The sequence below is a fragment of the Homarus americanus genome, unplaced genomic scaffold, assembly GCF_018991925.1.
Source record: "Homarus americanus isolate GMGI-L3 unplaced genomic scaffold, GMGI_Hamer_2.0 scaffold29324, whole genome shotgun sequence".
Classification (NCBI taxonomy): domain Eukaryota; kingdom Metazoa; phylum Arthropoda; class Malacostraca; order Decapoda; family Nephropidae; genus Homarus; species Homarus americanus.
Genome location: NW_024755207.1, coordinates 277,513 through 565,870, shown reverse-complemented (window position 1 = coordinate 565,870; position 288,358 = coordinate 277,513). Strand labels below are relative to the sequence as shown.

The window sequence follows — 288,358 nt, the reverse complement described above, 5'->3', positions numbered from 1 at the left end:
CTGAACTAGGTCGGGTTGAGTGTAAACTGGGCTACCTAGTATGAACCAATAGATCTGCTGTAGTATCCTCCATTCCTATATTCTAAACGTCACCACGCTTGATTCTCCTACCTATAGCCTTTCTTTGTTGGATGTAACATATCATTCATACTATCATACGCGGTGATATACTAACATACTAAAATTATTAGTAAAATACTCAGTTATATACCAGCATACCACCTGGGAAGATATTGGAAGCATAACGTATTGTCTAATAGTAGACCCTGCTGCCATATGGCATTCCAAAAATTGTGACCAAGGTTGCTGATCTGATTTTCTGCCTCATTTACACACAATTGCAGGGTTTCAATTGTTCTCTTACTTTGACAACACAACATACATATATCGTTTCTCACTTTTGATTTTCTGTATTTATTTATAGTCCTTTATTAATATTAATATTTTTATTTAATATTTTTTTATTAATGTTTATTATTTATTATTATTATATTTTCTCCCCCAGGCCCTGAGGTGGGTCATTGACCTGCGCTTTGATGGGCTAAACCCGTAAAAAAAAAATCAATCAAAACAAATCGTCATACACACAGGAAGGATATGGCGGGGGAAGGTGGCGCTTACGACTCCTTGAAGATGGAGGTTGATCGTCTCTGTGAACAGGTAAGTGTCTCCACTCTCCAGCAATAAGTACCTGCAACTTTTGACGCCTAATCAAATGTAAGCAAATGACAAATACAGCTTGACGTAGAGGCTGTAAGAAGGGCCTGATTTTGTACGTAAGCAGAACACGGACTCTCATGTCCTGTTGACAACTAAAATGTACAGTAGGTGCCATTGGTAGAACTCCCTCCTCTCCTCGTGCATTTCTTTCTATTTAAAATACAGAAATTTCCTGCATAAGTGTCATCTGCACATCTCTTATCAGTCTCAGTAAATTGATGACCTCGTTTCACTTGCTATAAATCTCCATTAACCAATAAAATCATCATAATTTCACTTCCCTGGTTTGTATCACACGTTTACACTCCATTAATGAATGAAAACTGTGCTCGTTTTCCTTTCGTTTACGTTCTGCGGCAATTCTCTAAGTCACCTAACCACAACTGTATTTGTGCGGGTTCACACCACGAATTATCTCTCCGTTAAGCAATAAAACCAGTGTCATTGACTTATTGATGTTGGTTTACACCTCAAGTTAAGTTAAGCTATGTTAACTTTACATCCCATGTTAAGTTATATTTACATTTCGAGTTAGATTAAGCAAATTTTGTATCCTGGCTTAGATGATAATACATTAAGCGTACATACATCCAGAGGTGGGTTACATTAGGTGAGGATAGATGTACTGTAAGTCCAGGGTCAGGATAGGTTAAGTTTGTACTTAGAATTAAGTAATAATTAAAGTCACGTTCGGTAAAGTCAGATTTCAATTTAAAGTTACGTTAGGATAAAATCTGAGAATAAATGAACTGGCGTATTCTACCAGCTGGAGACGCTGCTGGAGGAGAACAAGCAAGTGGACGGGGAGCACCAGTTACCTGTGACGGAGTTTACCTTCAACCCGCGGCGCCTGGCAGCCCTCCAGGATAAACTCGTGCAAACGTGAGTTTACATAACGCTTGTGTGTAGCATTCGTGGTGTGTTTGAGAAATGCTGGGGTATGTGAGTGGGAGGAATGCTAGTGCATGTGTGTGTGTGTGTGGGAGGAACGCTGGATGTGTGTGTGTCTGTGTGTGTGGAGGGACGTTGGAGAGTGTGTAGGGGGAATTCTGGGATGTGAGTGTGGGAGGTGGGACACTGCTGTGTGTGTGTGTGGAAGGGATGCTAGGGTGTGTGTAGGAGGAATGCTGGGATGTGTATGTGTGTGTGTGGGAGGGACACTGGGGTGTGTGCGTGTGGGAGGGACGCTGGACAGTCTCGCTGGGGTGTGTGCGTGTGGGGGGGAGAAGGGGTTACTAGGTTTTGTGTGTGTGAGAGGAATGCCGAGGTGTGTAGGGGGTGGGAATACTAGGGGGTGCCTGGGAAGATGCAAGGGTGTGTGTGTGAGGATGCTAGGGTGTGTGGTGTGTGTGTGTGTGTGTGTGTGTGTGTGTGTGTGTGTGTGTGTGTGTGAGTGTGTGTGTATGTACTGTATATAGTGTTGGGATGTGTGCTGGTATGTGTGTTAAGGAGATGATGTGGAAACGGAGGAATGTGTCTGTGGTGTTCTTGATGTATAAAGTTTGTGTATGGGGGGCGTAGGAAAACTGGCTTCTTATTCTGGCAACAATTCCTTAACTCGGGCTACGTTTCCTGAACTGGGCCTCCTGTTATGACAACTTCTCCCTCAGAACTTTAACTTCGCAACATTTTCCCGAATTGACGGTCGGAATTTTTTCATAAGATGGCAGGTTAATGGGTAAAGAAAACGCTTAAATTCACTATGGTAATGATATTTTAAAATAAATTAGGCCCAAAAGTGTAGAAATTAAGGGTTAAAGTTGCTAAAAAGTCACGTGAATGAAAAACTCTGTGATTGGTTGTGACGTCACTGGTTCCCTCCAGCTGCAGAGAGGGAGCGTAGAGGCAGCCAGCCGTGGTGTACATAGTGTCCATTATTATGTGTTGTTTACCAGCAAAATTACAGGACTTTTGGCCATATACAATGTTGATATACACAGGCGTACCTTATTTTTGGGTTAAAATAAATTACTGCTCAAGTATCATCGTGTGTATTTACTTGCTGGTTGCCAAAATGATAAAAAAGACCGATAACTCCAACATGGAAGTTTTCATCACTGTTCTCTATTTCATGTCTGGAAAATATAAGTTTTCGTTACTGATGTCTATATTTAATGTTATGGAAGGACTAGGGACGACCATGACCAGGGGATGGGCTTGAGATGATCAGATGACAGATGTAATTTAACGTGCATAATAGCTGGATGGCGGAGTTCTTGATAATACTCTACAATCATAAAGACATCTACTTTTGGTAAATTTCTTTCATCTGCCTTGATGAACCCTGGAAGTAGTTGACCAACCTTCTCAGCTGATCAGCTCTGTAAATAAATATTATTAGATAATTAATTGTGCTTTACTGTGCAATACAGTAATGCTATATTGAATACATAAATATTACTAAGCACATTAACTTTTTCAATGGATATTAGCTGCCCCTACTACAAATTTCATAGTACCGTATAAACATTCCAAACAATGTTGGTATTATTTTGGTTTTGGTCATCTGGGGAACCTTATTATTTTAACTGTGGGATTAAGTACTTTAAACAATAAGACACATTATCTCTATGGGATTTCTGTCGCAAAACATTTTTCTATAGCATAAGAAAATGCAGGTCATAGGTTAGGTTAGGGTATGATGAGTTATATTATAAGTTTTAAGGTTAGCTTAACATACACCGGTAAGGGGGGGGGGGTGGGGGAAGTAACTCAAAACTAGTGATTTCCGATAGAACTGAAGGTCAAAATCGTTCATAACACATCGCAAACCATCAGAAAAAAACAGTCTGCATGACTAAGTACAGGGATGACCGAAACTTAAAATTTACCTTATATAGCCTATCTCGAATCTAAACATCAAAATACTTATGGTAGTTAAATTAAAATTTTACCCTTTAACAGCCCCATGTTGTCATGTTTACCTAGCATCAGGAATTCTCAAAAAACAAAGTCCTGACAATGTCATTACTTCTCAATTGCCTCGTAGCTCCATGCGTACGTCGGCTGCAGGGAAACTGGTGACGTCATTGCAAATGGCGGCCCTGTTTCTAGAGAAATCAACTTATCTTGACTATTATAGCAGGACTTTAAACTTTTATTACAAATTATATATACCGTATCACTTTACGAAAGTGGCAGGGTGTATTTCTTGTGTTTACCCAGAACGGTCAACTCGTCAATTACGGTCGTTTTTTGTCAGTATCCTTAAATTTGGGGGTATTGAGGTCGGACTGAAGCAATATTGTAATGACCTTGTAGGTTTACGTAATATTATGTTGTCTAGCACTCAGGATGGATGGATGGAAACTCTAGGTGGTGGTTTTCTTACTTAAAATATATTATATGAAAGACAGTCTGGTGCTGGAGATGCCGTGTGGTGAGAGGCTTGCTCAAGAGACACGTTCAGTGAGTAGCGTGCTTGAGGAGGTATCTGTGCAGGAGCTTCGTTAGAGATGTTGCGTGTTTAGGAACTTAGAGAAGAATGAATTTCAATGGTACTTGTATTGGGGATTACTGGCCACTTCGCAATTGGGCTATTTCGGCCGAAGCTGTTTGTTTGCAGAGTCATTTTCTTTGGACTTCTTCCTTTTGTTGTTCTTTTTACTTTTCAATTTCCATTCTTCTTCTTGGTCTTGTTCTGGTATATTCTTGTAAACGTCTATAAACGGTGTTAATGTTAATATAGCGTTTTCTTCGGTCTTGTTTAATTCTGGCTTCTTTTCTGTGGTCTTCTTGGGGTCTTCATAATTATTTTCTGTGGTCTTGTTCGGGTCTTGATTCCTCTTTTCTTCAGTTTTCACTACAAGGAGAGCCTCCTTGTAGCTCAGTTTTTCCTTACTTCGCACCTTAGCCACCCTACACTCCTCCCTCCACTTGGGACACTCCCGGTCGGAGGAGGAGTGAGGGCCACCACAAGCTGCGCATTTCTTGGCGGCCGCCGAGCAGTTGGTGTCCTGGTGCCCGGGTGTCCCGCAGCTACCAACAGACCTCCAGAGCACGACACTTCCGCGCCAGATGGCCGTACCTCTGGCATTTGTAACATCTTGTTGGTCTTCTTTCATACGGTCTTACTGGGATCTTCTCCCATCCCAGCAAAACGGTGCTTGGTAGCTTCTTGGGGTAGCCAACCAGCGTAGTTGCACTGGTCAGCTTCTGTACTATTGAGAGCTGGTCTCCGATCAGCTCGGCCAGTTATTCTTTTTCAAGATGTTCAATCTCGGTGTGGGAGATGACTCCCAACACCAAGTTGTCCTCTGTGCGAGCTTCCACTAGCATCTGGATCCTGTTAATTTCTGTTATGTTGGCTATTTGCTGGGCCTCTCCCCATTCCGTGAAGGTGACGATAAGGCCACCACTGTCTCTGAGGACGACCCTTGTTACCCCCGTGATTCCTGAGGAGTCAAAATACTTCCTCAGGACAAGGAGGTTTAGTTGCTTGGGCGAAGGGCATGTGACTGGGTACAGTCTTACGGCCTTCGCCTGGTTACAGGTGAACATCGTCAGGTTCACGTAGTACCTCGGGAACAGAGAAGATCTTACCTCGCCGAGGTGCAGTTCTCAGATGTTTCAATGGAGAGACTGCGAGCTTATATACATGCAGCCGAAAGTAAACCCGTTTCTTGACTCCGTTGCTAGGGAAGACCTAGGGAAGACGTAGCAGGTGGCGACCCCCCCCCCCGAGCAGTTGGCTGGTTGCTAGGATACTGTCGCATTGGAATGCGGATGTAGTTGTAGGGGAGAGATCCACTACAACCTTATAGTAACATGCGTAGATATAAGTGGTTTTTAATTTTAAACATATTAAGCTAAACCCAGGCTTCTACATGTGTTTTCTAACCCTCAAATACCAGGACTTTCCATAATGTCTGTTTACATGTACCTATAGTTACCTGGTCTGTTAACACGTAACTTAGACCCTAGTTACCTTGCCTGTTTGCACACAACTTACAGTAGACCCTAGTTACCTGGCCTGTTTACACATAACTTAAACCCGTTACCTGGCATGTTCGCATATAACTTACATCCTAGTTACCTGGCCTGTTTACATGTAGCAGTGTCTTACGTCCTCACAACCCCGACAGGGAGGTGGGCGTGGTACGGGAGGTGGAGCGGGCGAGGCTGCAGAAGTTGTTACAGTGTCACCACTTGAAGGAAGCTGCCTGGGACAACATGCTAGTGAAGTCTCGCTCTCTCTTTGTGAGTTCATCACCACTGTATATATATATATATATATATATATATATATATATATATATATATATATATATATATATATATATATATATATATATATATATATATATATATATATATATATATATATATGCTGATAACCACAAGGAAAGAGGCCTTCTAAGTAAATATAAATGTAGCTTCTGATTGGTATTCTTGCAGTGCATCTGTAGTGACGTCAGTGTGAGGAACTATCCAGTGATGGTACCCAAACCAGGGGCGTGGTGGGCTGTCTTGAATGTGGTGAAGGCGAGGTGAGACCCCCCTCCCCCACCATACTCTTATTCTATATTATTCTTTTTAATAATTTGGAATTTGTGAAGCATCCTTTGTCTTTTCTCTCTTTAAGTATTTACAAAGTTTTCCTTAAAATTTAACATTTCTCTCTGTGTATCTCGCCTTTCATATTTCGGTATCTACTTGTTCCTCACCGTTCAGGCTACGGGAGGTAGAAGCCACTCAAGTGTCCTCTAGGAGTGAGGTTCCCACTAGCCGTACTAGGAAGGCTGGCGTGTGGAAGAAAGCCACAACGGAGGTGGGAGTATTTTCAAGGGTTATAATGAAGGGGGCTCCACCGGCAGGGGGGAAACCTGCGGGAAAGTCTTTCAAGGACGCGGGGAAGCCTTCCAAGGAAGTTGGGAAATGGACTTCAAAAGAAGTAGGGAAAGAAGATTCTAAAGAATTGGAGAAGGAGACTTTACCGGATGTGGCGATGGCTTCAACGGACGTAGCTAAGGCTGCACCTGACGAGGTAAAGCTCCCTGCGACCGAGGTGGACATTTGCGAGAGTGAGGACGTGGAACCTAACCTGACTGAAGCCGAGTACCGCCATCTGCTTTACCCGCAGCTCGAACTGACCAGCAGAGACCGGGTGAAGCGTCAGCTGGTCCTCCTCGCAGTGAGTCCCAACCGTCACAGAATTTATGTTCTGATTAAAATGCCCTCTATGTTTATCATTCTAAACAATGTTTTTATCCGATGGATGACTCCTATATTTTAGATTTTCAGTTGACTAACAGAGTTTACTGATTAAATGTGAATTCTTTGATGGATGGTCTTCCCGACGAGCAGAAATTTCCTGAGCTTTCGACGTAGCTGGTAAGGCAGTAACGGATTAAAGTTAATTGAGTATCCCCTAATATTTGTTCGCTAAATACAGTTTCTTTGATAAATGGTCCTTAAAATTTGTTTTAAGTATACCATTTATTAGTCAATTTTTTTGTCTGGAAGCTAGTCCTCAAAGTTCACGTTTTTTTTAATAAGTATCCTTTATTATACACACATCAGATGCATTACATTTTCTATAATAATTGAACATCCACAACATTAAAAATTTTCCGAAATAAAAAACAAACGAAGAAGAAATTAGCAACAGAGATGTCACCGACCACCCAAGAGGCCAACAAACCGATCAGTTGCGAAGAGAATAAAGTAAAACTAATTAAAAGTGACAGGATACAAAAATCTGAAATTAAGCTGATAAAAAACAATGAAGAGATACAATAATCCTCCCATCTTCCAACAGTTCCTGAAGAGGCGGCTCCAGCAGGGCTTCAACACCAGGTTCGACGCTGTTCACCAGAGGAAGGGGCGAGTCATCGAGGAGGTGCACAGACTCACCCGAAAGCGCCGACAGCTCAAGGTACTGTATTGTACATGTTGAGGCCTTGACTCTCTCTTGGCTTCTTTATCTACATCTCTCTCTTTAACTTCAACAGCCCAGGGTATATTTTGAAGAATCGATTGTGTCATAGCAGGGAGGGAGGGAGGGAGGGAGGGAGGGAGGGGGAAAAGAATGAAATTAAGTTGTAAACAAACATTTACCTCATCATCGCCTTCACCTACTGTACCCCCCATCCCCAGGAGGAGCTGTCGAGAATACGTAAAAGAGGTGACAAGAGCCGAGGACATAGCGGCAGTACCAGTTCCAGAGGTGCGTCCGAGGGCGTGCCAACACCTACCCTCCTTCAGGTAGGTCCAACTCCGTCTAGGGCGATAACAAGAGGAACGAAAACAGAATGGAAAGGGATTAAAGGTCCATCAAGACTTTCTTTCATTCGTGGGAGAAAAAACAGAGGCGGGAAAGAGTGAGAAAAATAGGAGGAAGAGGAGGGGGGAGGAGAGTTTAGAAAGAGAAGTTTGAAGAGGATGAATAAGTAACGGAAGGAATTAATAAGGAGGAGGAAGAAATTGAGAATAAAAACAAGTTAAGTAAGAAAAATAGGAGGAAGAGAAAGAAGGCATGAAGGGAAGGAGAGTTAAGAGGAAGAAAAAAAAAACACTAGCATCATGTTGGTCATTTCATCCCCAAGAGGAGGAAGAGAAGGATTAAAAAGTAGATATATTTAATGAAAGAAGAAGGAAACAAAGGAAGAGGCGGAAAAGGGATGGAATGTGAGTTAGAAAGAAAAAAAAAAGAGTGGGAGGGGGAAGGAAGACCTCTAATATATATCTTAATCTTTTGTCAGGAGGAAGAGAAAGAGGAAGAGGAGGAGGAGGAGGAAGAAGAGTACGAACCGTCTTGGGAACTCGAGGAACGACCAGAACTAATGCTGCAAGTGGATGATACTGAGGTGATTATATATTGTCCCTGTCTATCTATTGTTCTATCTGTCTATCTAACCACCTCTCTTTCTCTGTCTCTCGATCCATCTCTGTCTATCGATTTATCTATCTGCTTATCTGTGTATTTATCTTTCTGTATATCTATTTTAATATCAGTCTGTATGTTTGTTTGTCTTTATTAAATCACATCCCTCTATTTCATCCGAAGAGTAGACCCACCAATCACGTCACTCGCTTTTATTCGAAGAGTAGACCCACGGACCAATCACGTCACTTTATTCCATCCCAAGACAAAACCCATCAATAACGTTACTCTTTTCGTCATTAGGTGACCAAGGAGGAGTCCAATCACAGCGAGACTCCTCGTGCTGTTCCTGACGGTGCTGTTATTGCACCTTCAACAGCAGGGGCTCGAGAAGCGTGGACAGATGCCAGGGCGTTTCTATCAGGACCTCGACATATGGGAACAGAGAATGGCGAGGCGTCGTCAACGACTCACTTCTTCCAGGTAGTGATGCGCGCGACTCCTTGCAGCCTCCCTGGGTGAGGATTGACAGAGGTTGGTGCGGTGAATACTCCTCGCAACTCAAGTATGTCTTTATTGTAACAGATTGGTGTAAGCTAAAGCACCAACAATCCCAAAAATATGAACAAAATTATAACAAGAGTCTATCATATCTATATACATTATCCTAGCTTCATGCAATGGTAGAGAATCCCTCTGAAAATATCCTTTTCACTAATTTACCTGAATTTTGTCCCCTAACAGTTGCTACCAGAGCCTAGGACATACTTTATCAATACAGCGCATTGGCTGGCGGAGTGAAGTGCATTGGGTTTATCTAGAAATTCATCACTTAATTTTTTTTATTCTGTAATTGCATATAATATTAACAATTAAGTGTTGATCTAGAATGATATACGATGCCGGGAAAGTAAAAATCAGCACGTGGGACACATTGATAGCGTAGATATCTTAAAGTGGAAAAGAAAAAGTTAAAAACGGTCAGCAGCGTTTGTTATTGCGTCACCCTCTCGTTCACTGTATCCATCAGGCGTGACTCGACCAATCACACGACCTTCCTTTGATTTGGCCCAGTTGCAAGCTTGGAGTAAACAGAATAGTTAAGTCTAAGTATAATTTTGAAGTTATTTTAGGGGGTTAACTTATACCTTACCTTAGGTGCATTGTTACATCTTCAGGTACGAGGAATATTCATCGAGCGAACCTTTGCCAATTTGGCCCCAAACTGAGCCATTTTGTCTCCCCCAGAATGTGTGCGCCATGCTTACCACTCTCACAAATTTCCTTCCCATTGGTTACCGTAATATTTTATAATACCTGATTCTAACTGGGTAATTTTCATCTGACTCTTTCCTTCCTGGTTAATGACAAGCATAGAAGCCGCGGGAGGTTTGGACATGGGCGGAGGCGCGGGCGTGGAGGGAATGGAAGGCAGCCCAGGATGAGGAGGCCAGGAAGAGGAAGGCACACGCCACTACCCTCACCCTCCAGCTGGAGAGGATCATTCCTACCATCAAGGTGAGTGAGTGAGAGGGAGAGAGAGGGAGGAGAAAAATTTAGGAAAAGTGAAGGAAGGAAGGAAGGGTGGGGAGTGAAGAATAGGGAAGGAGAAAGAGAAAGAAAGTATAAATCTGTCTCACCTCCACCTTCTATAGAGTCTTCTTCAGGAGTTCGACAGTCAGGTGATCAGCTTGGTGGACTCGCGGGTGTCGACGGATGAGGCGCTGTTGCTCTACGATCTGGTCACCGTCAGGCTGCGTCACCGCCTCGCTCAACAAGACCATCTCAACGACACCCTTAAGGATCTCAAACAGCGACGCTGTCAGGTTGGTCCTTGAGAGTTAGTGTCTTTCTGAATGCCTGCATCCTTAGGGGCTTGCAGGAGTGACGCCGCCAGGTTGGTCATCGTGAACCAATCCCTCTCTCTTTCACTCTCACTACTGCAGGTAGAGGAGCGGGTGTCGCAGGTGGTGAAGGAGGCAGAGGGCAGCAGTAGGGAGGAGGCAAGGGCAAAGGCGAAGCAGGAGCGGATACAGGAACAATTGAAGGAGGAGGAGGTGGGCTTGAGGAGGGCTCTCATCAACCTGCCGATAGACCAGTACAACCACCTCTTGATGCTCTACAGGTACACATACACTTACTTGTATGTTCAAGTCCATACATATGTATTTGTCTGGACTCTCCTCCATCTTTCACAACGTAAACAACTTTGCGTAGGAACTCTCCATCGTTATTTTTCTACTGGTCTTCAAGCACCGAGGGTTAGCAAGGCCGAAAAAAGTTAGAATAAATAAAGGTTAGAGTAGTAAGGTCTCTACAATAGGAGGTAATAGTTGGATAATGACGGGAGGTCTGTACCATCAGCATCGTTGTTGTAAGTCTTGGAGTGTTTCGGATCTCCTGTGGTCTTGTGAGTCCAGTACATGTTCATGTCAGTAGGAGGCGTTTAAAATCCTTTCCCTTCCATGTGTCCCCTCCACTTCCCAAGGGACCACTTCCCCTCAGGCGTCACTTCCCCATACTCAGACGTCACTCCCTCCATTCAAACGTCACTTCCTCCACTCAAACGTCACTTCCTCCACTCAAACGTCACTTTCCCATACTCAGACGTCACTCCCTCCACTCAAACGTCACTTCCTCCACTCAAACGTCACTTCCTTCACTCAAACGTCACTTCCCCTTACTCAGGCGCCACTCCCCCTTTCGCAATCGTCACCGTCACCCACATCGCCGCGCACATCGCTCACCTACGTAGGTCACTTGACACTTACCAAACTTGCTTATTTTATGAAGAGCTGAAGTCTATGGAATAGAGAGAGATAAAGATAACGATAGAGCCAACAAAGGAAAGTATTGTTAACTTATGTTTATCAACGGTAGACTTACCTGTTTTTGTTTATATGACTGATCAACTCACCTGTTGTTGCTTATATTACTGATCAGCTCAGCTATTGTTTTTTATATTACTGATCAACTCACCTGTTGTTGTTTATATTACTGATCAAGTCACTTGTTGTCTATATTACTGATCAACTCACCTGTTGTTGTTTTCTTTGATGCAGCAGGAAAGCTTTTGAGCAGCGGAGACACCTCGACCTGCCCATCAGTGCCAGGGGTCCCAGGAGGGGGATGGGAGGAGGTGTGTCGATTCCCTCACTCCCCCTCCAGCCCTGCCCCCCAGCCGCCTCTAAAGCCCAGCCTGCCTCCCAGCCACGCCCGAGGTGAGAGAGAGAGAGAGAGAGAGAGAGAGAGAGAGAGAGAGAGAGAGAATTAATTCCCTCGGTTAACTATTTTCTCTTTATTTCGCATAGTTTTTCTTTCTCTCTCACACTCCTCACTTGTTCAATTCATCTCCAATATTCTCCCCTTTTTTCTACCCTTATTGTATATTTACTTATTTCAGTTGTTAAAGAAGGCATAGTAATATTCTTATAAACTAATATATACAAAATACACACATACGAGAATTAATGAAATCACTGCATAAAATGAAAGCATGAAACAAAAGAGCACTGTGATGTAGCTCCTTCAATCCAAGTAGCGCTTATAACACTTAGAAATATCACCACCTAAAGTCACCTCACTCAATAAATTAAGTCGAGGGTTTAATTTGTTGTATTCATGGGGTTATCATACTCAGGGGTTTAATTTGTTGTATTCATGGGGTTGTTATCATACTCAGGGGTTTAATTTGTTGTATTCATGGGGTTGTTATCATACTCAGGGGTTTAATTTGTCGTATTCATGGGGTTATCATCATACTCAGGGGTTTAATTTGTTGTATTCATGGGGTTATCATACTCAGGGGTTTAATTTGTTGTATTCATGGGGTTGTTATCATACTCAGGGGTTTAATTTGTTGTATTCATGGGGTTGTTATCATACTCAGGGGTTTAATTTGTTGTATTCACGGGGGGTTGTTATCATACTCATTGGTTCATGGTTGAAACGTTTTAATGCTTTTTTAAATTAAACCTTTTAGTTCTAAATCTGAACCCTGATTTAAAGAGTTGTGATACAGATTTATCGAAGTGTCACTTCAGTTTTGTGATCTACAACATCATAATTATTATTGATGTTTACTAAAGTTTCGTGATTTTAATTTAATAAATCTTAACTTCGAGTCTTTGATTTATAACGTTAGAGAAAATTTGGGTTACGTTTAGTGACCTTTGACAGCGAGGCGGCACACGTCGTAGCAGTATCAGGCCTTCACGACCCGCCAGCGGCACCTCCCACAGCGACGACCAACGGCCTCTTGACGATCTCAGGTGAGTCTCTCTACACCTGTACTACCCCAAGGTAATGTTCTCCACACCTGTACTACCCCAAGGTAATGTTCTCCACACCTGTACTACCCCAACGGTAATGTTCTCCACACCTGTACTACCCCAAGGTAAAGTTTTCCACACCTGTACTATCCAAAGACTACAAGAAGCAGAGGTGTATAAAATGATCTTGATTTGTTAAAATGATGTAACCTGATTTTAAGTTGTTGGGGCTAAGAGAGAGAGAGAGAGAGAGAGAGAGAGAGAGAGAGAGAGAGAGAGAGAGAGAGAGAGAGAGAGAGAGAGAGACCTCCCCTTACCTAACACAGACTCGGGGACGACATAATGCCCGAAGGACTGACGGGAGGCACTAGGACCTGGCGACAATTCCTACGCTACCGCCGTCGTCGTCAGGACTTGCAGGAGGAACTAGAAGACACCCAAGCCAAGAAGACCTCCGCAGCTGCCCACCTCCAGGCCATGGACACCAAACACCAAGCTCTCCTACAGGAAGCCAAGCAGGTGAATCCGTCTGTCTCTCGTTCTCTATCTATCTATCTCTCTCTATTTATATATCTATCTCTTATCTTTCTATATAATTAATCAGAACTAGTGGTGTTACAACGTATACTCAAGCCTAGTGGTGGTGCTACTACATATATTGTACTCAGGTCTAATGGTGCTACTACATATACTCAAGGTTAATAGTTCTACTACATACTATATATTCAGGGCTAATAACGCTGCTACATATAGGCAAGACTATCTGATAGGTAATAAACTAATGATTAATGACACTGACAATAGCATCTTCATGCCAATTAAACTTGTTGAGTCAGCTTGACGAGGACGTATCGAGGACCAGCCGAGACCTTAGGCTCTTAGACGAGGACATGGAGCTAGTGCTGGTACTCAAGAGTGGCCAGGTGAAGGTGGACCTAGAAGCCATGACGGAACTCTTGAATCCAGACTTCAGCGACACACGACTGGTAAAGCACGAGGAACTCAAGAAACTGGAAACCACAGCCGAGGTATTGTTTGTTCACAGTGTGCGTACGAAGACGTTGATTATTATCGTACTCAATGGTTTAGTTATCGTACGAAGAGTGTAATTTGTTGTAGTCAGTGGTGGAGGTGTTTATATGTATTTAGATGATTCAATATTTGAGTTTCTCCGCTAGACGAAACTCATTTAAGGAATGGGGCTGTTGTATTTATTAAGTGAAACACCGGCTTGTAAATTGGCGTATAGTTAAGAGCATAACGTAAAATTAAGACTTCAAAAATTAAGACGAGAAAACAGTGTAAAAAACTAATTTTTTATAAATAAATATACATTTCTCTTTTCTATCTCTCTGCTACGGATTTGCAGAAATGTGTAGAGAGTGAGAGGGCGGACGGTGTAGGAGAGGGTGGAGGTGAGAATGGAGAGGTGGAGGCGCTCAGAGCACTTCGGGGACAACTGCAGCTGGAGGTGGAGCTGGCTCGTCAAGACCTCCACCATATCAACACCCTCAAGGTAAATATCTATCCTCTAGGTTAGTCCTTCTAGCTTCAGGGCAAGTGCCGGGTTACTGTGTGTGTGCGTGTGTGTGTGTGTGTGTGTGTGTATCAAAATTATCATCTTTTCATCATGACAATCAATTCCCTTAATGTATGACAAAAAAACAGTTATACACTTTCTTTGCTGTATAAATCATAAATGCTATAAATCATAAATGATTTATAGCAAAGACAAAATTTATATGTAAATATGTATAAATTTACCTTTTTTCTTAAAGTTTTGTCATGTATTGCTCGCACAGGTCGGTCGGGACGTCATGGCAGCAGCGACCAATGCAGTGGCCGGAAGTGGACACCATGACCCCTCCCAGCTCTATGCTTCTCTCCAGCGCCTCCAACAGGTCGAGTATGACGAGAGTAGAAAAAAATTCTGCCATTTCTATCAACAAACATTTAGGACCGTTTGCCAAGTAAATTATGTCTCTGAGACAGAACAGAGTTCAGAAAGGACGAACTGAAGAATGTTGAGACGAAACTAAACCTCATACTCTGGTGGGGATATAATTGACTTTATTCTTATGTACAGGTAAAACTAAAGTATGATCCATAGAAAAAAGTAGTGTATAAAAAATTGGAAGTAAGTGTACTAAAACCTCAAGGTCAAGTAAGGTATCACGGTAAGGCTTATTATAATTTTCTATCAAACCCTCCCGAAAAAAATATCAAATTCAAATTTGTGTGGCTTTGTTAATTGTGGATTTGTTAGTTTTCATTCGTGAATTTGTGTACTTCGATTATTCCTAATGATGCTATAACAAGATAAAAATCATGAGGTGAAAAGAAAGCCCAGTTTCACCTCTTTCAATTATGAACTGATTTGATTTGATTGGATGAAACTTAAATCTGAATTACAAACCCTTAAATATAATGTGATCAAAGCCCATAGGTGATGCTGTGGTGAGCTGTCAAGGTGTGTGTGTGTCAAGGTGTTTGTGTGTTGAGGGAACTGTCAAGGTGTGTGTCCAACAGCTCTGTTCATGTGGATGGGATAAGTGCAAAATTCAGATATATCTTTGTAGTTGAACGTCGGTATCCATTTGATTATCGGTAAAAAGCTTTTCTGTGTAGGTGATGATCGGTCGGTATATAGCACCTGTTTGGTTGTGTATGGGTCCACAGATTCACGGGGAGAGGGTGGAGAGCATGGCGGCGGGGTCCAACAAGGTGGTTAAGCAGCTCCGACAGTCGCGCCGCAAAGTCAGCAATCTCCAGCGTCAAGTGGATGATCTCGCACAGGAGATCGATGACCTGCAAACGCAAGTCGCCCAGGCTCAACCGGAGCTACACCTAGCCAAGAGGGAGAACAGGTGAGGGTGGATGAGTGAGGTAAAAAAGATAGAGGGTAAGCTAAGTTAGAGAGAGGGGAGAATAGTGATAAACCGTAAAACACGTAGCTGACGACACGTACACGTTGAAATATATAATTAACTTACCGTACAATAAGTATGCAAGTGAGCTTGTAAGGTGTATATGGCGGCTGTTAGGCTGTCCTTGGTGGAAATGAACTTCTGACTACCACTGTTTATATACCTGCACTATGCACCTGTACCATGCATTGTCTATTGTGCATTGTTTGTATCCCTGTACTGTGCATGCTGCGTCAATGTAAACTTGTATGGCGATATAACTGAATACACTATCTACCTTCTTATATACGTATGTGTGTATTGCATGCATGTATGTATCTAGCTATCTGTCTAGTTTTCACGAATTAACGCGTCATTTTCTACCAGGCTGCGTCGAGTGATGGCGTGTAGTGACCTCACCACCCACGCCAGGCAGCGCCAGGCCATCATACTGGACTTGGAGCATGAGTTGGACACGCTCCGGCTACGCACTTTCCCTATGCTCTCACGCCCACCCCAGCCACCCACGATCTGATCTGTCAAAGCGTTCTGATCAGCCACCTGCTCTGCCTAGTTACATTAAGGTCTTCGTGTGATTTAATAGTTTTGCCTCTGACGCCCAATACATTACTTCTGGTAGTCTTTGGGTGATGCCTGACCAATCAAGGAAAGGTCCTTGTGTAACTGGTCTGTACTCAGTGAACCGATCATATATTATCATCAAACTACAACTTCACAAAATTGAAAAGTGTCAGCGGTGGAAGTAAATACTACAATATACCCTGAACTAATTACAAGACAGCTGCAGCCTCGTAAGGCTCACCCACGTCTACAGTACATTGTAATTTATCGTTGTTGCTTACTTTGTTTCTGTATAATACTGGCTAAATAAACTTTCAAACTATGTACTAGAAATTGCTAAATAGTTTTAAAATAAATGAAAAGTTCTTTGTAGTAGCAAGAACAGAGGACAGTTTGATATTTATTTTCCTCCAATAGTTTATTTTTTTGCAAATACTGAACCATCCAAGCTGGCAGTCGACGGCGTTTCAGACGTAGAATCAACGCTGAAATTAAAGTTTGACGTCTTTTTAACTTCAATTCAACATTGTAAAGCAGCTGGAAGGGCTATAATCGAACAAATAATAGTTTATTTATTTATCTATTTATTATTTTTCCTTATTATTTCACCACGTATCAATTTACTAGTTGTTCGGGCAGTTGGTCTTTTTTTTTTTAACTTTGTTGTGAACTTTATCGTCCAGTGTTAGTATAGGAGGAAACTGGAGCACCCGGAGAAAACCTGCCATTTTTCCCAAGATCACACTGGACAACACCTGTATCACATCTGTCCCAAGCCGGGGAATGAACCCAGGACATGGTATCAACTTTATTTCATGTTAATTGTTACGAACTCACGTGTAGAGGGATGAAAAAATGTGCCTGACAGTCTAAGGGGGAACCTGGGACTCGCAACAAAATAAATGGAATCTTTATTTCCTCAGATTATGACCATCGAGTCTTAAAAAGACATATCCTATTTCTGGGTTTTCACCAAGAAGGACAAGAGGACTATAAAGGGTAAACAAATTTAAAAAAAATTCTGATAACAAATATTAAAACTTACCAAGTAATACCAAAGGGAAAAAAATCACACTTTACGTTACAATAAACAATATTAAAATTATACAATTTATATCCTACAGTTATTAAACCATTTCAATTATACCACCTTGTCATTCCCACATGTTGTGCCCCTCTGAGGGGGGAATCTACTGAACGTGATTTATAACAGTATTATGGCCATATTCTGAGATAACGTTAGGGTATGTTTGGTTGAGGTTAAGTTAGAGTAATCTTCTTTCAGGTTAATATTATGTTAGGTTAAGGTTATTAGGCTTAAGTATGCGTTAGGGTAAGGGAGAGTAGTCTTTTAAGATCCTGTTCTGTAACTGCCTGGACGAACAAAAGGTCCTCAGGGACTGGAAAATGGCTTATGTGAGTCAAATATTCAAGCAAGGCGATTGTTACCAGCATAGTGTGTAAAGTACTAGGGAGCATCATAAGAGATGTCGTGAGGAAACATCTACCACGAAACATCCTTGTAAAGGACTGCCAACATGGTCTTGTGCCGGGACACTCCTGCTTAACACAATTACTCAAGGTACTGGATGTTTGGACTAAAATTCTGGAACAGCGCTTAATATATGTAGATTTTGCCAAGGTTTTCGATAGCGTACCCCTTAAAAGGCTGAGAATTAAACTGGAAGGGTACGAGATTCGGAAAAGTGTCCCAGCGTGAATTGGACACTTTTTTCAAGACCGCAAGCAGTGTGTGGTGATTAATGGCACGAAATCGTCACATGTACCCGTGACAAGCGGGGTACCACAGGGTACCGTCAGGGTAGTGTACTTGGTCCGTTGTTGTTTGTTTCATAAATAACATGCCAGAAGCTATACATTCCTCCAAAGAAATGTTTGAGGACGATGCCAAGTTATTCAGGTAAATTAAGAACCAAACAGACTGCGAAGAAGCCAAAGAAAGACCTCTGTAAACTTCAAGAGTGATCGAAGAAATGGCGGCTAAGATTCAATGTCACGAAGTGTAAGAGGATACACCTAAGTCGTACAGTTGTGGAAATGTGCTCCTACACCCCCTGTGGTAACCCGTGTCTCCAAACGGCACCGTCGCAGTAGTAGTATCACTATTTATGAATGAATGGGTATTGGTCGCGTAACGACGGAAGTGATTGGTGGATAGGTTTGCTATAGGTCATATAGGTTGGCCGTTTGGAGACGTGGGTTACCACATGGGAGTGTAGGAACACATTTCCGCAACTGTACCAACAATAAAGAGGCATATCAGTTGTCCCAACGGGACGAAGAGACTGCATAAATAGAGACCGAACGTGAAAAGGAACTGGGTGTGCATGTTGACAACGATCTGAAGTTCTCGAGCCATTGTGAGAAGAAGGTGAATCAAGCAACTAAACTATAATAGTGGGTCATCAAGAGTGAGGTGCTTCCCCGTTTGGAGTACTGTCACCCGGTCTGGTCCCCGAGATATGCTATAGAGACTGTCAGTTGATTTAAAATGTCCAAAGGAGGGCCATCAGACTGGTGCCTGCACTACGGCACCTCAGTTACCCAGAGAAATTAGAACGCCTGCAACTGCCTAGCTTATACTATAGACGGGAAAGGGGTGACGAAGTTTATAAACATCTCAGAGGGTACTACTCAGTCGAGTGTCCGCACCTGGAGCTGGTGGACGCCCGCCCCACAAGGGGTCACAGCTCAAGCTTGAAGAAGCCACAAGTCCAGAAAACAGTGAGCTCTTTCAATGCCAAACTTGACCAACACTGGAGCAGGCACAGATACATTATCTGGGCATTTCCGTGTAATTTTTATTACTTACTATCATCCCAAGAACATCAGTGGAAAAAAAAGAACGAAATCGAACAACTCGTTCTAGTGTTAGCCATCTGTTCCAGGATTACCCTCTGTTAAATGGCATTAAAAACATACACAATAAGACTCCTGGGTAATTAATTTCTATTAAGAATTTATAATAGTATATCATTTAAATTCTCGTTGTCGGTCCGCACAGTAGAAAATGGTCATTACTCTGTAGGGGGATACTTGATTAACTTTCACTCATAGGGGACACTGAGCTTAAATTTCATGTACTTTTTATTTTTTTTGTCCGTAAACACTACATTAAATATTGAATATTACTACAGTTTCGGACAATATGGCTCTCGAGTTGAGCAATGCGTTTTTCCGATGGTTTAGACAATTTTCTTCTATGACGTTTCCGTTGTAAATGACCTAAAATTGCCGAGGGATCCACGGGGGGCCCGCCGGTTAGGTTAGTTTAGGTAATTTTAGGTCGTTTGCGACGGTAACGCCATGGAAGAAAATTGTCTTAAACTTGTCTAAGCCCTCGGAAAAACACGTTGCTTACCTCGAGAGCCATATTGTCCGTACCTGCAGTTTTACCAAATCTTGTATTTCTTTATTACGTTATTTTATACACTTTATATGTTGCGGCCAAAAGTGTGTTAAGCAAAAAATACAATATGAACATAATTTACTTTATTATCTTTTACACTGATCGGTCTGTTAGCCTTTTGGGCGATCGGTCACGTCTCCGTTACGCACTGTTGGCAAGTACTGGCTCTCTGTTACACACTGTTGGCACGTACTGGGCATGTACTGTCTCTCTGTTACACACTGTTGGCAGCAAGTCCTGGCTCTACAATGTATCTGTATCTGCACCAGTGTTGGTCAAGTCTTGAATGAGCTCACCCTTGGTGCCATCACAACACACTGGCAGATTGCTCTAACAGTTCACAACTCTCTCAAAAAAAATGTCATGACAGTTTTCTGAACTTGATTTATTCCACCTTAAGTTGTGACCTCTAGTTCAGGAATAATTTCAGTGTATCTATTGAAAGAGGATTTTTTATATTTGTATTTGAAGGTACGACTTATAATTCTTTGATTGCATTTTTTTTCACTTGTAGATTTTCACAAAATAGTTGTGACCGGGGTTGTTGTGTCCCACATGCAAAGTCTTTCATTTTGTAATTTTTAAGTGTTTGCCAGTCTTGCCACCATTTGAATATTTCATGCAGATCTTTCTTGCATGGTTCCTACATTACCTTGCCATCTTCCCAAACATCTCCGTGTCGTCACCAAAAATGACAATGTGGCTTGATATGTTTTCACCAATCTCGTTAATGTAGATCACAAATAGAGTGGGTTCAAGATAAATTCTTTAGGTACGCTATTTATTTCCTTTTTAATTCTGAATGTACTGTACCGCTTATGGACTACCCTGGATCCAGACTACCAGCGCATGTGGAACTTGTCAAAGGCTTTAAAAAAATCCATGTGCAACACTGTACATCCAGTGGTAAAACCTGGTCCACGCAGCCTGTCATCTTAAGGAAAGTGGGTATATTTGTTACTTTATTCTGACAAAGTCTTCTCGCCATGAAACCAATGTGTGATACGTTGGTAAGTCTGTGCAATTGGATAATCTGCTTTTTTACTGAACTCCTGTAAATCCCTTGTCTAATGTGATCAAATTTGGCTTCCTGTTAAAGATTTTATTATTATTATTACTATTATTATTATTATTGTTATTATTATTATTATTATTATTATTATTATTATTATTATTATTATTATTATTATTATTATTATTATTAATATTGTTATTATTATTATTATTATTATTATTATTATATTGATATGTATAGAGTAAAGATAATAAGTCTGTAAAACGATAAGTTGTGGTACCGAGGCTTTTAATTAAATTTGTTCCATTACATGTTAAGAGAAGTTTGTCTGTGTAGGTAAACAGGTAAATATTTTAATAATTGTTTCGTACAGGTAACTCCGCTTCCCTGAACATTATTATGGGTGACCGGCAGAGACCTATAGAGCCGTTGGAGGACTGTGGTGTGGTGTGAGGGGGGTAGTAAAGTGTTGAAACTCTCTCTCTCTCACTTAGCAGGCAGGAGCACGTGAACAATCAGGTGCGTTGATCATAACTCCGCCACCAGCTTACTGCCGATTACCGTCGATTGTTAGATTGGCGGCTCATTGTCCCGTCCTAATTGTGTAAACAAACACTGGCCCAGGTGTGTGAGCCCAGGTGTGACGGAGAAGGGGAGGAGGGGGCTCTCACGTAGTCCAGGGAGGGGAGGGATGGAGGGCGGAAGGGAGAGAGAGCTAGTGGTTGAGGGAAAATGTTGGCTTATACACGAGAGGAGGGGAGAGAAGGGGCTGAGGAGAGGCGTGGGGACTTATCCGGAGGGAGAGTGAGGGGAGAGCAGGGTGAAGGATAGAGGGGAGGGGAGGGGGGGAGGGTACGTACATGAGGTAGTAGAAAAATAGGGGAGGTATTTATCCGAGGGGGAGGAAGCGGGGGAGGGAGAAGATGGGACTGAAAAGATACAAAGACAGAACCTAACCTAACCTAACCTAACCTAACCTAACCTAATCTCCGCCTGCCACTAATGTCTCGCCTGGTCGATGAGATCTACTTTCAGGGTTTGAACACCATATTAAAGGTACGTAGTGGGTGTGAGGGTGGGTAAGGTGTGGGTGAGGTGGGTGTGAAGGTGGTTGACTCGGGCGTGAGTGTGGGTAACTTGGGTGTGAGGGCGGACCAGGTTGGGTGTGAGGGTGATGTGAAGTAGGTATGGGGATGGGTGAGGTGGGTGTGAAGGTGAATGGGCGAGGTGGGTGAGCAAGGAGGGTGAGCGGGGTGGGTGTGAGGGTGGATGAGCACGGTGGGTTTTGGTGTGGGCGGCGTCAGCTGGTGGGCGGGTGGGTGTCCACTTACACAACTGACCATGTACCCAGCCCACCCACTCCCTCCTCTTCCTCCTTCCCACCTTCCCCCCCCACCCCCTTCAATATGGTCAAAAGCATCATCCTTAACATCATTATTTACCACTGTCATCATTATTATTCGTCATTGTCATTATTCATCATCATCAGGAATTTCATCAGTATCATTATCATCGTCATACTCACCATCATTCTCATCACCATCATTGTGTACCTTCATCATCATCATCATCATCATCATTATCATCATCTCAAAAAGGATCCTTCTCCCACACCCCCCTGGACACCCACACCACAGGACACGCCCCTCTACTCCCCTTGGACACTTCCCACAGGACACACTCCTATACACCTCTTGGACACTTCCCACAGGACATGCCCCTCTACACCCCTTGGACACTTCCATTAGGACACCCCCTATATCCCCCTCCTACCGGCTGTTCCAGTAAAGGGAGGGGGTGATGGAAAGGGTGGTCGTGGGGGGTGGAGGAGATCAGCCCTTTAGCGGAAGAGGTCGGAGGGTCAGGTGAGGCGAGAGTGGGGAAGAGGAGAAGAAGGGGTGGAAGAGGAGGGAAGGAGGAATAGGAGGAGGACAGAGGAAGAGGGAGACGAAGGACAGACGAGGGGGAGGATTAGGAACACAGGAGGGGGAGAAAGAGCAGAGGAGGAGGAGGAGGAGCAACGGAAGAGGAGGAGGAAGAAGAAGAGTAGAGGAGAAGGAAGGACAGAGTTGAAGTTAAAAGAGAGGGAGAGGAAGAGGAGGAGGAGGAGGAGGAGGAGGAGGAGGAGGAGAAGAGGAAGAACAGAGAAGAAATAAGAAGAGAGGAGGATGAAGAACAGACGAGAAGGAAGACGAAGACAGAGAGGAGGAGGAGGAGGGAGGAGGGAGAAGAAGGAGGAGAAGAACAGACGAGAAGGAAGACGAAGACAGAGGAGGAGGAGGAGAAGGAGGAGAGGACGAGGAGGAGGAGGGGGAGGGGGAAGGGATAGGGCTCCGGGACAGGAAGGTGGTGGCCGGAACTGACCAGGAAGAGACAGGTAACTTGACCCTCTCTGTCCCCCACCTGACGTCCTGAGGTACGGCGGGGGGGGAGGAAAGGGGAGAGGAGGGGTAGGGAGGAGAGGGAGAGGAGGGAGGATCTGGTAGTGGTGGTGATGGTTGCTGGTAATGGTGGTAAGGTGGTGGTAGTGGTGGTGGGGTGGTAGTTGAGGCTGATGGTTGCTGGTAATGGTGGTAAGGTGGTGGCAGTGGTGGGTGGTAGGTGTGATGGTTGCTGTGGTGGTAAGGTGGTGCAGTGGTGGTGGGGCAGTAGTGGTGGTGGGATGGTTGCTGGTAATGGTGGTAAGGTGGTGGGTGGTGGGTGGTAGTGGTGGTGATGGTAATGATAGTAGGATGGTGGCAGTGACGGTTTTAAGGGGTAATCTCAGCGGGGTTTTAGGGCATACTTTATGGGTGAGCATACAAGTATCAGGGGTAGTGTCATGGCTGTATCAGGGTAGTGTCATGGGTTGTATCAGGGGGTAGTGTCATGGTTGTATCAGGGGGTAGTTTCATGGTGTATAAAGGGGCAGTGTCATGGGCTGTATCAGGGGGTAGTGGCATTGGCTGTATCAGGGGGTAGTGTCATGGGCTGTATCAAGCAGTGTCATGGGCTGCAGGGGTATCAGGGGGTAGTGTCATAGGCAATATCAGGGGGGTAGTGTCATGGGGAATATCAGGGGGTAATGTCATGGGCAGTATCAGGGGATAATATCATGGGCAGTATCAGGGGGTAGTGACATGGGCAGTATCAGGGGGTAGTGCCATGGGCTGTATCAGTGGGTTGCATCATGGACAGTATCAGGGGATAGTGTCAGGGGCAGTTTCAGGGGGTAGTGTCAGGGGGCAGTGGCACCGACCTTGCCTGGGAAGCCTGTCCAGTGCCGGATCGATAGTGCGGTCCCTGACGAAGCTTGTTACATACGCGCTTCCGCTCTCTCTCTCTCTCTCTCTCTCTCTCTCTCTCTCTCTCTCTCTCTCTCTCTCTCTCTCTCTCGCTCGCTCGCTCTCTCTCGCTCGCTCGCTCTCTCTCTCTCTACACCAGGAAAGACAATGGATCAGACCGCTACAGTGATCACACACATTCACCAATTAATTATTTCTTTCTCTTTGTTTCTATCTCTTTCATCTTCGCTTTCCTATCTTTAGCCGTCTCTCTCTCTGTCTCTCCTCCTATTTAAGAGGTTTAGAGAGGGATGGGAGAGAGCGGTTAGGAGAGGGGTAGAGAGAGGAGTTGGGGGAGAGGGGTAGAGAGAGTAGTTGGGGGAGAGGTAGAGAGAGAGAGAGGTTGCGAGAGGGGAAGAGAGATAGGTTGGGAGGGTACATGGGGTCTGGGAGTACAACATGGGTTCTTAAAATAGGACATGGGACTCAGAATGGGACAAAGGCCATGTCTTCCCAGGCTGGCGCGTCCAATACGTCATTGAATTAGCGATTATTTCATCAGATTTCATCAAGGAAGATGAGGTCGCCCCGGTGTAATCTGGACCACTAATATCATCCCCACAACACAGAGACGATGGTACTGCTAACGGAGGGAGGGAGAGAGGGCGGGGGGAAGGAGGGGAGCGACCACCAGCCACTAATCCAGTAATATCGAGGCGACGATGTTCACTTGTCTGCCGGCACGCGACCAACCCACCTACCCACTCTCACTCTCTCTCTCTCTCTCTCTCTCTCTCTCTCTCTCTCTCTCTCTCTCTCTCTCCAGTTTTATTATTAATGTTAAACCTTAGAGAAAACATTCTATTATTCCTCAAAGCAAAACAAAAATAAACGTAAAATTATCCAGAGATATAAATATTTACATGCTGAGATAAACTTATATTGAGATGTTGAGCAAATTTAATTCCCCTAAATCTTTTGGCCCATAACCACTTTTTCTCCAGGAATAGGAAATTATTGTGTTTAACTACTTTACTAATTCTAGAATAACACAAAAACACCAAAAATCTTCATCGACACCGCACTCGATCATCTTGACATCCCCAACTGTAAAGACAGGTTAGGTTAGGTTAGGTTAGGTTAGGTTAGAGTGCTATAGGTAGGGAGCTAATCTTCAAGTGATCCACCACACTATCCCTCAAACATGCAATACATCTGTCAGTCAGGACAAGTAAGGCAAAAAGAACATGAACTAACTGACAAAAAAATAACACACAAGAATTAACGATAAAGTAAATATGGGAATTATATCCACATGTGTGAGTACTGTACTGTATATATGTATTTATTTATATACAGGGTCATACAAAAAGAAAAGCCCATTTTAAAATCCTGGTATTCTTTTTCGATGAACCTGTGTTTTGATGCTCTGTAATATAATCATGAATGTGTATAGCCGAGAGAGAGAGAGAGAGAGAGAGAGAGAGAGAGAGAGAGAGAGAGAGAGAGAGAGAGAGAGAGAGAGTCAAATAAGAAAGGAAGAGAAGGGAGAGAAAGAGAGTGAGAGGTAAGGATTCGGAGGAAAAAGGAAAGGAAAAGGAGAGAGGCAAACAGATAGACAAGTGAGAAACACAGAATGAATAACAGAGAGAGAGAGAGAGAGAGAGAGAGAGAGAGAGAGAGAGAGAGAGAGGGAGAGAGAGAGAGAGAGAGAGAGAGAGAGAGAGAGAGAGAGAGAGCCAGTATTAAAGTCGACCTCCTACAGTCCCCTCGTGACCTGGCAACAAACACAACACTCTGGTCCGCACGGGTGACACAGCCAAGGCCACCATCTTCCCTCAGTGGCTACCATCTCCCCTGTGGCCACTTCTTCCCCTGTGGCCACATCCCACTGTACACTATCTCCCTGCACCCACCATCTCCTCCTGCGCCCACTATTCCCCTGTGGCCACTATCTTCCCCTGTGGCCACTCTTTTCCCCTGTGGCCACTACATCCCACTGTGGCCACTATCTCCCCCCTGCACCCACTATCTCCCTCCTGCGCCCACTATCTCCCCCTGTGGCCACTATCTCCCCCTGTGGCCACTATCTCCTTCTGTGTCCACTACCTTCCCCTGTGGCCATCATCTCCCCCCTGTGGCCACTATCTCCCCCGTGGCCACTATCTCACTGTGTGGCCACTATCGCTCACTGTGGTACTTATTCTCTCTGTAGACATTATCGCCCTCTATGATCACTAACTTCCCGTGTGGCCAGAAACTCACCCTGTGGCCAGAAACTCTCCCTGTGGTCTCCATTATCTCCCCCTCTGTGGCCACAAAACCTTCTCTTATGGCCACAACCTCTCCCCCTACCTACCATCTGGCTTCATCTCCCCCCCCTCATCTTCCTAGGAGAATCTCAGGTCCCCCACCTTCCTAGGAACAAGTCCTGGGAATCTTAGCAATACATTTTGGGCATCCTAGCCACAAAACTATGGGCCCTAAGTCACATATGAGACGTCGGACCTGAAGGCTACTGTACCTGTACCTGTATGTGTGTTGCTGTACCTGTATGTGTGTTGCTGTACCTGTATGTGTGTTGCTGTACCTGTATGTGTGTTGCTGTACCTGTATGTATGTTGCTGTACCTGTATGTTTGTTGCTGTACCTGTATGTGTGTTGCTGTACCTGTATGTGTGTTGCTGTACCTGTATGTATGTTGCTGTACCTGTATGTGTGTTGCTGTACCTGTATGTATGTTGCTGTACCTGTATGTGTGTTGCTGTACCTGTATGTGTGTTGCTGTACCTGTATGTGTACCGCCGTACCTGTATCTGTAATGCTTTTATATCTCCATAAGACAGGAACAGGTAATAGCGGTGATGAAAGGTAAACACACAGGTGAGCATCTTGCTGCTAGCCAACGAGCCTTCCTACGCTTAGCAACTGTTCCCTTACCCTTTCCTTCCTCTCACTCTCCTCACTCACCCTCTCCTCTTCTCTTCTCCCTCCTCCCCTACTATCCCCCTCCCCTTCTCTTCTTCTCTCTCATGCCCGAAGGCCCCCCTCCCTTTCTCTTCTTCCTCCTCCTCTAAGATCCCCCTCCCCCTCTCCTCTTCTCCCTCATCTTCTAAGGCTCCTCCTACACCCTCCACTTCTCACCCCTCCCCACACCCTCTCCTTACTCCTCCTCCTCTCAGACCCTCTTCCCACTCCCATTGCTCCCCCCAGCCTACCGTGAATCCCTGCCTGCCTTCTTACCCTAAAACTAACAGAGTACAGAAGGCCCCCCGGCGTCTCAGAATTGAATACGGTCATGTGCTGAAACCTGACCCTCAGCGGGGACCTAATTGACTGTCCTCTGAGATAACACCTAAACGCTTCCTGCCCTGGAAAACTCGCCCCTGAGAACTACTGATGGAGGTGCGGGTGTTGTGTGTACGGCAGGACCCCGGGAGGAAGGTGCTGGAACAGGCTGTGAAATTCTAAGCTCATGGAAACTTTTCGATTGACTTCCGTTGTCTCAATTTTTTATGAGGAAATTAAGAATGGTGGTAGGGGTGGTGGTAGGAGTGGGGTGGTGGTAGTAGGGGGTAGTGTGGTGGTAGTAGGGGTGGTGGTGGTAGAGGTGGTGTGGTGGTAGTAGGGGTGGTAGGGGTGGTAGGGGGGGTGGTGGTGGTAGTAGGGTGGGTGGTAGGGGTGGTGGTGGTGGTGGGTAGCGTGGAGTAGTAGTGGTAATGGTAGAGAGGTGGAGGTGTGGTGGGTAGTAGGAGTGAATATTTGGGGATGGAAGTATTAGGGGTGGTGGTGGTAGTGGTAGGGGTGGTGGTGGTATTAGTAGAGGTGGTCGTGGTGTTAGTTGGGGGGAGGTGGTGGTAGTGGTAGGGGTGGTGGTGGTAGTGGTAGTAGGGTGGTGGTATGGATGGTAGGAGTGGTAGTAGGGTGGTAGTATAGGGAGATGGCAGGGGTGGTAGTATAGGGGGTGGCAGGGGTGGTGGTATTGGGGGTCGGGGGGGGGGTTATGGCGGGGGATGAATGGAAGTCTTCATCTTGTTACCAACATATCAAATTTTCCTCGTCTAATTATCAACTTTCCTATCTAGTGGATTAGAAAGATGATATAAAGAGATAATCAAATATACACTTACACATAATATATACATGTATAGTCTTACACATAATATACAGTATGCATGTATACATTCTATCTATCTATCTATCTATCTATCTATCTATCTATCTATCTATCTCTCTCTAGTTTACTATAGTCCTCTTTTTCAATGGAATATACAAGTGAACGTGGGCCCTTCATGCCGGTGAAAGTTTGAACGCTCGTGCGTCCGTAGGCTTGCATCGTTTTCCAGCGTAAATAAAATGGTTAATTAATGCCTTCCTTAAGAAACCATCGACATGGGACCAGGTTTGTTCCACTCTACGAATTTTTTGTGATTTTTCCACCAAGTTTGATGGAAAACGATTGTGCTGTTTCGGCTGCCCAGAACAGACACACACACACACACGGCTAGTCCTATAGTATATTAGATAGCCAGTATTATAGCACTTGTTGGATTGCTATATTTCCTCAGTAATAGCAGAAAGAAAATAGCCCAGAGTTGATGTTATTTAACTGAGTGAGTTAATCCTTTGTGTCAGTATAGGCTATGAGGAGGAGGAGGAGGAGGAGGAGGAGGAGGAGGAGGAGAAGGACGAGGAGAGGAGGCAGAGGGGGAGGAGGAGGAGAGGAGGAGGAGGAGGGGAGGAGGGAGGTATAGGAGACGGGATAAGGGTGGGGAGGGGGGGAGATGGGGAGGAAGGAGGAGACGGATAGGGTTGGGAGGAAGAGCAGTTGAGGATGTGAAGGAAGGAGGGGAGGGGAGGAGGAGGAGGAGTTAGGGTGGAAAAAGGAAGGGAGGGAGGAGAGAGGGAGGGAGGAAGGGTGGAAAGAAGGATGAGAAGGAGAGATAAAGAGGGATAGGAAGCAGAGAATCCTGGAAAAAAGGGAATGAAGAGGGAGAGAAAGAGGAAGAGGAGGGGGGTAATATAGAAGAGGAGGAAGGGAGATGAGGGATTTAAAGAGCGGGAGGAGGTGAGGATAGTGAGGGGAGGACATCCCTAATCCCCACTAATCTACCGACACCCCTCATGATTGATGATTGTATCTCTTCAATGTACCTTCAGCTCTTGTGTGTGTTGGGGAGGGAGGGAGGAGGGGAGGGCTGGAGGGAGGGAGGAGGGATGGAGGGAGGGAGGGAGGGAAGGAGGGAGGGAGGGGAGGGGGAGGGGAGGGAGGAGAAGGAGATTAGTGACTTAGGTGTATGGGAGGTGTAGGTAGGTATAGAGGGGTGTATAGGTGGAGGGTGTATAGGGGAGGTAGGGGGTAGGTGGATAGGTGGAGGGGTGTATAGGTGGAGGGGGTATAGGTGGAGGGGTGTATAGGTGGGTGTATTTGTATAAGTAGATAGTGTATAGGAGGTGTATAGGTAGGGGGTGTATAGGTGGAGGGGTGTACAGGTTTGCATAAGTAGGGGTGTATAGGTAGGGGTGTATAGGTGGGTGTATAGGGGTGTATAGTAGGGGGTGTATAGTGGTTATAGTAGGGGTGTATAGGTGGGGGTATAGGTGTAGGAGATTTGTATAAGTAGGGGTGTAAAGGGGTGTAGGGGTGTATGGGGGTGTATGGGGTGTAGGTAGGGGTAGTGATTTGTATAAGTAGGGGGTGTATAGGTGTAGGGGGTGTATAGGTGTAGGGGGTGTATAGGTAGGGGTGTATAGGAGTAAACTATAGGTATAACATTCTATCCATCTATTTATCTCTAAGAGTACGAGTCATCGCCATACATACATACATGCACGTAAATACACACACACACACATACATACATACATGCACGTAAATACACACACACACACACACACACACACACACAATCATATTAGTTAAACCCATTTTTCATCACTAAAATAAAACAGTAAAAAGTGTTTATGTGGTGGAGATAAAAACTGTGGAGAACTTTACGGTGAGTGTCGGGGTTCAGTGTGTCGAGGTGCAGTAGTTTTACATGTTATTATTCATCACAGCCGCTTCCTATACTGTATAATGAACATCTAAATATATTTCTTCTTTAGTCTCGTGTGTGTGTGTGTGTGTGTGTGTGTGTGTAATAACAATAATTAACGGTTTATTGAAAGAGCATGGCAGCCGAAAGGCTTAGAATATACAGTTACATAATTGGGGAATGGCTCTAGTGTTTTACAAATAATATACAAGTACCATAAGTGATACAAATATGATATATAATAACTAGGTGGAGAGAAGCTCAAACTACAGGGCATTTCAACATAGTGACACTGCAAAAGTAAGATTGACTGGGAGTATATGCACTGGTTGATTACAAGTTATTGATCATTTTTACAATGGTTGGGACTGGGCTGTTCTTATAGGGATCAGTTCTCTCGTATGGGCTGGATGCGGTTTAGGTGTCGAACAGCAATTCTCGGACGAGGGATCTCGGGTGGTAGTAGGAGCCGGTGTCGAGGATGGTGTGTGTGCGTGTATGTGCGTGCGTGCGTGCGTGTGTGTGTGTATGTGTGTTACAGTGTATGTATTTATATATGTATTAATCCTTATTATCTTACCTAACCTATTTTAATAGAATTGTCATTGTTATTATTCTTTTATTATTATTATTATTATTATTATTATTATTATTATTATTATTATTATTATTATATTAATACCATTTCTGTTGTTATTCCTTTACTTATTATTATTACAATTATTATTTCATTATTATTATTATTTCTCTCTTAATCTCTCTTTGTTAATCTATTTCACTTACACTCCCATTCACTTTAACAATTCTCTCTCTCTCTCTCTCTCTCTACCCCCCTCTCTCTCTCTCTCACCCCTTCTCCTCTCTCAATTTACTCTTCTCTTACCCTCCCTCTCTCTCTGCTAATCTATTTCTCTCACTCTGCAGTGTTTTATGTTAATCAGTGACCATTTACCTGGCTTCCTAGGTGTTGAGGCGGCTGTGTGTTGTTTGATGCAGTGTGTGTGTGTGTGTGTGTGTGTGTTATTTGATACGTGTGGTATAATAATAATCATAATCATAACAACAAATAAATAACAACAAGTACCAATAATAATAATAATAATAATAATAATAATAATAATAATAATAATAATAATAATAATAATAATAATAATAATAATAATAATAATAATAATAATAGTAATAAAATTAATAATAATAATAATAACAATAACAATAATAATAATAATAATAATAATAATAATAATAATAATAATAATAATCATCATCATCATCATCATTAAGGGTTTATTGAAGAGTACAACAGTCAGTAGCTGAAAATACACACACTGGACAAAAATGAGAAACAATATTAGGTGTACTGCAGTGGCATGGGGGAGTGGGAGCTGTTTAACAAAGGCTTTTAATACAAAGGGGAGGCAAGGAGTGAACAAACAAGTTATCTATGAATCACTCACAATTTGGTATTGTGGAGGACCTCGTGTGGTTGTGGTACTTTCCTCTTCAGTGGTGTTGTGGTACTTCCCCCGCCTGTGGTGTTGTGGTACTTCCTCCTCCTGTGGTGTTGTGGAGGACCTCGTGTGGTTGTGGTACTTTCCTCTTCAGTGGTGTTGTGGTACTTCCCCCTCCTGTAGTGTTGTGGTACTTCCCCCGCCTGTAGTGTTGTGGTAAATCCCTCTCCTGTGGTGTTGTGGAGGATCTAATGTGGTTGCTGTGGTTACTTCCCTCTTTGGTGGTGTTGTAGTACTTCCCCCTCCTGTAGTGTTGTGGTACTTCCCCTTCCTGTGGTGTTGTGGGGGTGGGATACCTATAGAAAGTTCCTGCCTCGATGGTGTTGTGGAAGTTTATACACATGTAAACACTGACCGTTATAAGTGTGTGTTTACTCTGACCACTTCCATGATAATTTTTTTTTTTTCAGATTTAAATTATCACTTTCATATTAGTCCTGAAATGATCGTCAATTCTCGGAGTGTTTCCTTGATGGGACTTTGCTGGGGAGTCCTGGGGGTGAGTACGTACTTGAGGGGAGGGAGGAGAGACGGGGGGTGGGGGAAGGGGGGTCGTGACAATATAACTCTTGCTTCTCACCCAAAGAAAACATCCATATGGTACAGTCACCCAAAAAAGTCCTGTCGCGAACCATGAACCCCGAGATTCAGACTCTTGAATCCAAAGCATTTATGGACAGAATTATGTATCAGTGTCTACTGCTTCGGGTTCACGAGTCTGAACCTCGGGGTTTGTGGTTCGCGACAGGACTTTTTTGGGTGACTGTATGTGTGTGTGTATGTATGTGTATTGTTTAATTTTTTTGTGTATATATTGTTTCATGTTGTGTGTATGTGTGTGAGTGTTATTTTGTTGCTGTCATTGTTGTTGTGTATGCGTGTGTATTTAGTAGCAAAATTACCCGGCCTCGCTCGAGTTAGATCTACTGTATAACCTTGGCTGTCACAGTTTACCCGGACCACCCGGGGATTCGCGGTCTACAGTAATACCAAGGTGCACAACCTTGTGACCCACGAAATATGTGTGTGAAAAGTTTCAGGTTCCATTTTTTAGCTATGGCTGGAACTGACACACAAACATGCAGACACGTCCTTTTATTAAATGTCGAGTGTGTGTGTGTGTGTGTGTGTGTGTGTGTACCCCCTCAAAAAAAAGACAACAATATTTTACTCCCGTCTCCACTTTTAACAAACTCGTGATTAACCATCTGGTATGTTTATGACAGGCTGACTGGAGCACCTACGTCAAGCCTCTGAAGAAAAAAGAAATAATATTTTTTTTTCCTCAGGGGAAGGGACGAGGTAAACATGGGATCTGTTTTTAATTAAAATATTTTGAGAATTCTATCTGGCGGAACAAAAACGAAAAAAAAATATGCTGCCAGGATTGACATATTTTGGTGTTGAGAGAGAGAGAGAGAGAGAGAGAGAGAGAGAGAGAGAGAGAGAGAGTTCCCAAGGCTCGGCAATACTCTGACCATTATTATTTATTATATACATAAACGACATAGATATCGGCATTGGATACAACATAAGTAAATTTGGTTGATGACACTAAAATAGGATTTGTTATCAAATCTGACGAGGACTCGGGCAACTACAGGAAGATCTAAAAAAATTTTTTCGAATGGTCTGAAAATGGCAGATGAAATTCAACGATAAATGTAAAGTACTCAGTATAGGAGATGTAAACAGGAAACCAGTTACCAGATGAACAACGATGCCAGAGAAACTGACTGCAGAGAGAGATTGTGAGAATGATAAGTAGGAACCTTAAGCCAAGTAAACAATGTGTTTTGCTCGTAACAAGGCCATTAAAGTACTTGAGTTCATACAAAGGAGTGTTAGTTACAAGACTAGCGAGGTCATCCTAAACTGTATCTTGCTCTTTTGTGAGACCACACCTGGATTACGCAGTTCAGTTCTGGTCACCGTATTACAGAATGGATATAGAATCCTTGGAAAGAATTCAGGAGGAGAATGACAAGACTAATCCCGGGCATTAGGAACCTTGAGTATAGAGACAGGTTAAAGCATCTGACGAAATTCTTGAGAGACGTAGAGCGAGGGGCGACCTGATAGAGGTGTATAAGTGGGAAGGCAGGGCTAAAACAAAGGGACATTACAAAGGCACTCAAACTATCCAAATTCAGGAGCGAACCTGTAACAATGGTTTTAAATTAGACAAATTTAGATTTAGGCGTGAAATAGGTAAACACTGGTTTGGAAACAGAGTAGTGGATGAATGGAACAAGTTACCAAATATCACCATTAACTCGAATTCGCTGAATTGCTTCAAACATAGGTTGGATGCTTATATGAGCAATAGGGGTTGGGTATAAACGGGACTGCCCAGTATGGGCCAATAGGCCCGCTGCAGTTTCCTCCATTCTTATGTTCTTATGTTCTTATGAGAGAGAGAGAAATGAATAAACACATAAATAAATAAATAAGTAAATTAATAGAAAGAAAGAAAGAAAGAAAGAAAGAAAGAAAGAAAAATAATAGCAGAAAGTAGATAAAAAGAAAGACTTAGTGAAATGAATGAAAGACAAAAAAATAGCAGTAAATGTGGAGCTGTATCCCATAGTAACACACGAACAGCAATAACAAAATAATAGAATTGATACATAAATAATAAATGATGACGAGTTATAATGACGAATAAGTGTAATTATTAAAATGAGTGATAAAGATAGGAGTAAGAGAGAGAGAGAGAGAGAGAGAGAGAGAGAGAGAGAGAGAGAGAGAGAGAGAGAGAGAGAGAGAGAGGGAAAGGGGGGGCACTAGGCACCAGATGGACTCTCGTTCCAAGAACTCAAGATAAACACCTTACCCATAGTCTCACCCTCACACCCTCACACCTCACCCCTACCTCTCACACCTCACACCACCTTTCATCCCTCACTCCCCATCCTGGTTAAGTTAGGCTAGGTTATGTTATGCTATGTTAAATTAGGTGGTTCGGTTAGATTGGCTTTCAGGTGGTTAATCATATATAGGGTATGAGAGAGAGAGAGAGACGTCAAAACAATAATATACCATAAATAAAGGCTACATTAGCGATATATATCCTGTTCATATTTATAATCATGTTAAGAGTAATTCATATATGTTAAACAGGTATATTATATTAGGTTCAGTAAACAATAAAATAACATCATGATGGTAGCAGCCCTTACTGTAATAAATCACCAAACATTTTATACAATATTGTGTCGACAAAACCAGCAACACCTGACCGGCTGAGCTTCTCTTTGAAAACATCAACAATGAAAACGTGTGGTTAATATTATTACTCGTGTTGGTGAGATACTGTGTACACTACCTACCTATTGTCCGCCCAAAAATGATTCATCCCACAGCACGCGTACAATCGGGGCAGTACAGAGCTACGCCCCTCATCAGCTGGTCGAGACTCGGACGACAGGAGCGATAATACGGTACGACGTAATGGTTATCAGAGCTTTAAGATAATTAGTCTCAAGTGTTATAATAGCAGGTATAAAGGTGTCCATCATCGCTCCTCCCAACAAGAACATAACGGGTTGCCGGTTGAGGGGAGGAGCTAAGGCCGGACCCTGACGCTCATTGATCGACTTCACACACACACACGGCACGGGGTTGGTCCACAGATGACGGTGGGCGTGTCTTCGGCCCCCCTGCTACCCCCTATTGGTTACCTGCCCGGGGAGGGGAGGGGGTTGTCGTCCCCTGGGATGCGGTGGAGGGTTGAAGGCAGGTGTTGGCCTCAGTATAGTAGAATTAAGGTGACCTGATTGACGTGCCCCGTGCCCACCTAGTTGACCTGCGTGCCCACGTGATCCTAGGACGCATGGAGTACTAATTAGCATCACCAGACACGCATCATTAGCGCACCACCACCAATCGGAAGGTAATATTATGTCCGCCATTACAATATCACTTGTATTGTTACATAATCAATATTATTTATCTTTTTATAAATATTAAGATAATTTACTAATAATTACAAACTATTTTTCCCAGTTTATTTTCAATTATACTTTTCCGGGAATATTAAACTTAAAAGGTAAAATGAATAATAATAATAATAATAATAATGACATAATCGCTTCACACAATATCGAAATTTTAACAGAAACAAAAATAACATAAGTTTAATTTTAATGTTTGTAAGTGTACTGTACTAGATCTCTCGATACTTAACATCACATAAATTAATGACCATCTTAAGTGTACTTCAAAATTTCTTGCTACTTAAAAGTCACTTACGAAATACTCTTCATGTTAAGTGTACTTACAGATCTCTCGTTATTTAAACCCACTAAATAAATCACCCCAAAGCCAAAGACAAATGGAAGATAAAGAAAGAGACGGAGGAAATTTTAATAAAGTGAAAGGAGGGAAAGAGATCAAAGGAAAGAAAGAACATGTAAACATAATGACGATGAACACAGTGGAAAGGGAAAGCAGAAATAAAGAGAAGGAAGAAGAGGATTAGTTGACTATGAAAAAAAAAACCCTGATTAACTCGGAAGTGATCAACGGCCCCACTCCGGTACTGTCCCGTCACACCCTAATGCCCCAACCCACTTTTACCCCACCCCGCTATTGCCCCGTCACACATTACTGCCCCGCCCCGTCCTGCTAACGGTACCATAATTATGATTTACCTTCACCTGGGAGAAAAATTAATAATTTCCCCAATGAGTATTACAATTCTGCTGGCGGTGTTTATATCCCAGGAAGAACAAGAACAGCTTTGGTGTCACTAGTCTGATAAAATAACGAAGTGAAAATTACCTCCATGTTAAGGTACCTATTTTCACCTGGGATAAAAATATCAAGTTACCCGGTAGGTGTTACATTGCAACTGTCGGTGTTTTGTTTCCTAGGGAAGAACTAGAGTTAATCAGAGCTGTGTTGTTTTAACGTTCGCCTACCTGGGAGAACAAAAATAATTCTGCCTGCCGATTTTCTGCTCGATCTGTATATAAGAGCGCCGTTCCTTTGAGCTGGCGACGCGTTTTACGATAAATAAACTACAGTAAAGACAATTTTAATTATCAGCTAAGATCCACACACACACACACACACACACACACACACACACACACACACACACACACACGTCATGCTAAATAGGAATAATAGTGAAGTAGCGACAATATCTACAAACCGTATTCATTTTTCCCCGACAATTCAGCCCACAGTATTTGTATATATAGGGACGATCCTGTACATAACATCAACATGCACCACACATAAATAACATCATTATTAACTGAACCTAATTTAGTTCGGTTATTGGAGATAGTATAAATGACATCTTATGGTAATGAAGATAGTTAAGAGTGTCCCTATTTGGCAACTTCTTAATCGAACACTTATAAATAGGACACTTATACTTATTAAAGAAGAAAATTAGGGTTATTTTCCTATTTTCATAACTAATTCATCGTTACATCATCGACCTTCTTCTGTGTTGGTCTTAAAGTGATGAAAATATTCCGAGGATAAAAAAAATATATATATATATTACCGAAATGAATGACTGTCTTATATCGCTTACCTGTGTGACGTCACGAAGGTATTGATGGATCTATGAAAACGTTGGAATTGTTGTTTAGTTTAATGTACAGAAGCGGACATGACGATAACCCAGAGAAATTGTACACACACACACACACACACACACACACACACACACACACACACACTAATATATTATTTTCCATTTAAACTTGTAACATTATCCATCTTCTCAGTCTTATGTGTGTGTGTGTGTGTGTGTGTGTATGCGTGTGTGTATGTGTATGTGTGTGTGTGTATGTGGACATTTACACTTACATCGTAACGTCAATAAGTAATAACATTATATAAATGGTGCTGTGTGGTGCCTACCTCAAGTGTACTATGTATAGCGTGTTAATGTCTACTTTATCATTGTATTACGTATGTATAGTTCCATAGAGTGTATACCTGTGTAGTATGACTGTATATTATATTATTAGTAAACTCTATTGTGTATAATCTTGTGGTTATTTAAGTACTCTTTATCTGTATGTCTGTATTGTCGTTTATATATACACAATGTCTTCCAGGGGTGCCAGGTGGGGGAGGTGGGTGGGCTGTCTATCGTCTGTCTATATTGCCTACCTGTCTATACCTTTGTCTACCTGCGCGTGTGTGTGTGTGTGTGTATGTGTCTATCGTGTCTTTCTACGTCTCTGTCTGCATCTTTCGCATGTATCTGTCTACCGTCTACCTTTATAATCTGCCTCTATCTGTTTCTCGTCTGTCTCTGTCTATCGTCTTTTTGTCTCTGTCTTATCGCGTGTCTGTCCCAGGGTGTTTGGTCTCTGTCCCATCCTCAGCCCCCTGCCGGCCGTCTGTTTACACGACCTATGCCGTCTATACACCATCCTGTTACGCTCTTGGTAGGGTAGGGTAGGGTAGGGTAGGGTAGGGTAGGGTATAGGGTAAGGTAGGGAGTAGGGTATAGGAGTAGGGTAGGAGTAAGTAGGGGTAGGGGGTATTGAGATAGGAGTAGGGGGACAAGGATAGGGTGGGGATTGGGATTGAGGATTTGTAGGTGGGATGGAATTGGGGTTATGGGGTTGGGATGGAGTGGGAGTTGTAGAGTTGGGGTGGAGTGGGGTTGTAGGTTGGAGTGGAATTGGGGTTGGGGGTTGGGGTTATGGGGTTGGCGTGGGGTGGGGTTGGGGTTGGGGTTGGGGATTGGGGTGGGATTGGGGTTATGGGGTTGGGGTTGGGGACGGGGATGGGGTGGGGTTGGGGATTGGGGAGTGGGGTTATGGGGTTGGGGTTGGGGTTATGGGGTTGGGGATGGGGAGTGGGGTTATGGGGTTGGAGTGGGGAGTGGGGTGGGGTTGGGGTTATAGGTTGGGGTTGGGGTTGGAGTGGGATAAAGGGGTGGGGTTGGGATTGATGTGGGGTTGGGGATTGAAGGTTATGGGGTGGGGTATGGGGTGGGGGTGAGAGTGGGTGGGTCTATATGGGGTGGGGTAAGAATTAATGCAGGGTTGGGTAGGGTGGTATAGAGTAGGATGGGGTAATGCAGGGTAGGGTATTGGGTAGGGTAGGTTATAGGGTAGGGTATAGGGTTGGGTAGAGTAGGGTAGAGTAGGGTATAGGGTAGGGTAGAATGATTTAATACTAAAACTATGGTTATTATTATTATTATTATTATTATTATTACTATTACTATTATTATTATTATATACAATGTCCGAAATAATAATAATAATAGTAATAAACAATAATCCATATAGAATTCCTTTTACCATATATCCACACCCAAAATGACTAACCTAACCAAAACAAAAAATATTAATGTCAACACAACCAACACACCTAGGGATACATACATACATACATACATATACATACATACATATACATACATACACCCTTTACACGTTGTTTTTTCTCTTGTTGATGTATATATGAACTGATATAGAGTCTACGTGCTTAACTACCATAGTGTTTGAAATACACACACACACACACACACACAACTGAACGCGGGTGACTTTGTTTTCTTGAGTCTTGTCAATTTCGCGCGCGTTTGAGTGGGTTGGCTGACTGGCTCGCAGGCTGGCTGGTATAGAGTGTCTTAGAGAAATATAAGAGGATAGGCAGGAGGTTGGTGATAAATTGATAGCTAGGCGGAAAGAGAAGGAGTAATGAGGTTTTGAACACCAGCTACTAACAACAACAACAAGTATAATTTGTAAATAACCTTAACATCGCTATACCACAACTACCATTAATAACAACAACCCCACAATTATCCAACTAGCTTAACATCATTACCTCTAACAATAACAACAACAACAACACAACAAGAAACAATGCTATATTCACCACCATCACCATCAGCACTACCACACAACACCATCATCACACCATAATCGACACTATTATAGGCTACCATTTTACCATCATCATCATCATCTCTACACCACCACCACACCATAAACACCACTATTATACCATCATCACCAAACCACCACTGTAACACCAGCACCATCAGGCTGGACAAGGATCACGCCACCTGGGGTCAGTATACACCGGAGTGTCCCCCAGGCCGTGTGTGTTACGGCCTGGTAACATTATACACCTGGAGGGGACGACGTAATGACCCAACATCCACTCGGCTGTCACTTCACCATCCACCTCTCAAATTGCACCTCCGTCATATATTTCTCAAATTTTGTGGCTTCACTAAAAACTACTTTAAAAACTGCCGTAGAATAATTAACAAATACGATCATATTTCTACGATATCAGTAAATAAACAATGAAACGATATTTAACCCGTCCAGTACGATAACACTACGATATAATTAACCCATCCAGTACGATAACCCTACGATAATTATCGTAGGGTTATAATTTAATTAACCCGTCCAGTACGATAACACTACGATAATTAACTCGTCCAATAAGATGACACTACGATAATTAACTCGTCCAATACGATGACACTACGATAATTAACCCGTCCAGTACGATAACGCTACGATAATTAACAGGTCCAGTACGATAACGCTACGACAATTAACCCGTCCAGTACGATAACGCTACGATAATTAACCCGTTCAGTACGATAACACTACGATAATTAACCCGTTCAGTACGATAACGCTACGATAATTAACCCATCCAGTACGATAACACTACGATAATTAACCCGTCCAATGCGATAAAGGTACGATAATTAACCCATCCAGTACGATAACGGTACGACAATCAGACTCGTGTACGATAATTGAATCATTAGCGCATCGAGGTGTGTAAACGACAGAAAGTGATGCGGTAAGGAGACATATGTTAAAAGTCTCTATTTAGTAAGATATTGACGAGCGCAACACAGACAAAATTAAGCTTGATTTGCGGTATTGAGTGAGGGTGTACGGTCAGACATGATGCTTTTACTCTTCATTCTTTTCCTCCTTCACTCTTGATTCTTTCCTCCTTCACTCTTGATTCTTTTCCTCCTTCACTCTTGATTCTTTTCCTCCTTCACTCTTGATTCTTTTCCTCCTTCACTCTTCATTCTTTTCCTCCTTCGCTCTCCATTCTTTTCCTTCTTCACTCTTCCTTCTTTTCCTCCTTCACTCTTCCTTCTTTTCCTCCTTCACTCTTCCTTCTTTTCCTCCTTCACTCCTCCTTCTTTTCCTCCTTCACTCTTCATTCTTTTCCTCCTTCACTCTTCCTTCTTTTCCTCCTTCACTCTTCCTTCTTTTCCTCCTTCACTCTTGATTCTTTTCCTCCTTCACGCTCCATTCTTTTCCTCCTTCACTCTTCCTTCTTTTCCTCCTTCACTCTTCCTTCTTTTCCTCCTTCACTCTTCCTTCTTTTCCTCCTTCACTCTTCCTTCTTTTCCTCCTTCACTCTTCCTTCTTTTCCTCCTTCACTCTTCATTCTTTTCCTCCTTCACTCTTCCTTCTTTTCCTCCTTCACTCTTCCTTCTTTTCCTCCTTCACTCTTCATTCTTTTCCTCCTTCACTCTTCATTCTTCTCCTCCTTCACTCATCATTCTTTTCCTCGCCTCAGATATTAACATTCATTTCTATAATTCCCCTATAGCACAAACTGCATGGGTGTAGCTTATATAGAGAGACTGTATTAAATATGGCAGTTGTCGTCCATAAGAGTAAATGTCGTTATAATTCTGTAGTTTATAATCCAGCATAAACTATATTAAAACAATCGCTTAATCAAGTTCGCGGATAATAATCGGAAACTCTTAGGCAAATGAACGGATTTACGGACGGACGGACACCCAAAGAATATAATACGTGCCGTAGCCTTAAAACTTCAGTCTAGGGTAAGGTACTAGGGGGTGCGGGTGGGGTGGGGGGGGGTTCGTTTATACATCCCTGGGGTTAGGTAGATCCTGAAGCCGAATGAATCTGTTTATCGTAATCTGTCATCACGTCTTAACTTCAGAAAACAATAAATAAAAAAACATATGTGCCTATATGAGTAAGTTTTCTTTCTCCTTTTCTTCTTACACTTCTTTTCTTTCTCCCTTTCTTCTCTTTTATTTTCTTCTTGTTTTCGTGCGTTTTTCTTCTCTTACTTCTTTTTCAATTTTTCTCGCGTCCAATAAACAACACCATACGGAGGACACAGTTTGAAGGCCACCACATTAACACAATACACATAACTGACTGACTGACACATGATAAATTATCTGAAGAAATAATAATAATAATAATAATAATAATAATAATAATAATCAACAAATAAGAAACATTTACCATAAGTACACCATAAACAGATATATAAATTAATTGTTAATATCTTCGTCCATTATAAGGAAAATTATTGAACGAAAGATAAAAAAAATATATATTAAAAGAAAACAACAATGGTGGGTCAATTATTTAATGTTATGGAGACTAATGTTTACTCTGTGGTTCTTATATACTAATTGGGTCTGGTTCACGGTATACACAGTTTGACCTAATAATATGGGTGATACTGCAGGCATCTATCGCTATCGTGTTTTGTACAGTAGAACCTCCATATAGCGGATTTGTTTCTCCATATAATTCGTTAGATGGAGGTTTCACTTCTAACTAACCCTCGATATAACGTACTTTCATCTCCATATAGCTGTCTTGTGTATTCACGGCATCATAGTTGTGGCCGAAGGAGCAACACCAGGACTAGAGGCAGCCGTAGCAGCAACAACAATATCATGTGTGTGTGTGTGTGTGTGTGTGTGTGTGTGTACAGCAGGTCAGAACGAGGGTATCAGCTGTGGCCAGACGGTTCTATACGACTTGACTGGTGTTCGATTTTAACAGTTCTTGCGGTGGACAATACTAAGACTGGACAATGGTCGATGTCAAAAATTCGAATCACCTGAAGATTAGACCCCCCATTTCATTTTGCTTTAAGATTAATCACTTAACGCTAACCTTACCCAAAATATAACCCCCAGTTAACGACCGTAACGCGAGGGTGTTTAATCCTCAAGTAAAATAAGCTTGGGGTTAATCCTCAGGTGAAATAAGCTTGGGGTGAATCCTCAGGTGAAATAAGCTTGGGGTTAATCCTTAGGTGAAATAAACTTGGGGTTAATCGTCAGGCGATTCAAAGATTCTTCCGCTGGACACAGTTGTTAAGAAGTACTCGGGAAGGAGACAGTTCAAGGAAGATTCAGCACCAAGTAGACCTCAGAAGCCTGACAAGAGGACAAATATGTACCCTTCGAGGAGTCAGAGCTGACATCCTAATTCCTGACATTCTGACAGTTTCTTCAAGTGTGTCAGTCATCTTGTTGCTGTCGGGGAGGAGGGACTTTCAGTATCACGTTGGCTTCCACAAACTTTCTTGGGCTGTCTCTGGATGAACCAAATTCTTGTTTGTCATTGTATACTTGCACTGTCTACTGTATGTATACTGTGTACCTGCAGTGTTTAAGTACACTGTTTGTATACCACACTATGTACATTATTTGTATACCGGCACTGTTTATATATGTACACTGTTTGCATTCCTACACTGACTAGATACATTGGTCGTATTCCTACACTGTGCATGTACTACACTGTTTACCTGCATTGGCTATGTACAGTGTTTGTATACGTGTACATTAATAGCTAGGAATAAAAAAAAATGAGAAAGTTTCTATTACTGACAAAATACAAATATAAATAACTAGCCATTAAACCCCCAAACATCAATAAATAACAATTAAAACCCGAACATCCTCAAAAACTAGTCAATAAAAACCTAGAAACCATCAATAACTCAGTAGAAAACAACCTTTGACATTATGTAGGTCAACGGGCGTGACTTTTGACCTTCTACTATTGGCTCAGCGATTAATCAAGCTACAGAATTAGGTCAATGGTTGTTAATATTTGGCTTAGACACACACACACACACACACACACATACACACACATACACAACGTTTCACTTTGGGAGGGAAGAAATATGAAGTGTGTGATCGGTCAGCTGAATTGATGGGTGTACATGAGGGTAGTTCGGTGTACATGAGGGTAGTTCGGTGTACATGAGGGTAGTTCGGTGTACATGAGGGTAGTTCGGTGTACATGAGGGTAGGTAGGTGTACATGAGGGTAGGTAGGTGTACATGAGGGTAGGTAGATGTACATGAGGGTAGTTCGGTGTACATGAGGGTAGTTCGGTGTACATGAGGGTAGTTCGGTGTACATGAGGGTAGTTCGGTGTACATGAGGGTAGGTAGGTGTACATGAGGGTAGGTAGGTGCACATGAGGGTAGGTAGGTGCACATGAGGGTAGGTAGATGTACAGGAGGGTAGTTCGGTGTACACGAGGATGGTCAGGGCAGTATCAGGTGACGGCCGCCCACCAGGTGACGCCCCTCATAGCCACCTGTACTTCCGTCCTCATCAACACCCCCACCCCCGGCCGCCCTCACCACCTCACATCTATCAATCTATCTATCTATCTATCTATCTATCTATCTGTGTGTGTGTGTGTGTGTGTGTGTGTGTGTGTGTGTGTGTCTGTGTGTGTGTGTCTTGGATAGCAAAAGCAGTTTGACCTGTGGATGTACTCAGGCAACTTCACCTCAATACGTTCCTTAAGGCAACATCATCACAGCACGTTCCTTAAGGTAACATCATCACAGTACGTTCCTTTAGGCAACATCATCACAGTACGTTCCCTAAGGCATCATCACCACAGTACGTTCCTTAAAGCAACATCATCACATTACATTCCTTAAGGCAACATCATCACAGTACGTTCCCTAAGGCAACATCACCACAGTACGTTCCTTAAGGTAACATCATCACAGTACGTTCCCGAAGGCAACATCACCACAGTACGTTCCTTAAAGCAACATCATCACATTACATTCCTTAAGGCAACATCATCACAGTACGCTCCTTAAGGTAACATCATCACAGTACGTTCTTTAAGACAACATCATCACAGTACGCTCCTTAAGGTAACATAATCACAGTACGTTCCTTAAGGCAACATCATCACAGTACGTTCTTTAAGGCAACATCATCCCAGTACGTTCCCTAAGGCAACATCACCACAGTACGTTCCTTAAAGCAACATCATCACATTACATTCCTTAAGGCAACATCATCACAGTACGCTCCTTAAGGTAACATCATCACAGTACGTTCTTTAAGACAACATCATCACAGTACACTCCTTAAGGTAACATCATCACAGTACGTTCCTTAAGGCAACATCATCACAGTACGTTCTTTAAGGCAACATCATCCCAGTACGTTCCTTAAGACATCATCACAGTACGTTCCTTCAGGCAACATCATCACAGTACGTTCCTTAAGACAACATCATTACAGTACGTTACTTAAGACAACATCATCACAGTACGTTCCTTAAGACACCATCACAGTACGTTCCTTAAGACAACATCATCACAGTACGTTCTTAAGACATCATCACAGTACGTTCTTTAAGGCAACATCATCCCAGTACGTTCCTTAAGACATCATCACAGTACGTTCCTCAAGACATCAACACAGTACGTTCTTAAAGGCAACATCATCCCAGTACGTTCCTTAAGACATCATCACAGTACGTTCCTTAAGACATCATCACAGTGCGTTCTTTAAGGCAACATCATCCCAGTACGTTCCTTAAGACATCATCACAGTACGTTCCTTAAGGCAACATCATTACAGTACGTTCCTTAAGGCAACATCATCACAGCACGTTCTTTAAGGCAACATCATCCCAGTAAGTTCCTTAAGACATCATCACAGTACGTTCCTTAAGGCAACATCATTACAGCACGTTCCTTAAGACATCATCACAGTACGTTCCTTAAGACATCATCACAGTACGTTCCTTAAGGCAACATCATTACAGCACGTTCCTTAAGACATCATCACAGTACGGCAACATCATTACAGCACGTTCCTTACGCAACATCATCACAGCACGTTCGTTCCTTAAGACATCATCACAGTACGTTCCTTAAGGCAACATCATTACACGTTTAAGACATCATCACAGTACGACATCATCACAGCACGTTTAAGGCAACATCATTACAGCACAGACATCATCACAGCACGTTCCTAAGACATCATCACACGCATCATTACAGCACGCCCTAAGACATCATCACAGTACGTTCCTAAGACATCATCACGCCTTTAAGGCAACATCATTACAGCACGTTCCTTACACATCATCACAGTACGTTCCTTAAGACATCATCACAGCACGTTCCTACAACATCATTGCAGCACGTTCCTTAAGGCAACATCATCACAGTACGTTCCTTAAGACATCATCACAGTACGTTCCTTAAGGCAACATCATTACAGCACCTTCCTTAAGACATCATCACAGTACGTTCCTTAAGACATCATCACAGTACGTTCCTTAAGGCAACATCATTACAGTACGTTCCTTAAGGCAACATCATCACAGTACGTTCCTTAAGACATCATCACAGTACGTTCCTTAAGACATCATCACAGTACGTTCCTTAAGGCAACATCATTACAGCACGTTCCTTAAGACAACATCATCACAGTACGTTCCTTAAGACATCATCACATTACGTCCCTTAAGACATCATCACAGTACGTTCCTTAAGACATCATCACAGTACGTTCCTTCAGGCAACTTTAGTACAACCGATTAACGTGACTGTTTTTGATAGTTGTGGACTGACTTTATTTGCATTGACGCACTGTGCCTATGAAAGATTATGGAGAAGGCTTTATCACATACATAACAACATAAGAATGAAGGAAATTACAGCGGGCCTATTGACCCATACTGGGGAGTCCCGTTTACATCCATCCCCTATCACTCACATATCCGTCCAACCTATATTTGAAGCTACCCAGAGTATTCGAGTTATTGATGAAGTTCGGTAACTTGTTCCACTCATCCACTACTCTATTTCCAAACCAATGATTACCTATCTCGCGCCTAAATCTAAATTTTTTAAATTTAAAACCAGTGCTACGAGTTCGCTCTTTGTTGGATAGTTTAAGTACCATTGTTATATCACCTTTGTTTAACCCTGACTTCCATTTATACACCTCGATCATATCGCCCCTCACTCTACGTCTCTCGAGGAAGTGAGTGCAAATTCAGATCCTTTAACCTGTCTCTGTACTCAAGGTTCCTAATGCCCGGGATTAGTCTTGTCATTCTCTTCTGGATGCTTTCTAGGGATTCTATATCCATTCTGGAGTACGGCAACCAGAATTAAACAGCGTAATCCAAGTGAGGTCTCACAAGCGCAAGATATAGTTTTAGGGTGACCTCGCTAGTCTTGTAACTAACACTCCTTTGTATGAACCCAAGTACTTCGTTAGCCTTGTTTCAAGGAAATACACATTGTTATCTTGGTTTAAGATTCCTACTTATCATTACTCCTAAATCTTTCTCACAGTCGGATTTCTCTATAGCATCGTTGTTCATCTGGTATCTGGTTTCTCTGTCTAGGACCTAGACTAAGTACTTTACATTTGTCCACATTAACTTTCATCTGTCATTTTTCAGACTATGCGAAAAATTTATTTAGATATTCCTGTAGTTTTGCGGAGTCCTCGCCAGATTTAATTACACGCCCTATTTTAGTGTCGTCAGCAAATTTGATTGTGTTGCTGTCTACCCCAATATTTATGTCGTTTATGTATATAATAAATAGTAATGACCATGTACTGAGCCTGGAGGTACTCCACAAATACCATTAATGCCATTAATGCTGACTCGTTGTTTCCTGTCCTTTAACCACGCCCTAATCCACTTTAGAATATCTCCTCAAATTCCATGTGCCTCCACGTGGGGGACCCTGTCGCTGGGAATCATTGATCAACTTGTGCTTCTCCAGGTGACTTCGATTTGAGTTTGAAATTATTGTTTCCAGCAATTTACCTACAATTGATGTTAAACTGATAGGACGGTAGTTAGAGGATAGTGATCTATCTCCCTTCTTGAAAATCGGTAGCACATTCACTATCCTCCAGGATACTCTTACTATACCCGTTTTTAGTGACATGTTAAACAAGTTTGGTAAGGGCATACTCAGTTCTTTCTTACATTCCTTTAATATTCTGGCAAATATCTTATCGGGACCTGGCGACTTATACTGTTAAGGTTTTGAATTCTCCCGTTTCTTATTCATGGTGCATCAGGTGAGCTCAGGTTAAGGATATAATAGTCACCTTATTTAGTTAATTAGCTGGTTCGTGGTCACATTTACCTTCTATTGCCCATCATGTTGTGAGAAAATATGGGTAAGTAAGATTGAGGGGCGTTTCTCTCTCTCTCTCTCTCTCTCTCTCTCTCTCTCTCTCTCTCTCTCTCTCTCTCTCTCTCTCTCTCTCCAACCCTCTCTTCTCTCTCTCTCTCTAACCCCTCTTTCCTTTTTCCCTTCCTCTCTTTGTTACTCTCCCCTTTCTACCTCTCCCTTCTGTCTCCATTTTTCTTCTCTCTGTCTGTGTTTGAGGAAGGCGAGTCAAAGGTGAATATTGTAAGGCTTCTCAGGTGCCACACTCACTCGCTACCCGACCTACATTTTTAACTTGGAACGAAACAATGACTGCCTGAACTCTCTGAAGAAACTCCTTACTACTTGACTGAACTTCATCCTAACTTAATTTAACTTAACTTGAAAATAATCTAACTTAACTTCAACCTAACGTAACTTCAATCCCACCTAATTTAACTTAACTTCAAAATAATCAAACTTAACTTCAACCTAACGTAACTTGAATCCCACCTAATTTAACTTAACTTCAAAATAATCAAACTTAACTTCAACCTAGCGTAACTTCAATCCCACCTAATTTAACTTAACTTCAAAATAATCAAACTTAACTTCAACCTAGCGTAACTTCAATCCCACCTTATTTAACTTAACTTCAAAATTAACCTAACCTAATTTAAATTCAACCTAACTAAACCTAAATTAACTTTCAACCTAACCTAACTTACTCCAAATAACCATATCTTAAAGTGTTCATCGTACCGTACTTTAAAGTGTTCATCGTACCATACCTTAAAGTGTTCATCGTACCATACCTTAAAGTGCTCATCGTACCATACCTTAAAGTGCTCATCGTACCATACCTTAAAGTGTTCATCGTACCATACCTTAAAGTGTTCATCGTACCATACCTTAAAGTGTTCATCGTACCATACCTTAAAGTGTTCCAGTAATATATGCTTTAACACCTGCTCAGTTACGGTAAATAAAAAATCTAATTGAAGTACGAGTCTTTGAGCATTTTTAACCCCAGCACTTGACTTGACCTTTACGTTAGGTATTGTTAGTTACCACAACCTGTTATGAGTTTAAAGGTATTAATAGGTCGTATATCTGTAGTGGTCAGGTGCGGCTACCTTATGACGTCATTAGTGATCCGATTTGCATAACGTAAATAGTTACCCCGGTGAAAGTTTTTACTATTGGCTCGATGTGTATGTATGTATGTATGTATGTATGTATGTATGTATGTATGTATGTATGTATGTATGTAGATTAAATTTATTAAACAGTATAGAGGTCAAAGGTCACACTGGAAGGTCATAACAGCTGTCGAAAGGTCAGGATGAGTTTGCTTTACGATAAGACACATAATATTGATGAGTAATATAGTTTTATCTCTGTAAGTGTCTGGTGTTTGGTTTATCACGTGACTAAGTTTGGATTATCTGAAGATTCGCCCCCCACCCCAGCTTATTTCACCTGTAGATTAACCACCCTAACTCTAACCTAATACTAAACTAACCCTAGTGCTAACCCAAGCTAACGGTAACCTAATATAATCTTTCTAATCTAATTTAACCTAATCTAACCTAACCTTAATAACCTAACTTAACCTCATCTATCCTAACCTTACTTAACTTAACCTAACCTAACCTAACCTTATTTTACTTAACCTAACCTTCGCGGTAACTAATTAAACTTAACCTAACCAACCACCCCCAGGTAACGTTACAGTGACCATCTTCAGGAGTTAATTATAAGGTATGAGGATGGCACAACTCTTCAACTGATCCCAATGTGTTTGTATATTTTTATTAAACTTAGTTCTATAAAAAATCCAACTCTTGATTTTCAAAACTTCACACGTACAATTTCTTCCTCCCAGACTGATTTAATTGTATGGTTTCAAAACTGCTCTGAGACTATACTGTAGTGGCAGCATTCTCGTGACTCAAATTTTCGAGAAGTTGGCGTGAGGATTATCTCTGCAAGTCGGATTTGTATTAGGAGTGTTGTAAGAACGGGTGACGTAAGCAACTTTAAAAAAAATCCCAGGAAATGATTAAGTAAGTTGTGGGTGACGTTAGGTGTGGATGAACGTCAGTTGTGGGTGACGTCTGGTGTGGATGATGTCAGTTGTGGGTGACGTCTGGTGTGGATGATGTCAGTTGTGGGTGACGTCTGGTATGGGTGACGTCATGTGTGGGTGACGTCTGGTGTGGATGATGTTAGTTGGGGGTGACGTCTGGTGTGGGTGTGTGGGTGACGTCTGGTGTGGATGTGTGACGTCTGGTGTGGATGAAGTCAGGTGTGGGTGACGTCTGGTGGATGAGACGTCTGGTGTGGATGAAGTCAGTGTGGGTGACGTCTGGTGTGGATGATGTCCGTTGTGGGTGACGTCTGGTGTGGATGAAGTCAGGTGTGGGTGAAGTCAGATGTGGGTGACGTTATGTGTCGGTGACGTCATGTGTGGGTGACGTCTGGTGTGGGTGACATTAGGTGTGGGTGACGTCTGGTGTTGGTGATATCTGGTGTGGATGATGTCAGTTGTGGGTTATGTTTGGTGTGGATGGCGTCTGGTGTGGATGAAGTCAGTTGTGGGTGACGTCTGGTGTGGGGTGACATTAGGTGTGGGTTGACGTCTGGGGTGAAGGACGTCAGGTGAGTGGGGAGGAGAAGGGAAGTTTATTATAAGTGGGGGGAGGTCATTATAGCACAGGGGAATGGGAGGCATTAGGTTAGGTTATGTTAACATTAGGGTGATAAATCTTAAGGTGAAGTAAGCTTGGTTAGGTTAGGTTAGGTTAGGTTAGGTTATGTTATGTTAGGTTATGTTAGCATTAGGGTGATAAATCTTAAGGTGAAATAAACTAGGGGCTAAACTTCAAGTGATCCAACCTCACCAACCTACTAATAGGTAGTAGGTATTAGGCAGCTACCAAACAGGGAGGTACTACCGTCTGGGAAGATATTGGAAGCATAATTTGTTGTCTGTGGTAGACCCTGCTGCCATATGGCATCACGAAAATTGTGACCAAGTGCCAGGTTGCTCATCTGACTTTCTGCCTCATTTACACACAATTGTAGGGTCTCAATTGTTTCTCTTACTATTGACAACACAACATATATATATATTGTACCTCACTTTTATTTTTTTTTCATTTTGTATTTCTTTGTGGTTCTTTATTATTATTGTTATTATTATTATTATTATTATTATTGTTATTGTTATTACTATTATTATTGTTATTACTATTATTATTATTATTATTATTATTATTATTATTATTATTATTATTATTATTATTATTATTATTATTATTATTATTATTATTATTATTATTACATTTTCGCCCCCCAGGCCCCGATGTGGGTCAGTGACCTGTGCCTGGGTGGGCTAATTCTCGTAAAGAAAAAAAGAAAACTTAAGTTGAGTGTACAGGTAAAGGACAGACTGTACAGGTAAAGGACAGACTGTACAGGTTAAGGACAGACTGTACAGGTAAAGGACAGACTGTACAGGTTAAGGACAGACTGTACAGGTAAGGACAGACTGTACAGGTTAAGGACAGACTGTACAGGTTAAGGACAGACTGTACAGGTAAAGGACAGACTGTACAGGTACAGGTTAAGGACAGACTGTACAGGTTAAGGACAGACTGTACAGGTTAAGGACAGACTGTACAGGTTAAGGACAGACTGTACAGGTTAAGGACAGACTGTACAGGTAAAGGACAGACTGTACAGGTAAAGGACAGACTGTACAGGTACAGGTAAAGGACAGACTGTACAGGTTAAGGACAGACTGTACAGGTTAAGGACAGACTGTACAGGTTAAGGACAGACTGTACAGGTTAAGGACAGACTGTACAGGTAAAGGACAGACTGTACAGGTTAAGGACAGACTGTACAGTATCTTGTAATATTTCATAACAAGTAAACAAGGACAAACAAGTTGAATGTAAACAAAAACAAAACTTACAAGGATGTATGGGCTCACTGTTGTATGACCTCACTTAGTAACAACAACAAACACTACCACCAGAAACAACAACAACAACAACAACAACAACAACAACAACAACAACAACAACAACAACAACAACAACAACAACAACAACAACAACAACAACAACAACAACAACAACAACAACAACAACAACAACAACAACAACAACAACAACAACAACAACAACAACAACAACAACAACAACAACAACAACAACAACAACAACAACAACAACAACAGCAACAACAACAACAACAACAACAACAACACTTAACAACAACAACAACAACAACAACAACAACAACAACAACAACAACAACAACAACAACAACAACAACAACAACAACAACAACAACAACAACAACAACAACAACAACAACAACAACAACAACAACAACAACAACAACAACAACAACAACAAGAATCACTCACAGGCATAAACAAAGTGGAAAAATAATTCTTTTGACAGGTAGTAAATAGTTACCAAACAGGGAGGTACTACCGCCTGGGAAGATAATGTGTTGTCTAATGGTAGACCCTGCTGCCATATGTGACCAAGTCCCAGGTTACTGATCAAACTTTCTGCCTCAATTGTTTCTCTTACTATTGACAATACAACATACATATATTGTTTCTCAATTTTGATCTTTTTTTCCATTTCTGTATTTCTTTATTATTATTATTATTATTATTATTATTATTATTATTATTATTATTATTATTATTATTATTGTTATTATTATTATTATAATTATTTTATTATTCTATTACAAGTTTTATTTACTATGAATTATTACTATTATTATTATTATTATTAAATTTTCGCTCCCCAGGCCCCGATGTGGGTCAGTGACATGTGCCCGGGTGGGCTAGTACCCGTAAAAAAAAAGAAAAAAAAAAAAAAAGTACTCGCTCCAAAAGTATCTAAAGGAGGGCTCCGATGAATTTCAAAATGAACACAACGACTCCGGTTGTCTCGGTAGGGTTGTCAAAATTCTTCGTCTGTTGTGTCATTGTCTCACACGAAATCGTTCAAGATACTTTTTGGAGCGAGTACATCAACATAATATTATTCTTTTGCATAATTAAAATGAATTATATCGACAATTTAAGTTATTCATATCGCCAAATTAAGATGACTCATATCGCCAAATTAAGTTATTCATATCGCCAAATTAAGACGACTCATATCGCAAAAATAAGTTATTCATATCGTCAAATTAAGATGACTCAAATCGCCAAATTAAGTTATTCATCTCGCCAAACTAAGTTATTCATAACGCCAAATTATTAAGTAACTGGATGACGTTCTTGTAGTTAAATCCGTTTCTAATTGTTATAGGTGGAATGTGTATAATAATTTCCCCTATAATATTACCATTCTATATAATAATCTTCATCAGTTTAAGTCATTCTGTTTCAAATTAGCTTCAGTGTCTGGCCACGGGGGTTTAGAGGTAGTTAAAGGAAATGTAAGTAGCGATAATAGAATGTTACTGACCACAAGTATAAGTTTATAAACCTGAGAGAGAGAGAGAGAGAGAGAGAGAGAATGAAAAAGAGAGAAAGAAAGAGACAGTGAAAGAAATAAGAGAGATGAAAGAAAGAAATAAAGAAAGAAAATGAAAGTGATAGAGAAAATGAAAGCTAAAAAGAGAGAGAGAGAGAAGAGTTGTACCATCTCACCTTGAATAATTACAAGCTTAGCGCTATACCAGAATGACCGTAGTATCAAAAACCCGACTTTTCTCCGTTGAATGGTTTTATGTTTGTTATTTTAATTAACAACGGGATTTTTTCTTATGGCGAGAAAAATAAACAATCCTCTTTCATAAGTGTCCAAGTACTGTACACTGATCGTCTACAGTACGGTACACTGATCGTCTAAAGTACTGTACACTGCTCGTCTAAAGTACTGTACACTGATCGTCTAAAGTACTGTACCCTGATCGTCTACAGTACGGTACACTGATCGTATAAAGTAATGTACACTGATCGTCTAAAGTACTGTACCCTGATCGTCTACAGTACGGTACACTGATCGTCTAAAGTACTGCACACTGATCGTCTAAAGTACTGTACACTGATCGTCTAAAAGTAGAAAAAAGACCTTGTCAAACTTTGAAAGAAATTAGACGATGAAAAACACGATTTTAATTTGTAGTTGTCGTGTCAAGATGATTAAACAAACTAACGCTACATAGGGGATGGGGGGGGTGGGTAGGGTGGGGGAGAGGGGTGGGGGTAGGTTAGTTTAAGTTAGGCCAGATTAGTTTAGCATAAGGGTGTTTTTTAATCATCAGGTGAAATAAGTAGGGATGCCTAATCTTCACGAGAGATATAAATTTTGAAGGTTGAAATAGTTTATAAATTTAATCAATAACTATGAAGCCATTATCTATTAACATCGCTTAACATCCGAGTTGTAAAAATGTTATTCACACACCAAACCAGAAAGTAGTTTTTTCTTCAACACGTCCAAACTCTTTTATGTCTTCATTGTTTACCTGCTAAAAAAAAAAAAAAATTGTACTGTGAGAAAGACAATCAGTGAGTTGGTGAGGTAAGCTTAGTGTTTACCTTGGTGATACAGCTATTTAAGTGTCGGTGTAACTCAGCTCTAAAAAAAAAGTATCTTTACGATTTCGTGTGAGACAATATGATACGAGGGACGAAAGATTTTGACAACCCTACCGAGACAAGAGGAGTCGTGGTGTTCATTTTGAAATTCACCGGATCTGTCTATAAAGATATTTTTAGGAGGTGTACAATATTAATAATTAGTTTTTGTTGCTTTAGTATTATTGTTATTATTATTATTATTATTATTACTACTACTACTACTACTACTATTCCATATCCGGACTCTCCTCTAACCGGACTCTTTCATATTCGGACTCTCATACTTGGACTCCTCCCTACCCGGACCCTTCCATATCCGGACTCATCCTTACCTTCAAAGTTTCGTCGGTGGGGAGAGAGAGAGAGAGAGAGAGAGAGAGAGAAAGAGAGAGAGAGAGAGAGAGAGAGAGGATAATAGAGATCAAGAGATATGAAGATAGCTAGAGATAGAGATATAAATAAAGAGAGAGATAAAAGAAGAGACGGCAATAATATACCCATGCACCCTAAAGTGTTATTGATATACTCCTACATGTGGCAACCCCCCAGCGTCATGGGGGGTGATAAGGTGTTAAAGAAGGAGATTAAGAAAAAGGTTGAGATACTAAGAGACAAAGATAAATATAAGGAAAAAACGAGAGGAGGAGACAGTGAAAGTGACAAAGAAAGGGATGGGGGTGGGGGGGAAAGATAGAAGAGGAGAACAATGGCGAGAGGTTCTAGAGAAAGACGAGAGATAAATCGATGCAAAAATAAATAAAGATGGAGAGAGAGAGAGAGAGAGAATGTTAAATTTTCAACTATATTCCCGACTTTGCTTGACGAGTACACTAGTTCTAATAGCTCTCACACTCACAGTACTATTTTAATCTAATTTACTAAGTAATTTATGGTAGACGACCTTGGAAGACTTGAATGTGTTCTATACATTTTGTTACTTTTTTTTTTGACCGATGACGACGATTCTTGAAATAATACTTATTTTATTTATATTTTGTTTTATTAGTTATGAAATTAAAGATTAATGTTAACAGTAGAAAGAGAATTTTACTCAAATTATGTATAACGAATCGTGAATACCCAACACATGAAACGTCACACGCTTCCTTATCTTCTGTTTGGAAGACTTGGTGATGCGTCAACAATGTGGTGTATAATGAGAAGTGTGGCCGAGGGAAGCCCGTGGTTGTTGTGGTTCGTGGCCTCCTCCTCCCTCCCCCCTTCCTTCTATTGTTATTGTGGCCCTACACAGCCCACTAGTAAGGCGTCACAAGAAGTCCTCCGCCTTTTCACACTAGATTACCAAGTCGGAAAAAATGTGGTGGCGGTGCTGGACTCACAGTGGTAAACAACAGCCAGAACAGTTCCCTAAAGCTCCTCCTCCTCCTGGCACGCGCCGCCCAATCAAATGCTGCCGAGTTTGTTTATCTTCATGGCGGCGACCAATCCCAGCCTTGCGCGGGTGATCGATTCTCGGCGGGGAGGGAGAAGGGGAAAACTTAACAACCAATCAGAATATTTATGAAATAATTGCTTGGCCAATCAATTTGCACCTTGGATTGGAAAGGTAGCCAAGAAGGACCCTAGGAGAGGTAATCAATGATTTATATGGCACAAAGGGAGAAGCCCGCGAGATGCAAGATGCCGAGATTGCTTCATTCATCGGTGGTCTCTTGCGGGCTTCAGCCGCAAGTTGGCGGTGTGTATAATCTGCAGGGAAAGTGCGCCCACTGAGTAAGGTTTCCCGTGTTAGCAGGTGGGTGCCAGGATGGACAGCTGCTACGTGCCTAACAACCCGGCCTACACCGACTGCTGGCGCCCGCTGTCGCCGACTTGCGGGCAGGCGCCGATCCTCACGCCCCTGCGGCCTCTCGCCGCCCCCAGCCCGCCCCTTCACCCGCCGCCTGCCTACCCGCCTCCACGCTCGCCCTTGCCGCCCTCCACCCACACAGATGACTTCACGCCGGCCAGGACACCTCCGGACGCTGCCTCCGACAGCCTGTACGCCACCAGCTTACAGACGCACGCCACCTCCCTGCCCTCCACCATGAGCTCCTTCCCACCCCTCTTCGACCTGGAGCCGCTGCCCAACTTCGTGACGCTGTCGCCACACGCGCCCTACAAGTAAGAAGTTACGCCCATCACCAAGACCCGCAGTGATGGTTCTGTAGAAAAGTTGGTGGCGGCTGTACGGTAACTGTAGTGACCCCATAGACTCTAGAGGAGAAGGTCCGCAAGTTGGACCCCTTGTTTATTTGCCATAGTGGAGAGCCCAAGTAAACAATGGCCTTAAACCTTAGCACAGTAGTTGAAATGTAGTTCTTTCCTTCGTCCGTCACTGGGAACTGACGAAGTAGTAGTGGCTACTGACGGTGGTGGGTAGTGGTAGCTGGGGTTATCCTCTCGCCTGTATTATAATTTAAATTTTCTGCTTCGTAGATATTTGACAAACTATTAGCATTCCTCCAAAAAACTGATGTGTATAAAAAAAAAGATTTCGACAGAAGATGAGCTTGTCGGCTGTATGTACCGTGTGTGTGTTGTTTAGATATTAATACTGCATATAGTGGTTAAAGTTTACATTGCTGAGCTGTCATTTCCCCCGACACCATGCAGTTAGTGATCCGCTGTACTGTACTGTATATAAGACCCCAACACCACCAGAATAATAAAAGTCGCTTGGTTACTGACGAGGATCACACTCGAAATACTGCTGGTGTAGTGCCGTGTGTCGTAGCCTGAGTACAAAATAACCTTTTATGAAGGAACCAAATCTATCTTAACCAACACAGCTAACACAGCACAGTTTGGGATTATATTAATACGTTGCCCACTAAGGCACACTGCTTTGTACACCGACGATGCACACCCGACCCACCAGTAGAGAGAGACGCCTCCAGGTAAAGAAGTTGACAAAATCCCATCAATTTTTTTTTAAATTAACATCCTGTGAGGTTGATGGGGTTTTGTCCAACAACCCAGAAATCCGTAGTTGTGTCATAATTCTGTGCTTATTTAGTTATATCACACAGGTATTCTTGAACAACAAACTAATCACGGCAAAATTTACTCCCAATCTGTTGATATTACAATGCATTACTGCGTTTCAACATCTGAGGTCTCTAAGCGCGTATACCAAATTGGTAATTACAACTCCCGAACTTTTGTGTGTATATATATATATATATATATATATATATATATATATATATATATATACACTGTACCTCCAGTAGACTAGGCTATACAGTATAAGTAATGAAAGCCTTAACATAACTATACCCTGTAGTTATATACAATTATTCATGTACAGTATTAGTATAGGTTTCAGTGTACAGTACATACTAACTCTTAGATTTTAATAACTTAATACGTATCTATTGGTAAAGACCTTGATATAATTGCTAATTGTAGATGGTAATATTCTTACTAACTTTACAGTAGATATTTATAACTGTTGTTACTAATATCATTCTACAGGTTTGACCATTCAGGTGGAACCATAGTAATAGAAGTTAAAATGCCTAGTTGTATTAATTTTGTTTAACTTCGTCACTATTGTCAACCCACATACCTAATATGATGAATTATTCACGTTAAAATCTAAGATATCTTCAGAAATTTCAGAACAAGCTTTAGTTACACGGTTTTCAAGCTTGCTCTCAAGTTAATGAAGATATCGACCATAAAGTGCGTTGACGATAATTGCGAATAATCAATATTTCAACTAGGCATCCCAATTTCTATTACTCTGAGGCGCCATCTTGTCCATAAATTATAACTCATTTTAAATATGTTTTAATCTAAAAAATCTTTTAAACAGAACACACCGATATTAGTGACGAACAAATCATAAGTTTTATCTTGTTACAGTGAACTTCCAAATGTGCATCGTGTTCTATAATATCTTTGAGGTTATTAAGGTTTAAAATGTGTCAGATAATTTATGGGACACCCTGTACATTGTAAGAGTCAACAGAGGTACTTTAGTTTTGTTTAGTATTGTGTTTATTTTTAAATACTATATACAAAATAACTGTTTACAATGATAAAGGATTAAATAGGATTCTGTGACTAATGGGATTTGGGATTGTGTAAGATGTACCAGAGGAATGATTAGGGATTGTATGTGTACCAGAGGAATGATTAGTGTTTGTGTTTAATGCATGATCTGAACTATTAGGGATTTTATGTGTACCAAACAAATGATTTAGGATTTTGTTTGACTGTGTGGTTAACAAAGTTGTGTATATTGTCAGGTTTGTGAGAGATGGTGACGTGTGTAATATTTTCCTTACAACAATTCTCTTTCGTTTGACTTTTTTTTTTTACTTATATATTCCTCCAGTGAACACATTTTTCTTTATTCTGGGTAAATGGAGATGTTGTCAAGATGATGGGACGGAACTCAAAACGTTTGAATGTTTTTTGCAGTTTATGTATGATATTTCAGTCGTTTTTTTTCTAATGAGCTCTTTGCTGGTAAAAGTTATTAGAAGGAATATAAATAGTGTGTTAATTTCCATTGTTTTACAGATACAGAAATTGGAAACCATTTTATTGAATGACGTGGTTGTATAGCTGTGTGTGTGTGTGTGTGTGTGTGTGTGTGAGACCCCAGGTGACCTCTGGTGACCTGGTGTGACCTTGGTTCCCCAGCAGGGAGGTGAGCAGTATGCTGGGGAAGGAGAAGGGGGACCACATGGCCGACGTCTTGCTGTCGCTGAAACACGCGGTGGTTCACCCTCACCAGGTGGGTGACTCCTCGCCCCCGCCGCCGCCCACACTCCCGCCCACACACCCGCCTCTCCCACCTTTCCACCCACCCCCACCCTACTCCCCGTCCTCCTATCCGACCTATCCTGACACCCCAACCTACATGCCCTTGGCGCCCTTAGCGGCCCCGTCTCCACCCCATGACACCTCCATCTCTGAATCCGTCCTGCCCCTGCATGCCGCCTCCCCGCACTCCATCCATCCTGCTGGCGCCCACCTGTCGCACACTACCGCCCTGGGCGAGTCAGTGGGTCTGCCAGACGCGGTGGGAGCCACTTCCCCGCCTCCCTCCTCCCTGTCCTCCTCCCTGGGGGTGTCGAGCGCGCTGAGTTTCGGGGCGACGTTGGGCGGGGGCTTCGGGAGCAGCCTAGGGACCCTCGGGGGCCCCTTGCCCTCTATGGGGTCGTCAGGATACTCTAGTCCTATCAGCAACTCCCTGGGCGGGCCGCTCCTGCCGCCGCCACCACCGATGTCACCGTACTCGTACCAGCAGACGCAGGTAAGGTGGTGACAGTCGGGTACCAGTAGCCGCCGCCCTGCTCTCACACCGTCACTAGACCCCGCCAGTATACTCGCTCCCGCTGCTACCCGTAAACAGAAGGTTTTTAGATTTACAGTATATTGTGGCAACATGACACAGTGTGTGTGTGTATGAAAGGGCTGCCTACCACACCACGCGCCAGACGACGTAGTGTTGCTGAGGGAGTCTTCACTAGTACTGATTATATCTCTTGGCTTTAGACAAGTACAGAATAGAGGTTTGTAAGACTTTTTAACCTGTAAAGGTTGAGGCTATTTTGTACTGTTAGACATTTTCTGTGTAATGCCGTAACAAAAATAATAAACAAGCTGTGGTTTACCAGCCTACACAAGTATTTAAAAATAGTATAAATTGGTAACTGTAGTTGACGTAACGACCTTCACAAGTTCCTGCATATAGTACAAACTTTAAGCTGTAGTTGATACAAGTCTTTTAAAGTACCTGTATAAATAGTACAATATGTTATAGTTAAAATGAAACTCTTGAAAAGTAATTAAATGAATAACACTTATAACGCACACAACCTGAGGGGCAGCACCCAAATTGTCACAAACTATAAAGTGTAGCTCACGCAAACAACTTCAGAAGTTATGCACAAACAACACATACTATGGAGAGTAGTTGGGCGAAAAATCTCTGGAAAAATATTGCCGTAAATAATAGACTGTGGACAACACCTGACAGAAGAGCGCATCAAGGCGAGCAGCGTTGCCAACCTGTCATCACTTTACCTCCCTGTGCATGCTACTAACCAGTTTGGCTGCACTGCACTAATATTATAGTAATCTACAAGTTGACAACAACCTCCCAATATATATACTAAAACAGGTAAACGAAAGTAGCAATCTACTTAAAAGTATTTTACTAATCTATTATAGATGACGAAATTATCAATTATTCTGAATTATTTTTCTAACCCATTATAGATGGCAAGATTGTCTACAAGGTATGAAGTGTTTGTAGTTAGTTAAGGAGAGATCAGTAGAGACACACTAGTCAGTTATGAAACCAAAAAGTAATATTGTAATGCATAATTTTCTCGATTAGTTTCATAACAAATTATCCAATAGACTACATAGTAATAACCACTACTAATATTTGTTAAACAACCACCAATATTATTAACACAAGTAAAATAGTCACTATTATTAATAATAATAGGTAAAATATCGAGTCCCCAGACCCATGTAAGAAGCTTCCAAGCCTAGAATATTAACTCACGCCAAGTATATAACCGATCATTGATGCAACTAACCTCTCCAGCCTAACATCTGCCCCACCAACTAACTGTGTTCTTCTCTCTCCCTCCCTGGCTCTTCTTGGATCTCCGTGGCTGTCTACGGATCTCCGTGGTCCTGGCTGCTGGTTCTCCGGATCTCCGTGGTCCTGGCTGCTGGTTCTCCGTGAATGTGGATCTCCGTGTCTTCACCTGGATCTTCATGTACCTCCGTGACTTTCCGTGACACCGTGTGAAACTGTGGTTCTCCCTGACTCTCTCCATAACACCTTTCTGCCCCTTGCATCACCATGACCGCGTATGTGTGTGTGTGTGTGACGCTGACTCAGACATTGCCGAGCATGATGGGTAGCATGAGCGCCGGCAGCTGCTACGCGACGGGCAGCTACCAGGACGCCGCCTCCGCTTACTCCTCGCCCGCCCCGCCTCACGTCTTTCCCGCCATGAGCGTCAACGTGTCCATGAACATGACCATGGGCGTGTCCAACGTCAACATGGGTTACTCCCCGGAACAGTCACTTCAACATCAGGTAAGTACAAAAAGAAAGAAGGATTTCTCGATGTTTTTGACGCCATTTCAAACCCGTTTCCCTCTTCCACCCCCTCCCTCTTTCCCACTGTCCATAAAATTAGTCTAAAATCACAGTGAACGAATACTCATTCTAAAATCCCGTATAACAAAAATGCAATAAAAAATCAAAGATAAATTATTAATCCTAATATGTTTTGATACATTGAATTTTAACCTTGAACTGGGAACACGGGAAGGTATATACAGTACAGGTAGTGACAGCAATATCTTATTTCAATATCGACGCTAAATTTAACCGCCATTTATCTGCCGCAGTAGATAAGTGACCATTTAAAAACGTTCTTCCCCTCAGCTCACTCAGTTTTGCGTTGAAATAGAAATTGATTTTGTCGTAGGTTTAGTGATTCAGTTAAATAAGTTCTCACTTTTCCAAATTGGAAAATTTAACGTACAGAACTTGGATAATTAATCTTCGTCGTGTCTTTAATATGAGGCAGTTACGGGGCTAGTTAGTATCTCCAGTTAAAGGAAATCTGATAAATGAACTTTGGAAAATTCATCATTATATCGTATAGCCAAAAGAAATATACAACATACACCAGTTACATACGCTCTCACATCTCCAGTTAAAGACGGGGAATATAGTGTACGAACCCCCCAATGAATCCGAATCCTGACCCATTTTGTACGGTATCTGAGTGTGGCTTCACTATGTACCTGGCTTCATCCCCTCCTGCATTGAAGCTCACACCCTTTACTCTGTCACCCCCTTTGAACATGGCCTCACTGCACCCAGTTCAAATCGTACCTCGCTCACATTTAATTTTATCATATATATATTTTTTTACGCTGTCATTTAACACTTTCCTTTCACCACACCTCTACGGGATATTAATTAATTATTTTTTTTTTAGGGGAAGAGATTGAAATAGAGGGAGAGATACAGAGACAGGGAATAGCTTTTTTTGTTCAGTATTTATTTGGGTAATATTTTACTTAAAGGTGGAGTGAGTGAATAGTTGTTTTTAGCTGCGTAAGAGGGGGAGTATAAATACACCTGTATTAATTGTCTTACCTGTTAGCGCTGTAAAGGGTTTAAATAACTTCTCAACCTAACCAAACATAACCCAACCCAACCGTACCTGACCTAACCTAACCTTATCTAACCTTAGCCAACCCAACCCTACTTAATCTAAAATAATCTAACCCATTCCTAACCTATCCTATCCTATCCAAACCTAATCTAACCCAACCCTAACCTTAACCTATCCTAACCAAACAAAACCTAACTTAACCTTAACTAACCAAGCCTATCCTAACTCATCTTAACCCAGCCTAACCAAACCTACCTAACCTTAACTAACCAAACCTATCCTAACCCAATCAACTTTAACCCAGCCTAACCTATCTTAACCCAGCCTTACCAAACTAAACTTAATCAGAACTAACCAAACTTATCTTAACCTAACCTAACCTAACCTAACCTAACCTGTATCACACTTAAGATTCAAAAACTTATTTCAAAATACCCTGAATTATGTCTAGACCGGCCTAAAATGACCTTGTAAAATGTACAATAAATTGACCCTTGGTGTCCTCGATTGACCGCTGGTGCCCTAGTTTGACCCTTAGTGCCTTAGATTGACCCTTGGTGTCCTAGATTGAACCTCGTTGCCCTAGTTTGACCCTTGGTGCCCTAGATTGACCCTTGGTGCCCTAGACTGACCCTTGGTGCCCCAGATTGACCCTTGGTCCCCTAGTTTGCCCCTTAGATTGACCCTTGGTGCCCTCGATCGACTCTTGGTGCCCTAGATTGACCCTTAGTGCCCTAGATTGACCCTTGGTGCCCTAGATTGACTCTTGGTGCCTAGATTGAACCTTAATGCCCTAGATTGACCCTTGATGCCCTAGATTGACCCTTGGTGCCCTAGATTGACCCTTAGTGCCATAGATTAACCCCTAGTGCTCTAGATTGACCTTTGGTGCCCTAGATTGACTCATGGTGCCCTAGATTGACCCTTGGTGCCCTAGATTGACCTTTGGTGCCCAAGATTGACCCTTGGTGCCCTAGTTTGACCCTGAGTGCCTTAGATTAACCCTTAGTGCTCTAGATTGACCTTTGGTGCCTAAGATTGACCCTTGGTGCCCTAAATTGACCCTTAGTGCCCTAGATTGACCCTTAGTGCCATTAATTGATCCGTGGTGCCCTAAATTGACCCTTAGTGCCCTAGATTGACCCTTGGTGCCCTAGATTGGTTCTTGTTGCCCTAGACTGACCCTTAGTGCCCTAAATTGACCATTGGTTCCCTAGATTGACCTTTGGTGCCCTAGATTGATCCTAGATTGAAATTTGGTGCCCTAGATTGACCTTAGTGCCCTAGATTGACCCTTGGTGCCCTAGATTGACCCATGGTGCCCTATAGTAACCCAACACAACCCAATATGATCCGAAATTGCTCCAAATGACCTAAAAATCACCGAACATGCCCCAGAACTACACAAGATGAACTAACTGACCCATTCTCTCTCTCTCCTCAGTGGTCAACCAGCTGTTCCGGGCCACAAGGTTCGTCCATATCTCCCGTGGGCGGTGTCGGCTACCCTCAACACTCCGCTCCAGGCCTTGTCAGTCCGCTCCCCATGTCCTATAGGTGAGTGAGGTACCCCCCTGTCCACTACCCATGACTTAGAGGTGAGTGAGGTACCCCCCTGTCCACTACCCATGACTTAGAGGTGAGTGAGGTACCCCCCTGTCCACTACCCATGACTTAGAGGTGAGTGAGGTACCCCCCTGTCCACTACCCATGACTTAGAGGTGAGTGAGGTACTCCCCTGTCCACTACCCATGACTTAGAGGTGAGTGAGGTACTCCCCTGTCCACTACCCATGACTTAGAGGTGAGTGAGGTATTCCCCTGTCCACCACCCATGACTTAGACACTCCCCGTGTCTTAGAGCAGAGCGATGATGATGATGATGATGATGATGAAGGGGATAATGATAACAGATATAATGATAATGATGATATTAATGATAAAGTTAATAGTTATAATGATGGTGGTGATGACGGTAATGGTGGTGGTAATGATACTGACTGATAATGATATTGATAAGGATGATGGTGACAATAACGGCTTTAATGATGATGATGATGATGATGATGATGATTATTATTTCTCGTAATTACAAAATAAGGACTGAGAAGTTAAATACATTATCAAATAAATTAATAATTAAAAACAAAACAAGACAGATAAGCGCCATTATCATTTATATTAGTGCAACACAACAAGGCAGAAGTGACGTGGGTTGCAAGCTGTTGTCAACATTAGCATGGCAGACCAAGTTAGGACACAGTGAAGCCCTTCTGATGACCGTCTTAGTAACGTCATGAGGCACACAAACACACACACACACACACATACACGAACAAACATACAAACACATATATACACACACCTGCAATCACTGCAATCACCTGTATGTGTGTGTGTGTGTTCAGGAGATACTTGTACTGCCAAAGACCCTGGTGGAGGCAGTAACATGTTAGGTAGGTTAGGTTAGGTTAGGTTAGGTTAGGTTAGGTTAGGTTAGGTGAAGTGTACAGCGCTGGTCGACAATAATACAAATGTCATCACAGCCGCTACCATTGTGGAAGCTATACAGGAAAGGTCATGTGTGTGTTGGAGGTACTGATGGGTCGGTCATGTGTGTGTGTTGGAGGTACTGATGGGTCGGTCATATGTGTGTGTTGGAGGTACTGATGGGTCGGTCATATGTGTGTGTTGGAGGTACTGATGGGTCGGTCATATGTGTGTGTTAGGTACTGATGGGCCTGTCATATGTGTTAGGTACTGATGGGTTGGTCATATGTGTGTGTTGGAGGCACTGATGGGTCGGTCATATGTGTGTGGTGAGGCCTGATGGGTCGGTCATGTGTGTGTGTTGGAGGCACTGATGGGTCGGTCATATGTGTGTGTTGGAGGTACTGATGGGTCGGTCATATGTGTGTTGGAGGTACTGATGGGTCGGTCATATGTGTGTGTTGGAGGTACTGATGGGCCTGTCATATATGTGTTGGAGGTACTGATGGTCGGTCATATGTGTGTGTTGGAGGCACTGATGGGTCGGTCATATGTGTGTGTTGGAGGTGCTGATGGGTGGTCATGTGTGTTGGAGGTACTGATGGGTCGGTCATATGTGTGTGTTGGAGGTACTGATGGGTCGGTCATATGTGTGTGTTGGGTACTGATGGGTCGGTCATTATGTGTGTTGGAGGTACTGATGGGTCGGTCATGTGTGTGTTGAGGTACTGATGGGTCGGTCATATGTGTTGGAGGTACTGATGGGTCGGTCATGTGTGTGTTGGAGGTACTGGTCGGTCATATGTGTGTGTTGGAGTACTGATGGGTCGGTCATGTGTGTGTTGGAGGTACTGATGGGTCGGTCATGTGTGTGTGTTGGGTACTGATGGGTCGGTCATGTGTGTGTTGGAGGTACTGATGTGGTCATATATGTGTTGGGTACTGATGGGTCGGTCATATGTGTGTTGGAGGTACTGATGGGTCGGTCATATGTGTGTGGGAGGTACTGATGGGTCGGTCATATGTGTGTTGGAGGTACTGATGGGTCGGTCATATGTGTGTGTTGGGCCTGATGGGTCGGTCATATGTGTGTGGGGAGGTACTGATGGGTCGGTCATATGTGTGTGTTGGAGGTACTGATGGGTCGGTCATATGTGTGTGTTGGAGGTACTGATGGTCGGTCATATATGTTTAGGTACTGATGGGTCGGTCATATGTGTGTGTTGGAGGTACTGATGGGTCGTCCATATGTGTGTGGGGAGGTACTGATGGTCGGTCATATGTGTGTTGGAGTACTGATGGGTCGGTCTATGTGTTGGAGGTACTGATGGGTCGGTCATATGTGTGTGTTGGAGGTACTGATGGGTCGGTCATGTGTGTGTTGGAGGTACTGATGGTCATCATATGTGTTGGAGGTACTGATGGGTCGGTCATATGTGTGTTGGAGGTACTGATGGGTTTGGTCATATGTGTGTGTTGGAGGCACTGATGGGTCGGTCATATATGTGTTGGAGGTACTGATGAGTCGGTCATATGTGTGTGTTGGAGGTACTGATGGGTCGGTCATATATGTGTTGGAGGTACTGATGGTCGGTCATGTGTGTGTGTTGGAGGTACTGATGGGTCGGTCATATGTGTGTGTTGGAGGCACTGATGGGTCGGTCATATATGTGTTGGAGGTACTGATGGGTCGGTCATGTGTGTGTTGGAGGTACTGATGGGTCGGTCATGTGTGTGTTGGAGGTACTGATGGGTCGGTCATATGTGTGTTGGAGGCACTGATGGGTCGGTCATATATGTGTTGAGGTACTGATGGGTCGGTCATGTGTGTGTTGGAGGTACTGATGGGTCGGTCATATGTGTGTGTTGGAGGTACTGATGGGTCAGTCATATGTGTGTGTTGGAGGTACTGATGGCCGGTCATATATGTGTTGGAGGTACTGATGGGTCGGTCATATATGTGTTGGAGGTACTGATGGGTCGGTCATATGTGTGTGTTGGAGGCACTGATGGGTCGGTCATATATGTGTTGGAGGTACCGATGGGTCGGTCATGTGTTGGAGGTACTGATGGGTCGGTCTATGTGTGTGTTGGAGGTACTGATGGGTCGGTCATATATGTGTTGGAGGTACGATGGGTCGGTCATATATGTGTTGGAGGTACTGATGGGTCGGTCATGTGTGTGTGTTGGAGGCACTGATGGTCGGTCATATGTGTGTGTTGAGGTACTGATGGGTCGGTCATATGTGTGTGTTGGAGGTACTGATGGGTCGGTCATATGTGTGTTGGAGGTACTGATGGGTCGGTCATATATGTGTTGGAGGTACTGATGGGTCGGTCATATGTGTGTTGGAGGTACTGATGGGTCGGTCATATGTGTGTTGGAGGTACTGATGGGTCGGTCATATGTGTGTGTTGGAGGTACTGATGGGTCGGTCATATGTGTGTGTTGGAGGTACTGATGGGTCGGTCATATGTGTGTGTTGGAGGTACCGATGTAACATGTGGATCAATAACACATATATCCTCATTAAAAGTATTAACATGTTATTCACATTAGTATCACAATAACATTACTGCCCACTCAACCCCCCTCTCTCTCCCTCTCCGTCAGCGGGTCATGTAGCCAGGGTTATGGAGTGGGGTCATATTCTTGGAGTGGTGACCTGCGACCTGACCACCACACCATGCCAAGCTTCGACCGTGACCTGTGTCTCCGCTCGCCGCCCATCCGCCCACGACCGGGGTCACCCTGCATACCCCCTTATCACAACACCACGCCCACCAGTCAATGTAAGTGGTGTTGTTGTAGAGGTATTGTATAACGTTTGATGGTGTTGTATAGTGTCGTGGTGGTGTTGTATAGTGAGTGGTGGTGTTGTATAGTGAGTGGTGGTGTTGTATAGTGAGTGGTGGTGTTGTATAGTGAGTGGTGGTGTTGTATAGTGATTGGTGGTGTTGTATAGTGAGTGGTGTTGCTGATTAGTGTGGTGTTGTACAGTGAGTGGTGGTGTTGTATAGTGAGTGGTGGTGTTGTATAGTGAGTGGTGTTGTATAGTGAGTGGTGGTGTTGTATAGTGAGTGGTGTTGCTGTATAGTGTGGTGTTGTACAGTGAGTGGTGGTGTTGTATAGTGATTGGTGGTGTTGTATAGTGAGTGGTGTTGCTGTATAGTGTGGTGTGGTGTTGTACGGTAAGTGGTGGTGTTGTATAGTGTGTGGTGGTGTATAGTATGTGGTGTTGCTGTGATGGTGTTATATAGTGTGTGGTGATGTATAGTATGTGGTTGTGTGGTGATGCTGTATAGTGTGTGGTGATGTATAGTGGGTGTTGTATAGTGTGTGGTGATGTATAGTATGTGGTGTTGCTGTGATGGTGTTATACAGTGTGGTGCTCCTTTTCTCTGAGCTTGTTAGCGTCTACGATGAATGGCGATAACTTCGATGTTTATTTATTCATTATGTCTGCCATATGGCATCACGAAAATTGTGTCCAAGTCCCAGGTTGTTGATCTGACTTTCTGCCTCATTTACACACAATTGCAGGGTCTCAATTGTTTCTCTTACTTAGACAACACAACATAAGTATAGCGTTTCTCACCATTTTATTTTTTTCTTTATTTCTTTATTATTATTATTATTATTATTATTATTATTATTATTATTATTATTATTATTATTATTATTATTATTATTATTATTATTATTTTATTTTAATTTTTATTATAAATTTTATTTACTATGAATAATTATTACATATTCGCCCCGATGTGGGTCAGTGACCTGTGCCCGGATGGGCTAATCCCCGTAAAAAAATAAATAAATAAATAAAATATATAAAAAATAAATATAAATCTTACTATATAAAGAAAACATGGAATATTTTTCAGGCAAAGATGTTTCAAGGTTTTTGTAGGAAAGTAAACTTCAAGGCGCCGTCTGTAACCCTGATAATGTCTCCCACACACTACAACACTCCCCCAATGTGTTTCGCTCTCTCTCTCTCTCTCTCTCTCTCTACTCAATCCTGAAGGTAAATGCTGTATATCACCCTGAAGGACCATACAACGTCTTTGACACCCTCCCCACCATAAATAAATAAAATACTCACAAGCGAAGGAGGAAGTAAAAAAAAATTGAAAATAAAAAATAAATAGGTCTATGTCTCCCACCTCACACAGCCGTCATGGAGAGACCCAAACATTCCCAGACCAGTGAAAGAAAAAAATCCTGAAAAGGTTTATTGTCGTAATTAAAACATTCACTTTCTCTTATGTACAAAGCACTTTTGAGTTATTAAGGTTTCAAGCTCTCACCATTCATCGTGGACACTTGTATAGCTCCAGCGACGGTTCATTCATAGTGTAATATTGTAGTTAAGTTGTGGAGGGGTCATAATTATACAGTTACACAGAACGCGGGGGTATATTGTCCTCCACACATCATATAATGAAGACAGTGAAATTGACACAGATTATACAGTAAAAAGGTATTATCTGTTACTTATTCTTCTATGCATTACACCCCACTTACTAGCCTGTATGAGTGGTACTGTGAGTGGTAGTTCATTTTTGTTGGTAATTTATTAAGTATTTCGTTGATTTAGTTTGCATAAAAACACTTTTGGACAATTGAACCAGAGGCTATATATGGTAAATAAAAAACAAAATATTGGCCTGTATTCGTTTTCTAATTTATTTCCTACTGTATATATATTTATTACATAATAATTACCAGCACCGTTCTCACCCCACTGGCTCCTCCATGTGGTATCCTTCAGGCGGGCAATTATCACCTACGCTGAGCGCCTTACGAAGACGACCCAGTGTCGGGGGCGTGATGACCATGTCGGGCATATCCTGCAACACCCTCGATATCTCCAAGCCCTTACTCACCGATGGACTCAAACCAAACTTGTGTAGGATTTGTGGCAAGACCTACGCCCGTCCCTCTACCCTCAAGACCCACCTGAGGACTCACAGTGGAGAGAAACCATATAGGTGGGTCGTGTGTGAGAACATAGTGGAGGACTTTGATTCTGTTATGATACACGAATGGTTTCTGCTTGTGGTGTAGGTTAATGCTTTTTGTTCCAATTTGTGCTTGTATATTAATCACTCTTGTTCCACTTCTATTTGTGGATTAATCACTTCCGTACCACTTTGTGTTTGTGGATTAAATCAGTTGCTTTTTCATTACACAGGAGATACAATACCTGAACGTCAATGTCAGGATATATTTATTAAACCCTTGAATTATGGATCTCTATGTCTTCACCAATAGTGACAGATGATCGTTGGTTCATATATGGCTTAAGTAGTTACATAAATAATATCACTGCAAACGCTTGTCTTACAGGTGCAACGACTGCAATAAGTCCTTCAGCCAGGCGGCCAACCTGACGGCACACGTCAGGACTCACAGCGGGGAGAAGCCTTTCCGTTGTCCTATCTGTGACCGCAAGTTCTCGCAGTCGTCCTCCGTCACCACGCACATGCGCACACACTCCGGCGAGCGACCCTACCGCTGTCGGATGTGCAAGAAGGCCTTCAGCGACTCCTCCACCCTTACCAAGCACCTGAGGATCCACTCCGGGGAGAAGCCATACCAGTGTAAGCTTTGTTTACTCCGCTTCAGTCAGTCTGGAAACCTCAACCGGCATATGCGCGTCCACTCCCAGACCTCCTGAGGCTGTTGTTGACGTGTCCTGTGGCCCTCCGTCTCCCTACTGCACGTCCCCGCTACTTGGTGGTGTTTCGACGCTATCCCTGCTGCCGCTTTGTGTTTGGGGACCTGTGAACGCTATCCATCACCATTCTAGGGTACTTCAGCGATATTCCCGCTACACCAAGTGTATGGACGCTATCCAGTGCTATGTAAGGGAGTCCTGACGCTGTCCGTGAGGTGTCAGAGGGATCTACTGGTGTTCAGCGTCACCTGTATGCTCTCTCTTGATATTGTGGGCGTTAGGATGTTACTCCCGCTACTCCAGGCTGTCTTGTGCCCCCCTGGACACTACCCGCCGCTACCTGAGGGTGGTCTGACGCTTTATCATTAACCTGTGGATCCGAAGACCCCTGGACGCTATCCTCTTATTACAAACACCTTATTTTCAGTGACCTCCCGGTGCTAATACAGCCAACAAGTCACATTCCGTTGCCCCAACACTATCTGACGCTACGTGATAGTGTTCAGTTTGACTACCAGAGTGCTGACTGGGACAGCCCTCACTAAGTCATGCACTGCTGCCCCAAAGGACCTTATTCTCAAGAATTCCCAACGAACGTAATTGATCATATTTAGTATCCAGTGAACGGTATTTCTACCCTATGCCCTCTACTACCCAGCTAGTAGTCTGCGTCTTGGAAACATTAGTAGCAACACTAGTTGTCTCCAAAACGTCAACACCGCCCTTCACCCCACCATCACCGCCATCCACGACACCATCACCACCATCCGCGACACCATCACCACCATCCGCGACACCATCACCACCATCCGCGACACCATCATCACCCTCCACGACACCATCACCACCCTCCACCATCACCACCCTCCACGACACCATCATCACCCTCCGCGACACCATCACCACCCTCCCGACACCATCACCACCCTCCACGACACCATCACCACCCTCCACGACCATCACCACCCTCCACGACACCATCACCACCTCCACCACACCATCATCACCCTCCGCGACACCATCACCACCTCCACGACCATCACCACCCTCCGACACCATCATCACCCTCCGCGACACCATCACCACCCTCCACGACACCATCACCACCCTCCGCGACACCATCACCACCCTCCACGACACCATCACCACCCTCCACGACACCATCACCACCCTCCACGACACCATCACCACCCTCCACGACACCATCACCACCCTCCGCGACACCATCACCACCCTCCACGACACCGGATGATCTTCGGTGTCTCTTAGACATTAAATCTTCTTACGATTTAAACAATACTCACCACCTCCAACCTCAACACCTTGTCTCAACTGTGGTTCAAGTGACGCCCTGTACCTGGCCACTCTAGTATATCCTCAGCTTAGGGTTACACCCCCCCCAGGTCTGTCATTCACACTTTACGGAATTATTACGGTTAACCTTGAGAGAAATCCACATTAGGCTCAGATTCTTAAAGTTATAATAATTATTTTCCTGCACGGCCTCTATGATGTAAAAATGCATCTAAATAGTTCACTTAATCTACGACACAGATCACGAATAGAATAACGTCGATATTTTACTGAGACTCTCATAATAGATGCATTTTCTCGTCACTATTTAAGCAGGACAGAGAATAAAGGGCTGGGAGTTTCTTTTACCTGATAATTATTAATAAGGCGTGTATTGATACCACTCTCAGCTCAAGTTATCATAATAATAAAGCTTAGGTCATCTATAATTAGGTAAATACGTCAAAACCAGTCACTTTCTAAAGGAGTGAAACTAAATCCTATCCTTTATCTCCACCTTAAACTCACCTAACCTAACCTAACCTAACCTCACCTAACCTAACCTGCCAAAACTGTTAACTTCAAACAATCAGGTTTAGCTAATCCACTATTCCCATACCCAAAAATTATTTCCTTTCCTCGACTAATCCAATCACTTTTACCCAAAACCAATCAGTCATCCCTTACGTAAAGTTTAATTGGCTGCTCCTCCCGTGCAGGTCTCTAGCCAATCACCATCTTCAACCTTAATTAACCCAATGCTCCCCTGTCAGAGTGACCAGAATCCCTCCCTTCCCCTTTACATACCCAATCACCTTTCTACTTCTGTAAATCACCCAACCGCTTCCCTTACTCTACCCAATCATCATATCACCTCCAATCTACCGACAAAACATGATTGCTTTCACTCTCTGCCTTAACCAATCAGTTTCAACCTCTGACCTAACCAATCGGTTTAACCTCTGCCTTAACCAATCATTTTCAACCTCTGCCTTAACCAATCAGTTTCAACCTCTGCCTTAACCAATCAGTTTCAACCTCTGCCTTAACCAATCAGTTTCACCTCTATCCTAATCATTCATTCCACCTCAGTGAGCCGCTTTCCTTACTAATCCACCCAATCCCCTGTTCTCTCTAAACCAATCAGCCCCTTCTCTGCCTCACCCAATCCCCCTCCCGGCCACCCTCCCCCTCTTTAAATACAACGGAACTTTTCTTGAGAGAGAGAGAGAGAGACCACCTCGTTGCCGGTGTTTCCTAATCTATAACTACTTGGAATCCCCCTAGAAACTATCACTTACAGAACTTGGGTCTCTCGGTAGAAACCACGTGTTGGAGACTGCAGGGAGCCAGTTAAAGAGACCCGCCGAGTGAGTTAGAGAACCTGGCCTAGTCGTCGACGGGCTGGTCTACGGTAGTCTAGACTAGTGTAAGGTTAGACAACTTCTACCACTACTACAACCACCACTACCATTATTACTATAATCACCCCCCAGTACTACTACCACCACCATCAGTACTACTACTACTACAACCACCACCTATAACTACTATCATCACCACTACCGTTACCACAACCACCACCATCAGTACTACCAATAGCCACACCTTCGCCGCCATTTTATTACCTTAAAATTAAATATGCGGCATTCAATCACTGTTGCCTTGTAGTCAATATCTGCAACTGTTGTCGGTTTTGGGGCCGATGCTCTCGTTCCCCTGACGCAGAGCAAAGCCAACCTAAGGAGAGAGAAGGACAGTCGACATCTCATCCAGGCTGTAGTATAACTTCTGGGCTGCTGCTTCTGTTCGGATAGCACCTCCATGAGTCTGGCGTAGACGCATCTTGCACTTGGTCCCATCCCACCATTACCGCTACCACAACAATCACCAGTACTACTACTACTACCATAACCACTATTACTACCACAGTTATCATCACCACTATTACTACCACCATAAACATATTTATCACTATCATCATCATCATTATTACCACTATTATCATTGATAGAACCAACGAAAACACGTCAAGCACTACCACTGCAAAACCAGTCAGTATCAACAACCACTATCACTCTTTAAAACTACCACAATCTCCCCTACCAATATCACATCGCCAACTCTGTAGGACCTTAAGCCGTACCTGTATTTTCTGTAGTCAAATATGACCACTTAATTTGTACTAAATTTAAGATAACTAATCCAATCTCTTCCAACCTAATCTAACACAATCTAACCTTAAGTAACATAAAACATAATCTAACCTCACGTAACATAAGCTAACACAATCTAACCTAACCCAACACACCTTAACGTAACCTAACCTAACCCAACACACCATAACGTAACAAAACCTAACCTAACACACCTTAACGTAACATAATTTAATCCAACTCAACCCCAACACATTCTTAAAATATAATCTAACTTAGCCTAATCTAACTCAAAGAAGCATAAATTGGTGGAGGTAATATCCACTTTTGTCATCATAGTAGCGAGATATTGTCCAGTGGGGTAAAAGTCTTTGTGGGATATCGTCCGCGCGTCAAATGGTCCGCCACAGCTCAATAATGATGGGTCAGCTGTTGTGTAGAGACAATTGCCATCAGTGATCCCAGCGCTTCAAGCATAACGTAGTTCCTCTCACTCACACACAAATACACACATGCACACACAGTCGCACCTTTACTTTGGTTCACATGTAGTTGCAACATTAGGTGTCGCCTAACCCACAGACGCAGTGCATATCAAAGCCCAGCCCACGTGACAGATGGAACAGAAAATCAATATTGTCAGATCCCGTCCTGGCGGCGGGGGAAGGAACGGCGAGCTTGTCAACACAACGCACTCACGTTATTGGCTCATTCTCTGAGCTCCCCGGCCAATCAGAGGCGAGCGATGCCAGTCTGACGTTCAGGCTTGCCAACATTCTTGTAAATAAAAAAAGGTAAAACATTAGGTTACTGTAATTTCTCCCACCTTAACTTCACCTCTAAGTCGTAGAATATTGAGGAGAAAACTTGGAGGATAAACAAGTGAATTTTTGAGATGTAAATACGGTACTACTTGGCTGACAGGAGGAGCAGGGAGGAGGGGGTGAGGCGGCCGCGCTCGCTCCGGACTTACGCATAAACGTTGTAATACTCAGGATTGTGAATAATGTACTAGAACAACGATCTTTTTTTCATAATAAATACTGCATGTTATATACCAAAGAAGTGTAATTCTATGAATAAAGTTATGCATGTAGTCTGTTTATTAATGTTCCTTTGTGCTGGACGACGCGATATTGTCAACATAAAAGAACAACCAGATTTTAAATAGCTATACAGGGCATCCATAAATTATCTAACCCATTTTAAAACTAATATCCTCAAAAATAATTTAGACAGAACACGATGCACTAAAACAAGAAGAAAAAAAACTTATTTGTTCGTCAAGTACAATAAACCCTGCGTGTTCTACCTATAATGTTTTTGAGGATGCATTATTAATTTTTAAAATGGTCAGACAATCTATGGACACCTCTTATACAGGCATTTCAACATCGCAGCCAAAACAAACAGAGAATCCACACAAAACTGCTGCTGTGCAAAGATCATCCTCTCTATGATCATGACATTTGGAAGACGTGTTTTTAGGTAGGCCTATTACAAAGGAAGAAAAAGGTGACTGATACAGAACTTACTTATAACCTAACCTAACAACCTTATCAAACCTAGCCTGACCTAACCTACTTGACCTTATATATACCTAACCTAACGTAACTTGACATAACCTAACCTAACCAATGTCAAATTTATACCAAAATATGTTAAAAATGGCCTCTTAATCGATGCAGTTGTGGATTCGGATTGAAAAAATAAATAATAATAATAATAATAACAATAATAACAATAACAATAATAATAACAATAATAATAATAATAATAATAATAATAATAATAATAATAATAATAATAATAATAATAATAATAATAATAATAATAATAAAATACTAATATTAACAATAAACACTTGAACTATCTATCTTAACCCTGAACCCGACAGATAAGAAAAAACAATTGCCTATCGTAATGTGCCATAAGATGACGTCACCTCAGACCCTACATTACAGTGTATAAGGGTTCATCAGAATGGGTCAGTGTGTCTTTGAGTCAAATGTTTTTATATGATAACACCTCAGATAACACCGAGTAACACAGGATAACATAAGACATCTTAACACCTGATAAGTACATGAATACACCCCAGCCATATGGCATCACAAAAATTGTGACCAAGTCCCAGGTTGCTGATCTGACTTTCTGCCTCATTTACCCACAATTGCAGGGTCTCAATTGTTTCTCTTACTATTGACAACACAACAAATATATATCGTTTCTCACTATTGACTTTTTAAATTTTTGTATTTATTTATTATAATAATTATTATTATTATTATTATTATTTTATTAATATTATTATTATTATTATACTTTATATTTATTTTATTAATTATTATTATTATTTTTTTTTATTAATTATTATTATAATATTTTCGCCCCCCAGGCCCTGATGTGGATCAGTGACCTGTGCCCGGGTGGACCAATGCTCCTAAAGAAGAACGAAAACAAAACAAACACATGACAACCACCAGATAACACATAACCCCCAGACCACACATGATAACCCCAGATAACACATGATAACCCAGACAACACATAATAACCCCCTGATAACACATGATACTGCCCAGATAACACATTTTAACCCTAGATCACACAAGATAACTCCAGATAACACATGACCCCAGATAACACATGATAATCCCTAGATAACACATGACCCCAGATAACACATGATAATCCCTAGATAACACATGACCCTAGATATAACATAACCCCAAATAACACAAGATAACTCCAGATAACACATGATAACTCCAGATAACACATGACCCCAGATAACACATAACTCTAGATAACACATAATTCCCAGATAACACATAACCCCCAGATCACACAAGATAACTCCAGATAACACATGACACAGGTCAACACGTGAAAACCTTGGAATGCAAAGTCAAAGGGTACATGCTGGGTTATTTCTGCCACCTGTGATCTTTCTCAGAGGTCGAGATACGAGTTATGACGTAAATGAGACTTGAGGTCATGTGAGGTCAAAGGTCAGCTGCAGTCTTCGTAAATGACCCTATATAAAGTGTGTTGTTTTTCGCTCTGTGTGTATTACTGATCTGCAAACTGACTGAACTGTAGATAGATAGATAGATAGAGAGGTAAGATAGATAGATAGATAGATAGATAGATAGATAGATAGATAGAGAGGTAGGATAGATAGATAGATAGATAGATAGATAGATAGATAGAGAGGTAGGATAGATAGATAGATAGATAGATAGATAGATAGAGAGGTAAGATAGATAGATAGATAGATAGATAGATAGATAGATAGATAGATAGATAGACAGATAGAGAGGTAAGATAGATAGATAGATAGATAGATAGATAGATTAGAGAGGAAGATAGATTAGGCAGATTTAAGAGATATAGATTAAAGAGGTATATAGGTAGATAGATAAATAAATAAGTTAGATTGGTAAATAGATCATTATAAATACATATACAGAATAGATTAGATAGATAAATAGACAGACAGTGTAGGTAGATAGATAGATAGATAGATAGATAGAATTTTATTTTGTAAAATCGGCATTACAAGTTTACAATTGATTCCGCATGCATTTAGACAATACAGGAATACACAGGAATACACAGTGTACCGAGACAGTGCAGGTATACAGTGTACCGAGACAGTGGGTATATAGTACCGAGGTATACACAGGTGCGGTGCCTATACCGAGGTATGTGTGCAGATCGAGATGCGGTGTGCCGAGACAGTGCAGGTATACGGTGTGCCGAGACGTGCAGGTATGCAGTGTACCGAGACGGTGGTATACGGTACCGAGACAGTGCAGGTATACAGGTATACTGAGACAGTAGTATACGGTGTGCCGAGACAGTGCAGGTATACAGTGTACCGAGACAGTGCAGGTATACAGTGTACCGAGACAGTGCAGGTATACAGTGTACCGAGACAGTGCAGGTATACAGTGTACCGAGATCGAGCAAGTATACAGTGTACCGAGATCGAGCAGGTATGCAGTGTACCGAGACAGTGCAGGTATACAGTGTACCGAGACAGTGCAGGTATACAGTGTACCGAGACAGTGCAGGTATACAAACAATGGTAAAGAGTGAGGCAATATGACCAGGGCTATCCAGCAAAGCCATCAGATGTTTTTATGAGCATTAAGGTCAATGGTCAAAGAAATATGACCGTGAGAAACTACACTTGCTGTGACATTTTATATTTATCCAATTTGTATCCACAACATAGGTAGATACAGCCTACGAGAGTCTGCGAATGTTGTATTTTTTTTACGACACAGCAAATCCTATCATCTATTTTTTTCTCGGTAATGTAACTACCTTCTGTGTCTACGTACAGGTACAAGCTATTCTCTTAATGTACATATATGTTAAGATTATAGGTTATTAGCTGCATGAAACTTAAGGTAAGAGAAATATGACATTTTTCTTGTATTATTACGTGTTGTAGCCACTGTAACGGGGGTGTGGGAGTGGCCACCTCTACGACGTCACATGATCACATGACTCGTAAGACGCGTCGCTGTATTAGTTGTGGACGACTAACTGGTTTGTTTCTGCTTATACATATATATATATATACACACACACACTAGCAGAAACGCGGTAGGACGCCACCCTGAGGGAGGCTCCACGTTGTCTCACTGTTCAGTCCCAAAACTTCTTCTTCCATCAATAGTTCATTAACGGTGTATGTAAGTTCCACCATGTTTTTCACTACAACGGTACAGCAACGTATATTTTTTTAGCATTAAACTGTTATTATTTTATTGTCTAATCATCACTACATATAACACCACCTATCATCATTACATATAACATCATCCATCATCAGTACATATAACACCATCCATCATCACTACATATAACACCACCCATCATCATTACATATAACATCATCCATCATCACTACATATAACACCATCCATCATCATTACATATCACCTCATCCATCATCACTACATATAACACCATCCATCATTACTACATATAACACCATCCATCATCACTACATATAACCTCATCCATCATCATTACATATAACACCATCCATCATCACTACATATAACACCGTCCATCATCACTACATATAACACCATCCATCAACACTACATATAACATCATCCATCATCACTACATATAACACCATCCATCATCACAACATATAACACCATCCATCACTACATATAACCTCATCCATCATCAGTACATATAACACCACTCATCACTACATATAACACCATCCGTCACCAGTACATATAACACCATTCATCATCACTATATATAACACCATCCATCATCACTACATATAACACAATCCGTCACCAGTACATATAACACCATTCATCATCACTACATATAACACCATCCATCATCGCTAAATATAGCATCATCCATCATCACTACATATAACATCATCCATCATCGCTTCAATATAACATCATCCATCATCATTTACATATAGCATGATCCATCATCACTACATATAACATCATCATCATCTTCATCTAACATCATCCATCATCACTGCATAAACGCCATCCATCATTACTACATATAACACCATCCATCATCACCATATAACACCACCCATCATCACTACATATAACATCATCCATCATCGCTAAATATAGCACCATCCATCATCACTACCTATAACACCATCCATCATCACTACATATAGCACCATCCATCATCACTACATATAACACCATCCATCATCACTACCTATAACACCATCCATCATCACTACATATAGCACCATCCATCATCACTACCTATAACACCATTCATCATCACTACCTATAACACCATCCATCATCACTACATATAACACCATCCATCATCACTACCAATAACACCATCCATCGTCACTACATATAGCACCATCCATCATCACTACCTATAACACCATCCATCGTCACTACATATAGCACCATCCATCATCACTACCTATAACACCATTCATCATCACTACCTATAACACCATTCATCATCACTACCTATAACACCATCCATCATCACTACCAATAACACCATCCATCGTCACTACATATAGCACCATCCATCATCACTACCTATCATCACATACATATAACATCTTCCATTATCACTACATATAACACCACTCATCATCACTACATATAACACCACTCATCATCATTACATATAACACCATCCATCATCACTGCATATAACACCACTCATCATCACTACATATAACACCGTCCATCATCACTACATATAACACCATCCATCATCACTGCATATAACACCACTCATCATCACTACATATAACACCATTCATCATCACTACATATAACACCATCCATCATCACTACATATAACACCACTCATCATCACTACATATAACACCATCCACCATCCATCATCACTACTACATATAACACCATCCATCATCACTACATATAACACCGTCCATCATCACTACATATAACACCATCCATCATCACTACATATAACACCATCCATCATCACTACATATAACACCACTCATCATCACTACATATAACACCATCCATCATCACTACATATAACACCACTCATCATCACTACATATAACACCACTCATCATCACTACATAAAACACCACTCATCATCACTACATATAACACCGTCCATCATCACTACATATAACCTCATCCATCATCAGTACATATAACACCATCCATCATCACTACATATAACACCATCCATCATCACTACACATATAACACCATCCATCATCTTTACATATAACACCACTCATCATCACTACATATAACACTGCTCATCGTCACTACATATAACACCACTCATCATCACTACATATAACACCACTCATCACTACATATAACACCATCCATCATCACTACATATAACACCATCCATCATCACTACATATAACACCATCCATCATTACTACATATAACACCATCCATCATCACTACATATAACACCATCCGTCACCAGTACATATAACACCATCCATCATCACTACATATAACACCATCCATCATCACTACATATAACACCACTCATCACTACATATAACACCATCCATCATCACTACATATAACACCATCAATCATCACTACATATAACACCATCCATCATCACTACATATAACACCATCCATCATCACTACATATAACACCATCCATCATCGCTACATATAACACCATCTGTCACCAGTACATATAACATCATTCATCATCACTATATATAACTGGTGCGATTGTGGATAACACACTGTAAATCTGTGCAGCTTATACCCCCATCATGGTATGAGGGGAATTGTTTAACTGTAACCCCAGTTTGACTAAGGGGTGAAGCAATAACTTGATGTTATATCGATCCACCTGTTACCTGATGACATAGGCATGAAAAACAGTTGTATTGTGCTAATTGTCTTGAGACGTGTGGCCGACCACCATCTATACTTTAACTAAAAGTTAACTCCATCCCAAAAACTGATTGACACTAAGCTCATAGTGCATAATGGTCAGCAAGCGAGCGGACCCGGGTTCGATCCTGGGCAGGGTGAAACTATGGACAAGTTTCTTTACGCCATTTGCCTCTGTCTACCCAGCAGTAATTGGGAACCTGGATGTTAATCGATTTGCTGGTCGTATTCCGGGGTAATGGTTAGCCAGTGCAGTTGGCGAGTTGTCCGGTCTTCTCGGACTATTCCTTGATACTGGGTCATGCAGCTCGTTAACTTAGGGCGTGGTTGTTGTGTTGGCGACAGCTTCTACACTTTAAACAAATTCACGCCTAGGTGGCCCTTGGGCCGGCAATCCTCGTTACACGAGGGGCAACCATTATTAATGTGAATTGACAGCTTTACATTTCACGGTAAATAATATACAGTATATTGATTAGTGTTAATATCCGTAGAAATTTATGCCAATATACGGTTTAAACTAAACCAAGAGAGTTGTTAGATTTATTGTTTATAGATGATTGGCTGTGCTAGGTCACACTGTATAAAATGTTTGTTAGGCTCAAGACCAAAAAACGACCACAACGCGGGGTAAATGCAGAATTTTCGTTCGATTTTTACTCCCGTAGACTTATACCAAGATCCTCGCCTACCACCGTGTTAGCTCCGTCCCGGCCTACTACCATATCAGCTCCGTTCTCCCCGACTTAACTGTTAAGTCAGTTCCGTCCTCGCCACCCACCATGTCAGCTCCGTCCTTGCCTACCACTGTGCTGACTTAGCCAGTGTCACCTCGTGGTGTAGCACGGTAACTGGGACCTTGTGGACCCACGCTAAACTTTCAGAGGATCTCAAAGCCCCCAGAGTGACAGCTTGGATGACTCACCAGTGTGTGGATACGCCAGGGCAGGTGAAGGGGAAGAGCAATCCCTAAAAAAAAAATCACTCCAAGAGTCAGCAGTAGATTAAAGACTGTTGTTTTGTTGTATAACAAACAAAGCAGTGAGTGACGTAGACCCCAGCACGCCAGAAGAACCAATACACGACAAAGTTACTAATCGTCTCTGAGTATGAACGTTATGTATTACAATATCAGAGAACGTTGGGTTGCATCTACGACTGGCTGCGAGGCTCACACAGTCTCACCCTGACTGCTGGCTAAACCTAGCTCTGCAATCACAAGCGTCTTCAACATCGTGACTAACACCAACTGAATTTCCCGTAATTCTTCTAGTTCTTTCTTTAGTTACGGAAAATAACGTCTCTCATCTCCTTTTTCATCCAGTTTAATCATCTGCGGTACGACAAGATGTGATAACGTTGCAGAGATTTCCCTCTCGGCGCTGCCAGCAAGATACAGTACGACGAAATTAAGCAAACATATCCAAGACAGTGGAGCTCTGACTGTGGCTCATACCTCGTCACGGCTCTCACTGGGGATTGGGCAATTCCCTTATCTTACGGTCACCCACCTGGTGTTACCTATACTCCAGAGCCGCTGAATTCTGAGGGAGACGAAGGGTGGGAGGAAGTAATCATGGGAGGCGAGGCCCTACAAGAGCCAGGAAGCCCCAGAACTGAGCTGCTGCACCCCACTCCCAAATTACAAACTCCCGGAGATTGATCATGGCCGCGTGCCCACCACCTCCCCCCCCACACAACTCCCACTCTAACTGTTGCCTGCCATAAGGAGCACAATCCAAAACTGTATTAATTATTCACAGCTTAACAGTTTATGTATCTGTTTTACCAGGTGTAGCCTACTTATCCCAAGGCTGTAATCTTTCTTAGTTATCCTTTGTACATCGTTCACTTCACTGATACCATTTAGTACTTTGACTAGCAAAATTCCGTTCAATGTTCACACTAATTATCGTACGTATAATAACTGATACTGACCATAAGACTGATATAACGCGATATTCAGTCCGTTCAGCTTGTCCTTAATATTATTATAATTGTTATCATTAGTACCCAACAACAAATCAGACAATTAAAACCTTTATCGCCAATAGCGACGGTATAACAACTTCTAACTTTACATCGTCAACGAACAGTTAAAATCTGATGGGTAAACTCTAGTGAGAATTTCATATTATGATTTCCCCCAAATACTGCAGGTAGAACAAAAACAAATCAAACACTATAAAAAAACGTAAAACCAAGGCAGGTGTCCACTAGGGATCCTCCACGGTCCTCTGCCAATGATTGGATTTCAGAGTTTGTTAAATTGAAAATCAAGTTGACGATGAATGAAATACTAAAAACAAAGGCAGCTGAGAGGCGTTATTTACTTTTATTTAATTCTACACAACGTGAACATTTGACCCTTAATTTATGTTGCAAAAATCAAAACAAAAACCAAATTAATTGCGCGTAGCCCTTTATACAGTTTATATATATATATATATATATATATATATATATATATATATATATATATATATATATATATATATATATATATATATATATATATATATATATATATAATATTTCAAGCCAGAGTTTAATTATTAAGAACGTCGCAGATTTAAGAGATAATTGAACATTGGAAAAAGGTCTTGTAATTCGCCCCATCCTACAATAACGTTACGTCAATGGATGTTGTAGGGTTACACACACCCAGACTCGATATTGTATTCAGAAATATAAGTCAGTTTCCCTTCAGCGTTCGCGAGGCAGCAAATGTATATGAATGAGAGAGAGAGAGAGAGAGATATGAAACGAGAATCTGGCAGAGAATTGCGAGAATCCTTAGAAGGAATGATTGAGTGTTTTCACATATACTCTTTCCAGTATTAACCCCAAAGACACTACACTATGAAGGGTTGATATTTCCTACGATATCGGTGTTATTACCAGTACTAATCAATAAGACACTACGAGTTAGTTATTATTTCTTGTAATATCAATAACAGTTGGACGGCAAATTTTTTATAATGAACGATCTGTTCTTGTTTTTACTAATTCCATACAATTATCTAATTAGTTACATATATTTTTTATTCTGTTGAAGTTTGTGAAAAGAAAGTATCAGTGAAAAGAAAATTACTTAAACGTGTTCATATTACAGAATTGTTCCATCCTCATCTCCCACAAATGAACACTCCCGTACAACTATTTGTTCCAGGTCTGATCCCACGTCCACAAACACCCCCAGAACAATGGATAAATTCAATAAAGACTGACATTGAAAGACAAAAGCAATATGTTCCCTCCCAACCACCCTATCGAGGAAGACATAAAAATATTATCTCTTTTACCCCCGCTCAATTCTGCGTTTACATCCAATATGTTTAAAGACCAACATCGTTATAAAATACCTTTGATAAGCAAAAAATTAACAGGAAGCAATAAATACAAAAAATATGTAATACAGGGTGTTCAGTAAATGATGTATTTATTATGTTATTCGAATAAAAATATCTAACACAATCAATTTCCTTTCAGGTATAATTAAAAGCACGATAGAAAGGGTTAATATTTCCCGTAATCGTAATTATTATAAATTTACTTCAATAAAAATATGGTTAAATGGATGGATAAATATCTATTCAGTAAAACCGCTATGACACGTTTGCATTCATTTCGCATATGTATAGACAATGCAGGTATACAGTTCAGCATATATTATAAAGATAATGTTGGTATGCTGTGTACTGTACTCAGATTGTGTTACGTATACAAACAATGTATTTATATAGTGCGGGTTATACAAACAATATACCTCGACAATTAACTAGCGTTCATAAATTTTGGACATTACTGTATAAAATTCTGCCAGATACAAGTGAACATCAATACTTCCATTTACAAAAAAAAAATTCAATGACACTAAGGAAGCTGTTATAACTTTATCTTAGTGCAGCTTAACCCTTCACTCATCTATCCAAGCCTCTCGTTGACATACTGCATTCCGCCACTTCAGGTAACAACACTATAGGTAGACCAACACCACCAACCAACCTAACAGCCAAGTATTATAACATTACCTAGGTTAGAGAAATACATCTACGCTAGTATTCTATTAGTTATTTTATTCACAATTTTCACTACATACTGTACTACAAATATGTTAGTTTATTACACAGTGAGATGCTACGTCTTATATCAATAAATAGCTAAGTCAGGTACAGGTACAACTATTATTATTATTATATATATAAGAAACATTAGACCAAAGCCATATGAAGAGTGGTGTGATAAAAGAGGATTTGAGAGAGAGAGAGAGAGAGAGAGAGAGAGAGAGAGAGAGAGAGAGAGAGAGAGAGAGAGAGAGAGAGAGAGTATGTTAAAAAGCCTGGAGTTCTATGTGGCATGCTCCTATGTATATTGATGCAGTGTTAAAACGTAACATAATATATTAGTAAGTGTTAGGTTATCATTAAGGCCGCTACTGAATACTTTACTAGAAGCAAGATCTACTCTACCTATTGTACTGTAGTTATATGTAATAATGGGTTATATTCTTTTTACTGTGCTACTTTATATGGTGATTCACTCCATTGTAGTCTCTGAGTCTTGATAATATAACCGTAATCTAAAAGAGAGAGAGAGAGAGAGAGAGAGAGAGAGAGAGAGAGAGAGAGAGAGAGAGAGAGAGAGAGAGAGAGAGAGAGAGAGCACTAAAACATCATTAATAACAAACAAGTGAATCATCCTGTACACCACACATCACGTGAACCAGGAAAAACCTTTAAGTTTGGTGGGTATGTGAATCACAAGCTGAGGAAAATAAAGTTTGGCCAAAACACTACAAATGACTATTTTTTCACTACTACTACCATAGATACGATGCTGCTCATTTATATGATTACCTTTAAAGCATTACACCAACAACCTCATATTCACAAAAATAATCTACGTATTTGATTAACTACAAAATATTGTATATTTTATTTTCCTGATCACGTTCCTTTTCCTTTCTTTGAGGGCAACGAGCGGTCTAAAACAGACAGAGAACGATCTAGAGAGGTGTTGATGTGCCACAACTGGGACTTGACGTCTGGCGGCTTCGGTGGCGCGATGTTGACATTTTGAACACTGTTGGGTCGTAGAGCCGAGAGATAGGCAGACAATCGGGCGATGATGTACTCCACTACCTCATAGTCATTAGGCTGACGTGATATATCCTGACTCACTTTAGCGAAGGAGTGACAGATAATGGCGATGAGGAGCTGGAACACTATCCAGTACATTATGAAGGCGAAAGTGAAGTAAAATATTGGACCAAGAATTGGGGACGCGGCCTGTATGTCATTAAACTTTTTATTGATGACAAAGAAGCTCGATTCAGCAGCTTTGATAAACGTGGAGAATTCCTTGACGTAGGTTAATGTGTTTAAGTAGAAGACAGTGACAAAACTGAAAATTAAAACTATGAAGAAAAGACCGAAGCCCAGAATGTCCACAGCGGCGTCTTTCAGTGTGGCTGACAACATACCAATACGTCTGTTAAATTTCAGGAGCTTGAGTAACTTTAAGGTACCGATGAACACTTGGAAAGCGATGACGTAACTGAGAACATCATCCAGAAAGGCTAATGGCTGTATGCGGATGTATTTCTTGCCTTTGGTTGCTACGAATTTTTCCAGAAGATAATACGTCAATGAAGTTTTTAACAAGTAAAACACAATAGCAATATATGATAGAATAATCACACAAATTTCGAAAAGATTCCATATTGACTTGAAGTATGACCAGCCAAGCTTCTTTAAGGACTTGTATTCGCGTCTCGTGTAGAAGAAGGTGAAGATGATGTAGAGAATCTCCACAGCTAGGACATAAGCCCCGCCAGGAGTGTGATACCGTAGCAGCTTCAGCCCCTGGAACTCAAACTTAGGAAGAACCCCTCCACCAGGAATAAACTCAATCACAAACATCGTAACAGCAAACAGATTTACCTGTAAAACAAAAAAATCGTGTGTTAATATAATAAATAATAAGGGTTTGTAAATACACTGTACAGTACAGGTATGTAATTATTTTTAATTTCCAACAAATATTGACAAACTCCACTCAGTGATTCAGTCGCTGGCAACCCTACAATATCGCTAATACCGTACATGTTTTTATGACATTAGTATTGTGTATTTTTATTGACGTTTTTGGTTATATCTGTACTGTATTCGTACGTATCTCTCCCTCTCTCCATACTAACGAAACCAGGGGCTACCAGCGAGTGAATCACCCTTTATAATATATCATGATTTTTGTAAGCTTATCCAAATACAATGTACTAACTCTACCCCACCCAACCGTCCAAAAAATAAATAAAAATAAAAAATAAATAAAATAAAATAAATCACTTGGGGGAGGAGGAGGGGGGGGGGGGAATTATAGCACTCGTGTTAAAATATCGAGATAAATATGATACTGTTACAAGCTTATAAGTTGTACTCACCTGTGGGTTGAAGACAGCAAACTCAACGAAGAGAGCTTTAGTGTGTTCATCCACCCACTCCTGAGCCTCCAGTGTGTCCAAAATCCACATAACTTTAGACATTGTGCCTCTCAGTTCCACCAGGTAGCCTCCGCCACCATAACTGTGTAGTAAAAAAAATTTTCTCACTGACGTATCTAGATTATACGGAATATATTCGTATGTAAACATATTTCTTTATTCAAAACACGTTAAGGATAATAATAATAAATAACTCATTCCTGCCATTTCCATTTGATATAAGGTTGCCCAATGTTTCAATAAAATGCTCTGTGAAAAACAGGAAAATCCACTTTACTTTGTATCAGCTTCGTTAAAAAAAATCATTATCACCTGATAAAAAATACACTTCTAAATTTATTCACTTAAAATTCTAGATATTTATTAGAAAAAAATCAGTCTGTCATTTAAGAGATTTTACATTTGTAGTATTCCCTCTTGTGAATTAATTCGTGGCATTAAATGTGAAGAAAAAAAACGAATCTCTTAAAGTTTGGAACTTCCGCTTATTTTACCTGGTAATTAAATATCCTACCGCTAAATGGGTTAGGTTAGAAAATTTAAGGTCGGGTTATGCTATGTTTGGTAAGATTTTATTAATTTATATTTGGTTAGGCTAAGTTAGGTTAGCATTGAAGTGTTTAATCATCAGATGAAATAAGCAGGGGTGCCATATTTTCATGATGTCTGAAAAAATTATTAATAATTACAGTACCATGAAGTCGGAACTGTTACCTTGCCAGCGTTCCATCGTAAGGGAAGCCGTGAATCTGTAGTGCAGATCTGTACTCGAACTTTGAGTCAGTCGGGCCCGAGATGTTCCAACCTGTCCCAAAGTCTCGCTCGTCGTCTGTTATAGCTCGGGCTGCTGGGTGCTGCTCGGGATCGCCTGGGAATAAGGAAGGCGTAAATAGATCATAAAAATAGGATGTCTCAGAAAAATGTATATCCACACTACCTTACAGATTTTCGTATCGAGATCGTGTGAATGCTTCTATTACAACAGCAACATTGTCCTCACTTGTTATGTGGGAGGTCTCCCACAAGTGAAGACAATGTTTTTATAATACGCAGAAGCATTCACGCGAGCTTCCCGAAAATCTGCAAGGCAGCATGTATTACATCTGAACAATGTGATACGCAATCTAGAATACAACTTTTGCATATTAAGTGATTAAGCAGAGAGTAACAGAAAATCAAAGCTGTTTTTTAATGTATTAGCCTCATGTCACCATTCTCAGATCCTACACACAGTGATTATTATACCATACCAAGTGAAAAATCAACCTGATACAAAGTGAAAATCAAATAATAACGTTTAGCAGAGGAATACACGAGGGAAGAATTTTTTCATTGTCTCTACTGTCATCATCACAACCACCATCTTACTCACCATCAATATCTTCATCATTATCACCATTACCATCATTATCATTATCTTCATCACCATTAACATGATCATCACCATCACAACCACCATCATCATCGCCATCATTATCATCATGCATCTACAGTAAAGACACAATCAGACTGCAACAGGTACAGTCATCAACACGACTTACCAGGGCCAACTCGTATCTGCCTGATGATAGGATGACCCAGGAGGAAGGTGATGCGGTCTACCAGAGTCCCACACATCTCCTGAGGGCGGTGCTCACCGTTGTAGAGTGTTGTGTTGAGTAGGTTGGGCACCAGAGCCTCTCTTGCCCAGCACCAGAAGTGATTGTTCTGATTAATCTAGGGAAGACACACAAAGAGAGAGAAAGTTAGTGAGTTAGTTACCTGTTGCATCAGTGACTATCACACATTAAATTATTACAATACGGACCACTATACATTTATATGTTTCAAGGAGGACCACCCTACATTTATCTATAGCAATGCTGACTACCATTCATTTACTGTATATATTCCAATACTGACTAGAAAGTAAGTCTTGCAATTCACTGCCAATTTATTACAATAATTATGCCACTTCTTCAGTATGACCCTTCCACTTCCTTCCATTGATGCTATATTACTCCTCATCAAGCTTGTCTTGTCAACTCCAGAAAAACATCTTGCAACTCTTTCTTGTCAATACTAACATTATAGTTGACGCAATCTATCCCTACAGCTCAACACCAGTACCAGCCATCAGCCACAGACACACACAGTTATATGTCATGATGGGATTCAAACCTAAGCCGTATATACTCAGCCGCCATAACACCTGTCGAAAATAATATACCTTAGCAAACTCAGGGCAGGTGGATGACGACGAGTGGGCAAACGTGTCCGCCAGGTTGGTCCTCATCAAGTAGGTATTGGGGTCCTTAGATCCGTGACTGATGGAGAGGATGATGGTGAGGAAGATGAGGTAAACGAAAATCTCCAACAGTAGCTCTTGCATGGCCAGTTCCTGTTTCCTTCGCTCCTTCGCGGCGGCCAGCTCCTCCTCTGAGAGACCCGCTCCTACTTGGGCGCGTTTACGTTTACGGCTACCTAACAGGTGGAGGAAAACAGAAGTATCAGTTAGTGGAGCAGGAAGAGGCATGGAGCATTATTTAGTGGAAGAGGAATAAACTGGGAGCATTATTTAGTGGGAGAGGAATAAACAGGGAGTATTATTTAGTGGAAGAGGAATAAACAGGGAGCATTATTTAGTGGAAGAGGAATAAACAGGGAGCATTATTTAGTGGAAGAGGAATAAACAGGGAGCATTATTTAGTGGAAGAGGAATAAACAGGGAGCATTATTTAGTGAAAGAGGAATAAACAGGGAGCATTATTTAGTGGAAGAGGAATGAACAGGGAGCATTATTTAGTGGAAGAGGAATAAACAGGGAGCATTATTTAGTGGAAGAGGAATAAACAGGGAGCATTATTTAGTGGAAGAGGAATAAACAGGGAGCATTATTTAGTGGAAGAGGAATAAACAGGGAGCATTATTTAGAGGAAGAGACAAAGAGCATTATTAATTAGTGAAAAGACAAGGAGCATAATTTAATGAAGGATGGATAAAGGAGAAGAGAGGATAATTAAAAGAGGACATAGATATAAATAAAGAAAGGTTAAGGCGTGAAGGGCGACAACTGATGAAGGGAGACAGGAAACACAAGTAAATGAGAAGAACAAAGGAGTGATGAAACTAGGGTGAAGAATAACAAGAACAACAAGAAAAACAAGAAAAACAAGATAAAAAAGTAAAACAAGAAAATCAATAACAAGACAAGAACAACAAGAACAAAATGAACTAAAACAAGAAAAACAAGAAAAGCAAGAAGAATAGGAACAAGAAAAACAAGAAGTAGAACAAAAAAACAACAACAAAAACAATAAGAAAAACAAGAACAAGTGGAACAACAACAAGAAAGACAAGAACAAGAAAAAGAACAACACGAAACATAAGGAGAACAAACAAGAAAAAAGAACACCAAGTACATGGATACAGGACGAAAATAAACAAATAAACAGAAGAACCAAATAATAACAATAACAGAAAAAAAAGAAAAAAAAGAACTAACATAGAAAATAAATAATCAAAATAAAAGATAAAGCGAGAAAGGAAGAAGTAAATGTTAAAAGAAAATATTCAAGGGAAGAAAAGATAGTGAGAGAGAGAGAGAGAGATAAAATTAATACCAGGGTCCTAGAGAGAGAGAGGGAGATGAAATTAATACCAGGGTTCGAGGAATTGAATACTGGGAAAGAGAAATGAACGTGGTAAGGAAAGTGACCGTCCCACCTGTCAGATGATGGAATAGAGAGGGGGGGAAAATAAGGATGAAGGGGGGGAATAAGGGGAATGATGGTAGAGAAGGGAAAAGGGAAATTATAAAAGAAAGGGAGAAATATGGGGACTGATGAAAGGTCGGAAAAATAAGGGTGAAGGAGGAAATAAGGGAGATGGTGAAATAGAGGAAAGGGAAAATAAAGGAGAATATGGTAGAGAAGGAAAATAAGGAAGATGAGGGAATAGACGGGGGAAAATAAGGGAGATGAGGGAATATAAGGGGAAAATAAGGGCGATGAGGGAATAGAAGGGGGAAAATAAGGGCGATGAGGGAATAGAAGGGGGAAAATAAGGGCGATGAGGGAATAGAAGGGGGAAAATAAGGGAGATGAGGGAATAGACGGGGGAAATAAGGGAGATGATGGTACAGGGGGGGTGGAGGGGATAAGGGAGAATATTGTAGAGAAGGGAAAAATAAGGGAGATTATGGAATAGAGAAGGGGAAATAAGGGAGAAGGGATAAATAAGGGAGATGATGGAATAGAGGGAAAGCGTGCATGCATGATCAACAGAGAAAAAGGAGAGCTCTTGGTATACCTCCCAACAAAGTCACCTAAAAAAAATATTTACGAGACGAAGTTAAGTTAGTTTAATATGGATGATAAAATACTGTAAGTGGTTTGTTTTGTTTATTTGTTCGTTGTTTGTGTTTAATGGTTTTGTTAGTTTTGTTGGTTTAGTTTATTTGTCGGTATGTTTGTTTACCTTGTGAGCTGGGAGGACTGTGAAGAAGTTCCTCGTCACTGCCCAGTTCGAACTCTTCCTCGTCATCGTCGTAGTCTTCGAACTCGTCTAAAGGTTTCTTGAGGATCCACGACAGTAACATGGCCATGAGGTAGATCTGAGGAAGGAAATGAGAGGGATGACGTCACTAGATCTGAGAGCGAAGTGAGAGGGATGACGTCACTAGATCTGAGAGCGAAGTGAGAGGGATGACGTCACTAGATCTGAGAACGAAGTGAGAGGGATGACGTCACTAGATCTGAGAACGAAGTGAGAGGGATGACGTCACTAGATCTGAGAACGAAGTGAGAGGGATGACGTCACTAGATCTGAGAGCGAAGTGAGAGGGATGACGTCACTAGATCTGAGGACGAAGTGAGAGCATGGGAGGGATGACGTCACTAGATCTGAGGACGAAGTATGAGCATGAGAGGGTTGACGTCATTAGATCAGAGGTCGAACCGAGGGGATGACGTCAGTATATGAGGACGAATAAAGAGAGGGAAGACGTCACTAGATCGGAGGACGAAGTGAGAGGGATGACGTCACTAGATCTAAGGACGAAACAAGAAAGTGGAATGACATCACTATCATAATAATAATAAAAAAAAATCCTTTACAAAAAAATATATTCACTAATTTGTATACCTTTGTTTTTCACTGGAACTTTGCTAGTATTTTTTTCTATGATAAATATTCAAAATGGGGAAGATTCTTTTCTCAGCACCTGGTATAATATATAAGGTGTTATAAGAACCAATCTGCCCTTCTCCTTATCTTTCCCTTTCTTCTCTTCCCCCTACTCCTTGTCATCCTTCTCTCCATCCTCCTTGTGTTCCTCCTCCTCCTCTTCCTCTTTGTCTTTCTTCTCTCCATCCTCCTTGTGTTCCTCCTCCTCCTCTTTGTCTTTCTTCTCTCCATCCTCCTTGTGTTCCTCCTCCTCCTCCTCTTTGTCTTTCTTCTCTCCATCCTCCTTGTGTTCCTCCTCCTCCACCTTGTCTTTCTCCTCCTTCTGCTATTAGAGGAGGAGAAGGAGGAATAGGAGAAGGAAGAAGAGAAGTAGGAGGAGAAAAAAGAGGAGTAGGAGGAGGAAGAAGAAGGGGAGGAGAACGAAGAGGAGGAGAAGGAGGAGGAGGAGGAGGAGGAGGAGGAGGAGGAGGAGGAGGAGGAAGAAGACGACGAGGAAAACGAGGAATAGGAGGAGGAGGAGGAGGACCAGCACGAGGATGACGAGGAAGAGATCGAGACAGACTAGAGGGAGGAGAAGGACGAGAACATAAACTGCGACTACTGGAACACCTTAAGCCTCTCACCGACTACACTGCCCCTCAAAGGTTAAAATCATCTATGAGTCAAAATAAAATGAAGTGAGAGAAAAAAACAAAAAACCCCAAACACTCCTTACCCAAGATCTTAATTAATCAGTATTAATTTGTAAGACTTCAGCTGATAAAAAGGTTGAATACCCAGAACGAAGAGGAGGAGGGGGTCTTAATTACTCCTAACTGACAATAGATTTATATTATTTCATCAAACGATAGAGCTAAATATTTTTTTTCACATCACAGTTAAAACAAGGAGGGAATAAATGTCTTCAGTGACTTGTAAATCCTGATTGTAATTAACAAGCTCCCAAACGAACATCAACTGTTACTATATAAAGAAAATATAAGAGTTATCAGATACATCAAGAATCACTAAATAGAACACGAGTCAATAATTTCAAACCACCAATAGTCATCAGCTACATCAACATCAATGATCACTAGATACACTATGAATCAACAATTTCATAACAATATTAGTCACCAGGTAATTAAGACTATTAAATTACCAGAAAGAAATGGGGGTCCTCGTTACCTTAACAGGCTGCGTGAAGAGAACACTGGAAAATATAGACGATATCAGCGCCGTCAGCCACTTGGTCGCCTTCTCGTTGCCAAACTGGATACCATACGCCCAGAGAAAGAAGACCGCCACGGCAATGCTGATGGCGCACAGGACCCAAGCAATGATGACACACCACCACGGCAGTGTCAGCTTCTTCTTCCTCTTCTGCAGCGACGAAAACGAGGAGAGTGACACACATGAGGACAATGATGTGTTTTAGGATAGATTCTCGTACCCTGTAGTTACTAAGTGACACATGGGGAACAATGGGGAGTTTTATGATAGGTTCTTGTACTAAGTGACACATAAGGAACAGTGAGGAAGACTTTTTATTTCTTTAATGAGTCTAAGATAAGGATTGTAAAAGCAAGAACAGGGGTTTAGATTTATGGTACCAGCAGGGCGGGAAGTGATACTGTTGTTGACACTAGGAACCTATGATTCAGTCTCATGTATTGAGAGGTTCCTCACTTGTATTATTTCAATGTTGTTTTGTAAATTTAAAAGGTTTTCTTAATTAAAAAAATTAGGCATCGTCTCATGTGTTCAATAGTCCCTCAATTCCAATATTATAGTTCAACGTCATCTTGTGTATCTAAAATCTTTATAAAACGCAACAACAGTCTTACCAACTTAGTATCATGACTGTCAACACTCCTCTTGTCGGTGTTCACGGTGGCTGGGGTGATGAGCTTCTTCCTGGTGGTCCTGGTGGAGGTGGAGGAGGAGGATGAAGAGGAAGGATGTGTCTTGATACCACCTGACGCCTCCACATCACCTGTCAGACATAATGATACGTGTAAACAATTTACACCTCTGTGTACAAGGTTCGAACCGAGGCCACCTCCGTTGGTAGTCAGGCGGCTAGTCCAAGGACTACTGATTATTTATCAACCAATCTATCAATCAATCCATCCATTCTCCATGTACGTATGTATGTATGTATGTATGGGGTATTTTTCCTCAGTCTGCCTACTATTAGAAATCTAACCGACTAATAACATTTAGTTTACACATATAACTCACCGTAGACAGACGGGTTCTGTTTACTGAGAGCTGCTTTCAATCGAGACGATTTTTCTTTCCTGGGTCGAGATTTCCTGAAGAAGAAGACGATACAGAAGGAGGGCGGGAACACGATCAGGTTGCTTATGAAGCCGACGCCCAGGGCCTCCGGAGACACACTAATTGGTCCTAGATTCAAGCCTCCACTACCAGGCTCGTCGGGCACCTGAAAAGAGAAATAGAATCACATGAATATTAGCACCTCTAGCTTAACCTTTAGGTGAATTAAGTTGGGGGGTTAATCTTTAGGTGTTCCAAGATATGTTATCTAACTACACCAAGAGATCAAATTGTTCCCTCGTCATCTATAGCATACACTAAGTGCATTCATATACATGTAATAGATTGTTTTGAGTTAATGAAACCTGTGAAAGTCAACCAATGTACTTGAACCTTAATGCAATCCTCATTAACTCTTACATTACAATATCTGTTGACCTCTGAACATCTGAAAGTAGAACAAGGTGGATCCCCTGACCAGCTGACAGAGCAACTAGTGAAGAAAAAAGGAAATAAATAGTATTAAGCCTTACTCTTTGATAGAACATCGCGTTGACCAGCATGGACAGGTAAAGGAGCGCCATACAAGACGAGAGCCTCTGTACCCTGGTAAACCGTGATCGAGGCGGCCGTAGGAACACGCTGAACCACAGGTGATCATCAGCAAGATTTTTCTGCACCGTTTTGCCGAAGACGTGAGAGTAGTCCTTGAGTTGTTGCTCCCCGGCAACGGCCACAAGACGGTCAACCTGTGTTTCGTCAATCATCAACAATCAAGAGGAATAATCTATCAAACAAAGTTAAAATATAATGTATTCGTATCGTTTGTTTTCACGATTCACTGACTTACTAGTTCAGTACTGTACAGTATTATGAAAACTGAATTCAGGTCGTCTTAATATTAAATATCACAATACATTACAGATTACTAGTGAATATACCAAATATTTGTGCATACTAATGATCAACACGGTGCACTGTCTGGCAACTTGTAAAATCTCACAAAAATATCTTATTCTCACCCTTCTCTCACCATTTTCTTACTCTCACCTATCTTCCCCTCTCACGAGTCTCTTCTCTTTCTCTTACTTTCTCTCACTTTCTCTCCCTTATCTCCCTCCTTCTCTCTCTTCTCTGACTCACCTGTCCATCTCCCTCCTCAACAGCCAGCCACTGATTTGAGATGAATTGGAACTCCTCGCCGGTCTGAACATCCCGCACCACCATATAGGCAAAGAACCAGGAAGCTTCCTTCGCCTTACCGCTGTTGTCGTGCCAGATCCTGAGGTAGTGGAGTGGTCCCAGCGGCCTGTGGTGGTGGTAGTTGTTGTTGTAGTGTTACGGGTGTTGTAGATATCAGATTCCCCCCCCCCCTTCCTCCTATTTCTTGTCTTCCTTCCTCCCTTTTCTCCCTCTCCTCCTTGTCTTCTTCTTTCACACCTTCCTACTTTTCCTTCTCCTTCTCGTCCTCTTAGTGTTCCTCCTCTTAATCCTCCTAGTCTTCCTCGATCTAGCCCCTCCTTCCCCTTGTCTTTTCACACCAGATTCCTCCAGTGGCTAATATGAATGCACTTGATGGAAACTGTCCTCCCATACCAACATCACTAGTAATTTTCCTGCTTCCTCATTCCCAACCGATTGACCAGTTTCTGTACTAGTTGAAGTGAAACGCCGAATTACCTTACTATATATCACTGTTTGTATACCCTCACTGTCTAGCTACACTGAAATTTGTATACCTGCATGGTTTATGTACAGTCTCGTTCAAGATTCTTCGAACACTGCTGGAGACAACTGGCAACTCAAGGCCATTTGTTTAGTACAGTGCGTAGTATAATATAATACGAAACAACAAAGCCCAACCTTTAATTGAACAACGGGGAACTAAGTAACCAATCACCGATCACTTTTACATTCATTCATAATTTTTACTACGTACTATAGTAAACAAGACTATACACTATACCATCATGCACAGTTAATGTATACTGCATACTTGCGTTGTCTATATCCATGCTGAACCTGACGTAAACTTGTATGCCGATTTTACTGAATATCTATCAATCTATCTATCTAACTCTGGCTAATTAATTACCTCGGGTCAATATATCTAACAAAATGATTTTCATCAAACTTCCACATTTCAACTTCTATATTAATTAGCTTATATTTTTCTTAGGTACTGTATAAAATAAGACCTGTGTGCTCGTCTTACTGACATACTAAGGAGTAAATACAGGATAACATACCTTTCTGTGGCCATGATGAAATGATCAGAGGCTCCCCTGGTCAACAGAGTTCGCTTGTCGTCTTCGTTGAGGGTCCGAACATCTGTCTCATCCCAGTCACCCACCAACAAGAACTGAACCTGAGAACACACATATACATACACCACATAAACCAAGAATTGCCGAGTGATAGAGTGACCATCATCAACAAGTAGGTCTATTATGAGGTTATCAAATCTTCAAGAGGTGAATGATATTGTAAATAAAGCCATGAAGTCAAATAGTGAGCCAATACCATCAGTGTTGGCTAAACGTACTTGATGGGTTCCTGAAAATCTGTACGTTAACTGAATGTACGTTAATCGGATGTACAGTACGTTAACTGGATGTACATTTAACAGATGCATGTTAACTGGTCGCACGTTAGCAGGATGTGCAGTAATGTTAACCGGGGATACATTAAACAGATAACATTAAGCAAACCCTGACAGTACAGTGTTGGTGTAGAGGACGACTAACCTTCGACTTGGTACCAGCACTGGGGAGCTGGCCTGTGTGCACCATTAGGTTATAGAGGTAGTGGTCGTCAGGGTTGTTGTCTGGTAGTGGCGTCGCTCCCACTTTCTCCACATCTTTCTTGTCCTGAGATATAAATCATATGAATGAATGGACGGATCACTTACCCCAAGAGTTTGTGCTAATGAGTCGTCTTTTACTATACCATTACAGCGTACCCTAATGTATGAAAAATTTGTGTAATTATGGTATTTTGTAATCATGTATGGTATTTTGTATCTACAGAGGGAAATTATAATGATTTTAGGGTTGTAGGAAACACAGAAATTAAGATTCATTCTGCACTGCTAATAATAATGATAGCCTAACCTAACCTAACCTAATCTAACCTAACCTCAAGTCATATTTCCAGTATTATAATTTTCGATATACAGTACAGCATTTCCGGAATACACTAAAAGTATATCTAGTATGTTTAAATAAGTTACATATACAATTTGTCAGCAGAAACCATTATATTCTACAGACTGACAGGAAGACAGACATACACTATCAAGCTATATTATGTCTCCTCTCCCTCAAGAACCTGTTTGGGTCAGGAGGATAAACATAGTGGAAATATTTATTCACGGTTCATACATATACATTAAGGACTAACAATCATAAAACACATGAACCAACAGTTACTTTAAACAAAAACAAAAACCCAACATCCATCATAGACAAAAACACAAACCAACATTCATTATAAGCAAAACACATACCCCCAACATTCATTATAAGGAAAAATACATAAACCAACATTCATTATAAGCAAAACACTTACCCCCAACATTCATTATAAGGAAAAATACATCAACCAACATTCATTATAAATAAAACATATAAACCAACATTCATTACACACAAAAAAACACAAATCAACATTCATTATAACCAAAAAACAAATAACAATCAACCACACACACACACAGCACACAACAGCTCACCATAATTCGTGCATAGATGAGGCCGATGAGATAGAGTCCTATGGAGATAATGAGAACGAGATAGATGGTGAGGTTGTCGGTGAAACCAGCATTGGCGAAGACGTAGGAGAAGTCGATGGTGTTGGGCATGATGAAGAAGCCAGACCCGAAGGAGGTGAGGTGGTTACACGAGCACATCGTTACGGTAGAGTTGGCGCCGATTACCTGAAGGAGAGAGAGCGTGTTTAAGATCGACAAATTATCACCTGAAGATTCTTAGATATTGACTTATTTCTGAGACAACCTACTCAGTGTCGCAACTACCAAGTGTCACAACCTAACCAGTGTCACACAACCTACTGTGTTACAATCTACCTTACAACTGACATAACCTACCAAATGTCACAATCCACTCAGTGTCACAACCTACCTTACAACCATCACTGCTCCAGGTAAGAAGTTCCTTGTCGAAGAAAAGACAGGAGGAGGTGAAGGTGCTGAAGTAATAACTCGAGTTGAACTGGGTGTCATAACTCAGTAGGATAGTGTTGTTGGGGGGGTCCTCGAAACATGGGTGCTCTTGGGGCTGTGAATCAAACAAGAATTTTTCTATAGTTATAAAAATACATAAAAGGTTTCAGTAGTAAATATAAAGATGGAAAACAAGAGTTAGTGCGGTCATAAAGATGCAACTATGCCTCGGTGACTTTACCTCAGGGATGGTCACGTTATACCGGCCAATACCCACAGAGTACATCCCCGTTACGTCGTCGATGACTTCAGAGTCGAGGAAGAGTTCATAGAAGCCAGTGTCTGAAGATGAAACATGATGTGAAGTGTAAATTATATGAGGAGCTACTCATGAATTAAGAGACTATTTCGTACACTATTAATTGAAAATAATGTAATGATATTTATAATACAGAAACGCCTTTGATATTATAATTTAGGATTTCTTTTATTCAATTAGTACTTAGAAGTGATCAATAAATACAGAGGTAATAATACTGTACCTAGAAGTACTTATCAAATACAGGGAAAAACTTTAGAAATACTAGAAGCATTTGATGGCTTTGTTGGCTATCCTTGGTCGAATTGCTTGTTTATCATTGTTTATATACGTAACTGCACACTCTACTGTCGGTAGATTAGTTGCATACCTGCACAGCCTATGTGCACACTGTGTACTGTACCTGCGTTGTCTACACACGGTACATGCTGAATTGTATATCTGCATTGTTTATATTCATGCAGAGCCAATTGTAAACTTGTATGTCACTTTTACTAAATAAATAAATATCTAGTAATAAGCCCTGGTAACAACTATTAAGTAGCAGGATAAATTAAACCACACGGCCGTACCTGGATGGTAAGTCAGGTTGTTGAAGTACACAAGATTCTCCGTAAACTCCAGTGAACCATTGAGTGTTGAGGAGGACCAGGCCAAGACCCATTCATCCACGTCAGAGTCATTCTCAGGCCGGACCAACACGGTGACCCCGACTCGAGGTGCTGGCACGAAGATGTTGTGGATGCTGAGGGCCATGAGGGGTGATACGGTGGGTTCTGGAGGGAGGTGACGCGTGTGAGTTACGTCTACTGTTGGATACGGTTGACGGAAGGGATTAAAGCAAGAGGCGAGAGGTTTCAGCCAATCATTGTGCAAGAGGCGAGTGGTTTCAGCCAATCAGTAGGCTAGATGCGAGAGGTTTCAGCAAATCATTGTACAAGAGGCGTATGGTTTCAGCCAATCACTGTGCAAGAAACGAGTGGTTTCAGTCAATCAGTGCAAGAGGAGAGTGGTTTTAGCCAATCACTGCGCTAGAGGCGAGAGGTTTCAGCCATTCATTGTGCAAGAGGCGAGAGGTTTCAACCAATCATTGTGCTAGAGGAGAGTGGTTTCAGCCATTCATTGTGCAAAGGCGAGTGGTTTCAACCAATCATTGTGCTAGAGGAAAGTGGTTTCAGCCATTCATTGTGCAAGAGGCGAGAGGTTTCAGTCAGTCATTGTGCTAGAGGAGAGTGGTTTCAGTCACTCACTGTGCTAGAGGAGAGTGGTTTCAGCCATTCATTGTGCAAAGGCGAGTGGTTTCAACCAATCATTGTGCTAGAGGAGAGTGGTTTCAGCCATTCATTGTGCAAGAGGCGAGAGGTTTCAGTCAGTCATTGTGCTAGAGACGAGTGGTTTCAGCCATTCATTGTGCAAGAGGCGAGTGGTATGAGTCAATCAAAATACCAGTTTTGATAAAATTTAAGGTCTGAAATATGTTCCCCTTCTGGTGCAACAAGACCTGACCTTTTTTATGAATTAGTATCACTTGACCAGATGATTTAAAATACCCTGTAGGCCCAGCACTTTAGAAAATAGATGTAGGATCACCACACGCTGATCACACTGAACTAAGGTGTATTTACGAGTCTTAAATGAAAATATAAAGGTGGAAAAATAAAAAGTAAATATTAAAGTACGTATAAGTGAGTGAGTGAGTTAGTACCAATTAGTGTTGGCTCCGAGACTGTTTCTTGAGCTCTTGGAATATACATGATGAAGTCCTCGAGAGAGTCGTTGACGGGGATGGGCATTGACATCGAGTCCACGAGGGAGAGTTGGACAGTGGCTGAGTCCTCACTGAGCTGGTCCCGACCTCCTCCGTACCCATGCACCTGACCCTTCCACTTAGCCATCTGTAGATAAGAGTTAAATACGTTACGTTGTGTTGCCCTCTTACAACGGTGAATGAGACACAGTTGAGTGTCCTTTAATTTCATCAGATCCTCGATAGATATAAATATTTATCACGTTTTTCATTATGCTAAATTATCAGTAAAAAAGTCCTGAGAGGGATGAAACTTTGAATAAATATCAAAATTTGTCTCAAAAATATATAAATCAATGAATAAAAAACAAAGTTGAAGTAAAGCAATATTTCTTTTTAGGGAGTGTCTTAGTGATACGCTCAACACAGCAGACATTACACATCATCACACGGCCATTCTCACGTCAACGCATAGGAGACATACCAAGGAGCTACTCACCTGTACACCTATAGTGATAGACTTATTGGTGAGACAGCTGGCCTCCTGTCTGGTGATGGCGCAGTAGCCGGGGAACACGTACACGGCTCCCCCTACCTCCACAACTCTTCCCTCCAAGTCAGCAGCATCAAAGAAACCTAGAAAATAAAATAAATGTAATTACTGCATGAAGATGGCATTAGATTACATATATATATTAGTAAACCACGAGTCATTACTGATGATACGACTGAAAGAAAAGATAATCACATACCAACAGCCATATTGACCTGGTCCCCAGCATCAATCTTAGCTGGTTCTTCCCCCACGACAGACGATTGTAGCAGTGCTCCCTGTGAGGCCCCGACGACATCAAGCATTTTCCCCACCTAGTATACGTGATACACTTGAATTAATATATATCTACATAATCTGAAACGCTACTAATGTAATATTTCTCTCTCCCACATATTACCCTCTTCTCATCTTTAACTCTGAGAAATTCGTTGTATCTATTTGTTCTTTATAATCACTCACCTCACTAACGAGTAAATATTTCCCATATCAGCTCAGCCCTTTCCTTGTGTACACACCATTAGAGGACTCCATTATTAACTTTACCAACAACGTTCTATATAAAATTATTTCTCAATCAAGCTTCCTGATTTCTTCCTCCAGGACTCCAAAATTTTCAACGCCATGGCCTATAAAACAATCTTACCTCCTTGCATATTTAAAATTACACAGATCACTTTAAATACATGATCAATTCTCTTTGTCTCAAGGTTACTAAGTGTGGTACTACTGAAGACCATTTCTTGAGTCAAATTAATTTCGAGCAACCGATCAACAATTATTCTTGACAGTAACATATATGGCAAACACAAAATGATTAGGTGAAGTGTAAGGACAAGTGAAGGACTTTCTTTACAAGGATGATCACGTGATATCAAATGACTTTATAACAAGCTGATCTTCTATGTATGGAAGAGACGGGGTATACCAAGTGTTGATATCTGGATATGTAAACAGCAAAAAATCATTCATCTAACCTTCTCATTTGCATCCTGATCGTCTTCACTTGGTTCATATGGAGCGATTTCCACATCTTCTTCTTCATCATATATTTCAAAGGACTCGTTAACTGCCATTCTTTTCATTCTTCTTGCTCTCGTCATCTTCATCAGTTTGAAAGTATCTTCATTCGTCGAGTTGGTACTATTCGACTTCTTCACGCTTTTATTAACACCCTAGAAGAGTTAAGGGCGTAGTAAAGAATACAACACGGGAAATATTGACAAAAGAAGGTTTATAATTCCAAACAAGATGAAAGTAATATTCCTCTTTAAAGAAATTCAGTAAGATAAAAAGTTGATTACTTTCATGAGGTTAGCAGTAGTGGCCAGGGCTCCAGCCACGAAATCCTTCTGCTGGGAGAGTGGCGCCTCTTTATCTGCCGCTGACGACAGTGTTACCAACATATCTACTGCCGACCCCTGGTTCTCCTTGGGTAGTGGGTCAGCTACAGCTCCCAGAATGTTGTTAACCTACACATCAAGAAGCAAGGGAATTTTGTCACATAAACTTTACCATAATGTTTTACATCCCTGATCTAGAAAGAATACTTAATTATTTACTTATACCTAGAGAGGACATATAGAAAAATATAAATAAACACCATGAGGGGCTGAGTTTACATTATATAATAGATTTCATTAATCCTGTCCCTCTCATATACTCCAGGAACAAGAGAAACTCCAAATCAGCCAAAAATAAAGACACTACAAATACGACAAAGCACATTAACTATACCTGGATAACTTCATCCATGTTAGTCACAGAAAACTTGTCAACGGCTCCTAACATGTTCTTGTTCTTCTCCAGCGACGCGTTCTCATCTTGCTCTGGCTCCTCTCCTGAAGACTCTGACACTGTTTACAAAGTTTTGATGAATATTACGACATTAATCACTGTAGCTCATTTTTTATTCGAGACCCCTAAAGGTTTACTATATTTTAGGACGTGCAATATTTGTTTTTGTTTTTTTTGGGGGGGGGCACCCCCCTACATATTTGTGTAAGGTGAAGCGCAGAAGCGTTTACAGTGCCCAACAGGGAGGCATGCGAAGTTCATGCTTGCCTTTATATCTCATGAGTTAAGGGCGTAGAAGCCTGAAGAGTCAAGGGCATAGAAGCCTGAAGAGTCAATGGTTTATGTCATCAAGTTATTGGAAGCTCCAACAACTTGTCCCTGAATACGAATTCGCAACTTTCGATTTACAACAGGTACCTACTTTACTGCTAGGTGAACAGGGACTAATGGGGGCTAGGAAATATGTCCAAACAACTTCCACCGGCCCGGGAATCGAACCCGTGACGTCTCGCTTGCGAAGGCAAGAGCGGTACCACTCTACCACCAGCACCCCCAGGACGTGCAATGAACAGGAAACTAAATACCAGTAGGAAAAAAGTCTGATCATTGCGAAGAACATTTATGTTCTTTGCAATGATATTATTAAACTTTATTCTTTCTGATTTTAGATGTCTGTTTATTGCACGGCTTAAAATATAGTAAACATTTAAGGGTTCTCGAATAAATAAAATTACCCTGTATGACCCAGAGCAAGTGCACTGCAGGTAACAATGACATTATTCACCTCTAAAAATTAAAATTAATGTATTAAGAGGTATTCTATAAATTTGAAATAAATCGCTCTGGAAATTTTTTCCATATAAATAAGAACAAAATGGAAATATGTTATACTGTATGGGGGTCAGTAAATATATCTTTCACGTCTTCGAGAAATATCTGAGTATTGTACCGGTAACTTGTGACTTCTGGAACACTGTTATCGTTATGAGTAATTCTGGTCAAGGGTTTTGGGTAATAAGTTGATGAAAATTACAGAGAAGGTTAAAAACAACACAAAAATCGAAAATCAAGTCATCGTTCTTAAGCTGTCATGAGTAAACGCTTCTAACAATATTGGTAACACCTGAATATTAACCCCCTAACAACCATCTTTCACCAAAAGATTAATCACCCTAACGGTACCAGGTAAGGATTACGTTAGGTTAGGTTAGTGTTAAAATAGTTAATTTTAAAAGTGAAATAAGCTAGGGTGTCTAATCTTCAGGTAATCCCAATATTCTTCCATCTACACATTCCTCCCCAAGCAGTATGACACAGGCAATTAATACAGTTAATTACAACAATGAATAAATTAACCTGAAAGTGTTTCCTAAACTATGCCTTTTAAACTTAAAATCCCTAATAAATATTGACAGAGAGGCCAAGTTAGGATCTGGATACAGTTTTTCGCACCATAGACATCGTTTTACCACACCACATGCTTACTCAGGTCTCACGGAAATTAGAAACCACAGCTTAGTTCACCTGATGGTTAAACACCTTAATGTTAAATAGGGTGATTAAGCTAAGTTATGGTTAGGTTAGGTTTAATTACAATAGGCTAGGTTAGGTTTAATTACAATAGGTTAGGTTGTATTATATTACATTCGGTTAGGTTTGGTAAGGTCATCATTATGGTATCTAAATCATCAGGTGAAATAAGCAGTGGTGCCTAATCTTCTTGAGACCCTCCTACTCTCCCCACTCTTACCCTCATCTTCGGCAGAGAGAGTGATGCCCTTCAAGGACTTCTCGGCTCGGAGCAACATATCCACCTTTGTCTGGTCACGAGCACCCACCGCCTTCGTCAGTTCATTTCTGCCAGTGTAAAATATAGAGGTTACAGAATATATACAGTATATATGCCAGTGTAGAATAAGACGGTTCAGTATAAACAATATTTCTGGGAATGTAAAATACAGAGGTCACAGCACATACAGTATTTCGGACAGTGTAACATAAAATACAGAAAAGAAAGACACATTGTATACACCTGGCCAAGTATTCATCAAAGGCCATCTTGGTGGGCAGGAGAGAGTCAATGTTGGCGATAAGGTAATGTGTCTCAGCTCCCATGTGATCACTGACGGCACCCCACAGAGACAGGTTACCGTACGGCAGCACCACCTGACCCACACTACTCGACCCAAAAGCTAAGATCATCTTTTCACCTTTGTCTGATAAGGCTGGAGAAAAATAAATAAAATTAAGTCTACTGCAATTTAAACTTTTGTATTATTGTATATTACAGGATAATATATTCTTGATCTTCAGAAAAATATTTAATGCAGTACTGTATAGGAAACACCATATACTTTTTTATATTGATATACTAATCTTTGAATATATAATTTTGGGCATGCAATGGTGGTTTCTTACGTGAATCATTATTTAAAATTCCAATTTTAATATACAGTACAGTATATAAAGTATATATACGTATGCTCAAGTAAAGAACCTAACTTAACCTAACCTAACCTAACCTAACCTTCTACCGCCACTTTTTCTTTACTTTGGCCCTATATAAGCTTTCCCATCTCTCACCCAAACACGTTTTATCATCCCGTCCATAATCACACTCTCTACAGACCCATAAAACCATAAGGGAAAAACAATTTACAAAAGGTCCTGTATTCAATATCGGGTTGTAGGGTTTCCCCAATCTGTGCAGTAAATTGTGTTCCTCGTTCTAACTGTTTTCTTTGTTATCCAAGACTTATACTCGCATGGCGGCTTGAACACACACACACACACACACACACACACACACACATACGTCATCACTCGTACTCACACACTCAAACATACATCAACACTCACACACACACACACTATAACTCATCATGTAAACGTACCAAAGAAGGAGTATTTAGGTATTTCAAAGCCTTCAGGATCTTCCCAGTCAGTACAGTTACAGACGACCGTGTCAACCAGAGCTGTAACGGCTAACGTGGGCACAACCTTCCCAACTCTTGTCTCCACCTGCACCCCCACCTGCACCCCCTCCTCCTCCTCCTCCGTGATAGTCAAGATCTCTGCACTACATGACCCGCCCTCTGGTGCTTTGTTGATCTGGAGGCGTTGTACTGCAAGACCTGGAGTGGAAGCATTATATTTATTTGTCAGGGGAATATTGCAAAAGATTGTAAAAATAATAATGAAATAACAGCAAGATTTACAATACTAAAAAAAATCATAATCGGGTTTGAAAAATAAATTATTGTTTTATATATTAAGTAATTGAAGTGAAATATATAATTCATGCAAAAAAGACTTACCTTGAGCGGTTTCTCCTGGGCGCTGAGCCGTCACTTGTACATCAAACAGTTGGTAGATGGAACCATATATCTCCCAGAAGGCATCCAGGAGTGCTAGCTTATACTGGCTTGCTCCTGACGGCCGTATACAAGAGTGTCTTAGGAATTACAGTAGGTGAAGTACAGTAGCTAAAACAACTATCTGTGCAGGTGGGAGTCAATATGCTCCGAAATTTTACGTGTGACTAGTGACAGCTCTCATATACCAAAATTTATCATCCATGGTCTCATATTGTTTCCCACAAAGTATACACAGATACTGTACAGTAGTTGTTTTAGCTACTGTACATTAAGGTGTTTTAATGTACAGTAACATTTCCTAAGGTCACCATAAATGATACAAATATAACGCCAAGGTTTCCAATTACAACATTAAAGAACTGGAGAAGCCCTCAATGAAGCACTAACTCTGTCCTACTAGACACGAATTTGAACTTGAACCTTTGACTTTATTACATTATAACTGAATGAATTCTTAATCTGTCAACATACAACTTGCTTGGTTAATATTATCAAAACTAGTTCACCTAATTTTTGGGATACTGAATTTTTTTTTACGACTGGTTCGCTTATAGACGTTTCAACAGATATTTTATAATATTTGATATCACCCAATCACCAAAAATTTACATCAATCAATTATCAAGACAAAACATGATATTCACACATTACTTACTAAAAACATCAACTACAGTAAGTGACAATATTACTAAATACACTGAATACCGTATATAAGGCAGTATTACCAGATACCAGAGGATTTACCTATAGTAACACCAGTAATGTTAAGTGGGAGTGTCCTCGCACCCGACGGCTCTACACCAAACACCTTCCAGGAGTACAACAGAGGAACCTTCCCACACCCGTCCTCACCGATGGCTTCTTTCCCTGGCTGGAGTTAAAACTTGTGATAAATAACCTAATTATTATTATAAGGAATTGCAATACTTTAGAGATTGTCATTATACAAAAATCGCCAAGTGGAACACAATCAAAAGAGAGACCTTTCGTATGATAAATACCAATAAAGTGAATTCTTTATATTACTCACATATCTATTCTTATACTTTTGACAGACGTAAGAAAAAATCTTCATAAATTAATTTGTATATTCGTAATTAATTTACATCACAGCACAAGGTATATTATGGTCTTTAAGCGATGACTGACCCAATACTTTAGTTACCCTCAGTAACCTTTTTCAGTGGTCGTTTTCTATGATGGGATAATTACTCTACCTTGGTGACACCTGACTAGAGAATTTCAGGTAACAGGCGAATCTCAATAACAAATATACAATAAAAAATAATCAAATTAGACCATAAAATAATGATGATAATAATAATAATAATAATGTAAATATTTTTTTTTAAATAGGCCATGTGTTGCCTTATTATTCCGCCGCATTATTTTCAGCCATTTTCACCACAGGTTCTCTAACTTTCATCTTGGGATTACTTATCACCGTAACACCATCACCTCACAGCAACTCACCATCACCTCACAGCCACTCTTGATGATGACCTTGGCGAGGTTGACCAGCTGAGCCCCTGGGATCTGTGTACAGAACCAGGGAGGGGAACATCCGGACACCAGAGTGGGTGGGTCGCCCACCACCACCTCCACCTCCACTGCTGTCGTGCCTTGACGCCCATCAACACTACTAGCCTGGGGTGAAAACATATGGTTAGGTTAAGTGGACAGTCGTATCTAGTACCTCACTTAGTCTCTATATCTCTCATATTCATCTTACATTCTCTTTTCTTCATCTTCCGGTTGAACTATTACTCTCTTGGTAGTGTATGAACTCTGATGAACTTCACACCAACATTACACCTATACTATAGAAGCTACCAAGTAAATATCGACTTCAGAACCCCAAAATAATTCTTTCAATTCGTATTTTTTTTAATTAAACAAATCGCACCAAAATCTGTTATGTAGTATATTACTGAGAGATGTATAAATAATGGCTATATTAACAAGAACAAAATTATATTTGATGGCAATATAAACACTGCTATGATGACTCACAATAACTTGAAGAATGTAAGTTTTGTCGGGATTTCGGAAAATGTCGATATCAATAGTGAAGGTTGGCTTTGTTAGGGACATCCAGCCAGGTCCTTCCCCCCAGCAGCCTCCCATGTCATTCTTCCCCTCGTATTTATTTCTGTTGTTTGGCTTATCAGAGACCACACCTCGTGCTGGTAGATCTTCATTCTCCATACGACACGACCAAACATAAGAAATGAGCTGAAAAGCATGGAATCAAATATATACACCTGTACAGTATATATTTTGGTAGGAGGTACCACCACTGGTTTAGGAGACCCATAGCCTCAGAGAAGAGAATAAAAATCAGTCAGGAAATATGAGAATTTTTCCTTGACTGTCAGTGAATATTATCTTCTCCTACCACCTCCTATTATATATTCATTTTTTTGTGAAAGTAAATTTTATAAAGGAGCGGCCTTAAGACTACTAATTACACGTTGAAGACTTCCTCAAACTCCTCAGCAGAGGGACACGAAACAAGTAGGATGACGTGTTCTCTCTGGACTGCTTCACAGCGGTACTCGTAACTGGACACTCTGGAGTCTTTGGTAGTTTCAACAAGATTGGAGCTCTGGTTTTCTAAGACTTAAGAACACTATTTCTTCAAGTACGTAAAAGTCTCCGAGTCTAACAGGACTTTTTGTTTCAGAGTAGTTTATAACATTATCTTCAAAACGAGGAAAAGAATGCTGAAATGCACTGGTGGTCATTACTGTTGTAGGAGTCAGAAAAGTGGATACTTTCAGCAGACACTAGAAAGAGGTTTGAGGCCTTTGAAATCTATCGTATCAGGAAAATTAGATACTTTGGGCATATAATTTGGGATGATATAATGTCAGAAATATTAATGGGCAAAGCTGAGGGTAAGAGGGCCAGGGGAAGGAAGAGACTGGGAATTATGAACGAGATTAGAAGCTGGGTACCCAGAGAGATGCAAAATCTTAAGAGGGTTCGTAAAATGAGCCCAAAACGTTGAGATGGGAGGAGCGTTCTCACCAACCCTTAGACATGAAGACAGTACTTTGACTGACTGATTGACAACAAAATTAGTGGCAGGACACAACAAAACAATTGCATTTGAATACATACCGGTATCTCAGGATAGTCTGGGTCATAGGAGATGTGTCCTGGTGTGAGGGTAAGTGTCTGTAGAGTCCCACGACGGATCCTAGGGGCGCCGCCCTTCACCATCAACACCATCAAGTCACTTTTGCCAACTTGGATCACTGACTCTGCCTCTAGTGCTACCCACACGTCTGAACCTCTAGTATCTGGCAGAACAAGTGATTGAATTTCGTTAGATGTTATCATTAAACTAAGACTTGTTGTTCACTCTTCACTAGCGCCTTAACCCCTTGTGTATGTGGCCCCTTCTGAGCTGAATAAATTCGTCTGGCGTTACCAAATAAAATATTAAGAGTAGTGAAGGGGTTAAGTGTATACCTGAATTATATACTAGTGTACAGGTGTATTAATGTTTGTGTCTTGTGATATCTACAATCTCTTACTCAAGTCACTCATTCAATATTTTATTCCTTTGTACCCTGTGATTATTATCTCCCCCCCCCCCCCTTCAACTGGGGAAACACTAAAATCGAAGGTACTGTGATGTTATGTTCGTCATCCTTGCCTAAAGTGTTTGAGCAGAAGTAATTTATAAGTTAATGCCTTTGTTCCCGCAACCACATTCAACCTTCAGTACCAATCTGGGACAAGTTTAAGGTAATACTTATGGAATTTTGATAAACATTAACAAAACAAACAAGGGACCACCTGATTTCTACCACAGTAGTTCTTTCGGTGTGACTGAGGCAAACTTTGTTTAGTATCTGCTGTTTGAGGTGACCGATAAGCAAATGGAGAAATTTTCAGTAAATACCGTAAGTCAACGCTCAGAATCTTGTTGATTTAACAAGTGAGGATATCAGCCAGAATATACGTCTTTAAGCAGGATGAAATACATCAACAATAACTCACTTGTCATGGAGATGTTGTATGACACGATGGCACGATACAGACCATAGTGAAGGGTACGCACTGGCAGGAACAAGACGCCCTTGGTGGTGTCCACAGCTGACAGGTCCTCCTCCATGCTATCGTTCACACGCGTCATCCCCCAGTCTGGTGGTAAATGATCAACTTAATCCAAAGTTTACACGACATATAAAATTTATTTATTACATAGACAAATTTCATCCCCAAACAACTTAAAGCATCCAATGTGATGACAAAAATATAGCTGACTTGTCATAGTGATTATTCATTAAAAAAAATACTTGTCGTATAGAATGAACTTAATTATAATACTCAACTTCAGCAAAACATTTTACTTGACAGACATAAAGCACAACACATCCAACAAAGATAACAACACGTACTGATTTCCATGCTTATTTCAGGGACACTGCAATTAACCTCAGCGAAGCTCCTGACCCAAAGCTTGCTTGCACGTGTTATGTTGACTGGGGCCTCCAAGGTGCCATTCTTCTGGATCCAGACATTAAGATGATCGCAAGGGAGAGTGTCAAAAACTGTAATATTGATATTTTCCACAAGTTCTGCCATAATAGAGAACAATCGAATTTTTGCTTCGTACTTTCCTGGCGTTGTGTATTCATAGTAAAAAGTCACTGATTCTGAGAGCGGTTTTGTCTCCCATTCTACCTCACCAGCCTCTTTACCTTCACACTTATCAGTTCGTTTCCAGCCCACCAAGTAACCATCCCCGAGGTCGACAGTGAGGCAGGCACCGAGGAATACTGGCGCTTGTATCTTAAAGGAAATCTCCAGATCAACTCGAGTTTCTATGTCAGACACCTCGACCTCCAGATCATGTAAGCTATCACGAACCCGCACCCATCCAGACACAACGTTGGAAGCTCCTGCCAGGCCCTCTGCTATTACAGCTACCTCATAGTCACTCTCCTACAGAAAGGGATAATCATTACTACCCATAAATATTATAAATCTCATGAAAATTTAACACAGAAAATCCGGATAAGTGAGGTTTAATCTCTATATACAGTAGTGTGCCCTGATTACCAGCACTACTAACTCGGTTTCAATTTCATTAACAAGGAGCTCTAACGTATCAAAACTTCTTCATTCCCAAAATTGTTCACTCACTCTATCAAAAGTCAGGGTGAAGATGGGTGTTGTCTGCATGAGGTCGTCTCGGCCACTGACTGACAGAGTGTAGTTGTCTACCTCGCCCTTGACGCTGCCCGGATTGATGTTCACACTGTCCGTCATGTAGTAGAAACTTTGAGGTCTTGTCTTACTCTCATCACCCTCCTTCAGAGTTATAACTAAGTCGGTGAGTTCCAGCTTCTGTACCACTGACACCTGCAAATGTTGTGTTACAATGATCTCGTCAACATCACTTAGATTGACAAATTCCCGCAAGTTTTGTTACTCGTATCTGACTAAATATTCCTTGTTTCTTAAAATCTGCAAAAACCTATTTTATATACTGCATTAATGCACATAGAAAACTGCATAATTTTTTTTACTATTTGGTGAAAATTTAAATGGAATTCCATTATATGAGGATCATCATAATTAATTTGGAGATGCAAAAAGAATATTTTTGTTACTCTTAAGGTTAACGTCTTACAATAACTCAAACTACATCAGTTAATTTAGGAAACTTGTAAAATTTAGTTTTCACTTAGGAACTACAGGTCTTATACAAAGTGAAAATGAAGTTACCTTTTTCGTTTTTTTCTGTAGTTTATGGAATTTTCAGTCACCTTGAAATTTTAGTAAAATAATTTGTTATCCTTGTACTAAAAATGACAAGGCATATAAACTACAAGTAAAATAAATTATAATAATTTTTAACACCAAATAATGAGAATATAAGAGTCATTAGTTGCCACGCTGTTCCTCACCAGTTCAGAAAGGTTAAGACGAGACACAGGATTCTTCATATACAAGTTAAGTCCATAGTCGCCAGGCTTCGAGTATATATACCTCAGGATCAGTGATATGGGTCCCTTAGCTCCTGCTGGTGTGTCTCTCTCAAGAGTGACTTCCTCAGGAGGTTTCCCATCCCCCCAACTGATCAAACCCGTCACATTGGTCGGGACTTCTTCCGGTGATGTTAGTGTAAAGGTCACGTTAATATTACCTGAAATATGGGTACAAAATGGTTTATCCAATAAAAATTCTTGGAAAATTTATCAGAACAGATGATGAAACACCCTAAAGTACAGTATTTGTCAGGTACTTCCATGAATGCCCTTGGCGCTCACCAGGCTAAGCTATGTCAATACTGTTAATATTGTTCACTTTGCATGTATAATTTCTTTTGGCTAAGCTATATAAACTATTTCACTTACAAATTTGGCGATACAAACTGCTTCAATTTCAATTCCAATTTAACTAAATGCAGATAAAACCTAAGGTACTTCAACCCATGTTTCACAGACCAAGTGTACGACAGATCTCAACGTACCAGGCGGCGACACAACAAACTTTGGCGCCTCTACCTCAGCATCCTCTCTCCCCAGGGGCCTCGCTACCTTCACCCAGCTCACCATACTGTTTGATGCTCCCGCTTCTCCTGACGTTCTCATGGTGACCTGATACTCCCCAGCCTAGTAAATAACAAAAACAATAAATCATAAAGCATTAAATAGATACTGTAATTCTTTTTTCTTCATCAAAATACTCCCCGTCCACTATCAGTTTTACCTTAAATTTCAGGTTACAAAGATATTTGTTATTTAAATTTAATTCCCCATCTCTCTCTCTTTACACGTACAGGTACTGTATTTGAAATTTAAGTAAAAAAGTCTATGGTATTATCCTGCCGTGTTTAATTTTCTGCTCCTATAACTTGTAAAATGGTGATCATGTTGAAAGCTAGAAATGTATACAGCAATTGTGCTAAAACTTCACTAAATATAATTTTTGGTCATTTACAGATCGTGTCTATGATATGCGTATACAAGTTAATGAAGTTTCAGAGTGCACACCGACTTTGTAAACACCCAGTATTTACAGTACATAAATACTGGGTAGATTAACTTATTAAATATGAATACAGAACTCTAGACAACTAGCTCTAGTATTGACACTTGTAATACGAGAGAAAAAAATGGACATAAGCCTGACGCCATTGTCAAGAATGATCTTAAAAAATGAGAGAGAGAGAAATTGCAACTTACATTCTCAAAGGTGTAAACAAATGAAGCAGTGGTGCTGACGAGCACTTCCTGGTTTACAGTAAGTGTAAACTCCTCTGCTTCCCCAGAGTTGATCAGAGCCGTGAAGTTGAGTGGGACGTTGGTCTTAAACACCTCACTGTGGGTGTCCGTAGCGTCGCTGGCATCTCCGTACTCCACCAGGATACCGCCCAGAGTCAAGCGGTCCAGTACTAGGAGCTAGGGAACATAGCTCACAGGTTAGGTTATTCTAGTATGGATATATTTCTTAACTCATAAAGTTAAGAATCCCTCGGCTTATTTCACCTGATGATTAAACGCCCTAACCTTAAATAGAATATAGATTAAGCTAGATTACTTAAGGCTAAGTTAGGTTAAATTAAGTTGAATTAGGTTAGGTTATTAAGTTAGGCTACATTAAATAGGGTTATGTTTGGGTAGGTTAAGTTAAGTAACATTAAATTAACGTTAGGGTATTTAAACTTCAGGTTAAAATAACCGGGGTGTCCAATCTTCAGGTGATCTTAAACATTACCAACCTAGTATGAAGGCGAGACAGCGAACTACAGTACACATTAAACCATATCCACATGTTACTATTTACCGCTGTTTACTGTAGTGTAATAATGAAACACCTAACAACGCTTTACTGGTATTTCGAGGCAAGTATTATAACAGAAATACTACAATATTATTAATCTGTACCAAATCTATTATGAAATGAACATTATTATTATTGTTCATCACTGTTTCCATTATTTTACTTCACGCAAAAAGAAGACAAAGAAAGATACAAGTTACAAAAATACAGTATTGTAATGTCCGAAAATTTTGTAATTTGCCAAAAAAAAATTGACATTTTCTCACACTAACGTAAAATGAAACAATAAAATATAACTAAAAGACTAATAGGCAACAGAATACACAGTACAGTACTTGGAAAGAAAATTTTTAGCACCCGAGTCAAGTGAAAAGTGTAAGTAAATCTCAGCCTAATAAGTATGTTTTAAGTAAACTGAATATTAATAGTATAAGAGTGAAGTGAACCGCAGCTTAATAGTATAAGTGAGTCAAATTATACAAGAGCATAATGAACTATCGCTGTAACACCTTCATTCTCTGATGCTATAATGGGCGGGGAACACAATTAGCATGCTCATATTGTCCACCACACTTAATTTGCATGCATATACTGTACATCACACTAGATATACTTACAAAAATTGCCCATCACGCTTAAGTTATTGTGTCAATCACACTAAATTAGCAAACGTGTTTTGTTCATCACACTCAATTTTGTACATTTTTAATTTACATCAGTATTTGCACATCATTTGGTTTTTTTTATATAATGGGATGATGTGAAGAAAAAACATCGTATATACAGTACACAGTTATCATTCTTTTGACGAGTGTACGTGAAGAGAGGGATATGAACGAACATGGAATACTATACTATGTTAGGAATATGTGTGTGTGTGTGTGTGTGCAAAGGCCTTGAAATGTATGTCTTATGTAGAGAGTATTTAGAGTGTATACATATGAAGAACTTCAAGTACGTACATGTTTAAATAGCTTGAAGTTTAAGCTTATGATAAGTACGGTATTTAATGTATGTATGGGGAATTTGAAGTATATGTACATGTACGTCTATCCTGGGTGTATGTATCACCTACAGGCCTGAGAATAAGTAAGAGTCAACTGCCTATGAACCTAAGAGTGAGTTAACACAAACACACATAAACAAACAAATACACACAAACACTCGTGAATTAGCTTGAACACCAGGCAATATACACCTACTGCTGGAACACAGGACCACACGAGAAACAGATGACCAAGAAGTGAGGTTAGGTTAGGTCACTACGCCTGGTTCATTTAAAGTAAGGTTAGGTTAGGTTAGGTTAGGTTAGGTCACTACGCCTGGTTCATTTAAAGTAAGGTTCGGAAATGAATAACATTTAAAAAGACAAAGAATATTACAATATCCTGTGAAAATATGATAAGTTGATTGAATAAAACTGAAACACACTCCAATTTAAATGAAATATAAAGTGACTAAGATAATAAGATTAGTATTACCGTAACATACAAAAATAATAAATGAAATATATAAATAAAGAGAACTTACGATACTCAAGAGAGAAAATTGTCATGGGTAATCAGAAGAAATAATAGTGAGAGATGAGGAACTTAGGTGTGAATAAACAAAAAGTCTGAAAGATAAATTGATAAGTATATAATGTTTCCTTCTCCCAAGTAATAGGAGTCGCCAGGGATGATGAACACAGCTATACCGCTTTTGGACAATCTTGTATCTTTTTAATTCACACTCGTTGATGACCAGTTTAATCACCAACTTAATATACGCGCTTAATGACCTTATCGGTTGAAGAATAGTAATACATTATTAGATCAACATAAATCTATGAACGTACGGTAATAATACTGTTGTAGAAATGATCAGCGACTGTCCATTTCTACAATAATCTACCCTAATTTTATGAATTCGTTAAGACAGTACAGTACATGTTATTTGTTATTCATTTAAGAATTTTTGTTACACAATGTCATTAGAGTTATTGATTAGTCCACTGTAAGATTACGCTGTCCACTGCCACACTGTTATTAAACTCCTAAAGCATTTGGTCCACTTTCTAGGCATTTGGTCCACAATGAAAGATAATTTGTCGGTCTGGTCCATCACTTGTCAATTTTGTTCAATAAGGAGAAGTGTAGTCCATGATCATGTTCACCACCAGAACCTTCGGTAAACTACCACTAGAGATATTAACAAGTTTTCCTCTTCACTCTGGTAAACCAGAGACTGTCTGGTCCACATCAGAAATATTTGTCCACCAACAAATAATCCAATCTTTGATACCAGACAGTTTGGTCCACCACAGGTCATTCCACTTGTTCGATCCAATTAATACAATTTCTGGTCTACCCTTATACTGCGAGGTGCACCAACAGTCCGTTATCAACCACTGACAGTTTGGTTTATCATACACAGTCTGGCCCACCACCAGACTGTCAGATCAACATCCAAACTAAATAAACAAAGTTTGGTAAGTTACCTAGCTGTCACAACTGCCAACAGACTGTCTGGTGTACACCTCGTCGTATAGTTTATTAAATAAACTGTTTGGTCCAACCGGAGGGAAACTGTTTGGTCTAGTAACAGACAGTCTGGCTCACCATCAATCTACATGATGAACCAACTCAGTCTCAGGCAATTCTAAACAGTCTAGTCCACCATTAGACTGTGTGATCCACCATTTGACTGTCTGGTCCACCATCTAAGTACTGAGTCCACTGCCAGGCTGTCTAGATAACCATCAAATAGTTTGCTCCACTATATTGTTTATTAACCAATTGTACATTTCAGTGTCAATCAGAATAAATGAATATGGTTCACCACCTTTGAAAAATTTACTTTACTGAGATACAAATATTCCTCAGTTTAACATAACTAAGTCCACCATACATGTCTAGTTTATCATCTCTCAAAGCTTCATTCATTATCGCTACATTGTAAAGTATAATTCACCTTAAAGTTAATAATTTACATTATGAGATCTATAGTTATTATAAACCTTACGTCACCACCTTTGAAATCAACTTCGCTGTCTGGTCAAGTCTAAGTCAAGTTTAATTAATGGTGTCGTGTCAGGCATCGTCTTTTGTGTTCACCTCCAAAAATATCACACGGGAGCACATTATATAAGTCTTAATAATTCGGTACCGGTAATGGGACACAACACGTCAAGAGTGTAAAAACTGAACTATTGTTTAGTACTTTAGTTCGTGATATTGATTTTTTCTTACGTAGGAACACGACTATAGTGACGGTAAGGTATTTGTAGAAAGTTTGCATAATTCTTCTTCAGCTGTTTAAAAGTTATGGAATGAGCGGGAAAAAATAGACCGGTAAGGCCTTCATATAATGTATAGTACTGTACTCTATCAAGACGGACTCTTAAAATCAATATATGAAGGTCCTAGAATTTGTGTTTTGTTAAATGAAAGAAATTTGTGAAGCGCTGTACTTGCATTGTCATCACTTTTCTCATTAATGTTCCTCCAAAATTCAGCTGGTAAGATGTTATACCAACCGCGAGGAAGCAAATGTCTCAACTGTATAAGACAAACTTGTGCAGTCGTGATAATATCACTAACTAGCAAAACGTAAACTTTATCATATCCTCGAGATATTCATTTCAAAGGTAACTACAAATTCTCGCTTTCTTCACATCTGAACTTAAATTACTGCACTGGTTAAACGTCGATCAATATAACATTATCCCCCTTTATACCTGGTGGTGTAAAATAAAACATATTGTCATCCAACTCACCGTTTTGGTCACATTTGCGCGGGAGACAGAGTTCCAGGCGTGAAGGATGATCACATAATCACCCGGTTGGCTGAAGTTACGAGACACCTCCCGCATCACTGAGCCCAGAGCGCCAGGAGCCGTCTCTCCAGTTAGGTCCAGATCCATATCTGCCTCACCGTCACTCCAGCCAATGGTGAGTGTCATGTTGGTTGGTAACTCTCCCAATGATGACAGTGTTATTGTCACGTTTGCTATATCTGTAATGAGGTTATCATTCAAAACATCCACACCTCACTTGTACATGGTTTGTTCTGAGTATGTTCCTTCTGATTCAGATAAATGATAGATATAAATTTATTGATGGTTCCCTAAAACTGACCTAAGATCAAAATGGTTGTGCAAGACATGTTAGCTAGTGTAAATCTAAATGTTTCGTCAAAGCAAAATGAACATTAAATGCATAAAATTGAAACTTCTAATCTTAGTTAAAAAAATATAATGATAATGCTCAAAATATGTACCATTCCATTTGTCACTTGCAGGAGCTCATCATTTCATCAATATAAACACTACATGAAATGATCAGAATTAAAAACTTATATAGATAGTTACCTAAAGACCAAACCACAAACTCAGGTACAATGACAGCAAGGTGTTCGTCTAGGACAGGTCGCTGTACTAGCACTGTCGTGGTCACGGGCAGGGACATTCCTGCATCGCCAGATGTTGTCATGTTCACCACGTATTCCCCAGCCTAGAAACAGACAAAGAACGATGAGTCAAATTATGTGTGTGTGTGTGTGTGTGTGTGTGTGTGTGTGTGTGTGTGTGTGTGTGTGTCAATGTAGGTTTTGATATTCTGAATTAATAAATGGCCTCGGCACAAAAGGAGACAATGTTGTCAACACTGTACTCGACCCCCTTATATTTCCCAATTAAAGTCAGATGGGTCGACCCTCAGAACAGGAGGGAGTGCTGTATCCACTCAACCACCGCACCCAAGAATAACATACAGTAATACATAACAATCATCAACATACCGACTGGAAAGTGTGGATAAGATAGGGTGTGTCGCTGCTAAACTCTTGGCCTTCCAGGTAGAAAGTGTAGCTTGTTACGTCACCACTCAAGACCACGGCGGTGAAGTTGAGAGGTATGCCAGTCTTGAAGGCAGCCGAGTACCACAGAGGGGCGTCGGCTTCGTCCTGGTAGTTCACAATGATGGCTCCGGCGGCGAGTTCATCAAGCACAGTCATCTGTAAAACACATCACTGGTGTAATACTGTGATACTGGAACATTCACCGATCAAATAACAGCTCGTGGTGACGGTTCATTAACTTTACTTAAAATGATAAAAGGAAATTGTAATGAATCAACGAACATTATGAAGATACACATTTATACGTATATATGAATAAAAACAAAAGTCTTCTCTTCTGATTATAGAAACTACAGTACAGTCATCAGTGGAATCATTAGAAAAGTATGTTAACATTATAAGCACCTGTGATTCACCTGGGAATAATATGAGTACCTCTGACTCACGATGGGTATATAAAACTTTTCCATATACCCATTTGGTCGGGAATAAGAGGGAATCATTAATTTCAGTTATAATATTCTTGGGAAACACGAATGGGTGAAGAGGTTAAAATAATTAACAATTTTAATGGGCGTCCAGCTAGAGGTATGTGTAGATATATAGTATAGTATTCTCTGTTATAGTCAGCATTTACCTTGTCACTGTGCGGCTCAAAGATATAATGAATAACAATGTACAATACAGTACAGTAATTAAAAAGTGTAATACTGTACTACTGTTAAGCTAGAGGGAGAGGGGGGGGGGGGAAGGTGGCAGTCACAGAAAACAAATTGCAGGATAAACAACGAAAACGAATTAAAGGACACATTGATCCTATGCCACTGTACTTGTTAAGACTCAAGAGCAAAAATGATGACGAGTATGAAATTGGGGAGTCGTTTCTTTTAATGATGTAAAATCACGAACAGAAAGACAGACAACACTCACCAGTTTGGACACGCTCACTACAGACACGGGGTTGAATACAGTCAGAGTCACCAGGAACTCCCCAGACTCGGTGTAGTTGTGAGTGGGATTCCTAATGACTGACCCAACTGCTCCTGGCTGCGTCTCGGCGAGCATATCAGATCCCGTAGTGTTCCCACCATCACCCCAAGTCACGTTGTAACTTTCTATGAAGGTTGGGATTTCCTCTGAGGGTGTGACTACGATCATCACGGTCGCTACGCCTGAAAATTTAGCTCAAGGTAATAATCAAATCATTATGTTACAACCAGATTTATCCGGACTCATAATTTTTAGTTGTTGTTGATTAGTTTATATTCACTCGTCTAGAATTAGCGCTTCAGGGGTACAGAAACAGCTATCACTTACCTGGAGGCAAAACTATAAAGTCAGGTAAGGTCAAGTTGACGAGTTCATCCAGTAAAGGCTGTACAGCTGTCACCATCAAGATCATTGCTGGGGACACTCCTGCCTCGCCATGTATTGTCATGTTCACACTAAATTCTCCAGCCTGAAAAGAAAATGAAAATTGAACACAAACTACAGCTGTGTTTGATAATTTATGCAAAAGCAAGTGACAATAACCTTTATGTATAAGTACTTGATGTCTTCTTCCCTCCAGGACTTGAGGGGTGACTGTCAGTAGATCTCTTCATACATTTCATCCATTAATCGTTTTCGCAAACTTCTAATATTTTACACTACAGTAGTATTTACAAAACTCAAGCTGTCATCATCAGTTACTGTGAGAAACAAGAAAGTCTTGGAAAGATGAAGGCTACCTCAGGAAATATCTTCAGCAAACGTACAGAATCAAAAGGGTAGGAGGAAGGATACAAGAAAATAAAAGGAAGTAGAGAAAGCAATCACATACAAAGACCAGAAAAATAACAGAAACCAAAATAACAGAAATCAAACAACACTACCGTATGAATGAGGTTCAAAGAAAACAATAACTGCTACTATAGTGTTTCTATTGGTGACCGCGGCCACCTACAGTACTTCAAGGTTACACTACAATAATTCGACTTACGGACTGGAAAGTGTAGATGATGGACGGTTCATTCTCAATAATCACTTGGTCCTCCACATACAAGGTGTAGTTGGTAGCGATGCCTGTCTCAACCACAGCAGTAAAGTTGAGAGGTACGTCGGTCTTGAACATTGTGGCATTCCATTGTGGTGCATCAACTTCATTCTGGTACTCCACCATGACTGTCTTGATTGAGAGGTGAACCAGAACTCTCACCTGAAACAATTAACATTAGAACATGTCATGAAGTGTGATGAAGATAACTAAATGTATATACTCTTAAGACAACAATTATCTAATGAACTTTAGTAGGTCTTCATGGAGAACATTGAAGTATATTTGTCAATTACTGGTACAGAAAACACAATGACGAGTCTGATATGGTTAATGTGTAGCCTTGATAAAATATTGTCTGCACCACTAACCTCCTTGGTGACGTTGATCTGAGACACGGGGCTACTGAAGGTGATGGTGATCTGGTAGACACCTGGCTGGCTGTAGTTATGGGTGACGTTCTGCGACACAGCTCCTATGGCTCCAGGAAGGGTGTCCTGTTGCAGGTCGAGGTATGTGTCGGCCGCGTCGTCATCCCACATGATGGTAACTTCCACGTGGGTTGGCAATTCTCCTGGTGCCATTATTACGATCATCACTTCTGTCTCAGCTGTAAGAATTAAATATTTAGAGAATCTACCACTGAAATGACGTTTTATCTATGAACCACTGAAATGTTTTATCTATGAACCACTGAAATGTTTTATCTATGAACCACTGAAATGACGTTTTATCTATGAACCACTGAAATGTTTTATCTATGAACCACTGAAATGTTTTATCTATGAACCACTGAAATGTTTTATCTATGAACCACTGAAATGACGTTTTATCTATGAACCACTGAAATAATGTTTTATCTATGAACCACTGAAATAATGTTTTATCTATGAACCACTGATAAAACGTTCGTGTATGAGGATAACATAATACTATCTTTTTAGAGGTTAAATTCTCATTTATAAATAAACGTTTTAAAAAGCTGCTGATAAAGGATCTACACCTATAGCTATAACAATTGACTCGGCCTTTGAAAAAAATGTAGATTATAAAACTGTAGTGTGAAAGCAAACTATCTGATGACTTCATGGCTGAGCAGCGGAGAATATGGTGGTCGTTAACATAATAATAAAACTTTTAGTACTGTAACAATATTGATTCCTTCTTTGAAAATGTTACACTAAGGAGCTCACTAACGAATGTCAAATGAAAACCGCATGATACTTTAGTAAGAATACTAGTAAAATACAAACAGTAGTACGTGTATAAAGAGAATGCAGACTTTAACAAGAATGCAAAGAATATACAAATTTTAAATATAAGAAAAATACAAACTTTAGTAAAAATATGGAGGATATAAATTTGAGTAAGAAAATATATAATACAAACTCGAGATAAACTGTAACTTACCGTGAGGCCACACCGATATATCTGGGGCCATCACCTGGACGTTCTCCTCGGTCAAAGTTCTTGCTACCTGCACAGTTGTGACCGCTGGGGAAGACTCGCCAGCCTCACCAGAACTCACAATACTGATGTTGTATTCCCCAGCCTGGTACACAAACAAATAATTACCATAAGTTAAAAAAAAACCAATGCATTTTATTTTTAAATGCGATTAAAATGCGATTTCTTAGTGTTTATAATAAAAGCCAGAAAATTACTTGCAGAATATATTAAAGCCAGCACTGAGGTATTAATGAAGTTAGCCTTTTTTTTTTTTTTTTACATTTCGATGACTTTAAAATGCGTGTCCTTGATTGACTCACATTAGAGAAGGTATAGACGAAGGATGGAGAAGTGCTTGTAAAGGTTTCTCCATTCACTTGTAGGGTAAAGTTGTCGGGGGCACCAGTCAGCACCACAGCGGTTAAGTTGAGCTGAACGTTCGTCTTGAAGTAGGTCGTGTTCCAGGCCGGGGCATCAGATGATGTATGATACACCACTAAGTTTGTGTCGAGTGTATTATGTTCCAGCACTCGAACCTGCAGGGAAATTAATATTATCTACATGATCTGGTTACAGGTAAATGATATACTGTAATACTGTAATACGCAAACTTTTTATGAGTCATAATAATCTTGACATAAGGTGATCTATAACATTAAAGTCGTTCATATGCCGCGCTAAGTGTTTACCTGAGAATGAAGATATTCGATTTATTAGTTACAAAACCTCACCATCTTGCTATCATCAATACGTCCATAGTCAGACAAACAATGGCTGTACAAAACATTCTACAAGTAACTCACCGTGATATTGGTGGTGACTCGAGACACGGGATTTACCAGACGGAGGGACACCAGATACTCTCCTGGCTCTTGGTATACATGAGTCACATTGAATGTCACTGATCCTGTGGTTCGAGCAGGTGTGTTCTCCGTCAGATCCACTGATGTGAGGGTCGTGTTGTCACCCCAGTCAATATCACCAGTTACAAGGTTTGGCAACTCGTCCACTGATGTTATTTTTATCACGGCAGTTGTGTATGCTGGAAGAGAGAGGAAAGGCCGTCAGAAAGAAGTATTTACATAATACAGTAGTACGATTTCTATTCGCAGAGCATAAATAATCCCCTTCTTAAAACATCTACACTAAACTTGTCTTAAATCAAATACACTGTCAACACAACTGTCTTCACCAAACATTTGGTCACCATGTTAACATTTGATAATCTGACGAGTACTGTATTATAGGGTAAGCTAATAAATATTTTAAACTTAATCTTATTACTTGGAAAATACACCTTAGATCTTCAGTTTTTCTCGCTCAAACATTGTAATTAACTCTCCTGTGATCTTCAATGAAATAAGGCTATTGAAGTAAATATTATAGCTATGAAATATACACTTTGGAAACATCAATATTGTGACAAAATATTTTAGAAGATTTAACAGTTTTTAAAGATATGATTTATTATTATTCACCAGAATGTCACACACCAATTACTCCTACAATAACGTCATCAAGGGATCTGTACCAAGACACAAGAGTCACCTCAGACAACCAGGAAATTCCTCTCATTGTAAATAATAATATATTTTTCCCATCACAGTAATGTACACACACACACACATATATATATATATATATATATATATATATATATATATATATATATATATATATATATATATATATATATATATATATATATATATATATATATATATATATATATATATATTACTGTATATATATATATATATATTTTTTTTTTTTTTTTTTACAGTAAATAAATTCAAGTTAAAATTTTTACTCGGAATAATTATGGTATAAAATCCGTTTAATATCAGTATAAAAATAATTTACTAGAGTTCCCAGTTTTTAGAAAATTCTAAATTTTGTCTCCATTTTTATGTAAGGATTTTGACTTTTTTTGTAGTCTCAATTCCTTAACCAGCGAAAAGTTTTTTTTTCGACTGCCTTACTTATATTATGTTTTTTCCTGTGGTGTGGCAAAATTACATCTACACTGTGAAGGCGGGACTCACCTGTTGGCCAAACCACTTTTTCTGGCAATAAGAACTGAATATCAGACTCTTTCAATGACTGTGCCGCCTCCACGGTCACCAAGAAGGGCGGGGATGTTCCTGCCTCTCCTGAAGCTGCCATGCTCACATTGAACTTCCCAGCCTGTAGGTTTAAGATTTAGGAAGAGTTAGAATGGGAAAATAAATTTTCCTTTTACTATCCAATAAAATGTGGTGAAGTTGTCCAATTAATTATCAAACAAATTTCAGTTAAATTTTGTATTCTCTCAAAAAAGAGAGAATTTGAATTCAATCATGTGTTGTCCTTCTATATGACTGCTCCTCACTCACCCCTGCAGTCTTCCACCTACACAACACTTCTTCAGTCATAATCTAGAAAATTATAGCACATGACAGATACACCAGCCCTAATTTTTGGGTAGATCAACTTACCGATTGGAAACTGTACGAGATGGATGAGTCACTGCTTGCCATAACTTCACCATCTACAACAAGTTCAAAGCTGGTGGCATTACCAGTCTTGACTATGGCTGTAAAGTTGAGCATTGTGTCGGCCTTGAAGACGGACGGTGACCACTCGGGAGCATCAGTCGCTGACATATATTCGATCGAGATGTTGTCCATTGTGATGCGCTCTATCACCCTCACCTGTAGGGGAGCACACCGTACACAGCCCAACATTAGAGATGCAGGTCTCTAATTTCATAATATGTCATGGGATTAAGTATTCTCAAAGCCTTACGTAAGGTGTGGCAAAATTATGATTTGAGTAAAATGATCTGAATTTTATTGTTCAAATATATTTTCATTATTTAAGAAGAAACTTCTCAACCATTAGGGGAATTACTGTCTAGGTTATTACACACTGACACACTATAAATATAACCAAACTTATGAAGAACCATTTCGGATTCGTGCGATTAAGATACCATCAATATTAACTAAATAACTAACAAAACAGTCCCTAGATTCTTAACAGTTAATGAGTATTTTCTTGCAGCTGATGGTTTTAAATTATATTCAAATATTATTTTCTCAAGAGTAGTTGTACAACCCACAAATATTAAACAAAGGATAAAATACATAACCATTAGTAAGTATATTGATGTTATATACACATTAATATATAAATACGGTTATGTTTTTGGCCAAATATTACTCTACATCACACGGTAATAATGACGTCATGTGTTGGATCAACAGTGCTTAACGTTTTCTATCAGACGATGATGCAAAATTTGTGTTATATTTAACTCTTGTGATCAACTTAACTATCAGACAACAGGTGGTCTGTTGTGTTACTGATCAACATTATTGTTCTGTTCAACACATAAACGACATATGACTTATGTGTTCTGTTCAACACATTTTGAATAAGAAAGGCTTGTTTACAAAATAGTAAACATAAGTTTCCCACTTAACAAGAACCACAAAAATTAGACATTGTGTGTGGACTACTTAAAAAAAAATTACGTAAAAAAATTATACAAGAAAAATGAATTTGTTCTATATCTTCCTGGTTCCTTTATCTAGCCTCCTTATAAAACATAACTATAATAAGAGAAGTTCACAGTATTATCTTTATCTGATAAAAAAAAATCGGTATTATATATAACAATCTTACCATAAGAAGAGGAGCCGTTTTTATCATTGCATTATAGTGGTGAACCAAATTGTATATTTTTAAGTGGCAGGACTACTGTGCTCTCTACCTCAGTGTGCGGGAGTGTGTTGTGTTGTGTGAACTGCATCATAACTACTGAGGTTAACTCTCTAGGGTGGAACATTCATACGACATTAATGAGGGATAACGAAAAATGGCATACCAAGCACTGTAAACACGATGCTTTCTACTACTTGGTGGTACGGAGTCTAGTGTTGGTGGGAACTAGTATAACAAAGTCTAGCTGTGTGATAACTAACTCGGGTATCTACTGAAGCGATGCATTAGGATTTGTTTTAAGGTAATGAGTGAAGTCAGTCAGATAATTGGCAGTCAGGACTGTTAGATGGTGAGCCATAGTAAAGGGGTACTCTTATCATAAGAATCAAGTGATGAGAAACAAACTGTTGTCGAACAAATCAGTGTTGGTGAGACGGCTGTTGTTTGGTGATGTATCGAGCAACTGTTTTGTTTGGTAATGATTTACAGACCAGTTTGGTTATGGGGGCAAAACACCAAGTTTGAGGGTGGATTACAGTCAGGTAGTTGTATCCCAAAAAGTTTGGTGGTGGTGGACCAAACAGATTGGTAGCTAACTACATTGGATGATGACTGTGGATCAAACAGTTGCATAGTAGTGGATCACACAATCTGGTGTTTGTGAACCATACAGCACAGTAGTGGTGGACCAAACGAATTAAGAGTGATAAACTACCTAGTTTGGTGGTAAACCAAATAATTTGGCGGTGGACCAAATAATCTGGTGGTGGACCAAACACTTACACGATGGACCAAACAGTTCAGTGGAGGGTCAAGATAGTTTGGTGGTAGACCAAACAGTTTGGCGGTGGACCAAACAGCTCAGTGGGAGACCAAACACATGGGTGGTGAACCAAACACATTGGTGGTGGACTAAACGCATGGGTGGTAGAACAAACACATGGGTGGTTGACCAAATACACGGGTGGCGGACCAAACACACGGGTGGGGAGCCCAACACACGAGTGGTGGACCAAACATGGGTGGTTTTGAACCAAAATGTCTGATTGCAGTGGGTACGATTGTCTGGTGGTGGTACTGGATTAAACAGTATAATAGTAATGGACCGAGATGTCAGTAGTGGTGAACCAAACAGTGTGGCAGTGGTGGCGAGTCGAGTGTCTGGACCAGATCACGAGTCAGCACTCAACTCCAATACTTAACTAATAAACTATGGCAGGTGAACCTACAGTATCTCCGGCTCACATATGGTAATACGGTCTAACTTATGAGTCACGTAAGTTCGCTGGTCAGAACTAGAAGCGAAGAGTCAGAAAACTTAAATGTAGTCAGAAAACTTAAATGTAGTCAGAAAACTAATAAAGCTATTTACTATAAGTATCATAACATTCTAAAGCTTAACTACGCCTCATACGCATGGCAAAAAAATGAAAAAAATATGTGTGGTTCCATTAACCTTACTGGTCCAATTGTGAACTACCTGCAATTAAGGTTTCTCCGTATCTAACAAAAAAAACCACGAAGCTCATTTATTGCATATTTCACAAATCGTAAAGCAAACAAAAAACTCAAAACAAAGAACATTATAAAAACACACTTCTCTTGGAATTATCTGAAGTAAAGAAATGATGCATTCACAATAAAAATAATAATAACAAAAGAAAATCTTGACTGATCAACACTTTTTTCAACTTGTAGCAAGAACCACACGTATTTTGTTAATAGACTTATAATTAGTCAGACACCTTCGTCATGGCAGGTAAGACTGATGGGGTCACACTACTGTATATGTTCATTGCCATGTTAGCTTTATACAGAAGCTGAGATAGAAGCGAATAGGTTGAACAATGGAACTACTGCAGTGTATCCTACTGAGCAAACCTGCACCTAGCCTGTAAGCATAAGCTGGCGGCAACTGAATATGAATTAATAAATAAAATATTTGATAAGCGAGATAAGTTCAGCTGTTTCTTGGGAAAATTTGCTATGAAATGAGAATGATGTATGACCAGTAATTATTGGGTAGTGCTTTAGGCAAACATGCAAGCAAAACAACTGTGCTCATCAATGTTTTTCAGTGCTAGTGATACTACACCTTCACACAACTAAGCTACTGCAGACCCATAATGTACAGTGCAGTGAGGAGAAACACACATCGTGGTGGCAGTATATGTGGGGATTATTTTTGTTGTGTTTTCAAAGAGTTTTGTCATGTTATATAGTTTTAACATCAAAAGGATACAGGAAAAAATTTCAACAAAACAAAAGTGAGATCAAAATAAATTACTAAAAGTTCGAATTATGCTAAAATTCTCCCGCACATCAGCTTATAACTTACTTTTTTTTTAAAGTTATTTGAATAACATGACAGAAACATCTATGAATTCTTCAAAAATATTCCTCTACGAGGGGAATTTGGCAACACTCATCACTATAATACAATTTTTTTTTGTATTTACAACCTGTGTGCACGAAAAGTTAATGAATAAATTTATCTTCCTGGGATCTAAACTTTTTTTTATAACATTTTTGACGTAAAGTTAATTCTCAGGCATTTTACTTCAATCAACACTACACTACATCCTGCATATCATTTAGGTTTGATAATAAATTATTGTTTTAGTTAATTTCTATTCTTCTATTTTACACTCATAATTGTTCTTAGTAAAGAGTCGTGTTATACAATTATAAAGATATTTCCCGGCTATTAATATACAATGCAGTATATGTTAAAAGTAATGAATATTCTATGTTGATTGAGGGGCCAAGCTATGAACATAAGTCTCACTCAATGGTTAAATCTATTTAATTCACAAACAAGTTAAACGTTAAAATAATTTAAGAAAAATCTAATAAATGATTGTTTGGTTCTTATTGTTTTTCGACCTGATTTTTTTCTTTACTTAAACAAACATTGAGTACTATATCTCGCCCCGCACTCTTGATAACTCTGTCATTACCTCAGTCTCACCTTGGGTCTAGAATATCCCAGATTATACTAAATATTTCCGGATAATACTATGTATGTCCGAATTATTCTAAACATTTCCAGATTGTACTAAATATTTACGGATTTTACTAAACATTTCTGGATAATACTAAATATTTTAAGACTATATTAAATATTTCTGGATTATACTAAAAATACTTAAATTATACTAAACATTTCCGGATTACACTAAACATTTCCGGATTACATCAAATATTTCTGGATTATGCTTAAAATATTCTGGATTATACTAAATATGTCCAGGTTATATAAAACACCTCCGGGTTATAATAAACACTCTCTAACTTCCCTACTTCATAAACTAATGGAACTCATCCTTCACATATCGATTTACTGACTAACAGGACAGAATAGCTTGAGGCAGACACTCGAATTACGAAGAAGAAAATTACTCTTGTTCTCCTACTCACGTTGTTGGCAATTCAGGTTGATTGGGAATGTGTTATGTATTCCTCCCTCCACTGCTCTGTCGACCCCTTGTGGTGTTTGATCCACCTTGATGATTCTTTCACCGTCATTCCTACTGATAATAATGTACACACTTACCGAGCCGGTGACCTGGACGTTTGAAATGGGGTTGCCGATTGAAAGTTGCACCGAGAACTTTCCATTGTCCGTGTAGTTGTGACTGTAGGATTCTGCAATAATTCCTACAGCCCCGGGTTGGGTGAATTGTGTGAGGTTGACGTCAGTGTCGGGCAGACCATCCCCCCATGTGATCGTTCCTGTCAGAAGCGTTGGCAGCTCACCCTCGGAGGAGACGTCGATGGCAGCACTTGCGGTGCCTGTAAAGTTTTTGAAAGAATATTTTATGTCATCCCTTTCTGATAATCCCATGAAAAAGTTTACAAAAGACAACAAAAAGTGACCAAATATTCGACAGTGAGAATTTACAGTACAGTATGTATCTCATCACAGTATTTTACCAATTTAACGTAATTAAAAATTATATACTGTACCAGCAACCGATACGACCAATACAAGTACTGGATCTTCCAAAACCTCTGTGCATTATATTTTTCAAGTACCAGTAGTACAAGTGTTAATGAATAATTATAAATGTGTTCAAGAATGTTGGATTTTTCAATAAGATTCAAAGAGACTAGAAAGTACGAATGCAAACAAAATACTGTATAGATTATGACAAGAAATAATTATTGTAGTACTGTTTGTGTAGGGTAGCGTGGATGTATCGCTTGACTAGTCTCTATAGAGCTGCGTGTTTGATAAGTCTTAAAAACTAGAGTTCCAAGAATTCCCGAGATCGCTACCTCAAAAAATTATATTAAACATTCTTAAAAGTAAAATTTAAGTTGCCATCCTAACCCACCTTGATACACCACACTAGGCAGTTGAAATTCATTCACTCGTGTGTATCAAATAATGTTCGATATTAATGAATTTACAGCGGTTTCTCGTCTACTTTTGCTTTAATTTTCAAAACAGTAATTGTCTAATCTAGCAATAATGTATACCAGCTTTCACAGCAATCGGTCCTAATGAGGTGAAAAACGGCTTGTTATACCTAGTTATTGAAAAAAATAAGTTGTCGAGACAAAAACTAATAATTTTACGAAAAAAAAAAACAGTAAAATTATAATCCTCAAACAGCATATAAATGATGATGAATCTATGTTTTAAGGAATAATAATATGCATAGGTTATACAGGTCACGCACCACTTGTACAGAACACGATATAATAATGTTAAACACACTACTGTAGAGGGACGCCTCCTCATCCTCTTGGCTTTTATTTTACTCACTTATAAGTAGTTTCAAGGTGACACACATACATACACACATACAAACATACATACAAACATACATACATACATACATACATACATACATACCTGGGGGTGTGACGATGAGGGTGGGCACGTTGAGAGTGACGTTGTCTTGCGTCAGGGCACGATATACCCACACCACGTCGTTCAGAGTCGCCTGTTGTCCTTCCCACGTTAAGTTGAGGGACACCGGGTGCTCACCAGTAGTGTTCATCCTGCACACCGTCATGCCTTCTACTGGAGCAGCTGAGAGACAGAAAATATTAAACTCTCTCTCTCTCTCTCTCTCTTTAATACAATGAAACTTTCCTCAAATAGATTCTCTCTTTAATACAATGAAACTTTCCTCAAATAGATTCTCTCTTTAATACAATGAAACTTTCCTCAAATAGATTCTCTCTTTAATACAATGAAACTTTCCTCAAATAGATTCTCTCTTTAATACAATGAAACTTTCCTCAAAACAGATAGATACCCCCCTCTCTCTCTAATGTAAAGACGCTTTCCACAAAACATTATAGGTCCAGTTTCCTCGGTCTCTCTTACTCACCCGCGAAGGACAGAGCTTCAATCACCACATTGTCGACGCTCATGCTCAGGAAGAACGGTGGTACCTCGTGAGTGATTTGATAGAAGAAGGCCATATCTTTATCCACCTCCACCTGTCACCACACACACACACACAGATGGAGACACAACAGGCGTAAGATAAAAATGTTCCTTGAGGATGATGTTATTATTTCAATGCTTAATAGAGGAGATATAGTGTTATGTTTGGTAGGGGGAGATAGTGTAATGTTTGGTAGGGGGAGATAGTGTAATGTTTGGTAGGGGGAGATAGTGTAATGTTTGGTAGGGGGAGATAGTGTTACGTTTGGTAGGGGGAGATAGTGTAATGTTTGGTAGGGGGGGAGATAATGTGTATATGTTTGGTAGGGAGAGATAGTGTAATGTTTGGTAGTGGAGATAGTGTAATGTTTGGTAGGGGGAATAGTGTAATGGGAGATAGTGTAATGTTTGGTAGGGGAGATAGTGTAATGTTTGGTAGGGAGATAGTGTAAGTAGGGGGAGGTTTAGTGTAATGTTTGGTAGGGGGATAGTGTAATGTTTGGTAGGGGGAGATAGTGTAATGTTTGGCAGGGGAGATAGTGTAATGTTTGGTAGGGAGATAATAGTGTAATGTTCGGTAGGGAGATAGTGTAATGTTCGGGGGAATAGTGTAATGTTTGGTAGGGAGATAGTGTAATGTTTGGTAGGGAGATAGTGTAATGTTCGGTAGGGGGAGATAGTGTAATGTTTGGTAGGGAGATAGTGTGTTGTAGGGGAGATAGTGTAATGTTTGGTAGGGAGAGATAGTGTAATGTTTGGTAGGGGGATAGTGTAATGTTTGGTAGGGAGATAGTGTAATGTTTGGTAGGGAGATAGTGTTATGTTTGGTAGGGAGATAGTGTAATGTTTGGTAGGGAGATAGTGTTACGTTTGGTAGGGGAGATAGTGTAATGTTTGGTGGGAGATAGTGTAATGTTTGGTAGGGGGAGATAGTGTTACGTTTGGTAGGGGGAGATAGTGTAATGTTTGGTAGGGGGAGATAGTGTTACGTTTGGTAGGGGGAGATAGTGTAATGTTTGGTAGGGGGAGATAGTGTTACGTTTGGTAGGGGGAGATAGTGTAATGTTTGGTAGGGAGAGATTTACAATAACAAAGATTACAGAACCTCGCCCAAGCGTTACTCACGTGTTTTGGGAAGAGCCATTGCAAGTCGCCAGGCAGAGCTCCGTCGGCCAGAGCACCTATGAGGGGGCCAAGAAAACATCCTGGTTAGTCCACAGTGACCCAGATATAGATAGATAGACAGACAGACAGACATTCAGACAGACAGAGGTAGATATATAGACTAGATGATACGCAGATAGAATGATATATATAGATTGATAGATAGATAGATACACAGTACCCTAGAACTAAATAATGACTCCTGTACCAATGTATACAACGGGTTAGGGGTAACTGATCTAAGTATTTTCTTATCATGTAAAGTGTACTGTTTGAGACGCTTATTGGTGGTAACCTTTTGTTTAGGGGGGATAGTGGGGCTGATATGTTAGTTATACTTCCATACTGTATGATCTGATACAGGCAGCTACCAAACAGGGAGGTACTACCGCCTGGGAAGATATTGGAAGCATAATGTGTTGTCTAATGGTAGACCCTGCTGCCATATGGCATCACGAAAATTGTGACCAAGTCCCAGGTTGCTGATATGACTTTCTGCCTCATTTACACACAATTGCAGGGTTTCAATTGTTTCTTACTATTGACAAATGACAACACATACATAATGTATATCGTTTCTCACTCTTGATATATTTTTTGGTTTTTGTATATATTTTTTTGGTTATTATTAATATGTTTATTACTTTAATTTGATGTTATTAATTTTTATTAATTATTATACTAATAATAATAATAGTTATTAATATTATTGTTAATATTATTATTACTACATTTTCGCCCACCAGGCCCTGATGTGGGTCAGTGACCTGTGTTTGGGTGGGCTAATCCCCGTAAAAAAAAAAAATTATATATATATTAGTTATAATGCCCTATAGTATAACTGCCCTACGGTCTACTGCCCTACGTACGGTATACCGCCTTACGGTATATTCCAGTAGTCATGTTTCAACAAGTGGTCGCTACGATAAATATAGTAATGTAAAGAGTCAAATACACGATAATGCAGCACAGGAGGTACAGACACCAGCTAGGGATGACTCACGTGACTGAGGGAACTGTTGTCAAGCGAGCGGTGAGGCAGATGACTCACAAAATGACGATCACTCAATCAATGTGTAATGTGCTAGGCTGGAGACACACACACACACACACACACACACACACACACACACACACACACTTCTGGTATGCTTAGAATTTTTGCCGTTGTAGTATAATTTATATTCATATTATAACTATAGTGATAGTAAAATAATTTTTGGTAAGAATTGTATCACTAATATTTTTTTATTGTTGGTAACTAAGTCCAATAACTAATTTTGTATTACGCGCTTAAAAAGGCCGTAGTTGTTGAAGCGTATAATGCGTCATAACATCAATACTAATAAGACAAACTGTAATATAACAAGTTTTTATTTATTTATTTCATTTCATTAAGGTATACTATTAACCACAACTATGAGGGTCAATATTTTCGTGTTTCATTTCACTCGTATGGAAGGTCTGTACATACACAGCGAATAATTATCCCGTTCCAACATTCCTGCGTTCAGTGTTTGTTTTTGTCTCAATCCATCATTCTATACAGTGGATCGTGAACTACGGAAAAACATGTATATCACTGAAGACGGTTTCATTTGGTGGAGATATTGAGAATACGAGCCTAATGTTTGTATAAAATTTAATCTACTATAATACCCATCCATATATCACTCTGATCTAACTTGTCTTTATCACCCCTTAGACATTTGACCTCTAGCCATGGGGCAGCAAAACTAAATTTGTCCAAGATATTGTTCCCGTCAAATGCTCTAACGAAATTCTTTTATTAATTAGTTTTAGCGGTTTTTTATGCGCAGCTTTTAGCAAATATATATATATATATATATATATATATATATATATATATATATATATATATATATATATATATATATATATATATATATATATATATATATATATATTAGCATTCATGGGTTATAGCTGTTTGTAAATAAAGATTAAGAAATAGAGAGAAATATAGATAGCCGTACGATAAACAGGCGAACATGTTAAATGTCTCGTGTTTACGTGTGTTTATGTTGTATACGAGTGCGCTCATCAAATGCTGGAGCATGAAGGACACTTACTATGGGATGTCACACACACAGAGGAGCCCATGGGGTGAGGATCAATGTACACGTTTCACCTAAGATCGTTTTAGTTTCGTCTCATCATGTTAGAGTAGGTTATGCAAAATCCTATGAAGGGAGGGAGATATGCTGGGGAGGGGTGGGCCTGTGTCACTCTATAGCGTTTTAAACTAATTGGGCTAAGTTGACTTTACGATTAGTTACTTTAGCTAGCATTAGATCACGATACTCGCACATGATAAGGTTACGCTAAATTTTATTAGACTAATTAAGGTTAGGCTAGACTTGGTTCCGGTGTGCATGGTAGATGAGGGGGGGAGGGGAGGGGGAGTGAGGTAGGAAGTGAATGAATTTTAAAGCTTCCAAGCTATAAAACGTTCGACCTAATACAATCTGAACTTGAGCGTCCATGACTGTTATGTTTGGCCCACGTTGTCCATTCTGTGTGCGTGTGTGTGTAGCTGTGATGCAGTGTTTGTGTTATACCTCACCTCTAGCTATACTTTCCGCTGCCTGTCTACCTTAATAACATCTCGTTTCTTGCTGATAAATTCCTTATCCATAACCTACACACTGACGATGTCCATACACAACATCAAAAAGTCAGTCAGGTAAACAGGTAAACGCTTGTACCCTTTCAAGGTGGCTCACAGAAAATGAACTGGAGAAAAAAAGAGGGGGGAATTGTCCCATGATCACTAACTATAATCACACCCGATGAACTAACTGATAGATATTTCGATCACGGGCAAGCAATCCAAGCAGGCGGTGTACTCTGGGTGGAATGTTTATAAGACACGAGGTACAAATAGTTTCCTAAGTAATGCAGAATTTAGGATAAAAAATTGATCGGGAGGAACTGCTGCTGCTCACATCTATACTTGACTAAAACACCACTGGTCATTTCTCTCTTGATACTATTAGAAAGGTAGATTAATATAAAGTGAATGTTCTAGAGTTTTAATTACTCAGTTGTTGCGTTGTCGAGATATCTTACTTGAAAATACTTAAACTTAGTTCCAAAGATGTCCACCAGGAGAGTGACTTTCCAACATGTTCGTAAAACTTTCTTCCAAACCTGAAGCAAATAGATCGAGGTGTTGTCGAGATAAGGAATAGAATTAAAAAAAAAATAGAAAGAGCAAAAACTCTCACACCCAAAACGATCACCGTGGAGTAATACAACACACCGAAACAGAACCACACCGTCGGTATCCAAGCAGCACATGCGGTCACTAGTGGGTTCAGGAAACAAACACTGTAGCCTCTCCCTTCCCCACTCATTAAGACTCCTCTCGGGTACTATTTTCCTGTCAACTTCAAGAACAACTTAGTAGCTCTCGTGACGTCCCGCCTCCCTGGCTCCCCTTCTTAATAGGTCGTGGTTAATTGTAACAGGGGGAGAGTGAGACATGGTGAGAGGGAAGGAGGGCAGTGTGGAGAGGAAGGGGTGTGGAGAGGAAAGGATGGAGGGACGGAGAAGAGAAACGGGAGAGAAAAGGAAGTGGAAATGGGGAGACGTAGAAAGGTCTGGGAGAAGTAGGGAGGGATGGGGAGAGGCAGGGAAGGGAAATGGTAACGATAGAGGAATGAAATCTAGAAAATTAGAGGAGGAAGGGAGGGAGAGAAAGGAAAGGGGAGGGGGGGGGGAGGGGACGAGGGATTAAGTCTTAACAGCGGATGGAAGGTGAAGAGTGAGAGTGACATGAGAGATGGAGTTAAGGAGTATGTAGGAGTCTCTCCCTAATTTTTTCATTCTAGTTGTGTATGTAATGTTGTAGATGGACTGTTGTGTTGTAGCTCCACATACTGCATGCATTAGAAATATAATAAGTATCGTAAGTGCCTAGCTCAAGATACGAGAACTTGAACTTTACTTGACTTAAAGTCCTGCGTGAGAAACTGAATCATCAAAATGAAATTACCTGGAGCACAACAACAAAAATTCCACACATACCGTACATAGCCATTCAGAGAAACGTTAGCTCAAGTGCTATGCGATGAAGCTATCTTGTGCTTTAATGTCCAGGTATTACTACGGTTCAACGACAACGGACGCTACGGTTTCCCTTCAGCTGAATAACGTCTAATCCTTCAAGTCGTTCGTAACACTCATGGGGTTATGACCGTAACAGGAAGTCATCAACATTTAAAAGTTATGAAATATAATTATAACTTGTTTATAAACTTTCTGACACTGAAATTGCATTACTGCACTGCAACAACTTTAAGGGCATAACAAGGTTAGTAATTACACTAGCTCATCAACAATTTTAAAAGGAGTAATTATTCCGCCGAAAAGAAGAGTCAGAAAGTTATCAGTGAAAGCTGCAAACCTATACAAATATAGGAGGTATATAAGACTACCACAGCTTTAAATATTTTCACCACTCCACACACTTTTAATCTGAATATTAAGAAACACTTAAATATATAGTAATCAATGGAATACCCTGGTATATATACACAACAGAGGTCTACGAGTTTAGTTACGTCTCGCAGCCTCATGCATTACAGTATATTTAAATCGTGTTATTGACCTTATGAGTGTACAACAGTTGTTAAACGTAGCCATAAATGTTACACCATTTAATTATGTTATACACTACCCGATGTTATGGCCACAACACAACCTAACTCTGTTGTTCCTGTAGATTTGCACTGGAACTACATCAAGCCAGGATAAGATAGCATAAACTCTACCTACATAATATAACAAAAAAGAGAACTACTGTATAATTTGGGTAATGGTGGGCATCCTGCAGAGATGGTAATAATTCACTCCGCAATGGCTTCAGAGGTTATATTTGGAGATATTCTATCTTCTATATGTCCTTGTACCATTTAAAAGAATACTGGTGTCTATATTGGTTGTCTGCAGGTCAAGAACCATCGAAGATTGAGAGTGGTAGTCGTCTGTCTTGGGAGGTGTCTCAGGTCTGAGCGGCGGCTTTGACGTCTATCTACCTTGTAGGCCATTTGCCCGCGAAATATTAAGCATCGTAAGGTTTTCTCCTTAACTATGAAGTTATAATTATTTATATTTGGTATTTTTACTAATTTACTATAAGGTAGTTTTTTCTACTAACTTTTGGTAAATACAAAAAAATTAGTTTAGGAGATAGATTTTCTCACATGACGCCCAAATCAAAGGTTCTCAATTGACTAGTAACTCGAGCAGATTAAAATTTATTTTGTTAACTTGTTCGTGCAATTATGTACTTAAGCATTTAAACTACTAGTTATCTAGTTTTGTGTAAAGAACATTTACAGGTATATTCTACTTAATTTTACATTGCTATATTTACGTTAGTAGTTTTACTTTTCACATGAATATTATATCAGCTTATTAAATGATGAGGCACATTAGAATAAAAAAGTATTGCAATTTTCCTGCAACATTTCCAGGAAAACTAAATTTATGCAAGTATTCCCCGAGAAAGGAAAATTGCCTTTCTAAACAGAGGGACAAACTCGAATTTAAAAGGTGCAACTCTTCTGTTCAACTTCTGGGGTAAGTCACGTTAATATTACGCTGAGAAAGTAAATATTTACATCAAACAAAGGAGCAATCCACAGTTCTGAAGGTCGCTGTTTCCCCGCTAGCGTCAAGGATTACATTGTTTACATAAATGCATACACACGCCACTATTCCTGGTAACTTGTTAAGTGTGCTGCTGTATTGTTATTTATTTGTTTATTATCTGAAAACGCTGCACCTTATGATTTCTAGTAAACTATAACTTACTGTAAAGTTAACTACATCAAATTTACTACAGTACCACGAAGTCGGTATCAAAAAGTAATATCAGAAATTCTAAGTCATAAATATGAGTTTATATATATATATATATATATATATATATATATATATATATATATATATATATATATATATATATATATATATATATATATATATATATATATGTGTGTGTGTGTGTGTGTGTGTGTGTGTGTGTGTGTGTGAATTCGAATACGTACAGTATCACTGTCAAATCTATTCATCGAGCAAAATACCTACAAGAAGTCACTCTCCAACTTCCCAAGAACCAGATTATAAAATTTCACGCTTTAATTCAATTTGTCCACAAAGCAGAGATGCGCAAGAAACTTAATTTCAAAAGAAAAAGACAAGATGTTGCATCTCTTTAGAAGTAAATTTTTTTTATATGTAATACAACCTTATGAAGAACTGAAGCCTAAGGCGTTCACTGTGTAAACAAGCACTAACACGTCAACATGCACCAATATCTGGAGTGTAAACGCAAAGTAAATGTTTTCTGGATCAACTGTATAGTAACACGGACACACGTGAATGCCTTAGGTGTACCACCAACCCTGAGTCACCACTCTACACTGGTACTACACCCCACACCAGGACCCGCATCACACCATGCTATACTACACTCCATTTACACACCACACCACACGCAACACACATCATACGCAAAACAGACCACATCCCACACAACATACACCCTACCAACACAAGCAACACACTACCACCACAAGCAACAATCTACCACCACACACAACACACTACACCACAAGCAACACTACCACTACAAGCAATACACCACTAAGCACACACCATTAAGCACACACCACACCACAAGCAACACACTACCACCACGAACACACTACCACCACAACTAACACACTAAACCACACACAACACCACACACGCAACACACAACCACCACACACACAACACACCACACACGCAGCACATACTACCACTGCTATCACCAGCAGGAACGGGTGAGCGAGTGGCATGTCGAGGGAACGTTTTTATGGTGATCCCAGCGAAGGTACACAACAGCAGCAAAAAGTTAATAGGGCAGGAAATAGGATATAATTACCAACTACTAAACTAATGCCTATAGTCGAGCCATACGGTAGTTCAAATGGTCGAAAGCTCTGCACTTGTTTCTATCTTACCAACTTGGGTTCGAAGCCCACTCGGTGCTACATTTGACCTGCTAAGTATTAAGCTATTTACCTGTGTAGTGGTGATGGTTGGTGTGTGTGTGAAAACTAGAAAAAACAATGTGGTTATTTTCGACGTCGTGCTAGCCGACATACACACTAAGTACACAAACGATCGCATAACCTTCAGGATAATTTGTCACTCACGGAACTCACTACAAAAACGGCCTATAACCTGTCTAGAGTATTTGTAGGTATCCTGTTAACCTACAGTATATATCCCGCCTCCAGTACGATTAACTTATTGACCTATGCCTGCTTAGAGGAGAACTTACTTACAGTATAAGCGTTTATTCACTCAGCACTAACCTAGCCAAGGAGGCGGTTAACAGGTGAGCTCAACATCCTCATGGCCAGCGTGAGTTTAGCTGGGCAGGGGGTAAAACTGTTAACTCAGACGTTTTTTATTTTCATACTGTGATCGTCTTGTTAATCATGACGTACTGAACACGAGATTGTTTTAAACACGTGAATTTCGTGAAAATACGACTGACACATAATCTGAGACATGAATATGTTACAGAGGCTGACCATAATGTACCAGGTAGTGGCGGGCCTTCTGCTTCTTTTTTTTTGTACGGACAGAAACAAAGTCGAGAAGGTAAAGCTGCCGGTCTACAATAGATTATACAGTACGTGGCAGCCAGATGACCTTCACGCAGTGTCATCTTCTACAACAGTGGTTCCAAACGTGGGGTAAATCACCCCATTGGGATAATTTTACTATTTTGGTGAGGTAACTGAGACTCTGCCAAAAATAATGGAAAGTACAGTGTATTAATAAAGTACCCAACTATTTTGACAAGTAAATATATTATTTGCCACCAACTGTTGCTCTTCTCCAGAAGTGGTCCACTACTAGCGTGCCAATTTATCAATGACTTGACAAAAAAGTGTGTCCGTCTCAGCTGGCTCAGTTGGCTCACAGTACCTGGTGAGGCCTTTGCCCTGACTGGTGCTCTTTTAGTGGCCTCTTACGACATGCAGAGCTTACAGTGAGGCTACTCTGTACGCCGGCACCCACACGGCGTCATCATTAGAGATACGACATAACTAACAACCTAGAAACGAACACATAGTACCTCGTCACCTTATATCAAAATAGCTACCCGAGAGAGAGAGACTTTCCTGAAAACTGCACCATGATGCTGAGACAACGGTTCAAACTCTAAGGGAAATCGTTAAAGCATTAGCGAAGGATTTCTCCAACTACCTATAAATACCGATAAAAAAGATATCTATAAAAAGTGAGAATTAAAAAACAGGGAGGAGAAAATTATAGGGTGTCAATGACAGGTAGAGCAGTATACAGTACGAACGTTCTGGACATTCCTAGTATTAAAAGCGTCCACTATATAACATGTGCTCTCAACACACTACTAACACGGGCTAAACACTTGTTCGTGACCTTAATCCTTATTTCATTTGTATAATTCGTGACAACCGTTATATCTAGAAGACTAAAAAAAGAAAATGTGATTACAATAAAAACTAATAAAAAAAGCAAAGTACTGTAAACGATAATATAACACCGTACAGCAAAATATATTAACCATGATAACTTCATTTGGAAAGTGTGGTTAACAAGCCATACAGTAGTAACACCAAGGCTGGGACAAACACACGCACACCTTAACACTTCTTCATTAACGAGTTGGTTATAGCATTAAACAAACAACAATAAACGACAGTGATGGGAGAAGAGCAGTGATGGGGTACAAGTGATGGGAAGAGAATAGTGATGGGGTACAGGTGATGGGAAGAGAACAGTGATGGGGTACAAGTGATGGGAAGAGAACAGTGATGGGAGAAGAGCAGTGATGGGGTACAAGTGATGGAGAAGAGAACATGGGAGAAGAGCAGTGATGGGGTACAAGTGATGGAAAGTGAGAACAGTGATGGGAGAAGAGCAGTGATGGGTTACAAGTGATGGGGGAGAAGAGCAGTGATGGGTACAAGTGATGGAAAGAGGGAAGAGAAGAACAGTGATGGGAGAAGAGCAGTGATGGGGTACAAGTGATGGGGTACAAGTGATGGGAGAAGAGCAGTGATGGGGTACAAGTGATGGGAAGAGAACAGTGATGGGAGAAGAGCAGTGATGGGGTACAAGTGATGGGAGAAGAGCAGTGATGGGGTACAAGTGATGGGAAGAGAACAGTGATGGGGTACAAGTGATGGGAAGAGAACAGTGATGGGGTACAGGTGATGGGAAGAGAACAGTGATGGGGTACAAGTGGTGGGAGAAGAGCAATGATGGGTACAAATGATGGGAAGAGAACAGTGATGGGTTACAGGTGATGGGAAGAGAATAGTGATGGGGTGCAACGGTGATGGGAAGAGAATAGTGATGAGAGAAGAGCAGTGATGAAGTACAAGTGATGGGAGAAGTGCAGTGGTAGGGTACAACGGTGATGGAAAAGGAACAGGGATGGGTAACAACAGGAATGAAGGTACAGTACAACAGTAATAAAGGGAAGAGACTTAGGGAGGTATGCAAATTACCGTTAATTTCACCCCGCTAAAATTCCGCCATGTCATAATACCTAAGTCTGTTCCTGGAATTTACCATTTTACACTGTCCGTAAAATAATTAACTTATATAAAAAGTAATACAGCTAGAAACACGCAACTCAAGTCTTCGCGTACAAGTCAACACAGCGACTACACCACGACTCGTATTTAATCATTTTTCACCATTAATCTATTCACATTGTACTATATTAATTCCGTGTTACAGTTTATAATTTATATCTTTATTTTTTTTTATAGAGGACGGGAATTTAGTGATACGATTATGAAGGTAATGAAAAAAAATAGAAATCGACATTAAATTTTTGACCCAGGGACAGATTCGTGGTACCCCGCGGCCACACATTACTACTATTACTGTTTATAGGTATTCATGATAGTCTGCTTTTTGGACTTCATCAAAGTTAATTTTAGGCATCAAGTGATCGTGTATAAAGTAATTGTGAAAGAGAGATGCCTAGTAGTCCTCGCGCTGCTTAATCTGGATGCAATTTGAAGGTATAATGTAACATTAGAAATTCTAATAGTTGGTGTGTAACGTGTAAGAGATAGTAATATTGTATTGGTTCCCTCTTTTACCTCATTTTAAGCTGTTTTTCAGCACAAATTTTCCATGACTAAGATTCCCTAAAACTTGCCAACACAATATAACAAAAGGATACTATAATTTGGGTAATGACAGACATCCTGGACCACGGAGATAATTCACCCCGCCATGGCTTCAGGCCTTATTTGGAGATATTACATCTTCTATAAGTCTTTGCACTATTTAAAAGATTACCGATGTATACATTGGTTGTCTCAATTTGTCTGCAGTTCAAGGACCATCGAAGATTAAGAGCGGTAGTTGTCTGACTAGTTTCCTGGCCTTGTGAGACCTGAGCGACGTCTTTGATGTCTACCCTGTGGGCCATTTGCTCGCGAAACACTTAAAGCGTCATAAGGTTTTTTCCTGAACTACGAGGCTCTAATTATTTCTATTTGGTAATGTTACTAATTTACTATGAGGTAGTTTTTCGACTAAATTTGGATAGATAATTATGTACATAAGTATTAAAGTTACTTAATCATTTCGTGTTTTGAGTAAAGAACATTTAGAAGTACATTCTTAATTGTACATCACTATATTTACATTAGTCGTGTTACTTTTCACGAAACGAGGTATGGTTGAAAAAGTACAGAAACCTCTAAACTTGACGTGATGGAGTCTTAATAGTTTTTAGAGACTTTTAAAACTAGATATTTTTTTCATTTATTCACAAAATACTTCATCCGATAGTAATAATATGATACCCCAGGCAATATGTATCTACAGTTTGACATTCACCCCTTATAAATGGAAGAAGCAGACTTACTGTATTAGTTTAAAGGTTAATAATATAAACAAATATTCTCCCTGGGGTCATCTGATAACATGAATATCAATACAAATACTTACAAACCTCACAACTATGAGTCACCACATTTCATTTTTACGTCAATTTAGGATTTTTTCTTAACTCGTAGAAAAAAAAACAACAACACTAACATCTCTCGACGTGTAAAGTAAAAAAAAATCAATAAATTCATAATAGATATGAATCTTCGAGAAGTATTTCCAAGAGGTCATTCCCTAAGGCAACACACCTTGCTGGAGACGCTGTTCTTGCCTAGCACAGCACGAGGCCAAGGACTTATTTTAACAGTTTGCATGAAGGATGTTTTTCTATATGCGGATTGATACAGTCTATAGGCGATTCTTAATCGCCTTTCTTGATTAAAAACAAATGGTATGTTTTTTAACTAACATAACACAAGGCTACGTACAATATTCGTAATTAATTTAACAAATGTACTATCAACTGTATTTGCAGCCTACGTAACACGAAGGCTACAAACTACATTGTAGTTAACTTAGCACAAGTACTACGAAATATATTCTAACCTGACACGAGTACTACGCACTAAATTTTTTAAATAACAATAGGCCACCATCTATAACCTAACATGCCTAACAAAAGGGTTGTCTTATAAGTTTCCACTTTACAGTATCTACCACAAGGAATAATTTAACCTAACTTAAAATAGTAACGAATTTCGGTTCTACTTGACATAAGGACTACGAAATATATCTAAGCCTAGCTTAAGGGTAAAGGCCTGTATTTGACTTAGCACAAGGCTACTAGCTATTTTGTACCCAACTTAACAAAACGCTATTTACTATATTTTACTAAACTTTACAAAAGTTTACGAACAATATTTTCAACTAAAGTCAGCCCTCTGTCCACCTTTACTGACTTACTTTCTGATGCATAAAATTTCCATCATTTATCCAATTCTAACCAAATTTTTTAACCTTTATCCATTAGCTTTTCATATATCTTGATGAAATACATATTACGCAGGCAGACTGAACCAGTGTCAAGTGCTTCCATCGTCAGGAACACAATTAAAACTCAGTGCATTTTTGAACCCACAGAAAGAAGCGAGAAATTAAACGTGGGGTCATCTAATATACTATAGGACTAGCCATGTGTCTGTCTGTCTGTCTGTCTGTTCTGGGCAGCCGAAACGGCACAATCGTTTTTCATCAAACTTGGTGGAAAATTTGAAAAAAATCGTAGAGTGGAACAAACCTGGTCCCATGTCGATGGTTTCTTTAGAAAGGCATTAATTAACCATTTTATTTACGATGGAAAACGATGCAAGTCTACGGACTTGGCGCACCCTAATTAACCATGCAAGTCTAAGGACTTGGCGCACCCTCATTTGCTGTACGCTAGCCAAGCACGAGCATTCAAACTTTCACTGGGCAGAAAGGTGCCCACGATCACTTGTATTTTTATACATGTGGTTGCTAAGCTTCTCTCGGACTGAGGCCTTTTTAACATGCCCTCACAGTGTATATGTTCGTCTGGCCTGGACACAAACAATTTAGTAAAGGCCTGCTGGGTCAACTCGCTGGACGCACAGGTGATCACTTACAGGATAAATTAGCCATAGGTGGGAAATTGCACTTCACTTCTATATACTTGGTGAGTAACCCTACGCTCGAACCTGGCATTTTGAAATGTAAAATATCGTCCTCTAACTGGGCAACAAATTTCGCAGACGAATCGAATACTAATGACAATGCTCTACTAATGAATGACAAAGGTTTGTTATAATGATGAACTGTGATAGGTTAATATTCGTTTAATAGCTGTGGCAAGAGTTTCGGCAAGATTAGGTTAGGTTTCAACAGTGATTTGGAAATTTAAATTATGAGAATGTATTTTTGTGTGTTTCGGTGTGTTTTATTCAAATTTGACCTTCATTTCTTGTACAAATGAGTGAAATTTGTCAACAAAATTAATAATTAGGAAATGTAATTATTATTATTTTTTTACAAAATTCGCTCATTTTCCCCCAAAATGAAGGTCAAATTTTAGTGAAACACACCTAAATATACAAAAAATTAATATATATATATGTATATTCTCATAGCAAAAAGGAGCCACAGCCATTGAACGAATATTTACCGTGTGCTAATACGGTCCTGAATATATTGCATAACCTAACCTAACCTAATCATGGAGGGATAACGAAAGGAATCAGAAAAAGTGAAGATCAATCATAGGCCAGAAGCTAAGACAATACCCGAAAAATTGAGTGAACAGTTGGCCCCACTAAATGACCTTAATAACAACCTCGTGCTTACTGATTGTTATGTAGTAAAATCATCATTCAAGTTCACTTTAGTAGCACTACATAGACAGTCTAGATATAAAACACAAGATACACAGTCAGTAGATTCACCCTCAAGGATAGCCGAGGAAAACCCATTTAAAAGTTTTATTTCCACAGCGGTACCCTACTGTACTTGTCGCCTCAACTGACGAACCACTTGTGGAATTAAACTATATCACTGATACATTGAAGAGGCGAACAACTACAATCAAGAGGATATGTGTAACTCACCTAGCAAGAACAAGATCCCGAGCGTAGTAGTGGTGGTGAAGGATGGGTAAAGCTGCATGGTGAACGTCGAGTTCACTCATCGCACGCCACCACGATACTGACCCCTTCTTCCACTTCCCTCATACACACTAGCTTGCCTCACACCCTCCCCTCCACCCCCTCCCCTCCACCCTCTCCCCCACAGCCCACCTCACATGTCATGGCTCCTATTATCGCCACATCACCTGTTACTTGTATCATTATATCAACAAGTCGTTATGGGATACTTAGCGTGTTGTCAAACTGGGTAATCTTGTATTCAGATTTCCATGGTAAACTCAAACACAACCTTTGGATTGTTGTTTGGTCAAATGTTTTATAAACCATTAAATGTTGGCCTATTGGGTGATTGTTTCCCTAGTGACAATTGTTAACGGAGATGAAGACGTCACTAGAGTTGTCACCTGGTTTGGGGCAGGAGTCTCCGTAAATTGACCTCTGTCAGATTAGAGGAATCTCAGGGTTTTCAGTTTTTCACTAACCTTACTATATCTGTTGACGGTATTGGTGTAGAGATTTTAACAGATGAACATTCAGGGAAGGATCCAGGGGGGTCCTGGGGTCCAGACCCCCCCTTTTCATCATAAAATTACAATACTTTTTCTTTAATGAAGTATTTTGTATTCAGGCGGATATTTTTTTGTACAGTAAAAACTAATTACTAGTGACCTCAAAATATCTCATAATATCAAATGAACATGGCTTCAAAGTGGCCTCAAAATGTCCATGATATTGGTCAATTTATAAAAAAAAAATCTGGAGGGAATTGGGTGGGCTCGCTCCGCTCGCCATGTTTCCCCACCCACAACTTCTTGGACCCCTCCCTTGTTTTAGATTCCTAGATCCGCCCTGACATTCCCTCAACAGTGATCTAGGAGAAGACAAAACCATTGGAGTTATTTACTGTATATTTTACACATCATATGATGTGTATTTTACATGAGGATATTCTTAGAGTTAAAAGTTTGCGTATACGCTAGCCACTTGCATGACGTTATGACTGAAACTATGAATGAGTATAAAGATAGAATAAAGGTCAAGTTATTTGGGACAAGGGCAACAAAAGACCTCTTTTTTTCTCTTTTTTTATGAGGAATAGCCCACCCGGACACAGGTCATCGACCCATAACGGGGCCTGGGAAGCGAAAAAATAAGATATAAAAAATATAGTAGAAAAAGAGCATGTTAACCTTCCAATAAGGAACTCCTCGTGAGATGCTGACGAGTTGATCTACGAAGACTTTGTACAAGCAGCCCCAAATTCTCCATGCATCAGTGTATTAGGATAAACTGTGTAATGAGGTAGTTTCACTTGGAGATGTTATCACAAAGCAAGTTCATAAGAAACTTTGGACGACCCCTGGGCCTCATTCTTCTCAGGCTGTAGTGCACCTAATTTACACAATGTTATCTCGAGAATGCCATCCATTCCGGCAAGCAAAGCCTTTATTGAAAGAACTTTTCCTCCAATGAATAACATGTTGCCTGATAATCAAAATCCTATGAGAGTTGCCTTGCTAGACTGAACTGTGGCCAGGTTAACTGTGGCAGTTTTTTTGAGTGTTTCATAAAGACCAAGACCCTTTCATTTGAAGGCTGCTATGAACAATACAAAGTACATAGTAAAGAAGTAGTAAAGACAGGTGGGACTTTTATTTCCTTTTTTATACCTGTATATTAATTCTATATATAATTGGATAGCAGGTAAAACCCTTTACTGCTCAGATTTTTTTCTCATAAATATTTGGTATTTTTTTGCGCATGTATGTAATTACCATGTATACAGTAAAATAACAGGTAGAAACAATTCTTTCTTCAACTTTTTTCATAAACAGTGGCTCAGTTTTTGTACATGCATCTGTCATTTCTACCTATTTGTTAGCAGGTAAACACACTATTACCTACCTCTTTTATTTTCTTATACAAAATTACTGTTTTTATATACATGTATCTAATTGTTATTGTCTTGTCTAGTAGGTAAAGACACATTCATTATTACCGAGCTCTTTTCTTTTATTAAGTCATGAATATTTTTTTAACTATGCATCTTAATAAATATTTGTAAGCAAATATTTTTTCACGATCAATTGAATCTGTATTAAAAAACTGAGGATGTTTATATAGCGGTGTATATAGTACCCAAGTACTATATATGAACAAATAATGACAAGCTTCTCCTGATTTGAAAACTCTGAGGTGACAACCCTGGGAGCCACAGTGGAGGCGCGTCGCCCCCAGTACTACATCGCTGTGTGCTACACCCACCATCCCAATACTATCTCTACCACCCTTCATTTTACCTCCACCCTTACCATCGCCCCCCCCCCCTTAGTATTACCCCTGCTACTACCACCATCCACCATTCGGATTACCACTACCACCATCCCCACTAGTATTACCACTACCACCACCTCCACTGGTATCGCCACTAACCACTGTTACCATTCACCACGGCTATTACCTACCATTCTCCCCATCACACACACACACACACACACACACAACACCCACACATCACAGAACACACCACACCCTCCTGGGATTAACATAACCCCCACATAGTATCGTTTTTTTTTCCCCGACGCAAATTATCCTGGGATTTAAACACATTAGCTTAATTACAATGCCAGGAATAAAGTACGATAATCCTAACTGACAATACACTGGGGTTAAATGTTCTAAGCCAAGGTAGAGATTTTCGCCATTAGTGAATTATCTTAAGTGAGAATTCTCAAAATAAAATCGTACGTTGATATTTTTTTTTAAGTTACTAGGAACGGGATAATGTACAGCTAGTTACATTAGAGTCTTAGTGCCATATTGACGCCATTTTAATCCTGTCCGAATGTCTATCGTAAATACCTAAATCAGTAATTCTTAAAAATAAAATCGTATTGTATTTTTTTCTTCAGGTTTTCAGGTAACTGGAGACTAGAGGTGGACATGGTAGAGTCAATGTATGTTTACGACGCCATTTTTAAAGCCATCATTGTGTAATATATTCATCTCTTAAATGTGATGACTTTATTGCCCATGGGTGTGCAATATTCACCGTACTCAGGGAAATAGGTCATTGTATTTAAAGAGTTATGTCATCGTAATCAAGGGGTTAAGATATAGGTTAATTCATTGTACTCAGTGGTTGAAAAGTGTGTGTGTGTGTGTGTGTGTGTGTGGCCATTATATTCCCTGACAGTAAAGACCCAAATGTTTACAAACAGAAACACAAATATGTAACGTATTATTTACACACACACACACACACACACACACTTACCAACTCAGTAATTACACCACAAGAACCAGAAGTGCTATTACATACTTACAAAGCACAGCGTCGTAATCATCACTACACATGAATAAAATAAAAATGGCAAATACTCTAACAACTGACTCCACGATTAATAATGAATACTTTACCCCTGACACATAAATGATCCTTGGTCACTTTGTACAAGATGATGATGATGAATGATGATTGACCAAACACAGATACAATGAAATGCAGTAAATGGGGGGAAATAAACAATGGATAAACGAGTCTGTTAAGCAGAATAATAATAAAAATAATACCTGTAATAATAATAATAGTAATAAAAAGAAGAATGGCATTTTATTATTATTATTATTATTATTATTATTATTATTATTATTATTATTATTATTATTATTATTATTATTATTATTATTATTATTATTATTATTATTATTATTATTATTATTATTATTAAATCCCTGTAGACACGCAACTCGCTAATTTTATGGTGTCAGTGTGAAAAATCGTTACCTCAGCCGACCACAATAGCAAAACTAATTTGTTGTTGTAGTAAAAAACATAACAAGTGAACTATGTCGCGTTTAATCCAATAATTATATACCTTTCTTATTACTGTTTATTATTTCATTATAAAGTTAGAGAATTAGTTTTAGATATAGCTAATTTCTATTTTCGTTTTGTGTTTTGTTTTTATTTTAACGAGCTTAGGTGTTGAGGCGCAGTAATATATTATAACGTCAATGTAACTACTGTATTATCTAATGAGGATGTAAAGATTCACACAATCAATATCTTCTTACGATACATTTGGTGCAACTTTGGTTTCATAATTACATGTTTGTTTTTTCTTGTTTGTGTGATAGATGCTCAGTTGACTTTGGATTATACCTATAAGTAATATTGTAGTCAACTTACACTGACGCAAATGTGAGCTTTTATATTGTTATAAGTATATCTTTTGTTATTATTATTATTGACACGCTTTCTGCCATGTCTCCCTTTGCTATCACCTCTCTCTGTCGCAGTCCTTCAGGTTGGCGCCGCATAAAAATCTCTACATCTGCTTAAGGTAATATTACGAACCGACGGAGGAGATGGTGGTGGTGGTGGTGGTGGTAACCGATGGTGGTGATACTGGTGACGTCAATGGTAGAGTTGTTCGACGGTGGTGATGGCATAAGTGCTGTGAGTGATGGTGATTAACTGGTTTGGATAACATATCATAAAGTGTGTTCAGGGCAGTTTATTAGCGAGAGTTCCAAGTTGATGATGATGATAATGGTGGTGGATGTTCGTGTTGTTTATCTCAGATGGGTTTTGTCATCTAAGGGGTTGTAAATTCTGATATTCTTTAAGCTGTGTCCTATTTCTTTTGCCAAATTTTTACTTAATCTTCATTTAATCTATTAAAAAAACAGTTTAAATATCTATATTGAGCTGTTAAAGATGTGAAATTACCCAACTGCCTCGAAAGAATGGAAAATCTATAGTTTATGCACACAATGAAAAAATTATCTTTACAATTTTGTGTTAGACAATATGACTCAACGGACGAAGGATTTTGACAACCCTGCCGAGACAACAGGAGTCACAGTGTTCATTCTGAAATACATTGGACCCCACCGTAAAGATACTTTTTTTGTTCTTGGCTATACACTAAGCGCCATCCAGACATACAAACAACTACTCTCACCCTCAGTAGTGACACTCGCCTGGGTTTTGCAACATGTTTTTAAGGCACACAATACTCCCCTCATTACCAAGACACTGACTTCCTTGTCATGTGAGATTATTAGTACCTTTGTGATAAATGAAGCAACGTGTCGTGCGTCTTGAACCTTTGACTTGTAATCGCAAACATAAAAAGGCTTACAGTGGTGCACGCGAGGTGTGTGTGTGTGTGTGTGTGTGTGTGTGTGTGTGTGTGTGTGTGTGTGTGTGTGTCTGCGTGTGTGTGTCTGTGTGTGTTTATAGGAAGAGAGGCCAATTTCATCAAGTATTTGGTTGTGTACTGTATATCGTTCTCTGTTGTTCTAAATCGGATAATTACAAAACTGGGATCACCTGAATATTACCCACACCTTATTGTATCTTAAGATTAACTACCCTAAACCTGACCTAACCTAACTTATTTCCCCCAGTGTAGTGTTAGAGTATTATTTTAATTATATGGTGAAATAAGTTGGGACTAATCTACAGGTGATGGGAATAATTGTATGCTTGTCATTGTACTAAAATATACTGGACACGGTCACACACCAGCTAGAGTCGTACCCCTCCCCACGAGCGTGTTACATGTGTACAGTATCGACCTAAGATCACCTAGTCTGACCCCAGTGTTTACCTTCTCTTCCTGGGAGTCCACCACCGAGTTAAGCTAATTACCCCTGACGCCTAGACATCCAACAGCCGGACACCTTAGACCTTCAAGACGAACTGAGCTTCAACAATTAAAATATTGAAGTGCGTATTCCAAGTTAGTCAATACCCTATAGTCATTAACAATAAATAACTACGATTTAGACCAATAAGCCATTTGATGATAATGTTATAATGTATTACAACATCTTAGTAAATTTCCATCAAAATTTATGACCAAAAACAGTAACTCATAGCCAGTCATTTTACTTGCAGTATTTAGCCCCTTCAGTATGGTGCCTTAACCCATTGAGTATGATGCCTTAACCACTTGAGTATGATGCCTTAACCACTTGAGTATGATCACTTAACCCCATTAGTATGATCACTTAACCCCTTTAAAACAATGTCATCGCACTAAATGGGTTACGTGTGGTAGCCACTGATGACCTCACGGTGATTTAAACGCTAGGAGGAAGAAGGCCATCGCTTTCTATTCAGGTCTAATATGTAAAGTCACAATTTTTATTTAGAAATTAGTTAAGTTTTTGTTTAAGGAAGAGTTAAATGTTTACCAAAGAAACTAAATAACTTCTGTTCAGTTGTTATTAAGGAAAAGGTTTAATGTTTAAGGACAAAGTTATTTTTAATTACAAAAAATAGTTAAATTCTTATTTACGGAAGGGTTTAATTTTTCTCGAGCAATGAGTTGAGTTTTATGAAATAAAATATCATATCTATTTCCGAAGGGGTTCGAATTTTATTTAAAAAGGGATCAAATTGTGTTTACGAATTGGTTCAGTTTTATTTAGGAAAAAGTTAATATTTTTTTCAAGAAATGATCCAGATTTAATTAATTTAGGAGAGGATTCAATATTTATACAGAAAAGGTTCTACCTTTATTTAGGAAAGGTTCTCACTTATTTTCGTAAGGATTCGATTCTCATTTATGATAAAGTTCAATTATAATTTTTATTTACAAATGGGTTAGATTTTATATAGAAGAGATTGACTAATTCTTGGAAGGTTTAATTTATTTTACTTGAAGATTTTTTCTTTACTGATGAACTGTTTCAGTTTCCATTTAAGAGAGGGGTAAAATTTTCTACTGAACAGGGTCAACTTTTTATCAAAGGTTCAACATGTATGTGCTTGTGTAGTTATGTAGGCGCACACGTTCTCGTGTACCTGTGAATGTATTTCTGCATATGTGTGTGTTTGTTTGTGCGTTATTATATATACAAAAGCGTGTTAGTATAATCATGTATACATTGTGTGTGTGTGTGTGTGTATGTGTATGTCTAAGTACGTACAGTATGTGTATATGACAGTACACATATACATCACTGAGAATCTACCTGTACCTGTGTATATTATCTATGATCGCGTGAACCAGAGGAAGCCAGGGTCACACGCCAACAACAACACCACACACAGGTCGGTATTACAGGACAACACCTATTTCTTATGCCTCCCCTTCGTGTCCTCCGGCGAACAACAATCACTCAGCCGATCTAAGACTCTCCATATTAATAACACGCGTCGTGCAGATACCACCACCACCACTTACAACTATCACTATCTACCACCTAATTGGCTTTTTCCCACTTTCCTAATTAGCGCAGATTAACAACAGTGGCGTGTGTCTGAGGACTCGTTAGGTGCGCCACAGACGTTATCTAATCCAGGAATCACTAGAAAGAGGGAGGAGTGTTGTTAATGTACACGCCATCTTGTAGTTCATTATCTGAAGAGGATCCCAAGGTTCGATAAGCTTCACACCAAATCTTCACCTTTGACCTCATATATATATTTTGGTGTTTGTAAACTATTGATGACGTGTTAAAGACTGACCTACCTCTTGTTCGGTGTTCAACAATGCCTACTTAATTTGTTATTCGATATCACTATACACTATAGGCCTCATTATAATTCAGAACGAGTTTTCGGATATTAAATTTGCCTTTAAAAGTTTAGTAATTCCAGGCAGGCCATAACATCACGTCTTCGATATTGAAAAAAAAAATTCATTCGCCCACACTCTCACGTCTCCAGTAATTTACACTGTCATAAAAGTGCGCATGTGAGTATGAATCTGCACGTATAATATCACCCAAGTTCTCCTAAAGACACCAGAGGATATTTTTCAAGTTGTATGAATACCTTTGATAGTTGAACCACCAAGACAAAAACATTATATAAAGGGAAACCATAATATACCGTAGTTATACAAATATTTAACGCCTAAAGATAACGAACAGGAAATCTAGATTCAGCACATTACAGAAATAGAGTTTATAGGTCATACTCGGAGTCAAAAATTGTCCCTCGGGGTAATGAGAGAATTTCATTTTACTTTAACTCCACACGCGATAAATTAGTGAGGTCTTTTACGACACCCACATTATCCCAGAACTGTGCCTTAACAAGATATATAACCTTATACTGTACATGAGACAGCTCGAGTGTGATCAACTTAAACTACAAATTCCTTCGCGTCATAGATTTATTGTCTTGAGTTTTCAGACCAAGAACTCAAGTCGACAAACATATTTTGCACGACTGATCTTCAGCTGTGACTTTTGATGACTGTAATATTATAACCATGTGACCTTGACCTGTATCCTCAGACTAAGTTTTACCCATCTCGAACTGGTTAATAGATAGATAGATAGATAGATAGCTAGATAGATAGATATTCGATGAAATTATCATATACGTTCACATTAATTCATTATGTTTTTGTTAGGCTTAAACAACAAATTTCTCTCACTGCAGAAGAAAAAAAAAACACATTGCACTTAGCAAAATTACTAGAAGCGAAATTTCGCGTTCTAGGATATTCCCAACTGCCGCAGGGGGAATTTCGAGACTGTCCACAAATAATGTACAGTCCCCTTCACTAGTGCGTTTACAGGGGTCGTCATATAAACATGCCACAAATTATAACACTGAAATATTTTTTTTTATTATTTTACTTTGATTCCATAGTATTTTTACTACTGCGAGTTTCCTTCTGCTGAATGTAAACAAACACAAGGCTGCCACACTGCAGAGCCCCTGTAAACGCACGAGTGAAGGGGACAGTGTCGCTATACACGCAATGTCCAAAATATGGTGTGGGTGTACATTTCATCCTCCAATGAAACAGTTTACTGTACAGTTAATATACAAACAGACAGACTGATAGAAGTACTAACATTTTATTTAGTTAAATTGTAATATATTCTTTACTTAGGTTTTTCTCCCTTACTTATAATCACTTCAGCAAAACTGTACCCAGTGATTCTCAGAGACGGACTTTAATAAAATGTGATTCCAAAAAGAAAAAAGAAATCCTCATATCATCCAAATAAATTCAGCGATAGCTTAAAACATTCTTTTACTCCCCGCAAAATAAAATCAGTTCTTTAAAACACTCTATAAGACATTCCTTCACTTGGTAGTTGACGTCACTACGACCAAAATACCTACAGCTAATTACCTCACCTGACTATGAAAAGAGCAATCAGTTACAAAAAGACATCAGATAACAGGCACAATCTCTTCTAATTGTTGGTTACTTGTTGAGGAAAATCAATAGTAAACAGCGAAGGGATTACGACACTATTTGACCTGTTGCATTTAATTCACTCTTATCATGACTCAACCCACGCGATAGTAGTCGAGGTGGGGGGGGGCGGAGTAGTGTGCAGTGGGGGAGTTGAGAGTGGCCAGGAGGGATGCAAGGAGTGTGGGGGTGTGCAAGTGTCTTGGGTGTAGTGTGGGTGTGTGTGTGGTGCAATGTGTCTTAGGTGTGGTGTGGGGTGTGTGGTAAGTGTCTTAGGTGTAGTGTGGGGTGTGTGGTAAGTGTGTAGGTGTGAGTGTGTGGGTGTGTGGTAAGTGACTTAGGTGTAGTGTGGGGGTGTGGTAAGTGTCTTGGAATGGTGTGGTGTGGGGGGTGTGTGAGAGTGTCTTAGGTGTGGTGTGGGTGTGTGTGGTAAAGTGTCTTAGGTGTGGTGGCAGAGGTGTGTGGTAAGAAAGTGTCTTAGGTGTAGTGTGAAGTGTGTGGTAAAGTGTCTTAGGTGTGAGTGTGGGGTGTGTGGTAAGTGTCTTAGGGTGTAGTATATAGAGGGGGTGTGTGTGTGAAAGTGTCTTAGGTGTGGTGGAGGTGTGTGGTAAAAGTGTCTTAGGTGTGGTGTGGGGTGTGTGGTAAAGTGTCTTAGGTGTAGTATGGGGTGTGTGGTAAGTGTCTTAGGTGTAGTGTGGAGGTGTGTGTGTGGGGATGTCTTAGGTGTGGTGTGGGGTGTGTGGTAAGTGTCTTGGAGACTGTAGTGTGGGGGTGTGAGTAAGTGTCTTAGGTGTGAGTGTGGGTGTGTGTGGTAAGTGTGTGGGTGTAGTGTGGGTGTGTGTGGTAAGTGTCTTAGGTGTGGTGTGGGGGTGTGTAGTAAAGTGTCTTAGGTGTGAGTGTGGGGTGTGTGGTAAAGTGTCTTGGGTGTGGTGTGGGGTGTGTACAGTAAGAATAACTTGGGTGTGAGTGTGGGGTGTGTGTGTTAAGTGTGTGTCTTAGGTGTAGTGTGGGGGTGTGTGGTAAAGTGTCTTAGGTGTAGTGTGGGGGTGTGTGGTAAAGTGTCTTAGGTGTAGTGTGGGGGTGTGTGGTAAATTGTCTTAGGTGTAGTGTGGGGGTATCCTGATATATCACAGGCCCTGACATCTGTTCAGGTACTGTGAGACTGCTATGGAATTTTCAGGGAACAAAAATAGAATCCAACTCGCCAGTCTTTGTAGGATCGTGTGGGGGGGAACATTTTCTTTGCCATTTCTTAAGAAAATCTGTAGACTTGTTCAAGAGTTATCAAGTTCGCGCGGGATTCTTTGGTATCCTGGAACTCGTCCATGGATATAATTTACGTCTCACCCTCTGGTAAGTACAAAAGCACAATACAGTTCAACATGGCACTATCCTACAGAGTACACTAGCAAACAACGTTCACATACTGTACAACTTGCCAAGGTCACTTCCCTGTTCTCGGTTGAGTCCACATGCATTCTAGTGGTATTTTGTTGTAAATTATCATCTACGTAAGAAGCCGTATAAATGTCCAGGGTATTCCCTCGCACGTTCTTTAATACAGAGAGGTAAATTAGGCAGTTCCTGATAAATTAGCATAAGAAAGCTGACGGGTTAGCAGCGCAGCATTAAAAGCTTAGTGAGCAGTAACACAAGGAGCTAAACACCAAATTTATTACCTTGATAACTTGAAGGTGGTGGCGAGGAAGTCAATTACGTTAACGACACGAAAGTCAGACAAAGAACAAGCCAAAGCAAGACCCTAATTAACCTTAATAAATCTGTAGGTGACGGCACCCGCCCTCCTGTTGTGCGTGAGAACATGTTTGAAAACAGTCAGAGCCTCGTAGTCTCCCTCCAGCAACAAATGACGTGTTATGTGCGTCTTACTGCTGCTCTTAAGGTTAACACCGAGTTTACTGTGTAACTGCACTACTCTTAACTTGTTAAATATGATATTCTCTTAGCACGAAAGATGTTGCTCTTCTTTCCTTACTCTATCTTTTTTCTTTCTTCCTCCAGATATACTTGGTACCACAACACTACCAAACTGTTGCTTTCTGTCCCCAGCAACATAAATCCATCTTTCATTCTTTTACATGGGAAGAATTTTGTAAGGTTTACTCTGCAAGTTAATGAATGAAGACAGCTCAACAACACAGTACATTTCATAGTTAGACTCTGGCTAGGCTTGATACTAACATTCAGTTTCTAAGCTGGGCTAGGACTTACATAAATATAATTTATTTGGTTGGTAATGAAGGCTAGTGTAAATTTGTGGTGTAATAAGTGAACTGATCTGGATTAATTGCTTCCATACACACGCACAACATGAATACTGTAAACGGTATACTGTACATGACAGCTCAACGCATACTAGCCGGTACATCCAAGAGGTACAATAATGGTGTTACTACGACCTTCTGGTGCATCCAAGACGCACACACATACAAAATATTTATCCACAGTTTGCGTATCCATTAACAGTTTCATTAGGTCACGTTAGTTTACCTAGTTGAGTCAAATATGTACTGTACAAAATATACAACCTGTCTAGATATGTACATTGTTTTACTTATTGCAGTATGACTGTACGTATCGATCAATGTGAAGGTTAAGGATTCACTTTATCTACTGTACACACATGTTGATGATGACATGAGGAAGTGTCACAGTTTCTGTTCAGTGTTGCCGCTTTCACTGATCATTTTCTGCAGTTTTCTCCCCTATCATTTCTTTCCTCTCTTAAGGTTTCCATTTGCCATTGATCTACCTTAGAAGAAAGAACCTGATCACCTGAAGAATGACCACCCTAAAACTAATCTAATCTCCCCGGGTAGGATTAGGGTGGTTAATCTTCAGATGAAATAAGCTGGGCTGAATCTTCAGGTGAACTGAAAGAAGAATTTGGAGAAAAGACAAAAGACAGATAGATGAATGGATAGAAGTTTATCAGTACTCACTCGAGGTGGCAGCAGTAGCGGATGCCGAGGTGGGAAGGACGTACTCCTCCACGCTGAGGGTGATCTGAGTCTGTTTCTGGGGAGGCCCCCCCCCCTCCCCCGTCACTTGGATCGCCACTATCCTCCACAGCTCCTCTGGGACACGGAGCCGGGCGCACGACAATGTGAGTATTTAAAGAAAGAATAGAAACAAATGGAAAGAGGAATAAAAGGAACAAGAATATTGTACAGGGAACACAAGAAGAATTCTCGAGGAAGACAAGAATAGTTCACAAAAGAGATAAGGATATTGTAGGGGGAAAATGAAGAGTGCAAGAGAAGAATGGTGCACGAGACAAGATGACTATTGTCTATACAAGACAAGAGGAATATTGCCCAAGGCGGCAAGAGCAGTTCAAAGGAAGGCAAAACGAAGAATGCAGAAAGAAGACAATGAGAATACAATATTTATTCATGTATTTTTCAATGGTGGCCATCGACCTTAAGGGCGATATATTTAAAAGATTACAAAATAGAAGACTCAAAATACCTTATCAGGAAACTCTTCAAACACACTTCACGACCCGTCCTCAAGTGTTGAAGTGACTGACGCCAATGGTGTCCAGTCACGTGCCGACACCTGCAACACACAGATTAAATTGATTCCGACACCTGTAACTCCATCAATATTAATTACACTATTTCAACTTGTGTGTTGTGCAGCCATGTGTATATCTAAAACACACTCGTGTATGTATGTGTGAGACATATATATATATATATATATATATATATATATATATATATATATATATATATATATATATATATATATATATATATATATATATATATATATATATCTTGATAAACCACGGGAAAAGAGGCACCTTGGCTTTCGTCTTTATTAGGAACATCTTCAGAGGCAACTGAGATTCTATGGTCGAGACAAGACTGCAGAATCGAATCCTGGCAGAGGTGAGGTGTTGATTGTGTATATATATATATATATATATATATATATATATATATATATATATATATATATATATATATATATATATATGAAAGGGAAGATATATTATACCTTGACTCAACAGCTGCAAATTATCATCATTTTGATTTCACCTGTTGTAATAGCGTTGTTCAGAGATAAAATTAAAGATACGTCAAGACAGACGGCAGATTTGAAGTGTTTCAACAATCACAAACCAACACCACTCGTGTTCACATATTTTTATTATAAAAGACTCACCACCTCTATTTTTACTACCATCATAATTATTCACTCCACTGTTACCACCACCACCATGATCACTACTGTCTGCATCACCACCAAGTCTCACCTTCACCACCTTTATTATCACCACTAAAGCTAAAACCACCAACAGTCTAACCATCTCCACCTTTATTTTCACCACTAAAGCTAAGACCACCAACAATCACCATCACCACGACTATCCTCACCCGTTACTAGAAGTTCACGTCGCCAGTGTAAAATAATGTTCATAGCTACATACAGCTCAATGTCCACTCTACTTAACACATACTGTACTTGTGGTTTAGTTTTAGTTCATGTAATTTTAGTTTCTAGTCCGAAATATATCGACAATTTTATATAATTTGTTTTGATATGTCTCTATTCCTTGGTTTTAGTTTGTCTACATAATCTTAACACAGTATCTTTTTTAACAGATGACCACACAATACTGGTGTTCACATTTCCTCTAAAGTTCTAAACACATTTGCTATACCAGCTAGTGTAGGTTTAGAAAAAAATGCAATTAATTGGGCTATAAAAACTGTGATGTGTGGTTTCGTGTCTGGGAGTGGAGCGTGTCCTGTACCACCGCCTTTTATGCAATGCTGTCAGAGCGAGCTCGTGGCTGTACGTACCAGGCCGACCGGGGCCGGATACTCAACAATATTTTTGCAATGTTGGACCTGACTCTAAGTCGACCCAATCTCTGTAGCGATACTCGAAACAAAATTTCCGCCTTCTTGTGACGTCACATATTGCTGGACATATCTGGAGGCAATAAAGGCGGTGGCGGTTTTAGCTTTCAGCTGCGGCTGGTTTTCGGGGCTAGCAGCTGGATAGGAGGAGTTTCACCTGCCAGCAGCAGCTACCAGCAATTCTCCGTTGTCAAAAGAAAACCACAATTGTATTATATCAAAAGTTAAAATAAATTGAGTATTGTATATTGGTGTGACGAACAGTCATCGTCCAACTAATCATAATACAGTATATACATAAATTAAAGTGAAAAGAAATTATATGTTTTACAGTTGTTCACATCCTTCTCCTTGTCCACTAGTAAAACTTTGTTAATTCGGATTAATTAGATGGAAAGGTGACCCCAATTCGCCAAATATTCGGATTATTGCAAATTTCAAAGGACAAAGGCCTCCCACATAGAAGTAAATGGCAAAATTAACAGATGTAATGAAGAAAATTCAATAATAACCACTAAAACGCACATAAAGGTAATTATTTATTTAAATAAATGCTCACCTTTACAAATTGCTCCTGAAGGTAGTGTAGGGGCAGCGAAGGTAGGTAGTGTAGGGGCAGTGGTTTTAACACTATCATATACTACAGTACTCATGGTGGATCCGCGGGGTTGGGATCCCCCCTTTTCATCAGAAAATTCCAATACTTTTTCTTTAATGCAGTATTGTACTCAGGCATAACAATGTTGCTGTCACTGTATGATAGTTTCCCGCTCGCAAAATTACTTCTGTTGATGGGTCGCATAAGTAGGGGGGCTCTTATTTCTACAGTATACATCTATCTAATTAACGATGGTCTGTATCTATGTGTGATTCTACCTAACTAAGGGCAGTCTGCAATGCTGCATCTAGGTATGAATCTAAGGAAGGTCAGTATCTATATACACTATGCATCTATCTAAGGGAGGTCTGGATCTAAGGGCAGTCTGTATCTATGTATGAATCTAAGGGCAGCTCCAGGTAAGGATACTCAGTCGAGTGTCCTTACCTGGAGCTGGCGGACGCTCGCCCCACAAGGGGTCACAGCTCAAGGTTGAAGAAGCCGCAAGTCCAAAAAATTGTGAGAAGTAACTTTTTTGGAGATAGAGTTGTGAACTCGTGGAACAATCTGCCAGAGAGTGTTGTGACGGCACCGAGTGTGACCTCTTTCATGACCAGACTTGACCAACACTGGAGCAGGTTCAGATACATTCAGGAGCCAGTGCATGCCCAGTACTTGCCAACAGTGTGTAACAGAGACGTGACCGATCGCCCAAGCGGCTAACGAGCCGATCAGCGGTGATGATAGAAGTAAGTAAAGGTATCTTTATGCATCAACCAAACTAAGGGCAGTCTATAACTATGTATGCATCCACCTAACTAAGGGTGATCCTGTATCATTGGATGCATCTACAGGTATCTAAATAAGGGGGGTGTATATGCATATCTATCTATCTTTCTACAACAGCAGCACAACTGAGAACGGAAAGAGTTACTTGATGTATATAATCACCTGGGTAGTCTCTATAATTGCTTTACACACACACACACACACACACACACACACACACACACACACACACACACACACACACACACACACACACACATCAGTACTAATCATGACAACAGCTTTGTAGTTCAAAATGGTCAAATAACAATCACAATTCTGCACAAGGCAACCAGGTATTGATTATAATTTTCGGTCATACTATGTTACCCCCAAAATTATTGTAATTATTCCATTGGTGACACTGTTATATTCACAATAGCATGGCTAGTCTGTTTAACACTTAATTATTCATATTATGCTACACCGCCCACAAAACGTGTGAAACTGTATGTTGTTCCCCAGTTGAGACGTCCATGCTCTAACCGCTTGAGGAGGAGGCCTGAGTCCTCCGTTTTCTCTTAAGTATGACTGCACAGACTCTGATATTTCTTAATACCTCATATTGTGTTCACAGATTTGTAATTGAGAGATAACACAATTATAATGTATTTCATTAGATATGTATGAGTACAGATGAAACATTCAATATCCCTTGTGAGTGATGGTGAAGGCTTCAATTGTGTTTACTGTTAGTAAAATTGTCAATATAAGTCAGTGTAGTCTACTGTAAGGAATGACGTATCATGACATCGTCCTTGGGGATACCCTGACTCTCCAGATTGCTACTGAAATTAGATAATTTTGATTCCCAGTCATCAGAGGATCTGATGTTTGTATAGAAAGTGTTATGTTTAGTATTTTAGAAAGTAATTAATAATCCTGAAAGGAAGTGTCAGTCTTATATATGTTAGGTTAGCGTGGAAAGGATATAGTAACCTCTATACAGTACTCACACTACTCATTGTGATGCTAAATCACTGTGCTTTAAGAAGGAATGAGGCTGTATTAAGTTAGTTAATATTTTTTTAGGGTTAAAAAGACATAATCCAATGTACAGTACATTAAATGACAATCAAGAACAAAATTAATCCTACTAAGAAAACACAACACATAAACAGTATCTTAATTGTGTATGATAGGTAATATTTATGCCTAACATAAAACAGTGGTGCAAACACTGGTAAAATTGCATTTGTTGCCACAAAGTGAGTATCAGGAATTTTATCTTTGCAAACAATAGTTTAAGACATTTGTACAACACTTTTCTTCTATGACATATCCCTTGCAAACAACCTAATCTAACCCCCTAGCCCCCAGCCTCCATGCCTTCAGCAATTTGGAAACAACTGTCGCAGAACTTTGATTCCAGCAGAAATGAACTACCATACTGTACTAAGTGCTGGTACAATAGCTCAGTGGTTTGTTCCTGCTAGAACCAATTATAGTTCAATGGTAGATTTATTTTTAACCATCAAAGGGCACACGTGCACATGAAGACAAAGTGTATATGTTGCTTACATTATATAGAATACTGTACCGTATATTCAAAGTTCATTAGTCGTTCTTCCACCAACAAACTTGCATTCTATCATTACAACAAACTGTTTAGTCAAAATCTCACAGCTTACAAATTATTATTAAGAACAAGAAAGTAAATCAACCAATTTCTATCTCTTTTATAACAACATCAGTAATTGAGAACAGCACTACCACCAGACGAAGTTGTTCAATTTTGTTCATTTTTTCACAGGTGTTCTTATCATTATAGTGTGTATTTTAAAAGAGGCAACATTTAATAAAACCTCACCTAACCAACCAAAGAAAACTACCTAACCGTAGCTAATTTCCTAGCCGAGGGTGGAGCCCCACGGAGCGCCATATTAAGCAGAACGTACTTATTTGGATATATGGTACAGTTGCAGAAATGTGTTCCTTCACCCCTTGTGGTAGCCTGTCTCCAAACGGCCAACCTTATTATGACCTATAGCAAACCTATCCACCAATCACGTCCGTCGTTACACGACCAATACCCATTCATTCATAAATAGTGATACTACTACTGCGACGGTGCCGTTTGGCGACACGGGTTACCACAGGAAACGTTTGAGGAACTCACAATACCTGCAAAAACCCTCCTGCAAATTGCAGAAGTCCTTTACAAACCAAAAGGAAAGAAAGAAAGCAATATTAACCCAACTCTGCCAACCACTAATAAGACCTACAATCCTCGCAAAACAAAAACTTAATATACCCGACCTTTCTAACAACCCCCTTCGACCCCCCCTAAAAAAAAAAAATTACATATGACTCAATACAACTATTCATTAGCCACACAAATCATATCACCCCTAAGATATCCTACCATACTATAAATTAACCTAACAACCTCCAAAGCCCCCCCTCCCCTCCCAACAACTCACCATACCTGACCTCACTAACAATTATCCTCCTTCCCCCTCTCCCCTTACTATATTGACACACACACACTCACACAACAACCCCCCTTAAGCAATTCTAATTCAGCTCAAATCAACATACCACCGCCACCCCCAACCAATCCCCAATACAAACTCCCCCACAACCAATCTCCAAACACAACCCCCCGCCAGACAAATCCTCTCATAATACTACAACTCTCCAGAACCAAACCAAACATACCCAACCTCTATGAGAGCCACTGTCAATGAAATCGACCTAACTCAAGACTGAAACCAATCAACCTATATCTCACTCTCATCTCCGTTCATAATTTGACAGAAGCTCAAATCTGTCTCCTGCTATTACTAAAAACTCTCCTACGATACGCTCATCCTTCCTTACTACGAATACTTTGACATTTCAAGCTCAAAGATTCAAAACCCTTCCTCCAACTCGCTCCGTTCCTCTTTGACATAGCTCAAAGACTTTACCTTCATCTTTCTCCAAACACCCTACGACTAGCTACATTTCCATGTTTTCACCTTCTCTGTTACTTTGATCGTGTGTTGCCTGTGCGTCCGTCCACCTGCGCTTCTCGGCTTGCGCCGCCGCCGTGGCGGGGCGGTTCTTCCTCGCTTTGCCAACACTGCCTAAGCTAGACGACAACCAGAGCACCCGCGTTGGCCCTTTGCTTGCCCGGTCCTGCTCCCGCCCTCCCTCTGCCTCGACCTGATTGTGATTGTTACACCTACCGGGCACATTGCCTACCCCCTCACGCAAGCGATGTTTAGCCACTGCACCTGTTCTCTCCTAAAATTCACTTCTATCCTCCCTTTATCCTTCCCCTGAACCTCTTTCCCCCCTGTCACTAGCTTTTATGTCATGTTATGTCAACGTTTGAACACATTTCCGCAACTGTACCAATGAAAGCAACTTTGCTGAAGTGTCATGGTGTAATTTAATTTTTTTTTTTTTGTGGAAGTGAGAGTACGCTCAGACCAAGCGGCTTGGTTGTAAACAAAATGAGGAGATGGCAACACGTGCTGACTTGGTAGATTATACTGAGGTGTATTTACGGTAAATAATTAATTTCTTCACATACAAATTATGTAGAAGCATCATTATAGTGTCAGTTTTCACTATATTTTACCCAGCAACTTCCCTGATTCTTCATGCTTGCCCACTACAGGTGATTTATGATCGTCGAGAAAACTAAAAAAAATACTTATATTTAAAATAAAAAGCTTTGGCTTCATTTAACATACTTGCTATAATGGTAAGAACATCTGTGGAAAAATGAATAAAATCAAACACGTCCTGGTGGTAGTGTTGTTCTCAGAAATTATTATTTGTTTTAAGTGTATTGCTAACCTAGTGCAAGTTATATGTACCCCTGTACAGTACTGTACTTCTTCAAATCAACTCTAGTTACTTAAGAAATGACAAATAGAAAACTGCTACCCTGTACCATGTGCGCTGGTGAATTAAAAATATAAATCACTCAACTATTAGGTATAGCTGATTTTCACAGATGACCACTGAGCAACATGACCAAACTTTGGTCTATTCCTGCTAAAATCAGATATAGTTTAGTCCAATATTTGTTTATTTTCATTCGCCGGGGTAGGTACAGCACACAGAGGCAGCGACCTTGTCACAGGTGCTTTACATATAACTCCTGAAACAAAATCCTACATTTGACTGTACCAGTAGTGTATTTAGGCGAGTCCTGACGTTGGCTTCTAACGACTTGGCTAAAGTAACTTCCTCGGTTTACCATAGTTTGTTTATTCACACTGTCTATACACGTGGTATACAACTGTGAACTCGCCTCAGCTTTTAAACGAATAAATATATAAATAGCTATTATAGAAAGATTGTTTAAAACCACTTCATCACGTGTCTTCTGTCAACTTTGGGGAGTTTAAAGACTGTTCCGGGATTGTTTATTTACTCTACAGCAGTGGTTCTTAACCTTTTTTGAGTCACGGACCCCTTTGAGAATCTGGTGAAAGCTATGGACCCCCTCCCTAGAAAAATGCACGTAAGCACAACTTTGCATGCAATGAATATACTTTATTTTATTGAAAATTCATTGCCTCATACAGTGTATGACATACACAAAGTATGAATAAAGTAAACAATCTAGAAGTCAAAACCTGACGACGATGACGACTGTATGTTACCTGACCGTGTACAGTAGCACCCCACGCCACCCTACAGATTTACTGGTTTCTTCAGTAACCAAAAATACATACATAACATCTGGTATATATTGACAAAAATAGAACAACTTAATATAAAAATATAGTGAATATAAATGTTAAATTTTTATCTGACCTTCACGGACCCCCTGAAGCCCATCCATGGACCCCAGGTTAAGAACCCCTGCTCTACAGGGTGTTCATAAACTATTTACATATGACCCATTGTTATCGCCGCTGGCTTGTTATCGCTGGTGTCAGTGCTGGCGTTTGCTGCCTTACCCGAACAAAAATTAGGGGGTGGGCGGTGTTTACGGAGAAGAGGTCCTGATTCTGCTAAATGTATGGTTTAAAAGGTGGCGTGGCCACCTGAACTCCAACAGATTGCCCCCTCAAGTGATGCTGTGAGGACCAGCCCTCTGCTAGCAGTGGTGAACACCGACTCCCAATCCTGGCCGAGTTTTGTGCTGGAAGAATTTACACAGTATTATTTTCCCTTGGAACACCATACTGGTTCGCATTGACCCGCACTTGTAAGTACAGCCAAAGTGATGACATACCCCTCAGTACTGAAATATTGTGGAATAATGATGCCTACTCGTTCCTGCCTTATCTGGAGCAATAAGACAACGCGGAATGAAGTGTAGCTAAGATTAATAGTTATGAACTTTGTATCATGTCACTATGCTCAATAATCAATTATAATTAAGAAAAATTGTGTGAGACTAACTAATTATGTATCAGATAGATCACTAATGAACGCCTTGTTCTCTGCAGGTTTTGACCACATCAATAAATATTGAATGCATCAAAAGGCGGGTTTCAATCATTTCCTTTCACTTGCCCGTCACCTGAACGTCCTTAACCAAGGCGTTTACACCCATTTTAAAAATTAATAATTCAAAAACACATTGTAATGAAACACCGGTTTTATTGACGAACAACTTATAAGTTTTTTCTGATTTTCTTAGACTCCACAAGCACACTGTGTTCTAATCTATAATACTTTTCTTTTTATCATCTCCACCGCTGATCGGCTCGTTAGCCACTTGGACGATCGGTCACGTCTCTGTTAAGCACTGTTGGCAAGTACTGGGCATGCACTGGCTCCTGAATGTATCTGAATCTGCTCCAGTGCTGGTCAAGGACGAGGTACAGTATAGAGGTTTAGGTATTGGTTTACAGTGGCTGGCGTAATATTATCATCCTACGGCATATATAATTTTTACTCTGAATTTAAGCCAAAAATAGCTATTCACTTATAAAATCTCTATAAATGGGCGAATATTTTCATTTTATTTTGATTACAATAAGATTACCATGGGCGCCATCAGATGTGTGTCTCGTGTATCTCTGGATAACGAATCAACCAATCAGACAACGTCATCCACTGATCTTTACCTGTTGTCTATACATTTGCGACAACAGGGAACTAGCGTAGATTCCCCCCTTCCCTCCTCCCCAGACACAGACGGCGAGGCTCGGTGGGTTAGTCTGTAACACTTAACTGCACAAACGTGTGGTGCCTCACAGAGACTACGCGTGTTTGGTGCTGGTCTGTCTCTGTCGTGGTAGTTGATAATATTTAGCGCTACTATTGACTGCTGAATGTGCAGTCTGGATCATTTGTTGCTCAAGATAACAAACGAATTCAAAAGCTGCTATTAGAAGAATAAGGTAGAAATGTTTACATGTGAATTTCTGCCTGTGTAGTGTGAAGACAAACACTTCGATTACGGATGTTGAATTTAGGTTTTGTCACAAGACTCGATTTCAGGTCTTTAAAAACAGAACGAGTTTGTGGAAACCTTAAGTGAAAAAAAAGTGGCAGACTTATTCGGGTACTGGCGGGAGTAAAACACCAACACCCGTGGCTCATGGTTTTCAGGGGCAGTGTGAGTGGTCGACCCCTAATTGCATATCTCAGGACAACTCTAATATGTAAATATATTAGTTGTTACTCGGTGTTCACCAATAAGAAAAATATCATAGAAGAGGCAGCGTTTTATTCATATAATCACACGAGATACTGAGAACTGTGTGACAGGAATCAATTGATAAGAAAATAGACTTGAAGGGGACCTACGTCCGGCAGCGCGTGCGAGGAGCAGGTAAACACAGACGAGTCTTGTGACGACGCCGCCGCCGCCACCCCTCACCAGTGAACAGTTATAAGCCTGGAGTCACACCTCGACCCCAGCTGCGCCGTTCGTAGCTAACTCGTGTCAGGATCTGCCCTTCGGTTGCCGGAGTGACGGTGAGTGTCCTGCAGTAACTGAGGTAAAAATAAATTACCATTGCGTAATAATTTTTGCATACATAATTATAACCATTACTACCATGTTATAATTATCATATTTACTTTTTGTCACGTGGCTCTATGGTCTTGGTTTTGGCAGCGTCAACTGACTACAGTATATAGGTCAACAACAAGTGCAAGCTGTCATCCTGGATCTCAAGTTTCAACCCTAATGTTATCATTGTGTCTCTAAGGTGTTATATTCACTGAATTGTCTTGGAGTTCACATCTCCCATAGCAAAACCTTAAACTTTTAAGGCGTGTGAGCGCACTTAAACTGCCAGGGTAACCTCAGAAAATTGTGATGTTGGATGTTCAACTGGTCACTAAGCGAAGAGCAGCGGACCGTGGCAGAGGAGCTCAACACCCCTGCACCGTTGTGTTGTACGGCGCGGGTCACGTTTCTTTTTCTTTCTCAGGTCTTCAGTTTAAATCCTCCCGCAGGTGAAAAAAATGATGAAGCCAAACCTCCAACATCAGTGGGAATATTAGATCAGTATATCGCACCAATACTTAAATCGGCCTCGGGTTTATCCAGTTTCTTGATTTTTTTTTTAACTTTCAGGAAATATTGCCCGAGGTCCCGTCTGTGGAGAGTTCTATTTACACCGTGCATTTCTCTTTCGTACTTTCATTTACGTTTTTCTTTCTTTTATTCTTTAAAACAACCACAGTCGCATTCTGTTCCCTCGTTCTGTTTTTTTATTGTTTCTTAAATTAACGCAACATTCAGTTTCAATTAAGGTAACAACGAACATATTATACTAAAACGTGTTACCACTTCTCCTTCAGAACAATTTATTATTTTATTTAATATACAGTACAATGATAATATAGTTGTATCATGTAAGGTAGTGGGCATCACACCTAGCCGGGGAGGGGGCTTCTCAACGTTTGTGGGAGTTTTTTTTTTTTTTTACGGAAATTAGCCCACCCGGGCACAGGTCAAACGACCCACAACGGAGCCTGGGGGGCGAAAAAAAAAGAACGGAAAGAAATTGAAAATATAGAAAAAACGGTTATACTGTATTAATCTACACCACGAAGATGCCGGAAAACCAGCTTTTTAAAGTGAGACAGATTGTAAGAGCATGGAAACACAGAAGAAGGCAGAGCATTCCACAGTTTGGCTGTGTGAGGAAAGAAGGAGGTACTATAACGGGTTATTCTCGTGTAACCGACATCCACAGAGAAATGGTGGGCACCGCGGGCAAGACGTGTGTTACGAACTCACGGCCTTGCCGGCGGTACACAGGATGCCAAATCCACTGAACATTGCCTGTTAAAGTACCTGTAAAAGAGAGAGAGTGAAGCAACATTGCGGCGAAGAGAAAGGGAAGAGAGATTGTAGACTAAAGGAGGAAAGTTAATAAGACGAAATGCCTTTGATTCCACCCTGTCTAATAGTTGGACAGAAGAAGAGCCACCCCAGATATGAGAGCAGTACTCCAAGTTAGGACGAATGAATCCCTTATATACTTGGAGCAACTGCTCAGGAGTGAAGTAGCTGCGGCATCTGTACAGCATTCCCAACTTTCGGGAGGCAGCTTTAGTTATACTAAGGATGTGTGATTTCCAGGACATATTGGAGGAAATGGTGAGGCCTAACATATTTATTTCAGAATTTGGGAGGATGATAGCGTCCTGAAATGTAATTGGTGGGAGATCGTCTACTTTACAAAGTGTAATTGGTAAATATTGAGTTTTGTTACTATTGAACTTAACCAAGTTTGTATCTCCCCATTCAGAGATGCTGCACAGATCCGCGTTGATAGAAGTAATGATATCAGTTCTAGAAACAGATCTAGTTTGAGAGTTAGGAGGAAGGGGAAAATGTGAGGAAGAGTGAAGAGTAGAATCATCGGCGTAAGAATGGATAGAATTAGTTGTAGTGTGAAGTAAATCATTGATAAAAAGAAGAAAGAGAGTTGGTGAAAGAACAGAACCCTGTGGGACGCCACTATTGGTAGAGAAAGAGCGAGAAATTGATCCCTCGACAACAACTGCCATGGATCGATTCTCAAGGAAGCTAGAGATGAGAGAACAAAGTGGGGGAGAGAAACCAAAAGAGGGAAGTTTAGATAGCAAAGACTTGTGCCATACCCTGTCAAATGTTTTGGAGATGTCGAGAGCCACGACAAAAGTTTCCCCATAATCCCTAAGAGAGGATGACCAAAGATGGGTGCAGTAGGAGAGCAGATCACCAGTAGATCTCGCCTGGCGAAAGCCATACTGGTGATCCTTCTAAAATACAAACGCAACTAAATGGAATAAACAATGTGTGTAAATAAATTAGAGGAAAGTTAATTAACCTCAATGTTCATGTTTTGACGATACACACATTACTTATGTAAGTAATATGTGTCATAGTTAAAACTCTCATAAGATGTTCGAAGCTGAAAAGAACGAGGCGGGAATTCTCAGGATAAAAACACTGTGAGACCCAGAATATCCAGACTAGGTGGCCGAAATGTCTTTGGGCTTAAACGTTTTAAGCAAAACTTTCCGCAGTCGAAACGTACAGTATTATAGTGGGGGGCCAATTGCAAGAACAGTCGTTGGGTGTACGACGCCGTTTACGATGACCTTCTTGCCCTGATCTTGTTTCAGGAATACCACCCTTTTGAAGCTCTGGAGAGATCTCGAAGTTTCGATATTTTGAATACAGCACTAGCTAATAATTCCCACTAGGAAACTTGTTTCGAGACTCCTCCAAAGCTTCGAAAAGTGCAGAATTCCATGTGTTAAAGGCGATAGTGCTGAAAAAGACCAGGGCAAGAAGGTCATCGTAAATGGCGTCGTACACCGCATAACCGTTCTTGCAATTGGCCCTTTGTCGTCCGTGAAACTGTACCCATGAGACTTTACTGTACTGCATTCGTGACTCTTGAGATAAATGGTCACGGGAATTCATGGACTCAAGACGTCGCATGTAACTCTAACTCTTGCCAGGCTAGGTTAGGTTAGGTTAGGTTATAATTTTATTACTGCACTTCAACAGCTAAGGTCTTTAAGCGCATAACTATGTCAATAATTACACTAATCCGTGAACAATAAAAAAAAATTGGAGAAACAAAATTGATGTCCACATTATGTTGTATACCTGCACTGTCTAGTTACATTGTTAGTATACCTACACTCTCCATACACATGCTGAATCAATGTAAAATTGTATAAGGATTTTACTGAATAAATACCTATCTTATACCTCTCTATTGACTGCGCTGGAGTGGTCTAACAAACACCTCCCCAGGCTGTTACCCACTCTCACTCTGACCCTCATGCAGTAACAGGACTATTAGAACATCAGTGTCTACCTTTTATCATTTACCATGCAATTTTATAATAGGATTGACGGCCAGCGTAAGCAAAGATTAAAAGTTTCTTAATTATTGATGGGAAGAAAATTTTCGGTAAAATTTTAGTTTCGGTCATCCCTATGTTCTTCCCAAGGTTTTTGACGTTCTGAATTATTTTGATCTAACCTAACCTAACCTAGTCACAAAGCCCAGGAGCTATATCTAACCTAACTTAAATTCCCAAGATACCCCGGATGACCGAAACTAAAATAATACTGTACTTTCAACACTAAAGTACAGTAGTACTGTACGTGTCAAAGTCATACATTACAGCATCAGCATGTCTTTAGTTCTGTACTACCTGTAAAAAGTCTCAACAGATGTAATAATATTAAGAGTCGTTAAAGCTCACAGCTGTCATTTAGCTAGAGCGACTGAGTACCGTTATATAAGATCCTCTTAAGTCTTTAAGTCTTGCACAGCGCCGCTAGATAATTACCGCCAATCGACAACAGTGATGGGGTGTTCCGCGGATCGGCGTTTATTCGCGTTTGTTGTTTGACTCAGTTCTCGGTCATCCTTCACAAGGGGCGGATCCAAGAATCTCAAAAGAAGTTGTGGGTGGGTTAATATGGCGACCACAGAGAGCCCAGTTTCTTTTTTTTAGGATGGGGGGGGGGGCGCTGTAAGGCCCAGAATTTTTTTGAAATCTGACCAATATCATGGACATTTTGAGGCAATTTTGAAGCCATATGCACTTGATATTAAGAGATATTCTGAGGTCAATAGTAATTACTTTTAACTATACAAAAACGCCTGAGTATAATACTTCATTAATGAAAAAGTATTGGAATTTTCTGATGAAAATGGGGGTCCGCACCCCCAGGACCTCCCTGGATCCGCCCCTGCTTCAAGCTAATATAAATCTGATGTAAGGCAAAATATGGGATCACCTGAAGAATCGACACTTCAGAATTTGAAAGTGCCGATTCTTCAGGAGGATACTCAGGGGGTGACGATTATTCAGGTGGATACTCAGATAATTTGCGAGACAATACCGAACACGAAACGATAACACCGCCATTGATAAACATGATGGCTAGCTTCTCCTACACCTCCAGTGCTCCTTGGTGGAGACGAGTAAGTATACGAACATACAGTTCACTTAGAATCCAATTATATTCGAAAAAAGTTGAAGTGTATCCAAACCCATAATATGGGATTCGAATCCAACTATATGAAACTCATCCTTTATACATAATGTACAGGAGGTTCAAAAACCATATTTGCGAACATGAAAAGGGATTTTCGCAAGCCATAAACAACAAAACCAGTAAAGTGAAGTTTATAGAAATTGAAACAAAATACAACCAAGCCTATGTTTATAGTAATAACCTCCCGATGAGAGCCTTAACAAATTTTAGTTTAAGAGCGGACAACAAAAAGCGGCGTCACTAGAGAATTCTCGGAGGAATATTTAAGGTAAAAAAAAATTATCTACAAAGCACGTAGAGATAAGGAATTACTGTTATACGATCATTTTTTTTTTTGCCGAGTTTTTCCCCGTAATTTTCATCGTGTTTCATCCCCTGCCCACTACAGGTGACTTATGATCAATGATAGAGAAAAACGAAAAAAAAAAGTTGTATTTTTTATTACATGCCGTCATCCAAACAACACCTGTGGAAAACATGAACGAAGTCTATAAACTCCTTCGGGTGCTAACCGTCTCCTCCACTATTACCAAAAACAGTTTTATAATAGCACAACAATTATTATATTGGCAAAAAAAAAGTCTCGATTATAACACAGTTTGTCTGAAATATTTGTATTGGGTGAAAAATTATACAAAATGAATATTGCCGATTCCATTGCCCGAATTAAGAGTTGTATCTCATGAATTGTATTTGCTGCTGCTTAGTGTGATCATTAATCTAGAGTACTCGCGAAATACATGATAACATCAGCCATAGATTTGATAGTTTATGATTGACTGATGTATGTACCAATATATACCAACAACTTAAAGACCTTATTAGAAATTGAAGGGAAATAATGCACTATAACATCACTCACATCAACCCACCCACCATTTTTCTTATTATCACTAGACCAGCGCGTGTATAAACCTCAATTATTTCAGGCAGTACAGTAGTTGTTTTACCTCGGGCTTGGAGGAGTAGAGGACCTTGACAAGATGAACAACGAGCGTCATCTGGGTCCTTAGAGTGAAGCAGGTGGTTGATGGTACTGTGTGATGCTGTGAGGTACAGTGACACACAACACACAATAACAATGGTGGCAGAAACTATGGAGACAGACACACATTAACAGTAGTTATACACAGCAACAATTGGTGACATGCAGTAACAATTATAGCAGAATAACAATGGCGAGGCGCTGAGTATCATCACTGTAGGGCGGTTGTGGTCAGGCTGCGGCCAGGTTTCTCTCCGGGTGAGAGGAGAGACCATCTGGCGTAGGATCTGCACCACCACCATGTAAACAATATGCCTTGTCATGGTTGAACCAGCAAAGGGTATAGGCAGCTAAACTCCAGCTACGAATAGAATGGTTTACTCAAGCTTAAAATAGACAACTTTACTCCAAGTCATTCTCTAAAATTCACAAAACGTTCCTGGAGTTTCCTTTAATGCTGTCGTGACGTGACATAAAATATAATATTTCTGATGGATAAAACTTAAAGAACAACTTAAGAGGAAAAGAACTCGTTTAAATAATATTCAATAGTTTCAATTCTGATTATAATGACTTGTTTCCCCGTTAAGAAGAATGATACAATATATATAATGTTTTTAAAGATTCAACTAAGAAATCTAAGGTTTCTTCTGTAGCTTACGGGCGCTGTTGGCGTTTCACTCACTTGGTTTAGTTTTTTATTGAAGCATCATGTCTAAATTTCGGCTGTGTTTACTGGACCTTATTTTACGTTACCGGCTGAAATTAAGTTATTCTGCACTTAATTTTCTGAATTATATGTTTGAAAATGAAGATTAATATCAAGCATATGTTAAGAGCCAATATGTCCTGTGATCACAAGCCAAACGTTGATAGGCTGCAGCTACGACCGAAACGTCCAGTTTCCAATTATTAGTTATTCCCGGGTTAATAATGATGTCACGTTAAACATTAACACTCGAGAGGTAACTTAGACAAAGGACCTTAAATGTTGCCAAGCGTTTATCAGTTGATTATCGTGGTGAAGACTTGGTTTAAATACATGATCTCTACTGTCTGGTGCAGCAAACGACGTGAGGCCAAACCAATCTTGATTAGGCTTCCAAAATGATATTTTTTTCATATACAATATCACACCTTTGTAATATACTGTATGGTACAGTTGTGGAAATGTGCTCCTACACCCCCTGTGGTAACCCGTGTCTCCAAACGGCACCGTCGCAGTAGTAGTATCACTATTTATGAATGAAGGGGTATTGGTCATGTAACGACGGACGTGATTGGTGGATAGGTTTGCTATAGGTCATATATATATATATATGTGTGTGTGTGTGTGTGTGTGTGTATGTGTGTGTGTGTATAAAAAATTTTACTTCTTAAAAATTACTCGCTCAAATTTGCTGACACTTTCCACAAATATTCTTGAATGGTTCCCTTTCAAATATGTGTCCAACATCAGTATTTGTCACCCCATCGAGATACCGAATCCCTGTTATTGTCGTCACGCCTGAGCTCGGCACCTTACGATTAATTAATGGAATGTTTTAGCATTATTTTTCTTAAATAGGTTTTGCGTCAAATTCATATTACATTTTTTTTTTTCAAGTTTTTATAAGTCAAAAGTTAACCTCGAAGCTCAGTGACGCAAAAAAAGGTTTGTTGTGTTACCGGGACTTTATGGTGTGGTTAATGATGTGTGTCTTACCTCTACCGGTAACGTGTGTGTGTGTTAATTAACCAGTATTTAGGTGTGTGGTCAAGACACGCGTCGCTGGCCTGCACGTGGTGGTGGTCTACAGCTCGGGCAGACTCGCTCAAAATCAATCCTGGTTCTTGGTCTTTTCTGATGACACCCAGCGTAAACTGTTGCTTCTTATTGTCTGTATCAAGTTCAATATATATGGTTAATGTTCATTTTATATTACTATTTTTACTTTTGCTGTTCATTCAAAAGCAATAGGTGTGTTCTTATGGCCGATAAAGATGTAAAGATATACATATAAATCACTGAAAATTACTGTGGTTTAATACTTATGGTCAGTGTAAAACTTAGGTCCCATATGAGAAGCGCGGATACAGTATACAATGAGGCTATCTGGCCGACACTACACTCGCTCGACTTCACAACGTCAGGTACCAATTCACAGCTGGACTGACTGAAGGTGCCACGGAAGTAAAGCTGTTATACCCTTTGAAGAGGAAGCGAGCTCTGTATCCACTCGGCCTCCGCACACCTCCATCATTCTTGTGGCTTGTGTTGACCTTGTGTTATGAAGTACTCTGTGCACCTGTCTTGATGTCTGTCTAACTGTGTCTATTGAGTACTATTTGTGTGTCTGGTACTGACTGTCTACCACTGTCCTGGTCTTGTTTGGGTCTATTTATTGCTGTTTGTGTTATCAATTGATTTTCTGTCTACATGAGAGAGAGAGAGAGAGAGAGGAGTAGGGTGTTGTAGGGTTGTGCACGTGAGTCGCCTCTGAATGCAGGAGGGGGCGGCTTTATTTACATAAACCCTGAGCCTGGCTGCACTATTTGTAAACTTTGTGGTCAACCCGACTCTCACACCCTCTCCCACTACATCCTCATTTGCCCTATGACCTCCTCCTACAGGTCCCCAGCCGTTACCAACACCTCGTCCCTCTCTGACCAGATATCCCCCCCTCCAAGAGACAGGCCTGGCACTTGACATTATTAGGGACCTGCCACGCTTTGCCATAAACAGATGAATTGTACCGGGAATTCCCCCCCTCCCCCCCTTCCCACACACACTCATCATCTTGTCACTTTATGCAACTTGCTGACAAAACCTATTACCCTACAGGCTTTTACGCCCTTAATACACGAGTCATAAAGGCAAGTATGAACTACGCATGCTTCCCAGATGGACGCTGTAAACGTTTTTGTGCTTCACCTTGCACAGGATGCAAGGGGGTGCCCAATAAACTAGCCCCCTCGCAGAGCAAATTCTAAAAAAAAAAAAAGTGCGTCATTAATGAAAACAAAAACTCTCATCATAGTCTTAGGGTCTAGGATGAGGCAGACGACCCCTACCATTATTCACGCCCACGCTGGTTTGGTGTGTTGCTACGTTAGGTTAGGTTAGGTTACGTTACGTTACGTTACCTTGCCTTAGGTTTAGTTCGGTTATAGGTTAGGTTAAGTTATGTTCTAATTAGGTTATGTTAAGTTAGGTTATCGTTAATGACTGTTAATGTTAAGGTGAAATAAGCAAAGGGAAGGGGCTAATCTTCATGTGATCTCTTTGCTGGTATATCCATCATGATGACCTAACATGAGTTGACGTCTCGTTTGAATGGTGTCTAATCAGTATGAATGATCAAATGAAGTCAAATAAACCTGTATAATTATGTAGTGCAGCAATAGTAAGGGAATTAGAGCGTAAATAATACAAAATTACAAAATCTGAGTTAAATAAAGCGTTGATGAAATACGTAGATATAATTCGTATTATTGAATGTAAATCATGTGCAGTATTGCCTTAAAATTCCTCGATTTAAGAGATTCATACTTTCAGTACATTATATCTCAAGGAGTCTAAGTCAAGATTATTCAAGTTACGTAAGACAGAGAACACACCAAGGTATATTAGTCTCAGTTCAGTTGGGGCGCCATTGTTGCTGTTGGATCAATGTTTGTGGTTGTGCATCTCTAGCTGAGGGAAAAAAAATGCAAAAATGTGAAGGTCTGTGGAGAGACTTGGAGAGCCTAACCTAACCTAGAGGAGGGGGAGGGGGGGGACCTGTGCCCTAATCGTACCAATATCACACTGAAATCCTCTACAGCACCAGCATCTGTTGTTTTCACCCCCCCTCCCTCCCCCCAGTCCCAGGCAGAGAGGCAAAACTACCGAGGGAGGATCTAACTTCCTCCTCCTCAACCCCCTTACCCCTCCCCCTCCTCTGTCACGCACCTCACACCTGTAATTTATCACGAAAGATGCAGTGCCGTAACGTGGTGTGTGTGTGTGTGTGTGTGGGTGTTTGTGTGTGTGTGTGTGTGTGTGTGTGTGTGTGTGTGTGTGTGTGTGTGTGTGTGTGTGTGTGTGTAAAAGTAACTTGTTTCATCTTTCTTTCTCTCTATTTTCTGTCTGTCTCTCTTTCTCTATCCATCTATGTGTGTGTGTGTGTGTGTGTGTGTGTGTACATGGTTATGAGTATGTATATGTGTATGTGTGTGTAAGCATCTCATTATACGGTATATATTCAGCACTACCAAGCTAACAAGACAGAAAGGACGTGACGTGGAGAGTAATTAAGTAATCACAGGATGGAAGGCAGGAGTGTAGTAACCGCGGCTGTGTCTGGTAATGAACCCACACAGTTAGGTTAATTGCTAATAATAAACACCCGAATGGTAGTGTAGTAATGTGAAAACAAGAGAGATATTTATTAGGGCAGAAAATTTGACCTTTACTAATGACTCTGACACTTAGCAGGGCCCCCAAGTGAGCATAGACACTAGCAGGGGCCCGCAAGTGAGTATAGATTGTCAACAAAGCCCCCCCCCCCAAGTTACCATAGACACTCAGCAGGGGCCCTCAGGTGAGCATAGCCACTCACCAGGGCCCCCGAGTGAGCATAGACACTCAGCAGGGGCCCTCAGGTGAGCATAGACACTCAACAAGGTTTCCAAGTAAGCATAGACACTCAGCAGGGCCCCCAAGTGAGTACAGACACTCACCAGGGCCCTCAAGTGAGCATAGAAACTCACCAGGGCCTCAAGTTAGCATAGACACTCAGCAGGGGCCCTCAGGTGAGCATAAACACTTCACAGGTTCTCCCAGGTGACCTACAAAGGTGTGCCGGAAGATGATGCTCCCCGAGACCTGAGGTATAGAAAGTTTGGTGAAGAGGAGGAAGAGTTGATGAGGGGCGCTGGATGACGGGGAACCAGGAGAGAAACCTGGTTGATTTAGGAGCAAGAGGAGACAGTAGAATGATGTAGGAAGAGGAGATGAGGAGAAAGGAAGGATGGGAGAAGGAGAGAGTGAAAGGAGAGAAAAATAGAGGGGTGGGGAAGGAAAGGGGAAAAGAGAAAATGAGGGAGGGAAGGGAGTGAAGGGAGGAAGAATGGGAGAAGGAACGAGTAATTGAAGGAAGAAAAAGATGAAAGGAGGGATGGAGGGGAGGAAGGAAAGAGGGAGGGAAGGAAAGATGGAGGGAGGGAGGGAAAGTAAGACGAATGAAAAAATGAACAATATAGAAAAGGAGGGAAGGAAGAAGGGAGGGGAAGGAAGGAAGGAGGGAGGGAAAGGAGGAAGGAAATAGGGGGAAAGAGGGGGTTAGGAAAGAGGGAAATAGGGAGGGAATGAAGGAAATAAGGACGGAAGGAAGGAAGGAAAGAGGGAGGGAATGAAGGAAAGAATGAAGTAAGGAGTGAGGAGGGAAGGAAGGAAGGAAGGTGAACATCGTGACGGGCAGAAACTCACCAGACCGCCCTAAGGTCAGAGGTCAATTGTCTTGTAGTTAAAGTCTCTGCTTAATGGTGCAGTGTATTATTACTGTGCCTGGTGTGGTCTGGGAGTGGTCTGGGAAAGTGGTCTAGCAGTGGTCTTGTGTGGTCTGGGGTAAGTGGTCTTGTGTGGTCTGGTAATAGTCTGGGGTGAGTGGTCTAGTAGTAATCTAGTAGTAATCTAGTAGTGGTCTGGTAGTGGTCTAGTAATGGTCTTGTGTGGTCTGGTAGTGGTCTGGGGTAAGTGGTCTAGTAGTAGTCTAGTAGTGGTCTGATAGTGGTCTTGTAGGGGTCTTGTAGTGGTCTTGTAGTGATCTTGTAGTGGTCTGGGGTAAGTGGTCTGGCAGTGGTCTGGTAGTGGTCTAGTAGTGGTCTGGGGTAAGTGGTCTGGTAGTGGTCTAGTAGTGGTCTGGTAGTGGTCTAGTAATGGTCTAGTAGTGGTCTGGTAGTGGTCTAGTAATGGTCTTGTAGTGGTCTGGGAGTGGTCTAATAATGGTCTTGTAGTGGTCTGGTAGTGGTCTGATAGTGGTCTTGTAGTGGTCTTGTAGTGGTCTTGTAGTGATCTTGTAGTGGTCTGGGGTAAGTGGTCTGGCAGTGGTCTGGTAGTGGTCTAGTAATGGTCTTGTAGTGGTCTGGTATTGGTCTAGTAATGGTCAAGTAGTGGTCTGGTAGTGGTCTGGTAGTGGTCTAGTAGTGGTCTGGTAGTGGTCTGGTAGTGGTCTAGTAGTGGTCTAGTAGTGGTCTGGTAGTGGTCTAGTAGTGGTCTGGGGTAAGTGGTCTGGTAGTGGTCTGGGGTAATTGGTCCCAAATATTCCTAATTTCGTGGTTATTTGAAGAGGGATTGTTTTTATAATCAATATCATGTCTGAGGAGCGTGCCACGTTCTCCGCGCCTAAGACTTCAACATCTTACCTAACCCAACCAAACCTAATCTAACCCAACCCAACCCAATCAAACCTAACCAAACCTAACCAAACCTAACCTAACCTAACCTAACCCAACCCAACCCAACCCAATCAAACCTAACCAAACCTAACCTAACCTAGCCTAACCCAACCCAACCAAACCTAACCAAACCTTCACCTAACCCAACCCAACCCAATCAAATCCAACCAAACCTAACCTAACCAAACCTAACCAAACCAAACCTAACCTAACCTAAACCCACTCCTTTACGACCTGCGTGTTCACATGACCTTTTGGACTCAGAGTTAAAAGACGAAGCGTTAAAGTTACCAGACTCCACCGTTACTTAACCAGCTGTGAGTAACTCTCTTGTGGTACAGGAGGGACGATGTCACCCACCACCCGTCACTCACTGAGGGCCTTGTGTGTGTAAGAAGAAGGATCAGTCCCCTCACCAACCCTAAGTTTACTTCACCTGGTGATTATACACACACGTGATACCTGAAGGTTAGGTTAGGTTAGGTTACCGATGTACTATATTATGTTAAGTTAGGTTAAGTTAGATTACAGTATGTTAGGTTAGGTTAGGCTAGGTTAGGTTAGGTTAGGTTAGGTTAGGTTACCGATGTACTATATTATGTTAAGTTAGGTTAAGTTAGATTACAGTATGTTAGGTTAGGTTAGGCTAGGTTAGGTTAGGTTAGGTTAGGTTACCGATGTACTATATTATGTTAAGTTAGGTTAAGTTAGATTACAGTATGTTAGGTTAGGTTAGGCTAGGTTAGGTTAGGTTAGGCTAGGGTGAATAATCTTAATATGAATTAAACAAGAGATGCCTAATCTTCATCTGATCCTCTGACACTAAGCCTTTTACTTCATATATCAAATGTCACTAATAAGTGTGTGTGTGTGTGTGTGTGTGTGTGTGTGTGTGTGTGTGTACTAGCTCTCACAAGAACCAGTACACAGTAAAAAGTCCTCATGTGTACGGATGAAGAACGTTAACCATAGTGTAGGTAAAGTATAGGAACTCATAAGGTGCAATTAAAACTATTTCCGTCAGTAGTGTCAGGTTTTTGGGGGTGGGGGGACGAGGGGGGAGGTAGAGGGGTGGGGAGGAGGAGAGGGTGGGGGTAGAGGGGTGGGGGTAGAGGGGTGAGGGTAGGGGAGATGGTGTTGTTATTGTACACTGAGTCAGCTGTTCCTTGTTATTGTAAAATGATACTTGTTATTATTTGAATGGTTGTACAGGCAGTTTTCTTCACACCCAACACAACGCATTTTTTTTTTTTATACCTGGTGATCGAAAAGTCCCTGTGCATTTACCGTACTTGATAATGTAGTTCTTCCTAGTTATGCCTTGTTCTACTTGCAGGTAATATTGGAAAATTTCTTATTAAATGATGCAAGTGGATACCATTTGCTATTAACTACAACTAGAACAACAAGGTAAATAACAATGAAGGTATAACAAGGATGAACTACTCTTACTACTGTATATTGTTAATTATTACAGGTGCACAGGGACTTTTCGATCACCCTATACAAAGTAGAATACACACACAACTTATAAATTCCATCTACAATTGCTCCCTACATCACTCACTGTAGATTCTAAAAAAAAATTGAAATACTAACATATGGCATCCGAGATTGAGAAAAAAAATAGTGTTTCTTGCACCGCCATATTATGATAACAGTCGAGAAAATAATACCTATTAGTAAATGTTGTCAAGAACCATCAGGTGTTGTCAGTGTGTTGGCTCTTATGTTCTCTGACAGATGTTTTTGAGAACATATTTTGTCGTGAGGTCAAATCATTTAAGGCTAGCGGGACTGATCCTTATCGTTAGTTAACTCGGTGGAGGACTTAACTCATTCCTATATTGTAAGTTAACACACGGAAAGACTTACCACAAGACCATAAGAATGGAGGAAACTGCAGCCGGCCTATTGGCCCATACTGGGCAGTCCCGTTTACACCCAACCCCTATCGCTCATATATCCATCCAACCTAATGTTTGAAGCTATCCAGAGTATTCGAATTAATGATGATGTTTGGTAACTTGTTCCACTCGTCCACTACTCTATTTCCAAACCAATGTTCACATATCTCGAGCCTAAATCTAAATTTGTCTAATTTAAAACCATTGTTACGAGTTCGCTCCTGGCTGGATTGTTTGAATACCTTTGTTATATCACATTTGTTTAACCCTGACTTCCATTTATACACCTCGATCATACCGCCCCTCACTCTACGTCTTTCGAGGGAGTGAAGATTAAGATGCTTTAACCTGTCTCTGTACTCAAGGTTCCTAATGCCCGGGATTAGTCTTGTCATTCTCCTCTGAATTCTTTCTTGGGATTCTACATCCATTCTATAGTACGGTCACCAGGACTGAACTGCGTAATCCAAGTGAGGTCTCACAAGCGCAAGATATAGTTTTAGGATGACCTCGCTAGTCTTGTAACTAACACTCCTTTGTATGAACCCAAGTACTTTGTTCGCCTTACTCCGAAATCTTTCTCACAGTCTGATTTCTTTATAACATCGGTGTTCATCTGCTATCTGGTTTCTCTGTTTACATCTCCTAGACTAAGTACTTTACATTTGTCCTGCACTGAGGCAGATAATATATATATATATATATATATATATATATATATATATATATATATATATATATATATATATATATATATATATATATATATATATATATATATATATATGACAGACAGGTGTGTACAATTGCCTCTCATCAAATAAATGATGACGTGATTGACGAAGCTTCAGTGTGAGTCTTCATCGTCAAATGATGATGTGTACGTACATGCCGTGTGTGTGCATCAGGTGGTGTGCGAACGTGTGGGTGTTTGTGTACATAGCAGACAGTTAAACACTCTCCCGTTGTGTATGTCTGTCGTCAGTGTGGTGTGATGGTGCTCCTGCTGGGGTGGGGCGGGGGATAATACGTTGCCTTGGTCGTAACAGTTAGTTATCGTTCTCAAGGCGTCATGTTGTCGTAAGTTGTGAGTTATTGGTTGTAAACACTGAAGCGACCATCACCTGGAGACACGAAGTTATATAATTAATGGAACTTAATCAGTAATTTTCCTAACGCAACAAACTGTCTCTGGCAATACACTTTACAATAAAGTAAAACATCCACGAGAACAATACTTAAGAAATATATTCATGGTGACATATATTTCACTGATTTAATACATTGTAATCATCGGTGTTAGACGAAGGAGCATCACACTTCGTTCCTCCCATAACTTCAGGTCTGAGGCGTCATCCCTATCGTGTTCCTTCACGTCCTCGACAGCTTGAATCATCAGGTCGAGGTGTTGGTCAGGGTGTGTAAAAGGTCGACACGTAGGCTGTGTCTGCTGCTAGACATGTAGGCTGTGTCTGCTGCTAGACATGTAGGCTGTGTCTGCTACTAGACATGTAGGCTGTGTCTGCTGCTAGACATGTAGGCTGTGTCTGCTGCTAGACACGTAAGCTGTGTCTGCTGCTAGACACGTAGGCTGTGTCTGCTGCTAGACATGTAGGCTGTGTCTGCTGCTAGACATGTAGGCCAGGCCTGCTGCCAGACACATGTAGCCAGTCTGCTGCTAGACATGCAGGGGCTGTGTCTGTTGCTAGACATGTAGCTGTGCCCTGCTGCCAGACATGTAGGCTGTGTCTGCTGCCAGGACATGTAGGCTGTGTCTGCTAGACATGTAGGCTGTGCCCGTTGCTAGACATGTATGCTGTGTCTAAGCACAGACACATGGTGGCCAGGCCTGCTACTTAGACATGTAGGCTGTGTCTGCTACTAGACATGTAGGCTGTGTCTGCTGCCAGACATAGGCTGTGTCTGTGTCTGCTGCTAGACATGTAGGCTGTGTCTGCTGCTAGTTGGCTGTGTCTGCTAGACATGTAGGCTGTGTCTGCTGCTAGACATGTAGGCTGTGTCTGCTGCTAGACACGTACTGTGTCTGCTGCTAGACACGTAGGCTGTGTCTGCTGCTAGGTAGGCTGTGTCTAGGAATTAGTGTCTGTGTAGGCTGTTACATGTAGGTTAGGTTAGGGTATTTAATCATCAGGTGATACAAGCTGGGGTTCCAAATTTTCATGAGATCGTTACTAATCTTATGAAATTTATTCTTACTGAACTGAACAACATCAAGTCAATGAATGTAAATTACCCCCCAAATTAACAATTTCCTGCACAGTTTACGACATAAATCACCAGCCATTGTACACATTAAAAAACTACAACGAAATTACAAAACTCATTATTCTGTTTCTGTCTCGTCAGGACCACCACAACACTCACAACATTATACACGGTTCTCCACTTCCGGTTCCTCTGCCCGACTTATTTAAAATCCACCACAAAGATTTATTCTATCGCAATGAAATAAATTATATTCGCTAAACGAGGCAATACAATTATATCTCTGTGGCGGGAAACAGTTACTGACACACTGACCCGACACAACACACACTGACTGCGGTCATACAAGGTCACGGTCAAAGTCAAAGATAATTATACACCTGATAACAAGGAAAAAACTATTGTGTTAATTATTACAGGTGCACAGGGACTTTTCGTTCATCCTGTACAGTACCTTAAGTCTAGCAGCCACAGTCAGACCAAATATTCAAATATAAATACAAAGAATTAAGAAACGATAATGTAATAAGAACTGTTCTCTCCTCTTCCTCTGCTTACAACAAAACAAGCCAGAGACCTAGACACCATACTTGTTGTCTAAAAATTTGTGCCACACACCTGAGTCCCATCATAGAGATACAGTACTGCAGGATGTGTACTGTCAGCTTACCTGTTCTGTTACTCTGCCATCAGGGAATCTTAAAAACACTTCTTATATTGAACAACAAACTTCCCCAGGCGGCTTAAATAAGTTATACTAATAGAGCATAAATATAGGAGAGGTTGGATACTAAATCAATATAATCCTTCCTATATTACCGCACTTTTCTAATGGTATTGTTACTGATGAATATATAATTTATGTTTATTCCCTTGAGTACAATGATACTACGTCTTCAGGTGCTCGGAGCGACTGACCGTAACTAAGGTCTTTAAGCTAGTAAGGTGAGATCCTGGGGGAAGGGTGGTGGGATGGGGATGGGTGGTGGGGTGGGGGAGGATGGTGGGGTGTGGGATGGGTGGTGGGGTGGGGGAGGATGTTTAACTGGTGTTGCGGGACGAATGTGTCGGGGAACGAGTGTTACTTTCTCTTTGGTCTTCACATTGTCAACATCAACACAGGATTTTACGGACACACCAGTAATTACTTACACACACACACACACAAACCAGTAGTATAAGACATCTTCCATAAAGTTGACAATCGGGGAAACAAAACACTAACGCGTCCTCTTTATCTCGGTGAAAATTATAGGATCATTTCGTCTATTGATCTCACATGAAATCTAGAAGATGATCAAAATCCCTATAAAGTTCCAAGAAAATTATAAACTTCAAGAATTTTTACCTTCACATAGAGGATTGGATACGGATACATGGCGACGCGCTTGAACCCACAATGAGAATGTTTCCTGAGATGAGACGTGACTACAGGAGGTTCCGGATTGTTCAAAACACAGTTGGATTCTTTATCAGACAATTGGATGTTCCCAGACAATAGGAAAATAACTGAAGCGCACCGAGTTAGAACAATATAAGCGATAAAGGAGCTTGAGACGTGTTTATTCTGTGCCATTAAACTTATTTCAAATTTACTCAAAACTTTAACTGCGGATTCTGGTGTATATATTTCCGTTTGTCGTTTGTTTTTTTATATCACCCGCTGGAACTTCTGAAACACAATGGAGGAATGATGGTGAATTATGAAGCTAACGTATAAGACCTCACTTAGTTGACTTTACAAAATAAGTACTAGATAAAAACATTTTGTAAACAATTAAAATTAAGTGTGGCAGCTTTATATGTTGTAGGTATGACTTATAAGTATATAAGTGTGGCAGCTGATATATTGTAAGTATGATCCTGTAAGTAAATAAGTGTGGCAGCTTAGGTGTTGTAAGTATAGTTATAAGTGTGGCAGCTCTATATGTTGTGGAAAGAGCCATAACACTTCAAGAGTGAGTGTTAGTCACGGTTAAACAAGACAGTGAGGAGAACAAGGGGTGAATATAGACCAGTTAGTGGCCCCATCATCGTGACCTGGAATTCAGATTATGGCGTAAAGGAACGTCTATCTCACAGCCACCTTGTGTGAAATATGACTTACACGTTTCACTCATTGGAAAGAAAGATACTTATTCAGTAAAATCCTCGTACAAGTTGACAACTGGCTCAGCATGTATGTAGACAATGCATGTACCTAGCCAGTGCAGGTATACAATGTACCTAGCCAGTGCAGGTATACAATGTACCTAGCCAGTGCAGGTATACAATGTACCTAGACAGTGCAGGTATACAATGTACCTAGCCAGTGCAGGTATACAATGTACCTAGACAGTGCAGGTATACAATGTACCTAGACAGTGCAGGTATACAATGTACCTAGCCAGTGCAGGTATACAATGTACCTAGCCAGTGCAGGTATACAAACAGTGGTTAAACAGTAAGGCTATTCGCCCAAGGATAGCCAAGAGAGTCAGTAGGTCTCATATTATTCACATCTTGAGAAAGTAGACGAACACCATTAAATGTAAACCAACGTGACAATGACGAATAAGACACTTGGGTGAACAGTGAGGAGGAGGAAACTGTCGACGATTGGTCCCTACACCTACGCACACACACCTACCCTCCCCACACACACACACACACACACTACCCCCCACACCACCCCCACACACACCTCCCCCCACACACACACACACTCCCCCCACACACACACCTCCCCCACACCCCACCTACCCCCACACACACACACACACACACACCTACCCCCACACACACACACACACACACACACACCTACCCCCCACACACACACACGCAAGTAAGAAGTTTTTATACATATTGAACACTAATTTAGCTAATAATTGGCTGGTGTATAGTGACAGTCGTTTGTCATACCGTCAAGTGAAGATTCTGGTAGAGAAATTTAACTTTTCTTTTTTACGACAGCAGAATGACGCAGAAGAGTGAGTCAACAGTGTGCGTGTGTGTGTCACCTTCGTCATTGTCAGTGTCACATATTGGAAGAATTTTAACTTGCCTTGAATTCAACTCGTGTTCAGGGGACGTGAAGCTTGTTTAAAAAGTCGACTGTCTGTACCTAGAACAGAACAGCCGAGGTTGTATACATAACAATTTTCTGTGTGAGTCAAATTTTCCCAGAAATATGTATTGATATTGAAATAGTACTGTACTCCATTCACCCCACACCTCCCTTTTGCTCCTCAACGATGTCCTGACAAATTTATCCAAGTTAAAATAAAATAACAAAATCAACGTAAAAATAGTATAATAAAATACATGTTCACCAATGGTACTGAGAAAACGCGTTATTATGTAAAATTACAGTATGTCGGTTATTTTAAAATGCATTTCAATACTTAGAAAAATATGTAAAAGTTAGACGCGGTCACAGAACTCAAGTAACAGCGCATTAACTTCTTTAGGTCTCTCAAGCAAAACCCATAAATGTGTGTTGGTTCACTTAACGTAGTCGGGGAGGAAAGTTCTTAATTAGATTGTATAATGAGTTGCGGTGGGAAGGGAGGGAAGGTGCGGGGATGGAGTGAAGAAGGGAATGGGAGGAAGGAAGGAAAAGAAGAAAAGAGGGAGGGAGAGGAAAGAAGAGAAAGAAAAACGAGAGAGAGAGAGAGAGAGAGAGAGAGAGAGAGAGAGAGAGAGAGAGAGAGAGAGAGGGGTGAAGGAAGGAAGCCATTTAACAAACACTAATAAAAGGGTCACAGAATTCTCTTATCCTCACCGTATATTTGAACGTCAGTGGTGGCAGAGAGCGAGCGAACTATTGTCTGACGATTCTCCTGCTGTAGAGTCAGTCTGGGAGAAATGGTGAACACAAGACGTGGTCGATCGTAGGTGCTGCTGACCATGTTGTTGTGGTACAGTGTTGATAGTGTTAGGTACAGTGTTGGTAGTGTAAGGTACAGTGTTGGTAGTGTAAGGTACAGTGTTGGTAGTGTTAGTTACAGTGTTGGTAGTGTTAGGTACAGTGTTGGTAGTGTTAGTTACAGTGTTGGTAGTGTTAGTTACAGTGTTGGTAGTGTTAGGTACAGTGTTGGTAGTGTAAGGTACAGTGTTGGTAGTGTTAGTTACAGTGTTGGTAGTGTTAGGTACAGTGTTGATAGTGTTAGGTACACTGTTGGTAGTGTTAAGTAGACGTTACGTGATAGATGTTTATTCAGTATAATCGCCATAAGCAGTGCAGGTATACAAGCAATGACTGTTATTAAAAGATGTTTGTAGTTCCCAACACCAAACACGTCTGCATTATTATGACTGTATCTAAACACGTCTATATGTTACCTGTGTCATTAGCGAGTGTTACCTGTGAGTTATTAGTGAGTGTTACCTGTGTGTCATTAGCGAGTGTTACCTGTGTGTCATTAGTGAGTGCTAGCTGTGTCATTAGTGAGTGTTACCTGTGTCATTAGCGAGTGTTACCTGTGAGTTATTAGTGAGTGTTACCTGTGTGTCATTAGTGAGTGTTACCTGTGTGTTATTAGTGAGTGTTACCTGTGTGTCATTAGTGAGTGTTACCTGTGTGTTATTAGTGAGTGTTACCTGTGTCATTAGTGAGTGTTACCTGTGTCATTAGTGAGTGTTACCTGTGTGTCATTAGTGAGTGTTCCCTGTGTCATTAGTGAGTGTTACCTGTGTGTCATTAGTGAGTGTTCCCTGTGTGTTATTAGTGAGTGTTACTTGTGTCATTAGTGAGTGTTACCTGTGTGTCATTAGTGAGTGTTACCTGTGTGTTATTAGTGAGTGTTACTTGTGTCTCATTAGTGAGTGTTACCTGTGTCATTAGTGAGTGTTCCCTGTGTGTTATTAGTGAGTGTTACCTGTGTCATTAGTGAGTGTTACCTGTCTGCCACGAGTGAGTGTTAAGTGTGTGCCATCAATGTGTTAACTGTTAACTGGGTGGTAGAGGAGAGACATCCGTTAAGCTAATATTAGTATAGTTGTTGTAAGTGGCTTATGAACTGGTCCACCGGTCAAGAGTGACAAAATAACCGTTAACAGTTACTGATGGAGAGGCGGTCATGTTGTGTGTGTGTGTGTGTGTGTGTGTGTGTGTGTGTGTGTGATATTAACTAAAATATGTGAAAGATTCTTACATATATACCGTGGGAAAATATTCATAACTGTGGGAATCTCTTATATCCAGGGCACCGGGATGGTTCTCACACGGCCATGGCCAACCAGCAATGTTTTCTCGTGATCACCTGAAGGTTAGACGCCCTAGCTTATTTCACCTGAAGATTAAATACCCTCTTACTAACGCTAACGCAAACCTAACCTAACGAAACCTACCTTACACTAACCTAATCCCCCTCAGGTTGCGTTATGATGGTTAACCTTCAGGTACAATAAGCTGGGGTGTCTAATCTTTAGGTAATCCAGCTGTACAGTAAGGAGGTAATTGCAACGCATCTTATGACTGACGTCACAAGGTAGTTTAAGCTAGGTGGTGGTGACGTCATGAGTGGCCCTTTCTGGTGGTGACATCATGAGTGGTCCTCTCTGGTGGTGACGTCATTAGGTCTTCTCTGATAGTGACATCATAAAAGGGAGGTCTCCTCTGGTGGTGCTGTCATGGGACGTTTCCTCTGGTGGTGCTGTCATGGGACGTCTCCTCTGGTGGTGATGTCATGGGACGTCTCCTCTGGTGGTGACATCACCCGAACATGAAGAGTGTACAACTGATAAATTATAGATGGACAGTTAAGAAAACAAAATTATTTCCAGGTTTGGCGTTGAGGTTAGCGGCATGATGGGCGGCAGCGTGGGCGGGGTGTGGGCGACGTGGGCAGCGGTAGCAGTGTCACTTCTAATGCCCACTGCCTCACAGGTGCTCATAGACCTGAACGCGGCGGCAGGTAAGACCCTCGTGGACACACCTGGTGGTATTGTTGTGGTCGCTTTGAGGGCGAGGCAGTGCATGAATATTATCAGAGCTTCTAAGGCGTTACATATAAAAAGAAAGATAGATAGATAATCCTAAACGTTCAGCTTTGTGTTTTAAAACTTGTAGTGTATAAACATCTCGGCACCTCATAACACAGTCAACTTGCTACAGAAGCCGAGGAGTCGCGAGCCCTGGAGAGACGCACCTCTCTAGCGGACACTGTCAACACCTTCCTGGAGGAGACACCCAAGTCAGGCCAGCAGGGTGTTCCTGTAGGAGAGGAACTGGGTGCTCTCCTTCCCCCGCTTCCTATAGGATCCCACGACGCCCCTGTGGTCATGACACACTACACACTGCCTCAAGGTCCACCAGGGAAGAGGCAGAACATTCCTGTAGTCATGACCCGGTACACACACAGGGGTCATGGAGACACACCAGTGGTAATGACGCAGTTTAGCTTCCCCCAGGGTGTCCCGGGCGTGGACTTCATTACCCCCCGAGAGATGGACCGTAACAGTCATGGTGGTTCTGTGGACGACAAACACACCGACGCTTCACTACCACAAGAGACCCAACACGTAGGTAACCTCACCCTTGTCTCTCACACCTCCACCTCAGCTGGTGATCATGATGGAGTGCCAGCATCCACGGGTGTTGCTACAGACGAGGTGAGGCCTCCGTCAGCTCTGGAGATGTTGGTCAAGATGGCCACACAGGGCCACAAGGGAGGAACTCCTCAAGGTGAGAGAACTTAGGTCTTGTTTGATCAAAATGAATGAATGAGAGAAAAAAATGCAGGTACAGATCACTGAAAGGAAATGACCTATTAAGCAAATAATATTATGATAATTATTTCTTTTATATTGACATCCATTATTATTATATCACTGAATGGAGTATAGATCACCAGGCGCTGTCCGCTGTCGGTTGCTCTTATTGGCGTTAGCTTTAACGGCAACAGACCAAAGAAATCCTTTCTTAGACTATGTGTGTGTGTGTGTGTGTGTGTGTGTGTGTGTGTCCCTGAAGAAGTGTTTGATGCGTTACACACTTTACAGGCGACAACCCCCCACATCAAGAGGACGACGAGTACGCCACCACCCTGAGTGACGATGATGACTACTTCTGGGACTACTACGGCGACCTCGACGGTACTACTGACAGGTAGGTGGTAGATGGGGGGGGGAAGGTTAGTGGTAGATGGGGGGGGGAAGTTAGTGGTAGATGGGGGGATGATTAGTGGTTGGTGGTTGTAGATTAGGGTGTAAGATTAATGCTTATGGAGTTAGTTAGGCGTAGGGATTACTTGTAGAGAATGGGAGAAAGAGAGAGAGAGAGAGAGAGAGAGAGAGAGAGAGATTAGATATTGATAGATTAGAAAGAAAGAAAGTCCTATTAGTGAACTCTCCGCCTCACCTGAAGATTAGACACCCCATCTTATTTCAATGATAGATTACCCACCCTAACCTAAACCTAACCTAACCCCGCCAGGTAAATTTATAATAGTTATTTAACAAGTGAAATATAATGGGGTGTCTAATCTTCAGGTGATCCTTTTCTTTCTCTAGATTTGCTTAAAAACGGTTGTAAACATTTTCATGGAGTAAACAATGAGACTAATACTTTTATTTATGTTTTGACTTGATTGTATCTCTCTCTTTCTTACAGTGTTTTTGAGGCTGTCAGCGAGGAGCCAAGTGTCTCTCAGGAACGCCGGTTGATATCCCCCTCCCCGGCTCAGTATGTTGGCTTGGGACCAGAAGTTAAAGGTTACCAGGTATCGTCGTCAACACATAAGTATTCACAGCACACTCCAGCACCTCCCCACTCACAGCCACAGTTGTACTCACCAGAGACCCATTTTCTGGCACAGCAACTAGAGGAGAACTTGTACCGCCTCACGCAGAATCCTCAGGCACACCTTATAGTACAGCAGCTACTACGGCAGGAGCCAGAGATGCAGAAACTCACCGAATACATCCTGAATAAACCTGAGCATGCTGAGCTCTTACAAACAATCCAGCAGCAACAGCAGAACTATGTCCCTCAAGGTGCTGGCCACAACTACTCTCCTCAAGTTGCTGGACAGAACTACCCTCCTCAAGGTGCCGGACAGAACTATACGCCTCAAAGTCCTGGACAGATATATGTCCCTCAAAGTCCTGGCCAGAACTACTCTCCTCAAGGTGCTGGACAGAACTATGCGCCTCAAGGTCCTGAACAGAACTATGCTCCTCAAGGTCCTGGACAGAACTATGCGCCTCAAGGTCCTGGACAGAACTATGTCCCTCTGAGACAGCAACATCAGTCGCGCCCACAGTTGGAGTTGGCGTTTCCTCCACCACCACCCAGTAACGTAGACATAAACAAAGTGGAGACCTTCAACATCGTCATCACCAAGAACCTCACAGGTGGACAGTCAGAACCCTCCGTCCAGATCCTCTCTGATGCCAAGGTTGTAAACTTGTCCATTTTATTCAGGTTTTGCAGGAAGGAACAGTTAATTTATTATGTCCGTCCAAACAATTATGAACTTACATCGTTGATGTTTATTTGTATTTCTGTGCTTCAACAACGATAAAGTCTTTAAACACGAACTCTCAGCTGGTCCATACACAAGAGATCTCTTATAGAAAGAACTTCCTTCTATAATTCGGGGCTTCCTCCCAAAACAAAACCTCACCTTCCCTTGTGTGGACAATAAACTTTTCCTTCACTCATATAACACAGTACAGACCACACTACAACATTTTCCCAATAATAAAGACATTTTCTCTTCATTCTCTCGTGATTGTAGATATATCTGTAATGTAAAATATCCAACATTGCCCCTTGCCTGTACTTTACTTTTGAGGTGAAAATATTTATATAAAAAACTGCGAGAGACATAAGGATTAATATTATTTTTATTTATTAGCTCACATACACAACACAACATAGTATAATAACATATATCTACAACACAACACATCATAGACTATTATACGAACACGCTTCTACAACACAGTGTACTAACAGGTGACGTATCTATACAACACAACACAACTCAACACTGTATAATAACGTGTCTCCTCTCTCCTCAGGTGGACTCGATGCTACTCAACACAACCATCAACTCAGTCAACAACATTAAAGCTCTCAAGGACGTGGTTGATTCCGCTGTCAACCACGCCATCGCCTCCAACCCCGTGGCCATCCAGGAGACGCTCGCCCAGGTGAGGTTATGTGTCTCAGCTAAGGTTATAAGTCTCAGGTGAGGTTACGTGTTGTGTTTCAGGTGAGTTTATGTGTCATGTGTCTCAGGTGAGGCTATGTGTCTAAGGTGAGGTTATGTGTCATGTGTCCCAGGGGAGGTTATATGTCATGTGTCTCAGTTGAGGTTATATGTCATGTGTCTCGAGTGAGGTTATGTCATGTGTCTCAGTTGAGGTTTTGATTTATGTGTCTCAGGTGAGGTTATATATCATGTGTCTCAGTTGAGGTTATATGTCATGTGTCCCAGGGGAGGTTACATGTCATGTGCCTCAGTTGAGGTTATGTATTATGTGTCTCAGGTGAGGTTACATGTCATGTGACTCAGTTGAGGTTACATGTCATGTGTCTCAGTTGAGATTATGTGTCATGTATCTCTGGTGAGGTTATGTGTCATGTGTCTCAGGCGACGTTATGTGTTATGTGCCTCAGTTGAGGTTACCTGTCATGTGTCTCAGTTGAGGCTATGTGTCATGTGTCTCAGGCGAGGTTATGTGTTATGTGTCTCAGGTGAGGTTATGTGTTATGTGCCTCAGGTTAGGTTTATGTGATACATGTATCGAAAGTGCATGCAATAAAGTATTTTTGGTTTGGGATATTTATTATTATTAGTAGTACTAGTAGTAGTAGTAGGCAATAAAATGTAGGCTTAGGTGGGGCTATTAGGCGAGGCTAGAGGCCACGTTAAAAAAATAGTAGTAGTAGTAGTAGTAGTAGTAGTAGTAGTAGTAGTAGTAGTAGTAGTAGTAGTAGTAGTAGTGGTAGTAGTAGTAGTAGTAGTAGTAGTAGTACAGTATTATTAGTTTAAAAAAGTTTTACTATTTACTAAAAAAACCTGCCTTAAATATATGTCTTTCAACGTTCCAAGTAAAAAGTTGTAATGACGTCATGTAAACCTTTTAATGAGTTAAGTGTTGGTGTTACAGGTGGTGGAGGGGCCGGAGCAGGAGCCGACAGTCAACGTGGTGAACACAACCATTCCTAACCTGACCGAGTTAGAGGATACCATCAATAACCTTCTCGGCCCCAACGTGGTGTATGAACAGAACCCCCAGGCCAGCATGGCGGTGGGTCACATCCCTCGCTCTAATGGATCTGTCGTTAGCAGACTCCTCAACGGCACTATTGGTGTGGAGAATCTCAATATTAACTCCACATCCAAGACTAATGTGGTTAATATTTTCATAATTAATATCATTGGTGGAGTGAGAGGTGTTGATGATGTTGTTGATGATGATGAGTACAATGATGATGATGTTCGACCACCAGCGCTGCCGCCACTGACTATCCCAGGTCAGGTCATGAATTTTGGCACGACTGTTCCATTATCTTCACTTGGTCCGTTACCACCGCCACCTCTGCCAAGACCTAAACCTGCGAGTACTGTAACAAGTCAGGATTCCGAGGAGGATTCTGGTAGCCCTGCTGGATTACTGCCTCCCGTGCCGCCACCACAGAACAAACTGCTGCTGAAGCCTCCTCATGTTGTCACCCCCAGTGCATCTCTGCCTCCAGGCTATCCAGGATATGAACCAGTCGTCACTTCTTCAGTAGCACCAAGTCTCCCAGTTCCTGCTCCCCACATAGTGTCGGCATCCTCCACTCAAGTGCCTCAGGGAGGACAAAGCACCGCCCACAGCGCCAACCCTGACGGCATCATCCTCAACGATAATAAGGTGCTCAACCTCCTGCCGGAGTTCATCAAGGCCACGACCATCCCGCCTATAGTGCCTCTCTACAACATCTCAGCACACAGCCTGCTGGGCAAGAAACCCTCCGTACTTGGTCTTCTGCCTAGTAAGGTTTTCGAAATCATCAAACCTCACTTAGAACTGTCAGACAACAGCACCCAAGGCGGCATTGTCCGTAAAGTTGCAGTGGGTAACCTGACCAACTACTACTATCCCAGTTTTCAACCAGTACTAAGAGTGGGTGGCACAGTGACCAAGAGTAGTACTGTTACTCCTCCTCACGCCCAGTATCAGTTTCCATCATACAATCCCGGTATTCCTCCACCTGATCCGGTACCCAGCAATCCTTTCCCTTTCCGCGCTGCAGCTCCACCGCGGTACACACAAGCAGATTACTTTACCAGTAAAGGCTCTTCAGGCTTCTACTCAGCAGGTGTCCGTAACTTCTCACCACCACCCGCTATTGGCTCAGCTCGTAGCCCAAACCCCCAGGCGAGCGCCATACCGTACCAGAATCCTCTAAAACAATACAACATCGTCAGCGAGAGACAACCAAGCAACCATAAGGGGGTCAACCTTTTCAAATTCACCAGAAACAATAGTGTGAGTGAGAGCGAGGAATCTGGTGCTCAAAAAGTCGCTGGATTAAGAACTGAACAACTAGAAGAAAAAAAGAAATCGCCTCAAGTATCTATAAAAGAAGAATCAGTAAGCAAACCAAAAACCAACACGAAGAGTAATACGAAAGACAAGAAGAAGTCTCAGTCACTAAAAGAAATGGCCACTGACGCCGTGACGTCAGCTGGAAATAGTATGGACAGTTTCATGAAAGCTGTTGCTATTGGAGCATTACCGAGCGGCATCGCCTTCGCCTCCGCCTTCTGGCCTTACTGGGCTCCTTTCGTCCTCGGGCGAAGGCGCCGACGTGACTTGAGTGAATTTGATGAGGCGGCATCCAGGGCGAGGATCTCCCAAGACTGGCTGAGTATTTTGACTGGGATGAAATACAAAGGGGCGGGGACTGAATTCCCTGAAGCGTGGGACAAGAAAAATAATCCAGGCAAGAAACAGACCACTTTCCCCACACGTGGCCAGACAACCAACACCGCTGGTGTGACGGTGATAACCCCGGAGAAAACTGTATCACTCACGACTAAAGAATCTTCTAACTCTAATATAACTACTAGGAAATCAACGACAACAGAGGAAGCAACTTTAAGAGATTCGATAACAGTTCCTCCTAGTGTTGTGGAAGTTACAGACAATACTAATACAACCACAATAAACGAGTCAAAAAAGGTGACTCCTAAATCCAGCGAAGCAACGAAAACAACAACTGTGACGAAAACATCGGACAAACCCGAGGAAACAGAACTAACGACAGGTGATACGACTTCATCCACTGACATCAAAACAGAGGACATCATCAGAACGACGGAGAAAGTCACCACAGTTAAACGCTCTACCCCTGCTAACCCGACCATCTCCACAACAACGGAGACGAACCTCAATCAATCGATTGCCCAGATGATGTCGTCGTTGACCTCAGGTGATGCTGAACCTGTTGTGCTTCCTTTTAACGTTGAGGTGATGAGTTCAGGGACAACGACGGAGGTGAACAGGCAGGAATCGCCCGCAGATGTGGCTCTCGTCTCCAACTTCCTATACTCGGCTCTCAACGGCTGGAAGAATGGACAAAATTCCCTAACCTCTGAAAAGGATGGGCTGAAAGAAGAGTTCCCATTAACAGTAAGTGATTTTGTTGAACTTCAACTAAGCACAGGTCCTCCCAGGCGAAGAGTTAATACAACAGACAGTCCAATAATCATCATCAACAGTGCATCGTCTACAAACAACAGATTCACCTCGACTCCTCCTCCTCCTCCTCCACTTTCTCAGACGATTATTCCACAAACCACAAACACCCCGCTAAGGACGACCACAAACACCCCGATGAGGACGACCACTAGACGACCTACCACTTTGCTTAGTAGATTCCCTGTTAAGGTACCAGACAACCAGGCAACCAATAACGAAGATGAGAAATACCCGGATATGTTCTACAGTACTATTAACCTTCTCATACAGCCCACAACAACTACCCCACTACCAACAACTACCCCGACGACAACAACAACAACAACCACAACAACTATCCCATCAACAATAAGAACCACAACAATTCCCCCAAGAAGAACAATCAGAACAACAACTACTCCAAGAAGAACAATCAGAACAACAACTCCACCAAGAAGAACAATCAGAACAACAACTCCCCCAAGAACAACCAGAACAACAACTCCCCCAAGAACAACCAGAACAACAACTCCCCCAAGAACAACCAGAACAACAACTACCCCAAGAACAACCAGAACAACAACTACCCCAAGAACAACCAGAACAACAACTCCCCCAAGAACAACCAGAACAACCTACCCCAAGAACAACCAGAACAACAACTACCCCAAGAACAACCAGAACAACAACTCCCCCAAGAAGAACAACCAAAACAACAACTACTCCAAGAACAACCAGAACAACAACTCCCCCAAGAAGAACAACCAAAACAACAACTACTCCAAGAACAACCAGAACAACAACTCCCCCAAGAAGAACAACCAGAACAACAACTACTCCAAGAAGAACAACCAAAACAACAACTATCCCGAGAAGAACAACCAAAACAACAACTATCCCGAGAAGAACAACACGACCTCAGTCTTCAACTCCCAATCGAAGAGTAAACACCCCTCCAGCAACAACCACTGCCAACAACACACCAACAACCTCTACAACTACAACCACAACCACAACCACACCCCCGGGTATCTTTGGCTCCATCTCTAATGTGCTTGACGACTCCAATAACCAACTAAGGAACGCGGTAGGGTTTGTGGGGTCGGTGGCTGTGTACGGGGCAGCTGCACTCCTACCCCTCTGGTTACCCATCGTCCTGGGCAAGAGACGAAGAAGGAAGCGTAACGTGCAGGACGATGAGGACCTTCAGGAGTTCCTCGAGGCGGTGAGGATGGTACATAGTCCACCTTCAGTAGTACGCCAGCTCTCCTCACACGATGATGTCAAGATAACCAAACAAAAGAAGAAAATTGGACAGAGTTTCGTGGATTCAGACGAAGAGAGAAGCCATTTGTATAGCCAATTACCCTCATGGAAAAAACTTGCTCGACATCAAAACAAGTTACACAATCAAGAGGAAAACTAATACGTCAAATAATATGATAAGAAAACGTGTTAAGAAAAGTTGTTGTTTCTCGTTAAGTTTAATTGGTTATATTTCTTACCAAATTGTTGACCTTTTGAGTACGATGACTTAAAGATTTTGAGTACGATGACTTAAAGATTTTGAGTACGAATGACTTAACCTTTTGAGTACGATGACTTTATCTTTGACTACGAAGACTTAACCCCTTGAGTATGATGACTTAATTCCTTAAGTACGATGATTTAACCCCTTGAGTAAGATGGCTTAACCCTTTGAGTATCATGACTTAACTCCTTGAGTATGATGACTTTCCCCCGTGTGTACGATGACTTAACCCTCTGAGTATCATGATTTAACTCCTTGAGTATGATGACTTTCCCCCGTGTGTACGATGACTTAACCCTCTGAGTATCATGATTTAACTCCTTGAGCATGATGACTTTAACCCTTGAGTACATTGACTTAACCCCTTGAGTACGATGATTTAACCGTTTGAGTACGATGACTTAAACCCTTGAGCACGATGACTTAACCCCTTCAGTACAATGACTTTCCCCCTTCAGTCCCTTTAAGTACCATGACTTAACTCCTCGAGTATGATGACTTAAGCTCTTGAGCACGATGGTTTAACCCCTTAACTGCGGTCATTTTACTCAACGGAATAGATCATTATATTAAAGTCCTAGTACTCAAGGGATTAAGTCATCGTACTCAAGTGGTTAAATTATCGTACTCAAGGGGGTTAAGTCCTCGTACTCAAGGGGTTAAATTATCGTACTCAAGGGGGTTAAGTCCTCGTACTCAAGGGGTTAAGTTATCGTACTCAAAGGGTTAAGTTATCGTACTCAAGAGGTTAATATTTTTTTATGCATGAACAAAAACAATTTATCCTGCAGTAGTTAGACCGTTACGCATTACATTCTTCTATTTTATTTATATTAATGTATTGATAATTTATTGAATTACAAATGTTAGTGTTTAGTGTTATTTATTTATTTATTTATTTATTATCTATAATTTATTGTACTGGAAAATAATGGTATGGATAAATGGCCAGTTCGGACCACTGTATATACTCTCTCTCTCTCTCTCTCTCTCTCTCTCTCTCTCTCTCTCTGGCGTTATCTATTAGTGACCTAAACAATGTTATCTTTTCTTTATTCTCATTATTTCGTCAAGAATTAGAAGGCAATATTACAGTTAGTAAGTCAATTAAGTTGGTATATGTCCTTCACTTCTAAGCAGTCATGGGGTAATTGTAATGTGTAATTAAACAAATATAATTCTAATTACAATAAAAATAATTTACGTATAGATTGATAATATAATTGATACACTAAAAGCGAAGGTCAACAAGTACAGAACATACTACAGTTTATCATACCTTGTCTGCCTGCAACTGTAAATAATTACATTCGTTCACTAACTGATTGTAAATTTAATTGAACTTATGCAATATAATTGTAATTAATGTAATTTCCACTATGATTGCCCCATGCCTTCTTCTAAGTTATTTTTGTTAACAAGTTTATATATAAATCAAAGAACTGTGTCAGGTAAGGTGAAGACTTGAACCTCAAGTCTTAATTTACCCCCATAAGGTTACGGTGAAGTCTTAGTGTACCCTTGTGTGTCGTCTACAGTGTTACCCTGACCTACAGTAACGCTAGTGATGAGTGTTGGTAACGCTGTATGTTAATTAGTGATTAGTAATGACCAAATACAGTTAAATAACACACTTTGTTACACATATTTTCTCCATCAGATGTGAGCCTGATTGAGCCTTAGTCTGATGGAGCCCCAGACTGATGCAACACCAGTCTATGTTGTTATATATAAAAATAGAAAATTAACTGTGTTTTATTCATCCCATATATCTCCATGTGTGTGGTGGTGGGGCCCAGGCGTGTGGTGATGGGGCCCAGGCGTGTGGTGGTGGAGCCCAGGTGTGTGGTGATGGAGCCCAGGTGTGTGGTGGTGGAGCCCAGGTGTGTGGTGCTGAGGCCGAGGCGTGTGGGGCCCCGGTGTGTGGTGATGGGGCCCAGTGTGTGATGGGGCCCAGGTGTGTGGTGATGGGGCCCAGGTGTGTGTGGTGATGGGGCCCAGGTGTGTGGTGATGGGGCCCAGGTGTGTGGTGTGTGTGATGGGGCCCAGGTGTGGTGATGGGGCCAGGTGTGTGGTGACGGGGGCCCAGGTGTGTGTGTGGTGATGGGGCCCAGGTGTGTGGTGATGGGGCCCAGGTGTGTGGTGAGGGGCCCAGGTGTGTGGTGATGGGGCCCCAGGTGTGTGTGATGGTGGGGCCCAGGTGTGTGTGGTGATGGGGCCCAGGTGTGTGTGGGGCCCAGGTGCGTGGTGACGGGGCCCAGGTGTGTGGTGATGGGGCCCAGGTGTGTGGCCCAGGTGTGTGGTGTGGGGCACAGGTGCGTGGTGACAGGGGCCCAGGTGTGTGGTGATGGGGCCCAGGGTGTGTGGTGATGGGGCCCAGGTGTGTGGTGATGGGGCCCAGGTGCGTGGTGACAGGGCCCAGGTGTGTGTGATGGGGCCCAGGTGTGTGGTGATGGGGCCCAGGTGTGTGGTGATGGGGCACAGGTGTGTGGTGACGGGCCCAGGTGTTGTGGTGAGGTGGGGGGCCCAGGTGTGTGGTGATGGGGCCCAGGTGCGTGGTGACGGGGCCCAGGTGTGTGGTGATGGGGCCAAGGTGTGTGTGGTGATGGGGCCCAGGTGTGATGGTGGTGCGTGGTGACGGGCCCAGGTGTGTGGTGATGGGGCCCAGGTGTGTGTGGTGATGGGGCGCAGGTGCACGGGGCCCAGGTGTGTGGTGATGGGGCCCAGGTGTGTGTGATGGGGCCCAGGTGCGTGGTGACGGGGCCCAGGTTTGTGGGTGATGGGGCCCAGGTGTGTGTGTGATGGGGCCCAGGTGTGTGGTGATGGGGCCAAGGTGTGTGGTGATGGGGCCCAGGTAAGTGGTGACAGGGCCCAGGTGTGGTGATGGGGCCCAGGTGCGTGGTGATGGGGCCCAGGTGCGTGGTTACAGGGGCCCAGTATGATGGAGCCCAGGTGGGTGACGGGCCCAGGTGTGTGTTGACGGGGCCCAGGTATGATGGAGCCCAGGTAGTGGTGACGGGGCCCAGGTGTGTGGTTACGGGGCCCATATGTATGGTGACGGTGCCCAGGTGCGTGGTGATAGGGCCTAGGTAAGTGGTGACGGGGCCCAGGTGTGTGGTGACGGGGCCCAGGTATGATGGAGCCCAGGTAAGTGGTGACGGGGCCCAGGTGTGTGGTGACGGGGCCCAGGTGTGTGGTGACAGGGCCCAGGTGTGTGGTGACAGGCCCAGGTGTGTGTGACGGGCCCAGGTGTGTGGTGACGGGGCCCAGGTGTATGGTGATGGGGCCCAGGTGTGTGTGACGGGCCCAGGTGTGTGGTGACGGGGCCCAGGTGTGATGGAGCCCAGGTAAGTGGTGACGGGGCCCAGGTGTGTGGTGACGGGCCCAGGTGTGTGGTGGGGCCCAGGTATATGGTGATGGGGCCCAGGTGTGTGGTGACAGGGGCCTAGGTGTGTGATGATGGCGCCCATGTGTGTGATGACGGGGCCCAGGTGTGTGATGATGGGGCCCAGGTGTGTGGTGACGGGGTTCAGGTGTGTGATGTTGGGGTCCAGGTGTGTGGTGATGGGGCCCAGGTAAGTGGTGACAGGGCCCAAGTGTGTGGTGATGGGGCCCAGGTGTGTGACAATATCATCACTCAGGTTCCCTACACCAACCACTCGACGAACCTTGGCGAGTAAACATGAGTGACGCTGTGCTTGAGTGAGTGAGTGAGTGTGGCTGAGTGTAAGGAGGTAACACTATAACGGTGGGTGGACGAGTGGAGTGATCACATCCACTGTTTCCACCTGTTGACTCTCTCTCTCTCTCTCTCTCTCTCTCTCTCTCTCTCTCTCTCACCATCCACCTAGCACGGGCAATGTTATAAATAGTCATAGCCTACAAAAGAATCACTGTGTGCATATGACCGCTGATCACCCAACAGCCTACACACGCACACCTTACAATTTCACATGAACACCTGCCAGCGTGTGTGTGTTAGGAGACTTAAGGTCGAGGTGCTTTGTCATTCACACACGATAAGATTATATGTATGTATGTATGTATGTATATATGTATGTATGTATGTATGTATTTGTGTGTTTATTTGTGTGTGTTTATGTACGTATGTATGAAAACCTTTCTCTTAGCAGATATCGAATTCCAATCCTCAGCAGTTACTCACCTTGGGTATAAGTTGTTTACTGCATCGGTTTGGCTGGAATCTGTGTCACCAACCGGCCACAGTGCAGCTTTGTGTGAGTATGTATACCGGCCCATCTGCTTAGTAGAGTCAGTCGCCACTCAACCCTCAACATGGAGGGAAGTATCGAGCAATGCTGCACCATCAGATTTTGTTTCAGACAATGAAAATTGTTGCAGAAACCCATGAAATAACCAAGGAAGCCTACAAAGATGGAGCAATGTTCAGGGCTCAAGTTTTCAGGGGGCACAAGAGCTTCAAAGAAGGGTTCACCTTCTTTGAAAATGAGCTTTGTTTTGAGCGGCCTTCCACCGAGAGAAATGATGAAAATGTCCAGAAAAATGACCAGCTTGTCCATGAAGACGTAGGGGGAGCACCCGCGAGATTGCCGAGCGGTTGGACCTTTCATATGGAAATGTTAACCAGATTTTGACTGGCGACTGGCAATTGGCTCCTTCACCAGAACAATGCACCCGCGCACATTGCCCTCACCGTGAATGATTTTCTGGTAAAGCACGGCATCCCAGTGGCCCCCCACCCTCCAGATCTGGTCACCTGTGACTTCTGGCTGTTTCCGAAGTTCAAGTTGAACCTCAAGGGGAAGAAGATCATGGACAGAATGGAGATCCAGGACACATTGCAGAAGGTGTTCTCCAGCCTCACCAACAAGGACTTCCAGATCTGCTTCCAGAAGTGGGAGGAGGGGATTCAGCACTGCATTGAGGCCTCTGGAGAATGTTTTGAGGGTGAACTAAAGTTTCACGGCAATATCTTGAAAAATAAAGATTTTATGAAGCCAGTCCGGGAACTTTTGGATCAGGACCCGTTGTGGGTCGTTCGACCTGTGCCCGGGTGGGCTAATTCCCGTAAAAAAAAAAAATGTATGTATGTATGTAAGTAGTGTTTGTAAGTTTATGTCAACAAAGTCTTTTTACTCCTAGTCCGAGGAACACGTCAGATGTCCCACGTGAAGGTCGACCCTGTGTTGTATATCTTTTCACTGTAATGCTTCACACTTCTTAACACATTATATAAAAACACACACACACGCAAACACACACACACACAAACACACACACACAAACACACACACACACACACACGCAACCACAGATACACACACACGCAAACACAGACGCATACACACACACAAAATAAAATAATAAATAATGGAAGCCCCTCAAAATCGAGGGGCGTGAATTTGTTAAGGTGTAGAGGCTGTCGCCAACACAATAACCACACCCTAAGTTAACGAGCTGCATGACCCAGTGTCAAGGAATATTCGGAGAAGACCGGACAACTCGCCAACTGCACTGGCTAACCATTACCCCGGAATACGATCCGCAAATCGATTAACATCCAGGTTCCCAATTACTGCTGGGTAGACAGAGGCAAATGGCGAAAAGAAACTTGCCCATAGTTTCTCCCTGCCCGAGGATCGAACTCGGGTCTGCTCGCTTGCGAGGCGAGGATGGTGACCATTACACCACAGGTTACCAAACACACACACACACACACACAGCCTACGCGATCAGGTCACCAAGTATCGGTCTACCAGTTATGGGGTAATTGTAATTCGCAATTGCATTTTTATTGTAATTAATTACAACTTTCGCAAGTAATTGTTGAGTAATTATCTTTAACTACTGAAATATTATTTGTAATTGCAACTGTAAGAAATTACGTTCAGAGTGACAACACAATTAATACAACATTACTCTAAAACACTGGACTAAGCTTGTCTGCCTGGACACCGTGTATCTTTACCACCAGTAGTGAGGTGTGGCCACTCGCTCCCCCTTTGGTACGTAAACACTAATTTTGTGCACTTCTCTGGTATCAAGCCATAGGTAGTGGTGGACTCCTTAGGTCACGTGTTTGAGGGCCTAAGCCAGCTATATAGCAGGTGTAGACTGTAGAGGGTTGAGGTACTAGAGGCAGGTGTAGAGGGTTGAGGTACTTGAGGCAGGTGTAGAGGGTTGAGGTACTAGAGGCAGGTGTAGAGGGTTGAGGTACTAGAGGCAGGTGTAGAGGGTTGAGGTACTAGAGGCAGGTGTAGAGGTTGAGGTACTAGAGGCAGGTGTAGAGGGTTGAGGTACTAGAGGCAGGTGTAGAGGGTTGAGGTACTTGAGGCAGGTGTAGAGGGTTGAGGTACTAGAGGCAGGTGTAGAGGGTTGAGGTACTAGAGGCAGGTGTAGAGGGTTGAGGTACTAGAGGCAGGTGTAGAGTTGGTACTAGAGGCAGGTGTAGGGTTGAGGTACTAGAGGCAGGTGTAGAGGGTTGAGTGCTAGAGGCAGGTGTAGAGGGTTGAGGGTACTAGAGGCAGGTGTAGAGGGTTGAGGTACTAGAGGCAGGTGTAGAGGGTTGAGGTGCTGAGGCAGGTGTAGGGTTGAGGTACTAGAGGCAGGTGTGAGAGGTTGGGGTACTAGAGGCGGAGTGTAGAGGGTTGAGGGTACTAGGGCAGGTGTAGAGGTTGAGGTACTAGAGGCAGGTGGGGGTTGAGGTACTAGAGGCAGGTGTAGAGGTTGGGGTACTAGAGGCAGGTGTAGAGGGTTGAGGTACTAGAGGCAGGTGTAGAGGGTTGAGGTACTAGGCAGGTGTAGGGTTGAGGTACTAGAGGCAGGTGTAGAGGGTTGAGGTACTAGAGGCAGGTGTAGAGGGTTGAGGTACTAGAGGCAGGTGTAGAGGGTTGAGGTACTAGAGGCAGGTGTAGAGGGTTGAGGTGCTAGAGGCAGGTGTAGAGGGTTGAGGTACTAGAGGCAGGTGTAGAGGGTTGAGGTACTAGAGGCAGGTGTAGAGGGTTGAGGTACTAGAGGCAGGTGTAGGGTTGAGGTACTAGAGGCAGGTGTAGGGTTGAGGTACTAGAGGCAGGTGTAGAGGGTTGAGGTACTAGAGGCAGGTGGGGGTTGAGGTACTAGAGGCAGGTGTAGAGGGTTGAGGGTACTAGAGGCAGGTGTAGGGTTGAGGTACTAGAGGCAGGTGGGGTTGAGGGTACTAGAGGCAGGTGTAGAGGGTTGAGGTACTAGAGGCAGGTGTAGAGGGTTGAGGTACTAGAGGCAGGTGTAGAGGTTGAGGTACTAGAGATGATTAGCAGAGGTAAGTTGGATCATCCCCCCACCACCACCACCGTAGGGAAGTGAGAAAGGAGATGTGGCTCTTTTTCCGTTGTCTTGTATAGGCCTACACTGGTTTCGTTATGTGTGCCGGTATGGTTAATGTTTTATATATCTGGTTTATTTTGTAATCACTTATAGCGTATAAGAAAACCTTAAATATTGTTCCACTTCTATAATTTTAGTGACATTTTCAACAATTTATTATTTTCTTTTAACGAATGTTTACCGAGATTTTAATTTTTTTTTTTTTACAATGACATAGACAAACGTGAGGTGACAGTACAGCCCTCGCCGCAGTCATTGACCAGATTCACCACAGATGACCGTTGCCTCACACACCTCACGCTGGAACCAATTTAGACCAATACAGTACCTATCATCACTTGTATGAACCTAGTTTGTGTGTAACAATTATAGAATGTATGTATCTACACGAAAATAAAATACTTAGACAGTGCTACAATTCTTTCTTTTCCTTTATTCATATTAGGTGTTGCTCTGAGATATACAGTGACTATACTTGAAATCAATATTTTGCGAAATGGATGCCATGATGTAGTCAACTGTAAATATATTCTTATTTTTTTTAAATTGTAACCGTAATTATAATTAAACATATACAAATAAATTTATTTTGCAATCAATTAAACTGTCATTGTAATTTCCCGCCTGCCTGAACACTACTCCACCAACCTCCGGAAAGATACTCCTGCTCGTTAGTAATATGTCGACGACTCCACCGTTGGCATCAGTGTGAACAACTCGGCTCCTGACTATAGCGCCCTCCAGAATATACTGAAGTTAATTGAACAGTCTCTGTTTTGGCCATCCACACCTCTGTCACCATCAACCATGCCAAGACTATGGTCATGCACATCAACCTCTCCTTCTACCATGACCCACCTCCCTCCATCACATTGGGCCCCAACATAGTCCAGGTTGTTGATTCAACAAAGCTCCTCGTCGTCAGAATAGATAACAAACTGAGCTGGAAAGTATGCGTCATTACAGCCGTAAAATCTGCGTCTGAGCTCATAAATGTTTACATAGCATTTATACTTCTTAAACTCATCTATGCTTCCCCTGTCAGGTCTTCTTCTTTAATTACTACACATACAGGACTCCTATAGAGTGCAGAGGGCGTGCAAGACTAGTATCTCCCTCTCCTTCACCACATATCAAGAGGTGTTCAGTATACTGACCTTCTCAACTTTCTTGCGTCATTACCGTGACCTAATCTGTCAATATAGGACAAAGCTGCTACACCATCCTCGTCACCACCATTATGTTATATGTACCATTTATGTCTTTTGTATATTTTCAGCTTATGTCTAATGGGATTTTCAATTAACCGATAATAATCACTCCTCACACACACACACCATGTACTAGATAGTCACTCTATAGACCAGTAGCGACACGTCTTGCTGTGGACTTTACGGTGATTTATATTACACTCATTATAACTTAAATATGCAGTACATGGCGATAATAGGAAGACTGTTATTCTACTTTCCAAATGAGTGGTCGCTTTTACTGCCATATGACACGATGTTATCAGTCATGGTATATTTGTGTGTGTGTGTGTGTGTGTGTGTGTGTGTGTGTGTGTGTGTGTGCTCAGCAAGACACCTTCCTGTACACACACTCCCAACACCAAGAATATAATTATCAAGAACATTAGATCATAAAAATATAAACATAATAACACAAGACTCAAACAGCCAAGAACATAAGAACAACCTAACCTAACCAGTATGACTCAAATAGACCCACCTATTACCTAACCTAACCACTCAAATATCTGTTCCACCTATATTCTATAGTCTATACACTTCTCAACGTGAGTGGTTTAATATCATTATTTAGTAACTTATTCTCCCCATCTATAACTTTATATTTCACAACACGTATTTATGTTTCCTGCCTTGATCTAAATATCTTTAATTCTAATTCATTGTTGCTTGTTTTGTTTTTATCTAATAATTTAATTACCTAATTTTATCACCTTTTTCTTTTAATCTCATATTTTAAATGTTCACTTTGCTAGTTCATCAGAGTTGTGTGATGTTCAATTCTCAGGTGAAGAGAGTGAAAACCAGGTCAGTCTATTGTCTTCCTGGCCAGTGCAATGCTGTAGGGGAGGGGGAGGACGAAGGAGGGGAGGGGTGGTGTGGGGGCCGGTGGACGAACCCACTAGTGAGGCTCCAGTGTACATTAGAACGCCGAGGTGTTAGCGTCTTAACTCCTGTCTTCGTCTCCAACCATTGAGAATTTTTACTTTGTGTGTGTGTGTGAGTTCATGTAGTTGGCCGAGTTGACGTAAACATTAAGCTAAGTGAGTATGTTGTTATTATCGTTTATACCAAGATAATGAGAAACAGTGTTGATGGTACAGTTGTTACCACCGTGTTACCACTTGTTGATACACACATTAGCCTGAACGATCATGTGACGTGAGACAAGTGACTAAGTGAAGGAAACGACACAGAGTTGACTAACGCAGTTTTACAATGAGCGTCATTTTTCGATGGTTGGCCCGGTGTGGCCAGGGCTGTGGCCTGATGCTACTGTGTATACTGTGTGTGGTCATCCCCCAAACACACAGTCTAGTCGTCCCTCACACATCCTCCTCCTCCCTCACCCCACAACAACTTCAAGGTATCGGGTGGTCACATGAGGCACCCCAGGGTGGAGGTGAACATTCAAGACAGAGCATAAGTCTCGATGACTCCATGTCAGTGGATCTCCATAATGCAACAAGTAGCGCTGAGAACGTCGACGAGGACAACCTGGTGACTGTGTCCGAGGAAAGATTAGCACACAGCGCCACGCACCAACAGGTAAGCCGCCACCATGTTCATCACATAATATCTATCGAGCCGGAGCCTTATTTTTGGGGGGTGGCTGTGTCTCCAGGCACTAGGTCAGTCGCCGCCCCAAGTCTGGGTACCGTAAAGGACGGGTCACTCACCTTGCCTCCGTCCCCGCGGGTCATAACTAGTAACGGAGCACAGTTGGTGGAGGTCCTCGAACCACATACCTACCCCGGTCACCCATTATTTGCTTCACATTCTGACATCACTACCTGGAGATCACACCATGACCTCACTAATCAAGGTTTTTCCGATACTCACACGCCAGAAGACACACGCGACAATAGACAAAAGACAACAGACCGAGACGCTGTTCAACATCACACACCTAGTACAGGTTTATTAACCGTGACGTCTAGTGCGAGGCGCAAAAACAGTGGCCATGCTGAAATAAACAATGTGGGTTGGCATGTGGAGGCGAGCACAAGACAGACAAGTGTGAAGGATAATACAAGCCAGGCAGGTGTGGAGGATAATACAAGCCAGGCAGGTGTGGAGGATAATACAAGCCAGGCAGGTGTAGAGGATAATACAAGCCAGGCAGGTGTGGAGGATAATACAAGCCAGGCAGGTGTGGAGGATAATACAAGCCAGGCAGGTGTGGAGGATAATACAAGCCAGGCAGGTGTGAAGGATAATACAAGCCAGGCAGGTGTGGAGGCAAGCACAAGACAGACAAGTGTGGATGCCTGGATAAATCAGGCACGTGGGTTAACAAAGCAAACAGGTGTGGAGGCAAGCATCACAGGTAGCCAGGTGAGACAGTTCCCTAGAGGGCCAATAACGGGAGGCGACGACCATACCTCCTCACGCCCGGGCCGCTCCTCCACACCACCACAAAGTTACACTAACCCAGTAGTCATTGCTCGTCACCCGTTACCTTCACCAGGCCCCTTACCACGGCGTGGCGCGCTTTCTGCCTCACAGGAGGACGGGGAGAATATCCAACATGCTGCCTCCTGGGCACAAGGACATTTCAGTACAAGGGAATTAGCTGAGAGTCCCCGAAGAGTCGTTCCTCACTCCAGAGGCAGCGTACGAGATAGCGATAACAGCCAGGTGGGACAGCAGGGTGTTAGTACGTCATCCTCGGTTACTCAGAGTTACCCACAACTCAACAGACCTATTCCTTACGACACTGCTAGGGATCATCACCCGCTTCTTGATGAGGTGTTGAACAAACAGCTCCAGGCCAAATCTCACCCTGTTTTCACAGGTGGTCACTCCCAGGTCGTGTTGGCGTCACATCTTCCACACTCCAGGAACACTCCGGGGCACGAGGCGGAACTCCAGCCCGAACAACTTCCACAACCAAACTTCACGTCATCTATAAAAGTTTATATCAGTCCAGAGTCTAAGACCAGCAATGGAAAAATTTCCACAGACTCTACGCCAATACATCCTGGTGATCACAGTAAAGCTACAGGTGCCAGGTCGTCATACAGACGCCAGTATGTGAAACTGAATCCTCTGCATGTCCGGCCGTCAAATGGAGGCAAACCCGAGGCTCTGAGTTCCACACCACTGGCACACCCCGAGCACAGCAACTCCTCCAGAACCGACCTCTCCCAGCACGTCAACCCAAAAAGGAGGAGGAAGAGACCCACGACGCGGCGACCTGCAGGAAGTCCGCCGGCGTATGAGAGTGGTGGGCCCGTCGATCCCGCCCAGCTGATCCTTCAACAATCTCACTTCCATCCAGCCGCTCCTGGACGACCCCCATCCGGAGTCATCGCTCAACCAGCCCCTGTCATCCCTGAGACCCTCATTGGCTCTACTGAGGCCCCACCAACTTCCCTCTTCTTCGTCAAGAATGTAACAGGCAATTCAGATTCGCGTCATCCCCCGTCGGTGGTAGAGCCAAGCGTCTTACAGGTCAGCGGCACACAGGACGGCCAGGATTTAGGTCCTTCTCCATTTTTCTCAGGACATCCTATTCAGCCACCTTATGTGTTCACTACCGCGCGACCTGCCAGCAGCCCGGTCCGTCCTGCCAGTCTCCTCATTTCGTCAGGATCCACCACACTCCCGCCCATCACGGTGCCTCCTCCCGGATACAACCCACTGCTTGAGAATTTCCAGAGGCTGGACGTAGTGGAGGTAAATAACGACAGGAACTCTGGCGGTGTACACATCCCCGCACCTCAGTTCCCTTACTCACTCCCTCCACCTTCAGATTTCTACCCCAGCGCATCTATCCAGGACTATTTTGCTCAGTCACAATCACATGCACCGGTTCCTAGTTTCCTTGGGTCATCCAGTCCAGAAGTTTCAAGCCAACACACTGCTGCTTCCTCTCTTTCGTCACCAGTTTTAAGGATCCCCGGAGCCGTACCCACACGACCCCCTCTTAGGCAGCCCATCATAGTGTCCAACAACACAGTTGTTAATGTACACAACACAGAGCATATCATTCCTTTTCTTGGTAATAATACTACATTTGGTCTCCTGAAGCAGATTGCAAAGTTGACAGTGGCAAACTCTGGCGAGCAAACACCGACTGATCATAACACCAGACCAGAAGTTGCAGCTACGCAAAAACTAAATGCTCTTCTTGGAGGCTTAGAACACATACATAGCCAGAACACCAGCCAGGGAGCACAGACAATGAAACTATCAAGTGGAATTTCTGTACCAAATCCTAGTATACACGTCCTTCCTCAACAAGTCCTTCCTGCCACCTCCCCTATTTCCCCACCACAATATCCTCCCAGCTACCAACACCCAGGGCTTCTGGGCCAGGGATTTCCACTAACCTCTGTCGCCGCCACTAACCCACAGACTGATGTCAACAACTCACCCGGCCCTATACTAGCGTATCTTCCAGGCCACCTCCCACAGTCAAATCCCCAACAGTTACAATACCCACAGAGACCCTACCCACTAAGACCCTACTTACAAAGGCCTTACTTACAAAGACCTCTCCCACAGCAGTTTTATCCGCCGTTTCCTGGATATGAAAACCCTTATGGGCATCAGTTTGGAGGTTTCGGTCACCATCCTCCCGGGTCACCCAACCCGGAAGGCCAAACTTTGGACCCAAACATGGGTGAAAATGGTGGGGGGGCGTCAGCCAGTGTTGCTGCCTCAGTAACAGATAAAACCTCGTCAGCGTCCTCAGAAGCAGAAGGGAGTGATGGCGTTGTATCGTCATCAACAACCGTCATAAGAGGCGGAACATCAACTAGTAACAACAACTTTTACCGGCCTCGGCCTGGGCAGGACTCGGGGACTTCTGCCGCCAGTCCTTTTGCTGCAGGTTCTCAACGTCCTGGACCACGACCTTCTCCTACAGACGTCAGAAGACCTCGACCCAGACCTCCAATCATCGTCGACGGCTACCTGAACAGAACGGCAGTTCCCCAGGACGTCTTCCCAGGAGCCAAAAACGTGAACGTGCAGTGTTCCCGCAGACATGGCTGTCCCATGTTCATTCTCAGGACGCGGCCAGACAGTCCACTCCCCAGAGACCGAAACAAAAACACTCACATTTTAGACGAGGCTTTTGAGAAAAGACCTGGAGGTAACATAAACATCGCATGTGACTACCAGGAAGGTTGTCCCACATATATCATCAACACCACCCCGGCACCGCTCCAAACCTCCACCACGCCGTCACCTTCACAAACTTCCCCTACAAGAGCACCATCACAGCCAGAAGCTTCCTCCTCGCTGTCACAAAACTTACCTGCCACTCTGTCTGATGCTGACCTCCTGGACGCTGTTACACTGGTACTCGGACTTCTCAACCAGACTGGTGGCCTCGACTTATCAGATGAAGAAGGAAGTTTGACTGGTGACTTCGATTACATTCTTCGGGGTGCAGGTATTGAAGGATATGATGACCTCCTCGCACACACTCCTGGAATTGTACCTCCCATAAATCCCCAAAATATCCGGCCAGGAGTCCAGTTTGTGCCGCATGAAGCCCCTGTCCCTACACCAAGTCCTCTGGCCCAGCACATTGGTCTTCAGAATCGACCTAATTTTAAAGTGGTCCGTGTGCCTGAGAATACGGTCCTGAACCCACCCTCGTTCTCAGATCTCCTGGACAACAAACAGAGCCTCCAGGTGAACCCTCTCCTGACCAGCGAGTTTGGCAACACTCGTGACCCAACTCAAAATTTCCTCGGTCAGCCGGGCACATACGACTTGCTGAAGAGCCAACTCGTGCAGGCACATCTTGGCTCACTACAAAAGACTGGTTTGTATGTGACCCGCCAGGCGCCACTACAAGGCCACAACCTGCAGAAGGGCAGCCTTGACGATGCCCACATGGGTCAGGTGGCCGCAACGACACCTCCATCACTGGCGGTCATCTTGAGTCTAGAACAACAGAAGATCCCGAATGAGCCTCCGCTGGTGCCACAAGACCCCCAGGAGGGCCACCATCACCACACCATGATGAGGCAGATCCTGGCAGGCGCCCTCGTCACTGTCCCCATGGCGACGGCTCTTCTGGGTGCCCTGGGTGCCCCCGCGGCCATCATGGCGCCCATTGGGTTGGCCATCCCCGCCCTCCTCACCATGGGTTTTATGGATGTCAACAGCAACTCTGGAGGTTTTGGCAGCCACTTCCGTCGCCATGCCCACGGCCACCACCATCACCACCAAAACAACAACAATCAGCCTACGACCTCCTCCACCATCAACCGTGTAAGTTCTGCATCATTGTCTAACTTCAGCACCGTTGTCTTAAATCTCTGCCTGCATGAGGGACCACCATCCTCACTCATGCACACTCCTTGCTACTGCACCATTTCTCACTCCTACGCTCCAGCCAGGATCTCGATGATCCTAAGCCATCCGGTTTCAATTAGCACAGCTTCAAGATTTAATGTCCAAATCATTGTTTTTTTACCCTAAAGGTAGCTTAGTAAACGAGAATCTCTCTCTCTCTCTCTCTCTCTCTCTCTCAGCACAGTGCATGACGCTCCTCCACCGGTAATCAGCATTACATTGCCTGTCTAATTATCTACACACCCGTACCACTTTACAGCAATACCTGTCACCGTCGTAGGAGCCAACCCCAGCAAATTTCCTTATACAATAATCTACATCACACCTACTCCCTCCCTCGACTGTGAGTTGGAGATAATAACAATATGACCACGAATATCCCGGTAACTTTGGCCCTCATCACCGCTAACAAAGAAAGAAAATATTCGTCGGGCGACTCTCCGGTAAACATGTCATAAAAGAATGAAAGGGAACGTCAGACGCTGCTGAATGCTCGTGCTGGCGTTGTTTTCTCGGGTCTTAGGGGACATGGCGGTCTAGATATAGTTACGGCCAGGAACTGTCAAGAATAAGTGGTTCTTTTGCTTATATTTACAACGTTTGTGTGTTCGTCTGTGTGATGACACGACTAACACACTTTTATTACTTCACTTGTACTGTATATTAGTGAGGTGACAAGTACAGTGTAGTACAACAGGAAACAGGGGGTAGTAGTGAAGTACATATGAGGCTCACTGTACATACAGCTACGAATGCTTTAAAATAACTATACCAATATCAGCATGAATTTGTCAGTCTTAGTCTTATTACAGGGACGTACTGTAATGTATGTTAGTCCAGGGGATCACCTGAAGGAAGATTTAGACATCCTAACGCTGCATGGGGAGGGGTTAAGTTAGTACTGTTAGTTTAATTATGTTAGGTTAGGTTAGGTTATCATTAAGGTGCTTAAATCTAAGGTGAAATAATCACCTAATCTTCAGGTGATCCAATCTTGGTAATTCCCACACTGTAGCAGAAGGTAGATAGTAGTAGAACACGCCTGTGTAACTCATATAGTGATGCAGTTTTAAGACGCCAATCACACATCAGTAGACGTAAATGACACAGTTTGGTATAGCAGTCGGATCACCTGAAGATTAATTACCCTAACGCTAACCTACCGTAACTTAGCCAACCCCCAGGTAACGTTAGAGTGGTTAATCATCAGGTGATCTCAACAGGTGGCAGGTAGGTGTGGTACTTGTGAGTGTCATCATAATACACGTAGCCCCTCAGGCAATCTTACCTGGAAACTAATGTTCTTATGTACAGCAACTCTCTTATATATCAGTAATTTGCAGTACCTAAATAAAGTGTTTACAGCGTACATTAATAAATTATTTTAATTGTAATATTTTCATTAATCTTCAGAAAGGTACTATACTGTGTAAGACGTGTGGTTGAAGGGTAGTATAGTGAACAGGGCCGGATTCAGGAGTGGGCAAAGTGGGCAGCTGCCCAGGGGCCTCCACATATCAGGGTTGGTCGACTTGAAACCACATGAATGACTCCAGTCACGTCTCACTTTTGTGTGTGTGTTGGGAATTTGTACACTAACAATAAATATAGTTAATTAAAAATTTCTCAATGTTCTAATTTCCTCAACATAACTGCATATGGCTTCAAAATTCTCCAAAGAAGTGTTCAAATTTCAAAATTTCCCCCCGGAACTCCCAGATGTTTAGGCTCGCTTCACTCGCCACCCCACCCTCTTGGGTAGTTATAATGAGAGGGGCCTCCACAAAGAGGCTGCCCATGGGCCTCCACAGGTCTAAATCCGGCAATGAATTAATGAACGAGAGAGAGAGAGAGAGAGAGAGAGAGAGAGAGAGAGAGCTGCACTTTATTACACTAAAATGAATCAACAAATTTAAAATATTCATGTTGGTAGTTGCGGCCACCTTAGCGTCTCCTACACCGCATTCCACAGTTTCTTACTTCTATCGTATAAGAACGCCATTGTAGGTAAAGTACAGGTTGGTCGAAAGTTCGTCTGGTAAAGATATTACCCATGTTACTGGTGGAGGGGGAGGGGGGGAGGTGCTGTGGAATGTTAGTGTTTGGTGCTCTGTTGTGGTCGGGTCACTGACTAACGATTGTACTGTTCTCTCTACACAGCTGCTGTCTGTTGCATGAATGTCCCGTACAACACAACGTCATGTGCCGGAGGTGCTCTAAAAATAAGTTATTCACTAAAACAATTAAAAATACAAACATAAATCTTATTTACTTAGTCACAGTTGATGGGAGATGTTATGGCGTCACATGAACCGCGAGGCAAAATATACACTGGACTGCTAACACTGCCTCGGAAAACCAACTTATCAAAATGAGATTTGGAAACGGTGTGTTTACGAGTGTGTAGGTCTTAGAAAGATTAACATTTGAGGAATAATACTAATCTGGTATCCCTGTTTTATTAAATACACAAATAACGGTTATAACAACAATATATAATACAAGGGGTGTGCACTATCCACTAGGCTTTGTGATCAAATATTTGTGGTAATAAATATCGCCGTCACTACCTTATAGTTCTTACATATTTTCATAACAAATATTTATGAGTTCGAAAAACTAAAGCAATAATATTCAACTTCAGTCATTTTTTCTTGCCATTTTAAGACAGCGATTACACACGGACTCTACACCTAATTATTTTACCCCAAATGGAAAGAAGCATCTAGCGGCTTACCTGGGCTATCTTTGGTTCAATAAACTTATTGTTGACCATGATTTGTATAAATACGACAGACACATTATTTATACACATGCGCTCTGTACACTATACAAGCTCGTGTGTATACTTGTATGATGATTTACTTAATACATATCTATCTACCTACCTACTTTATCATACCCGACACACACACACCGGTTTTGGGGACTACAAAGTGGGTAAACAGTGGGGTTGTCCGTTACTGTGTTGACTCTGGCGAGGGAACGGCGGCTCCTTCCTTCATTAATATTTATTGTTCACTCTTGCTATTTCGGCTAACTCTTAATTTCCGGGATATAAGATAACGGTTAATGGTTATTATTACTGTGTTTGTTTTTGTTTATCATACCTAAGAATGCTTTTGTCTTTAATATTTATCAAGAATTGTTCATGAGTAACCTAAACGATGTTTTCTTTTGTTTTCGTTCTGGTATCAATATGTTTTTTATTACTATTATTGCAAGCCTCTACCCACATGGTACCGGGTGGTGAAGTGCATCATCACATTCTTCCATCATTCATCCTCTTCTAGTAAGTTCAGATGCGTACTTATGCCTACGAATATATTAGCCTTAGAATAGATAGCCAAGAAAGTTACCATTAAAACATCTTAATTCTATCACCTGAATATTTGCCCCCCCCCCTCCCCCACCTGCTTATTTCCGATTTTCTCCTCTGCTCAAGTAAATCAACTTTAGAAATGATAAGAATGAGTTTCGTATGATATTTTTTTAATGCACTATCAAGATTAAGCCTACCAAACTTTACCATTAACATATAAATATCCTAAACATTCTTCACAGAAAGTTTCCAACATGATTTACAATTAATCTTTTTAGTTGTTATCCTCTCGAATTTCTTGTTGCCTGTTGACCGCAAAGAGAAGATTAGGAATCCCTGCTTAATTCGCCTGATGATTGAACACCCTAACCTAACCCCCCATACAGTGTTAGGATGTTTATTCATCAGGTGAAAAAAGCGGGTTCCCAATCTTCATGAGATGTAAAAAAAAAAGTCCAAATGGTTCTCTAACAGAACTCCATCATTGCTGAATATCCACCGGCTCCGAGTGACCGGTGGGTGTTCAATTAAGCCTTCCCCTGTACCTGTAGACAAGTTAGAGAGCGCGTCACAGGACAACTCTCTACTCGGCAGTGGTTCATATACCCCTGAATTGCCAGCGATCGCTACTCACGCAATGACAGAAATCACAAACAAACCAGCTGTCACTCATTCAAGGATGACCCTCAGTTGACAAAGGCCTGGCGAATTACTAAAGTTGATTTACATAAACTAATTCAAGATTGAGCTTGCTGGACTTACTGGGAGGGATCATGAGTATAGCTAACTCACTCATGTTTTGCGTTTGTGGAGTATAATAATAATCATAACTGTTAAAACAGACTAGCAGTCAACGTGACCATGGCACTGTCATCAAGTATTACCAAAAAAGTTGTTCCTTACCTTGATAACCGTCCCCATCTTCTCAGAACTGTAATTTAAGTATTTTGTTTTTTCTTTTATGTTTCTCCCGGGCTATTCCAATCCAGGCGGTGTCACACTAGCACTTTTTCTATAATTTTCTTGCATCAATTTTCTCAAGATTGTAATTTTTCTGAGGTAACTCTATCACACAAGCCTAGAGAGAACTAGGGAGGCCAGTCTGTCCTCGTTCGTCAATTGTAAACAAGCCGCTCTATGTCAAGCTGTATTTACGAATAACAACATAAAGATAAAATTTACACATAAATAATATGTTAAGAATGCTATACTTAATTCTTTTAAAATTTAATTTATTCATTTTACGTTGGTGAATATTTATTTTATATAACTATCATCATTATCGAGTATAGATCTTAACTTGACCACTGAAATTGCCGTCAGCCAATCAGCCAGGAGGAAACTAGTGACGCCGCCTTAAGTAAACTATAAAGTGTCCAGTGATTGTTAGTTTAAGTTATGTAAGTTAGATTAGGTTCAAATCACTGCCCGACGACCACCATAACAAAAACATTTCACAAGAGACTAACTTACCAGATGGTTCTCATTTCTTTGTTTTATAATATATTTTGGGTTAACAATATATAAAAAAAATGCAGAATATTGAAAATAATAACAATACTTTGGGTGCACAAAAGTTTAAATTACCAAATATTCTAGTATGTAAGATGGCCAGTTTAAAGAAGCTACCCATTTAAAATATCTCATTTTCTCTTATTTATTGATATTATTCTTGGGTAACTAAGTTATTACGATACTGAACTGACGACAACATACAGTATATGCATGCCAGTGAATATTGAGTCATTTTTGTTGTCTAATCCACCTGTACTGACTTCAGGAAGACAATGACAATAACAAGCAGGACCAGAAGAGTAACGACGTGACCTCCAGCAACCAAGATGACGACAGCAGAACCAGGAGACCAGGCCAAGGTCAGAGGCGAACATTGCCTAGTTGTTGTTTTTATCACTTCATCATTATCAGCTTACTAACCGTTCTGGAAACTTGGTGATTCAGGGATGGTGAGGTCATATACGGAGTTTAATCAGGTCAATGAGACTGATCACTGGAGAAAATAGGGCCTTTTCTAACCTGCCTAAAGTAAATTTCGTGTTTATTTTAGCAACTTTCAATGAGCAAGTCCTGAACTTCGTCTAGTATCTTTCTTGGGCTGAATGGATCATATGTATAGTGTGAATCATCCTTAACATATTTTGTAACACAGGACACTCCCAAGCCATCTACACCACACCTACACACACACACATTAAGATTTCCCGGTGCTACAGGTGGTGGTGGTGGTGATAGGCGACCCAGTTCATCTCCTAATAACGGAGGAGGGATGGTCGGAGCTATCAGGAGGGCCGTAGGTGTACTGCCCATGGTCGCCTCCCACCTCACCTCCAGGATGGGTCTAGGACGACAACGACAACGACGCTCAGCTGATCAAGGTAACATAAAGCAAGAAGGAATATCCAATATTTCTTTACCTCTATAGTTTTCATCTTTATATCATAAACATATATCTGTAGTATGTCAACTAACGAGCCGATCAGTGGCGAGGAGGATAAACGTAAAAAGTAATATATACGTATTTACTTTGCAAGTAATGTATGAAACTCGTGAAAGGTAATTCAAATTCTATCACATAAGAACTACTCATAAACTGTATTTTAATACCTGCAGTTTCACTTATTTAATCCTGTTTGAGTTGATACCTACCTTAAGAAAAGCCATGTACTTATGTACTACTATTACCTACAAATAGATTTTGTTTTACACATTGGCGACGATGTTTAAAATTATTTCCCTTTCTAGAATTGACCACTTCAACTTATACTACAATGACACGCTCTGAACTCTCACCGGAAACCACCCAACCCAGCCTGACACAAGAAGACGAAGACGTCCCCACACCATCGTTTCTTCTAGAGCTGCAACAAGGAACCGACGCCCCCTCACCACCTTCCCTCCTGCAGCAGCAACAGGAGTATTTCCCCGCATCCCCTCTTCATTTGCAACAGCAACAACAAGAGGAGGTGCTCATCTCACCTTCTGCCCTGCAGCAGGACCTGGACACCCTCAGGAATATGACACACTACTACTCCAATTTAAGCAGTCACAACAAAAACAGCAGCAACTCGGTGAGGACACCAACTCCAGACGAAGTTAAACTGCACCGCAAGTATCTGCTGACGGTCCTGCAGAAGTTAAAGAAAATAAATAAAGAGATGAAAACCTCCGTGGGTAACTCTACAGCTCATCAGGGAGGTGTGCTTACAAAACTCCAACAAGATATTGTGTCCCCTTCGGCAGCAGTTCCTCCTCCTCAGCCAGATAATTACCCCGAACACTCACCAGAGAGTTATGAAGACGCGCCTCTTGTGTCCCACGATGGTAGTACTTCACCTGTTGACCAAGACCTTCATCTCGCAAGTTCTGCTTCTAAGGACCAGTTACCCGAAGACGAAACAAATGAGAAACCTGTCGGCGTAGGGGTGGCTGTCGACAGGATTGGACAACCCCCACTTGGCGTGAGTCTAAGCAGATGGGTTAAGTTAGTTTAGTTTTAAGGTAGTTAAAGCTAATGAATTTCAAGTCACACCGATTATTTATCTGTTAGTTTCAGGAGGATTTGAGTCGCTTCTCGTGCATATGAGAAGCTTCGGCAAGAAGCAAACAAATGACAAAAGAAATAAAAAAAGCCAGGAAGCGCAATTAATCCACTCCGTAGCTTGTGTTAATCTAACCCGAAGCACTTCCTCATACAGTATATGTGATTAGCATACACACAATAATGGTGGAGTAATCATAGAGAAGGTTCAACTATCTACACCAGGTGTCAGGTGGTGTTGAGGCAACGAGTGATATGTCATATTTTTCGTTCAGTTTAGTTCTTCATTTGTGGATATCATGACATATATTTAGCTTCCCTATCTACCCCTGTCTATTATTTTATCTCATTGTCCCTTTACTCATCTTTCATAAGCTATCTCTCGATTTCTGGACCCCCCCCCCCTCTCTCTCTTTCTCTCTTACAGCTTTCTTTCCTCTCCAATGTATATCATTCTCTCTTCGCCCCCCCCCCGACACACACACACAGCACCACCACTACTCACCCCGTCCTTCCGTCCACAGAACACAGACCTCCAGAACCTGGATGTAGGCGCTGCCTCACTACTGCTGAACCAGTTCCAGACACAAGGACAGGGATTGAACTTGTTACCTTCTGCCTTCCTTGGGCGTCCACCACCCCTCACCACCACCACCTCCCCACCAGCGTCACCACCCACGCTTCCTCCAAGATTTGACCTCATCTATGGCCTACAAACAGGTTAGGTTATGTCGGGTTAGTAGTGTCAGATTTAGATAGTTACTTACTTAAATTGGTTATTTAGTTAAGTTGGAAGTAGTCAGTTGTTTGACCAATTAGTTTGTTTATTACTTAGTTTGTTGGTTATAACAGTAATAAGTATTTAAGTTAATTACTTTTTTATCAGTTTTAACTTGTAAATACATAACTCATCTACTTAATAAATTAGTAGTTACTTTAAAACTATGTTGAGTTTGTCATTGCTAATAATAATAGTAATAATAATTTATAACATACAGCCACACAAGAGCATAACAATATAAAACAAGAATAATAATCATACAAACAATAACATTATGTATGACATGTATAAAATTGTACATAAATACCTGAAGTATTAGTAATATCTGGCCTCTGCTGCTGGAAGGTCGTGTAGGTATTATAATTTTTAATATATATTTTAAAAAATCTTTGTATTCAGGAGCGATTTTTGTTTAGGTTTTTATTATGTAGTGACATATAATGAAACGCATTGTTCACCAGCTATGAATTAATAACATATACTGTACTGTACTGTATGACCCAGAAGTAGATGCCAGATATCGCTAAGGGTAGAAGGAGATTTAGTTATGATAAGGCTTTACCTATTGCATGATCTGACACCCTAGCCTAGCGGGTCTTATGACTCTTATCTCTATAAAGCTTATTATCTTTTTAGGTATTAATTATCTCTTCTAGGACTATAATAATATTAATGTCCATTGTATTATTTTAGCTTCTTTTCTAATATAAACTTTCTCCTTTATACTGTAAGGTTTAGTATACTGGATCTATGCTCATGTATATACTGCATGCTGTATATATATTTCGTTACTAATACAAAGGTTTTCTCCTGACACTTGTAGCGGCTCTTGACTGTTTGAACGCCCAGCTGTGTGTCTATATACATCTCACTAGTGTTGGGTTAGCATTAGGGTGTTTAATCAAATGAAATAAGTTGGGCTTCCTAATCTTCACGAGGTATGTTACTCCGCCGCTATACTGTCGTCCCTCAGACGCCTCCTTCTGCTTCAGTGCCCTGCCGTCCTCCTCCAGCTACCCTCTTGTCCCTCACTTCCTTCTTTGTGTCCTCCTAGACCTTCGTCATCAGCTTCTTCCCGTCACGTGCTGCTGCCTCCTGGTGGTTGTCCGGGCAATATTCTGAAAACTGTGACCCTCCCTGGCTGCTACTCACTGTATCTCTTTGGAATCTGTGGTTGGGTGTTATTGTGTGACAGTGGACAATCATTTTCGCCACACAGACAGTTGTCCTCAGTTCGATTCCCTGCACAGTATAAGCTGGACCAGTTCCTTTCGTCCCGTCTACCGAGTAAGGGATTCTAAGTAACCCAGCGTCTTCTTCTTCTCAGCTGATAAAGACCACATATGATGGCCGCTTGGTGAATCTTATTTCACTGATTATTTTCATGTTTCTTAACTTGAACCTCCACCTTCTATCTGCCTCTCTGTAGCACATCTGCCTCAGTGGTTCCTTCCCGATATATTTCCTGGTAACTTCCGTGTGAGGACTTCCGAGCTCAAATATCCATCTCTCCCCCTTCAGCGCCCCTCCCCCTGGCCTCGTCTGTCAACGCTGCCCCCTTTCCCGCCCGTCCCCTCCCTCTGGCCTCGTCTGTCAACACCGCCACCTCCCCTATCGGTCCTCATCAGTTGGGTTCGTCTGTCAACGCAGCCAGCCTCCCCCTCCATGTAATCCAGCAGTCTGAAGCGATGGGGTCAGCCGCGGGATTTCAGGGAGGACTACCACCATCCCTGTTTTCTGTAGCTCTCCAGAGCGGTGCCATCGTCCCTCAACCAGGGGTAGTGTTCCCTGCCCAGACTGCCAACCTCCCTCCCTCCATATTATTCGGTGACCCAAGTCAGTTCTCAGACTATTCGGTGTTTGCTAACGCCCTTTCAAATCTGGAAAGCTTCACGGAGCCACCGAATGTCTTCATGGTGGACGGTCAGGACTTCCAGGAGCTCGACTCACTACAGTTGGCAGGGCCGCCGTCTCTACCGTTCAGCACGTCAGAATTTCAGGATGACGTAGTGGTGCAGCCAGCGACACTCATCCTCCAGAACACTGACCTGGCCACTGCCATCACCAACTTCATCAACAACCTTGTAGACGCCATCAGCCAGCTCATTACTGACTTACAGACAGCCTTCGCCGACAACACCGGCCTGGCGCTCCTGCTGCTGCTGGGGCTGCTGCTCCTCCCTTTCCTCCTGCAGCACCTCAGCGAAAAACACGGCGGCGGTGGCTACGGTGGTGGCGGCTACCACCGGCGAGTTTACTCCATGCAGGGCCGCATGATGGTGACGGAGACTCTCGCCCAGCGAGTACTGGAAAACATAGAACAACTAGAGGCGACCCTAGGGCATCGTTAACGACACCACGATGTCAGAAATGATAAAAATTCTCCCAATAATGTATCACCCGCCAGCGTTATACCTCGTCATGCTAACAGTGAGGGACACATCTGAGTAAACCACAGTAAAACGTCTCCTCAGTTCTCTCGCTGGTAGGAAGATCACTGGACGCATCTTTAAGAACTCTGACTCATGTGTGTGTGTGTGTGTGTGTGTGTGGAAGCCGCAGAGTCTGCTTTAAATTTGCCGAATTCTTTAACGACTTCAGATTACACGGAAAGAGTTTCAACCCAACTTGGGTTTTTATCATAATCATGTATAATCACCATAATTATTTTAATCTAATCGTCACTCCTAACCTACACACAGTATGGCCACATAATGTATGGGGTCACAAAACATGTATATAGATATAATGTTAAAAATTATACATATTTTATTGTACATAAACTCATTTGTACCAGAGCCACAATACAGGAGGACATTAATAGGTTTTATTCTACAGTTTCTTAATTTATTAATTTAATCCAACCTAACCTAACCTGACCTAATCTAACTAAACCTAATCTAACCAAACCTAACTTAACCTAACCTAACCAAAGCAAACCAAAGCTAACCAATCCCAACCTAACTTAACCTAACTTAACCAAATCAAACCCAACCTAACCAAAGCTAACCAGACCCAACCTAACCCAACCTAACCTAACCAAAAACCAACCTAGCCTTACTAGATGCATTTTTTCTAAGCCTTGTTACCAGATTAATGAATAAAACTTGTACATACTACTTTAATGAATAACACCGATGTAAATACCATTATCAAGTTTATGAATGAAGTTAGATGTTGTAAATAATAATAAGTGAATAATAAAATGGATGAGTTTTTAAAGGCACTTAAGAGGTGTTTCAATATAGTAGTGGAGGAGTATTAAGGCTCTAAAAAGCACCACCATCACCCTGGGTTCCATTTAAGCACCATCACCCTGGGTTCCATTTAATCACTATCACCCTAGGCTCCATTTAACACCATCACCCTGGGTTCTATTTATCACCATCACCCTGGGTTCCATTTAATCACTATCACCCTAGGCTCCATTTATCACCATCACCCTGGGTTCTATTTAAGCACCATCATCCTGGGTTTCATTCAATCACTATCACCCTAGGCTCCATTTAACACCATCACCCTGGGTTCTATTTATCACCATTACCCTGGGTTCCATTTATCACCATCACCCTGGGTTCCATTTAAGCACCATCATCCTGGGTTCCATTTAACCACTATCACCCTAGGCTCCATTTAACACCATCACCCTGGGTTCATAAGAACATAAGAAAACAAGGAGTCTGCAATAGGCCGGTTGGCCTGTGCATGGCAGCTCCTGTCGAGAATTACTACCACTCTCTATCATCCATGAATCGATCTAGCCTCCTTTTAAATCTTTCCAGCGTTCCAGCACTTACTACAAAGTTGCTAATCTTGTTCCACTTGTCCACCACCCTATTTGTGAACCAGTTCCTTCCTATCTCCCTCCTAAACCTAAACTTATCTAACTTAAATCCGTTGCTACGAGTCCTATCCTGCTCGGATACTATAAGAACTTTATCTATATCTCCTTTATTGATTCCTTTCACCCACTTAAATACTTCTATCATATCTCCTCGCACTCTTTGTCTTTCTAGGGAATGCAAGTTTAGTTCCTTTAATCTATCTTGATACGGAAGGTTTCTAAGTCTCGGAATCATTTTCGTCATTCTTCGCTGCACCGACTCCAGTGAATTGGTATCCATTCTATAATAAGGGCACCAGAACTGAACAGCATAATCGAGGTGCGGCCTGACTAGTGCAAGATATAGTTGCAATAAGACCTTTGCACTCTTATTACTTACACTTCTAGATATAAAACCCAATACTCTGTTAGCCTTATTTCGAACATTAACGAACTGTTTTCTAGGCCGTAGGTCCGGGCTTACAAGTACCCCTAAGTCTCTTTTACAAGTCGACTTCTCTAGGTTGATGTTGTTAAGGCTGTATACATTGACAGTATTTGTTCTTCCAATATGAAGTACGCTGCACTTGCTGGTGTTGAATTTCATTTGCCATTTTTCTGACCACTCCTACAGTTTTTTTAAATCCTCCTGTAGTGCATTTGCATCCTGCCCTGAATTAATTTGCCGCCCTATTTTGGTGTCATCCGCAAACTTGCTTGTGTCACTGCTGATCCTAGTATCTAGATCGTTTATGTAGATTATGAACAAGAGTGGGCCCAGTACTGACCCCTGGGGAACCCCACTGGTTACACAGTCCCACTCACATTTAACACCATCTACGCTGACTCTCTGTGTTCTATCGGTGAGCCATGATTTTATCCAATTTAAAACTTTCCCCTCGATACCATGAGCCTTAACTTTTCTCAGAAGCCTCTGATGCGGTACTCTGTCAAATGCTTTGCTAAAGTCTAAGTAAATAACATAGTAATTTTCGTCATTATCTACTACCTCGAAGACTTTCCTGAAAAACATCAGCAGATTTGTTAGACAAGATTTTTCCTTTGTAAACCCATGTTGAGAGTCGTAGATTAATTTGGTTCCATTTAAGCACCATCACCCTGGGTTCCATTAAACACCATCACCCTGGGTATCATTTAACACCATCACCCTAGGATCCATTAACACCATCACCCTGGGTCCCATTAGACCACAGATATTACCAATAATGACTGAAAGAGCACCATTACGTCCCCAGTCGTCAAGATCAACACCATCACCACCATCACCATCTTCGTCATAAATATTCACCACCATTATCAGTCACCATCATCATAGTCACCATAAACTACCACCATTAACCACCACAATTACTCAAAGCAACATCACAATAGATCCGACCTAATAACAAACATTGTTATTTTCACCATCATACACACTATGAGTCATTACGCTTCGTTATCACTATCACTCTTCATCATCATCAGCCATAAAGGCCATAGTCATCTCACCACAATCTTCATCATCGTCATCATCATTATCATCATCATCATCATCATCATCATCATCATCATCATCACCACCACAAACACTACTACCACCATTACCACCATCACAATCATAACCATCATGATCAACATTATTTTACCCGTCACTATCTCCTGCAGCAGTGGATGATGAAATAGTCAGCTCTGACAGTGACGGCGACAGTGACAACGTCTTCCCTGCCTCAGCCCACCCGGCTGACCTCTCCACCCTCTCACCCTCCTCCCCCGGCCTCCAACCTCCTCTCTTTGGTCTATCATCACCCAGAGTGTTCCCCAGAGATCCCAGGCTACAGGATCCTCTTCCAGACTTTCTCGGTGCGTCACCACAGCAACCACAGCCGTTACCACCTGCCACAGCAAGTAACTTCAATTATCTCTCTGACGAGTCCCCGGAAGCCTCCCTCCCACAGACGATGGCAGGCACACACGCGGTGCCTCACAAGATACCGCACCCGGTCCAGAGTATCCCTCAGCCTGACCTCCTGGAAAATTATTTGGCTCTGGTCAAGGCTATTAATGTGGTTAAAGAGCTCAACAGAGTACGGCAAAGTCCTGTGTTACGTCAGGTGAGCGAGAGCGACACGAGGCTCACAGATGTTCAGGTACAAGAAGATTCTCCTGATTGGCTCTTCCTCAGAAATGCGGCACAGGACGTGTCAGATGCGGCGCCTAAGTTCATCACTGCCATCACATCACTCTTTAGTAACATCGCCACGGCAGGCAGTAACTTCGGCAAGGACACCGTTAAGGCCATCAGCACGCTCTTCGAGGACTTAGGTTCTGCCATCGACGAGACGCCGCCCATCCTGCTCCTCGGCCTCATCCCGCTCATGTTCCTGTTCATTACCTTCTTGTTTTCCTCCAGCAAACACTTAAGCTTCGGACACCCCATGATGGGCGGAGGCTACAGAGGCAGAGCCTTAGCAGAGTCTATGCACCTCGACTTGGACGCAGCAGAGTCAATGGCCCGCCTCATTTTGGGTCAGATCGATTCTTTTGAGGAAAAACTGCCGAATTAGACTCCACCAAGAGATTTACCGAGTGTCTGAAGTTACGTAGTGTTACTCTTTCGCATGTTATTAACTATGTTGGTCTATGTGCTAAGTGAAAGATTTTGAGGGGATAACTCTGGCATTAGACACAGCACCTCTACAGTCACTATAAGACATCCGCTGGGCATTACTGATGTATGTACAACCACACTGTGTAGTTATCTTGCTCATTATTGTCTCTCAGTACTGGTAGTTATGTAGATGGTTAGGAATATCTAAAAAGTTCTCTGCTGTTTCTTATTGTAAGATAATTACTCAGTATTAATATTGAATTTTAATTACTCCAGACCGGAGAGTTAAGTCACACATTATGCTGGACTAAACAATATTACATAATATTACTCTGATATGTTTCGAGGAAGTAATTAATAAATAGGTGTTAATTAAACTACAATTATAAAAGTTGATTATTCTCATTTTATAAATCTTGTGACGTCACGAAGACTCTGCCCCTCGTAAGGTAAGTCTGGCCACATGCTGGAGAGACACAAACGTCTTGGTAGTTTAATAAAGCAGACCAATATCTTAAGATTATTCAGGAATTTGGGTGAAAATAAAAGACAAAATACTTTTATTTTATTTTTTATTGAAAGTGAATAAAAGTTACAATAATACAGTGACATAAATGTTCAAAGTCACCATACTCATAATGCTGACGTTAGTGGTGAATTTTACAACACAGATCATCATACTGTTGCAACACAGATCATCATACTGTTGCAACACAAATCATCATGCTGTTGCAACACAGATCATCATACTGTTGCAACACAGATCATCATACTGTTGCAACACAGATCATCATACTACTCCATCTTTTTAACCATCGCCAGACGCTGTTCATTGCTCGTCCAGGCCTCGTTATAATGATGGGGGGTGAGAGAGTATGGGGTGAGGTTGCCCTAAAAGATGTCGTGTTCTTTGCTCACAACACCATAGCTTCAGGGTAATGATTCAATTGGCTGTTTGGTGGAATACTGTATACACGTGACACAATCCATACAGGAATTATAATGATGTAAATGAAACAAAAGCAAAACAAAGAAACAAGTAAATGATGTCGAGAAAACACAAAACAAAGACAAAAATAATAATACAAAAAACATAAGCAAAATAAAAACAAATAATATCTTACAAACAAAAACATTCCAAAAGCAAGGACAAGATATTAAAGCGAATTTATTTTCCCTATTTAATATCACATCACTTGTTGGTAACTTTTTAACTCTATTAACATGACAATAAAATAGCCGGGCCAAATATGCAAATAAAATCCAAATCCAAATCGAATCCGAGTCCAAATCTGAATCAGTGTCACTGGTTAGGGGCTGAATCGAAGCATCTTTGTACCAAGTCACTGGTATATATATAGAGTTTAGTATTACCCAGAACCCAAAGTTATATATTAGTATTATTTAATGACCTTTGACCTCTGTAATGGGGTTAAAAAAATTATAACACCTGTATTGACGTCTTTGTGAAACCGAATCCCAGATATATTGGTTCAAATACAGTGGACTAGTGAGCTCCAAATCCCCCCCCCGTACCAAAAAAGATATTCTCGACAACCTTAAAAGGCTCCAAATTACAATATTTACAGTAATACAACAGCTGTAGCGAGTAATCTTTGTCGCCAGAATCAGAGACAATGGTTCAAAATACAGCGGATGAATGGACGAGAAGCCCTCAAACTGTATATATCTAGAGGGTGACCTTTGACCCCTGTACAATGGTCAAAAGTATATTATAAAATTACCTATGCCACTATTTGACCTCTATACCAAGGTGCTTTTGTACGAAATCACACACACACACACACACACACACACACACACACATCTGAAGTTATTTATGAACTATAAAAAGAAATAATTGTGTCAACGTTCAATAAAAATAAGAATGAACAGCCGGTCAAAATATACGTCTGGGTGGTCTGACCTTAAACTCCTTAATTAAAAAAAAACCCACCTAAGACAGAACAAAGTAGATAGACTCAACAAGATAAAAAAAAACAAGAAGAAGAATAATCAATTGTTTACAAGAATAAGGAAAGACAAAGAGAAACAGATAATAACAACATAGAAAAACTTGATAAACACAACAAGAACGATAACAAACACAGAAACAAAATACAACTCTCATTATTATACAAAATAATTCAAACACCAGTATAGGAGAAATATAACAATGTCTTATATGAATATCTCTCCTAGATCTTAAAAAAATATTGTTTAGTGTACAACCTAAGACACAGTGAATGGTGGTCACGATCCCTGGCTAATGAAACACACTTGGATACAACAACATCATCTGTGGAGTATACGAAAACATCACATGTATACTAATAATTATGGTTATATCTACAAGGTAATTCACTCACTGGTAGACCAAAAGTATCGTTAAAATATCCTTAATGTTTTGGTATATTTTTTGGTCATGTTTTCGATGTTGTTCTCTCAAATATCTCTCTTACTCATTGGTTTGTTGTCTCATAAATAACGAATATGATAACGAAGCTCCGGGACTAGCCAACGAGTGATTCACCTCAACTCACTTAACATAAATAGCCTAAAATTTCTACATTCACATTGAGTCCTTTGATGACCATTCCTCTTAACTACAGATCATAATATAAATACATTCACTTGGTTGCCTTCACTTAAAACCCAAACAGTACAATCTTACCTATTTTAACTTAATTAGAGACGTTTGTTTACCTTAGCACCAGTTAGGAGACAATATTAAAGATACTCTCTCTCTCTCTCTCTCTCTCTCTCTCTCTCTCTCCCCCTTGGTAGATGATCCAGTATGCCTGTTTTTGCTTCGTATAAAAGACATCCTTCTGAATCAATGTCTCTAGTATAAGCAGTATATTTTCAAAGTGTTTGTAGTATAACCAACACACGTAAGGTTCAGTTCTTGGGGGTATAACGTAGTATATACTTCAGTGGCAGGTCTTGGGATATAGAACAATATACTTCCTACTGCTCCATCGCGAACTTTCCACGAACTCTAAATGGTCTGCTGAACTGAAAAGAGAGAGAAGAGTTAGTTAATGAAAGAGACTTAATGTGTTGCTTGAGTGAATTGTTCCTATGGTTAGTATATGAGAGTGGGTGTGAGAATGAGTGTGAGTATGAGGGAGAATGAGTGTGAGTATGAGGGAGAGTGAGTGTGAGTATGAGGGAGATGGGTGTGAGTATGAGGGAGAGTGAGTGTGAGTATGAGGGAGAGTGAGTGTGAGTATGAGGGAGATGAGTGTGAGTATGAGGGAGATGGGTGTGAGTATGAGGGAGATGGGTGTGAGTATGAGGGAGATGGGTGTGAGTATGAGGGAGAGTGAGTGTGAGTATGAGGGAGAGTGAGTGTGAGTATGAGGGAGATGAGTGTGAGTATGAGGAGAGGGTGTGAGTATGAGGGAGATGGGTGTGAGTATGAGGGAGATGGGTGTGAGTATGAGGAGAGTGAGTGTGAGTATGAGGGAGAGTGAGTGTGAGTATGAGGGAGAGTGAGTGTGAGTATGAGGGAGAGTGAGTGTGAGAAAGTGAATGTGTGGGAGGGAGCGAAAGTGTGTGGGTGTAATAAGACTATCATTAGAAGGCCCCATCACCAAGGTCACTCCAAAAGAAGTGCATCTCACCTCCCAGAACAATGTTTCGCTGACGTTTAGGTGTACCAATAGTCACAGCATTGATGTGACTCCTTAACTCTTAACAATATATATATATATATATGTATATATATATATATATATATATATATATATATATATATATATATATATATATATATATATATATATATATATATATATATATATATATATGTGTGTGTGTGTGTGTGTGTGTGTGTGTGTGTGTTAGGGATGACTTTGTATTACACAGACGAAGCGATTATTGTGTGTAAGGACAAAGTATTCCCTACTGGTGGACAGCGACACTTCCACTTCATTTTTACGCTTTTTCGGTAGCCGAGTCATGCAAGGGTGGTCAACAGATGGTGCAGGGTGGTCAACAGGTGGTGCAGGGTGGTCAGGAAGTCGTGTCGGGTTGTCAGTAGATAGGGGTGAGTCACAGTCGTGCAGTGATCTTCAGGGAAGTCGTGCAGGACCGCTTCTACTACTAATGTGAGGTGTCGAGAGGAGACAACATCATTGGGGAGTTTTGACGGTACCGTCTGAGTCAGGTGGTGACTGGCTGTCTGGTTATCTCTGTCCGTCGTGATGTTGCACCGCCCCTCGCACCCTCATGATCAGCTCCTCTAGCTTCGACTGTCTTGTGACGCCCTCAGCGGAGGTGCTGTACGAGGTGGCGTCTGACCGCTTGCGCCTCCTGCCCACGAAGGCTGGCAGGAGAGCGGCAAAGGTGGCGGGGATGAGGCCAGCTCCCACAGCTGCCATCACCGCATAAGGATTGTCAATAAAGCTCCCCTCGTTGGCTGATGGAGGCTGTTGAGTGGTAGTGGTTGTGGTGGTGGTGGTGGTGGTGGTTGTTCTGCGATTGACAGGCACAGGACGTGGGGGTTTGGTGGTGGTTGTAGTAGTAGTGGTGGTGGTGGTAGGGGAGGAAGTAGTGGTGGAAGAAGTGGTGGTAGTGGAGGAGGTGCTGGTGGAAGGCGCTGGAGTGAGGGAGTTAAGGGAGATGAGAGAGAAGGGAACACTCACTTGGGCGTATCCCGCGGGAGTGACAGAGATGTGCGAGACGGGGGAGGAGGAGGAGGACGTCACTCTAGGGCCGGTCGCTGGCAGACCCGCTACGTGACCTCCGTCGGTCTCAATCAGTGCCGGAGGTCTGCCGGGCAAAGCGCTGGGTACCTCCATTACATGAGGGCCGGGCTGAGAGCCGTGGTCGGTGAAAGTAGCGTGTGGTGTTCGCTCACTCAACCCCAGCACCGTCAGACTGGCCTTTGCGTGATGGGAGGGGTTAGGTAGGATGTACTGTGGAGTGGTAGGTTTCTTGAACACTCCCTGGTCGATATGAGAGTTGCTCGATGAGATTTTAACCCACTCCCCAGTGTCTTTGTCCAGTTGCGACACCGTCGATGTACTGTAGCGGTTCCACACTCCGTCGTAGGGCGCGGGACGAGGCGTTGTTGCCGTGGAGGGGATACTAATGACGTCGTCTCTGTCATCGAAGAGATAAGTGTGAGAAAGCTGATGAGGCGGGGGATACTGAAAGGGTCGGTGACGCTGAGGACGGAAAGGTTTGTTATTGTAGCCGGGACGAATAGGCCTCACCCTCTGCCACTCTATCGCTGGACTTCTTGTGGGGAAAGATTCAGAGATTTTGTCCCAGTTTGTCGTTGGTCTTCTCCCTGGGAAACTAGGAGAAGTGGGACGACTTGGCCGGGTAGGGTCATATTGCTCGTACTTGAACACTTGTCCCTTTGAAGGCAGAGGCTGCGGCCTGTACTCTGATCCCGGCCAGTAATCAGATGAGTCGAAGAAGGTTGAACCACCAAAAGCTCTTTCCGACTCTCGTCTTTCTGTCTCCGTTGGACGTTTTGGAGTGCCGCTGGTCTCGTAGTCGTCGGAATAATGGAAGCCATCACGAAGACTGAACTGCTTGAGGTAGTTCTTGATGTCAGTGTTCGTGAAAGGTTTGGCTGTGGGCCTTTCAGTGTTGGAGGTCCTGGCAGGAATGATGGAGGTACACTGCCGCCCACTCGTACATTCGATCGTGTAGAATTTAATTTTGTGCTGGATGTCGAGGCTTTTGTCTCTCGAATCTTCAGAGTCGTCCTCCACAGAGTCAGTAGAGAACGACCCTTCCGAGCTGTGGTCTTTTGACTGGGTGTGGACACCGAGGGGTCTAGAGATGATGATAGTGCTAGGAAGAGCCTTGCCGTTCTTGCGGGTGTAGGAAGCGGGTGCCACATACAGCTCCGTATCCGTGTGGTCCTCCTCTTTGATCATGAGGGCGTGGGTTGCACACACAAACCCCGCCGCCCACACCAGCCTCCCCCACACTGTCCAGAGTCTCATATCAGCTGTACCGCGGCTACACCATCTGCAAAACAATGACCCACTGTACTGTACATGACACAAACAGTCGAGAGTTACTGATCACACACCAGAATCAATGAGCTGTGAGAAGTGTGATGAGGAAGGAATGACTCACCAAACACTAACATATGTAGGATGAACGATAGGGTTTGGTGTTATGTAGCTAATGAATAATATTAAGGTTTGTGGGTTTGGTCAGTTCCCAGATGAGAACAGTACAGTATATATAATAATTGAGAATCAGTGAGGTTAAATGTTTGACTAAAATATTTAATTATCTTCAATGTCATCTGAAAATAGGAGCCTTAGAGTGCATCCATTAATAAGACAATTAATTCAGTAAGTTATATTAAAGCTAATTTGATAATTTCAAATAAGATCAAAACTAAAAGATAGCCACCGCCTTACCTGAAAATGGAATACATAGAAAACTAGAAAATGGGTGAAAAAACCTGTTTTTGGTTTGGGAATTTTGAGAGAAAAAAAAGGCTTAAAACTTGACAGAAATTTTTGTCTGTTTTGTGGATTTGGAAAAAATATAATTTGTTACAGTAAAGTGTTACAAATGCCGGTTATAAACATATATGTTCATACAGGTTCAATACACACATGGAGAAACATTCTATACATACATATACACACACAGGTTCTTTACACACATATACACACGCAGGTTCTTTACACACATATACACACGCAGGTTCTTTATACACATATACACACGCAGGTTCTTTACATACATATACACACGCAGGTTCTTTACACACATATACACACACAGGTTCCTTACACACATATACACACACAGGTTCTTTACACACATGCACACACACACACACACACAGTTACTAGATACAAATTAAACAGATGAATCATGACGCGCACCGAATGCTGTCGGTTCGCCTGATTTGTAAATATCACCTCGTGTTTACGAGTCACACTCCGTCAGTCAGTCAATCAGTCAGTTTATACGCAAGTCAGCGCCCGGCGACCTGCCCTCACACTCCGTCAGTCAATCAGTTATTACCGATTCAATTAGTCGCTCATGGAGTCATTCAATCAGTTATTACATGAGTCATATAATAACGAATTACCTCAGGATTAACCAACCTAAAGCTAATCTAACCTAACCTCCAGGTAGCGTTAGGGTGATTAATCTTCAGGTGAACATAATCTGAGAGGACTAATCTTCAGGTGATCCCTATTATCTGGTATGCATACATAAGAGCACAGGTCAGGTGTGTTGGATGGTGATTACACGGAGGAGCAGGAGGAAGGTGTCACCGTGCAGGTAGCGGGGGGCAGTGACTCGCACCTGCCCTTCATAGTCAACTACCATTTTAAATATTTAGAGTGTGACGCCACCCCGCCCCGCCTTTCCCCGTGACAACATTGTGCTCAACAGGATAGAAAATGAAGCATAATAACTCTTAATAAGTCTTTAAAGCTCGGGTATTATGCTTTGTGATTCCCCCAGTCTCACCAGCTGTTGATAAAGCTGGACTTGGGTGTCATACAAACGTGAATGTTGAGACTCTCACCTGACCTCAGTGTCCCGTAGTATCTTCTTTCATGTCGTGCCTCGAGGTCTGTCATTTAATACAATACATGACATTGATGGATTTGTTTATAAAGTATTTGTGAACTGAACGAAAATTTTATGTAAAATATAAATGAGAGATTTTATTTTGTTTTATACAGATATAATGATAATACTTAATGTGTGTGTGTGTGTGTGTGTGTGTGTGTGTGTGTGTGTGTGTGTTAAACTGAGTCTATAACCTTTATCTTTGTATTCCAGTAACTATTGTGATGAAATGACACGGTGTGCGACAGATTACAGAAGTGAAAGGTGAACGATGCCCTCGACCCAGAAAGTGTAGAGAGAGTTAACACAGGGGGAGAAAGTGAAAGTGAACAGGAAGAGGAGAGAATTAAGGCAGGAGGGAGGAAAGGGGGGTGGGTTATTCCGTTAGAATTGAAGAAACTGTGTAGAGAGAGAGGGGTGTGTGTGTGTGTGTGTGTGTGTGTGTGTGTGTGCTGTGTGTGTGTGACAGAGCATAAATGGGAAATCATTAACCCAAAGTTTATACAAATGAGAAAAAGTAAAGCAAAAGTATTAGGATTTTTGCCAAAGAGAGAAATCGGTTAGGTTAGGTATGGTAACTCAGAGGGAAAAGTTAGAAATATAATGATGATGATAAATAAAAAAGGAAGCGAAGAATAATGACATGAATAATAGCAGAAGGAAAGAGTGATAAATGTATGGATAGATAGATAGATAGATAATGTCTATCTATCTATCTACACGCCAGCCGTCTTGTAGGTTCAAAGGTCAATGTTGGCAGAGGTACAGTATCAGTCTATGTTGGGTCGTGTGTCGTGGTTGTTTGTGGGTCGGCTGTGATTGTTTGTGGGTCGTGGTTGTTTGTCGGTCGTGGTTGTTTGAGAGTCGGCTGTGATTGTTTGTGGGTCGTGGTTGTTTGTGGGTCGTGGTTGTTTGTGAGTCGTGTGTAGTTGTTTGTGGGTCTGGCTGTGATTGTTTTTGTATGGGTCGTGGTTGTTTGTGAGTCAGCTGTGATTGTTTGTGGGTCGTGGTTGTTTGTGAGTCGGCTGTGATTGTTTTAATGGGTCGTGGTTGTTTGTAGTCAGCTGTGATTGTTTTGTAGGTTTGATTGTTTGTGGGTCGTTGGCTGTGATTGTTTGGCCGGTCGTAAGTTTGTTTTTGTGTCATTTCCTTGTGATTGTTTGTGAGTCAGCTTCTTGATTGTTTGTGGGTTTTGATTGTTTGTGAGTCGGCTGTGATTGTTTGTGGGTCGTGGTTGTTTGTGAGTCGGCTGTGATTGTTTGTGGGTCGTGGTTGTTTGTGAGTCGTGTGTAATTGTTTGTGGGTCATTTAGTTGGGGGTATCTCTTCATCTAATATCTCGGTATGTTTGTTTGTGTGTTCAGGGGAGTTTTTCATTGTCCATCTTATTAACCTAACCTAACCTAACCTAACCTATCCTAACCTAACCTAACCTAACCTAACTCGAACTTACTGACTGTTAGAGCTTTAATGTACAAATAGGTATTGCTATAAAAATTGGTTAGGTTAGGTTAGGTTAGGTTAGTAAATCATGTATATTATAATTTGAAGTGTGGCTAATAATCCGGTATAAGTATCTCAAGTAATTAGTTTTCGCTTCACATTATTATTTTTACTTACTAATGGTCTCTCTCTCTCTCTCTCTCTCTCTCTCTCTCTCTCTCTCTCTCTCTCTCTCTCTCTCTCTCTCTCTCTCTCTTGCCTGCTTATGTTGATTAGATACATGAGGGACTTTTTACTTTGGTGAGAACTTCCAGCACAAATGGGCAGTGCGGAGTGCTACAGGACCCCAGGCAATCTATCACCTCCCCCTCTCTTCCTCCCTCCTCCCTCCCTCCCTCCAATCCTTCCTCCAATCCTCCTCCTTCCAACCCCTTTCCTTCCAAGCTTCTCCCTTCCTTCCTCCGCCCTTCCCTCCTTCTCTCACCGTGATGGAAGAAGCAAGCCATACCTCCCCACCATCTTACATAACTTCCTTCCTGTCTCACTTCCTCCCTCTCCCTCCCTCTCCCTCCCACCCTCCCTCCCCTCCTCCCTCCCACCCTCACCCCTCTCTCTGTCTGCCTATGAATTCCTATCCCACTTCAGCCTTGCCTCCGGTTAGATCAAGCTTCATCAGTTAAGTGCACCAATTAGATCAAGCTTCATCAGTTAAGTGCACCAATTAGATCAAGCTTCATCAGTTAAGTGGACCAATTAGATCAAGCTTCATCAGTTAAGTGCACCAATTAGATCAAGCTTCATCAGTTAAGTGCACCAATTAGATCAAGCTTCATCAGTTAAGTGCACCAATTAGATCAAGGTTAAAGGAGGAAATCATTTTGACTTTGCTCAGGTACGGAGAGACAGACAGACACACTGACGCTGCCCCAGGTAAGAACGCGACCCAGGCCTCCCAAACACTACACCGTCAGGGGATTGTTGTGGTTGTGGTTGTTGGTGTCAGGGATTGTTGTGGTTGTTGGTGTCAGAGTTGTTTTAATACTAAAACAATAATATACATACATACATACATACATACATACATACATACATACATACATACATACATACATGCATGCATACATACATAGATACATACAGTTCATACATACATACATACATACAGTACATACATACATACATACATACATACATACATACATACATACATGCATACATACATAGGTCTATTACAGTTCTTGTACATACATACATACATACATACAGATACCTTACATACATACCTTTACATACATACATACATACATACATACATGCATGCATACATACATGAATACATACAGTTCATACATACATACATACATACATACATACAGTACATACATACATACATACATACATACATACATACATACACACATACATACATACATGCACATACATACATGAATACATACAGTTCATACAGCACATACATACATACATACATACATACATACATACATACATACATACATACATACATACATACATACATGCATGCATACATACATAGATACATACAGTTCATACATACAGTTCATACATACATACATACATACATACATACATACATACATACATACATACATACATACATACAGCACTGACCAACTTACTGCCGTGACCCCAACAGCATGAGATATTGAAGCGACCATTAAAATAAAACTATATAGGTAATGGTGAAGAGAGAGAGAGACCATGTATACTGTTACTTGGCAATTCTCCCATACACTATTAATAATACATGGACTTGTATATTTCATTCAGTATGATAATTCTCCATACACACATACATATTCATACACACTTAATACTTAGAAGATAAACAGTGTCACCAACATACACACAGTCACACTGCACCATTAAACATTCCCAATATTGTATAATTTAACAGAAATAATAGTTTGTTGACGTGTATTTGTGTTTGTGTGTGAGTGTGTGTATGTGTGTGTGTGTGTGTGTGTGTGTGTGTGTGTGTGTGTGTGTGTGTGTGTGTGTGTCAACAATAATATATTCAATGTGTGTGTGTGTGTAAATCGTTCCTGCCGTGAAATTGTGAGTTTTCATGTTTCGCTCCACATGTTCTCATCACATATACTTGGATCTTATCACTTGCTTCACCACCATAACTAGGTCGTGTACTCACGTAAATCCACCACCAAGACACACACACTTTACACACAATATAACACCTGCTTACCCCCCCCCGCCCGGCAGATATTCACCTAGAGCGTTGCAGAGGTTGACTGGTTGACTGGCTGCAGGAGATGAGACGACGCCCAATGTGTAGTGGCCACGGACGAGGAGGCGACAGATTCCTTCGTTAGGGTGACAGGGACCTGATGATGGTTGTGTAGTGGCCAGGGCGAGGAGGCGAATTCCTTCGTTAGGGTGACAGGGACCTGATGATGGTTGTGTAGTGGCCAGGGCGAGGCGACAGATTCTTCGTTAGGGTGACAGGGACCTGATGATGGTTGTGTAGTGGCCGGGGCGAGGCGACAGATTCCTTCGTTAGGGTGACAGGGACCTGATGATGGTTGTGTAGTGGCCAGGGGCGAGGAGGCGACAAACTCCTAACCTAAACGGGGCGACGGATTCCAAAGTCAGTATGCCGATGACAACAGAACTTTCGACGATCTTGCGACAGACAGGTTTGCAATGGCAGTGACGGTAGGTGTTAGGTTCTTAGTTTAGCGGTGTCGTCGTCAGCAGCAGATGTGTGTTGCCTGCCGGACCACTAGGATACTTGTGAGTGACTGCCTCCCTTCACTCTGCTCCACCACCGCCACTCAGTCGAAAATTTCTCTTTTCCCCTCCCTAGGCTCCCTCCCCCCACCGTGAAACCCAACAGCCAGCACCCCGTAACCTCCTCCCTCCCTCTCCCTTCCTTCCTTTCCCCGCCAGCCATCACCCCTCCTACAGTAGGCATCAGCAAAACTTTCCTCACTAACAGTGGTCTCGGCTTAAAGGGTTCGGATCTACATTTCATCCCCTTTAAAAGATCATCACTTTGTTATTGGCCTCACAGCTGAAACACTAACATTATAGGAATTAGGATCCAGGATGTAGTGGACCGTTTAAGTGCGGATGGCGTAACCGAGGTGACCAGACAGCTGTAAACATTGACCATATTCTCCACGCGGTCCGCACCTTCTTGTTTTCATTTTCTGCTCCGCTGGGAATGTTGTGTTGTTTATCTTCGTGTATCTCTCTCTCTCTCTCTCTCTCTCTCTCTCTCTCTCTCTCTCTCTCTCTCTCTCTTTCACAAACCCTCAATTTAATTTCCCTTTATCATGAAAACATATTATAGTACTAACTCACATGCTATTTAGTTATCATTACAGCTATCAATTAATTTATACCATTCGTGTACATGTATGTATGTATGTATTCATAGCATTTCACTGGCTATTAATCTTTTTCTCAAATTTAGTCATTGTTTATTTGTTCATATCGAATTGTTATAAAAAAAATCCTTATCTATCTATCATTCTATCTATCCATTATCTTTATTCCTCTCTCATCTTCTTTAGACAGGAGCAAAAAAGAAACCAACCACAAAGAAAGAGAGAAATAATATAGAGATTAAAGGAAGACAAGGGGTGAACACTACAGGCAAGAGCTCGGCAAACAGAAGGAATATCTTACGTTATATAGGATGATCGAAAAGTCCCTGTGCACCTGCTGTACCTGACAATATAGTTCTTAATTACTATACCTACATTGTTATTTACGTTGTTATACTTACATTAATTATTGGAAATGTTCATAGTCAATATTTTAAGTAGATACTATTTCTAAATATTTACTGTAATTTAATAGAAGGTTTATCACAATGTATTTATAAAGCGAGACAACTCTAGTGTTAATTATTTGCAGGTGCACAGGGACTTTTTGATCACCATGGGCTCTTAGTGATCCTGTCCAGCTCCACATAAAGTCCATAACATAACATAACATAACATAACATAACATATCATAACATAACATAACATAACATAACATAACATAACATAACATAACATAACATATCAAAACATAACATAACATAACATAACATAACATAACATAACATATCATAACATAACATAACATAACATAACATAACATAACATAACATAACATAACATAACATAACTAACATATCATAACATAACATATCATAACATAACATAACATAACATAACATAACATAACATAACATAACATATCATAACATAACATAACATAACATAACATAACATAACATATCATAACATAACATAACATAACATAACATAACATAACATAACATAACATAACATAACATATCATAACATAACATAACATAACATATCATAACATAACATATCATAACATAACATAACATATAACATAACATAACATAACATAACATAACATAACATAACATATCATAACATAACATAACATAACATAACAACATAACGCAACATATCATAACATATCATAACATAACATAACATAACATATCATAACATAACATATCATAACATAACATAACATATCATAACATAACATAACATAACATAACATAACATAACATATCATAACATAACATAACATAACATATCATAACATAACATAACATAACATAACGTAACATATCATAACATAACATAACATAACATAACATAACATATCATAACATATCATAACATAACATATCATAACAATATCATAACATAACATAACATAACATATCATAACATAACATATCATAACATAACATAACATAACATATCATAACATAACATAACATATCATAACATAACATATTATAACATAACATATCATAACATAACATAACATATCATAACATAACATATCATAACATAACATATCATAACATAACATAACATAACATATCATAACATAACATATCATAACATAACATAACATAACATATCATAACATAACATAACATAACATAACGTAACATATCATAACATAACAACATAATAACATAACATAACATAACATAACATAACATAACATAACATAACATAACATACATAACATATCATAACATAACATAACATAACATAACATACATAACATATCATAACATAACATAACATAACATAACATATCATAACATAACATATCATAACATAACATAACATATCATAACATATCATAACATAACATAACATAACATAACATAACATAACATAACATAACATAACATACATAACATATCATAACATAACATAACATAACATAACATAACATAACATAACATATCATAACATAACATAACATAACATAACATAACATAACATATCATAACATAACATAACATAACATTAGCTACTCTAAGCTAACGCTGATTTAACCTAACTTAACCTAACGCTAACCTAATCTAATCTAACCTAATTTAAGCTAATCTAACGCTAACCTTACGTAGTTAACCTAACCTAACCTAACCTCACATGGTACAGCGTTAAAGGGGCAAATTCATAATGACTTGTACAGTGGAATATGGTGATCTGTTTTGACTTGTACAGTGGAATATGATGAACTGTTTTGACTTGTACAGCGGAATATGATGAACTGTTTTGACTTGTACAGAGGAATATGATGAACTGTTTTGACTTGTACAGAGGAATATGATGAACTGTTTTGACTTGTACAGAGAATATGTTGAACTGCTTTTGACTTGTACAGAGGAATATGATGGACTGTTTTGACTTGTACAGAGAAATATGGTGATCTGTTTTGACTTGTACAGCGGAATATGATGAACTGTTTTGACTTGTACAGAATATGATGAATTGCTTTGACTTGTACAGAGGAATATGGTGAACTGTTTTGACTTGTACAGAGGAATATGGTGAACTGTTTTGACTTAGCCAGGGAATATGATGAACTGTTTTGACTTGTACAGAGGAATATGATGAACTGTTTTGACTTGTACAGAGGAATATGATGAACATGAGCATTAGTGAAAGTGAGATGTACAGACGAGGTTCATGATCATTGTAATTACTGAACACAACTGCGTGACCTGAAAGAGACGCATTGTGACTCTGTGGTGAAAGTTCTCTCCCTACACCCCTTGCCATCCTCCATCCCTTTCATCCTCCATCCTTGTCATCCTCCATCCTGTCATCCTCCATCCCTGTCATCCTCCATCCCTATCATCCTCCATCCCTGTCATCCTCCATCCTGTCATCCTCCATCCCTGTCATCCTCCATCCCTATCATCCTCCATCCCGTCATTCTCCATCCCTGTCATCCTCCATCCCTATCATCCTCCACCCCTGTCATCCTCCATCGCTGTCATCCTCCATCCTTGTCATCCTCCATCCTTGCCATCCTCCATCCTTGTCATCCTTCAACCCTGCCACCCTTCACCCTTGTCATCCTCCACCCCTGCTACCCTCCATCCCTGTCATCCGCCACCCTCTACCCCCAGTATCTCTCCACCCCACCACTTGCCACCCCTGCCTCTCTCCACCCTACCACTCGCACCCCTGCCTCTCCACCCCTACCACTCGCCACCCTCTGCCTCTCTCCACCCCTACCACTCACACCCCCCTGCCCTCTCCACCCCTGTATCTCTCCACCCCTACCACTGCCACCCCTTGCCTCTCTCCACCCCTACCACTCGCCACCCCTGCCTCTCTCCACCCCTACCACTGCCACCCCTGCCTCTCTCTCCACCCCTACGACTCACCACCCCTGTATCTCTACACCCTACCACATTTTTCTTCCTTTTGCTCTCACATTTCTGCTTTCTTGTGCCAGTGCAAGCAATCAACAACGCCTGGCACTCTCCTCCGCCACTCAATAACAAGGTGATGGAACTCTCGCCTCACCTCACGTAAGTTCGTCAGAGTTTGGATAGAAGAGCGTACCAATGTTCACACACACACACACACACACACACACACACACACACACACACGAGTGAAAGTTGCGTATTGTGTGTGTATGTGTGTGGTTTTTGAGTGCGAGTTTTGCGTGAAAGTTGTTGTTGTGACTGAGGCTACCAACTACAGCGTCACACAGCGTCACACAGGTCACACAGGGCCAACCAGAAATAAGCTTAGTAATCGATTCCCATATCTTCGGTTAATATAGTATGATTCATATCTTAGTCAGTGACGCTCTAGTAGATGAAACCTCCCCTAGTAGATGAAACCTCCCCTAGTAGATGAAACCTCACCTAGTGAAGCTTACTAATAGCTATCACCTACACGTCATCATTTCATACTTTTCACTCCCAATTCGATTCCTCAAATAATAGTTAGGTTGAAAATATGAGAAATGTGAATTGTAACTATTCCACCGTGAATGATGATTATAGGGAGTGACAACAGAGAGAATAATATAATTACTACAACCATCAACGATGATTTACTGTATAAAATAGAAATCTAGTGAAGGAATAGACGAAAATAAGAACTATAACTCGTGAGTGATTTGTTTTCTTTGGTTCGTCTGTGTTAAAATCATTTATAAGAATATAAGTAAACAGTAGAGATTATATTTATGATCACTTGCCGCGTAAATTCAAAGTTATATTTTCCCCCACATTATATTTCCATTGTATAGACTAAAATAAAATGTGACAATACCGAAAAACAAAAATATTATTAAACGTGTAAGACTAAATAATAAGATTTTGGAAAATATTATATAAGTCAGAATCAGTTTTATGATTGATTTCGGATTTCTCTGATTTTTTTTTTCTGACCGTGTGTGTGTGTGTGTGTGTGAAAATGCTTAAGAAACTAACCTAACCTAACCAAACGTAATCTAACCTTACAAAACTTAATCACATCTTAAATGTCTTACCGTATTAAATTTCAAATTATTCAAAAAAGAAACTAACGTAACCTAGCCAAATAATAACCTAACCTAACCTAAAAAATATCTTACCCTGTGTTAACTGTGTCTCTCGCCCAAAGACACGGAGATTATTATACTGGCCACAGGTTGCAGTTTATATATAGTTACACAAAACTCTCATTCATGTATATTTTTAATTTAAATTTTCATTACTTATTAGCTGTTTTTTGGTCTTTTTTTTATTCTTTGTTATGAACTTTATTGTCAAGTGTTCGTACAGGAGGAAACCTAATAAAGTTCTTAACAGAGAACCAACCAACAGCCCGAATGGCTAATAAACTGATAAGTAGTGAAATGATAAATTCAATATGATTAAAGTATCGAGGGCTTAGTGGTTTATTATGGTTTCCCTTAAATTAAGCATATTTTCTTCTATTGAAAGAAAACGATAGAATTTATGTCTAACTATTGTAATACTGTACATGGTCGCTCCCTGGTATACTGTAGAATGTGATTAGTCAAATACTTTACTTTATCCTCTTCGCCATTGGTCGGCCTGTTAGCTCTGGAAATTTTATCGACTTGTAGTTTCTGTGTGACCTTTACTAGGGTGGGCATCCGCTAGAGACATGAACACTGGAGTGAGTGATGTCCTCTAAGGTGCTTATAAACATCTTGTTCGTCTGTAGTATAAATTAGGCAACTGTAGGTGTTCCAGTCTCTTTAACTACCTTGGGACCAGACAGACTGAACAACAGTACTCCAAACGGTGAACCATATCTCACATCTAAAGAGCTTTATGAAGGACGGTTCATGAAGATAAGGTTGAATTTCAAAACCCATTCCTCTCATCACTCTTGAAGCCTACAGAGACATTTCTGTAACGCTTCACAGTCCGTTTGGTTCTTAAATTTCCTGAATAACTTAGCGTTGTCTGTAAATACTTGTATGGAATAACATTTGACATATTTATGAAACAACCGAACAACAGCGCTCCCAGCACATTGCCCTGAGGCATCCCACCTGTCATAGGTACATATTACGATTTCGTGTTATTAATCACCACACATTGTTTGCTGTTGTGAATAAAGTCTCTTATCCAAGCTAAGACGTTCCCCCAAATCCCGTACCCTTCCTGTTTAATTTTCAGCCTTTCATGAGGTACGGTAACAAATGCCTTTGCAAAATCAAGTAATTGCATCAAACAAGAACTTCTGAGGGTAAAAACTGTGTAGTATTCCTTTTCGTAATTGATGTTTTATCATCACGTAAACGCGTATAATGCTCTCAAGAACTTTACACACTTTGCTGGTCAAACTCACCAAATAGTAATTTTTCGTGCAGTGGTGATCTCCCTGTTTGAACACAATACTCACATATGCCATTTCCCATTCGCTGGGGACCTTTTGTTTATCCAAGCTTCTGTAAGCTCGTTACATAACTCTCCTAACACTCTGGGATGCACATTATCGGGGCCAGGGCTCTTATGAGCCTTGAGCTTTGACAATTTGGTTTTAATGCATACTTCTGAAAGCTCAGTGTGAGTTAGTGCTGTGTCAAACCGTATTTCCCCAAACACAGGAAAGGTTTTCGTATCCTCCCTTGTGTACACCGAAGAAAAGAATATATTTAATGCCTCCACCTTGTCTTGATCAGTGGCCGCATCTAGTCTCAGATCTGATACACCCAGCGGCCCACACGTGCCTTTCGTCTCGATTTTGTGCAACGGTAGAAAGCCTTGTTTTAACTTGACCTCGATTGGCTCTTAAACTCATTTTCAGCCCTTCTACATTCTGGCTTGGTTCCTTTTATCTACAATTCTGAAATTTTTAACACAGCTTCCTGTGACCAAGACCTTTCATTTTTTTTCTTGGGAGCCAAACCGAAATATTACCCTGGGTGCCATGTGGGACATATCCAATATGGCCGACACTCGTATCATAACTTTTGAACCGAAAAGTGGTTATGTGACAAGTAATACCTCTATTGGGGGGTTTATGAGGACGAGAAATCCAATTATGATAATACTTTTATAAGGTCAAGGTCACTGAGGTCGGTGGGGGGCTCTTGTTGGTCTCGCGATCCCGTCACTGGTGCTGGAGATGATGCAGACCCACGAAACGATCCACCTCCCTCATTGACGTCCCTGACTGGTAAGAGGTAGAAGGACTTCTCACCCAGTGTGTACAAGTCTAATCACTGCTGCTGTAAACTGTGAAAGATAAGATCCATTACGGTAGAACTGACCTTATCTCGTGAGCGATCATTATCGCTGCTTCAGTAACCTTGGTCGTGCTGTTCACTGCACTAATAAATAGGACGACGTTTAGCCTTCTAGTACTTACTGAAAGGAAATGTTAACTCACTCCTAAAATAGAATTAAAACCTTTAGGCCACATGTTAGGTTTTATTTAATTTGGGTTGATTAAATGTGTAAACTATTGGATTTTCTACTGAGATTTAAAATATAAAAATAAATCCAAAATTCTACTGGCTATCTGTCAACACTACATTATTTTACCCTTTTTAGTGTAAAATTTACACGTACTTGTCAATACTTCAGTGAGAACATTATGACAGAAAATTCTGTAAAGTGAGTTATTTCCTTCTGATTACAATGTTTGTTTTCTTGGTGGTGAGATACATTAGTTCTGTAGCCCATGCACACACTAGGGCCGGCGAAGACCACCTAGATCATAAACATTTCCTCATAACTGGTAATAAAGAAAAATATATATTTACGACTGTCATTTTACAATTCTCACGTCATTTTACTCCCATCTCTGTCGAGTCTCGTTGTAGTTGTAACGCCATTGTGGTTGCTTCATCAATATGTTCTTTTAAACGTCCATTTACGTTAAACTGAAGTTGGTGATGGGTTTGACTCAGGCCCGCCAGAATGTGTACACTACATAACATTCACTTTCTATACTAAGGTTTGCATAAAAAAATAAGACTACACAAAATTATTTTTTTTTTACGCAAAAGATTGAAATATATGTAAAATATTTTGTTTCCTCACAACAATATTACATTTTCAAACAAAACTGTCCACATTTTACAAAAAAAAATGCAATTTTTTACACGTTCCAACTTTTGACACAAGTTTTAACACAAACACTTTGCCTTTATTACACAATTTCAAATTTCTCACCAGATGCATGACATACACAAGAGCACTGGCTGTACACAACAGTGAAGAGCGAGTGATATTGGTGTAGTGTTGAGTGACCCAGTTACCTGGCCTTCAAGCTGCTGTTGCTGGAGAACCACGCTTCCGTATGTTCACTGTGTGTGTGTGTGTTTACCTGTCTGTTGATGTGCCGGTATGTGTGTGCTTGTGGTGTTTTAGTTATTATCTACGTGTTATAGTCAGTGAGTGATGAGGTAATGATTGAGATAGAGTGTGGTAAAGGTAGTATGCCTAAGACACTCCCACACTTACAATTATCGTCTCTCTTCACACTGTAATGCTTTTCACATTATTAATGGGGGTAAAAGAAACATTTGAAGCATAAATAATTATTTATTTACACCAAATTGGGGACTATCAGTGCACCTTCAATGTAATAATGATGCAATGAAGCAGAGGAACTGTTTATGGTTTTGAAAAATGGAGACACACACACACACACACACACACACACACACACACACACACACACACACACACACACACACACACACACACACACACACACACAAAACCATCACTAGGAGCCGTCTGCCAACATCCTCAGCTCTGTACAGTCTGTCTGTATGTTTCAATAAATATTTTGCGAGTAGAAATTCGAAAATAGTCATCATATCTATAAGCCTAAGAAAAATATAATGCAATTGAATTTAAAACAATAATATTTACCTTCTGGGAGAGGATTTATTATTTATGAATTATCACAGAATTTATGAAACGTGACGCAGCTTAAAATCAAATAGCAGTTTAGTTTAGAGTTGCAATGGATCACTAAACAAGAATAGAATCTCTCGGGTGGTGATCCTCCTGTCGGTTTGTCTAGTCATCGTCTTGTGGTTCTCCTTGGCCTCTTCTGGTAGTGTGTGTGACGCCAGAACTATTCCATCCCCGCTATTTTATTGGTCATCAGTAGAAACCTTAAACAAAGTCCGTCGTGTCATTGGTCACATGTGCACCCCGTATCTCCTGTTAGCTTTCCTAATCGTCTCCTCCACAGTCCTCCATACAGGTCCAACTCCATACCCTATTGCCTCATCCCCGACGCCTTCCATCATACTTTCCACCTTCCATTGGTATTCATCCAGGTCCCGCTTCTTTCTCTTCCTGAAGCCGAGGGAAGGGTCAAGGAAAACCGCGGGGATGGCAGTAGCGAGGAGCCCCACCAGCGCCAACAGCCACATCCCAGCCTGGAAGTTGGTGTTCTCGTCTCCTACGTCGATACCCAGAAAGCGACCAGTCTCTGCTGTTCTTCTTACGTCATCAGGAGGCACAGCTGAGGAGTCTGGTGGAGGACGTGGCGATAAATCGTCTTCTAAAGTGTCATAGAAACTTGCACCATTCTCAACACCAATTGTTTGTCCGTATACAAAGTCGAGGCTCAGAATCATCATTACAGGAAACGTTATCGTCAGAAAGCTCTTGTGGAGATGTGATTCCTTTGTCATTTTCTATAACTTATTTATACCATGACTGACATATAAACTCACTGCCACTTATGTTGCGTCATCACCAGTCTGTTTACTAACTCACGGGCAGGTCTGACGTCAACCAGTCGTTTACTGTGACCCCACGAGGCTCACAAGTCTACGGGCAGTCATGCAGATTATACTTGCAAATTTGAAATCTTGAACACGTAAGGTGACGGCCCGGGTGTTGTCCACTGTCAGACCTGCCGACGTCTACCTCGGGGAGGAGGCCATCAACACTGACGACCCGCCCTGTGTAGGACCTCGCAGCTACTCCCACTACCTCCCGCACTCCCTCCCCACCACCTCCCTCACTCCCACCTCCTTCACTCGATGTGCCGACATACACTCACACGACAAATGCTTATAAGACATATACTCACACGACAAATGGAAAGGAAGACAAATGTTAGGTTAGGTTAGGTTTCTTGTGAGTATATGTCTTGTGAGCAAATGTCATGGAACCCCGTCACTCCCTCCTAACCACCTCCCTCCTCACCACTTCCCTCCTCACCACCTTCCCCTCATCACCACCTCCCTCCTCATCACCTCCCTCCTCACCACCTTCCCTCATCACCACCTTCCTCCTCACCACCTCCCTCCTCATCACCTCCTCCTCACCACCTCATCACCACCTTCCTCCTTTTCACCACCTCCCTCATCACCTCCTCCTCACCACCTTCCCTTATCACCCCACTCTCCTCACCACCTCCCTCCTCATCACCTCCCTCCCTCACCACCTTCCCTCATCACCACCTTCCTCCTCACCACCTCCCTCCCCATCATCACCTCCCTCCTCACCACCTTCCCCTCATCACCACCTTCCTCCTCACCACCTCCCTCCTCATCACCTCCCTCCTCGCCACCTTCCCCTCATCACCACCTCCCTCCTCATCACCACCTCCCTCCTCCTCACCACCTCCCTCACTCACCTCTTGAAACACACTTCGCCTATGACAACTAAGCAGTCATTGATTAACCTACGTTTCTATAACTGTATTTTTTTTTTGTATTTCATGTACTCTACGTGTTCAAGAAGAGTTCATTGTGTACAGGGTTGATTTATGATTTATACCGGTAACAGGTTTTCTCGTATATAAAGAGAAACGGTAGATGGTATCGTAATGATGTGTGAAGAGCTTATGTGTAAGTATCGTCGAATCGTTTCCTGTTCAAACTCTTTTCCCAACCATCACAAGGTCACTGGGTTATGGTGTTTTAGAGACGCTGTGTGACTAATGATTGTCTTTATTTTACGCCGTCGTGAGTCCGTCTGTTGACCTAGTTCACCACAGACAGACAGAAGTAGTCTTTCTCATCCTGCGTGCATTTCAGGTGTACTTGAGTCATCAGGAAGTATAGTTTATCTTTCCTTTCCCATACTGTACTCTCAAATTATGAACGATTTTTTTTTGTCAACAAGTTTCGCTCACCTGTTTTACCAACTCCATTAGGCTTTTCCCACTACTTATCAAGCTCCACCCATTTTTTGCTAGGCTCCTCCTATTATACATAAAACTCCACCCACGTCTTTTTGGACCTCTCCCAATACCCATTAAGCTCCACATATTTTATCCAACTTCACCCATTTTTCTTCCAGGCTCCTCCCTCTTCACCATAAGCCCCTCCTACTTGTTACCATGACCCACCTCTATCCTACAAACCCCTCCCACTTATCTTCATGACCCAGCTCTATCACATAAGCCCCTCCCATTTGCCATCATGACCCACCTGTAGCCCGTAAGTCTGTGTTCGTATGTGTACAGCAGACAATGATGCGTATGTACTTCTTGTAATTTATGTGTACTCTAGCATATCCACACTACACTTATATGTATAGGTGTTTACATACTACAACAAACAAACAATGTTCTTGAAATACTCTGTAACATTCATTGCCAAAATATCCTGATCACTGGGGTCTGATAAACACCCTTTGTGGCCTCTACTCAGGAAACCTTTTTGCGCTACCGCTCACATGTAGGATGAGTATGGAGTGCACAGTAAACTAGCTGCTGTCCGCGGCAAAATTAAAAAAGATAAATGTTTAAGTACATGTAAGTACTGTATATAAGTAAGACATCGTGCGCACGGGAGTATGTGTACCTAATACATCATGAGCATGTGAATATGTACGTACTACATCGTGTACATATTATGATGCTCCAGCCATTATGTTCTGGCTGTCATGTACACTATGACCCCACCTGGCGACCATATACTACTGTATAATATTCCGTCTTAAGCAACAATACTCGACAGGGTACATCATCATTCTATACATTTACTAAATACTATAATAGCTTATTCTACCATATACTGTAATACACTATCATATACTGTACAATGATTATGACACCACACACACACACACACACACACACACACACACACACACACACACACACACACACACACACACATTCCATGACTGGGTTGAACAATGAGTGGGGCAGTGAAGGGAAGAAAAGAGGGAAGGAGAGACGGTGAGAGATTGGAAAGGAAGGTGGGAGGGAGAGGTGGCGGGAGGGAGGGTGGGAGGGGTAGAAATAACGGTGCGACCGTAACCTTCTGGCCATTAACACACTCACCTCTGTTGCCACTCTTCCTCTTTCTCTTTACCGTTTACAGCCGTTGTTTGGCCAGCAGAGACCACAACAGGTAACTCTCCCGTCTGTAATAATGGATAAGATTAGACTACGACACTGCCAGGCGCCACTATAGAGATGAATTAGGTATTTAGGTTGAGGGGGAAGGTAGCGGGCGCCAGAGCATCAAGGCGATGTGTTGTTCTGCGGTGTTGGCTATAGGTGCGTGGCGGTCGCTCCTCTGGTGATGGTGGTTGTGGTGATATTTGTGATGTTAGTAGTAGTGGTGGTAATAGTGGTAGAGATGGTGATTGTAGTGATACTGGTGGAGGTAGTAGTGGTGGTGGCTAGGTTGTGATGGTAGTGCCTTAGTGGTGGTAGTAATAGCAGCAAGGAAGAATAGAAAATATCAGAAAAGAGTTTGGAAGGACAGGTGTAGCGTGAGGGCGAGAGAAATATACGGAAATAAAAAAAAAGTCTTGTTCATAGATCTTTGAACATATAACTCAAATATCACTGGATATAATACATCAATACCTACTGTAAGTTAACAGATATGTCAGCAACTTCGCAAGATCTCAAGCATGTAACGTCAACAAGTAAAAGTACAAAAAAAAGTAAAAAGTTGAGTCCAACAACTCATTTCCAAAGACGGCCCAGTATTTTTCGAACACTTTCACTCCACCGCAGCTCATAGTAGTTCGGTTAACTTTGTCATTACCTTTCCTAAGTTTAAGCCTTGATTAGGTTGAAATCTATAAAATATCCCAACAAGTTGATGGGTTACGCCTAAAACTAACTAGAAAAAGCTTGACCAAACTTGCCTCAAACTAGCCTTGGTTCGGGCCCGCCCTGGCTGGGTTAAATTAGATAGATGTGAAAATTGTTTCTGGTACTCGACTAATTTATTTCTAAACCTGCTTTTGGTAATTAAGATTGTCTTGAAACTATCAACATCTGTGTCTACTCTCTGTTGTCTACTGCTGTCGCTTTCCTGTCATCATGCGTCTGTTGTCTACAAGTGACTCACTGAAGACGAAGAGGAAATGTTTAAGTAGTTTGTGGTTTGCTATACTACATGGTCGGGGAAAGATGATTGGGGAAGTGCCTGCAGGTCGCGGTTATCACACTCTATATATCACCAAGGAAACGGCAGTCTTGTAGCAGCCATTCACTGATCTTTGAGGGCAATTTTATAAAGTGGTAGATTTCAAAGGTACAACGTCAATATATCTTTGACATTTATGTACACTCCTAACTCTAAATAATGAAGAACAAAACTAAGAGGAAACGTTGTTGCGATAATTCACTCTGCGAAACGTTTCCCCCACTTGAGTTGCCAACTTTTTTTTTTAATTCCCGTGTTTATATGGCGGCCATGTTATGACGTCGTGAAACTTGGGGTGACAAGTGTGGGGCGCCTTCAGTCTGAGGTGGGAAGTGGTAGTGTGTGTAACTAGCATCTTGAGCATGAGTGCAGCAACACCATACGCAACATGATGTTTTTGGTTAGAATGGTGAGAAGAACTAAGGGTGTTGCTAGCATCTTGAGCATGAGTGCAGCAACACCATACGCAACATGATGTTTTTGGTTAGAATGGTGAGAAGAACTAAGGGTGTTGCGAGGTAGTTTCCAGTAAAGTGCTAAACTGGACATCTCGCTGTGTTGACTTTTTCCAAGCAATATTATTACAAGATTAAAAAGTTTATAATAATTTTTGGTATATAAAATGATGATATGTTTCTTAATATTTGGAATAGTGAACAAGATGTGAACATTAGCCAGTTGTAGAACCCTGTAAGAGGTTCTGGGTTCAGGAGCACCATGCAGGCAGCCTCCAGAAGATTGAAACATGTAGATGCAGTTTCTTGGATAACGGGTTCTCTGGCATCATCTATATAGCTTGTTGCGCAAGATAAAAACTTAGATTGACAGCTGAATAGTAACCGGTGATTGTTGGTTGTATGTACCGCCGGCTATCTGCCTCTAATGATGGTGACGCTGTATATAACTGTAAGCTGATGTATTGATGACAGTATTTTTTATGTACGGCTCAGCGATATTGTGTGTATGTCAAGACCTCAGGGAAATATCTAAAATTGATGTTGCGGGTCGTCTCTCTGTTTAATGGGTTACTCCGTCCCGTCAATCATCCCCTCGTGTGACTTTGTACATTGTTTAATATACAGTACATGTTAATTTGTAATTTAAGATACTTTAACCTTAGGTGTAGGTACGATTGTTAGTACAGATATATGAAAATAATGACAGTAGGCAAACATTATATGAGAAATTAGTTAATTATATGGCGTTATCTTGCAGACAGATGGTACAGTATCCCGTGTCATGCGTGAACAGATAAGCAGATCATCTAACTGTACATGTCATTAATGCATATCACTTATTGTACGGTATAGAAAATTTTATATATATACTTAAGTCTTGTCATTCATTTAGATAGTAAACAACGGTAGCATCTTTATATGTTGAACAAGTGTTAGATAAGGTTTCTGGCCATTCATACAAGTTATACGAGTATATATTTCCTCTCCTTATACAGTTATGTGTGACGGCGAGTGTGTTGGTTTGGTGGCCGCGGGGGAGTAACTGCATTGGAAATGGTGGTCTGGAGGGCACGGAGTCAGTTCCCACCAAGTTGAAGGGACCGGAGGGCTCCTCACTCCTGCTGGTACTTCCCAGTCAGGACCTGCGATACACTAAACCTCAGCCGGGTCGTCCAGACGGTGCCGGAGGGACTACCATCAGTACCTCAATACATGGTGAGCTTGTAAAGGATGATGACTGTCTAGTATGCTTGTTAAGGACGGTGGCAGTGTCTGGTGAGCTTGTAAAGGATGGTGACAGTGTCTAGTGAGCTTGTAGAGGATGGTGACAGTGTCTGGTGAGCTTGTAAAGGATGATGACTGTCTGGTATGCTTGTGAAGGACGGTGGCAGTGTATGGTGAGCTTGTAGGGGATGGTGACAGTGTCTGGTGAGCTTGTGGAGGATGGTGACAGTGTCTGGTGAGCTTGTAGAGGATGGTGACAGTGTCTGGTGAGCTTGTGGAGGATGGTGACTGTGTCTGGTGAGCTTGTGGAGGACGGTGACTGTCTGGTGAGCTTGTAGAGGATGGTGACAGTGTCTGGTGAGCTTGTAGAGGATGGTGACTGTCTGGTGAGCTTGTAGATGATGGTGACTGTCTGGTGAGCTTGTAGAGGATGATGACAGTGTCTGGTGAGCTTGTAGAGGATGGTGACAATGTCTGGTGAGCTTGTAGAGGATGGTGACTGTCTGGTGAGCTTGTAGAGGATGGTGACTCTGGTGAGCTTGTAGAGGATGATGACAGTGTCTGGTGAGCTTGTAGAGTATGGTGACAGTGTCTGGTGATCATTTGCATGGTTTGACATGTACAGGTAGTTGCAGCAGTGGTTAGCGAGTTGAATATTGTTAATGTGTTGTCAGATGATAATATAAGCAGTGATCTTTAACGAATAGGTTTGTCGTGTTAAAGTTACTGTCAGTAACAGAACCAACACAGAGACTCATTCTTCCTCAGATCGGGGTACCGCAGGGAGACAGTTCTGGGGTCTGAACAACAACAGAGAGTTACCAAGTCGTCCTGGGAACAACCAGATGAGTGGTGGCGATCTAAACAACCACATAATCGGGAGCAGCCCTGAGGGAGTCGTGTCGATGGTGCAGAGCTTCGTGGAGGACATGACGAGAAGGCCCGCTGGTACGCGTCCTGGCTATGTCATGGTCAATTCCCGTAATCCTGTCCTCATCCAGCAACTAGTGACTGCCCTCACCCAACGCTATGGCTCCACCTCCGTCATCCAAGACCCCGGCACCATCCAGAATATCGTTAGCATCCAGGACCCTCAAAGCAATAACAATGAACCCTCCCAGGACACAGGGAGCGACATGCCCGTGTTCCCGCTGACAACAACCTGGAACCACACTCACAACAGCATTGAGTCAAGGGATCCAGAGGTGGAATACATCAGGCAGCAGTTGGCCGCCATAGCTCACATCTCCGTATCTAGTGGCAGGTTGGTTAACGACACTACGCCAGACCCCCTCAACACCACCACCCCCACCCCCACCCTAGCCCTTAACCTTACAGCTGACACCACAACTGCAGCACAGACTCACCAAGACGATCAAGCTGGAAATATAACAACTAGCCCGGACGAACAACATTCAGGGATGCAAAGTATCAACGAAACTAAAGCGAGCATCCTTCTGAGTTCATCTCAAGATCATCAGGGCATCAACCAGCACATCAGTTCTGGTAGCTCCTTCACTCATGAGCAAATCAAGCTTCAAGATGTGAATAATGATGGGCCGTCAACCTTAAACGAAACCGAAGAGCAGCGGGTTGAAGATGTAGAGAAATTTGAACATTTACAGGGCGAAGAGATTATAGAAAATAACTGGAAATTAAATGAAAATAAAACCGCCATTAATAACAATGTTAGACAGTCCGGTGTTTACATCAACAATATTTTCTACTCAGAGGTGATGCCAGAAGACGACTCTGGAAACATTATCGTGGATACTACAGGAACCAAACAATCATACACACCAAATACTGGCGAAACCAGATCGCCTTCCAGCATTATCTCTGACACTAATATTGCCAACCCTCCCAGCTCTACACTCGGTTTTAACAACAGTGTCTTAGAGACGGACCTAAACATAAACGAAATATTAACTCAGGAATCTACCCTAAACAACGCGGCATTTGCAAGTGAGGTACCGAAAGTTACTAACGTCCCAGAGGAAGATCCTGCCGAAAGGGACGCCATGAGGGAAGTAAGTACCACGGGGTATGAGGATTATTACGAGGAAATAGACGGAGAGATGGTCCTCAGCCCCACCAAGTTTATGAGGAAAGGCGGACCCATAGTACCAGATGATTACCCAAGTTACCATGATTACTCTCAGACTGACGGAGAGGACTCGGTTAGTGACGATCAGCTAAATAAGACACAACACAACACAGGACTGGGTAATGATATTAGACCAATCGGAATGAAGCACAACTCTCTGAACCAAGTGAAGCACTGGACCTTAAGTGCTATTCCTTCTGCCAGTAAAGTTAATAATTTTCCAGACAGTTTCAATTTGCCCTCGACCAGTGTAGATGAAGATGTAGGTATGGTCGGCCAAGGCTCGATAATCAATCCCTATATAAATCCCGTATTATATGAACAGCATTTTGGTGAGCTAAATAGCCCTGTGACTCCAGTATATCATCAACTACATCCAGTATTTGATGTGAGTCCAAGTACTGGCGGCACGGGGTCACATGAGCAGCTAAACTTTGAAGAAGGGGTCAACAGTGGTTATTATGGCAGTGTGTATGAAGGCCCAAATGTTACAATTCAACTGAATCAACATGTAGATAACGATAAAACTAAATCCGGAATCTATCATCTGCATCCCAACTCTGACAACATACTGACCTCGCTTCATACTTCTCATCCCACTGACGCAGTTTTAGCAGGTCATGTGAAACATGTGTCCCACACCGGCGGTGGAGGAATGGCTCCTATGGATCCTCAGCTGCTAGAAAATTTGTGGAACATAAGTGACAAAGATCTATCCAAAATGGCGCTGCTTCAGGAACTGGACAGAATTCCTGTTGTATATGACGGCGATGAAGAGCTTATCGCAGACGCCCCTAGTCTTGAAGCTCTTCCCACGGACGTACTGAACCAACTAGCTGGTATGAATAACGGCGAGCTGGAGACTTTAGGTCTATTAGACCAGATGAAGACCATGACTGGAAGGTCTAGTAGTAGTAGGGACTCGAGTGTTAGTCCTCTGAGTGAGGACGTGTCGGAGAAAGACAGCAAGAATCAAAGGTTGCAGCAGCTGACAAATACAAGCGTCACCCCCCATAGTATCGAAGAGTCGACGGCCTCTTACAGCAGCAGCCCCGGGGAAGTAGCGAAAGGTGACTTGCGAGTTCCAGTTCGTATCAATTTTACTGCTGGAAATTACCGCCAAAGTGACTTAAGCATTAACGACCACCCAACACAACATCTACCACCCAATTTCTTCCCCACGCGCCCGACTCAGTCCCTACACCAAGGGTCAAGTCACCATGGGGAGGGAGGTAATGGGGCACATTTGACTCGGGAGCAACAAGAAATTATTGCGCGTTTGCCAGTAGGGATGCGGCCGGTGGTGTCATCCATAGTGTTAGCGGTACAGGCACCCTCCTCCCTCACCACCACCACTACCACCACCGGCCCCCAACACTACCCGTTACTTTACCCATATGCTTACCCATACCCGCCGTACCCGTATTACCCTCCTCCCAGCTTTCCGCACCCACCCCTAACACCACAGACACACCCAGCCACCACCACTGTCCCTCATAATCACGACAGCCACCACCCTCACCATACTCCCGCTACATTTGGCCACAGTACACATGATGGCAACGGTGCACATGGTGGCCACGGTGTACATCGTGGTCAAGGTGCACAGGATGGTCACGGCGCACATAATAGTCATGGTGCACATGGTAGTCACGATAATCACAGTGAACTTGGTTCCCAAAACAACCGCACAACACAAATAGCTCACACCACTTCAGCCAACCACATAAGCAATGACCCAGACGAGGATCACCACCTGGGCACCTACGGACATGCACATCTTGAGAGCCAGGGTGGTCATGGTGTTCCAGGGAGCAGTCATGATGATAATGGTGGCGAGGATAATGCGGTATGGAGGTCAGACAACACTCCCCGACCCGTTGTGGTGACCCCAAGTGCCTCGCCTAGGATTTCCGGAGTGGCCCCTGCCCGTGGGGTCCCCGGGAGAGTACCCCTTCCCGGAGGTGCCGTAAGCGTTACCCAAGGCTCCGTAGTGTCAACATTAAACCCCGTCATCGGGCTATCCAGACTCGGGGAGTTCGACAACTCTGGCTTAGAGGACGTCGTGGAGACGAGCATCAGGGACAACAATAACAAACCCAGCGGTGTCAATCGTATTGGTCCCTCGCGGCCAGACAGAAACCAAGGTTTATTGCAACTACGCCAAGAACCTTTCCAGATGGGGCACGGACGACCATCTGGCGGCGGTTTCGTGAACTACCGCCCCCCTCAGCAAACCAACATGCAGATGGGCACACCCGTAGTTAACGTGGTGATGCCTGAAGCCACGAGGCCTGATCCCACTCCCGCAGAGGAAGAACCTGGTCCTCTCATTGAACCTGGTGTGACCCAAGAGGATGCAGCTGTCACTAGAGCCCCTCAGACGATGGACCGCGAGGAGGCAAACTCTCTCTTACAGTCTTTGTTCTCGTCGCCGACATTGCTGCTGCTGGGCATCGTGTTCGCCACCAGTGCCGCTTACATGGCAATAGCGATGGAAGAACAAGCGGCGCAACAACGATTCCAGCAAGCTCAGTTGGCGGCAGCATTTGGCGGACAGCCGTTCCTGCCTGGAAGACGACGACGCAGCCTAGACACTCTTCCGTGGTACCCGACAGTCCCACCCATTCTCAAGGTATCACAGTGACTAGCATACATCTTACTAACTTGTTCTATAGTTTTCTGATATGAATGCCACGTACGGGTAAAATGGCAGGATGGTTATCGTCCTGGGTTGGCAATCCTTTGGTGCCGTATTCAAATCTTAATTAAGTGGGCATTATGCGATTGATAGTCGGTGTGAATCAGTACCAGTAATACACTGTAGCCACCAACTTGTAGTGTGAGTCCGGAACCAGTGGTATTGCCATATCACCACTGGCTTTATAAACCAACTGCTTTACAAATATCCAGACCAAAGGGGAGACTGAAATATCCTATCTCAACCAATATGTAATAACGTGACACCAGGCCTACGTGACAGACACCCTGGGTTAATTTATAACTTCTTGGTAAACTTTACTAAGCTAACCAAGCTAGAGAGTGGGTTACATTGTCAGGACATAAGCCTCGTGTATCTATCGTCTATTACTTCACAAAGTAAACAATAATAATCAGTTTCCCTATGTACTGCACAATTTAGCGATCATTATCTTACTGTAACTTTCCCTTTCCTCTGTTTTGTAAGAATATGAGACAGTACGAATGGTGGATTTTTTAAACTAATGTACTGTAGATATATTATAAACTACTTAAAAATACAAATTAAGCATCAACTTCATATTCCATACTAAGTTCTACAAGTTGTGAGGGAGTGTTAGATATAAGATGGAGGACATTTCCCCAAATGTTTTCTGACAAATAATTTTCAGTTTTTTCTCAAAATGTCTTTCGGGTGTTTTTGTAAAGCCTTCAGTTGGTGATGTACATGTGTGTCCTTGGTGTTGCCAGTACTAGAGGAAGGTTTTTGTTGTATTGTTATAAGTGAGGCTACTGAACTAGTGGCATTATTGGGCATTAATAAATAAAGCATCTCAGTTATATTTAGTTTTATTGTTAAGACCTGTGAAAGAAAATACTGATAAATAATCTGAAATTAGACACTTGTTTGCGTATGAACACAGATTTAAACACATACCCATGATAAAAAAATATTTGGGAATTTTGAACTCATCATTAGTAACACACTGACTATGCTCTTTGTGGGAGAACACGGCGCCACATGATTAAATTTCAACATCAAATAACTGAAGCATTTTGGATTGTCTTATCTGATAAGAACCACTAAACTCGGAGCTGTTTATAAGAATTAAATTTAAAAAAAATAAACCACAGAAATGAATAACGATGTGGGTATATTGTGTTAGTTACATTTATCAGAAAATCAGACGTGAATTATCTTTTGTCGTCCCTTATGTCTGTCTACTCCTGTCCTGTAGTGACTCACAACTACGTGACCATGACGTCACCAAATGACGTCACCTCTGTATCTTGGTTTCGTTAATTCCACTGCATATTTACTCCCAGATGTATTTAATTTTATTTCCAGTTTAGATGCTTATTATACAATATATATATTATATTTATAATTTATGTAATTCATTTTAATGTATTAGAATCTGTGAATGAATAAAATTAAACCTAATAGAGGTTGATAAACCGTGACATACGTCACAATCGACGGTGAAAGTAACCTACAGAGTTTGTTTGGAATAGCGACGGTGGTCGAGCAGGAGCCAGGAGGCAGGAGTGACAACAGTAACTGTACTATTTTGTGTCCACTCGCGTTCTTACTCAAAATATGAGCATCTTCGGGAAACTCTTCGGTGGGGGAAAGAACGATAAAGCCCCCACGGCAGGAGAAGCCATCCAGAAGCTGAGAGATACTGAAGAAATGTTAATCAAAAAGCAGGATTTCTTGGAGAAGAAAATTCAGCAGGAAATTACTATTGCTAAGCAGAATGGAACCAAAAACAAGAGAGGTCAGTATATGTGTCCCCTTATGGTGGTTTTTCCTGTGATAATTAATATTATTCGAATTGACATTATAATTATCAAGATTTTTTGTTTTAAACTTTCCCAGTTATGTTCAAGGTTAGAGGCACTAACTACTGTTGTAGAGTCAAGTGGAAAAGGCTGGCTGATCCCAGTAGCATACGATTAATGAAATTTGTAATTTTGATCTAATAATTTCATCACCTTAACAATGGTTTAATTGTGTAGGAATTTCCTTTTCAGACATTTCTGTTGATTTGGATTTAATGGATAAGAATTCAGCCAATATATATCCCACAAATACTACTTATGGGTATTATTATAGTTTCGGTCATCCGGGGAATCCTAGAAATTTAACTATTGGAATAAGTAGTTTAGACAATTCGCAGACACTTTTCTTCTTTAGCGTTTCCATTGGAAATTTATATTTTTATATTTTAACTGATAAAATTACCAACAATATTACTCGTTCAATGTGGACAGGGCTCTGAAGTAGAGGGAAAATGTGAGGTGAAAATACAAAAAAGAACACCAAACAAACCTTTGAAAACCTGACCTAACATGACACCTAACTTGTAAAAATTTTAAGAATCACTTTCGAGTTTATGGATCTCTCTTCATCTGAGCACCGGAAACATCATCACATACTAAACACCCAAAACATGAAGAAGGAAGGCTTTAATAGTTATACGATTTTTACGGATTAGGAAATGTTAGGTCACGTTTTCAAAGGTTTGTTTGGTGTTCTTTTTAGTATTTTCACCTCACATTTTCCCTCTACTTCAGAGCCCTGTCCACATTGAACGAGTAATATTGTTGGTAATTTTATCAGTTAAAATATAAAAATATAAATTTCCAATGGAAACGCTAAAGAAGAAAAGTGTCTGCGAATTGTCTAAACTACTTATTCCAATAGTTAAATTTCTAGGATTCCCCGGATGACCGAAACTATAATTATACCAACTGATGAACTCATAATTAGGATGGTGATTTTTAAGTAAAACTTTTTATGTTGATTATGGTGTACCAGTACTGTACAATGACCTGGTTAGGTTAGGTTCTTTTAGCTATTTTATTAACCCCACAAACACCTGCAAGCATCGTGTACTGATGTTTGAGAAATAATTGCCATCAATTCATAAAGTACCGATACATGCATACATATAAACACTTACCGTGATGCTCCGGGTTAACCAGCACATTTTAAACTTCTTTTAGTGTTAGTTTATATTAATAGTGCACTCAAACTACTAACTGTAGAACATATCACCATAGAACAATGATGGCAACTATTTGGGCTGGTGGGCCTTTTCACTATCTTAGCTAAGCTTTGTAGGTTACACAATTTTGTCAATATAAGATTCCAAATGTTTAATACAGACAGTCCCCCGATTACAAACGAGTTCTGGGGACGTTCTTAAGTTGAAAATGTACCCTGTATGTATATACTGTATATATATATATATATATATATATATATATATATATATATATATATATATATATATATATATATATATATATATATATATACAAAATAAACACATTACTAGTAAGTATAATTGTTCTTTGTTTAATTAAAATATTAGTTACTCAAATTTCTAAATGGTAGTGTACAGTATATGATGCAGGTCTGGTGTTCAAGGAAGAAGAAAATGAATTGGAAGTTACTTAAGAAGTAGCAAGTACTGTATATAGGTCATGGCCATGAAAGCTTACATTTGCATTAGCAATTGAAATCCAAACCATCACAATGATTTTAGTAGGAACAAACCACTTAACAATTGTACTGTGTGTAGTGGTTTGTGCCTATTACAATCTTATTAAGGCCAGTGACATTTTAAAATGTTGAAGACATGAAGGCTATAGTCTACTTACTGCTTTATAAATATGTAGGGTCAAAATAAGTTTTACCTTTTTCCACCACCGGATTTGTGTTCTGTTCATATGTGATTTTTTATAATTAAAGGACCTTTGTTGTTATTGGCTCATTAGTATTGCACAAATCATGTTTTGAACATTGAACAATTAGTGTTTTATAATATTCTGATACATAATAGTCAAGGTTCTGCATTTTAGTGTAAGTCATGGTATATCAGAGTCCATTATAATAAGAAGTCTTGCTGTATAAACATGCAGAATGAAAGTACTGTACATTATTCTGTACAATAATTCAATTTTAACTGATCCTATGTCCCGTTAAGAAATTTTTCTTCCACTTGACAGAAAACCTCTCAAACAATAACTCATCACAACATTTAGTCTGCTATCAAAAGAGTCTCCCATACAGTATAATCTTTACACTTCTCTCTCCTGTGGGCCTTTGGCATGGCTCTCCACTATTGTCTTTGTTGTGCCATCTCCCAACAGCATAATTGGTTTCTAAGTAATTTCTCTACTTTATTAAGTTTCCAAGGTACAGTACAATGCTTGCAAGGCTGTAAACATTGCACATTAATATTGCCATTGACAAAATTTCCTTCGATCAGGGTACCTTTTTTTTTTGTCCGTTAGGATTTTTGTTTTGTTTTAACTTGAAGACCGACTTTGCTGAATGTCATGGAAGAACATAATTAGACGCTATAGAATTTTTTTAGTAACCCTCTTTTTACAGTGGCTCTTCAGGCTTTGAAGCGCAAGAAGAGGTATGACAAGCAACTTCAACAGATCGATGGAACTCTTAGTACTATTGAAATGCAGCGTGAAGCCCTTGAATCAGCCAACACAAACACCAATGTTTTGCAGACTATGGGTGAAGCTGCCAAGGCACTTAAATCAGCTCACCAGCACATGTAAGTATTTAAAACTCAGGTTAATTGTGACCCTCTTTTCTACCTTACTTCATATTGAGGATAGTACGGTACATGTACTTTATAATTTTGCTACCTTGTAATGGGCCTCCCTGACTTAATTTGAATGAATTTATTTTACTCATGGCAGCAACAAGTTTAGTAATTTTTTGTATATGGGACCTGACATTCATGTACTCTGAGACAGGTCTTGAGAAAAATATGGTACAATACTCAAGATATTTTCATGTCACTGCTGATCATTGTCACAAACAAGCCAGATATAGGCTTATGCAATATCTTGTGCCCTCCCCCCATTACTTGATGTAAGGAACATGTAGCCAAAAGTGCTTGTATTATTTATTTTATACGAGCTAATTATTATGTGCATTTGCATTACAGGAATGTGGATGAAGTACATGACATGATGGATGATATAGCAGAGCAGCAGGACGTAGCTCGGGAAATTTCTGAAGCAATTTCAAACCCAGTGGCGTTTGGAGATGATGTCGACGAAGTAAGTTCTCTGTTTTGGGTGACCGAATTTCTAACATCTACAATATCTGATCGCAATGGATATCACAACCATAATAACCGGTGACACACTAAAGTAAACAAAATTCTAGTGTGTTAAGATGGAACACTTGGCTTCACAAATAGATACAGTATTTTCCTGATATACTTGTAGATTTTTTCTTTCAAGGATGAAGATGTTTACAGTCAGTAATATGCTATGCACTGTGTTGAAAGTTAATATGTATTTGGTATCCATATATCTTATAGTCAGGTACACATGGTAAAATTAAGTATCTCTCCACACTTTGTGTGAAACAATGTGACACCATTGATGAAGAATTTTGACAACCCTACCAAGACAACACGAGTCATATTGATCATTTCAGAATTTATCGGGCCCATCTAGACCGATACTTTTTTTTTACCATGTACAGTACTGGATATAGTACAGGTTAAATTCAGCAGTGGACTCTAAAGAAAAGTTTGAAGAATTTAATTATGAAGCTTATACATTAATTTATAGTTATAGATCTCTTAATAAAGTGTATAACGTTATGGGTAAAAAATCATCCACTTACTTCACCTGTTTGTTTATCAAGTTAAATAAACGGGTTCCTAATGCACATGAGATTCCAGTGTAAATTTTATGGCTCTCTAAAGTAATCCATTTGTGCAGAATCAAGGACATAGTCAGTACTTTCATGATGTAAAATATAAGAGTGGATGAGCAGAATGCCTCAGCAAGTTTATACAAGAACCATTGAATATGTTAGAGAATTAATAATATGAAATTAGAACATTTTAAAGCTATTGTAGGATATACAGTACCAGTACAGTATGTCAGACCACTACTTGCAGGAACTATGATATGGATGTTTGGCAAAGAAAGTAACTAATTGGTATTGTTCCATGATGTCTGGTTGGTGTTGATTTATATTAAACTAAGTAAATAAATGTGAAGACAAATGACTGGATACTTGATGGAAATTCAGTTTTACTAACTATGCATATACAGTACAGTACTGTACTGGAAAGTGATATTAATCTTTATATACCATTATGAATTAAATTCCGTGTATGTACTGTAGGTGTTCCTTAAGCATTTCCAAAGTTTTGAAGATACTGTAGAGCTGAAATTTGGTAGGGAGGTGTGAGTGGTCTTTGGAATGCTTTTACTGTACAGTGACCCATTAGTACAGTCCACATTTTTTAAGATGATAGGGGGATTTTTGTGCACTATATCCTGTCCCTCCATCCAGACAAAGATGGGTAACTTGACAACAGTACAGTATACTATTCCCACACTAACCTGGCCCGTAAGCCACACCTCTCATCTATAGCTATAAACAGCCGATTGGTTCAGAAAAAAATGTTCGTGTAGCTGTTCATTTATTCAAACTAGTGTGTTCACAATTGGTAAGCAGACCTGTTTTTCTCTAAAATAATGTTAAATATCTGGACTATCAAAATGCAAATGATTTCAATGCATTAACACTTCAGAGAGGATGTTAGAAAATTTTTATTATTTATGATAAAAGATTGAAGTCAGAGATGAAATTCACTTTGGAATGAAGTCTTCTCATTATTTCTTTGTGCCAAACATAAAGCAAACAGAAACAAATGATACCAAACATATATAGTACAATAGGTAATGAACTACAGTTTGTACGGTTTGTATATAAGAGGGGCGTGGCTTATGGGCCAGGTTAGCGTGGAAATACTATAGTGCTATACATTATATGAGACAGTTGGTGAAACAGTGAGGAATATGCTAAAATCGCTGATGAGATAATTACAGTTAAATATTTATTTACATGCCCTTATATATTTTGACACCAGTTTCATCATAACCGTGAGATGAGTTATGGAGATAACACGGAAAATTAGTTATGCCAATGTTAACCATAATTATAAAAAAAAATATTTTGGTGTATTCGTCACTATTCCCCGAGTGCATCATATGATTGATAATTATTGGACAAAGTACAGTACAGGCTTCTCAAGTTTTTATGTTCATCTTGTAGGATGATCTGTTGGCTGAGCTGGAAGAGCTGGAACAAGCAGACTTGGATGAAAAACTCTTGAACACTGCTGACGCTGTGTCAGACTTGCCAGAAGTTCCTACCAGTGCCATCGCTAAGCCTGAACGTAGGAGGAAGGAAGAAGACGAAGAAGACATGGCTGAATTAGCTGCTTGGGCATCTTAAACATGGTACGTATTTTTATATATGAACTATGCACAGTACAGTACAGGGTGCAGTGATATCCCCGTTAGCCGGAACAGTTGGTGCAGAGCACTTTCGGGAATGAGAGATTTCCGGGTAACAAGACGGCTCTCAAAGCCGGAAAAAAGTCCCTCATCCTCGGAATTTTCCTGGTAATGGAAAAATGTTCTTGGAAGTTCCAGAAAATGCGCCTGATTTTCATCTCTCAAACCTGGAAAAAACTCTTCCATCCCCATAATTTTCCGGGTATCGGAAAATTTTTCTTGGAATTTTCCGGATATGTGCCCCACGGAAAATTTCAATTCCGGGTTTGAGAGATTCTGGCTAACGGAGATATTACTGTATATTGATTCTTTGGAAAGCAGTTTCAAGCTATTTTTATTTTGATGGATAGACAGAATCCATTATAATGACAACATAAAATCCGATTAAAAAAAATTTAATTGCAGCAAGCCAGAAAACATATTTGTCGGAATTCATGTTATGTTTCATGTCTAAACTTGAAGCAAATGTTATACATATGTGTATCAAAATGGCCATCTTGCACAGCAGGATGGCTTGGGCAGTACCAACACATATAAAACTCGACCCAGTACTTTGTATCAAAACACTCGGATGTGTACTCCATCACAGCGTCTTTGCACCGTACTCTACTTGGGCCATCATGGGTCCCACTTTTTAGTCTATTCCACTCAGATTATTTTTGCATGACTTGACATTTACGTTTCAAGTTGAATCCCCACACAGACATCCATTTTTCACTAATCCCCATCTTTTGTTTGCCTAAAAGAAACTGGGGAAAAATTAAGATAAGTCATTGTATAGACAGTGTGTGTCAAACCCCATGACTTGAGATAAATATAGTGTTTTGTTTGAAAGAACTTATTAGTAAGGAGTTCATACCAATGTTGCTTTGAGTTCATCACATCTGTAGGAGCCCATACTGACAGCAATTAAGAGATATTTCTTTAAAGTTGTTAGTTGTTATGTGATTGATTATAGAATAGCTATCCATCATCTTTACAGGATGTCTCATAGGTCACGGACCAAAGGATTTTATTTTCCAGGCGAGGCAATCATAACAATAAACGAAGATTTGGTGATGAGGACTAATTGAATTACCATTGAGATCTCCAGGCCTCATACCTCTTGATTTCTTCCTTTGGGACCACCTAAAATCTTTCATCTACCAAGATCATGTAAGAACCATTTAGGTGACCCAAGAGGAACAAATCAAGAAGTGTGGGTTACGGAGACCCCAGCCACCATTCAATTAGCCCAAATTGTTATATTAAGTGTAGGTTTTATTGTATGACATAAAATTGTGTGTGGTTAACTGAAGCACAATGTTTGGTGGCGGGTTGGAGATCAGCTGCTGAAGAGCGCTTAACAACACCCAGTGTGTGTTACCACTCCACCTCTCTAATCACCCCCACCTTTCTGCTTTCTCACTCCATATTTTATAATGCTATGTAACAATGTTGAAGGGATACAACATTGCTCATTTATACTTACACTCAATTTCGTGGGTAGGTATCAACTGTTCACTAGCATCGGCAGTGCTGCAGGTCCAGTGTTACCGAAGAAACCGACAGACGCATCACATCCTCACAACTTTCCACAATCTCCATCATCACCACCCCCATCTTAATCATAATTTCAGTGATGCAGAGATGGATTAGTGTCAACCAAAGTTGAGCCGTACAATATCCACCGCCTCCCACCTGCGTCCCTCTCTCCCTCCTAACCACCCATGTGACCCACCCATTTATGCACTGCATCTCACACTTGTTCATGAAACAATTGTCATTCATGATACAATATTGTTTATTTGTTATTCAGTAATTAGTAAATATATGTTATTATAATAATCTGTTTATTAATACCTGTACCCTTCATGTACAACACTGTACTGTATATATCTCATAGGTAAAAAATAATGTCATCAGGAATGCACCTCCATATATGCAATGGTATAATGATCCCTTAGAAAGCTGTTTTGGATAGTGCTGTACTGTACTGCATTACCCAGGAATGTATCCTGAATGCTAAAAGGGGTATTACAATACTGTATTGTGCTGTATATGCTTTTGTTATTGATGTTTGTATGCCTACAATTTAAAATTTTAATGTTACAGCATACAGTTAAAGCTACTTTTAGAGGTGAATTTAATGATCTACACAGAGTCTTCACAGCCAGTTACAGAGGTGTTTACTGTACATATTGTACTTTTTAGGCCTGGCACTCCAAATTACAGAAAAAATCCATCCGGGCAACCCCCAGGTCTCAAGCATTCTGGGTAAATGCTCCCATACCTGTACTGTATTAGTATATCTGTACAAGTACCAATAAATACTGTACAGTTAGTGCATTATTTATTACTGTTGTCTTAGAAAAATTATATCAGATCCAACTAATTATAGACTGTTGTATAATTTTCAGGTTTCCTTTTCTATGGACCCTGGTCCCTGCTGTTTTGTTAGCCTTCCAGTGAGTACTCCCAGCATGACGATGGTCATCACAAAAATGCCACTGAAAATTGGCTCATACGCGCTTACATACAAACCAGCCTGTTCTGAATCCGGATAATATACACCTATATATTATAACTAATGTTGCTTGTGTTTTCGTTAGAGATAAGTTGTAGCCTTGGGTCAATGTGTAAAGTCAGCTTCAAATTCTCATATTTTTATTTGGAGACTGTGCAGGAAGCCTTTGGAATAAATGATGAGCAACATTTACTGCAAAGTCTTTTTTCTTTTAACAGTTATCAGGGAAGTTTCTTACTACATTAATTTCATAACCTTAGTTGTGTTGTGTACATTGATGATCAGGTTAAGAAATACTGATAATGAATTACTCCAGAAAAAGATTCGTTTTTAAGTGTCAATGTTCCTAGTTACCAACCCAGTTTCTACACTGTACACTAACTTTATAGAGGAACACAGACTGTCTTGATTGTTGTTAATTTATTCATACGTGGTTTTGAATGATTTTGCATTGCAATGTTGCTGATATGCAGAGGTCTTTGTGGTTGTGATGGGAACAGAGATTCTTAGTTGCATTGGTACTGTGTGAAGACTACGTATTCTGGCATTGTGTAGGAAATGTGCCTTATCAAAATTGCATGCAAGGCTAACAATTATTGCTCCCATCACTCTTTACAATACTCATCATCACAGGCACAGCAGGCAGGTGTTGGGTATGCAAGGTGCAGTTGGGTGTTCCCACCATGTGAGGCTTTACAATAATTCGTCCTTTGTTATGTACCCTGTAAATATTATACATTTTAAATGAGCCATGTATGTAATTATTATGGTGAGAAGCTTAATCCTTTTCCTTTGTTCTCAAGAGATATGTCTATTTGCAGTGAGCAGCTGTATGCTTAAAGAAATGTTTCAGTTACCTTTTTTCTTTTGTACATGAGAAGATAGAGTCTGATTGCGGTCTTGTGCTTTTATACCTGCAGGTATGAGTGTTGGACTTTGATATATTATTTTCACTATTCCATAGCTCATTTGGTAGTGTTTGCCTCGCAAGTGAATGGTCAAGTGGAGAATTGGGTTCCCTCTTTGTACACTAGCCCTTGTGCACTCGGCAGTGAATGACTACACTATCTGGTGCACTTACTGGTGGTGGAACAACACTCAGTGAACAAGAATCCTGCCATTGGGGTGCAATAATCCAACAGCTGCTAAATGCTAAGATCTTGAGGTCAGCACCTGTCCAGCCACCTTGCAAAGCAGGAAAGGCTTGGGTAATTGAAAACCTTAAGCCTCTTCTTTTTTTCTCATGTGATGAGGCTCATGAAGCTGTGCATTTACACAGTTAATTTTTAGAGAAATTACTATTGTAGAGAATTTTATTTAAAAGATAAGGTATAATTGTGCCCCTTTTGAGGTCGGTAGTGTAAATACCAATGACTTGGAAGGCCTGGCTTGCAACGTTCCAGAAAAGTAATTCATGCATACAAGATACCCAATGATTTATTTGAATATAAACTGCGTCAATATCACTTTATGTATTTGATATAATAAAAATGTTATTTCCAATAATTCTTTCCTTATATCACCTAATTTATCAAAGTTTTAAAAATCATATATACCTGTATACTCGTACTGTACAATTAAGGTAGACCTCTCACTAACACAGTTACTCATTAAATGAAACTTGGTGACACAAAGACACAATTACCATACAGTACAGTAGATCAAAAACAGAATGCCATACACTGCATTTGAACGTGTAAAGGGATTGATTTTGGAACTGGTTCACTTGACTTAAACCCCTTACACTAGTTTGTTGTGTAATTTTTAGAAGTCTTCAGTAAATAAGCTTTTATATACTCCAGAGTCTATCAGCTATCAACCAAAACTTACTGTTCATCATAAGTAAAGTAATCTATTCAACCTATTAGTTATAAACTTGGGGTAAAAACTTCATTTCCCAGCCTTGGACGAACTGTCCGCACATTAAAGATTTACTGTACAGTACAGTACTGAGGATAAGATATTTTTCAATTTTTTTTTTTAATATGATGGCAGTGAATTCTTAGGTACACAGTCATGTAGTATATATGAATGCATTTTATTTTTGCAATGAATGGTGTTTTGTGATTGATCTACCAGCTTGTTTATGTAGTATGCAAGTGTTATTATTTCATTTGTATCAAGCATTTGTGGCTGCTTGATGATGTTGCAGGGGGGACATTTCCCAATTTTAGTGCACTGGAGAAACTATCCTGTTGTTTTTAACAATAAATGTTTAAATACATTAAAGTAAATAAGTTAATTTAAATCTATAATAATAAAAGGATGTGCCTGTATGTTCCAGCCATAGTCCCAAAATGGAAGCAGTTAGAGACATGAAACTTTACACACATTTCATGGGTCTCATTGTTGTGCATCATGGTCTTACTGTACTATTGACCAAAGTTCCTGGTGGTCCAGGCAAAAACGAAAAATCTTCTCCGACTGAGGTACTGTATCACCACAGCGATTTTGGGAGGTGGTTACCTGTGTTAGGGAGGGCAAACTGTGAGTCAGGGTTATACAATACAGTATATACCGAATCCAATCAAAGCCAGGCACTTTTGCTTGTGCACAGTAAAATGACTCACTTAGGACTAAGTTGAATTCTATATTAGTAGTCCTTGATTGTTTTAAATTTTTTCCAGTCACATTTTATACCATGCGTGTCTGGAGGATAAGGTGAGCTGGAACTGTCCAAATGGTGTCATTATTATTGTCTGTAAAGTTTTGGTTAAACTCAGTGATTTTCTGCTAAATACAGTATTTGGTACAAAGTTATTTTATCATCAATATTTTATGACCGTTTTCCATGTTTGTGTGTTACCTAAATCATCAAATATGCTTAGGTTGATACTATTCTGGCTGAAACTTGTTGGTATTGCTGATACAGGTATTAATGTTTTGGGACCTTAGATAGGTTTTAGCTATTCTATGTTTGTCTTTGATACCCCCAAAATGTTCTACACTACTGAGGATATACACAAACACTTGTTATCTTGAAAATAGGTTCTTATTCTCGTACGGGAGATATACAGAGGAACAAATAAGACAGAGCGCTTCCACACCTCAAGGACTGGTGATCTCCACTCTCTGTATCCCTCTGCGCTGGCATGTACAGATGCCAGCATTCACAAGCTAAATACATAAAATGTAAATATGATAATTCACATACATAACATGGTGCATAATAAATGGAAATATTACATAGGATTAATACATGTTCTGGATTACTTTACTATACATAATTAATAGAGTAATATAAGAATACACAGCTTAAGGTACTACTTCGTGTTCATATTATACAGCTATGAACAAAGTTTTAGTTAACATTATGTTTATAAAATAATGCTTTGCTGTTAAACTGTTAGTGAACAGTGTTTGTGTTGTGTAAGTAAGTAATTGCACTTATCCCTGAAAACTTTACCTTACACTAGGAAGGGAAATCTAGTCTGTGAGTCAGACTCGAGTACAGTACAGTACAGTATTTATCTTTGTGTGCTTTAGACTTAGGTATAATTTTACTTGATTCAAGACTTTGCCTCTCTTGTCTTAAGGCTCATAATATTTTGACTTGTCTGAAGTATTGTAACTAGTCTTTTTCCTTTTAAATTTTATGTAAATTTAAAAGTAAACTACTGTAGTTTAGTTTCTTATATGAAAATTTAATAATTCTATAAAAAAATTTTAAAGTATTTTACAGAAGTGCTAATAAACTCAGATTTCTCTGCAGACAAACACAAAATTTTCACCTTAAAACAAGGTCTTATATAAGCTTTGATTCAGTGTTATTTCATTTATGCTTGTAGTGGTCCTACAAAGAAATTGAAGGGTAGGATGCAGGTTATGCAAATTATTGTAAGATATACATTTAATGCTCTGCTCCTCCCAGGGCATAAGTGGTGTGGAACTGTTACCCATTTCTTCACACACTCAAGTAGTCATGAATGCTCTGGCTTTGTTAAAATTAGCAATTTGAACTGCTTATTAAGCAATGTTTTCAGTTTTTAAATTATCTTTTTGAAAGTGAGTGCTTGTCGATGAATAATGTGACTACTAGTACATTTTGATGCATCCGCTTTTACACATTTAATAAAACCATGATACCAGCTATTGTTTTCGCATTATCACTCTCGGATTACAGGAGGATGGTTCACTCAATGTTAAATTGTTTATCCTCCCGCAATGGTGGCGTTACCAAGAGGCTGCTGTGTATAAAGCACATTTAGCATTTCCAATCAATTTACCCATTTAGGAATATCAGGAAATCAACCAACATTTAAAGTAGGTCAGTGAAAAATGACGGCCATTGGTAGTTTTAGTACTATCTCAGTCGACAGTGGTAACTATTAAACAAAAAAAATGCTTCTTATGGTATACTGGCTAGGTTGAAACCTGGGTATTTTTATAGTAGTTCACACAACATTCCTACTCCAAATCTATTATCATATTCGAAAAAGACGTGTAATTTTAAGATAATTTTCTTCTATAACATTACCGTCGGAAACGTATAATAACGGAGATACCGCATGCCAAATCTTTCTCTATTTAATTCCATTAATCTTCCCTTCATAAATTGTTATGCGCATGCGTTCAGGTACACGTCACGTGGCCAATCAAAAGCATTCTTTTTTTTTTGCCACCAATTAAAAGGAGTTGTGGTTTCTGCTTTTAGAATTCGTGGTATTTTTTGCCCAATTAGATTCGATTGTGTTTTTGGGTCTGTCACGCTTCGAAATTGAAATTCATTTCCGACCATGGAAGTCTGCGAAGGGTGTCACTTCAATTATATGGAGTTAATTGCACGTTTTGGGAAAAAAAAACGAACAAGCAATAGCAGTTAGGTTAGGTTGGGTCATTCTAAAAAGGGTTAGGTTTATGTTTTTCTAGTGTTTTTTTTTTGTGTGTGTTTTGTATTCACTTGGCTATGATTTTTGTCGGAAAACGCTTGTGGGGGTTTCGTGATGTTGAATCGCACAGAGGATGGAGGTGAGAAGGGAAACTCAGCTATGGCAGTTTTCTTATATAAATATATTATATACAAAACAGTCTGGTGCTGGGAAGTTGGTGCGTGGTAGAGGAGTTGCTGTGCAGGAGCTACTTTAGAGGAGGTGTTGCGTGTTGTAGAGCTCTAGGTAGACTGGACTTCACGGAGAGGCTGTGAGCTTATATACAGTACACGTCCACTGGAAGTAAAACCGGAAGTAAGCGTCGCCGGTGTCGACCTCTAGATGACTATACTTTTCAGAGAAATTCGCTGGTTGGCCGAACTATACTTTTCAGAGAAATTCGCTGGTTGGCCGAACCCTGCTGCAAGTCTATGCAGCTAGGCTTGTCAGAGAAACTTCGTCGTGGGATCGGCTGATCAGCGACTAACGGCAATGGCAGTTGTAGGGGAGAGTATCCACTACACGCTTCTCTCCCCCACCCAAAACCCCGGTTCCCAACAGGCTCCACTATCTTGTTAGGGGTAGAAGGGGGCGATAAAAAAAATGCAATTTCCGAAGGAATTCAATGTCAGAACCAATCAAAACACATAAAAAAACACTCGAGATACATAGTTTTGACTTTCTAACAGAGTTGTGTGAACTAGGCTACTATAAACTTACCGGAACCTGTTCTTACTTCAGGTAGATGACGTATTTATGCTTGATGTTACTTAGGCAGTACATTCAATAATGATAATGATCTATACCATCTGAAAAATATGTACAATATGATCTAAAATAAGACTAAATATTTGTTCATTGTGTCTAAATATTACTTTCTTAGTACTGTACACAGAGTATCCTTCTTTCGTGTTTCACGTGGCACCTACAGTAGGGACGGAATGGGGAATGGAGGCCGTGTACAAAATGAGTTTGTGTACGTGATTAACTATTGCATATGCTCACTTTCTCATATGGACAAGGCATATTAAAACAATCTTTGGGGAGTAGGTTGGGTGAACTTGGTGCTTACAAGTGTATCTTCACGGACCCTATCAGTGAACAAGGCTTGACAAAATACACAATAAGCAGGTGACGACACATAAATAATGAAACAGGATATGCATGGCTCTATATATGATTATTACATGCTAAGAAGTTATTGAGAAAATTGCATTAAACTGGAAGAATCCTCAACACTACCTCTTGTATCTGGCAACGTTGCGTCTCCAGACACGCTTGAGATCCTGCGGGCAGTGGTTCCTCAGTCCTCAGACACGGGAGGTGGTGGGGAGTTGTAGGATATTGTTGACATAATATCCCCGAGAATACGGATTTTGTGTGTTTCTGCCAGAGGGATCAAACACTAAGGGCCTTTAAATAGGACATTTGGTTTCCTTGGTGGGCATGCATGGATTACTAGTGTTTGTTGAAAAAAAATTCTAAAATGCTAAATAGGAAATTAAAGTTTATGCTCGGGTTTACTGCGTGTGCTGCAATAGTTTATATACAAATAAACATCAATGGACGACTGACAAAACACAGACAAAGTGTTGAAACAAAAAATATAAAATATGAATTGGAGGATACACTGTCGCCAAACACTACCAGCTTTCAAGATTTATTCCTGGCTTGGGACGACGAGGAGGCCGAGCAGACGACGGGGGTCATTACCAGCACCAGGGAGACTTCAATACCCAACACCTACATAGTAATCCTACATGACAAGGCAGAGAAAGGTCCAAAGTCAAGTAATTCCTCTTCATTACTACCGTCGCCGAAGGGAATAAATAGGCGTACAAATGTCGTGTTCCCGAGCGTTACTAATTGTACTATGAAACCGAAAACTAAGAAAGGGCACCTGTACTCCACCAGCGACGTGTATCCCTGCAGGAAATCGACGCCCCCGGACCCCGAGGATCCCTTCTGGCCAGTTGTCCTCACTCCTTCTTATGGCAAAGTCCTCAGTGACTCAGTTCTCCACCATGAGGACTCTGAGGTTAGTTCTGTACTTAACTTCTAACTTGACAATCTAATGAAATTAAGAGTACCGGTACAATAATTCGTCCTTACGTTGGATCATTGGATAAGATTTAACATTTCTACTATTAAATATGTTTATTTTACAGCAGTGAGTCACAAATATGTTCAATCATTGTACATATATCATAATGTATCTGTCATGTTAATCTTGCCATAAAGCAGCAGGTGTCGAGTAATATAAAAAGAATTATAATGCAATGAAACAGCTTAATTTCATGATTATTTTTAAGATTTTCGCAGATTTATCTTAAAACAAATAAGAATTTTAGAACTGGCTTAGTGACCCAAATGCTGTTATTGGGAGGAAAGTTAAGAGTGGATGAGACCTATCGCCATGTCCCGTTAGGTGTCTTGTTTAGTTGCCATACCAGAACTAGAGTCTTTAATGTGATGTAAAACTACAAATTAAAAGTTATATTAATTTAAAGCCCCTCTTGGTAATCGAAAATGAACGCGTCTGATGATAATTTACTCTAACATAAGCGTAAGGATAATAATGTGGGAATAACGAACGTACATACCGGTCACTGCGGGTCACACGTGGAAATTTAGGTAGCAAAAAGCATTCCGCTTTTCACCTCCCGTTATGTAAGTAGAAGCACGAGTTACTGTTACATATTTTAGGTTAAGAATGGACTACACTGTTCTTGTATAATTGAACATTTAATTTCACTGTGTAAATATGTTTTACCAGGGTGGATAGGTTGATTCAATATTAAAAAACAGTAATATTCTAGTTAGTAGTACAGTCATAGTACTGTACCATGAAAGTATGTTTTGCGAAATTAGAGGCAAACATTTGGTGGCACAGAACGCTGGAATTTTGTAGGCGTCTTCACTTGAGTCCAAGTATAGTATATTTCTATTTAAATTTCAAACTATTGGGATGGTTTTTGTGCCAGTTTGGGCACATGTGACGGTGTTTCAGACAACTTTAGGAATGGAGGAATTTAGTTTGAACTCCGTTGTTTTATGTTAATGAGTAAGGGTGTTAAAATACATCATTGTATGCAGTAGGTGAATAGGATGATTCGTATAAGTAGTAGTCGATGTCAACCCTGTCGTTGATGCTCCACAATAATTAGCAACATAGACATTCCACGTCTGTAATCGTTGAATTTAGTATGCTGGGTGGGTGGAGACTTATCTCTAAATTAAGTTTCTTAAACAGTAGAAGTGTAGAACACATTTCTTTTTTTAATGACACACATACACACAATTGATTCGTAACAGAACCCGAGAATTCGCACTCGAACACATGCTTCTACCCCTAGGCGTGAATATTTTTGTTATATGAGTTCTGTGCCCTTATTTAGACACTTTTTGTTTCTATCTTAGTGTTTGATAATATAACATAGACCTGGATATTTATCTTGCGAAGTGACCCTATACGGTAAGAGCATAATCATTTTCTTAATTCGCCGTTTCCATTAGTTTTCTGGTGTATCTTGTAATTGTTAGTTGTAAATGTTAATTCTTCTTTAAGTTTCAAAATGCTAATTTGTCTTTTACGATTATAGGTTGACTAATGATGTCAAAGGCCATACTTGTGTTTCGACGCTGAGTTGGTATCACTGAGTGTGATGCCGCACCATTCTTTTCAGATATTTATTTTGGTAGCTACAGTATACAGTTTCAGCGGTCAGTACTAATATAGTGATACAGTACTTGGTATTTTATTAGATAATGTAGCGTGTGTGTTAAGATTTGTAACTTACATTTGCGTGTTTATCAGAGACTTGGCGGGTCTGCGGCAACTACTGTACAGTATAGTGAAAACCAGTTTTGTGTTAGGTTAGGAACGGAGGAGGTGCGCCTGGGACGTTGACCTCCCCACTCTACCAAGTACGGTACTAATTCATTCTGTTTACAGTTTGAAAGTCGATTAACGCCATTTTTTTTATCCATTTTGAGGGATACGGGATGGAATTATGGTATGCTTTCAGTGTATGAAATAGCGAACAATTTGTTGCGTTTTATGGACCCTGGCCAGTGTTGCATATTGTCAGTAGAAAACATCCGTATTAAGAACATGGTGTAAGATGTAATTTTATGTTGTTGATTAGTTTATGAATTGACCTGGAGTACGCACTTGAAGACCATGTTTAATCACTTGTGGAAAGGTAGTTCTTACAGGGTGTAGGAAGCGTCTAATGACCCAGTTTACCAGTAATGTGTATAATGTACAGCTGCCTCTGACTACCAGGTTAAGGAGCTGCTAACAGAGCAGCTGAAGGTTCAAGAAGAGCGAGTGAGGCTAATGACCCAAACATGCCTTAAACACAAGGAGTTGTCGGTACGACAGGACCTGACCCTAGTGTGGGACACTTCCAGGTCGCCGCCGCTCATTTACTGCCCTATATACAAAGTAAGTCGGGTCAGGTATCTGTTCTCGCTGAGTGTAAGATATTTCAATACTAAAAATGGATCTCATCAAGAATAGGAACCCAACTATTTCACTTGATTTTATACCCTAGTGCTAACCTAAGGTTGTGTGGTAGCAAAGGAGACGCAGGATCAGAAACACTTACTTCTGACGTTTATTCAAGAAGGAATTTCCTTTGAGAAAGTCCTTGGTGACGAAACTTCGGGAGCAACTGTCTGTCCTTTGTTACCTTTGTCCAAATAAATACTGCTAATCTATAAATTTAGCCACACCTAATCTTACCTAAAACAACTACCCTCCGATATAACATTAGGGTGTCTAATCATCAGGTGAAATTAGCGGGGTTCATAAACTTCACGAGCTCCTTAAAATTGTATGGCAGTGGATGAAGTTAACAATTGGGTGAAGTTTTGGCAATGATGTATGTGTTGTACAGGTTACCGGGGTCTTCAGAATACTTAAATGTAAAACGTTGCCATTATGAACGAGGGAAACATCAAGTCGTCCCGGAGCATAATAGCACACCAGCCAAATCCAAAAAGAGGCCTAGCTAAGGAGTTAGCACAAGTGATCGGATTGATGCCAAGGATGGATGTTGAGTCTGAAAGTGGTGCAATTCTTTATTACAACCATCATCAACTGCTATAACTTCATTTTCAAATGTGCTAGGATCACAATTTTTTATGTTGAATGAAAGGTCTGAGATTTCTCTAAACAACCTTGTCTAGGTTTATACTGTATAGGTTACACATGTAGACATTGTTTTTCTTTTGTTCTTGAAGGTGGGGAAACTAAAGTGTTTATCTTGTTCTTCACGTTGATGTTGCCATAGGTTGCATCAACAACCTGGATGGTGTACTTCCTGCGTCTGAGACACATAAATGATGACAACCCGGCGCTGGCTCGCTTCTCTCGCAAGGAGAAAGAGAAGAGGAAATACATGGTAAGCCAAGATTGAATTAATTCACAATAAAATTTAAGTTTATTATAACTGTAAACGAATTAAACTGTCTAATTATTGTTATGACTGATACTGTTCTACGGGTAACTTTTAAACAAAGAAATAATCATAATAGCCTTAATTTATTTTTTATGTAAATTGCATGGGGAACCCAGAATGATCTTAGACTTTGTTACAGACTAATTATTTTACTTCTGAATTGTCAATAACTGTTGCTATCAATAAAAAGATGACGACTAAAAAATTAAGTGATTAACAAGTTAAGCTTTTATAGTGTTCTTAGAAAATTGCCATTCTATCTGTTTTCCGTGATCCTTTTCCACTTTGGTGTGTGTCCGGTTAAGGTGTACAGAAACTTCGAAGATGATGAGATGTACTGTATTAGATATATCCACTCATAGAGTACTTGCTCATATGATCAACGTATATAGTGACTATATACGTCAAAGGGAGAGTGAGAATAATCCACTGTCCGGCCAGATAGTCTCTGATGCACTCTTACTCCTTCACACAGTCTTCTTACATCTCTGTTCTGACACCAACTCTTTTAATCAATGTTCTCAAGGCTCCACTTAAACTTCTTTAAGTTCTTTACATTGCTCTCTTGTTAACACCAGCTCTCTGAATGTACAATAGTTGAATTTAATTTTTAATTTCATTGAGCCCAGCATTTCTTTGTAAAGACTATTCTACATTTTTTTTTTACATTTACCGTAACATGATTTTGACAAGACTAATAAAACTGTATGAACCAAATTTCCAGCCACGTTATGGAGGCGGCCATCGGCGGGTATTTCAGGAGTACATTCCACCAGAGCTCAGCCGGGAGAAGAGTCAAGTCTTCCGGAAGGCCATACGCTTCCTAGTTGTTCGCCATCCACTCACCAGGTGGGATTTTTCACTGTTTGTTTTTCTTTTTCTTTACCATGTAGTTGTGCATTTCTGGAACCACACCACCAACTCAAGTAATGCTTGGGATACACCAACATGCTCTCATATATTGTCTCAAATACTGTATCACAGTTTTCCAGGTGTTTCCCTCCAGTAGAAACAATCAAGTTTACGGGAGAGTGTTTGTTAAGGTGGCTCTGTGCAAACCTATCCAGTAAAGTCTACGGTTTTTTACTGACGTAGGTACAGTACCGCACAAGTGAACCCTCAACAAAAAAACAAAAATTGGTTTCTTCGGGTCTCGTTATCGAGTGAATTGTATTGTCAGAGTTAACTACTGAAATTAGGACAATTAGGGATTCGTATTTAGGCTTCGAAAAATCTGGCAAACCTCCCAAACTATATTTTTTCTTAAATATAATAAGTATATTAAAGTTCATTGATGATTCCTCTACAGTTTTACAACCCACGCAAGCAGTGATTTCTCTCTAAACCCCCAGTAGTAAGGTCCAAGTAGCTTTCATCATATCTCCCCCAGCTGTCGATAAGCTCAACCTTCTGCCTCAAAATAAAAAACACATGGCTTTGTCCCACAAGTTACTGCAGTAGTCATGTCATGGTTGGCAGTGTAAGAGAAACAACAGTAGTCATTTCATTAGAAACACAAGCATGGAAGTACTGTTAGAATAAGGAAAGAGAAAATTACAAGAACACACCGGTCAGTCTCAAAGCTGCAAGTGTGTGAATTGTCATGAATGATAGTGATGGCTGCGGCCCGGATACGGTCAAGTAAATATAGAACCGAAGACAGCAACACCCACACATGAGAACAATTGCTGTCAGACCAATTTCAATTACCTTAAATGTGTGTACGAAACGACTTGCGGGTCTCTTTACGAAACGACTTTTATCTAGCGATGGTAGCTGTTCTACCTCCGTTGTGTACAGGTCCCCTTAATAATTATTCCCAGATTCATAATTCTGTTGTAGCTAATTAACACATTGTATCCTTTCGCCGCAGGTTGCTGTCAGCCTACAGAGACAAGATTGAACGGCCAGAGCCACTACCCTTTACGCCGTATTTCAAGCACCTGCAGCATTACATTATCCAGAAGTACAGGCCACCAGAAAGCAACCTCACCAACACCACACCAACCTTTTCAGAGTTTGTTGATTTTATTATCGATTCTACCAAGGACCTCAAGACTGCCTTAGATTGGCAAAGAAATGTCAGTCATACTAAGTTTGTATACGTATATTAATCTTTAAGAAATTTCAAGACTAAGCTCCAATATAACTTTGAAATAGTCGAAGCAACGAGAAGAATGAGAATGAAACTGTTATGTTCTAGGACAGTGGTTCTCAACCTTGTTTGCCCCATGCACCCCTTTCACCATTTGTCAGAATGTCATTCCCCCCTCCTTTCCAAGATTGTCTGCCTCAAAAAGTGCATTCCAAATAATATGCATATAATACTGAAAATCCTTTATTTTTTCCATATTAGTACATATACATTTACAATTTTACATGGATTATTTTTATAGTGGAGTTTTACAAATTAAATGCCAATTGAAAATGTTGATGGATTTATAAAACTTGAATAAAAGTAAAATAGTTTTTTTTTTTTATAATGAATTACTTAACAGACCAAACTGAAGCATAATGCAATAAACAAAAAGTTCAATAGAATACCAGGATATTGTAAATTTGTAATTAATTTTATTCAGATGAAGATTACAGTCAATGAGAAACCTGTGATTGTTTTTTCTTCGCCAATTCTGGGATACGCGGAGGAGTGCTTGAAAGGGCACAACGCAGGTCATTTTCTACCTCTAATCTACTACGTTGCTTCGTTTTAATTTGCAACAGAGTTGAAAAGCCTGACTCACAAAGATATGTCGACACAAACGGAAGCAATGCACTGATAGCTCTTTCTGCCACTTTTGGGTAGGAATCGCACATCAAGGGCCAAAATTCTGTGATTGATTTCTCATCGAACATATCTCTTGCTTCCGAATCAGTTTCCCCCCCCCCTAAAAACCTGAATTCCCCCCCCCTGGGGGGAATTCCCCCTGGTTGAGAACCCCTGTTCTAGGATGTTGGGAGCGCTTATCTCTTAAGAGGGTGGTTGGGTTAGGTTAGGTTATGAGAGTAATGTTGAGGTTTTGCGTACATGTAAAATGAGATGGTTCAGGCATGTAGAGAGAATGGAAGAGACCAATTGGGTGAAGAGATGCATGAGTCTGAATGTAGGCCAAGAATGACACTGGGAAGCAGTTGCTAGAAATTACCCGAGAAACAAGAACCTGACAAGAGGGGCTATATGAGACCGCGCAACATGAATAACTGCCATTAGATAATCACGGCTAATCCATGCAAACGTGGAAAATGGCCATAAAGCGATGAGATTGATGATGATGAATGCTGAGTGCTGTATTGCTTTAATTACGTATTTGTGTCTTCATTTATGTACTAAACCTACATATATTATTTTCCCCCAGGTTGTGTGCTGGACGCCATACTGGGCACAGTGTGGCGTGTGTTCCTCCGACTATCAAGTGGTGATCAAGCTCGAGACAATGGCTACCGACGAACAGTTCCTGGCATATGTGGCCGACCTGAAAGAGATCCAGAATGTTTACGAGTGGAGGAACCTCAGGAACTCCAAAGCTACGGCAGCAACATCACTCTCTCAGTATTATAAGAGCTTGACTAAAAAACAAATTAATTTACTTTATCAGAGATACAAACCTGACTTCCATCTCTTTGGATATTCAATTGACGAGTATCTGCAGTTTGTTGAGCAATGATAGAAGTTTTCAGTGAAGATATTATGAAGTAAGATACTGGGATTATACAGGTAGGCGTAAGCTCAAGTAGGTTGGGACATGTAGATGGACAGATAAGGTTAGCCCGACTAGTACTTGTAGATATACAGTATGAGTTGGATAGTGAAATCAATCCCCACCGCTGTCACGATTTCTTCACTGTACTTTTCAATTTATTTAAATTTTACTTTTCAATTTTCTTTCACTTATATGTTCTTCATCTGGGCATGTCTGAGAATTTATACTTATTTATTAAGTTATTACTATCTTTCTCATTGCTTATTCAAATGGTAATCACTGCCACCACATTCCTCACACAACATACAACAGCTTCAGCAGAAACCTCTGAATTAATTCAAATAGTTTGTGTAATCTTGTGATGTATAATTGATTTTAATTGTTGTGTTATTTATCTTCCAGTGATTAATATAATTATACTGTACTGTAGGGCACCAGATCTTCAAATGGACCAACTGGTAACACTCATGACTCCTAATCCAGAAATACGTACTTAATTCCAGAATCCGGGAACTGTTGGTGGTGTGAGTTACTAGCCGTTCGAACGATTAGTGAGACCTTTTTCTTATTTTGTTATGAACTTTATTGTCTTATGTTAGTACAGGAGAAAACCGGAGTAACCGCAGTAAACCAGCTATATTTGGTTGGGTCACACTGGCTAACACCCTTCCTACCTCTGTCTCGACCCATAGTGGAGAGAAACACACATCCCCGCTGTACTTTTAAAATTTTGCTAGATTGTTTTTTATGATAACTTAAAGATACTGTACCGGCATTTACCTTGATAAAAATATACTCAGAGTATTGCCAATAATATAAATTTGACCGATCGCCCAAGCGGCTAACGAGCCGATCAGTGGTGAAGAGGATAAAAGAAAAAAAGAAAAAAGAGAGGCTGTTAAGCTTAAAACTATACTGTACATGTAAAGAAAACGTATCTACTGTATATGATATTAGAAAGGACGAAGAGCAAGTTAATAGGGGTAAGTGGTCGAAATCTTTTATGTAATATTTAGTATTTCCACATTGAGTTTCCAATGATAATCAAATGCTTATTACAGTATGAAAAATATGCAATTAATTGGCGATATTGTGGGAGCAATTTAAATTAAATGATAATAGTACTGTACTGTAGTGGTGAAAATGACAGCTAGAAGAATAAATGAAATCTTAGCTCTACTGTAGGTATAATTATTTAATAATAATATTTATTCATTAAAGTTGATATTCAGGTTTACAATTCGGTAACCATGTTCATAAACTATTTAGTTACACAGTTCAGCATGAATATAGACAATGTAGGATTGTAGGTGTAGGTACACGGTGCGTGTTGGGCCGTGGTCGTCAAGGGCAGGTAAACGATAATGGTAAACTTGACCAAGGATAGCCGACCAAACTGTCAGATGCTTATTTCTAGGAGGGTCCTTTGCTATATCTAAACGTTTGTACCCAGATAGCTGAAGCACTTTAAGCAGTAAGTAAAAACGGAGATAATGTAAAGTTTTAATATTATAAGGTGTACCTGTATTAGTCAACGGAAAACATCAACATAGATTTATCACTTCATCGAAATGTGTTAAAAGATTGTCTCGCGCCGGGATTAGTGTGTGTTTATTTCCATATATCTTAACTAGCGTCTAGCAGTCAGGTACATTGGAGGACTGGACAAAATAAATCCAACCCTCCACTTCTTACTCCAATCTTCCACTTCTTATTCCAACTCTCCACTTCTTACTCCACCCCTCCACATCCTCCTCCAATCCTCCAATTCCTACTCCAACCCTTCACTTCTTACTCCATCCCTCCACTTCCTCCTCTAATCCTCCACTTCTTACTCCAACTCTTCGCCTCCTTCAGCCATCTACTTCCTTCAACAAATTTGTACGTTCTTTATATTGTTGCGTATGAAGAAAATGCCATCACAAAATTACTTTCAATACAAAATCTCCAGGTTAAGCTTCTTTAAACTCCTAATACCCAGTGGCGTACCCAAAATTTTACCCGGGGAGGGGTGGGGGTGGAGCGAACTTTGAACTAAACATATCGAGGTGTTGAAATACGAGATAATTAATATTTTTCTGTTATACTTGTGTTGCTATTGATGTTGTTATTGGTGTTATTATTTTGATTTATTTCGATATAGTTATTTTTTTTCTTTTGTTAAAAATTATTTATTTCGAATAATTTATTTGCTCAATAGGGGAGGGGGCGATAGGCTTCGACTCCATCGCCTCCCCCCCCCCCCCTCCTTGGTATTCATATGCTAATACCAAATTGTGTTAGGGAAGGTGAGGTTGCTCCCTTTAACTTCACTTGGTAATGTTCATATCAAGAAAAGGGCAGTTGAATACAACTTAAGTCAGGAACGAATCGAAGTGGAAAAAGAAACTGGAACAAGAAACATCATCTTAAAATAGACTTCCCCAATGATTAAACACTCAAACATTAAATCGGGAATGTTAATTTAAGAAATGACATTAGGTTAGGTTTGCATTATGGTATTTAATCACAGGGTGAAATAAATTTGAAGTTCTTATTCTTTATGTGATTCGACTCCTCGCCACCAGAAGGTACTGCCCTACCCAGCTCATACTGTACGGTTAGACTGAGCTGTGATATTTTGGGACGTTGCTGTGCCTCCGTCAAAATGTCAGCTAGAATTATCTTCAGTTGTCTACTGCAAGGTCTGTAGAATGTACTAATAATAGGGTCACAGTATCAACGTTATCATGATTTTATATCGTTTTCTTTTTCCAAGTTCCGTTCCTGTCTTAAATGTTGCATATTCTCAGTACGAACTATGTAAATAACTCAAGAAATTTATTTATTTTTATTTTTTTCATAAATTAATGACTAAAACTCATCCTACTGGTTTTGAAAAAAATTAATGAATAAATTTCATCCTTGACATTGATGTATTGTTGTTTCTGGTAAAATAATGAATAAAGCTCAGCCTTGACGTTGACTTGTTTTTGTGCTCCGGGAGGTTTGACAAAAGAAGCACGCGTCGATTAGATCAGCGTGTCTGAGCTGCCCGGAAGTAAAGGTATTTCAGAAGAGGGCGGCGCCCTTACAAAAACTGAGGTGACGCGCTGCCATGGTAAATGTGGTGGCGGGTAGGGGTGGAGACCAACAAAAAATAGGGAGAAAGAAAACAAAGGAAAATATTAAAACACGGCAGATGTTGAAACTAGGAGACAGAAACACAGTAGTAAGAGAAACAAAGATGTTTTTTATGACAAAATATGAGAATGGGGGAGTGGAATGAAAATACAGAAAGACGGAAGAACAGGTAAGATTAAGACATGAAAAACACTAGAAAATAGAAGAGAACAACAACAGTGAAATCAAGACACGTGGTCATGGCATACGTAGAAAGACAAATGGAATGAAAAGGGAACTACGGTACAGTTGAATGGAAGAAAATACAGAAAATGGTGAGGAATAATGT

The 288,358-nt window shown here is 41.0% G+C and overlaps 12 protein-coding genes and 1 long non-coding RNA gene across 14 annotated transcripts; 9 read left to right on the top strand and 4 right to left on the bottom strand.

Annotated features, from left to right (window-relative positions):
- Window positions 1–4,951: 4,951 nt before the first annotated feature.
- LOC121856463 lies at window positions 4,952–6,955 on the top strand. Its single transcript, XM_042352069.1, has 4 exons — window positions 4,952–5,007; window positions 5,805–5,919; window positions 6,118–6,209; window positions 6,394–6,955. Exons 1-4 carry the CDS (start codon window positions 4,952–4,954, stop codon window positions 6,953–6,955), a joined length of 825 nt encoding a protein of 274 aa, XP_042208003.1.
- A 447-nt stretch (window positions 6,956–7,402) lies between these two features.
- On the top strand, window positions 7,403–11,955 carry LOC121856462. The gene is made up of 8 exons (XM_042352068.1): window positions 7,403–7,597; window positions 7,819–7,926; window positions 8,424–8,528; window positions 8,849–9,028; window positions 9,923–10,063; window positions 10,201–10,371; window positions 10,492–10,670; window positions 11,949–11,955. Exons 1-8 carry the CDS (start codon window positions 7,445–7,447, stop codon window positions 11,953–11,955), a joined length of 1,044 nt encoding a protein of 347 aa, XP_042208002.1. The 5' UTR covers window positions 7,403–7,444.
- Window positions 11,727–16,639, top strand: LOC121856448. Its single transcript, XM_042352044.1, has 8 exons — window positions 11,727–11,766; window positions 12,725–12,816; window positions 13,143–13,335; window positions 13,653–13,844; window positions 14,186–14,332; window positions 14,619–14,717; window positions 15,496–15,683; window positions 16,110–16,639. The coding sequence occupies exons 3-8, from the start codon at window positions 13,159–13,161 to the stop codon at window positions 16,255–16,257; spliced, it is 951 nt and encodes a 316-aa protein (XP_042207978.1). The 5' UTR covers window positions 11,727–11,766; window positions 12,725–12,816; window positions 13,143–13,158; the 3' UTR covers window positions 16,258–16,639.
- A 44,689-nt stretch (window positions 16,640–61,328) lies between these two features.
- Window positions 61,329–71,575, top strand: LOC121856461 (protein glass-like). Its single transcript, XM_042352067.1, has 3 exons — window positions 61,329–61,521; window positions 69,842–70,104; window positions 70,463–71,575. Exons 1-3 carry the CDS (start codon window positions 61,333–61,335, stop codon window positions 70,791–70,793), a joined length of 783 nt encoding a protein of 260 aa, XP_042208001.1. The 5' UTR covers window positions 61,329–61,332; the 3' UTR covers window positions 70,794–71,575.
- A 14,149-nt stretch (window positions 71,576–85,724) lies between these two features.
- On the bottom strand, window positions 85,725–132,454 carry LOC121856446. Its single transcript, XM_042352042.1, has 51 exons — window positions 132,282–132,454; window positions 130,974–131,212; window positions 126,187–126,402; window positions 125,755–125,896; window positions 124,513–124,751; window positions 124,030–124,245; window positions 123,671–123,812; window positions 122,632–122,870; window positions 122,207–122,422; window positions 121,543–121,684; window positions 121,156–121,397; window positions 120,166–120,381; window positions 119,738–119,879; window positions 119,144–119,382; window positions 114,789–115,004; window positions 114,074–114,215; window positions 113,508–113,746; window positions 112,741–112,959; window positions 111,993–112,539; window positions 111,592–111,735; window positions 110,704–110,885; window positions 109,591–109,812; window positions 109,051–109,224; window positions 108,322–108,448; window positions 107,518–107,631; window positions 107,095–107,334; window positions 106,233–106,425; window positions 105,951–106,057; window positions 104,141–104,259; window positions 103,708–103,875; window positions 103,381–103,578; window positions 102,603–102,717; window positions 102,350–102,486; window positions 101,809–101,998; window positions 100,676–100,879; window positions 100,026–100,126; window positions 99,744–99,899; window positions 99,335–99,538; window positions 98,349–98,471; window positions 97,851–97,969; window positions 96,745–96,910; window positions 96,135–96,350; window positions 95,563–95,767; window positions 95,166–95,314; window positions 94,507–94,701; window positions 92,629–92,764; window positions 90,380–90,633; window positions 89,712–89,886; window positions 88,885–89,038; window positions 88,111–88,252; window positions 85,725–87,610 (listed from the first exon to the last, which is right to left on the bottom strand). The coding sequence occupies exons 1-51, from the start codon at window positions 132,442–132,444 to the stop codon at window positions 86,615–86,617; spliced, it is 10,281 nt and encodes a 3,426-aa protein (XP_042207976.1). The 5' UTR covers window positions 132,445–132,454; the 3' UTR covers window positions 85,725–86,614.
- A 317-nt stretch (window positions 132,455–132,771) lies between these two features.
- On the bottom strand, window positions 132,772–147,630 carry LOC121856445. Its single transcript, XR_006086974.1, has 3 exons — window positions 147,545–147,630; window positions 133,950–134,005; window positions 132,772–132,877 (listed from the first exon to the last, which is right to left on the bottom strand). It is a non-coding gene; the product is annotated as an uncharacterized LOC121856445 (long non-coding RNA).
- Window positions 147,631–169,247: 21,617 nt separating this feature from the next.
- Window positions 169,248–200,329, top strand: LOC121856460. The gene is made up of 8 exons (XM_042352066.1): window positions 169,248–169,974; window positions 191,837–191,967; window positions 192,168–192,737; window positions 193,055–193,160; window positions 193,665–194,451; window positions 195,080–195,211; window positions 196,175–199,521; window positions 199,553–200,329. Exons 2-8 carry the CDS (start codon window positions 191,859–191,861, stop codon window positions 200,160–200,162), a joined length of 5,661 nt encoding a protein of 1,886 aa, XP_042208000.1. The 5' UTR covers window positions 169,248–169,974; window positions 191,837–191,858; the 3' UTR covers window positions 200,163–200,329.
- A 9,972-nt stretch (window positions 200,330–210,301) lies between these two features.
- Window positions 210,302–229,816, top strand: LOC121856459. Its single transcript, XM_042352065.1, has 6 exons — window positions 210,302–215,098; window positions 220,285–220,378; window positions 220,736–220,897; window positions 221,265–221,980; window positions 222,585–222,780; window positions 228,330–229,816. The coding sequence occupies exons 1-6, from the start codon at window positions 210,302–210,304 to the stop codon at window positions 229,226–229,228; spliced, it is 6,864 nt and encodes a 2,287-aa protein (XP_042207999.1). The 3' UTR covers window positions 229,229–229,816.
- Window positions 229,817–229,827: 11 nt separating this feature from the next.
- Window positions 229,828–240,764, bottom strand: LOC121856444. Its single transcript, XM_042352041.1, has 3 exons — window positions 240,563–240,764; window positions 233,925–235,269; window positions 229,828–232,290 (listed from the first exon to the last, which is right to left on the bottom strand). The coding sequence occupies exons 2-3, from the start codon at window positions 235,242–235,244 to the stop codon at window positions 232,243–232,245; spliced, it is 1,368 nt and encodes a 455-aa protein (XP_042207975.1). The 5' UTR covers window positions 235,245–235,269; window positions 240,563–240,764; the 3' UTR covers window positions 229,828–232,242.
- Window positions 240,765–249,695: 8,931 nt separating this feature from the next.
- On the bottom strand, window positions 249,696–251,061 carry LOC121856447. The gene has a single exon (XM_042352043.1). The coding sequence runs from the start codon at window positions 250,791–250,793 to the stop codon at window positions 250,293–250,295; it is 501 nt and encodes a 166-aa protein (XP_042207977.1). The 5' UTR covers window positions 250,794–251,061; the 3' UTR covers window positions 249,696–250,292.
- Window positions 251,062–254,815: 3,754 nt separating this feature from the next.
- Window positions 254,816–261,839, top strand: LOC121856449. Of its 2 annotated transcripts, none has more exons than XM_042352045.1 (3): window positions 254,816–254,919; window positions 255,964–256,183; window positions 256,961–261,839. In XM_042352045.1, exons 1-3 carry the CDS (start codon window positions 254,899–254,901, stop codon window positions 260,944–260,946), a joined length of 4,227 nt encoding a protein of 1,408 aa, XP_042207979.1. In that variant the 5' UTR covers window positions 254,816–254,898; the 3' UTR covers window positions 260,947–261,839. The 2 variants fall into 2 exon arrangements, with proteins under 2 accessions (XP_042207979.1, XP_042207980.1); XM_042352046.1 differs by lacking the exon at window positions 254,816–254,919 and adding an exon at window positions 254,936–255,002.
- Window positions 261,840–262,495: 656 nt separating this feature from the next.
- On the top strand, window positions 262,496–272,376 carry LOC121856441 (charged multivesicular body protein 4c-like). The gene is made up of 5 exons (XM_042352037.1): window positions 262,496–262,780; window positions 265,408–265,585; window positions 265,985–266,099; window positions 268,123–268,310; window positions 270,767–272,376. Exons 1-4 carry the CDS (start codon window positions 262,600–262,602, stop codon window positions 268,303–268,305), a joined length of 657 nt encoding a protein of 218 aa, XP_042207971.1. The 5' UTR covers window positions 262,496–262,599; the 3' UTR covers window positions 268,306–268,310; window positions 270,767–272,376.
- A 4,653-nt stretch (window positions 272,377–277,029) lies between these two features.
- On the top strand, window positions 277,030–287,867 carry LOC121856442 (carbohydrate sulfotransferase 13-like). Its single transcript, XM_042352039.1, has 6 exons — window positions 277,030–277,779; window positions 280,030–280,191; window positions 281,042–281,152; window positions 281,934–282,058; window positions 283,083–283,290; window positions 284,563–287,867. Exons 1-6 carry the CDS (start codon window positions 277,228–277,230, stop codon window positions 284,869–284,871), a joined length of 1,467 nt encoding a protein of 488 aa, XP_042207973.1. The 5' UTR covers window positions 277,030–277,227; the 3' UTR covers window positions 284,872–287,867.
- The last annotated feature ends 491 nt before the right edge of the window (window positions 287,868–288,358 follow it).

Coding starts and splice junctions, on each gene's coding strand:
- LOC121856463 (XM_042352069.1), top strand. CDS start 4,952: ATGACTCCCAACACCAAGTTGTCCTCTGTGCGAGCTTCCACTAGCATC. Junction 5,920..6,117: donor TGAAGTCTCGCTCTCTCTTT/GTGAGTTCATCA, acceptor GTATTCTTGCAG/TGCATCTGTAGTGACGTCAG. Junction 6,210..6,393: donor TTGAATGTGGTGAAGGCGAG/GTGAGACCCCCC, acceptor CTCACCGTTCAG/GCTACGGGAGGTAGAAGCCA.
- LOC121856462 (XM_042352068.1), top strand. CDS start 7,445: ATGAAGAGATACAATAATCCTCCCATCTTCCAACAGTTCCTGAAGAGG. Junction 9,029..9,922: donor CAACGACTCACTTCTTCCAG/GTAGTGATGCGC, acceptor TGACAAGCATAG/AAGCCGCGGGAGGTTTGGAC. Junction 10,064..10,200: donor GGATCATTCCTACCATCAAG/GTGAGTGAGTGA, acceptor CACCTTCTATAG/AGTCTTCTTCAGGAGTTCGA.
- LOC121856448 (XM_042352044.1), top strand. CDS start 13,159: ATGCCCGAAGGACTGACGGGAGGCACTAGGACCTGGCGACAATTCCTA. Junction 13,336..13,652: donor TCCTACAGGAAGCCAAGCAG/GTGAATCCGTCT, acceptor TTGTTGAGTCAG/CTTGACGAGGACGTATCGAG. Junction 15,684..16,109: donor CTAGCCAAGAGGGAGAACAG/GTGAGGGTGGAT, acceptor ATTTTCTACCAG/GCTGCGTCGAGTGATGGCGT.
- LOC121856461 (XM_042352067.1), top strand. CDS start 61,333: ATGATGGGTAGCATGAGCGCCGGCAGCTGCTACGCGACGGGCAGCTAC. Junction 61,522..69,841: donor AACAGTCACTTCAACATCAG/GTAAGTACAAAA, acceptor AATAATTACCAG/CACCGTTCTCACCCCACTGG. Junction 70,105..70,462: donor AGTGGAGAGAAACCATATAG/GTGGGTCGTGTG, acceptor CTTGTCTTACAG/GTGCAACGACTGCAATAAGT.
- LOC121856446 (XM_042352042.1), bottom strand. CDS start 132,444: ATGACGGTGTGCAGGATGAACACTACTGGTGAGCACCCGGTGTCCCTC. Junction 96,911..97,850: donor TTCATCATGGCCACAGAAAG/GTATGTTATCCT, acceptor CCACCACCACAG/GCCGCTGGGACCACTCCACT. Junction 89,039..89,711: donor GCAGATACGAGTTGGCCCTG/GTAAGTCGTGTT, acceptor CCTTATTCCCAG/GCGATCCCGAGCAGCACCCA.
- LOC121856460 (XM_042352066.1), top strand. CDS start 191,859: ATGATGGGCGGCAGCGTGGGCGGGGTGTGGGCGACGTGGGCAGCGGTA. Junction 192,738..193,054: donor CAAGGGAGGAACTCCTCAAG/GTGAGAGAACTT, acceptor CACACTTTACAG/GCGACAACCCCCCACATCAA. Junction 199,522..199,552: donor CAAAACAACAACTACTCCAA/GAACAACCAGAA, acceptor TCCCCCAAGAAG/AACAACCAGAACAACAACTA.
- LOC121856459 (XM_042352065.1), top strand. CDS start 210,302: ATGTCAGTGGATCTCCATAATGCAACAAGTAGCGCTGAGAACGTCGAC. Junction 220,898..221,264: donor ACGACGCTCAGCTGATCAAG/GTAACATAAAGC, acceptor TTCCCTTTCTAG/AATTGACCACTTCAACTTAT. Junction 222,781..228,329: donor CATCTATGGCCTACAAACAG/GTTAGGTTATGT, acceptor TATCTCCTGCAG/CAGTGGATGATGAAATAGTC.
- LOC121856444 (XM_042352041.1), bottom strand. CDS start 235,244: ATGAGACTCTGGACAGTGTGGGGGAGGCTGGTGTGGGCGGCGGGGTTT. Junction 232,291..233,924: donor CTCCCGCGGGATACGCCCAA/GTGAGTGTTCCC, acceptor CTCTCTTTTCAG/TTCAGCAGACCATTTAGAGT.
- LOC121856447 (XM_042352043.1), bottom strand. CDS start 250,793: ATGACAAAGGAATCACATCTCCACAAGAGCTTTCTGACGATAACGTTT.
- LOC121856449 (XM_042352045.1), top strand. CDS start 254,899: ATGATGTTTTTGGTTAGAATG. Junction 254,920..255,963: donor TGATGTTTTTGGTTAGAATG/GTGAGAAGAACT, acceptor CTCCTTATACAG/TTATGTGTGACGGCGAGTGT. Junction 256,184..256,960: donor CATCAGTACCTCAATACATG/GTGAGCTTGTAA, acceptor ATTCTTCCTCAG/ATCGGGGTACCGCAGGGAGA.
- LOC121856441 (XM_042352037.1), top strand. CDS start 262,600: ATGAGCATCTTCGGGAAACTCTTCGGTGGGGGAAAGAACGATAAAGCC. Junction 262,781..265,407: donor TGGAACCAAAAACAAGAGAG/GTCAGTATATGT, acceptor CTCTTTTTACAG/TGGCTCTTCAGGCTTTGAAG. Junction 265,586..265,984: donor AAATCAGCTCACCAGCACAT/GTAAGTATTTAA, acceptor TTTGCATTACAG/GAATGTGGATGAAGTACATG.
- LOC121856442 (XM_042352039.1), top strand. CDS start 277,228: ATGCTAAATAGGAAATTAAAGTTTATGCTCGGGTTTACTGCGTGTGCT. Junction 281,153..281,933: donor AAGAGAAGAGGAAATACATG/GTAAGCCAAGAT, acceptor CCAAATTTCCAG/CCACGTTATGGAGGCGGCCA. Junction 283,291..284,562: donor CCTTAGATTGGCAAAGAAAT/GTCAGTCATACT, acceptor ATTTTCCCCCAG/GTTGTGTGCTGGACGCCATA.